The sequence below is a fragment of the Tamandua tetradactyla genome, chromosome 7 (genome assembly GCF_023851605.1).
Source record: "Tamandua tetradactyla isolate mTamTet1 chromosome 7, mTamTet1.pri, whole genome shotgun sequence".
Taxonomy (NCBI): Eukaryota; Metazoa; Chordata; class Mammalia; order Pilosa; family Myrmecophagidae; genus Tamandua; species Tamandua tetradactyla.
In genome coordinates, this window is record NC_135333.1 from 7,127,861 (window position 1) to 7,360,768 (window position 232,908).

A 232,908-nucleotide genomic window follows, 5' to 3' on the forward strand; every position below is an offset into this window, starting at 1 on the left:
AAGCAGGAGCGCTGTACCAGTGGCATTTCACTGTGAGGGGGAAGACTGTGCATGGTAATAGGTGACAGCAGATTAGGAAAGCAAAGAATGGCACAGCCTTTGGGGCTTTGAGGAAGTAAAAGGGGGTGCCCAGTGGACCCTGGTTTACCAGAGAGGTAAATCCCCAGAAGCATATCCATTAACACATTAATCTCTTATTTTCTGAGATTACTTTAACCAAGACTGCTTCATGACAGACTCCCCAGGTCAAAGGAATGGTTTGCTTTGATTGGAATTGTAACCGGTCCCCTGCTGGAAATGATGCCAATTGATTACCGATCCAGGTTCATTGGTCCCAAAAACTAAAAGAATTTAGAGATGAGAGAGCCAGTAGGAATAAGTAGTAAAGTTTATTAAAGAGAAGGAGAGAGAGAGTACACGTTAAAGAGGTTAATGCAGACATGCCCAAGGGAGGGACAAGCACTGAGTGGGTTGGGTTTAGCTAGTTTTATAGGAAGTCTTGTAGGTAGCGGATTTCCATAGTAACCTTTGAATACTAGGTGTCTTTTTTATGCAGTTTCCCCTGGTGGTCTTTGGGTGCCAGACAGGTATTTTCTTTGTTGTAGGAGGTTTTAGAAGGAGATAGCGAGTGGAGGAGATACATAGCTTGAGGTTTGCTGTCATAAACCTAAAATTTGTCTTTGGGCAAATGGTTAACAATCTTTATGAGCCTATGCTTCCCATAATTAACTAAGAGTTTGCTTTAGGCCCAGAATTCTACAAGTTTTTGTGGTTTGGGGACGTTTCAATGGTTTGGGGAGGTTTGGGGGCTTTAGAGAAATTTTTGTTCCAGGAAGTTTGTAGCTCTATATTAGTTCCTTTGGAGCTAGATAAGAAACAAGGGACTTGTAGTTGTCTGTTAACTCTTTCAGAGCTGAACAGAAGACCAGGGATCACAGCCTTGATGCCCTATTCTATCCTGACTCAGACTCACCCTTTCCCTGCAGCTAGTTCCCAGGATCTGAGCAGCTAGTTCCCCAGGACTTGCCCCAGCACCCTGCACTCCCACAATACTTAAAATACCCAGACCAGGAACAGCACAAAGGCCAGGCGTAATGGATATGTAGGGAAGAAGACATTTGGAGTGAAATGGAACTTTATTTCCTAAGCAAGTATGCACACTAGAGAGCAGAGAGGCCAGAGGTTCACACTGCTAAATCAAAGTGAGAAGCAGGCCTGTACCAGAAAAGAATCAAGATTTAAATTGGACAGATTTTCAGGCCAGGCACTGAACTTTCCTATGTTGAAATAAAGCATTACATTTCAAGGTTGGCAGAGAAGAATGAGGGTGGAAGTGGCACTTAGTGCTTTTAGGGGGTGCCATTGAGCCTTACAACCACAGTAGAGTGTAGGATGGAACCCTTTTGCTAGGCTTGCTTTATTTCTTGGCAGAGTGGCTCAGCTGGCAAACCCAAGAATTCTACACTAAACAGCCCAGAATGATTTTAAATATTTGGACATGCTAACTTTCCTAACCAGGTTGGCTACAGTATGGGATTGCTGTGATGGAGAAGTAAGTGAATATCTCCCAGACTGTAAAGACCTGTTTGCCATAGTGCCACATTTTAGGACTGGGTAGATAATTAGTTTACCAAGCATGCACATTCATTATGTAATCTTTTTTTTTTTGGCATTTTAAAACTTTTTTTATTGTATAGTATAACATATACACAAAGCAAAGAAATAAAAAAGCAATAGTTTTCAAAGCACTCTTCAAAAAGTGGTTACAGGATAGATCCCAGAGTTTGTCATGGGCTACCATGTGATCCTCTCATATTTTCCCTTCTAGCTGCTCCAGAATATAGGAGGCTAGAGGGATTAAATACTTTTTCATCATCATAATTGACTTTTTTTCCTTCTTTTTAGTGAACAATAACATATATACATAAAAGTTATACATTTCCAAGCACAGCATTGCAATTAGTTGCAGAACATATTTCAGACTTTGACATAGGTTACAATTTCACAATTTTAGGTTTTTACTTCTAGCTGCTCTAAAATACTGGACACTAAAAGAGATATTAATTTAATGAGTCAGCATTCACATTCATTTGTTAAGTCCTATCTTCTATGTATAATTCCATCATCACCTTTGATCTTTCCATACCTCTCATTGGGGTTGTTTGGGCTATGGCAACTCTAAATTTTTTATATTGGAAGGATCTGTCACTAATATGGGGTAGGGAGATGGAACTATCTGATGTTCTGGAGAGGCTGGGCTAGGTTTCAGGACTTATCTGGTCCAGGGACCCATCTGGAGGTTGTAGGTTTCTGGCAAGTTGCTCTAGTGCCTGGAACTTTTTGGAATCTTATAAATTGCCCTAGGTGTTCTTTAGGATTGGCTGAAATGGTCCTGGTTGGGGGTTGGGAGGTTATGATAGGTATCAATGTATAATCTTGCCAATGTGTGTAGATAGTCCAAAAAGAAGTCTTGATTATGTCAATATTTTGAACTCATACAGTAAGAGCTTTGGAACAGACTAGTTTATATTCAGAGGAAGAATTCCTTGACTGATTGTATGAGCTGTTTAATTTGGTATTCTAGCAGAGATGGCTATTGGGAATTTAAAAATTCCAAAATTATGCTCTTCACTTAAATACCTCCAAATACAAATCATTTCCCAAAATCATCTCAAACAAATGTGTCTTAACTTTACAGCTATGCATACTAACAGAAGTTGATTCAACACACAGATTTGAAGTATTACTCTGGTTTGATCTTCTATCTTATAAGGCAATATATTACTCCACTACAGGGTGCCTGAGAGGCAACCTAGAATGGAGAGCATGAGATCATAGGTGGAGAGGTGGTTGGGAAGACCTCCAGATTCTTTAAACCACTTTGGTACACAGAAGGTTAACCAATGAAAACTTCCAAACAGTTAAATCCAGTGCTTACTGTGCTAAAACAATACAAAAGGAATGTACTGTTGGCCCCAAGCCAAGAGAACTGTGTTAAATGTCTTCTGTAAATGCACCCGCTGGTTCCTTGGTGTGAACCATCTCTCAAATTCAACTTATCCCCTTGGTCCTCCTGTTGGCAGAAGTCAATTCTAACAAGCAGTCTGCTCAACTGTCAAGTGATTCCATGGTATAACCATTCTCTCTTTCCCTTATTTCTATAACATCATTGAGGGATGGTGGAAATTTACAGTAAGAAGGCATTTGGGATTGTTTTAGAATTTAAAGTTCTTTGCCTTCATCTCTTTCAAAACCTTTAGTTTTTCAATGAAACCAGCTTTAAATGCTGAACTAGTAGTCATGTACAGGAGCCTTGCTCAAATCTTTGGGGTTCCTCCTTGAAGAATTCTCAAGAGCAATTGGGTTGGCTTCCTTAATAGTTATATGTCGAGGATTAAGACAAGTAAGAGTAAATGTTCTGATTAAACTAATACACTAACTGCTGAGTGTTAAAGGTCAACTTACTTACAATCTCATACTGGATCCCACACGAACAGATGATTCTGTTCCCAGAAACAGCCCTGGTTCCTATTCACCTATGGCCAGGGCCCTTTCTCCCTGAAGGTCTTATGTTAGGGCCTAGAAGGGAATTTCTACCAGGAGATGCAGCTCTCTACAAAATCCATGGCAGATAGAAGTTTGACAATATTTACAAGGTGAATGACTCTAATTCTGGGTGGCGATTATATCTCTGAATACAATTCAGTCTCCAGTGCTTATAAAATAAGTGCTTTGATAAATATTTGTTGGATATTAAGTGATAGATAAGAAAGAATAGGAGAGAGGGAGAGTTGGTGGTCACAAATTCCAAGCCCCTGTGCTAAATTACCTGGGTAATATTTTTTAAGACTCATTTTCCTAAAGGGTCCCACAAAAATTTTCCCAACATCTGGTTCACAATTCAATCCTGGCCACCAACAGTTTTCCACAAATAAATAGGGTTTTTAAAAATAAATTTGTTCCATAGATTAAATGGTTGATGAAATGTGGATCACATGAGGGGCACAGGGTTCCTGGGTATATGTGGTTGTCAAACCAAGATGAATTTTTGCCTAATCATGTGGAAGTAAAAGATTCATTTCTGCTATCATGAAGCATTTGCTCATTCAGTAGTGTCCTTAGTAGATTTCTAATACCATGCTTATATACATTCTTCATGACCCATCAGAATAAAGCTCCAGTGAGATGGAAAATAAAGTGAAACTCTTATCTAGATTAGGAAAAAAACTAGACATCCATAGGGGAAAAAGATTGAAAAGAAAATAGATTGATCGTAAGAGAAACAAGCTTTTGATGAAGTAAAGGTTTCAACCAACTGAACATGTTTTTTCTGCCTTGTCTGCCGTTAGGTACATAATCATGAAAACAATGTTTGAATAAAAACATTGTTGGTGAAAATCTGATACTCTAGTAAAAAATGGGGCACTTTGGTATGGATAGACTCAGAATTTCAGAACTAGAAGAGATTCTAGATTTCATTAGCAGTCAGATTCTACAGATGCAGAAACTTGTAACACCTTTGGTTTCAATGCAATAAAATACACTAATTCAACAGAGTTGTAGTTATTTATGAGACTATTAACTCTCAAACACTTTTAATAAAGAATTTTTCCTTAGCTCTCTAATTTTTTCTCCTTCCTTTTGTAATATAATTACAAAATAATTATTATTACTTTATTGGGTTTCAGAGGGAAATAGTGTACCTTAGACCTAAGGAAACACTCGGCCTGAATTTTGGAGATGGCCCATGTAGTAACTAGGGCCCTCTAGGAAACAGAACCAACAGTGAGATATCTGTAAATAGTATGAGAATTTATAAAAGTGTCTTGTGCAATTGTGGGGATGCACAAGTCCAAACTCCACAGGGCAGGCTGTAAGCTGGCACTCTGATGAAGGTCTTTGATGAATTCTTCAGGAGAACCTGGGTGGCTGAAGAAGAGACCAAATGTTCTAGTTTGCTAGCTGCCAGAATGCGACATAACAGAAATGGATTGGCTTTTAATAAAAGGGGATTTATTTTGTTAGTTCTTCAGAGGAAAGGCAGCTAACTTCCCACTGAGGTTCTTTCTTACATGGGAAGGCACAGGATGGTCTCTGCTGGCCTTCTCTCCAGGCCCCTGGGTTCCAACAACTTTCCCTGGGGTGAAATTCTTTCTGCATCTCCAAAGACCTGGGCTGAGTTGCAAGTGCTGAGATGAGGAATGCCAAGCTGCTTAGGCAGGTAACAGGGCCTCAATTTGCTATGGATTCCTGTGTGACTATTTTATTTGTCTTGAGGGAAAGAGAGGTGATTGGTGAGGATTCATGCACCAAGCCCCTCCCTAATCCTTTGCCACAAATAATAGTAATAGCAACAACTTAGGTAGCACTTAAAATGCACCAGGCACCACTGTACTACCACTTTATATATTTTAGCTCATTCATTCTTCACCAAGCCCTGTGAAAGTTATAGATGAAGAAACCAATCATGGAAAGTTTAATGACATGGCAGTAAGTACGTAGCCAGGACTGCTGAGTCTACATTCTCAACCACTACACAATTGAGTGGGAGTTGATATACTTTAAGACCATTTTAAAATCCTTTTTAAGAGTTCTTATTTTATAGTTTCACATGTGGTTTGTTTCCAGGGTCATCTTAGTGTCATTCTTAGCTCTAGGAAGGTCAACTGCAGTTTGATGTGAGGAGTTTCCAAACAGGCTATTGAGGCACAGTCACATTTGGTTTACACATGTAGGACACTGTATTTTTAATAAACTTCAACTTAGTCATTATGGTATGGAATTCACAGATAATGGTTTCCCAAGATACAATAAACTAGCAAATATGCAATTTATAAAAGCAGAAATTTCCCTAAATGGTGACAAGTTGTGTAATGTTTATAGGAAGTTGGATTCTTTAGTAATGTATATTTAATCCTATGATAACAAACCCTGTGATATTCCCAGACAGAATCAGTTATTCATGGTCATATTTTGTTGTGAACTTGCAACAAATACTCCTTATCCCTTATCATTGATATGTTTACCACTGATCATAGCAGCAATAACAACAAATACCGATTCAGAAGGCAATAACCATTTAACTACCATGTGATTATGCATATCATAAAGTGTATAAGTACTTTAGACATCATGTTTAGTCCTCAGAACTCTGCAAGGTAAGTTTTATTACTCTCCATTTTGTAGATGAATACTCTAATATCACAGGAGCCAGTGGTCTTCATACTAGGGCATGTATATTCCCGTGGGTAGATGAAGACTTTGCATGAGGCCCATGGGCAGGGATCACCAGCCTCCATTTTGAACTCTGATCTGCCTAAGAAAGTGCCTGCAAATAGGGCATCAAGATGCTGGTTCTCTTTTCCCCACTTCCCATTTCACAATGTTCACTGTAACAAAACAAAACTTTCACCCATCCTGTATTTTAATATGTGCATTGCCCTGAAGTTTAAGAAAAATCCACTTTGCCAAATGATGGGGCAAGTTGAACTGATGTCTGCAAAGCCTCCTTCAACGAAATTTCCAATTACATTTTATATTTAACATTTATTTTTAAAATTATAAAGTTTAGCTGTAATTTTGATTGTGTACTGATAATTGTAACAATAAAAAGACCTGTAATTCAAGTCCTCATGGATCATTCTCAAGGATAGACCATATGCTGGGTCACAAAGTAAGCCTTCATAAATTAAAAAAGATTGAAATAATGCAAAACACTTTCTTGGATCATAATGGAATGAAGTTGGAAATCAATAACAGGCAGAAGGCCAGAAAATTCACAAATATATGGAGGCTAAACAACACACTCTTTAACAACCAGTGAGTCAAGGAAGAAATTACAAGAGAAATCAGTAAATATCTTGAGGTAAATGAAAATGAAAACACAACATATCAAAATTTATGAGATGAAGCAAAGGCAGTGCTGAGAAGGAAATTTATTGCCCTCGATGCTTATATTTTAAAAAAAGAAAAAGCAAAAATCAAGGAATTAACTGTTCATTTGGAAAACCTACAGAAAGAACAGCAAACTAACCCAAAGCAAAGAAAAGGAAAAGGAAAGAAATAACAAAGATTAGAGCAGAAATAAATTAAATTGAGAGCATGAAAACAATTGAGAAAATCAACAAAACCAGAAGTTGGTTCTTTGAGAAAATCAATAAAATCGATGGACCTTAGCTAGGTTGACAAAAAGAAAAAGACAGAGGATGCAAATAAATAAAATCAGAAATGGAAGAGGAGACATAACAATTGACCCTGCACAAATAAAGGAGGTAATGAGAGGATACTCTGAGCAACTATATGCTAATAAACCAGACAACATATATGAAATGGGCAACTTCTTAGAAAGGCATGATCAACCAACATTGACTCAAGAAGAAATAGACAACCTCAGCAAACCAATCACAAGTAAAGAGATTGAAACAGTCATCAAGAAGCTCCCAAAAAAGAAAAGTCCAGGAAGATGGCTTCACATGTAAATTCTACCAAGCGTTCAAGAAAGAATTAGTGGCGAGATGGTGGCCACTGAGGGGGTCCAGGAGGCTGTGCAGGGCAGCGAGCCTGGTCAGCTCAAGCAGCCACCACCCCAGCCGCACCCACCGCTGCCCCAGCAGCAGCAACTGGGAGAAGAGATGGAGGTTGAGGGCGGAGAAGTGGCAGCATCCCCTATAGAGGTTGGGTTTCTGAGCCTGGACTCGTCCACCTATGTCCTGTACAAGGACAGAGCAGAATGGGTTGATATAGATCCAGTACCACAAAACGATGGCCCCAATCCAGTGGTCCAAATCATTTATAGTGAAAAATTTAGAGATGTTTATGATTATTTCCGTGTTGTTCTGTAGTGTGATGAAAGAAGTGAATAAGCTTTTAAATTAACCCGAGATGCCACTGAGTTAAATGCAGTTAATTATACAGGGTGTCATTTTTTGGAGAGTTCTCTTAAAGTCCCTTCAAAAGGATCTACATGAGGAAATGATCTATATCACTGCAATAATTGAGGAACGGCCCAAAAAACTATCAAGTTTGGCATCATAGGTGAGTCTTAGTGGAATGGCTGGAAGATCTGTCTCAGGAGCTTGAGTTTATTGATGGTACTTTTAAACAGAATGCAAAGAATTACCATGCATGGCAGCATCAGCAATGGGTTATCCAGGAATTTAAACTTTGGGATAATGAGCTGCAATATGTAGACCAACTTCTCATAGAAGATGTGAGAAATAACTCTGTCTGGAACCAAAGATACTTTGTAATTTCTAACACCACCGGTTACAATAATTCTGCTGTATTGGAGAGAGAAGTCCAGTACACTCTGGAAATGATCAAACTAGTACCACATAATGAAAGTGTATGAAACTATTTGAAAGGCATTTTGCAGGATCGTGGCCTTTCCAAATACCCTAATCTGTTAAATCAATTACTTGATTTGCAAACAAGTCATAGTTCTCCCTACCTAATTGCCTTTCTTGTAGATATCTATGAAGACACTCTAGAAAACCAATGTGACAACCAGGAGGGCATTCTTAATAAAGCATTAGAGCTATGGGAAATCCTAGCAAAAAAAAAAAAGGGCACTATAAGAAATATTGGTTGATACATTGGAAGATCCCTTCAAAGCAAACACAGCACAGAAAGTGACCCACCAACAAATGCACAGCAATAACACCATCCAGAAAAACTTGATTGAATGCTTTTATTTTTTTAAGGGATTCTAATGTGGGAGTTTAAAATTAGAATGAGCACTCTCTTTGCTGTGCTGGCATTAAACACGCATTGCACAGGTACTGCTTTTTAACAAGAACTAAGTTCAGTGCTTATTGGGCTCTGCTGCTATTCAGATAAGCACTAAGGAATTTGATTCTTAAATGATCTACATTTTACTGTAAAGTAATTTTGTAGGGGGAAAGGAAAAGAAAATCTCATAATGGAAAATTTCTAATCTTTTGAACATTTAATCTAATCCATTAACATCAACTCCTCCATAATATGATATGAGTAAAGATTTGTGGCAGTAAAGATTGTAGGTAACTTGTACATAAGAAATATGAAGTAACAAATTTAGGTTCAGTAAGCAGGGAAAGCAGTTGTTACTTTAGAGCTTCTCTGCCACACTGACAGTATCTTGCTATCACTGTAACCAACTAATGCCAAAAGAATGGTTTTGTAATAAAATTGTAGTTGTATCTAAAAAAAGAAAGAAAGAAAGAATAAGTACCAATCTTGCACAAATTCTTTAAAAAAAAATTGAAGAGGATGGAAAGCAACCTAACTCATTCTATGAAGCCAACATCATCCTCATACCAAAGCCAGACAAAGACACTATGAGAAAAGAAAATTACAGACCAATCTCTCTAATGAACATAGGTGCAAAAATTCTCAGCAAAATACTTGCAAATCAAATCCAGCAGCCCATTAAAAGAATTATACACCATGACCAAGTGGGATTTATTCCAGGTATGCAAGGATGGTTTAACATAAGAAACCCAATTAATGTAATACACCATATCAACAAATCAAAGCAGAAAAACAACATGATCATCTTAATTGATGCAGAAAAGGCATTTGATAAAATTCAACATCCTTTCTTGATGAAAACACTTCAAACGATAGGAATAGAAGGGAACTTCTGCAACATGATGAAAACCCCACAGTTAATATCCTCCTCAATGGAGAAAGACTGAAAGATTTCCCCTTAAGATCAGAAACAAGACAAGGATGTCCACTGTCACCATTGTTATTCAGCATTGTGCTGGAAGTTCTAGCCAGAGAAATTAGACAATAAAAAGAAATAAAAGGCATCCAAATTGGAAAGGAAGAAGTAAAACTCCAATTGCTTGCAGATGATATGATACTACATGTCAACAATTCTGAAAAATCCACAGCAAAGCTACTAGAGTTAATAAATGAGTGCAGCAAAGTAGCAGAATACAAGATCAACACCCCAAAATCAGTAGTGTTTCTATACACTAGTAATGACCAAGTTGAGGAGGAAATCAAGAAAAAAATTCAATTAACAATAGCAACCAAAAGAATCAAATATTTAGGAATACATTTAACTAAGGATACAAAAGACCTATACAATGAAGACTATAAGAAATTGCTAAAAGAAATCATGGAAAACCTAAATAAATGGAAGGGTATACTACATTCATGGATTGGAAGACTAAATATAGTTAAGATGTAAATTCTACCCAAATTGATTTATAGATTCAATGCAATACCAATTAAAATCCCAACAACTCACTTTGCAGAAATAGAAAACCCAATAACCAAGTTTATTTGGAAGGGCAGGGTGCCCTGAATAGCTAAAAATATCTTGAGAAAGAAAAATGAAATTGGAAGTCTCACACTACCTGACTTTAAAGCATATTAAGAAGCTACAGGGGTCAAAACAGCATGGTACTGGCATAAAGATAGATATACTGACCAATGGAATTGAATAGAGTGTTCAGATATAGACCCTCTCATCAATGGACAATTGATCTTTGATAAGGTGGTCAATCCAACTCACCTGCTCCCAGCAGCCTCTTCAATAATGGTGCTTGGAGAACTAGATATCCATATGCAAAAGAATGAAAGTAGATCCATATCTCATGCCTTACACAAAAATTAACTCAAAATGGATCCAAGACCTAAACATAAGAGCTAAGACCATAAAACTTTTGGAAGAAAATGTAGGGAAATATAAGACTTGTAATAGGAGGTGGTTTCCTAGATCTTACACCCAAAGCATGAGCATTGAAGAAAGAAATAGATAAATGGGGACTCCTCAAATTAAACACTTTCGTGCATCAAAGAACTTTGTCAAGAAAGTAAAAAGGCAGCCTGTGCAATGAGAGACAATATTTGGAAACCACAAATCAGATAAGGGTTTAGCATCCGGAATATATAAAGAGATTCTTCAGCTCAACAACAAAAAGAAAAACAACCTAATTAAAAAATGCACAGAAGACATGGAACGGACACACTTTTCAGAAGAGGAAATACAAATGACTAAAAGGCATATGAAAATATGCTCAACTTTACTGGCTATTAATGAAATGCAAATCAAAACTACAATGAGATATAATCTGACACCCACTATAATGGCCATTATAAAAAAAAGAAGAAGAAAATGACAGAAATGACAGGAGCTGGAGAGCATGTGGAGAAAGAGGCACACTTAGCCACTGTTGGTGGGAATGTAAAGTGGTACAGCCACTCTGGAAGGCAGTTTGACAGTTTCTCAGGAAGCTAAGTATAGAGTTGCCATTTGATCTAGCAATACCATTGCTAGGTATCTAATCAGAAGACATAAGGGCAAGGCACAAACGGACATTTGCCTACCAAGATTTATAGCAGCATTATTTATAATTGCCAAGAGATGGAAAACAGCTCAAATGTCCTGAGTGGGTGAAAAGATGAATGGCTAAACAAGCTGCAGTATATACATACAATGGAATATTTATGCAGCTGTGAGACAGAATAAAGTCATAAAGCATGTAACAACATGGATGGACCTTGAAGACATTATGCTAAGTGAAATTAGCCAGAAACAAAAAGACAAATACTGTATAGTCTCACTTATATGAACTAACATTAATGAATGAACTTGGAGAATTTAAGTTAAGAACATTGGCTATCAGGAGATAGAAGCAGGATAGACACTGGGTAATTGGTGCTGAAGGAATACAGATTGTGCAACAGGACTGACTGCAAAAATTCAGAAATGGATAGCACAATACCAGCTGATTGTAGCACAATAATATAAGTACACTGAATGAAGCTGAATGTGAGCATGATAGAGGGAGAAGGGTTGGGGGCACATGTGAAACCAGAAGGAAAGATAGAGGATAAAGACTAACATGGTATAATTTAGGAATGCCTAGAGTGTACAGTGATGGTGATTAAATATACCAATTTAAAAATATTTTTGCATGAGGGAGAACAAATGAATGTCAGTATTGAAGGGTGTTGAAAATAGACAGTACATGGGAAAAAGTACAATCAATGTAAACTAGGTTCTATAGTGAACAGTAACATTGTAATTTTTTTCCACTGAATGTAACAGAGATATTATGCCAAAACTAAATGTCAGCAGGCAGGGGGATTGTGAAAGGAGTATGGATTCTGTGTGGAAGAAAAGGAAATGTCTTCAGATAGAGTATGGTGGCAAAGGCATAGCGATACAATTAGGCTGGATTGTACGATGTGTGGATAAAGCTGTTTAAAAATGAACAGAGAAAAACATGTGCTAGAGAATATGCAGAGAGAGAAATGTACCTATTCACTGTTGGTAGGGAAATGAGAGGTCTAGCCCCTTGGAGGACAGTGTGGTTTTTCCACAGGAGGCTAGGAGTGGGTTTGCCATATCATCCTGGAACTCCATTGCTCATTATATACCTGGAGATACTGAGTGTGGAGACATGAATGGACATTTGTACACTGGTGTTGCTGGCAGCAGTGTCCCTGATCCATAATGAATGGAAGTGCCCTAAGGGTACAATGACTGAGGAATGGAAAGGGGAACTATGGGGCATACATACAATGGACTACTGAATGGCCACAAGAAGGAATGAAATTGTGAAGCATGCAACTAGGTAAATGAACCTTAAGAGCTGTTTGTTGAATGAAATGTCAGGAGAAAAAAAGACAAATATCATGCTTCAGTCATATGGACTAACTATAATATAAAAATTAGGTGAACTAAAGCTGACAGCATGGGTTATTGGGTTGGGGCCTATTGTAAAGGGTCCTAGATTGTAAGCTCTTATAGCAGTCACATATATTCATGAAGTCTAACTGTTAATTTTAAATTCTCAGATACTAAGTTGTTTGTATATAACATGGTCTTTCCCAGAAACTTTGGGTATTTATGTGATACTTGAGACTCAGACTTAGAGCTCTGAAACTATGAAAGTGAGCAGTACCCTAGACAGGATCTGTTTAAAAAGTTGAAAAAGGGATCAGACTTCAACTAGAGATATGAGTGAAGCTGATATGGATAAGACTAAGGTATACCAGAAGACTGGGTAAAGGATGCTATCGTCCATACTTTAAAACCTCAATTTCTGTGTGAGACTAAAGGGTGATATGTTTATTTGTTGCAAAATTTATATTTCAGGTAGTGCATTTCCTAATTTAACTTTTATGGTCAGTTTAGTTGAATACCATAAGTACATGAAATCTTGAATAGGGAGTGAGATTTTGTTGGTTTGTCTAGGTTAGTGTGATGCCCCGATAAATTCCAGAGTAATTTGGGCAATGAATAAAGAAGTATTTGCAGGGTCCCCTTAGGGGAATGGGGAGAAGGGGGGAGGTGTTCAACTTTCCCATTAGGAGAATTTCTGATATTCTCGCAAGCAATGGGGACAACCAAATCAACATGCTGAGCCCTAGATCTTGGGGTTCGCCCCTACGAAACTTATTCCTGAGGAGGACAATTAAGCCTACTTAAAATTATGCCCAAGAGTCACCCCCAGAGACCCTCTTTTGTTGCTCAGAAGTGGCCTCTCTCCCTAAGCCAACTAAGCATGTGAACTCACTGCCTTTCCTCCTAAGTGGGACATGATTCCCAGGGGTGTAAATCTCCCTAGCAGTGTGGGAAAGACAGCCTGGGATAAGCCAGGACCTGGCATCAAGAGATTGAGAAAGGCTCTTGGCCAAAAGGGGGAAGAGAGAAATGAGAAAAAATAAAGTTTCAGTGGCTGAGAAATTTCAAACAGAGTCTAAAGGTTATCATGGAGGTTATTCTTATCCATTATATAGATATCCATTTTTAGTTTATGGTATATTGGAGTGGCTAGAGGGAAGTACCTGAAACTGTTGAGCTGTGTTCCAGTAGCCTAGATTCTTGAAGACGATTGTATAAAGATATAACATTTACAATGTGACTGTGTGATTGTGAGAACCTGTGTCTGATGCTCCTTTCATCCAGGGTATGGACAGATGAGTGAAAAATATGGATATAAATAAATAAATAAATAATAGGGGGAAAAGGGTAAGATAAATTAGGTAGATGAAAACACTAGTGGTCAGTGAGAGGGAGGGGTAAGATATATAGTATGTATGAGTTTTTTTCTTTTTTCTGTATATTTCTTTTTCTAGAGTGATGCATATATCTAAAAAATGATCATGGTGATGAATACACAACTATGTGATACTATTGTAAGCCACTGATTGTGCACCATGTAGAGAAAGTATGTGTGTGAAGATTTTTCTCAATAAAAAATGACCTGTAACAGCAACTAAATGTAAAAGAAAAATTTTATCATTTAGAGTCTATAACCTCTGAAATTTAAGAAATATTAATTTATTTAAATTTGTGTTGTTGCAGAGACATACAAGGACAATAAAAGGATTTCAAGCATTAAAAATATATTATACAGACAGAAAAACCTTTCAACCGGCCGGGTCCCACACCCAGGGAAATCTGATCAAATGCCCAGACACCAGCAGAAAATAATGGATGACGCTCGGAAAATTGAAGATATGGCCCAGTCAAAGGAACAAACCAATAGTTCAAATGAGATACAGGAGCTGAGACAACTAATGCTGAATATACAAACAGAAATGGAAAACCTCTTCAAAAACCAAATCAATAAATTGAGGGAGGACATGAAGAAGACATGGGCTGAACAAAAAGAAGAAAGAGAAAATCTGAAAAAACAAATCACAGAACTTATGGGAGTGAAGGACAAAGTAGAAAAGATGGAAAAAACAATGGATACCTACAATGGTAGATTTAAAGAGACAGAAGCTACAATTAGTGAACTGGAGGATGGAACATCTGAATCCCAAAAAGAAACAGAAACTATAGGGAAAAGAATGGAAAAACTTGAGTAGGGGATCAGGGAACTGAATGACAATATGAAGCGCACAAATATACGTGTTGTGGGTGTCCCAGAAGGAGAAGAGAAGGGAAAAGGAGGAGAAAAACTAATGGAAGAAATTATCACTGAAAATTTCCCAACTCTTATGAAAGACCTAAAATTACAGATCCAAGAAGTACAGCGCACCCCAAAGAGAATAGACCCAAATAGGCGTTCTCCAAGACACTTACTAGTTAGAATGTCAGAGGTCAAAGAGAAAGAGAGGATCTTGAAAGCAGCAAGAGAAAAACAATCTGTCACATACAAGGGAAACCCAATAAGACTATGTGTAGATTTCTCAGCAGAAACCATGGAAGCTAGAAGACAGTGGGATGATATATTTAAATTACTAAAAGAGAAAAACTGCCAACCAAGACTCCTATATCCAGCAAAATTGTCCTTCAAAAATGAAGGAGAAATTAAAACATTTATAGACAAAAAGTCACTGAGAGAATCTGTGACCAAAAGACCAGCTCTGCAAGAAATACTAAAGGGAGCACTAGAGTCAGATACGAAAAGACAGAAGAGAGAGGTATGGAGTAAAGTGTAGAAAGAAGGAAAATCAGACATGATATATATAATACAAAAGCCAAAATGGTAGAGGAAAATATTATCCAAACAGTAATAACACTAAATGTTAATGGACTGAATTCCCCAATCAAAAGACATAGACTGGCAGAATGGATTACGACCCAGCAATACCACTGCTAGTTATCTACTCAAAGGGCTTAAGGGCAAAGACACAGACGGACATTTGCACACCAGTGTTTATAGCAGCATTGTTTACAGTTGCAAAGAGATGGAGACGGCCAAAGTGTCCGTCGATGGACGAGTGGCTAAGCGAACTGTGGTGTGTACCTACGATGGAATATTATGCAGCTTTAAGACAGACTAAACTTATGAAGCATGTAATAACATGGATGGACCTAGAGAAGATTATGCTGAGTGAGTCTAGCCAAAAACTAAAGGACAAATACTGTATGGTCCCACTGATGTGAACCAACATTCGAGAATCAACTTGGAATATATCATTGGTAACAGAGACCAGCAGGAGTTAGAAACAGGGTAAGATAATGGGTAATTGAAACTGAAGGGATACAGACTGTGCAACAGGACTAGATACAAAAACTCAAAAATGGACAGCACAATAATACCTAATTGTAATGTAACTAGGTTAGAACACTGAATGAAGCTGCACCTGAAATATGGCTTTTTGTTTGTTTGTTTGTGTGTTTGTATCTTTTGTTTTTGTTTTTTCTTTTTTTATATATATATATTTTTATTATTATTATTATTTTAATTTTCTTCTTTATATTGACATTCTATATCTTTTTCTGCTGTTTTGCTAGTTCTTTTCCTAAATTGATGCAAATGTACTAGGAAATGATGATCATGCATCTATGTGATGCTACTAAGAACTACTGAGTGCATATGTAGAACGGAATGATTTCTAAAAAAAAAAAGAATGTATGTGCTTGCATGCTGTTTTATCAATAAAAATTTTTTTAGAATCCAAAAAAAAAAAAAATATATATATATATATATACACACCAGTAGAAGAGAGCTCCATTGGCAAATTTCCTAGATGTACAACTGTTGATTTCATGATGTATCATTCAATAAGGTGACTTTAAGACAAACCAAACATAATTTGGTTTCATTTTGTCATTAAATATTATATCGAGTATTTTTTTTGGAAGAAAACAGTTATTTTGCAAATCTGTATGCATTTAAAAGTATTTTATTGTAACTTTAATAAATAGATGCATTTTGTGTTTAAAAATATATATATATATTATACAGGGTACGCCACAGTGGCTCAGCAGGCTGAGTTCGTGCCTGCCATGCTGGAGACCTGGGTTTGATTCACAGTGCCTGCCCATGCAAAAAAAAAAAAAAAAAAAAAAAAATGCTAGATGACCTTTCATAGGGGAAATAATTTCAAGACAGAAAGGAATGGTGTAAAAAACTGACAAAGAAAAACACGTATTTTTTAATTGGATGATGGTGGATATCAAATTACTTTGGTATTTATATTCCATTTAATACTTTTAAAAGAGCAATAATGTATTGATTTTATTTATAATGCCAATATTTGCAATATGCTAGAAATCACATCCTTTTCAACTAATTTGGCCTAAACGTTCATTTAAGAAGTGTGAAATGTCACAGTTTTTCAAAATTCTACTAGTAGTTATTTGAGCAAAAATGTTCAAAGTCCCCTTAAATTTAATTTAATTTTTAAATTAAAAGGAAATTTAATATTAATCTTACTAATGTCTTAATGTAATAATGATATTATGGATATGTTATTTTTTAAGTCCTTAGTTTTAGTTTTTTAAAGATATGCATTGAAGTTTTTACAGATTAAATGACATCTGAGACTTGCTTCCAAATGAGTCAGTGGTGGGGAGGGAGTAGGTGAGGTATAGATGAAACAAGATTGGTCATGTTGATAACTGTTGGAGTTGGACAATGAGTACTTGGGAATTCATCATACTATCTGCACCAGTTTGAAAGTATTACGTACCCCAGAAAAGCCATGTTTTAATCCTGATCCAATCCTGCAGGACCACACCTATTGTTCAGTGAGGAAATTCTTTTGATTAGATTATCTCCATGGAGATGTGGTGTGCCCACTTGTGGGTGTAGCCTTTTGATTAGATGGAGATGTGACTACATCCAATCAAGGGGAGCTTTGATTAATTTACTAGAGCCCTTTAAAAGGGGAAACATTTTGGAAAACCTCAGATACCTGGAGAACAACTGCTTTAGAGCTGACAAAGACATGGATGTTTGGAGATGTCTGGAATGCAGACAAAGACAGCAGAAGACTAGACATGGGCAGAGCTCAGCAGACATTGCCGTGTGCCTTCTTACGAGATGCTAAGCAAGCCAGAATCCAGATTTGTGTCCCAAAGGAGCTAAGTGAAGGCCCACAGGTGCTTAGAGAGGAAACCACTATCAGAAGCTGGAAGCAATGGAACCAGGAACAAGCACCAGCAGACACAGCCATGTGCCTTCCCATGTTACAAACATCAGCCTTTCTTTGAAGTTATCTTTCTCTGGATGCCTTAGTTTGGACATTTCTATGGCCTCAGAACTGTAAATTTGCAACTTAATAAATTCCCTTTATAAAAGCCATTCCATTTTAGTTACATTGCATTCTGGCAGCTTTAGCAAATCAAAACACCATCTCTCTACTTCTGGATATATTTCAAAATTTATAAAATAAAAAATCTTTTTTAAGTACTTGAACTCAATAACAGTTTTCTATTTGAAAACAGATGGATTTCTTGTTTGCTCCAAACTATCACAGAAATTCTTTCCTTCAGTTTCACTTGTCATTTAATTTTCTGATGCGCTGTATAAACACAAGCTGGAAGGCTTGACTAAATAAGGAGACTACGCCACTGAGGGAAGCAATATTATGAATCTCAGCACAATATTATGAATCTCAGCAACTTTGCAGGAACAAAAATCACAACAAACAGTAACAATAACATCATTCTTTTGCACTGTTAAGTTCGTATGTGTTAACTACTTAATGGCTAACTCACGCCAGATTTTGTGCTCCATGACAACTTTTTACCCACAGGATCTTAGTGCCTAACATATTACCTAGTATATGGTATGCTTATGGAGGTATCCAAAGATAATTTCTCAGTTGAATTAGCATACACATATACATAAATATATGCATGCATATAAATATACTGGCAACATGGTTACCATAAATATGGCTTTTTTAGTATTCTACCTTGTCTTTTTAACACATGACACAAGATTTATGTAATTTCAAGTAACATATAGTATTCTTTAGTACTAATACACCATTCTCTGCTAAACCATTCAAGAAAATTATTTAAAGATCAGAGAGCATCTTGTGCTGGTTTTAAACTGTTATGTACCTAGAAAAGGCTATGTGTTTTTTTTCTTAACATGTACAGGCACCAGGAATCGAACACGGCATGGCAGGCAAGAACTCTGCCTGCTGAGCCACCATGAAGGCCATGTTCTTTTAATCTATTCTTGTGCGTGAAGACCTGTTGTGAGTAGGACCTTTTAATTAGGTTGTTTCAATTGAGATGTGACCCCTCCAATTCAAGGTGGATCTTAATCCTTTACTGGAGTCCTTTATGAGAGAGCTCAGAGATAGAAACACTGAGAGAGAGAGCTTAGAGAGAAATGCCCTGTAGATGCTAAAACAGGAACCACAGAAGCTCACAGAGGAGGCCACTGGAACAAATGCTGAAGGCAGTGAAACTGGGGAGCCCAGCAGCTGCTGGCCGTGTGTCTTCCTATGTGACAGAGGTGTCCCAGATACCAGCAGCCTTTCTTTGGAGTCCAGTTATCATCCGGTTGGTGCCTTAATTTGGATATTTTTCTTATGGTCTAAGAACTGTATAAGTTATAAATCTCCATTATAAAAGTCAACCTATTTCATGTATATTGCATTCTGGCACCTTTAGCAAACCAAAACACATCACATTCTTTGAGCCATTGTGATGAATTAATTCAATTCAGATTCCTCTGAAGATCTCTCCTACCCCCAAGATTCTTTTATTTTATGACAAAATCATAATCTAGAAGCTTGCTTCTCACACCTGAGAAGACTATTTTGGACATGACCCTGTAAAACACAAGAGGTAAGCCTGATGAATTTGAACACAAGGGGTCTAGAGAACGAAGAGATTGAGTGCTCTTGGGTGATGCTAGTACTATTGGAAGATTAGTTTAAAGCAAAATGATTCAAGAGGAAATGAATCCATTTAGAGTGGGGAGAATGATGAGAAAAGGTAGATGGTACCTACCATGAAGCTTCTTTGGGAAGTAGACATGTATATAAAAAAATGAGAGTTGTGGTTTTGTCAAGAACACATTCCTGAAGACCTTGCAAAACTTAAAAACTGCATAATCCAAACCTCCATAATCTCATGGAAATAAATGAAAAACAAGAGTGAGTATTTTCAGAGCTCATAAATCTATAACTATTGTGACAAGATATTGCTTTAATATTACTTCTTATTTATCATTATTATCACCAAAGTTTTCAGAGTTCTGGATCTAATCTCAGAGCATGATACATCAAGGGAGTTGTTTAAAGTACTTCATGGTATTTTATTGTGTCTAACTCATGTTCCAAAGTTATTGTTTTGCAGGTGTATTTTCCCAGCAGTGGCAGCACCATTTAATGAGTGCTTGTATGCAATTGTTCCATGGTAAAAAAAAAAAAAAAAAGATTTAAAAATTATAACAAAAGCAAAACATAGCACAGTTACACAATAAACAAAATCACTAGCAGAACTTCCTGTCAACATAGTTCACAGGATTAATAAAAGATGGCAGATTTTTTAAAAACAGTTAATGCTGCCAAGTTAAAAGAGTATATACAGTTTATAATTCATAAGTGTAAAACCATGTTTTTTTACTAGAGATTCTTTAATTTGGCCAACTTATACTATTTCACATTTTGCTTATAAGACCTCATATTTTATGTCACACTATTCCTAAGTTTGCAGCTACACTGAAGCCATATAAATGTGGCTTCATGGGTAAGGAAAGAGGAAGACAAAGATAAATGAAAGACAAATGGATTAATCCAGAAGTGATCCTTCCACTCTTAGAACTCTATGAGTTCTTTGCAAATAATTTGCAACATCTATACCATTGTTTTGAACTGATTTTCACAGCTATCCATATGTTTTTTGGGGGGAAGTGATCTCAAGCACATTGCCATAATCATCCCTTCTCTCCTGCATCATCTGTTTCTCCTGCTCTACTGGATCATTCTTGTAAGTAGTCAATAGCCTGGTTATAAATGTTCAACATTAGGCTCTACAGTGGGAAAAAAAGCCCTACATTGTAGCAGTCACCTATTTCCATGGTGTAAATACACTCTTCCGGCCAACTGCAAGATACCAACAGGACACCACCAAACAAAGAGTTTGGAAGAGTTGTGCACAACTGGCACTTGCAGAGGGGGATTGAGCCAGCTCCAGTATACCCACGAAAGTGCTTTTTATTCAGGTCACAACCCATTAGTGGGTCTTGTAAACAATTAAGTGGATTATGAGCAGCATTTCTTTTTTTTTTTTTTTTTTTTTTTCAGATCTTCTTCCCAACTGCAGCTGGGAAGGGAGGGCTTTTTTTTTTTTTTTTTTTTTTAATTTTTATTTTTATTTTTTTTATTAACGGAAAGAAAAAAAAAAGAAATTAACACAACATTTAGAAATCATACCATTCTACATATGCACTCAGTAATTCTTAACATCATCACATAGATGCATGATCATTGTTTCTTAGTACATTTGCATCGGTTTAGAGGAACTAGCAACACAACAGAAAAAGATATAAAATGTTAATATAAAGAAAAGAAATAAAAGTAGTAGTAATAGTAAAAAACAACAACAAACAAACCAACAAGCAAACAAAAACAAAAAAAACCCTATAGCTAAGATGCAGCTTCATTCAGTATTTTAACATGATTACTTTACAATTAGGTATTATTGTGCTGTCCATTTTTGAGTTTTTGTATCTAGTCCTGTTGCACAGTCTGTATCCCTTCAGCTTCAATTACCCATTGTCTTACCCTGTTTCTAACTCCTGCTGAACTCTGTTACCAATGACATATTTCAAGTTTATTCTCGAATGTCCGTTCACATCAGTGGGACCATACAGTATTTGTCCTTTAGTTTTTGGCTGGATTCACTCAGCATAATATTCTCTAGGTCCATCCATGTTATTACATGGTTCATAAGTTTATCTTGTCTTAAAGCTGCATAATATTCCATCGTATGTATATACCACAGTTTGTTTAGCCACTCTTCTGTTGATGGAGATTTTGGCTGTTTCCATCTCTTTGCAATTGTAAATAACGCTGCTATAAACATTGGTGTGCAAATGTCCGTTTGTGTCTTTGCCCTTAAGTCCTTTGAGTAGATACCTAGCAATGGTATTGCTGGGTCGTATGGCAATTCTATATTCAGCTTTTTGAGGAACCGCCAAACTGCCTTCCACAGTGGTTGCACCCTTTGACATTCCCACCAACAGTGGATAAGTGTGCCTCTTTCTCCGCATCCTCTCCAGCACTTGTCATTTTCTGTTTTGTTGATAATGGCCATTCTGGTGGGTGTGAGATGATATCTCATTGTGGTTTTGATTTGCATTTCTCTAATGGCCAGGGACATTGAGCATCTCTTCATGTGCCTCTTGGCCATCCGTATTTCTTCTTCTGGTAGGTGTCTGTTTAAGTCTTTTTCCCATTTTGTAATTGGGTTGGCTGTCTTTTTGTTGTTGAGTTGAATAATCTCTTTATAAATTCTGGATACTAGACCTTTATCTGATATGTCGTTTCCAAATATTGTCTCCCATTGTGTACGCTGTCTTTCTACTTTCTTGATGAAGTTCTCTGATGCACAAAAGTGTTTAATTTTGAGGAGCTCCCATTTATTTATTTCCTTCTTCAGTGTTCTTGCTTTAGGTTTAAGGTCCATAAAACCACCTCCAGTTGTAAGATCCATAAGATATCTCCCAACATTTTCCTCTATCTGTTTTATGGTCTTAGACCTAATGTTTAGATCTTTGATCCATTTTGAGTTAACTTTTGTATAGGGTGTGAGAGATGGGTCTTTTTTCATTCTTTTGCATATGGATATCCAGTTCTCTAGGCACCATTTATTGAAGAGACTGCTCTGTCCCAGGTGAGTTGGCTTGACTGCCTTATCAAAGATCAAATGTCCATAGATGAGAGGGTCTATATCTGAGCACTCTATTAGATTCCATTGGTCGATATATCTATCTTTATGCCAATACCATGCTGTTTTGACCACTGTGGCTTCATAATATGCCTTAAAGTCAGGCAGCGCGAGACCTCCAGCTTCGTTTTTTTTCCTCAAGATGTTTTTAGCAATTCGGGGCACCCTGCCCTTCCAGATAAATTTGCTTATTGGTTTTTCTATTTCTGAAAAATAAGTTGTTGGGATTTTGATTGGTATTGCATTGAATCTGTAAATCAATTTAGGTAGGATTGACATCTTAACTATATTTAGTCTTCCAATCCATGAACACGGTATGCCCTTCCATCTATTTAGGTCTTCTGTGATTTCTTTTAACAGTTTTTTGTAGTTTTCTTTATATAGGTTTTTTGTCTCTTTGGTTAAATTTATTCCTAGGTATTTTATTCTTTTAGTTGCAATTGTAAATGGGATTCGTTTCTTGATTTCCGCCTCAGCTTGTTCATTACTAGTGTATAGAAAAGCTACAGATTTTTGAATGTTGATCTTGTAGCCTGCTACTTTGCTGTACTCATTTATTAGCTCTAGTAATTTTGTTGTGGATTTTTCTGGGTTTTCTACATATAGTATCATATCGTCTGCAAACAGTGATAGTTTTACTTCTTCCTTTCCAATTTTGATGCCTTGTATTTCTTTTTCTTGCCTAATTGCTCTGGCTAGAACTTCCAACACAATGTTGAATAATAGTGGTGATAGTGGACATCCTTGTCTTGTTCCTGATCTTAGGGGGAAAGTTTTCAATTTTTCCCCATTGAGGATGATATTAGCTGTGGGTTTTTCATATATTCCCTCTACCATTTTAAGGAAGTTCCCTTGTATTCCTATCTTTTGAAGTGTTTTCAACAGGAAAGGATGTTGAATCTTGTCAAATGCCTTCTCTGCATCAATTGAGATGATCATGTGATTTTTCTGCTTTGATTTGTTGATATGGTGTATTACATTAATTGATTTTCTTATGTTGAACCATCCTTGCATACCTGGGATGAATCCTACTTGGTCATGATGTATAATTCTTTTAATGTGTTGTTGGATACGATTTGCTAGAATTTTATTGAGGATTTTTGCATCTGTATTCATTAGAGAGATTGGTCTGTAGTTTTCTTTTTTTGTAATATCTTTGCCTGGTTTTGGTATGAGGGTGATGTTGGCTTCATAGAATGAATTAGGTAGTTTTCCCTCCACTTCGATTATGTTGAAGAGTTTGAGGAGAGTAGGTACTAATTCTTTCTGGAATGTTTGATAGAATTCACATGTGAAGCCGTCTGGTCCTGGACTTTTCTTTTTAGGGAGCTTTTGAATAACTAATTCAATCTCTTTACTTGTGATTGGTTTGTTGAGGTCGTCTATTTCTTCTTGAGTCAAAGTTGGTTGTTCATGTCTTTCCAGGAACCTGTCCATTTCTTCTAAATTGTTGTATTTATTAGCGTAAAGTTGTTCATAGTATCCTGTTATTACCTCCTTTATTTCTGTGAGGTCAGTAGTTATGTCTCCTCTTTCATTTCTAATCTTATTTATTTGCATCCTCTCTCTTCTTCTTTTTGTCAATCTTGCTAAGGGCCCATCAATCTTGTTGATTTTCTCATAGAACCAACTTCTGGTCTTATTGATTTTCTCTATTGTTTTCATGTTTTCAATTTCATTTATTTCTGCTCTAATCTTTGTTATTTCTTTCCTTTTGCTTGCTTTGGGATTAGTTTGCTGTTCTTTCTCCAGTTCTTCCAAGTGGACAGTTAATTCCTGCATTTTTGCCTTTTCTTCTTTTCTGATAAAGGCATTTAGGGCAATAAATTTCCCTCTTAGCACTGCCTTTGCTGCGTCCCATAAGTTTTGATATGTTGTGTCTTCATTTTCATTTGCCTCTAGGTATTTACTAATTTCTCTTGCAATTTCTTCTTTGACCCACTTGTTGTTTAAGAGTGTGTTGTTGAGCCTCCATGTATTTATGAATTTTCTGGCCCTCCGCCTATTATTGATTTCCAACTTCATTCCTTTATGATCCGAGAAAGTGTTGTGTATGATTTCAATATTTTTAAATTTGTTAAGACTTGCTTTGTGACCCAGCATATGGTCTATCTTTGAGAATGATCCATGAGCACTTGAGAATAAGGTGTATCCTGCTGTTGTGGGATGTAATGTCCTATAAATGTCTGTTAAGTCAAGTTCATTTATAGTAATATTCAGGTTCTCAATTTCTTTATTGATCCTCTGTGTAGATGTTCTGTCCATTGATGAGAGTGGTGAATTGAAGTCTCCAACTATTATGGTATATGTGTCTATTTCCCTCTTCAGTGTTTGCAGTGTATTCCTCACGTATTTTGGGGCATTCTGGTTCGGTGCATAAATATTTATGATTGTTATGTCTTCTTGCTTAATTGTTCCTTTTAATAGTATATAGTGTCCTTCTTTGTCTCTTTTAACTGTTTTACATTTGAAGTCTAATTTGTTGGATATTAGTATAGCCACTCCTGCTCTTTTCTGGTTGTTGTTTGCATGAAATATCTTTTCCCAACCTTTTACTTTCAACCTATATTTATCTTTGGATCTAAGATGTGTTTCCTGTAGACAGCATATAGAAGGATCCTGTTTTTTAATCCATTCTGCCAGTCTATGTCTTTTAATTGGGGAATTCAGTCCATTGACATTTAGAGTTATTACTGTTTGGATAATATTTTCCTCTACCATTTTGCCTTTTGTATTATATATATCATATCTGACTTTCCTTCTTTCTACACTTTTCTCCATGTCTCTCTCTTCTGTCTTTTTGTATCTGACTCTAGTGCTTCCTTTAGTATTTCTTGCAGAGCTGGTCTCTTGGTCACAAATTCTCTTAGTGACTTTTTGTCTGAGAATGTTTTAATTTCTCCCTCATTTTTGAAGGACAATTTTGCTGGATATAGGAGTCTTGGCTGGCAGTTTTTCTCTTTTAGTAACTTAAATATATCATCCCACTGTCTTCTAGCTTCCATGGTTTCTGCTGAGAAATCTACACATAGTCTTATTGGGTTTCCCTTGTATGTGACGGATTGTTTTTCTCTCGCTGCCTTCAAGATCCTCTCTTTCTCTTTGACCTCTGACATTCTAACTAGTAAGTGTCTTGGGGAACGCCTATTTGTGTCTAATCTCTTTGGGGTGCGCTGCACTTCTTGGATCTGTAATTTTAGGTCTTTCATAAGAGTTGGGAAATTTTCAGTGATAATTTCTTCCATTAGTTTTTCTCCTCCTCTTCCCTTCTCTTCTCCTTCTGGGATACCCACTACACGTGTATTTGTACGGTTCACATTGTCCTTGAGTTCCCTGATACCTTGTTCAAATTTTTCCATTCTTTTCCGGATAGTTTCTGTTTCTTTTTGGAATTCAGATGTTTCATCCTCCAAATCACTAATTCTATCTTCTGTTTCTTTAAATCTGTCATTGTAGGTATCCATTGTTTTTTCCATCTTTTCTACTTTATCTTTCACTTCCATAAGTTCTGTGATTTGTTTTTTCAGTTTTTCTATTTCTTCTTTATGTTCAGCCCATGTCTTCTTCATGTCCTCCCTCAATTTATCGATTTCGTTTTTGAAGAGGTTTTCCATTTCTGTTCGTATATTCAGCATTAGTTGTTTCAGCTCCTGTATCTCATTTGAACTATTGGTTTCTTCGTTTGACTGGGCCATATGTTCAATTTTCTGAGCGTGATCTGTTATCTTCTGCTGGCGTCTGGGCATTTAGTCAGATTTCCCCGGTGTTCGACCCCACAGCTTGAAAGATTTTTCTGCGCAATCTCTGGGTTCTGTTCTTCCTATCCTGCCCAGTAGGTGGCGCTCGTGGCACACGCCTGTCTGTGGGTTCCACCAGCGAAAGTTGCTGTGGGTCCCTCAACTCTGGAAAACTCTCGCCGTAGGGGAGGTTCGGCAACCGAAGCGTCTTGGAAGAATGCCAGCCGGCCCGGGGTTCCAAACGCGGGGAGGGTCGCCGGCCGTCGCAGCACAGGAGAGCGTCCGGCCAAATTAGCCAGTCGGCCCGGGGCACCAAGCGTGGCGGGAGGGCGCCAGCTGTCGCAGCCCGGGAGAGTACACTGTTCCCAGCCGACGGGGGAGTCACGTGTTTGGAAAGGATCCCCCGGTCACTGTTCTCCGCAGTCTGGGGATTTCCGACCCAACTATCTCAGTTGTTCCGGGGGGCCTCGTGTGGTGGGGGCACCAGCCGCCACGGCCAAAGGGGACTGCCTGTCCAATTCTACCAGCTGGCCCAGGAAGGTGGAAGGGAGGGACTCCGGTCGCTTGCCATCCCACCCAGGAAAGCCCGTGCCCCTTGGTGATCTCACCGGAGCTGGTTCTCCCAGATAGTCAGCCGTTCCAGGATGGGGTACGCTGTCCCTTTGATCTCCCTCGTGGTTCCGGGAGCTGCTCTGTATTATCTCCACTCCCCCAGTAGCTGTTCTGGAGGAGGAAAGTTGAGGGCGGCAAGGCTGTCGAGGCTGGTGGCGGAGGAGCACGGTGAAGGCGGGGGAAGAGGGCACCGTGGTGGTTGGAGAGCAGCCGGAGCAGGAGGGGGAGGAGAGGGGAGAGGGAGGGCGGGCGGCTTGGCTGCTGCGGGGCGTGGGCGCCGCGCGGCGGGCCGGCGGAGAAAGAGAGGGGAGAGGGAGGGCGGGCGGCTCGGCTGCTGCGGGGCGTGGGCGCCGCGCGGCGGGCCGGCGGAGAAAGAGGAGCAGCATTTCTTAAAATGAAAAAGTAGAGTGTTTCAGATATAATAATGGTATTGTTTTGCAAAATTTTGTTTCAATAATTTTCAGTATGCATGTGACAAGTCACATTGAAAATATTCATATTGTAGGCTACTTGAAAAAAAGGACGAAGGCCACTGCTGAATTATTTCATTTCCTTTTTACAAACAAGGACCCTCCCCCCCCAAAAAAAAGAAACCCTAAATCTTCCTTTATCCCCATTGTCACTTCAGTTCCGAAGCTTTTGCTGTTCTTGTTCACAGATGAACTTCTGGAAAGAACTATAATCACTATCTTCATCACTTCACCTCACCTTCCTCGACTCACTTCAGAGTCAGTGCCACCAATGACCTCCATGTTGCTAAATTCACTGGTCAATTCTATATTCCTTGACCTCTCAGCAGCATTTGACACAATTGTTGCTTTCCGCCTTTTAAAACCCTGTCTTTGGGGGTGCACGGGTGGTTCAGTGGTAGAATGTTTACCTTCCATGTGGGAGATCCAGGTTTGATTTCTGGACCATGCACCTAAAAACAAAAAACCCCTGTCTTTGGCTTCTGTGACACCACTCTGAGGAAGTTTTCCTTCTGTCTCCATGGTTACCCCCTCTCACTCTCTTTCACTGCCTCCCCTCCTCAGCTTATCCCCCCAGGGCTAGGTTATCTTCTCCATCTAACTACTTTCCTAGGTGATCCCATTAAATTTCATGACATTATATCATATAATTTCTTCTCACCCATTAGGCTTCAGCTATGCTGGTGACCTCTCTATTTTCTGAACACACTAAATGCATTCTATAAAGCCTTAGTGACTTTGTATTAGTTGTTCCCTCAGCCTGGAATGCTCTTTCCCAAGACTGCCAAATGGCTCCCTCTCTTTCATTAACCAGCAGCTTAAAGTTCACTTCCTCAGAGAGGCAGTCCATAGCACCCAATTAAAGCAGCCACTAGACACTATTATATCATCCATTAAAAAAATAAAAAAAACTTTCTGTTTTGAAATATTTTCAAACTTTCAGGATAGTTACAAAAATAATACAAACCCCACACAGAGAACTTCAACTTTCCCATCCCCCCAAATGGAAGCTCTATACTCATTATGCATTAACTCCCTAGTCCCCTGCTCCTGTTCAGGCAACCTAAACTTTAAGTTTTGTCTCTATGAGCGTGCATATTCTCCAATATTTTCTTTGTGGTTACCACGGGGCTTACATTTATAACAACCCTGTTTGTTTAGATACCAACTTAATTTCAAATTATGTTCCTATAACCCTCCATCCCCCCAAATTTATGTAGCTCTTGTCACAAATTACGAGTTTATACATTGGGTCCAAAATCACTGATTTCTCATTACATTTTATACATTTGGCTTTTTGATCCTGTAGGGAGTAAAAGGTGGAGTTACAAACCAAAAATACAATAGCATGGGCATTTCTATTTACTCATGTCATCACCTCTACTGGAGGAGCTCTACTTCTTCATGTGGTTTGATTCTGTTATCTATGGTCCTTTCCTTTCAACCTACAAAACTTTCTTTAGCTTTCCTTGTAAGACTGGTCTAGGGGTGACAAGCTCCCTCAGCTTTTGTTTATCTGGGATGTCTTAATTTCTCCCTCATTTCTGAAAGACATTTTGCTGTATATAGAATTCTTGTTTGGCAATTTTTTGCTTTCAGCACTTTAAATATGTCAATTCATTGCTTTCATGTCTCTGTAGTTTCCAGTGGGAAATTGGCACTTAATGTTATTGAGGCTCCCTTGTATTTGACACATTGCTTTTCTCTTGCAACTTTCAGAATTCTTGTTATCTCAAGCATTGAAAAGTTTGATTATGATATGCTGCAAAGAGGGCCTATTTGTATTTATCCTGTTTTTTCAGTTGAACATCTTGGATCTGTATATTCATGTTTTGGGAAGTTTTCAAACATGATTACTTTGAATAGTCCCTGCCCCTTTCTCTCTTTTCTTTCTCGGATTCTGATGATGGGTATATTGGTGTGCTTGATAGCGACCCATGGGTTACTCAGGCTGTGTTCACTTTTCTTACATTTTTTTCCTTTCTTCTCCTGAGACTGGATGTTTTCAGTTGTCTTATCTTCAAGTGCTTCTATCTTCTGCCAGCTCCAAGCTGCCACTGAATCCCTCTACAGAATTTTTAATTTCTGTTACTGTGATCTTCAGGTGTGTTTTGTTCTTTTCACAATTTTTATCTCTCTATTGATATTCTCTTTTTGTTCACCTATCATTTCCCTGATTTCCTTTAGTTCTCTGTCATGTTTTTCTTTAGCTCTTTGAGCAGATTTAGGACCATTTTAAAAAAGTGTTTGTCTGGGGTACCAGGTCTGGATTTCTTCATTCATGATTTCTAACGCTTTAATCTTCTCCTTTGCAAGGACCATCAATTGTTGTTTCTTTGAATGTTTTGTAACCTTTTGCTGAAATCTGACATTTTGATATTTGCATGTATTGTATTGTCACTGGAATTAAACTCTGAGGCTTGTATCCATCTAGTGTTATAACAGAGCTTTCCTCGAATGCCAGGCGCAGACCAAAAAAAAAAAAAAAGGAAAGAGGAAGCACCTTTCCCAGTCTTTGCAGATTAATTTATGTGAGTCCTCTCCTTCAGGCTTATTCATACAATGATCTTAGAGGACAGCTTCCAGGCCAAAGTGTAGGGGGCCTCCCTGATCCTTTCTATGCTCCCCTCTGTTCTGGGTATGTGTGGGGGTCCCTAGGTCAGTAAGAAGTCCCTTTCTTACTGGTTATACCCCTCTTCCCTAAACAACAGTTTCCTTGTGGTCACAGGCACTGCACTGTATGTCCTACAGTGAGCAATCCCTTGAGTTACCCAAGACAGCATGACTTGACTTGTATGTCCTACAGTCAGCAATCCCTTGGGTTACTCAAGAGAGTATGACTTGACTGTTTTATGTATTATATAGGAGAACATGATGAGCTATCTTCACATGAGGACAAGTTCTTGACGGCAAGTCCCTCAAGCCACCACCAGATAGACTGGGCCAGGCATACATTCTCCCAGTATTCACATGAGGGCTATGCTGTTCTCTCCAGAGTGGGGACCAGAGAGCTGCACAGGGAATGTGGGCTGGCTCCACACTGAGCTAGGATGGGATGAAAGAGGGGCCAGCCAGGAATGCCACAAGAACCTCCCACTTTTTAAGTGGCTTTAAAAAAAATTTTTTTTTGGCACTTGCCCTGTTACTGCAGTCCTTTAACTATTTTTTGAAGCTCTGAGAAGGATATTTTTGCCAGTTCTTGCTGATTGTTCAAAGCTCCTGTGGGAGGACAGAGAGCCCTGAAGCATCTCACTCTGTCATCTTGATTGGGGTGGGGCACATCATACTATTTTTATCTCTAAAATGTTGTGGGGTGCACCAAAAGAGAGACCACACAAGTCAAAGCAATTTGCAAGCCAATTAGGAGTCTTTATTAGCGACTGCCTCAGAAACTCAAGAAGGAGGAATCAGAGAGCAGCCCCGAGAAGTTCTCAAGGGGGGCTTATAAAGGTAAAAACCACAAGCATACCCACAGAAGCAGGAAAAAGGACATTATCTTTTTGAGCCACATCTTGGTTTGCAGCTGTAAGCAAGCAATCTTATCTACAGAACCAGAGCAATGCCATTTGCTCTTGCACAATACATCCCATTCTTTTTGTTTCTTAACAATGATTATTGTTCAATTTTTAACTCTTGGGAACTTCCTGCCCTGGATCTTGGGACTCCGGATACCTTCTTCTTGCTAGGGCCTGATTTATTGCTCCTGACCCCCCACATAAAATACACCACTATCTAATTTGTGTTGTTTGCAATTTTAAATTCTGTGGTCTTAAGGGTCTCACTGAGAATTAGCATTTGAGTAAACACTAGAAGGAGGAAAAGGTAACTGCTGCAAAGATTCTGAGTGGGAGTGTAAGTCATTTTGAAACAATGGCAAGGCCAGTGTGACTGAAGAACAACTGAGGAGGAAAATAGGAAATGCAATCAAAGTGTGTAGAATGGGGGGTGGGAGGGCACCATGATGTGCTCTTGCAAGGACTTGGATCTTTACTCCAAGGATGATCACAAAAATAGATTGTAGGGTGGGCCACAGTGGTTCAGCAGGCAGAGTTCTTGTTTGCCATGCCAGAGACCTGGGTTTGATTCCCAGTGCCTGCCCATGCAAAAATAAAAATAAAAAAAGATTGTAGAGGGGCAAGAGCAAAAGCAGGGAGACAAATTAGAAGGATATTGCAATAACTTAAGTAAGAAATGTGGGATGCATTTTTTATGTCTCTTTATCTAGAAGACCCTGTTCTAGTTTCCTAGCTGTTGGAATGCAGTATACCAGAAACCGAATGGCTTTTGAAAAGGGGAATTTAATAAGTTACTAGTTTACAGTTCTAAGGCCAAGAAAATGTCCCAATTAAAACAAGTCTATAGATATGTCCAATCTAAGGCACCCAGGAAAAGATACCTTGGTTCAAGGCCAATGAAGTTCAGGGTTTCTCTCTCAGGTGGAAGGGCACGTGGTGAACACAGTCAGAATTTCTCATCTGGAAAGGCACATGGTGAACACGGTCAGGGTTCTTCTCTCATCTGGAAGGGCACATGGCAAACACGGAATCATCTGCTAGCTTCTTCTCCTGGCTTCCTGTTTCTTGAAGCTCCCCAGGAGGCATTTTCCTTCTTTGTCTCCAAAGTTTGGTGGCTGTCGGACTCTGCTTCTCGTGGCTATCTGGTTCTGCTCTGCTCTCTCTGAAATCTCCTATTCTCCAAAATGTTTCCTCTTTTATAGGACTCCAATAAACCAATCAAGACCCATCCAAATGGGTGGAGACACGTCATCACCTAATCCAGTTTAACAACCACTCTTGACTAAGTCACATCATCCAAGGAGATGATTTGATTACAGTTTCAAACATACAGTATTGAATAGGGATTATTCTACCTTTATGAAATGGAATTTTGATTAAAACATGGCTTTTCTAGGGGGCATACATCCTTTTAAACGAGCACAGACCCTTTGGGCAAGTACTATAACTGTTTGCATACTTGTATTCCTTACCACTGTGTCTTATTAGGCAGGTATTTGGCACCTATTTGTTGATTTTAAATGATATAAAAAACACATTGGGGGTGGGCAATGGTGGCTCACTGGCAGAATTCTCGCCTGCCATGCCGAAGACCTGGGTTAGGATTCCAGGAGCCTGCCCACAAAAAACAAACAAACAAAACACACATTGGGCTCACTGAAAACAGTGACCATTGAGGGGATATTTCTAGAAACAAGTTCTTGGGGCTTATGGAAATTTTAACTCAGAATTGTTTTGCTTAACACAGGATTTCCGGTCCTTTTACTCAATCCCATTTGTACCTAAATGCCACTTATCAAAGAAACAGAATGTTAATAGGTATTATTTGAATTTATTCACACTTTGTAAAGGAGATGGGCAAGACCCAGGCAAAATTATGATGATTGCTGTTCACTTAACGAACAAATATTCAGTTAAATCATATGAACTTACAATTTTTGAAGACCACAAGGATTGAACACCAGCAATTTTATATGTTCAACCTAATATTTACAGTGTCAACTTCAGTTATCTAGTTTTACTCTAAACATTGGACAATGCATAAAATTTCTTTTTCTCAATTTATCGTTGAATCAGATAAATAAAACGTGTGCAGAACGATAACTACAAATCCAAGGCAGTGTATGTCAAGGGTTAAAAGACACTACTTAAGTTGGATCTTTCTAAGTGGAATCATAAAAAGTGAATCAAATTTTGAAAATGAACAGGAAGAGAAAATGAGTGTGGGACTTGTGGTAAATTCCTAAATTTAAATAAAAATTAAAACAAAATCCTGGGGAGAAGAAAGGCGATAGCAGGGTCATCAAAACATGTCTTTCAAAACAATAATAGATAAAAGTCAAACAGGGACAAGTAAGAGAACTTTGTGATTCCTAACAGCAAACAGAAAGCAGCCAGCCCACTCTCTGAAATATAAAGTCTTTCAAGGTAGCCTACTTAACTATTTTATTTCTCTGATGTTTTTACAGCCAGTAAATCTAACAATCCGTCATATGGGCCCTTGACTGAGAAAAAAAATAGCAACTAATAGATGTTCGGATCTGTGCTTGAAGAAAACAATACGCACTATAACTGGCGAATAACCCAGGGCGGCTACAAGTCCAAAGATTAACTAGGGAGGAGGTGGGGACGGTTTGGGATGGGCATAGTCCAGCTGTACCATACCCCATATCTCTATCATTTTATCGACATACAAGGCAGAAGAGGGCACCTGCACGAATCCTTTATGGCAGTGACGTTGATCTAATACAGAAAGGGGGCAGACGCTGACGCATCTACCTCGGCAGAGGCCAAGGACGGCGCTTCCGGCTACGTGGGGCCCTCGTTGCTGGGTCAAGGCCAGACCCGCGTGGTGTCTTCAACCCAGGCCTGGAGGGATCCTCAGCTCTAAGCGCCCACCCTCCTAGACCTAGAGCCCGAGAACAGCTGGGTGGGCAGAAACACGCTTGCTGGGGGGTGCAAAAGGCTGCCGTCTTCTCTCCGTTTCATTCTCCTCCCTTCCCCAATCAGACGACAGGGAAAAGGCACAAGAATTTTTTTTTAACACATTCTTTGTCCTCATCCTCTCTTTGTTGGTCCCCCAGCAAGTGACTCACAGTCTAATTCCCCAGAGGCTGTGCAGGCGGGGGTGCTGCGATACTGTCAGCAACAGGGCCGAGCCAGAAGCCCAGGGCCGAGCCAGAAGCCCAGAGCCGAGCAGCGTAGTCCGCCCAGAACGCAGAGGCGGAGTCACAGCGGCTTCCCCGGGGCGCGCGAACCGCGGAATGGAAGCGAACTGACTCCTTTCGCTTCCCGTAGCCGCCCACAAACACCCTGTTTCAGAACCCGGAGGATTTCCTGTGGCCACGGCAACGACCTTCTGCTTGGAGCGCCTGGAACTCCAGTCCCGGGGTAAGTCTGGAGAGCGCTCGCCTGTCGGTTGGCAGCAATCTCTAGAGGTGGCTTTGGCTGGCACTCCAGCTGAGGGGGGCTTCGGAAGTCACTCTCCCTAATACCGAGTTTGATGCGTGGGACAGTTTCTGTTCTGCCCGCCCCGCCAATGTTCACCTGGGCAGAATCGGGAATGGATGGTGGGGAAGCCGCCTCAGCGGGCGCAGCGCTTCTGGGAAAGAGGGATTATGGAGAGTCGGGTTCCTGGCAGCAGGCTGTTTGCACTGGTGTGGCGCCTCCCTGCAAACCCACTCCCACCCGTGCTTCCTTCTCACATCCTCCCCAGTTGGAATGCCGAGCGCCATCTCTACTTGGAGGAATCTGGGAAAGTTTCGTTCCCGATATTTTAATGACTTCCTCAGATAGCTTAATGAGACCTCCACTTTGCTCCCTGACGTTAAAGATGCTGAGTCATTTTACTACCGAATTAAACATTAGAAAACCCAAGTCATCTGGATTTCTTTGATCGTCTGTAAAACATAACTGATGGTTTCATTATGAAGCGAACGGAATGGTTGGTTTAATGCAACGCTTTGGCTTAAATTGAATATGGCTTTGGCAAGTCTATCCATTCTTTTTTCCTCTTAATGTTTTTGGAATTTTGCAGAGCAAAATAAAGGGTTTGGAGGTTTTGACTAACATGTGTAAATTAGTGGCAGATTGGGGTTGCATTTAGATGGTAAACCAATAGGGGCGCAGGATTTTTTTGCTTTTCCTAGTGGAAACAAGGTAACAACAGATCTGTCAGTTCATACTGCTGTACAGTTTAATGGCAGCATAGCGGAAGAAGAATGTAGAAAGCTTTCTTTCGTTTCTGTTTTAGTTCCGGTTAGTCATCAGGTTTTTCCTGGAGCTGTTAAATGTAGTACTGATAGGTACTTTTTTTTAATTTAATAATTTTATTTAGAAATCTCACACACATACATTCCATACATGGTGTACTATCAACGGCTCAACATATCATGACATAATTTTGTATACATCACCATGATCATTTTTAGAACATTTACAGCACTCTGGAGAAGAAGGAAAAAGAAAAACCTCATACATCCTATACCTCTTACCTCTCCCTCATTGACCAGTAGTATTTCAGCCTACCCAATTTTTTACCCTTTATCCCCCTCCTGTTATTTTTTTATCCTTATTTTTTACTTATCTGTCCATACCCTGGATATATGGAGCATCAGACACAAGGTTCTCACAATCACATAGTTACATTGTAAAAGCTGTATTTTTTATACGGTTGTCTTCAAGAATCAAAGCTACTGGAACACAGCTCAACAATTTCAGGTGCTTCCCACCAGACACTCCAATACACCATAAATTAAAAAGGAATATCTATATAATGCATAAGAATAACCTCCAGGATAAACTCTCGACTCTGCTTGAAATCTCTCAGCCACTGAAACTTTATTTTGTCTCATTTCTTTCTTGCCCCTTTTTCGTCAAAAAGGCTTCTCAATCCCATGATGCCAGGTCTCAACTCATTCCAGGAGTCCTGTCTCACGTTGACAGGGAGATTAACACCCCTGGGAGTCATGTCCCACATGTGGGGGGCGGGGGGGGGGGAGACAGTGAGTTCACTTGCCGAGTCAGCTTAGAGAGAGAGAGAGGCCACATCTAAGCAACAAAGGAGGTTCTCTAGGGGTGACTATCTTAGGCATAACTATAAGTAGACTTAGCCTATCCTTTGCAGGAATAATTTTCATAGGGTCAAACCCCAAGATTGAGGGCTCAACCTGTTGATTTGGTTGTCCCCACTGCTTTCGAGAATCCTTTCTCTTCTGTCCCCCAAGGGAACTTTGCAAATACTTTTTTATTCTCTTCCCAAATTACTCTGGGATATATTGGGGCATCACACTAACATATACAAACCAACCGGATCTCACACCCTATTCAAGATTCCATGTACTGATGGTGTTCAACTAAACTGACCGTACAAGTTAATTTAGGTAATGCATTACCCAAAATATAAATTTTGCTTCAAGCATCTCTCCCTTTGGTCTCACACAGAACTTGAAGATTTAAAATATGGACTATATTATCCTTTACCCTATGTTCTGATCTACCCCAGTCCTATCCAGATCAGCTTCGTACATATCTGTAGTTGAAGTCTGATCCCCTTTTCAACTTTTAAAACAGTTTATGTATGGGGTACTGCTGACTTTTATAGCTTCAGAGCTCTAACTCTGAGTCTCAGATTTCACATAAATACCCAAAGTTTCTGGAATGACCAGAGTATATACAAACAGCTCAGTATTTCAGAATTTAGAAATGACATTTACAACTCCTGACTATATGTGACTGCTATAAGATCTTACAATCTAGGAAGCTTTACAGTAAACCCCGACCTCATAATCCATTCTCTCACCTTCAATTCTCCAAGTTTGTACATTATAGTTAGTCTATATGAGTAAGGCATGATAATATTTGTCTTTTTGTTTCTGCCATTTCATTCAGTATACAGTCCTGAAGGTTCATTCACCTATTTGCATGCTTCACAACTTCATTTCTTCTTGTGGCTGCTCAGTAATTTGTTGTATGTATGTATCATAGTTCCCTCTTCCTTACCCCAGTCTTTGTACCCTTAGGCCACTGATGGGTACTTTTGTCTTTAACAACAGAGAAAACTATCTTATTAGAATTCAAAGGTTTGGAATTTTTTCATCTTGACTTTGGTTTGAAGGAGGAAGAGCAATCATTTCTATTAACAATAATGGCTAAACAGTATATAGCACCTACTATTCCATTATTTTATTAGCTCATTTAATTTTAGGAACAAACCTACAGTGGAAATACTATTATTACTCCCATTTTACAGATGAGAAAAGAGAACTTAAATGAATACCACTGATAATTGTGCATGGCTGTTTGGTTAGTATTTGCTATGATTGTATTTTAATATTTTAAATAATAAATCCCAGGTTAGAAATCTTACACTGATATATTTTCAAGTCAGTATTTCCTACTCTCCTAATCTAGATGTAAGCACACCAGGTAGGAATTGGTGTCAAGTATTTGATTTTACTAGCATCCTGTTATTTGGTAATGATTAGCAAAATAATTTATAATTTAAATTATAATAAGAAAAATGATGCATGACTATTTTACTCTCTCTCTGTTTTGATAATACACAGGGCAAGCACCTCCATTTTAGTCTGGGAAGCCTTTAAATGAAATTTATATAACGTCATACCTCATACAGGGAAGAGAGACTCCAGTCAACAATAAGGTGGAAAAGAATGATGTTGTCTTTAAACAATCTACAAAATGTCATCTATAACCCGGTAACTGACTCCCATAAAATCACTTTTGACTTATGGCAGTATTGAGAGTAAATCTAACTGAATTGTAATCATCCACGGTTTGGGGGAAGTGGCAAGAAAAACAGTTCAATAAGCATGTATAAAGTGCCTACTGTGTGCTAAGGGCTATTGAGGGTGCTGATTAAAAAGTAGATTTGGCCCTTGTCCTCCAAGATCCCCGTCTAGTGGAGAAAAAGGGCATAGTTAATGTGAAAGGTGATTAGAACTATGTTATAAACAGAGTACATCAGAGTATGAATGAGGGAATGCCAATTTTGATGAGGTGGCTGGGGAGAGAGGATGGGGAGGAGCAGAAAGAGGAGGCTCATATTATCATAATGATAATCATAAAACAAATTTCAAAGCAAATGGATTTCTTGCTCTGTAAATTCTATAAATTTTTCTTTTTCGTTTTGAATTAGAACTGTTTATATGGTAATGTCTCAGTTTTTGCTTTCACCTTTGGTACCTGAGCAGGGAAAATGTCAAAAGCTAGTGGGTAGGATAGAGGATGAGAAGAACTAAGTGTCTTGTCCAGGCTTCAGACTGGCCCAAGAATCCCTGAATAACTAATTCCTAGAAATATGAATATATGCTTTTTGGGCAATAAAGAAATTGTTTTAGTTTTATGTGAATCTTTAGAAGTGTCCAGTTTCCACTTACTGAATAATAAATTTAAATCTCAGATTATGTCAGCTATTTAATTTGTAATCCCCCCATAGAGGCTCTTGGCCAGTAGGAAGTGTGAGAGTTTTTGAAACAAGTTCCTAAACCAGTCTCGTTTGTGTGGGTAGGTTCATTTTTCTATTGTTGTTATTTACTTTGTAGCTGTAATCCTTCCCCCCCCCCCCCCCAAGTTTTAATGTCTTTATGCAAGGTTGAGATACATTTAACATATTCAAGCCAAATCAGTTCTGGAAGAAATATCCTTCAATGGTAGTGGGTTAAAAAATGGAAGAGTTACTGACTTTGAAATCATCGAGACACTTAAAATGTATTTTTTGCATCCTAGAGTTAAAAACATGTAAAAATTATAGAGTAGTGTTCTGAAAATATTTAAAAAAAAAAAGACTACTTGCCCAGAGTGACTGACATATAACCATGGCTCAAGCCTGGAGGATGGAATAGATGGTCAAGTTATACTGTTCAGTTCTGCCCTGTGTATACAAAGATGCCATATTTGAATGTTATTTAGAAAATAATTTGATAGATTAAAATCCCTCTGCAACTTGATAATATACTAATGATTTTTGTGGTTGACAACCTCTCCACTTCCCATCCCCACCTCCTGTAGAGTGTAAAAAAAAAATATGCATTCATTTCCTGATAAAGGGAATCAGGGTAAGTAGTGCTGCTTTAGAGCAGTAAACATGTTTAGGGCTCTGAAATGGACACACTGCTGTTCTGAGGGTAGTTCGTTATAATATGTTTCCAAAATTAATATTTTTGGCAAATAGCTTTTTTTTTTTTAAGTTTCTCTGTTTTATAGTTACTTCTCACAAGCAGAATAGAGGTAGAAAGACTGAGGTGAATGGCAAAAGTAACATTTTGATCTGGTTTTAACTTTTATTTACTGTTAAATATTTATACATTGAGTACCCATATTGCACTGAAGTTTTTTCAGTTCTCCCATTTGTGTAGCTGGTTGCCCTTCCAGGAGTCAAAAGACAAAAATGAGGTTACAAATCAGTTAGATATCTTAAATTAATCAATTAGGGCATTTTACAATTAGACTTGGAGAAACTGTTCTTTTGCATCCAGGTTATTTTCTTAGTGAATAATTCACACAATAAGGAAGTGTTTATTGGGTTTCTACTATATTCCTTAATTAACATGATGAAAATGCAGAACCTTTTAATTTTTGTTTCATTTTGGCCTGTGTTTGTGTTAGACAGACTCTGTCCATAATAACTTATCTTGGAAAGGATGAATAGTGTGACTATTCGGAGTATTTTTAGTATATTTCTAAATATACTAGTTCAATTAATAGAATTCTAAGCCATAGAAAAGAAAGAAAAAGAAATCCTCTCTTTCCATTCTAATTCAGTGAATAATTTGGAAGGCAGTGTCTTAACTTCATACCAGAAATGTCATCAGTGAAATCTATTTTCTGGCAGCTCAGTATTTTCCCATATATTTTGTTATTATTGCTGTCTATAGAATTCTTAAGATGTGATTAAGTGCTGACTAGTTAATAAGTTATTTAGAAATTAAACAGGGGACTTCTGTGAGGATGGTGTAGCTGTAAGGAGAGGCTGAGTTCACCTTGGCTCCATGCAACAGTGAGGGACAGTATAGGAGAAAATGACCGAGACAGTGATTCCAGGGTGTGAGTGACCATAGAGGATCTTCTACCCTGTTTAGAAAGGTTCTGAATGAAAAGGCAGAGAAATTGGGATTGAGAGAATGGGGTGAGTGTGCTTGGTCATGATTCCAGCCTATCCCTGCAGGTGGCTTGGGAGATCTTCCCTTGTAGCTCTGCAGCTGGGAGTTCTCTATTGCCTATTTGCCTAGCTTTCAATAAAGCCTCAAGTAGAATTGCAATCCCTCCATGAGATCTGGGGCTTGGTTCAGCAGGGAAGAATCCACAAACCCAAAGCTAAAGGAGGACTTTCAGTGCAAACCCAAGTAGATACAAAGCCTTAGACGAGTGAAGGAAATCAACTTACAAAATAACCTTATCAAGCAATCATATGTCCCATTTATAACAGAAGATCACAAAGGATGTGAATGTTCAGGCAGATATGGCCAAGCCAGATGATCAAATTAAATCACTGGAGGGGACGCAGAATTGAAACAATGAATCAAGGATGCTCATGATGATATAAAGAATATAAGAAAGACACTAGAAAAGCATAAAGAAGACTTTGAAAGAATAAATAGAAAAACAGCTATTTATTTTAGCTGATCTCATGGAGATGAAAGATATTGTAGACCAAATTAAAAGTTCAGGATGAGACAGAAGAATGAATACGTGAATTAGAAGATAGGACATTTGAACTCAAATGCAGAAAAGAACAAATGGCAAGAAAGATGGAGAAAAATGAAACTAGAACTCAGGGAAATGATAGATAGCATGAGACACACAAATATAAGAATTATCAGTATCCCAGAAGAGAAGAGAAGAGTAAAGGGATAGGAAAGCTAATTGAAGAGACTATTGGGGAAAACTTCTAACCACTTATAAAAGATATAAATATGCAAACCAGACAAGCCCAGTGAGTTCCAAATAGAATAAATCCAAATAGGCTTACCCCAAGACATGTACTAATCAGAATGTCAGATCCTGAAGAGAAACAAAAAGGCGTGAAAGCAGCAAGGGAAACTACATAAGACTGAGTTCAAACTACTCAGCAGGCATCATGGAGGCAAGAAGACAGTGGTATAATATATTTAAGATTCTGAATGAGAATGACTTCCAGCCAAGAATTCTTTTTCCTGCTAAATTGAAGGAGAGATTAAAATCTTCACAGATTAAAAAAAAAAAAAAGGCTGACAGAATTTAACAATAAGAGACCTGCCCTACAAAAAATACTGAAGGGAGTTCTGTCAGCTGAAAAAAAAAGATAGAGAAAGATATAGAATTGAAGAGTATCAATAAGGATAATTTAAAGGATAAAAAGAGGAAGAGGGGAAAGAAAATATAGATCTGACAAACAAAAACCAAAGGATAAGATGGTAAATTCAAAAAATTACTCTTACAGTAATAACTCTGAATGTTAATGGACTAACCTCAAGAATCAAAGGACACAGATTGGCAGAATAGATTTAAAAAGATGGTCCATATGTATGCTGTTTACAAGAAATTCATCTTAGACCCAAGGATACAGATAGATTGAGAGTGAATGGATAGAAAAAGATGTTCTATGCAAGTTGTAATCAAAAGGAAGCAGGAATAGCCATACTAATATCAGATAAAATAGACTTTAAATGTAAAGATGTCATAAGAGAGAAGGAAAGCACTAGATATTAATAAAAGGGACAATTCATCAAGAAGAAATAACATTCAAAAGTGTTTATGCGCTCTATCAAGGAGCTCCAAAGTACATGAGGCAAACATTGGCAAAACTGAAGGGAACAATAGATGTTTCAATAATAATAGTGGGAGACTTTAATACACCATTCTGCTCTATGGATAGAGCAACTAGACGAGTATCAGTAAGGATCTAGAGAATTTAAGTAATGCAGTATGCCAATTAGAACTAACTGATTAATATATATATATTAATATTATATATTTAAGATATATATTAATTTTTTCCTCCCCCAAAATTGAGGAAATAGGAACACTACCTAATTCATTTTATGAAGCTAATGTCACTCTGTTTTAATTTGTAAAAGCTGCCAGAATGCAATATAGGTGTGGAATGGCTTTTAAAAAGGGGACTTTATTACGTTGCAAGTTTACAGTTCTAAGATCATAAAAATGTCCATACTAAAGCATCTAAGGAAAGATAGCTTGATTCAAGAAAGTCCAGTTAATGTAGAACATCTCTGTCAGCGGGAAAGGCACATGGCAATGTCTGCTAGCTTTCTCTTCTCATTTCATAAGGCTTCCCCAGGGGTCTCCAAAAGTCTCTGGCTGTGTGGGCTCTGTTAGTACTGAACTTTTTCCAAAATGGTTCGCTCTAAAAGGCTCCAGTAAGCAACCCCACCATGAATGGATGGAGACACATCTCTGTGGAAAACACCTAATCAAAAGTACCACCCACAATTGCGTGGGTCATCTCTCCATGCAAAAAATAAAAAAGATCCCACCCAGCAATATTGAATGAGAATTAAAGAACATGGCTTTTTTGGGGTGCAGAACAGATTCGAACTGGCTAGCTCTAATACCAAAATAGGATAAAGACGCTACAAGAGAGGAAAATTACAAAGCAATCTCCCTAATGAACATAGATGGAAAAATTCTCAACAAATTTTTAGCAAATCAAATTCAGCGATATATTAAAAGAATTATACATCAGGACCAAGTGGGATTTATACCAGGAATGCAAGGTGGTTCAACCTAAGAAAATCAATCAGTGTTTAACAAATCAGAAGGGAAAAATCACATGAACATATCTACTGATACTGAAAAAGCATTTGATAAAATTCGTTATCCTTTTCTGATAAAAACACTTCAAGGGCAGTGTGGTGGTGGCTCAGTGGCAGAATTCTCACCTGCCATGCCAGAGACCTGGGTTCGATTCCTGGTGCCTGCCTATGAGGGGAAAAAAAACCCAAAACTTCAAAAAGTAGGAGTCACAGGAAACTTCCTCAATATCATAAAGGTCATATGTGGAAACCCACAGCCAGCATCATTCTCAATGGTGAGAGATTCAAAACATTCCCCATAAGATGTGAAAGGAGACAAGGATGCCTGTTGTCACCACTATTCAACATTGTACTAAAAGTTCTAGCTTCATTGATAAGGTAGGAGAAAGGAATAAAATGCATTGAAATAGGAAAGAAAGAAGTAAAACTTTCATGATTTGTAGATACCATGATCCTATACTTGAAAAAGCCTGAGAAATGCATAACAAAGCTCCTTGAGCTAATAAACCAATTCAGCAAAGTGGTGGGATACAAGATCAATGTACAAAAATCAGTAATGTTTCTATATACAAGTAATGACTTCACTAAGGAGTCAGTTAAGGAAAAAATTCCATTCAAAATAGCTTCTAAAAGAATCAACTATTTGAGAATAAATTTAATCAGATATGATGGTTTGAAATTATTATGTACCCCAGAAAAGCCACGTTTTCATCCTGATCCAATCTTGTGGGGCCTAATCTATTGTTTTGGGTGGGAACCTTTGATTGGATTGCTTCTGTGGTGATTGACCCACTCAATTGTGGGTGTGGACTTTTGATTAGATTACTTCCAGGAGATGTGACACAGCGAATTGTGGGTGTGACCTTTTGATTAGATGGAGATGAGACTCTTCCCATTCTAGGTGGATCTTGACTCATTTACTGGAACCCTTTAAAAGGGGGAACATTTTGGAGAAAGCTTAGGTGCAGATGCTTGGAGAACAGCTGCATCAGAGCTGACAGAAACTCAGATGTTTGGAGCGCCAACAGAGAGCAGATGCCTAGACACAGGCAAAGCCCAGCAGACGTTGCCGTGTGCCTTCCCATGAGATGATAAGCAAGCCAGAAACTGGAGAGAGCCAAGGGAAGCCACAGATGAAATCCAGCCCTGGAGAAGCCAAGTAAGGAACCCCCGCAGGGAACAGAGAGTGAAAGCCACATAGCCCAGGAACAAGGGATCAGTAGATGCCAATTACATATCTTCCCAGCTGACAGGTGTTTCCAGATGGCATCAGCCTTTCTTGAGTGAAGGTAACCTCTTGTTGGTATTTTAATTTGGATATTTTAATGGCCTTAGAAATGTAAATGTAATAAAATCCCTTTATAAGAGCCATTGCAGTTGTGGCATATTGTTTTCCAGGAAAGTTAACAAGCTAATATACCTGGGATGCAAAGGACCTGTACACAGAAAACAACAACACTGCTAAAAGAAATCAAAGAAGATTTTAATAGATAGAAGGGTATTCCATGCTCATTGAATGGAAGGTTGAATGTAAGGTGTCAGTTCTACCTAAATTAACTGTAGAATTAATGCAACACCAATTCAAATTCTAGCAACCTATTTTGAAGACTTGGGAAAGCTAGTTATTAAATTTATTTGGAAGAGAAAAAAACTTGAATTACTAAAGATATACTAAAAAGGAAGAGTGAAATGGGAGGACTAACACTTCCTGACCTTAAAGCTTACTATAAAGCCACAGTGGTCAAAACAACATGGTACTAGGACAAAGAAGTATTGACCAATGGAATTGAATTGAGAGCATGGAAATTGGCCATCAAATCTATGATCAGTTAATCTTTGACAAGGCCCCCAGGCCCACTGAATTGAAGCAGAATAGTCTTTTCTATAAATGGGCTTAGGAAAACTGGGTATCAATAGCCAAAAGAATGAAAGAGGACCCCTATCTTACATCCAATACAAAAATTAACTCAGGATGGATCAAAAACCTAAAGACCCAGTACCATACAACTTTTAGAAGGAAATATAGGGAAATATCTTCAAGACCTAGTGGTTGGAGGTAGCTTCTTGAACTTTACACCCAAAGCACAAGCAACAAATGAAAAGTTAGATAAATGGGAACTCCTCCGAATCAAAAACTTCTGTTCTGTAAAGGAATTTGTCAAAAAGGTGAAGAGGCAATCAACTCAATGGGAAAAAATCTTTGGTAATCATGTATCAGATAAAGGTTTGATATCCTGTGTATATAAAGAAATTATACAATATAACAACAAAGGAACAAACAACTCAATTATAAAATGGGCAAAAGAGACGAATAGACAGTTTTCTGAAGAGCGGATACAAATGGCTAAAAAGCACATGAAGAGATGCTCATCTTTATTAGCTATAAGGGGAATGTATATCAAAACTACAATGAGATAGCATCTCACATCTATAAGAATAGCTGCTATTAAACAAACAGTAAACTACAAATGTGGAAGAGGATATAGAGAAACTGGTGCACGTGTTCACTGTTGGGAATGTATAATGGTACAGCCACTGTGGAACACAGTTTGGCAGTTCCTTAGAAAACTAAATATCAAGTTGCTGTATGACCTAGAAATACTAATACTAGGTATATACCAAGAAGAGTTGAAAGCAGTGACATGAACAGACATTTGCACACCAATGTTCATAATGACACTTTTCATAACTGCCAAAAATGGTAACATTTCAAGTGGTCATCAACAGATAAGTGGATAAACAATATGTGGTATATACACACGATGGGATATTATGCAACAATAAAATGAAATGAGGTCCTGAAGCATATGATAACATGGATTAACCTAGCTCCTCCAGGACACAACTGTGGGTTCTGACTTGCCTAGGATCTCATGAGAAGGCACAGGGAGAGTCTGCTGGGCTCCAAATATCCCTGTCTAGGCATCTGCTCTCTCTGTCGGTACTGCAAGCATCTCTCTCAGCTGTGAAGCACCTGTTCTCCAAATGTCTCTGTCAGCTCTGAACTTTCTGCAAAATGTTCTCCCTTTTAAAGGACTCCAGTAAACTAATCAGGCCCCACCTTGAATGGGCAAAGTCACATCTCCATCTAATCAAAAGGCCACACCCATAATTGAATGTGTCACATCTCCATGGAAACAACCCCATCAAAGTTTCCCACCTTAAACAGAAAGTCTGGTCCCACCACATTGAATCAGGGTTATAGAATATGGCTTTTCTTGGGGTAATCAACAGTTTCAAACTGGCACAGCCATTCATAGTAAAGATTCTGTAAAAGAAAAAATAAATAGCATAACCATTCTTAATAAAATTCTGTAAAAGAGAACTAAATAGATAGATTGATTAGACTGATTGATGTGGAAGTTCATAACTAGTTGAAGTCACTCCAATTTTAGTGAATTTCAACTGTATAAAAAAAAAAGGAAAGAAATTGAACAGATTGACAGGCTTTGACTCTTAGATTATAAACAAATTAACATTAATTCCACCTGGTACTAAAAATCTTACCATTCCACTTTTTCCTTAGGAACGTTGCTTCCACCTTTACCCCTTTCTCCTTAGCATTCCAACTACCTCCCTTTCTTCCTGAGAATTTAATCTTAAAACACAAAATGAGAAAACCTTTCTTTGTTAACTTCTGTGGTCCCTACCAACTTTTGTTCCATTGTTCTTCTTTTGCTGACCACTTCCTTAAATGAGAGTTTATTTCTTCTGCCTTAATTTCCTCAATAAAAGCCTTCTGATTTTTACTCACCCGACTTCTTAGGTTTTTTTTTTTTTTTTTTTGCATGGGCAGACACCAGAAAACTAACCCAGGTCTCCAGCATGGCAGGCAAGAACTCTGCCTGCTGAGCCACCGTGGCCCACCCCCGACTTCTTAATTTTAATTTCTCCCTTTTTATCTCTCATTTCATTACTAATAGACCTTTGACTTTTGAAAATGTATGCAGTTTCTGGCCTTTCACCTAATATGAATCTTCAAATCTCGTAGATGTCTTGTCAACCCTTCAAGACTGTAAGTTCAAAGTTAACCTTACTATCTTTGGTCCCAAACCACCTTCCCTTTTGCAGTTTTCTCATTTCTGTCACTGTCCTGCAGTTTGAGTTCTGCCTCTGCCCATGCTGCCTAGCCCCCAACAGTGTGAAGACACTCTGTCTTCAAAGTCTGAAGCAACATTATGTCAAATTCAGTGGCTTTTTCTTTTATTATAATTAAAAAATTTTAAAGAGTATGTATAAATCATTAAAAAAATTTAAAACAGTATATTTAAGGGTTTCAGTGAAATAAAAATTTCCTTCTATCCAGTGGAAAAGTTCCCCTCCCCAAAAGCAATCACTTTTACTATTTTGGTTTTGTTTGTATATCCTTCTTGAAGTATGTTGTGAATACTCAAGAGAGTGTGTGTTGTGTCACCTTTCATATACCCTGCTTCTTGACGAGCATATCATGCTGTTTTAGTTTATTAAAGTTGTCGGAAAGCAATATACCAGAAATGGAACACCTTTTAAAAAGGGAATAATTTACAAGTTTATCGTTCCAATGCTATGAAATACTGTCCAAACTAAGGCATCAGGGAAAGATAGCTTGATTCAAGAAAAGCCTGGGTCTGGAACACGTGTGTCAGCTGGGAAAACACTTGGCTGGCATCTGCTGGGGTCATTGGCTGACACGTCTCTCAGCTGGGAAGGCACATGGTGATATCTGCTAGCTTTCTCTCCACATTCCATAAGGCTTCCCCAGAGGCATTTTCCTTCTGTGATTCCAAAGATCAGTGGCTGTGTGGGCTTCTGTGGGCACTAAGGCATTTTCCAAAATCGTTTCCTCTTGAACCGCTCCAGTAAGCTACCCAACCTTGACTGGATGGAGACACATCTCCATGGAAACCATCTAATCAAAAGTTACCACTAACAGTTGGGTGGGTCACATCTCCATGGAAACAACCAAAAAAGATCCCATCCAGCAGTATTAAAGGAAGATTAAAGAGCATGACTTTTCTGGAGTACAAAACAGTTTCAAACCAGCACACATAATTTATAAACTGTTATGTACCTTGTTTTTTCCACTTAATGCATTTTGGAGAAATCCATACAATTTAAATTTTCCCCACTTATTTTAATGACTGTGTGATTAATCCATTGTAAGGATGTACTATATTTTATTTAACCAGTCCTCCATTACTGACCTCCAGTGTATTTTACTTCCACTGAGCTATTGTTCCTAAACACTACTTTCATTATGTCCTTCCAAATTTTCTCCCTGGCCCTTTCTTTACTTCCTTATTACTTGCCCCTCTCAGTTATGTCCCCCCCCCCATTATAATTGTATCCAGTGCTATGATGTCCATCCTATGCATATGCTAGTCCTTCTGTAGGATAATCTGTTAAAGTGGCTATCAAAAAGTATGATGTTCATTTTATTATCTATATTTTCTCTGGTCTTCCTTAGGTTTTTCTATGTGAAAGATATTGGTGGTCCTTCCCTTATTGAAATTTACACATCTTTTGACTTCCTTGATAGTCTGTAAATTGCTTCTGGTCCTACTTCCCTGTTCTGACTGATGTTTTGCTCTTCTATCTCTTTTCTGTCTTTGTGTCAGGTATCCCCAAGACCACTCCAGGTTCAGTGATTTGCTAGGCATATGATTGACTCAGCATATAATTGAATTCATGGCAAAGATTTATTAACAGTGAGGATACAGAGCAAAACCATCAAGGGAACTAGGTGCATGGACAATGTCTGGGGAAAACTAGGTGCAAGCTTTCAAGGGTCCTCTCTGAGTGGAGTCACACAGGATACACTTAATTTCCCCAACAATTAGTTGTGACAAAATGTGTGAAATGTTGTCTATCAGAGAAGCTTATTAGAAACTCTGAGCCCAGTGTTTTGTTTTTCGGGGGGAATGGGGAGGTGAGGTAAGGCTGGGGACTGAACACGTAGGTCCCTTCTGCCTGGTACATACTAAAATTCTAGACTCCCAGAGGGAAAGCCCGTATTTAGCATAAACTATATTGTAAAGCTCTTTACAACTCTAAACTTTACATATATATTGTTACTATATAGTAAACAGTATTTTATTTGTTTACCAGTTTGGTGGTGGGTGTCTTCCTCAAATCCAAGTTTCCAGATGCCAACCAAGGGCTAACCTTGTAAGCAGGCCTTTCTGAGGATAGAAGTCAGGCCTGCTTTGTAAATTCTCTTTGCATACCCCTGAATTTCAGAAACCCTTGAATTTTATCCCCTAAATTTTGCTTTTTCTCAATTTCCTTATCTACTTTGATATCTTTATTAATCAATTCTGCTCTGACTTTTAAATATGATTTCTAGCCATTCACTTAATAGTTGGTCCTGAATTTCTTCCTTCTTTCAGTATATTTGCTTTTAGATATCCTTCAGATTAGAAGTGTTGAAAATTAAACTCATCTTCTTTTGGAAACCTAGTTTCCTTCCCAGTTTTACCTTTGTAGCTGGTGACCCTATGTAGACAATTTTCCTTGGAAATATTTCTTTGTCTCTCCCTTTGTCTCTCCACCAATCTGGATCATATCCTTATCACCTCACGCCAGGCTTACTGGAAGTGTATTTAAACTCCACTGAGCGATGGTTCCTTAATACTGCTTTCATTATGTCATTCCAAATTTTGACCCTGGCCCTTTCTTTACTTCTTTATTACTTACATCTCCCAGATATGTTTTCTCCCCTGCTTCACTGCCCTTGTAAACTGAATGTTTCTACCTGAAATGGCTTCCTCCCCTTCTTTGCCTAACTATATTTTACCCGACTCAAATCATACCTCTTTATAAACTTTCTTTCCCTGCCTCAAAATTCTTTATCACATTTCCCAGAAGCATTTATTTCACATTTATTTAGTGCTCCATTTTCACATATTAAATTAGTCAAGGATCTTAGTTTCAAGCAACAGAAACCAACTCTCTCTATTTAACAGGAAAGGAATTTTATTAAATACTAGTGTAGTTCTCAGTATCTCTAGGAGAACTGAAGAACCAGGCTTGGGGACTCCAATGCCACAGACAGCACCCAAAATCGTGCAATGGGACTATTCCCAAGAAGAAGCATCTATCTGTCTCCACTGCTGAACACAGGTAATACTTTTTCCGTTGCTAGTACCACTAATGCCACCACTGCCTCTGGGTCTAGATGTAGCTGCTATTTCCTTGCCAGAGTGAATACTGCAGCCTGCTGGCTTCTTGTCATGAGTTCTGATTTAAAGTCTGAGATGGGTTCTGATTGACAGTTCTATGCCCTTCCTTGTCCTTGCTGCAATTTAGATGAGGTCTGATCTTCATAAAGTAGGTGATTTTCCAAATCTGGGAGGGGATTTAGATTTTGGACTATCAACAGGACATCATATTTCCACTCCGGTTATCTTTTCATAGTATCTGACTTCTCCCCAATATTAGTATAAGCTCCTCAGGGACAGAAGTCTCATACTTCCAATTCTAGCTTTAGTCTGTCTAATACAGGGCTGTGTATACAATAGGTGTTTAATAAGTGATCATGAAATAGGAAAAGTGTTACGCATCAGCTGAGATGTTTTGCCAGCAGGTAACATCAGTTCTAACTAGAGTTCAAACGTATGGTATTGACTTCAATGGTATCGTATCTGTATTTCAAGTTTTTTTATAAATTAATAATCATCTATGAAGCATCAAAGAATCTAGCTTGGTGTTGCCTAGGAAGCAAGCAAAACCATTTGCTCCTGTATTTGCTTTTTTTTTTGTATGCTATATGGAGGGGGTCACATTTCATTCTTTTTCCATGTGACTGTCCTGTTATTGCAGCAGCACCATTTGTTGATTTTTTGGGGGTGGTGGGTGGGGGAAGTGCATGGGCCAGGGATCAAACCTGGGTCTCCTGCATGTTAGGCAAGAATTCTACCACTGAACCACCGTTGCACTCCCCTGTATTTGCTTTCATAGGAGCAAATAGTTGTAAGTTAAATGAGTGGGCTGCAGGGCATTTTGTTTCGTTAACATGGTCCGATAAAAGTTTGGTATTCCTGATGTAATTTAGGGTGTTTTCCTAAGTAGAAAGAACTGATCCAGACAGCTAAATCTGCAGATGGCCAAAATTCAAGGAGGGTTATTTTTCAGACTAGAACAACTTATTAGCAGTTGTAAACAACTACTGGCAGTGATGGAATACATCAAAAAGTGCTTTACAACTCTAAAATTAAATCTATAATTTAAAAATGTTTGTGATGATAAATATGTGTTTATTACAGAAATATGGAAAATGTAAAAATATATAGGAAGACAGTTAAAATCCTATCCCCCAAGAAAATTATAGTAATAGTTTATTTTTTTACAGTTTCTTCTTAATGTTTATATTTATTATAAACTCAGTTGAAATCATACAGTATATAGTTTTATGGTTACTTTTTCACTGATATTTACATCACTAACATTTTTATGTTGTTATGCATTCTGTATAAATATAATTTTAATATATATAAGTTTTGAAATTATGAAAACTATTTTTACTTTATGTAAGATGCCACTATATATTTCTTGGAATTAGATGTGGGCCAAAAAACCACATTCCCCATGTGTCGCTCTTTCCACTTTCCCCATGCACAGACACCAACAACTGTATAGCTGTAGACACAGTATATAAAGTCAGTTATGTTTTTTGTTTTCTAGTCTAGTGCTGCCCTGTTCATCCCTACCCTACCACACACTGCTTTCAGCAATTGCCATGACATCAGATGGATAATGGATTTCTATAACTTCTCCTCTTATCGCTTAAGGCAATAGCAAGCTTGTTGCCTCAGCTTTCTGACAGCAGCTCCTTAATTGCTTCTCCTCTTTAGGTTTAGAGCTGGTGAGAGTTCATTCCTTCATCATGGGTTTATTGATCTTCTATTGGCTCTTTCCTGGGAGTGTGAAGATGATGACCCAGTTCTGCCCCACATAGCTCATAGTTCTAAGTAGAGATGTATACGAACGAGCAACAGTTACCATGGGTCCTCAGGGAGGGGCTCATTCAGTCTGCCCAGGGAGTTTGAAAAAGCCCCACAGAGGAGACTGTGATCAAGCTAAGATTTTTCAGCTTATGAGTCACCAGCCTACAGCTCCTTTTTTATGGGTTCTCTTGTTTTATTTCTTCTTAACAATCAGAGCTCCCTTGGACACACACACACACACAAGTTGGGTGAGCATAGCATGAGGTGTAATGATGCCCGGCCTGCATGGGTTGGTCAGGAGTTCCAGAGTGGAGGAGGGTGAGGGTTGTGATGTGAAAAATGCAGCCACGTAGCACAGGTCCCTAGCCAGTGGACAGAGAAATGGTGGAGTCATCTCTCTGAAGGCTTTGTGTATGAAAGTGACAAGAGCTGACAGTGTATTGGGTTCCAGAAGAACTGTTTTCTGGGTTATGAGGGGACAGGTTGAGATTTGAGTCCTGGGTGGGGCAGTTTATCAGAGCCCCAGCCTGCAAAATGAACCAGCCCAGGGCAGGTGGAGCCTGTATCTCAGGAGAGCCACAGGCACCCAGGGCTCATGTTTAAGATCATGCAGTTCTCTGATGAGTAATAATGCAGTTCATTTGCAGTGTTGGAACTCAGCAGATAAGATTAGGCCTCTTAATCCCAGGTATGGGAGTGTGGCTTAATTTGGAGCCTCCTCAGAGGCAGCGAATATGTAGTTATCTCTGTCAGCATTAGCTAGGGACTAGGGAGCCCTAGAATCTGGTCTTGAGGATCATAGATGGAATAGGAGTAAAAAGGGATGGTAGGTGTGGTGTTGCAAAAAGTTTTTTTCTATTATCAGAATTATCAGTTAACTGCAAGCTTTGTTTCATAAAACTCTCAGCCAAATAAAAATTATAGTAAATAGGTATTAATCTCAGGTCTTTTTCCAAAGAACTTAGAGTGGTTTATAGATATGCAAATATCCTGGCCATGTTGTTCTCTTGTAGCTGTTTGAATCATGAGGACTACTTAGAAAATGCTAGTCATAAAAGGTTTACATGTAGCCCTTAAAAATTTATTCCTTATTGATTACTAAGTTTTGGTTATAATTACTTAGTGAGTAATTTTGTTTATGTAAACATGCATTTGTTAATTTTTTTTTCCCTAGGTAATCCCCTATGTTGGCACCATTCCTGAGCAGTTGGAACCTGGGACTTTGATTGTAATACGTGGGCATGTTCCTAGTGATGCAGACAGGTAATATCATTGTGAAAAAAGAACTAAATTGTCTTTTTGTGACCATTTTGTTACTTAAAACCTGATTTTGCTTACCATACCAGCCCTGGCCAAGATGCTGAGGAGATTGAAATAAAGGTTACTGGAACTTTTTAATTTTAATGCTATAAGTATGGTTTCAATTTAAAGAATATTATATAAATTAAAAGAACTGTGGTCAGAGGACAGGGACAAGTATAGCTTTGTCTAATGGTTCCGTAACATCTCTTAAGATCTAGTTTGGATATTTTCATTGAATATTTGTTTTGGGTGCAAACTCTGGACTAGGTTATAGCAATTATCAATTAGGGTTTGTTTCAGCTATCACTGACACCCAAATAACAGTGGTTTAAATAAGACAGACATATTTTTCTTTGGTGAAAACTAAGTCTAAACTAGCCCAGACTTTTAAGGCAACTCCGTGAAGTCATTAGAGAAGTTGGCCTCTTCCAGCTCACCCTTCTACCATCCCTAGGATGAAGTCCTTTTTTTTCATGATCTACACATTTTGGGTGGCTGGATAAGTATGGAAAGAAGGCATGGGAGGGGTCATGAGGGTGGGCAAAAGGCAGATGCCAGTTGACTCTTAAGGTGGTTTCCAGGAGTTTTCCCTGAAAATGTCCACTTACATCTCATTGGTAGAGCTTTAACCACATGATCATGCCTAGCTGCAAGGAATGCTGGAAAATATAGTATCTTATTCTGGGCCGATATGGTTTTGGTTAAAACTTGAGTTCTATTACTAAGGAAGAAGGAAAGGAAGATTAGGCAACTAGCTATATAGGCTACACAGGTGAATGAACAAGTGATCAGTCCATATGCCACTCAGCCTAGTTTTTTTTTTAATTTGTATGAGTTCATTTTTAGTTGCACAAGTCATATATACCTTAACTCATTGATTCTCGTGGTATAAAATTCTAATCATACAATTAAATACAGGTCCCTTTGTCTCATCCACTACCACCCGGTTTTTACTTTTATAAAAAATAATACGGTAAATCCTACTTGCTTCCTGTGTATGGATGTGAATCTTTTTCAGAATATGTCTAGAAGTCAGTTTGTTTATTTGTTTTCTTTTTTATCTTTATATTCTCAGGCTGTAGTTCTTGGAAACATAGGTGCTACCCTAGGAAATGGTTCCTTTCACTCCCAGCCCCCTCCCACAACTTGTCCAGGAAAGGACACAGTTATTCCTTCATGGTCTAGCAAGCAAGGAAGAGGTAATAAAACCCAGGCTGTGGATGGGACTTCAGACAGAGTTTTAAAAATGGGGAACCTATGATATTGGTTGCCTCTCACTTTGGTAGCCACAGAAGTTATATGACATCAAGGGCACTAAAGAAGTAGGTTCACCAACCAATTACTGGTTCCCTATTGGATGGATTCATCAAAGAAATTCATTTGGCAAAGGGTAATGTCTAAAGTTATATTCATAAGGGGTTTGGTGGAATCTAGAAATATGGAAGTTCTTGCTCTTTATGTTTGAAAATGGCTTCCTGACTCTCCACAGATATTCTGTTCCAAGCCTGAGGGTGGAAATAACAAGTGTTGTTCTGCCCAAATCAGGGGGATTTGGATTGCCAAGCCATCCACTGGGTTTTTTTTTTTTTTTTTTTCATGGACAAGCACCGGGAAACGAACCTGGGTCTCTGGCATGGCAGGTGAGAAGTCCACCTGCTGAGCCACCGTGGCCCGCCAACCCACTGGGCTTTATGCCCAGGTTTCTTAAACTCAGTGAGGCTCGGAGACACAGAGGCTCAGGGGCTAATGTGGTCTTCTAGCTCAGCCATCTGGGCAGGCTTGCACTTACTTTGAATACCCCAGTCAGCCTAGCTTTTAATGTTTTTGAGTCCATTACTGCAGGAGTTCCTCTAGTTACTTTCATTGATCCCTAATTGGTGGAAATCTAACAGGTGCTCTAGAAGTCTTCATCAGAAAGTACCCAGTTACCATTTTGTGACTTTTGGGAAACCCCAGTCCTTAATTTTCAATTTGGAAGGAAAAGACCTGGGATTTAGTACTCATTGAAGGATCTCTCTGGTTGGTGTAGTGAGCTCAGGAAGACAAAGAGAGGACTTTATAGGGAAGTAGGAGAGCCTAAAAGCTAACTTCTTTTGCATATCACTTTTGTCCCAGATTAACCTTGCTGATTGACAGCCATGGCCACACACCCCTTGGTTATCTTGTGATGCCCCTTGACATACACACAGTATGCATACCAGCTGACCTGTGATTCATGCTGAATATTTTAGAAGCAAGGAAGTCATTTTCAACTGGATTTGGAAATTATTTTTTCATTTGCTTTTTTGCTTCTTAGGTCAGTTTTAGCAGGTACAGAAAATTCCATTACTCATAGAAAGGCCACGAATAAGTACAAAATGCTCATTAAATGAGAGGTCACTTAGAATGGCAAGAATATGGCCCAACCGTATTCCTCCTTCTAAGCAGTATTCTGTTTATTCTCCACCATTATAAATGTAACGGGACTTGAAAAAGACCTGCAGGTGGCAACTCAGTAGTACTTGACACAACATGTTTTATTGGCTTATATAAGATTATTAGCTAAGTGTTTTCTGTTCAAGATGGATGCTGAGGAGGGCAGGTTGTTGTGTGCAGACTCTCACCTAGGTCCTTCTACCTCACAAGTGCACACAATAGGCTGAAAGAGATAAGCGCAGGTGGACCAGTACAAATACCCTCCCACACCCAGAGAGGCGAGAGAAGACACTTACCCTGTTGATGATGTTGCAGGCTACAAAAGAAAGCTTTGCAAGAGGCATTTAGCAGGGTATCTGAAGTTCCATGAGAGCCAAGATTTGCCTTGCTTACCAGGGTGACCCTTGTGTGTGGCCTAGAACTAGGCATATGTCAAGAGTTCACTTAAATCTCCTAATAGTCACTTGAGATTATTTATGTGGGAAAAGATCTAACACAAGATTTTAAATGACCAGTGTTTCCGTTCTGCATACTCATGTAACCCATATTTCCTTCCTCATACAGATTCCAGGTAGACTTTCAGTGTGGCAGCAGTGTGAAACCTCGAGCTGATGTCGCCTTTCATTTCAACCCACGTTTCAAAAGGTCCAACTGCATTGTTTGCAATACATTGCAAAATGAAAAATGGGGATGGGAAGAGATCACCTATGACATGCCTTTCAAAAAAGAAAAATCTTTTGAAATAGTGACTATGGTGCTAAAGGACAAATTCCAGGTTAGTTTTGGACACTGTCCAGTTTGGTCCTCCTTAATGAGAAGTCACATGACAACAGAGGGCAAGCTTTTCACGTTAGTGAACTCGCCCTTACCTTTATTAAATCCAGAGAAACAGTGCAGTTTTGTACTTTTTCTCTAAAGTAGGGGCTAAGCAGATACCTAAATTTGTGAAGGGGCACAGCTATTCTCTCCCACAAGTCGTTGCCATGGGTGAATATATATACAGTGTGGCCTGGTCTGTTTGTTAGATCATATTTCTTTTGGCAGGGCTGAGTTTAGTTCTGAAATGGCACCACATTATATTTATTATGTGATAGTAAATCATAATCATCACTACCCAAGTTGTTGTGTGTGGGGAATCTGGAACTAACAAGCGGATGGGGAATCTTGGTGTAGAAGCCAGAAGGGGCTTGGAAAGCTAAGTCCTGCCACAAGATAATTCTTTAGAATCTAGAGGTTTTAGGCTTGGCAGGGATCTTGGAAAACTTTTGTATGGCAAATTTCAAATGAACCACTGGCTTCATTGAACATTTCATTCCTAAAATGTATGTGTAGGGTAGAAGTTGTCCTAGAGGCTCTTATAATTGTTGACCCTGAAGCTTGTAGAACTTTCCCAGAATTATAGAATTGTACTGAGTGAAAACTCTCCCATTTATGGGTACAGCTCCTTTCTGTTCTTAAGGATACAGCTCCCCTCATAATATCTCTCCTAAATCCCCTAACCTCCATTGACTTCTCCCTCCTCAGGCTTTTTGAACACTTATATGTTTTTGTACCACTGGTATTATACTTTGATTTCTTTCCTGGGTTAATTTTATCTTCCCAGTGAATTTTAAGTTCCTTGAGGCCTTATTGTACGTTGCTTCTGTATTCCTCACATTACCTAACGTGTGCCTGGCATTTTGGAGGAAGGGAAAAGGAATCACATGCTTTGGATAGCTATTCTGTTAGGCACTGCACTAAGGCACTCATGTAAGTTATTTATTGTCTGCTTACAATAATAGCCCTTAGAGTGAGAGATTTTTTTCTAATTACAAATAAGAAAATGGAGTATCAGATGAGTGGGTAACTTGCCCACATTCATCCACTCAGCAAACTAAAAAAAAAAAGATATTTATTGAGCGCCTTCCATGTGCTAGATGCTCTCTCTTTTAATTGCTTAGGGTGTGATCCTCAAGGACAGTGTGGTGGCCGGTTTGCAGGGCCTGTCTTTAACCTGGATTCATAGGCCTTAGCACATCTGTGCAGGGATTTCAGGGGGACCTTTGAACTGTGGGATGTCCCAGATACATGCATTTGAACATACATGCATACTTGCATATATATTCATGAGAGCATGTGATTGTCTGGAAAGGGAATTCATGGTGTTTAATCAGATTAGGAACTAAAAAAAAACACAAAATGTTGAGACACTGCTAGTGTTGTGGTTACTTTCAGTCACATTTTTATGAGATATATAATGTGGAGATATTGTGGGGAAAAGGTATAAAAGTAAACCCAAGGAAACATTTAAATTTGGGTAAGTTAATTTATTAACAGGTTTTTTTGTTTTTTGTTTTTTGTTTTCTGTGGGGGATTATTTTCTGTGTCTGTCTAGGTGGCGGTAAATGGAAAACATATACTGCTGTATTCCCACAAGATTAGCCCAGAGAAAATAGACACACTGGGTATTTATGGCAAAGTGAGCATTCACTCGGTCGGTTTTAGCTTCAGCTCGGTGAGTCTTTTCTACTGCTAGCGGTCTTTGATGATGTTTACTGACCAAATGTGTAGAAAACATCTCTGTCATTTTCCATTGAGATAAAAGTAATGTCAATCTCCTTATTAAAGTATTAATCTTTTGGGGGGCAAATCTTATGGATTTGTATGCTGTCATTTATCAGCCAGAGTTTTATTTTATGTAGGAATTCAAATCTAGCATGGGTCTAGCCAAAAAAACAAAAAACAAACCAAAAAAAATAAACTTGTTAGCTAGAAAGGGAATATTGACTTTACATAGGAGTACAATGGAGTATTTCTCTAAGATAGTTTCCTATAAGTAGAATATCTGAGTCAAAGGGTACTTGTATTATTTACATTTTAGGTTTTGATAGATATTGCTAACTTGTCCTGCCAAAAGAGTAAAACAATTTGCACTCTCAGCGACTGTTCCATTTAATTGTGTCCATTTAATTGACATTTTAATTGTCATCAGATTTTCTTCTTAATATTTGCCAGTTTGATGGGGGAAAGGACCCAATTGTTAAGTGCATTTTGGGGTCATATTTTTAAGCTGATTTTTATGTTTAGTACCATTTATAATTCTTTTTGTTTTGTCAAGTAGATTACATTTAGGAAAAATGTCCTGGTAAATGTTAAAAATCAGTCTTTATTATCTTTTTCTTCAGGATTTACAAGGAACCCAAGGATCTTCTCTGGAACTGACAGCGATACATAAAGAAAATGTAAATATTAAATATTTTCATGAACCACCAATTAAAAATGTTCTTTTGGTTGTCATGTAAGTCAGGTGGTAGACTGAAGTTTTGATCTGAGTCTAGGTTGGACATCATCATTAAAAAATTGAGGTATTTACTTCTATGGTGATAGAGACCAAGTTTATTTATTTATTTATTAAAAAAATTTAACAAATGAACTAAAACAATATGTGATTATTCCATTTTACATATATAATCAGTACTTCACAATATCATCACTTAGTTGCATATTCATCATTTCTTAGAACATTTGCATCAATTCAGAAAAAGAAATAAAAAGACAACAGAAAAAGAAATAAAACGAAAACAGAAAAAAGAAAAGATGATACATACCGTCCCCTTACCCCTCGCCCTCATTGATCACTAGCATTTCAAACTAAATTTACTTTAACATTTGTTCCCCCCATTATTTATTTTTATTCCATATGTTCTACTTGTCTGTTGACAAGGTAGATAAAAGGAGCATCAGACACAAGGTTTTCACAATCACACAGTCACATTGTGAAAGCTATATCATTATTCAGTCATCATCAAGAAACATGGCTACTGGAACACAGCTCTACATTTTCAGGCAATTCCCTGCAGCCTCTCCATTACATCTTGATAACAAGGTGACATCTACTCATTGCATAAGAATAACCTCCAGGATAACCTCTTGACTCTGTTTGGAATCTCTCAGCCATTGACACTTTGAGAGACCAAGTTTTTGCTGATATTTTAACTGTCCAGTTTATGTAACCACTATCTATCATTTGTATGTTAAAAGGACTATTGCTCTTAACTGTAGAATAGCACTGTCATGAGGTATTTTATAAATACTGAATACTAATCAATACATTGGCAAATGAGCTTTCATTTGTGGTAACAACTACAATTTAAAAGTTGAATCTACTGTTTTTAATGGAGAGAGTAAGAACATATTGATCTCAGCATATTCATACCTCATAGAAAACATATAATCTCAGCATTTTGGGGGGTACCCTGAAAAGGATAAGTAAGACATTTTTAAAGCTCACATATAGTACTGTGAGAACTTAATTTAGGATGAGGACAAAGGATTTAGACTAAAGGATTAGTAGATTATATTCTTCATTCAGACTAAAGGATTAGTAGATTATATTCCTAATCTGAATACCATCCCATTGTATGTTTATGCCCAAGTCAGGGCAGGCATTGTCCTTAGTTCAGGACAACCAACAAGATTAACCAGCTCATACTATAAAATGTAATTCTTCCTTTTTAAAATGATCTCATTTTTTTCTTTTTCTTCTAATAGGTGCAAAAGTCTGGCACCTCACAGTCTGTAAGTATTTTTTTATTAATTGTAACATGTGAAACATTTTATAAAATTGCCAAGGAAATGAAGTTTAAACCTTGGAAACAGGTTCATTCATTCATTCCTTACCTTATTGTAGAAATGTTTCCCCACAGCCTAGTAATAGAGAAGGAGACATTTCTAAAATCGTACCCAGAACTGTCTACACCAAGAACAAAGATTCGACTGTCAATCACACTTTGACTTGCGCCAAAATACTACCTACCAACTGTTTTTCAAAGGTTTGAAGAATGAAAAATTTTCTTAACTCTGCATAACAAATTAGTGGTTATTTGTAACCTCTGTCCCCAGTAGACGCCCACTGCAGCCATTTCGCACTTATATGTTGTCCCTAAATAGATATCATAGTCAACCAGGCATATCCTTTCTAAGCCATTAGTGTGATTTTCTTAAATTCTCCCAGCGTGGCTGCTTCCAATTTGGGTAGAATACAGAACGCTGCTTTCAGACCCTAAGGATAGATGGCTTTCTTAGAGTGAGTTTCATTCAGACAAAGTATGTCAGGTCCCACTCCATATCCATTCATTACATCGTCTAAAACATGTTTATTGAGTGTTTGCTATGCACCAGACACAGTGCTGGCTGCTGGGGATACATCTGGGATAAAGACAGACTGAGTCTGTTCCCTCATAAAACGTGCAATATAATGACGCTGAAACATTCCCCAGTGTCCTTGGGCAGTTTTCCCGTAAGGCCCATTCCTGCAGGCTTCCTAGTCCTGAATGTCGTTTCTTTTCAGACTCTACCATTTACTGCAAGGCTGAACTCCTCAATGGGTCCTGGGCGAACTGTTGTCATTAAAGGAGAAGTGAATACAAATGCCAAAGGGTTGGTATGATTAAATTATCAATAATAGCACTAATAGTTTCCGTGTGTGTGTTCAACCCCCTGTAATAGTCTTGTGCGATATAAGCAGGGCTAGAGGTGTTATTTTCATTTGAAAGGTGAGGATATTAAAGCAAAAGATTAGACTGCTAACAACTTATTGTTGGCAGAGCCAGGACTAAATTCCAGAGCTCTGACCTAGACCTTTGCTGGCTAGACAAGGGAGCGTAATTTTTAAGTCTCTTTTGCTGCTAATATCCTTCCAGTTCCTTCCCCAGAGCCATCCCTTACCTAGGGTTGAACTCCAGGGCAGCCCCATAAAATCAGGTGTCTGTTGTTAGAGCCTCTGTTATCATGTGACTTACAAAATTTCCCAGAGATGTCTACCTTCTAAAGGCTTGAAATTAGAGTATTTTCTTTTAAGGTTAGTAGCACACTTTCAAGGAGAAAAGAACACATATAAATGATTAAAAGAATACCTGATTGAAAGGATCCCAGATCTGCAGTCTGAATTATTCTGGCTCTAAGCCTCTCTTTCTTGCCAACAAGTTCTCTGACCTCAACACTGGTTAAAAAAAAAAAATTAACATATATTTTTATTTTGCAGACTTTATAGATTTATAAATGTAATGCTAACTCAAATGTTAAAAGTTTCATCTCCCTCTGTGTCCCTGTATCCAGGGGCCTACATGTTGTATGTGGTTATAGTCATGCTTCAGTTATGATTTAGAAAATTGAAGAAACTGCCATTTCCCTCTCCTACTTGGTTAATTAAGGTCTTTTTCCTTTATTCTCTCAAAAGATTTCATGTCGATCTAGTAGCAGGAAAATCCAAGGATATTGCTCTGCACTTGAACCCACGCCTGAATGTTAAAGCGTTTGTAAGAAATTCTTTTCTTCAGGATTCCTGGGGAGAAGAAGAGAAAAATATTACCTGTTTCCCATTTAGTCCTGGGATGTACTTTGAGGTGAGATTTTGTTTTGGGACAGGAAAAACAATCCTGGGTGCAGGGTGTAAGCTAAATCAAATTTCAACTTACTTGAATATGTGGTAATTGTGTGTGGATTTGTGTTGGTTTGTGTGTTTGAGTATCACATTATTTACATTAGAATTATTTGACATTTGTTGTCTTATTGAAAATTACCGCATAGTCCCATATTGATTAATAGGAATTTTTAGAGATACCTTGTCTCAGTGCTGTAGTAGCATGTTTTATTCATAAGCAGTCATGAAAACACAGAAACAATAAAACTACCTGCACTATCCATTATCTACCATCTTGGTTACACACAGTTTTTCTCTCTAAGAGTTAGTCCTGTTTTTATAATTCAAGAAAAATACATTTAGACCCTTGGAACTGAAAGTCCTATATAGTCTGAAGTCCCCAAGTGTGTGACTACATGATAATGCATACATTTCTCAAAATATGTTTCTGGAATACTGAGCAAAGAATCACATTTCCTTAAGATGTGGATGCTGGGTGGTTAGCTAGGTTCGCTCACTAGCTTAGGTGACCCACTGCCTCATGGTCATTCAAGGTCACTGATTTAAGTCATTAAGCTAACATATACTCTGGACCATTTGAGTTCTAGAGGACTGTTCAAACTAGTTGTTAGATGCATGAATATCAAGACTAAAGAGACGATATTGAGATATAGTTTGGCCTTTTTGCTGATTTGACACTAATATTTATTTAAAAATTCCAGACCAGTGACAAATCTAGTGCCCTGGTATGTGAGGTAGACAGATGTGGCCTTTGGAAGGCCATGTGACACCATGGAAGGTGTCCTGGAAGTTATGGATTTTGATTTGGAAATCGGAAGGCTGGGGAGAATGTGCAAGGTTGCAGAAAATAAAGTTGAATTTTCCAGATTTAGGGGATGATCTGAACAAATCCTTGGAGTTGGGAAGGCCATCACAAGGGTTTGTTGATTTGGCAGGAGTTGGGATGTCAAGGGGTGACTTGGGTTCCATGAAGGGAGACAGAGGCAAATGCTCCAGAATGAAGTTTTTATCTTTCTGGTTGATGAAGAAACCAATGATGGGGTGGTACAACAGTGGCTCAGTGGTAGAATTCTTGCCTGCCATGTTGGAGACCTGGGTTTGATTCCTGGAACCTGCCCATGCAAAACAAAACAAAACAGAAAACCAATGATGTAACTTATTTTTTGACCTATCTGAGCTTCAAATTTGGATCTCCTATAATAAAAACAGAGGACAATAATTATAATTCATACTCCTAACACTGAGAATTAACCACTATTAATATCTTAACATATTTCTTCCATTATTTTTCTCAAGTCTTTTTGTTTTAGAAAAAAAAGTCCTCATTTTAAAAATTTAAATAATGAAGAAGAGTATCAAGATGGAAAACATTAAAATTTATCATTAATCTCTTAATTCAGATAATACCATTACGTTTAGGTGAACCACATTCCAGAAATCTTTATGTGGATATATATTTAGCTAAAAGGCTGACTAACCAGTACATGGACAGACATATCTTATATATCTATAAATATATCTATTCCTTTCATTAGTTTTTGACTTCAGGAACAGTAATTATCTTCACATTGGACCATTGTTGTCAATTTTCCATAGTAATAATTTCTTTCCAATTGCTTCAAACTTCTTTTTTTTTCTTTAAACTTTAATTTGAAATAATTTCAAACTTGCAGAACAGTTGCAAAAATACAAACCCCATGCAGGGACCTCCAGTATAGACACCTGTTCTAGTTTGCTAGCTGCCAGAATGCAATATTCCAGAAAAAGAGCGGCTTTTAAGAAGGGGAACTTTTAAGGTGCAAGTTTATAATTCTAGGCTGTGCAAATGTCCAAATTAAAGCAAGTCTATAGAAATGTCCAATCTAAGGCACCAACAAGAGGTTACCTTCACTTAGGAAAGGCTGGTGACATTTAGGGTTTCTCTCTCAACTGGAAAGGCACATAGCGAACATGGCAACTTCTGCTAGCTTTCTGTCCCAGTTTCTTGTTTCATGAAGCTTCCCCGGAGGAATTTTTCTTCTTCATCTCCAAAGGTCTCTGGCTGTGTGGACTCTTGTGGTTCTCATGGCTCTTCTGCTCTTTCCAAATGTTGTCTCTTTTAAAGAATTCCAGAAAACTAATCAACAACCACCTGGAATGGGTGGAGTTGTATCTTCCTCTAATCAAAGGTTAATACCCACAATTGGGGGAGTAGCATCTCAGTGGAGATAATCTAATCAAATTTCCAATCTACAGAGCTGAATAGGGATTAAAGAAATAGCTGCCTCTACATGATGGATCAGGATTAAAACATGGGCTTTTCTAGGGCACATAATCCTTGCAAACCAGTACAACTGAAATTCCCCATCCCCAAGATCCACCTATTTTAATATTTTTCCAACTTGCCATATCATTCTATCTATTATTAATCCATCTCTATCTTTTTCTCTCCGTCAATCTATAATCTATCATCCATCTGTTTTCTGAACATTTCAGAGTAAATTGTATACAGCATGCTTCTTGAATTCTTGCACACTTCCTAAGAACAAGGATATTCACTTCTGTAACCGTCTTAGATGCAGTTATCAAATTCAAGAAATTTAATATTGATATAAAGCTTACAATCTATATACCTATTTTTTCATATGACCCAATATTATGCTTTTGAGCCTTTTCTCTTCCATTATTACATCCTGTCCAGGATCATGCATTGCATTTAATTGTCATTGTCACTTTAGTTGTGCTTTTTTAAAAAATTGTGGAAATATGTACACAACATGTACTTTCTCATCTCAGCTACTCCCAGTCACACCACAGTGGGATTCATCACATTTACAATGTTGTGGTATTTTCACTACCATCCATTACTAGAACTTTCCCATCACCCCAAACAGAAATCTTATACCGATTATGCATTTAACTTCTGTTTCCTTTCCCTCCACCTTTCTTCTTGGCTAGCTGAATTCTACTTTCTGTCCTTATGAGTTTGCACATTCTCCAATATTTTCTATGTGGTATCTGTGGGACTTAGATTTAATGTCCTTGATCTGTAATGATCTCATTTGCTTTAATATCAGCTTAACTTCAGTAGTATACACAAACTATGTGTCTGTACCCGTCTGGCCCCCACTTTTATGTAGTTCTTTTCGTATGAAAAGCCCATGTTTTAATCCTGATCCATCATGTAGAGGCAGCTATTTCTTTAATCCCTATTCAGCTCTGTAGATTGGAAATTTGATTAGATTATCTCTACTGAGATGCTACTCCCCCAATTGTGGGTATTAACCTTTGATTAGAGGAAGATACGACTCCACCCATTCCAGGTGGTTGTTTTTATGTATTATGAGTCCCAAACCAGTGATTTCTCTTTCAAGTTTTACGCATTTGCTTTCTGAATCCTGTAGGAAGTGAAAAGCGAAGTTATAAACAAAAGTATAATAGTACTGGCATTTATATTTACTGAAGTCATTACCTTTACCAGAGATCTTCATTTCTTCATTCTGTTATCTAGTGTCCTTTCCTTTCAACCTGAAGAACTTCCTTGTAGGGCTGATCTAGCTGTGACACATTCCCTCAGCTTTTGTTTGTATGGCTCCATCTTGATCTCGCCCTCGTTTTTTTTTTTTAAACTTTTTGAAATGGAAATTTAATAAGTTGCTAGTTTACAGTTCTAAGGCCGTGGAAATGTACAGATTAAAGTAAGTCTATAGAAATGTCTGGTCTAAGCCATCCAGGGAAAGAAGGCTGATGAGGTTCAAGGCTTCTCTCAACTGGAAAGAAATGTGGCAAACATGCTTATGTCTGCTAGCTGTCTCTCCAGGCTTCTTGTTTCATGAAGCTCTCCTGGGGGTGTTGTTCTCCGTCTTCATCTCCAAAGCTCACTGACTGGTGGGCTCTGTAGTTCTCCTGTCTCTGCTGCTCTCAGCATTCTCAAGCTTTCTCCAAAATGCTTCCTCTTTTTTTTTTTTTTAACTTTTTTTATTGGATAGTATAACATATATACAAAGCAAAGGAATAAAGAAGCAATAGTTTTCAGGGCACTCTTCAACAAGTGGTTATAGGACAGATCCTATTTTTCCTTCAGGCTGCTCTGGAGTATAGGAGTCTAGAGGGCCTAAATATTTTTTTATCATCACAATTGACTTTTTTTCCTCCTTTTTTTTGGTGAAAAATAGCATATATAAAAAAAGCTTTTTAAAAAATTTTTATTAATAAAATCAATCAACATGTATGAACATTCTTAATGTATGAACATTACATACTTGGTATGCAATCAGTGGCTCACAGTATCATCACATAGTTGTATATTCATCACCATGATCATTTGTCAGAACATTTACATCACTCCAGAAAAAGAAATAAAAAGAAAAAAGAAAAAAACTCATACATACCATACCCTTTACCCCTCCCTCTCATTGATTACTAGTATTTCCCTCTACCCTATTTATTTTAACATTTATTCCCCCTATTGTTTATTTATTTTTAATCCATATTTTTTACTCATCTGTCCATATCATAGATAAAAGGAGCATCAGAACAAGGTTTTCACAATCACACAGTCACTTGCAAAAGCTATGTCATTATATAATCATCTTAAAGAAACATGGCTACTGGAACACTGCTCTACGGTTTCAGATACTTCCCTCTAGCCAAAGGGGTTATCTATATAATGCATAGAAATAACCTCCAGGATAACCTCTTGACTCTATTTGAAACTCTCAGCCACTGACACTTTATTTTGTCTCATTCTTCTTTTCCCCCTTTCAGTCAAGAAGGTTTTCTCAATCCCTTGGTGCTGAGTCCCAGCTTGTTCTAGGATTTCTATCCCATGCTCCTAGGGAAGTTTACACCCGTTCCACATAGAGAGGGGGAGGGCAGTGAGTCTGTTTGCTGTGTTGGCTGAGAGATAGGCCACATCTGAGCAACAAAAGAGGTTCTCTGGGCCTAATTTCAAGTAGGCTTAGCCTGTCCTTTGCGGAGTATGTTTCATATGAACAAACCCCAAGACTGAAGGTTCGGCCTATTGATTTTGTTGTCCTCATTGCTTGCGAGAATATCAGGCCTTCTGCATATGGGGAAGTTGAATTTTCCCTCTTTCTTACCATTCCCCCAAAGGAACTTTTCAAATGCTTTTTTTTTTTGTTTCATTTTTTGGTCTTTTTTATTTTTTTTACATGGGCAGTCACTGGGAAATTAACCCCAGACTCCAGCATGGCAGGCGAGAACTCTGCCTGCTGAGCCACCACGGCCTGTCCTGCAAATACTTTTTTATTCACCGTTCAAATCACTCTAGGATTTATCAGTGCATCACTCTGGACAAACCTATAAAACCTCATGCCCTCCTCAAGGTTCCATGTAGTTATGGTGTTCAATTAAACTGTTCATATAAGTTATATTAGGAGATACACTATTCAAAATATAAATTTTGTACCAAATAAACATTTTTTCTTTCATCTCACGCGTAAGTTAAAGTTTAAAAATATGAATTACCATCTATTTTTAATACCCTGCAATATTGACATTCCTTTGTTCTTCCTCATACAAAAACATTTTTTAATTTGTACATTTAGTCTCTATCCTTGTACACTGTAGGCATTCCTAGTTTATACTGTCTTAGTCTTTATTGTCTAGCTTTCCTTCTGATTTCATTTGTGCCCCCAGCCCTTCTCCCTCTATCATTGTCACATTCAGCTTCATTCAGTGTACTAGCATTATTGTATTACGGTTAGATAGTATTGTGCTATCCATTTCTAAATTTTTACAATCAGTCCTGCTACACAATTTGTATCCCTTCAGCTCCAGTTACCCAAAATCTACCCTATTTCTATCTCCTGCTGGTCTCTGTTCTTAACTGAAATTCTCCAAGTTCATTCATTATTATTAGTTCATATTAGTGAGACCACATAATATTTGTCCTTTTGGTTCTGCCTAATCTGACTGTCCTCAAGGTCCATCCATGTTGTTACATACTTCATCATTTTATTCTGTCTTACAGCTGCATGATATTCCATCGTATGTATATACCACAGCTTGTTTAGCCACTTGTCTGTTCATGGACATTTGGGCTGTTTCCATCTCTTGGCAATTGTAAATAATGCTGGTATAAACATTGGTATAAAAATGTCCATTTGTGTGCTTGCCCTCAAGTCCCCTGAATAGATAACCTAGCAATGTATTGCGGGGTCATATGACAGTTCTATACTTAGTTTCCTAAGGAACCGCCAAACTTCCTTCTACAGCGGTTGTACCATTTTACATATAACATATGTACAAAAATAACATATATACAAAACATATATAAAATAACATATATACAAAAAAGCTATACATTTCAAACCACAGCAGCACAATTAGTTGTAGAACATATTTCAGACTTTGACATGGTTTACAATTTCACAATTTTAGGTTTTTACTTCTAGCTGCTCTAAAATACTGTAGACTAAAAGAGATATCAATTTAATGATTCAGCATTCCTATTCAAGTCATATTCATATGACAACATAGAATATAATTGTATGTTATAATTATATGTTCTATAATATAATCACCTTTGATCTTTCCATACCTCTCTTTAGGGGTGTTTGGGCTATGGCCATTCTAGATTTTTGATATTGGAAGGGTCTGTCACTAATACGGGGTGGGAAGATGGAACTATCTGATGTTCTGGAGAGGCTGGGCTAGGTTTCAGGATTTATCTGGACTAGGGACCCATCTGGAGGTTGTAGGCTTCTGGAAAGTTACTCTAGTGCCTGGAACCCTTGTGGAATCTTACATATTACCCTAGGTGTTCTTTAGAATTGGCGGAAATGGTCCTGGTTGGGGGCAGGCAGGTTATGATAGGTAGCAAGGTCTACCTGAAGCTTATGTAAAAGCCACCTCCAGAGTAGCCTCTCAACTCTATTTGAACTCTCTCTGCCAGTGATATTTTATTAATTACACTTCTTTTCCCTGGATGCTTCCAGGTCTGGATTCATCCCTGGGAATCCTCTCCCACATTGCCAGGGAGACTTTCACCCCTGGATGCCATGTCCCACGTAGGGGGGAGGACAATGATTTCACTTGCAGAGTTGGGTTTAGAGAGACTGAGGCCACATCTGAGCAACAAAATATGTCCTCCAGAAGTAATTCTTTAGGTATGCCTGTAGATAGTCTAAGCTTCTCCGCTACCTACATAAGCTTCACAGGGTAAGCCTCATGATCAAGGGCATGGCCTACTAATTTGGATATCCTTAAAGTTTGACACAATATTCAGGGGATTCCCTGATGGTAAGATTGAATAGTTCCATATTCTTTCTCCCCTCCCTCAGGGGACTTTGCCAATACTTTTTGATTATCTGCTTAATACACTCTAGGATGTTTCCAGGCATTACAATAATCTATACAAGATTAAAGGACCTCTTTCCTGTTCTGTGCTTTCTGTGTTTCAATTGTTCAAATGAGCTATACAGATAGACTGAATTAGCTTATGCACTATAGAAAATTTCAGTTCCAGATCAAATAAACCTTTTGGTCTCAAAGAGTATGTGTGGTTCTAAAATATAAACACTGTCTTCCTTATCCCTATGTTCTGAATTAATTTAACCCCAAACTGTTTGGGTTTGTTCTTATCTCTAAATATCAGGTTACATATCTAAAACAGCCTCTCAAAATCCAGAAATAATAATCACCACTCCTGATTTAATATGTCTGTTCTAAAAGTTTACAATCTAGGCCCCTGTTTTCTTATAAGCATTTTCTAAAGGTGACCTTACCATTGTTTTTTTGTTTCTGGCTAATGTTGTCTCACCAAATGTTCCCCATGTTCATTCACATCGTTGCATGCTTCACGGCATTGTTCCTTTTTGCAGCAGCACAACTTTCGTTTTTAAGTATACCCTAACCTACTTCTCTATCAGGGCATCCTTCAGCCACCTGTATTCATTGGTATCATGTAGAAGGTCCAAAATCCACAGTCCATCAACATTCTCAATTTTAGATAATTTCACTGTTCCCAAGAGACAGAAAAGCAATAAACACACCCTAGATAAGTTCATTTCTAAGTATTTGATTCTTTTAGTTGCTATTTTGAATGGAATTTTTTCTTTAGCTGACCCCTCAGCTAGGTCATTGCTTGTATATAGAAATGTTACTGATTTTTGCACATTAATTTTATATCTGCTACCTTCTTGAATTTGTTTATTAGCTCAGGTAACTTTGCTGTAGGTTTCTCAGGATCTTCCAAGTATGGTATCATGTCATCTGCAAATAATGAGAGTTTTACTTCTTCCTTTCAAATTTGGATGCCATTTATTTCTTTCTCCTGCCTGATTGCTCTAGCTAGAACTTCTGGCACACTGTAGAGTAACAGTGGTGACAGTGGACATCCTTTTCTTTTACCTGATCTTAGGGGGAAGGCTTTCATTCTCTCTCCGTTGAGTATGATACTGGCTATCGGTTTTACATATATTCCCTTTATCGGATTGAGGTAACTTAACTTTGATTCCTATGTTTTGGAGTGTCTTTATTAGAAAAGGATGCTGATTTTGTTGAATGCTTTTTCAGCATCTATCAAAATGATCATGTGATTTTTCCCTTTTGATTTGTTAATGTGTTGTATTACATTAATTGATTTCTTGTGTTGAACCATCCTTGCATTCCAGGTATAAACCCAATTGGTCATTGTGTATAATTCTTTTAATGTGCTGTTGGATTCAATTTGCTAATATTTTACTGAGAATTTTTGCATCGGTGTTCATTAGGGAGATTGGCCTGTAGTTTTCCTTTCTTATAGCATCTTTACCAAGTTTTGGTATTAAAATATTAGCTTCATAAAATGAGTTAGGTAGAGTTCCTCTTTCCTCAATTTTTAGGAAACGTTTGAGCAAGATTGGTGTTAGTCCTTTCTAGAATGTTTGATAAAATTCCCCTGTGAAGTCATCTGGCCCTGGGCTTTTCTTTGTAGGAAGATTTTTGATAACTGATTGAATCTCTTTATTTGTAATTGATTTGTTGAGATCTTCTGTTTCTTCCTGAGTCATTGTAGCTTGTTTGTGTGTCTCCAGGAATTTGTTGATTTCATCTACATTGTCTAGTTTGTTGGTGCATAGTTGTTAATAGTATCTTATGATTTCTTTTATTTCTTCAGGCTCTGTGGTAATGCACCCCTCCTTATTTCTGATTTTGTTTATTTGCATCCTCTCTCTTTTTCTCTGTTAGTCTTTGCTAGTGGCCCATCAATTTTATTGATTTTCTCCAAGAACTAACTTTTGGTTTTATTGATTCTTTCTATTGTTCTTTTGTTCTCCCATTCATTTATCTCTGCTTTAATCTTTGTTATTTCTCTTCTTCTATTTGCTTTGGGTTAGTTTGCTGTTCTTTCTCAAGTTCCTCTAGGTTTGCTGTTAAGTCCTTGATTTTTGCTCTTTCTTGTTTTTTAATATAGGCATTTAGGGCAATAAATTTCCCTCTCTGCACAGCCTTTGCCGCAACCCATAAATTCTGACAAGTTATATTCTCATTTTCCTTCATCTCCAGATAGCTACTGATTTCTCTAGCAGTTTCTTCTTTGGCCCACTAGTTGTTTAAGAGTGTGTTATTTAATCTCCATATATTTGTGAATGTTCTTGTTCTTCGGTGGTTATTGAGATCCAGCTTCATCCTGTTGTGATAAAACAAAGTGCTTTGAATAATTTCAGTATTTTTAAATTCATGAAGACCTGTTTTGTGCTCCAGTGTATGATCTCTCCTGAAGAATGTTTCATGAGCACTAGAGAAGGATGTATAACCTTGTGCTTTGGGGTGCAATGACCTATATGTATGTTAGGTCTAATTCAATTAAGTTAATTAACTACTCTGTTTCCTTGTTGATCTTCTGTCTTATTGTTTTATTTATAGAGGAGAGTGGTGTATTGAAGTCTGTTACTATTATTGTTGAAACATCTATCACTCGCTTCAGTTTTGCCAATGTCCGTTTCATGTACTTTGGAGCTCCTTGATTGGGAGCATAAACATTTATGATTGTTATATCTTCTTGGTGAATTGACCCTTTAATTAGCATATAGTGTCCTTCTTTGTCTCTTATGATGTTTTTACATTTAAAGTCTATTTTGTCCAATATTAATATAGCTACTCCTGCTTTCTTTTGCTTACAACTTGCGTGGAAAATCTTTTTCCATCCTTTCACTTTGAATCTATTTATATCCTGTGTCTCTTGTAAGCAGCAAATAGCTGGGTTATGTTTCTCAATTCATTCTGCCAATCTGTATCTTTTAAATGGTAAGTTTAGTCCGTTAACATTCAAAGTTATTACTGAAAAGGTGTTTCTTGATTCAATCATCTTATCTTTTTAATTTAATTTGTCAGATCTGTATATTCTTTTCTCTCTTTCTCTTTTTATAATTTAAGTTACCCTTAGTGGTCCTCTTCAGTTCTGTGCCTTCCTCCAGACCTCCATCTCCTGTCTTTATTTTCAGCCGGCAGAACTCCTTTTAGTATTTCTTGTAGGGCTGGTCTCTTGTTGACAAACTCTTTCAGGACTTTTTTTTCTGTAAAAACTTTAATCTCTCCCTCAGTTTTGAAGGACAGTTTGGTTGGGTACAGAATTCTTGGCTGGAAGTCTTTCTCGTTCTGGATCTTGAATTTATCATACCACTGCCTTCTCGCCTCCAGGGTTCTAGTTGAGTAGTCTGAACTGTCTTATTTGGTTTCCCTTATGTAGTAGATTGTTTTTCTCTTGCCACTTCCAGGATTTTCTGCTTCTCTTCAACATTTGACAGACTGATTAGTATGTGCCTTGGGGAAGTCCTATTTGGATTTATTCTGTTTGGAGTTCTTTGGGTTTCTTTGACTTGTATATTTATGTCCTTTATGAGGGTTGGGAAGTTTTCCCCCATTATATCCTCAACTATTCTTCCTAGCTCTTTACTCCTCTCTTCTCCTCCTGGAACACCAATGATTCTTATATTTGTATGCTTTGTTTTGTCTATCATTTCCCTAAGTTCCCACTGAATTTTTTCCATCTTTTTTGCCCTCTGCTGTTTTGAGTCCTTAAAGTCAATTATCTTGTCCTCTATATCACTTATACTTTCTTCTGTCTCTTCAAATCTGGTGTTGTATGCCTCTGGTATGTTTTTATTTGGTCAACAGAGTGATCTCTGATTTCTGCTATTTTTCTGTTTATTCTTTCAAATTCCTCTTTGTACTCCTCTACTGTTGTCTTGATCTCCTTTATGTCATTTGCTATCCCACTTATTTTATTAAGTAGAGTTTTATGAACATCTTTGATTAGTTGTTCCAACATCTGTGTTTCCTCTGGTGTTTTAATTTAGTCATTAGGCAGGGCTGTATCTGTCTGCATTGTAATATGCTTAGTGATCTACTTTCTTTGTGGAAGGTAAATATCTTGATAGATTTACTTTGGGAGTTGATTTCTTTCAGTAGTCTAAGGTCTTGTGTTTCCAGGATGGTTGTACAGCAGGGAGCAGGGCAGGTATGGGTGCAGGTTGAGGATGTTATGCTGATGCTTGTGAATGTGGGCACCCAGTGGCTAGTGAGGATGTAGCTGTGCAGGTACACTGGTCTGGGCGGGGCATAACCCTGGTTTGCACTGGTCTAAGGCATGGGAGTGTGCATGCGTGGAGCTTTGGCTGCAGATCAGTGTTATGCCTTTGTGGATTAGCGGCAGCTGTTATCTGTCTGTGCAGGTCAGCACTTTCTCAGAGCTGGGAAGTGAGGTAAGGGCTGTGTGCATGCATGGTTCTAGGACTGCTGTAAAGTGTGGTTCCCAAAGCTGAAGGACATGATTGGGTGACCATGTGCATGTGTGGGCCTGGGAGTTCCATAATCATGTGCTGAGCTGAGGGAGGGCAGGGTGAGGCTGTGTGACACTATGGGCATGGGGGATGGGCAGGGCTAGCTTAGGTATGGAGGTTAGTGCACACAACCTTTACACTGGCAGTAGCCTGTAGGGAACAGGGAGGGGGAGGCAGTGCTTGGGAGGAGTATAGGAGAAGTGGGTTGGGCTGCACTTGGGGTATGGGTGTGGGGCAGGTATGTGCACTGGGGGCTGGTGGGGTAGGGGTGACTGGAGCACGGGGAATGGGAGTGGGTGATGTGGGTCAGGTGTATGGGATGTGGGGTGAGTTGCCAGTCATGGGGCTGCTCCCAGGGAACGCGGCCTGGCTTACTTCCTAGTCCCGCGTTCCCATCTGTGCACTTCTGTGGACTCTGCGACTCTACTTCTTGATGCCAGGCTCCAGCTTTCTGCCTCTCAGTTCCTCGGCCTCTGCAACCAGGACTGCCACATGTGGTGCAGAAGGCTCTCCCAGGTCAGCTGGACTCCCAAATTGCTACCTCAGTTGCCCTCCTGTTCCTTCTCTAACTTTTCCATGGAGCAGGGCTAATCTCGGGCTACTCTAGTTGGCCATCTTCCCAGAAGTCTCCCTCTTTTTTTTTTTTTATGTGGAAATATATTATATATTCACATACTTTGTAATCATCCAAAGTCTAGAATCAGTGGTTCAGAAAATCATCATATAGCTGTGCACTTAGTATCACAATTGACTTTTTTTCCCATTTTTTTTGTGAAAACACATACATATACAAAAAACTATACGAAAAAGTAATAAATTTCAATGCACATTACAACAATTAGTTGTAGAATAGATTTCAGAGTTTGGTATGTGGGTTACAATTCCACCATTTTAGGCTTTTACTTCTAGCTGCTCTAAGATACTAGAAACTAAAAGAAATATCAATATAATGACTCAGCAGTTATACTCATTTGTTAAACCCTGCCTTCTCTGTATAACTCCACTGTCACCTTTGATCTTTCTCCCACTCGTGAGGGGTATTTGGGCTATGCCCATTCTAACTTTTTTGTGTTAGAAGGGGCTGTTGATAGTATGGGCTAGGGGAATGGAACTAGTTGATATTCTGGAAAGGCTGGCCCCTCTGCATTTCAGGATTATCTGGTCCAGGGACACATCTGGAGTTGTAGGTTTCTAGACAGTTACCCTAGTGCATAGAACCTTTGTAGAATCTTCTATAATGCCCTAGGTGTTCTTTAGAATTGGCAGGAATGATTTTGGTTGGAGTTTGGCAAGCTATGATATGTCTAACTGAAGCTTGCATAAGAGTGACCACCAGAGTAGCCTCTTGACTCTATTTGAACACTCAGCCACTGATACCTTATTTGTTACACTTTTTTCCCACCTTTTGGTCAGGATGGAATTGTTGATCACACAGTGCCAGGGCCAGACTCATCCCTGGGAGTCGTCTCCCACACCACCAGGGAGACTTTCACCCCTTTGTGTCATGTCACAATATGGGGGAGAGCATTGATTTCACTTGCAGAATTGGGCTTAGAGAGAGTGAGGCCACATCTAAGCAACAAAAGAGGTCCTCCAGAAGGAACTCTTAGGCATACGTATTGGTAGGCTAAACTTCTCTGCTACATACATGAGCTTCACAAGAGTGAGCCTTAAGATTGATGGCTTGGTCTGTTGATTTAGTTGTCCCTAAATCACCTGCTTAATATACTCTTAATATATTCTGGGATGTATCCAGGCGTTACATTAAGCTATACCGGATTAAAGGCATTCATTCTTATTCTAGGCTCCCTGTGTTTGGATTGTTTATATCAGTCTAGACAGGTTGAGTTAGATTATGTGCTATGGGACATTTAGGTTCTGTACAAAATAAACCTTTCTTCCTTTGGTCTCAAACAGTAGATGAGGTTCTCAAATACAGACAGTGTCTTCCTTACCCCTGTGTTTTTTTTTTTTTTGAAATACAGCCTCTCAGTTTATTAACAAAGTTAAGAATTCAAAAAAACATAAACCCAGCAATTCGCTACTAGGAATTTGCCTTACAGAAATTAAAGATTACATTCACACAAAAACATGCACACAAATGCTTACAGCAACCATGTTCATCATTACCCAAACTGGAAATACCACAAATGCCATTCAACTGTCGAATGGATAAAGAAAATGTGATACATCCATATAATGGAAGGAATAAATTACGGAAAAAGGTAACAGCAGGAATGAATCTCACATGCATTATGCTAGGTGAAAAAGCCAATCTTGAAGCTTCACTGTGGTTAGTTCTATATGGTATTCTGGAAAAGGCAAAATAGATAATTGGTTTCCAAGGGCTGGAGTTGTGGAAAGGGGTTGATTACAAAGTGGCATGAGGGATTTTTTTTTTTCCTGATAATGAAAACATCCTATATCTTGATTTTAGTTGTGGTTTCATGAATCTATACATTGCTCAAAACTCATAGAACTTCACATACAGAAGGACAAAGTTTCCTTCTACCTTAATATTCTAGCTCAAAAGGTAGGCACAATTAGATCTTTGCAAGAGTAAATGAGAGAAAATAGTTCAGGAATGTCCTGTTAATATTAACGAAAATGTAATTATAAAATATGATAAATTCCATAGTAATGGAACTTTAATTTTAACAAGTTAGAATCAAGATTACAGAAGCAATTCTAAAGTTAAAAAGGAATTGTTTTAGTGTCTTGTAGAAGTATACAGATCTCAAGCTTGTAGATTGCAGGTGATAACAATATAAAGAGATGTGCTTAAGAGAAATGAGACATTTGTACACCTTTATTATCCAATGAAAGAAAAGATGTGTGGAAATTCTTTCATAATAAACGCTAGCAATTATTCTTTGAAGAAAATGATACTGACCATCTAAAGGATAAACACAGTTTTATGTCATACCTCGTTCACTCTGATTTAAGACCCTACAATATAGATCACATCTTAACCAATGATTAAGGACTACACTCAGTTTGGAGGTTCCTTTCTGCATAGGGCTACCTTACTGGTTTTTTACAAATTTTTTGTTAAATTAATGTTAGTCTCACAGTTATAGTTAGTCTAATGATATGTTAAGTGTAATTGCAGAAATGTTAGTAAATTTACCTAAATCAAATATCTTACATGAGCCACTCATTTGTTATTTTCATTCAACTAATGAATTTCTTTTTTTTAACTTTTTTTATTAATTAAAAAAAATTAACAAACAAAACATTAAGATATCATTCCATTGTACATATAAATCAGTAAGTCTTAATATCATCACATAGTTGCATATTCATCATTTCTTAGAACATTTGCATTGATTTAGAAAAATAAATAAAAAGAACAGAAAAAGAAATAAAACAATAATAGAGAAAAAAAGATTATACATACCATACCCCTTACCCCTCACTTTCATTTACCACTAGCATTTCAAACTAAGTTTATTTTAACATTTGTTCCCCCCATTATTTATTTTTATTCCATATGTTCTACTCTTCTGTTGATATAGTAGCTAAAAGGAGCATCAGACACAAGGTTTTCACATTCACAGAGTCTCATTGTGAAAGCTATATCATTGTTCAATCATCAAGAAACATGGCTACTGGACACAACTCTATATTTTCAGGCAGTTCCCTCCACCTCTCCACTACATCTTGAACAACAGGGAGATATCTACTTAATGCATAAGAATAACCTCCAGGATAACCTCTTTTGTGTGTGTGTGTGTGTGTGTGTATTTTTATTAATTAAATAAAAGAAAAGAAATTAACACAACATTTAGAAATCATTCCATTCTACATATGCACTCAGTAATTCTTAGTATCATCACATAGATGCATGATCATCATTTCCTAGTACATTTGCATTGATTTAGGAAAAGAACTAGCAAAACAGCAGAAAAAGATATAGAATGTCAATATAGAGAAGAAAATTAAAATAATAATAATAAAAATATATATATATTAAAAAAGAAAAAGAAAAAAAACAAAAACAAAAGATACAAACAAACAAACAAACAAAAAACTATAGTTCAGGTGCAGCTTCATTCAGTGTTTTAACATAGTTACATTTCAATTAGGTATTATTGTGCTGTCCATTTTTGAGTTTTTGTATCTAGTCCTGTTGCACAGTCTGTATCCCTTCAGCTTCAATTACCCATTATCTTACCCTGTTTCTAAGTCCTGCTGGTCTCTGTTACCAATGACATATTCCAAGTTTATTCTCGAATGTCGGTTCACATCAGTGGGACCATACAGTATTTGTCCTTTAGTTTTTGGCTAGACTCACTCAGCATAATGTTCTCTAGGTCCATCCATGTTATTACATGCTTCATAAGTTTAGTCTGTCTTAAAGCTGCATAATATTCCATCGTAGGTACACACCACAGTTCGCTTAGCCACTCGTCCGTCGACGGACACTTTGGCCGTCTCCATCTCTTTGCAACTGTAAACAATGCTGCTATAAACACTGGTGTGCAAATGTCCGTCTGTGTCTTTGCCCTTAAGCCCTTTGAGTAGATACCTAGCAGTGGTATTGCTGGGTCGTAATCCATTCTGCCAGTCTATGTCTTTTGATTGGGGAATTCAGTCCATTAACATTTAGTGTTATTACTGTTTGGATAATATTTTCCTCTACCATTTTGGCTTTTGTATTATATATATCATATCTGATTTTCCTTCTTTTTACACTTTACTCCATACCTCTCTCTTCTGTCTTTTCGTATCTGACTCTAGTGCTCCCTTTAGTATTTCTTGCAGAGCTGGTCTCTTGGTCACAAATTCTCTCAGTGACTTTTTGTCTATAAATGTTTTAATTTCTCCTTCATTTTTGAAGGACAATTTTGCTGGATATAGGAGTCTTGGTTGGCAGTTTTTCTCTTTTAGTATTTTAAATATATCATCCCACTGTCTTCTAGCTTCCATGGTTTCTGCTGAGAAATCTACACATAGTCTTATTGGGTTTCCCTTGTATGTGACAGATTGTTTTTCTCTTGCTGCTTTCAAGATCCTCTCTTTCTCTTTGACCTCTGACATTCTAACTAGTAAGTGTCTTGGAGAACGCCTATTTGGGTCTATTCTCTTTGGGGTGCGCTGCACTTCTTGGATCTGTAATTTTAGGTCTTTCATAAGAGTTGGGAAATTTTCAGTGATAATTTCTTCCATTAGTTTTTCTCCTCCTTTTCCCTTCTCTTCTCCTTCTGGGACACCCACAACACGTATATTTGTGCGCTTCATGTTGTCATTCAGTTCCCTGATTGCCTGCTCAAGTTTTTCCATTCTTTTCCCTATAGTTTCTGTTTCTTTTTGGGATTCAGATGTTCCATCCTCCAGTTCACTAATTGTAGCTTCTGTCTCTTTAAATCTACCATTGTAGGTATCCATTGTTTTTTCCATTTTTTCTACTTTGTCATTCACTCCCATAAGTTCTGTGATTTGTTTTTTCAGATTTTCTCTTTCTTCTTTTTGTTCAGCCCATGTCTTCTTCATGTCCTCCCTCAATTTATTGATTTGGTTTTTGAAGAGGTTTTCCATTTCTGTTCGTATATTCAGCATTAGTTGTCTCAGCTCCTGTATCTCATTTGAACTATTGGTTTGTTCCTTTGACTGGGCCATATCTTCAATTTTCCGAGCGTGATCCATTATTTTCTGCTGGTGTCTGGGCATTTGATCAGATTTCCCTGGGTGTGGGACCCAGCTGGTTGAAAGGTTTTTCTGTGAAATCTCTGGGCTCTGTTTTTCTTTTCCTGCCCAGTAGGTGGCGCTCGTGGCACTCGTCTGTCTGCGGGTCCCACCAGTAAAAGATGCTGTGGGTCCTTTAACTTGCCAATCCGAATCTCGCAGTCGGCCAGGGAAACCGCGCGTGGATGGGGGGTCGCCCGCCACCGCAGCTTGGGGGAGTACCGGTCCAATTTGCCCAGCTGGCCCGAGACGCCAAGCGTGGCGGGCGGGCCCCGCTATCCAACGTTCCCAGTCGGACCGGGAAGCCACGTGTGTGGAAGGGACCCCGGTCGCCAGCCGCCCTGGCCCGGGAAAACATGCGCCCCTCAGGTATCTCACCGCAGCGGATTTTCCCTGCCCGTTCAACTGTTCCAGAATGGGGTACGCTGTCTTTTTGGTCTCTGTCGTGGCTCCGGGAGCTGTTTCGTATTGTTTCTGTTTCTTTAGTTGCTGTTCTGGAGGAGGAACTAAGACCTGCGCGTCTTACTAAGCTGCCATCTTCTCCGGAAGTCCCTACCCCTGTGTTCTTAAATACCTTAATCTTGGCCTGATTGGTTTCATTTTTATCTCTAAATACCAGGTTATACATATATAAAACAGCCTATCAAAATCTGGAAATAGCGATTACCTATCTAGACTAAATGTGACAGCTTTAAGAGTTTACAGTCTAGGTCCCTGTTTTCTTATAAGTATTTTCTAAATGAGTCCAAACAATATTTGCTCTTTTGTTTCTGGTTTATTTTGCCTCACCAAATGTCCCACAGGTTCATTCACAATATTGCATGCCTTACAATTTCTTTCCTTTTTGTAGCAGCACAATATTCAATGATATGTATTCACCGTTGTTCACCAACCTACTTCTCAGTCTTGCATCCTTCAGCCACCTCCATTCATTGGGCAGCATGTATTATGTGCAAAGACAGTAGTCCATCAACACTCTCAACTTTAGATAATTTTATCATTCCCAAGAGAAAGATAACCAATAAGAACACCATCATCAAATAGAAAATCCAAACCTCCCCTTAGCTCTTGTCCCTCCCCCATTATTTACCCCTGGTGTTGCTGTGGTACTGTTATTTTCCTGTTAAATATAGTCCATAGCATACAATAGCAATTTCCCCTCTATATGCTGAACTTATACTCTTTGTACAAGAATCATCCCTTTGCTGTAGTTCATTCAAGAATTTATTTGTAGTGTTAATCATTTGGACACACGAGTCTATAAATCCCTTTCAATCATATTCACCTTCAATATGGTAATATTATAGACCCACTAGTGAACTGCCTTCACTTCCGTCTATGCCCTTACATTTAAGTTCAACCTCATTAGCTAACCATCCACCCATCTCTAGCTTCCATATATCTCTAGGTCCCCTATACTCTGTATCGCCCTCATTTTTGAAAGACAGTTTTACTGGGTGTAGAATTCTTGGTTGGTGTTTTTTTTTTCCTTTTAGTACCTTAAAAATGCTGTTCCATTGCCTTCTTGCCTTCATGGTTTCCTGTAAGAAATTGTACTTAATCTTATTGAGGCTCCCTTGTATATACACATTGCTTCTCTCTTGCAGCTGTCAGAATTCTCTTTAGCATTATTAGCATTTGATAATTTGATTATAATATGTTGTGGTGTGGATCTATTTGGGTGTATCCTATTTGGTGTTCATTGAGCATCTTAGATGTGCATATTCATATCTTTTGTTAAATTTGGGATGTTGTCAGTTATTATCTCTTTGACTATTCTCTCTGCCCCCTTCTTTCTTCCCGGACTCCCACACATTGGTATGTTCAATGTGTTCCATGGTTTCCTCAGACTCTGTTCACTTTTCTTGACTATTCTTTCTGTTTCTCAGACTAAGTGATTTCAGTTGTCTTTAGTTCATTAATTCTTTTGTCTGCTAACTCCAATCTGCTGTTGAACCCTGTTCTAGTTTGCTAGCTGCTGGAATGCAGCACACCAGAGACGGATTGGCTTTTAATAAAAGGGGATTTATTTTGTTGGTTCTTCAGAGGAAAGGCAGCTAACTTTCCACTGAGGCTCTTTCTTACGTGGAAGGTACAGGATGGTCTCTGCTGGTCTTCTCTCCAGGCCCCTGGGTTCCAACAACTTTCCCCAGGGTGACTTCTTTCTACATCTCCAAAGGCCTGGGCTGAGCTGCGAGTGCTGAGATGAGGAATGCCGAGCTGCTAGCTTGTACTACATTGTGTTCTCTCATTTAAGCACCAGCCAATTAAGTCAAACGTCACTCATTGCAGCAGACACGCCTCCTAGCCAACTGCAGATGTAATTAGCAACAGATGAGGTTCACGTACCATTGGCTTGTGTCCGCAGCAACAGAACTAGGTATGCTCACCTGGCCAAGTTGACAACTGAATCTAACTAACACAAACCCCTTTAGGGAACTTTTAATTTCCCTTACTATAGGCTTCAGCTCTGTTTGGTTCCTTTTCATAATTTCTCTGTATTTATATTCTCTGTGTTCATCTATCATTTTCCTAAAGTCCTTTAGTTTTTTGTCCATGTTTCCCTTTAGCTGTTTGACTGTATTTAGGACCATTTTTTAAAGTCTTTGTCTGGTATGCCCCATATCTTTAAATCTCTCTTTAAAGATTTTTTAAATCTCTTCTTTGCCTGGTCCTCTTTAAATCTCTTCTTTGCCTGGTCCATGGATCCATGTTTCTTTGTATATTTTATAATCTTTTGTTGAAACCTGGACATTCTGATGTTTCAGTATATTACCACTGGAATTTATCCTGAGGTGTCTGTTCCTTAAACTTGTTTCCAGTTTATCACAGCTTTCCTTGAATACCAGGAGCTAACACAAATTTTAAAGAGATAATGGAAAAAAGGAAATACCTTTCTTAGTTTTTGAAGATTGGCCTCAGCAAGTGCTCCCCTTCAGAGTTTAGCCATACAGTAAGTTTAGAGATGCAAAAGGGTAGGATCCTCCCCAGTCCTTTCTACATGTGACTTGTGGATATGTGCATGTGGCCCTAAGAATTCTCATTTACATGGATCCAAATGTCCTGTTTCTTAGGAAACGATGTTTACTCACAGTCCGGGGCAGCTCAGAATATGTCCTACAGTCAGCAAATTACTGCCCCAGGCAGCTGTGATTTTTTTTCTGTAGGTGAGCTCTATGAGCTGTCTCTACATACAGGTCAAGTTCTGGGATGGTGAACCTGCAACTAGTGTCTTGGTTCAGTCCCTCAGGTAGGCTGGGACAGGCATATATGCTCCCATTGTGTGCTGAGGGTTACTCGGCTTGCTCCAGAACGAGTACCAGGGACCCACACTGAGAACATGGGGATGGAGGAGGACAGCCAGGGCGCTGTAAGATCCTACCAGTTTAAAATTGTCTTTTTCTTGATTTGCTGCTACCTTGTTACTATAGTCTTTTCACTGTTTTTTAGAGCTTTGAAAAAGATGTTTCTGGTAGTTCTTGCTGGTTGTTCAAAGCTTTTGTGGAGAAATGGATCCCTGGAGTGTATCACTACACCTTAAGAGGATGGTCTCTTGCCTTTTAAATGTGCTTTCATGATGATTATCTTCCATCATGCTATTGTTCTGATAGACTATAGATAACGGATTCTTTTCCCATTGTATCCAAATGATGCCAGTATGTGTTGCCTTCTGAGTTATAGTGAAGCTGAGCAGTGTGTTCTCTTGAGATTTTGTTTAATGTAGATTACTTAAGGTTCTTTCCATCTGGTTGAAACTGGGATTCCCATCATTGTTGTGGGGCTGTATCTCAGGTTATGGGATATTCTTCCCAATTCTGTTTAGTTCTAGAGCTTTCACTTCTGTCAGTTAGCTCTTATTATTCACAGAATCCCCCCTCTTCCTAATTTCCAAGAGCCATTTGCACTACTCCCATCAAAAAAATAAAGGTAGTCAATTTACTTCTTTCAGATTCAGATTTCATACCTCAGTATTGCCTCTAGGTATGGGGTTAGGTTAGCAGCTAGACTGTGCCACCCCTCTCTGCTCTGTAAGTCTCAGTAGTGGCAAGAAGCGTAGGATAGAACACAGTATAGATTCACCAGACTGGTTTTTTTTCCGTTCCAGAAACATTTGCAGAATCAGTGGTTAGGTTGTGGCATTGGGAGTGTGGAATCAGAAGTATGAAGTTCAGGTATACAAGTGACTTAAAAGGATAGTTTTTGTCACTTTTTTTCAGACAAATCTGAACTCAATTACTACACAGACTCCTAGCATACAGAATTTTGAAGAGCTTTTGAGAGAAAGACTGGGGCCAAGATATGCTGTGCTGGGATATAATGAGGATCACCAAGTAGCTGTCCAATCCTTAGCAAGTGCCATCAACTGAGATTTCATATCAGTTGTATGACTTGGGAAAGATCCTAAAGTTTGAGGAAGACAAAAGCTGGATCCAACTCCCTTGCTTCCTTATCTTTTAGTTGGAATAAGATCCTTGGTAAATGAGGATCAAGATACCAGCAATTTCTGGAGTTCTGAAACACTTGGTGAGGAGTAATTTTTCCCTTCCCAAGGAGCAAGGGGCACGATAGGGCTGTTGTGGGGAGGGGGTGTGGGAAGGCCAACAAGGCCCTAGGGATGGTATACATAAATAGAGACTAACTTCCCTGAGCAGGACAAGGAAGGAGGTGCCACTAGGTATGTTAGATTAGGGTCTTAGAAATCACGGAGGGTAGTCAGCAGCAGCAAGCTGGAGAACTTTTTGTAGACCTTTTTGTAAAGCAAACCAAATGGTTTTATTTCTTGACACTCTATTAGTGGGCAACAGACAAAAATTCTTAAACCAAGGGAAACCACTGATGACGTGTTTACTTTCCTTTCAGATGATAATTTATTGTGATGTTAAAGAATTCAAGGTTGCAGTGAATGGGGTACACAGCCTGGAGTACAAACACAGATTTAAATGGCTTAGCCATATCGACACACTGGAAATTGATGGAGATATCAACTTACTGGAAGTGAGGAGCTGGTAGTTGACATGACTGTTAGAAAAACAAATACAAAACAGCTTATGTAATATTGGCCTTGTTAAAATTCATCTCACTGTCATTATATTGTTTATATCTTTAAAGTGAACTTGCATGGTTTTAAGTCCTGTTGTGTGTTCTCAGTCTTTGCCATGCAGTATGACTGTCTTGCAAAGAATGAGAACATCTGAGGCCAAAGCAACTTTAAGTTAAAAGGCCATTAAGGCCACTCTGTTCTTGCCCACCTTGGCCTCCTTTTTTTAAACCTCCACTTCACATTCAAGTATTTATTAAGTGCCTACTATAATACAGGAGCTAACATGCATTGATCACTTATTGTCTGTCAGCATTGTGCTAGAAGCTGGGGATTTACCTACATACAATAATGGAGACAAGTATGTTCATTGTTTCCTTGAGCTTAGAATCTTCTGTGAGCTATCAATGTGCAACTTTTTTTTTTTTTTTTTGCCTACAGGAGTTGCTTAAATTCATCAGGAGTTTTTAAGAGATAAAACATAGTTACTAAGCTATTAAATAACCTAGATGCTAATTTATAGAAGACACTGTACCTTCCCTTTGGAGCACTTTCATCATTTATAATCGAAAGGGTTGATGTTGACTTCAATCTGGCATTTACTTTTCTTTAGCATAATAAAAATTTCAGCCTTCCTGGTCATGAACTTTACCAAATAGTTAACATAATGAAATCTGAGCACAGCAGTTTGAGGCAAAACAAAGCAAAAAATAAGTGATTTTGAAATTACACTGATGTGTTAAGCTCAAAGAGCTGATTTCTGTACCAGTAAATTCTTATTTCAGAAGATTTGAACACACTCAGAAAGTTTAAGGTAGAGGTCATATGAATTTGGACTTTAAAATGTTTGTGGGTAACAAAAAAGCAATGTCAAGATTAGACTTAATGAGTGTTTATAAAATAGGCACTATCAGAAAGTAGGATATTGGTTTCTCAAACCAATGAAGAAGGTGGAGAAAGGTAACGTAGAAGTGTATTGCCTGTTCGCACGCAAACCAACATTTGCCTGTTTGCTCTTCTAAAGATCAGGCCACCTATCATCTTTAGCAATTCAGACCAAAACAGTTTTCCACTCTAAATGATTAAAAAGCAACCTGTGGGCGGGCAGTGGTGGCACAGTGGCAGAGTTCTTGCTTGCCATGCCAGAGACTGGGGTTGGATTCTCGGTGCCTACCCATGTGGAAAAAAATAAAAATACAACCTGTATCAGCAAGTTAAATTATGTATCAGCAAGTTAAATTATGTTTCTGCAATTTTTTCTATTTTTTGAAGTGAATTAGCAGAAATTCAACATAGAATCCTTACAGGTCAGATATTGTTACAGGAAATTTCAAAGGTTTGGGTGGGAGTGGAGCGCAAAAAGAAGCTATATCAGTCATATCGTTTCAACATTAAATTGCTGAGCTGAATTCTGCCAGGATCTAGGAATGTTTTATTTATTTGCATCCACATATTTGAAAGAAACCTTTAACCTACTTATTTTTTTTTTTTTTTTTTTTTTTTTTCGAGGGAGGAAGGAAAGACAGAGAAGGAAGGAAGGATGGAAGGAAGGAAGGGAGGAAGAAAGGGAAACATTTTTAAACATTTTCTTGTTTTATTATATTTTGTTTGTTTGTTTGTTTTTTACATGGGCTGGGGCCGGGAATCGAACCGAGGTCCTCCGGCACGGCAGGCAAGCACTCTTGCCCGCTGAGCCACCGCGGCCCGCCCTCTTTAACCTACTTATTTTTTAAAACACTCAGAGTAGAAATTCCTAGCCCTCAATTATTTCCCCCCTCATGTTAAATTTATTATCATATAGTCTCGCCAAGTTCAAAAAGACGTTTAGGGTGGTGCAGGGAAAGCTGTAGAAGGCAATAAGCCTTTAGAATCCACCTGGGTTAAAAGTCTAACATTTTTCTTATAAGTTTTAAACATAGTTCATTTTAATTTTTCTTTTACACTGAAGTATTACTTTGTGTTTCTTTGATAGATTAAACACAAAACACAAACTTTTAAGATTTTTTTTGTAAGGAAGCTATTTGTATTTATTAATGAGTTTTATTGAGACATCTCTTAAAGTGAAATATGCATTCCTAGCAAGCTCCATCTCTAAATTACAAGTCAGCCTTTTGCTTTTTGTCACAATTCAATATTAAATTAGATTAAAGGCTTTCAAACTCAATGGGGAAAAAAGAAAAGAAAACTCAATGGGAACATTCTATGGAATAGTTTTTAGACTCCTTAAAAAATAAAGGCAGATTTAATTTTATTTGAGTCCTTACCTTTCAGTGTCTTATAAGACTTCAAAGCATTAGAAAAAAGGTCTCTTGAAATTTAATTATTTTCTTTCTCATAAAAATAATTCTTGGTTAACCACCTATGGAAATAGAATTTGTAATCCTGGAGAGGCTTCTCCATCCCACATAGTATTTCTGGGCTCTTTCTACTTATGTGATCAGCCAAGTGTGGGTTGTTTATAAGCATTATATTGCCCCCATTCACCCCTGAAAAGACTGAAGGGTATAGGATGTAATCGTACTCTGAGTGAAAAATGAATTCCAGAACTACTTCCCTCTATGGGGAACACACACAAAAATTAAGGCTTAAGTGCCATCTACCCAAAATGAAATGTAAAAACCCTAATGGCTTTAAAAATAGAAAGTATTTCTATTGTGTGTTTGAATAACTTGAACATTTTTTGAAGTAGAGAATTAATTTGAGTGAAACCTAACATGGATACCATGTACATAATATATTACTTTACAGAGTTAATAAAGCTTTACAGTCTAAATGAGGTGCCATTAGCTTTGGGTGCTAAATTTAAATGTCATATTAATAATTTCAATGAGAAAAGACTATAATAAATGTTTAAACAAACACAGCAAGCTGTATAGAACACCATGTATCATTTACTCTTTTGGCAAAACTATACAACTGGCAGGAGAGCCTTATATGGTAGCACAACTTGGGTAGAAATTTTGTAAAGAAGTGATTAAATATTTATAAGAAGTCCACATAGGTGTTAAGTCACCAACAGTAATATGGTACCAAGCACCCAAATATAAAAACGTAAAAAATAATTATGAACTCTGAAAAGAGAATGAAACACCAAAAAAAAACAAAAATTCAGAAGTAGTCCTGGAGTGGCTCTCCCAAGATAACTTCCAATTGCTGAATAGTCTTTTGACATTGATGTTCTACTTCTTCACATTCATCTGAAGAAAAAAAAAATCAAAATTAAAATCTGTCATTCTTTTTGCCTCAATTATCATTAATCTGACTTAATGCCTTACTTTCTTGCTTTCTCTGGCATTTATTCAGACAGAATGAAATGAAGCAATTAATGAATCATTAAGTATCATGGAATACATCTTCACACTCCTCCACTCTGACTACATTCTATGCTTAGACATAAGGTCTACTTGGAAACTAAGAACCCTGAAAATAGCTGTACACCAATCAAAATTCAAAATCTGTAGCAATGCCACTCCTTTAGTAGCTCACAAAGCCCCACTCCAGGACATAAGAAACAAAGGAAAATGAAATTCTTTTTTTAGATAAACAGTGACGCAATAAAAGATATTTATGCCATCCCTACTTAATAATATTTCCTATTTCTTGGGCTGTGTAGTAAGTAGTATATAGTGCTTAAGAGCATATGTTCTAGAATTGTGCAAATATGGGTTTCAACCCCAGCTCTACCATCACATTCAGCAGCTTTGTTACATTATCAAGGTATTTAATCTTTTTGAGCACCTAGTTTCTAACTCTAAGACAGGGATAATGGTATATTCCTCACTGTGAGGATTAAATGATAATCTATGTAAAGCACCTAATAGAACATCAAATAAATATTGATCATTATTATAGGTGGATGCCCCACTGCTTCATGGCACTAGACATTTTGATTAAATAACCCTAGAACTAGGGACCACAATATTCAAATATATAAATTTATGGCATTAATGAAAAAAACAATACTATAGTCTGTTTGAGTACCATCACAAAGGAGTGAAACTTACACTGTGAGCAAAGTCCCAAATAATGAGAAGCCCATCACCTCCTACTAGCGCCTCCTTCACCCCACTCCAAGTATGGACCTGAGTCTATCATATTTAAGACTGGCAACAAAGAGGTGGGCTGGGCCAGTTGCCAATCATGTTACATCCAAATCTGCATGGTAACTGGGCACAGTTCCACAGAATTTTACATAATTATTTCTTAACAATTTGGGGATTACCTTCCATCAGTTCTGCTAAGAAAGGAATGGATTCTGGGAGCAAGACAATATAATTCTCTCTTAGTTTCTCTGCCAATGCTAACACAGTAATCAAAGCAGCAAATCGGACCTGAAAAGGAGAAAAGGGTAAAAGCATGACTTAAAAAAAACAAACCAAAAAACCCAGTACAGCAATATTTATCTTATAATCTGGACTGACTTGAGATAAACTCTTAACTTTTTAAACTAAATGTTATTTCACAGGAATTTATTTCAATTATGTCCACTCAACTTTCATCTTAGAATGCCAGTTTATTTAACATTTGGGATCTGTTTGTAATATAGGCAATCTCATAAACAGTGGTTTCAAATTGTATTCCAGTATTGTAGATGTTTAATATGATTGTCTTTTATATTTTCCCTTAAAAAAAAAATGCTACAAGCAAACTCAAAGTATGTCATCAAACTTAACTTCAGCGGAGCTCACTAGCTTACAGATGAACCCAGCTGACCGAGCTGAGGCTGGCTCTTGCCGTCTCCGGGCAGGCGTCCCGCGTGTTGGTCCCCACTTGCAGCCCCCACTACAGTGGTGATGCTCCATAGCACCCACTCACATCATGCTCTCATCTCAACACTGAATAAAAAACATTTACTATGTCATAAGATCCTCACTGAGATAGTTTTGGAACTTAAAAAAAAGTTTTAGATATTTCTCATGTGACATGTTGATGACAAGGAATTAAAGTTTTTTGGTACTGTTTAGAATTCACTTGGAAAGTCTTTCAAGTTCTGGTATAATAAAGAATATTTGGACACTGCAAGGTGAGTTGTTTAAAAACCATTTGTTATTACCTATGTTCAGTCATGATTTTCTTGATACTGTGCAAACAAAATACTAAAATCAGTTGATGCTACAATTTGTGTAAGAATCTATGCTTTAAAATTTGAGGATTCATCAAACAACCTCATTGTTCTCATTATTTCATAATAAATAAATGATATAAAATTGAACTTATAAATCCTATTAATAAAATTCTGCTTTAGTCTGTTTTGTCCTCTGGGATTCTGATATGATAATTAGTTTGAAAACTCTGCCAGTCAGGTGAAGAATTTCAACTTTCACTCTGTCTACCCATGACAGTGTATTTCTACCACCACCACCTATGTTAATAAAATTGTAAGCCTACATACAATGAAGATTAAAACATTGTTCTAACTCAAAGGATTGTTCTGTGGATACCAAAAGCATCTCTTTGGTAGCACACTGAAATCTGAACTGCATTTACAAAATAGAAGGAATTATACTTTAAGTATCTGTTATTCAAGACAAAGTATTTTAACACTTCTAAGAGTATAACACACTATAGGGGTAAGGGGATTGCTACTTATAAATACCCTGTAGGTAAAAACTAAAAAGTTACCAGGCTCAAACTTCTGCCTAATACAGCTAAACCTCTAGAACTAGATAAGTAGCAATATTTTCTCCTGCTAGTTTACCAGGGTTCTATGTCCATGACCATGTTAAGTTTATGCAATACAGTGAAATACCCAGCATCTATGGTGGTCAACAGTTCCTAACCTTGGGTGAGGAATCTCTTGTCTTTAGCAAAATCTGGTAGTTCAGGGGTTTCCAAAGAGAATCATCTGCCATGGCCACGGAAAACTGTGCAATACATGGTACCAGGTGCGTCACCACTCTTTCCTGGAACTTCTCATCTCCTCCAAGCCTGTTTTCAAGCTGTTAAGAATGAGACAAGGATTTTGAACGATAATGTTTTTTTTTCTCTGCCTGAAAAATTACTCAATGTATAAATAATGTTTTATTGGCCTTTATGAATTAGCAGTATCAAAAAACAAGTACTATTCTAATACTCTCTCTCTAGAGCAAAGCTCCCACTTCCTGGAACTTCCATGAGTTTGAAATCTATGGGGAATTCAAATGGAATCTCAGAATTTAGCATCATCCCTTTCCCTCTAGCAGAGCATCCTGGATGAGTTCTTTCAGAGGGAAGACAAACCCTGAAACATTCTCAGTTTTTGAAATATAATTTAACCATGAGACCTTCTATGTCTATCTTTTGAAAAATTCAAAATAAAACATTTATGATGAAAATGAGTACATTCATGAAACATGAGATGTCAAATTTGAAATACAAATTTCATTAATACTTAAAAATGCACAATGCCTAGTAAGCCATCATTTTAGTATCAGCAAAGTTTTAACAGTGATGATTCTCTCAGTAACAAGATGATTCTTGGTTACCTGATCCACCAGTGGCATCATCAAAGCTTCTGCTCTCTCTTTACTTACAAAATGCTGGGTATCAAAAAGGAAGATTTTATATAAACAGTTCAAAATAAACTGCAACAGCAAGCAGCACTTTTCAGGGTCATTTTCAGAGTTAAAAAATGCTTCATCTGCAGATACGGAGGGAAAAATGCAACAAAACAAAACCTTTAAGGTTTTACAATTTAAAACTCCAAGGTTTAAATTAAGTTTGAATCACTATTAAAGAAACTACAATCAGAAGAATATTTGTAAAATGATTCTGAAATCGTAACTATCAAAGCAAGGGTAGGATGCAAATAAAATTGACGGTCTCTAAGATATGTGATTCCTTTTTTTAGAACTGTTAAAATTCTAATGCCTGGTCTGGTAAATTAAATTTCCTGAATTGTTAAGTAGGCTACTTCTTAGCATTAGAGAATAAACCAATCTAATGTTTTAAAATTACTTCCAATGACTTCCATTATTAATGCTTGTTTAACTTCTCCCAAATGACTCAGTATTAAAAATGTGTTCATTATGCTTAAACAAATGCTCCAAATGGCTGACAAATGACAAAGTAAAAATTCATACTTCTTAACCTGAGAATTCAAGATATTTCTAAAACCTAGTCTCTGAGCATTAGATCATGTCTTACACTTACTATACACCTTGTGTAAGGTATGCAGAACAAGGTGTGTAAACCAAGTTGAAAGGGAGCTACCAACCTGTTTTGGAGATGTTAACCTGGTTCAAGGTGTCAGCAAAAGGCTTCACTAAATGGCCAGCAAACAGAGTAAAGAGCCCTTTCAGTTTTTCAGCAATACAATCTGCTAAGTTGTAAAATGTCAGCAACCTGTCCTTTGGGGCATCTTCTGATTTAGCCCAATCAAACAGCTAAAGAGATAAATAATGTTAGTTTCCTCTATATACCTTGTAACTCATATAGTAGAAAAGAAATATGGGAAGAAATACTCGCCTTAAAGAACAGAGGCCTGAATGTGACTTCAGAAAGTTTTACAACCATTGCTACTAAACAGTCAATGATAAAATTCTCAATTTTTCCAATTTCCTCCAGATCATTCTGAAAACACAGAAATAGATTTATTAAAAACTGAGATCTAACTCTAAATTATTTTGGCAAGTACAGCAGTTACACAGCTGGATTTTTTTCTGGCTTTTAAATAGGTAAATAACAGCTTTAGAATTTGGGAGTGGAAATAAGCTCACCTCAGAGTGCTGTGCTCTGAAATCCAGGGCCTCCAGGAAGAACGTGGTGAGCTGAGACTGATGTGAAGTGAGCTCTTCCTTCCTCATCATCCCAATATGCTCTTGCAGGATGCTCATATATGGACCCATTTGATTCTACCAGTAACACAGTAAAGAGTACAGAAATGTGTCATTTCTTATTTTTCTTAGAGTCTAGAATACATGTATACAGAAATTTACCATATTTTTCAAGTGAAAACTTAAAAATTCAAGTACCACCTCTCCTCCAAAGTCTAATGATACCCAATACTGATCTTACCTTCCACTTCTTCTCAACTTGCTTGTAAGTTTTGCTGATGGCTGGCAGTAGGACCCGGGGTGAAAGTGTGGTAGCCAGTGTCTTTTTAAGAGATGTGAGGCGGACATTAGCCTGTGAGGCAGGACCCATTTCACTGGTGATTTTCTCCAAATGAATCACCTGTAGGAATATAAAAACAATTATAATAAGGTCATGGTGGTACTCACTGAGAATCTCCAAACACACAAAAACTTTGTGAAGATGCAAGAAATCAGTTCAAATGCTTGTGCTTGCAAATAGCTCAGTGGGCTTTTTACCTATATAAAGAATTCCTTTTGAAGCCAAAACTTGAACCTCTAGATAAAAATGGGCACATGACTCTTTCCCAAATGAAGTCAGAGGTATAGGTAAATGTTGTAAAGCAGGAGTAAAATAGCCACAGATCACGGAGCACTCAGACTGCTGATATTCTTACAGGACAGGAATCCAGGGACAATGGATTGGAAAATGAACAATACAATGAAAGAGGAACAACCAGAGGAGGGGTGTCAACATTCTTGGGCACTTCCATTAGAATTGCCACTTAACTTGTCAGTTCACAGGCAACCTCTATTCCACAATATAGTAATCTGCTTTGAAAGACATTTTAGGATTAAGAAACCCTTTGCATTAGAAAAACAGGGCACATCAGTTTTCACAAAAAGAAATAAAAGGCAGTTCTACCAGATTAATTTCCAAGATTTGTCAAGAAAAAGAAACAATAAAATACATTCTTCAAAATAAAAGAAGATTAAGACCTTCAGTATAAAGTGGTCCCTCACAATTAAGCCGTAGGCACAATGGAAGAGAAAGCGAGGCACATATTTAATAAAAACAAACATATCTTCTCAGAAATAAGAATATATTTCCTGTCAAACAGAATATAAAAACTGAAAGAACATAACATTAAATCTGTAGTTTTTCCCTTTCCTATTCCACCCCAAATAGCCTGTCATGGTCGCCATGACCCACCTGTGACAGAACACCTTCCAGGTAAGGGCTGATGAAGTGTGGGAGTGTCTCAACAACTTTCTGCAAGGCTGCCAGGGCACTGAGCAAATAGACCTCACTAGAGACCAGCTCACTGGCGTTTTTCATTGTTGTTAACAATGATGGCATCAGGCTGAAAATAAAGAACAAGAGCATTAGAGTAAATACTGTATGGCTTATGGCCTACAAAACATTGTCTACAATAAACACATTTTCTGTCCCTAAGAGCAAGAACTCTCCCAGGGCCAAAATAAGGATACCACAGCAATTTTTTTAAAATAACAATCTTTAGTTATTGAACACCTGTTACATGCCAGGCATTGTGCTAAAAGACTTACATGCACTGCCCCCAAAAATCTAACAAAGTAGGTACTTTCTCCAATTTACAGATGGTAAAGTTTTAATCCATTAAGTAAACTGCACAGCTAGTACCTGTCAGAGCCAAAGACAGACCAGGACCACCCAATCTTCAGATGGGGGCAAGAAAAGGCAACTTCTGCCTTGCTTAACTGGATGGGCTACTCAATCAACAACTTTCACGTACTGCTTCTTAATTAGAGGGGAGGAAAAATGGGGGGGAGGGGTGAGTTGGGCAATAATATCATAAAAGAGAGTTTCTGAAGATAAATGGCAATGTTCTATTTTTCAGTTTGAAGAAAAGATCAACTCTAACAAACCTAGTACCATGTAACTTCTTTCAGAAGTTTAAAAAAACAAAAATTGTTTCTGTTCCAAATCTCAAGAATACCTGGGAAGCTGAGGTATGGCCAGTGCTTCCACAGTGGAGGTTACTTCTGCTATGCACAGCAGTGCGCTTCCCAGTACATTCCTTTCTTCCTTTGTTTCTGGAGCAATCAGTTTCACTGCAGTGGTCAGCACAGGGACAAAAGTGTTTGGATTTTCTGCACCAAAATTCTTGCATAAAAGCTTCAGAGTATATAGCGCTGTCTGTCTGTTTATTGCTTGCTCTTCTTCCACCTCTTTTTTATTACGCTGCACAAGGACCAAAAGGACTGGAACTAGCTTTAGGAAATGGTGAACCTGAAGAGAACAGCCAAAATTCCCAAATAATTACACCTGAACAAAAATGCTAGTCCATTTCCCAATTTTTTACTGCTTAAGATTGTCTAAATGGAAATGAGGCTGATGAGTCCTTAAACCACATGACATACAGGACAAACAATGCAAAACTACAAACTACTAAAAACTACAAAACAATGTTGAAAGAAATGAAAGACCTAATCAATGGCAAGACTAACCATCTTCATGGATTAGAAGAGTTAACATGCCAGTGTTATCGAAATCAACATACAAATTTAATGTGATCCCTATTAAAATTCCAGCAACCTTTTTTGCAGAAATGGAAAAACTGATTCTAAAGTTTATATGCAAGGGACCCCCAATAACCAAGAAACTATTGAAAAAGAAAAATGGGGTTAGAGGACTCACATGTTCCAATTTCAAATTATATTACAAAGTGGCAGTAATCAATAGTGCAATACTGGCACAAAGATAGACAAACAGATCCGTGAAACAGAAATTAAAGTCCAGAAATAGACCCCCTCATCTTTAGCCAGCGTGGAAAGAATAGTCTCTTTGAAAAATGATGTTGGGAACACTGGATAAGCACTTGCAGAAGAATGTATTTTAGATCACTATTTCACACCATACACAAAAATCAAAATAGCTCAAGGAACTAAAAATAAGAGACAACACGGGGACAAATCTTCATGACCTGGGATTTGGCAATGGATTATCAGATATGACACCAAAGGCACAAGCAACTAAAGAAACAAAAGATAAATTTTATTTCATTGAGATTAAAAACTTGTGTATACTGAAGCAAATTAAAAAATAAAGATATAAAGTAATTCAGAACACAGGGGTAAGTAAGACAATGTCTGTATTTTAGAACCACACATACTCTGAGACCAAAGGAAGAAAGGTTTATTTGGTCTGGAACTGAAATCTTCTGTAGCACATAATCTAACTCAACCTATTTGTGCAGCTCAGTTGAACAAATGAAACACAGGGAGCCCAGAATAAGAAAGAGGTCCTTTAATCCTGTATAGTTTAAGGTAATGCCTGGATACATCCTGGAGTACATTAAGCAGATAATCAAAAAGTATTAGCAAAGTCCCTTGAGGGATGGGAGAAAGAATGCAGAACTATTTAACTTTACCATCAGGAAATCCCCTGATACTGTGTCAAACTATAGGGGCCAAATCAATAGGCCAAACCCTTGATCTTCAGGCTTACTCTTGTGAAGCTTACATATGTAGCGGAGAAGCTTAACCTACCTATAGGTATGCCTAAGAGTTACTTCTGGAGGACCTGTTTTGTTGCTCAGATGTGGCCTCACTCTCTCTAAGCTCAACTCTGCAAGTGAAACCAATGCCCTCCCCCACTACATGGGGACATGACATCCAGGGGTGAAAGACTCCTTGGTGACATGGGAGATGACTCCCAGGGATGAATCCAGCCCTGGCACCATGGGATCAACAATTCCATCCTGAACAAAATGGGGGGAAGAAGTGGAACTAATAAAGTATAAGTGGCAGAGAGAGTTCAAATAGAGTCAAGAGGCTACTCTGGAGGCTGCTCTTATGCAAGCTTCAGTTAGACAATGCAACATACCATAACCTGCCAACCCCCAACCAGGACCTTTCCAGCCAATCCTAAAGAATATCTAGGGCAATATATAAGATTCCACAAGGGTTTTATGCACTAGTATAACTTTCCTGAAACCTACAATCTCCAGATGGGCCCCCGGACCAGAAAAGTCCTAAGGCCAACCTCTCCAGAACATCAGGTAGTTTCATCTCCCTACCCCATATTATTGACAGACCCTTCCATGAAGAAGTTAGAATGGCTATAGCCCAAACACCCCTAAAGAGTGGGACAGAAAGATCAAAGGTGATGGTGGAGTTACACAGAGAAGATAGGATTTAACAAATGAATATGACTGCTGAATCATTAAGCTGATATCTTTTAGTCTCCAGTATTTTAGAGCAGCTAGAATAAAAACCTAAACTGTAGAATTGTAATCTATGTCAAACTCTGAAATATGTTCTACAACTAATTGTGATGCTATGCTTTGAAATTTATTGCTTTTTTGTATATATGTTATCGTCGCAAAAAAAGAAAGAAAAAAAGTCAATCGTGGTGATAACAAAATATTTAAGCCTTCTAGCCTCCTATATTCTGGAGCAGCTAGAAGGAAAAATCTGAGAGGAGCATATGGTAGTCCATGACAAACTCTGGGATCCATCGTGTAAACTACCTGTTGAAAAGTGCTTTGAAAACTGGTGCTTTTTCATTTCTTTGCTTTATATATATATGTGTTACAATATATAATTAAAAAAAGATAACCTTCAGAATGGGAGGAATTAGTTGCGAATTAAACATCAAAGTTTACATATCCAGAATATATAACAAACTCCTAAAATGGTGCAGGGCAGTGCCATGGTGGCTCAGTGGACACTGCAATGGTGGCTTGGTGGCAGAACTTTTGCCTGCCATGCCAGAGACCAGGGTTCGATTCCCGGTGCCTGCCCATGGGAAAAAAAAAAAAAATGGTGCAGCCATTATGGAAAGCAATATGGCAGTTCTCAAAATGGCTAAATTGAGAATTACCATTTGACCTAGCAATTCCATTTCTCGGAAAATACCCAAAGAAAATGAAAACAGGGTTGCAAACAGATACTTGTATACCGATGTTGACAGTAGCATTACTCACAGCAGCCAAAAAATGGAAACAACCCAAGTGTCCAATAACAAATGAATAAAAAAAACATGGGACACATATACACAATGGAATATTACTTGGCCATGGGAAGTAAATGAAGCTATGACATATGTTGCAATGTGGAAGAAACTTTAAATCATTTTGTGCCACAAAACAGCAAGATACATAAGGACAAAAACTACATATCACTTCTAAGGGATAACTAGAAATAGTAAATTTGCAGAGATAGAAAGGAGATTAGAAGCTACTGGGTGAGTGGAGATAAATAAAAGGGGCATGTTCAAAAATTTTTTTTTAAACTAGGCTAAAGTTAAGGCAGCATTAAGTAATTATAATATAAGAATTCTATTAAGCTATAATTCCAGTCTAAGGACTCACACAAACACACACACACCCATACACACACATAAACTCTCATTAGAATGAATATCACATTTTAAAAAATACACACATCACAGCATTATATTGAGATAATATACTTCAATTTTAATTTGTACTACTGGAGAAATTTAAAAGTGTTAAATGCAGTTCTTTGATCAAGCAAAGAACAGTAAATAAGTCTTCACTTACTATTTTCTTCTTCTGGGAAATATTCTGCTGTAGCTTGTTATTCAAAAGATCCAACGCTTTACGGCGAACTGATGGCAGTGGGTTATCAATCAGCCCTCTAATCACAGGAATGAATGTCTCCGTAGGCAACAAGGCGTTGACCTATAGGGCAGTGTTCATTAAAAACAAGGAAGAAATTCAACTCTGCCTAAGACAGACTTCTATTTATTGCAAGTCTAGGTGCCTGGCATCTCTATACATTTTCTTATTTCATTCTTACAACAACCTTTCAGGGAGGTATTATTAACGATTGAAAAAGAAAAGAAAGAAAATTGATGTTAATAAGTGAACTGCTCAAGACATGAAGCTAAATAATTTAGCTAACAGCTATCTTAATTTCAAGACCAGTGACATTTCTAATATATCACATAATCTAAAAAATATTTTTACTTTATTCCACTTGAATAAAGTAGAACACTATCTAGAATTAGGTAATAATATTTAAAACATCATGCTTTTTGAGGCATATTTTCTTGTAATTGCTAGGGAAACAATTTTTTAAAGCAGTTTAATTGTAGTCATCAAGAGGTAAATTTTTCCCAGAAAAATCTAAGCTTCATTATATCAAGAGAAGCGATTGCTAAGTTTTTTTTTTTTGCATGGGACTGAACCCAGGTCTCTGGCATGGCAGGCAAAAACTCTGCCTGCTGAGCCACCATGGCCCGCCCAAACTAGCTTTTTTTTTCTTTTAGGTACATGGTCCAGGAAATATTGCTAAATTTTTAAAATAAAACTTCTCCATTAAAAATTTCACAATGACAAAAAAGGAAAAAAAAAACAACACACAACAGTAAATATGTACAGAAACAAAGCCTACCTTATCTAACATGTCATAAGCCTTACTAAGGAGTGCTCGCCAAAACTTCACAGTTTGTTTGTCTACATTTTTCTCCACGGACTGTGCTACAGCATTAATATAGCCAAGAACTGTTTCTAGTAATCTAAAACAAAGGAAATTCATTCAGCAAACAGTAGTTATAGGCATTTAAGAAGTTCACTTATCCCTATCTCATGCAGAATGTTTCAAATAGAAAAAGCAATTAAATAATTTCATATCATATTATTTCAAAACAATGTGTAAAGAAAGAAGAGATTATTATCACAGAAAGATGTCCATTAAAAGTAAACGACGAGAACTGTTGACTCTCAGGCTCTGTGAGTCACTACATCAGCAACAAGGGAGCTTGATTGTGCTGCCCAAGTTTGGGTGCTCTGGGAGTTACAGCTCTAGGTTAATGGCAGCTATCTGAACTGATACCTCATATACATACACACACGTCCATATCCCATACGCTGTTCGGGTTAAAACCGAATGCAAATAAATACATATAACCCATACCTTTGGCATTACTAGGGTTAAAAGAAGACTAATAATTAGAAAAGTATACACCAAACTCCAACACATCCACGACTGGACCTCCCACCACTGCCAGCCTGCAAGCACACAATGTTGTCTGTGTTGAGGGGCCGGTGAGGGGGGGTGAGGGGGGAATGATGAGGAGGAAAGAAGAGAGAGAATTTGATATTGTACAGAAAAGGGGAGTGAAGGACACAAACAAAATCACCCCCAGAAACAGAATGTCCTACAGTAAGTGCTAAAATCCTGAACACAGGACTGGGACTTGATAGTTAACAATACTGGCTGTTGGGCAGGCACACTGATGTATACAGGACCTGATGGAGTCTTGGGAACACAATGTGTCTGGGGAAGAGGTATACAGAAAGGTCAGGAGGAACTCTTTGAGGAAGTGATAGTGAATTAAGAATCTCTGCATCAAAATACACAGTGACAGCCTATGGATTATAGTCCACTGAAAGAAATAGGAATTCAAAAGTCCACAGAGAATTGTTCAAATTAAAACATAGTAATGAGATATAATTAAATGAAATATAATACATTCCCTGGAGAGGGCTCTGATTCAAAAAACAAAAATAAACGTGGTATAAAGGACATTGCTGGGATAATATAGATTAGGTTAACAGTATCAATGTTAAACTTTCTAAGTTTAATAAATTTACTGTGGTTTTATAAGAAAACAGTCTTATTCTTAGAAACTATACACTAAAATATTTAGGAGTGAAGGATCATAATGTATGCAATTTACTTTCAAATGACTTGGGGAAAAATATATGTAGAGAGAATGATAAAGCAAATATGGCACCAAATGATAAGAATGGGTGAACCAGTTTCGTGTACTGCTCTTTTAGCTTTTCTGTAAGTCTGAAATTATTTTCAAATAAAAAATTTAAAAAGAGTAAACATACCTCTGTTCAAGGCCTTTTAAAACCTGAGGGCCACCACTTTCAACTACCTAATTTTTAAAAGAAAGTGTCATTAGAACCGCACAGAAGTTGATAACAAATAGGCATTTCAAGTAGGTTCATGAAACTAAGACTTCATTCAAATTTCCCACAATAACTGTTTTCTGACATTACCTATTTAATAGTTCAGATCATCCTCACTTTACTTTAATACACTATTTCTCTTAATTTATTTTAATTACATTCTGTTTTAAATAAATAAAAATACAACAAAGATTCTGAAAAACACAGAAAACAATTCATTTACCCACTACCTAATTTTATGAAATGCTAATCTTCTGTCAGCTCATGTATAACTTTGTTCATAATTTAAACATTATAAACATGACTATAGTTCCCTATGTATCACTCCTGATTCCATTCTCCCACTACTTCAGTGCCACAAAGACAACCACCATCCCCAATCTGCTGTCTAATGTCACTAAAGAGTACATATCATTCAGCAACGTGCTTTTTCTGGTAATATTAGGTTTTTGAGATCTATCCATAGCAACTCACATTGCTCTAGTTCATTCATTTAAAATTCATATAGTATTCCTCTGCACATACCACAACTTATTTGTCCATTCACTTCCTGCTAGACATTTAGCATATGCCCATTTTAGGAAATTTTTTGTCAAGTATATACTTAAGAAAGGAAATCGCTGAATTACAGGATATGAGTACTTCCAATTTGACAAGATACCACCAAGTGCTTTCTGAAGTGGCTGTACCAATTTATACTACCCATAATTGTGTAAAACAAAAAACTGAATATACACATCCTAGTACTAACTGTTAAATTCTTGACAATTTGATGGGCATCATAATGACATCTCTTTTAATTTGCATTGTCCTGCTTACTAGGGAGGCCCAAATTTTTCATACATTAATTGGCCATTTGTGGAGCTTCTTGAGTGAACGCATATTCTTTGCCAGCTGTTCCACTGGAAAAGATACTTTTTGATTATGTGCACAGCAAATCTCAGTCTGTGGCTTTCCATTTGATTATGGTGTTTTTTGTTGTTGTTACTGAATCAAAGTTTTCAAGAAATTGTCTTTTATCCTCTGGTTACCTCCTTGATTTCTTCTAAAAATTCTAAGTGCTACTTTTCCAATTGAAGTTTCTAATCTATCTAAAAAAATTTTTCTTAATATGGCATGAAATCAGTCTTTTTTTTTTTTTTTAATCCAAGTAGAAAACAAATTGTTCCAGCTCTAGTACTTCTTTTTCTCTAGCACTTTGTACTACCACTTGTGTAGGTGTTTTAACATGTGCATAAGTGTGTTTCTGGGCTTACTCTTCAGTAATATTGACCTATCTGGATACTCTTGTATCCATGAACACAGTCCATTTCTTCATTTCTATTTCTTCAAGTCTTCTTTTGGGTCCTTTAATATCTTGGAAATTCCTCCATAATAGTCTTACATATGATTTTGTTGGGCATATTCCTTGTACTTTATATGCTTCCATTTTTATTGTATATGACATCTTTTTTCTATTTTCTAATTGGTTATTCATTGCATATAAGATGCAATGTACCATTACACAATAGTGTGCAAGGCCAGTGAGCTCAGCAGTTACTCGGTAAAGATCTGTGTCTATACTGATCTGTAGACAGTACCTGTGCTGACCTGTATCAAAGCAAGCTTGCTAACTAATGATTAGTTCTAAGATTTTGTTGATTCTCTTTTTGGATTCTTAAATTTCATTTCTTTTCCTAAATAGAAACGATGACCGACGGCATCCCTGTTCCTGACTTTTACAGGCACATCAATGTTTCTTCACATGATATAAACTGTAAGTTTCTGATACACACCTTTAAACAGACCAAGGAAGTTCTCATCTACTCCAGACTAAGAGGATTTCTTTTTCTTAAATCATGAATGAGTATTGAATTTTACTGATTTTTCTCTGTAAATATTGTGATGCTATATAGTTTCCCCTCTTCAACTGTTTAAATATTAGAGTATTTTAATAGATATTCTAATGTTAAATAATTCTTGCTTACTATTTCTTTCTTCCTTCTTTCTCCAATTGCTTAAACTGAAGTATAATGTGTACCAACATTCACAGCAGCGTTAATTGCAGTAGTCAGAGTGTAGATGTAAACCAAGTGTCCATTAATGGATGAATGGATAAACAAAATGTGGCATATACATATGATATTAATCAGCTATAAAAAAGGAAATTCTGATACATGTGATAACATGTATGATCCTTGAAGACATGCTGAGTGAATAAGTCAAACACTTACATTGCGTGATTTCACTTATTAAAAAAAACTAGTATATGCAATTTCATAGACAGAAAGTAGAGTACAATTACCAGGGGCAGAGGGAGGGCAAATGGGGAGTTAATGCATAATGGGGGCAGGATTTTTGTTTGGGGTGATAGAAAAGTCTTTGTACTAGATGGTGGAGATGGTAGCACAACATTGTGAATGGAATTAATGTCACTGAATTGTATGCTTCGGAGTGGTTGAGAAGGGAAATTTTGTACTGTTTATATGTTTCCACAATTAAAAGAGAGAGAGAGACTGAAGAGACAATGACAATTAAACAAAATACATGATGATGTTGGGCTAGATCTAATAATGGAGGGGAAAATACCCAAAAGGACATTATTGGGACAACTGGGCAAGAAAAGGAATATAAAATCTACGCTTTATATCACTGCCAAACTTTTTGAACTTGTTAATTATATTTAATGAGATTCATAAGTGAATATCCTTGTTCTTAGGAAATACACACAGAAGTGTAAGTGTTCAAGGAGCATGATGTATCCAAACTACTCTCAAATGTTTAGTGAACAGATGAAAGAAAGAATGTAGCAAATAATGTAGCAAAATGTTAAAAGTTGGTAAATCTGGAAATGTGGGTAAGGAGTATGTTGGAGTTCTCCACATTATTTTTGCAACTTTGCTTTAAGTATGAAATTATTTAAAAATAAAAAGTTAAAAAAAAGTTTATCACACAAACAGAAAAGTGCACAAATCATATATGTAGAGCTCACTAATTTTCACAAAGTGGTACAGCCATTATCCAGAAAAAGACACAGAATATTATTAGCACTTGTGCTTTGCTTTAAGTATGAAATTATCTAAAAATAAAAAGTTAAAAAAAAAGTTTATCACACAAGCAGAAAAGTGTGCAAATCATATATGTAGAGCTCACTAATTTTCACAAAGTGGTACAGCCATTATCCAGAAACAGACACAGAATATTATTAGCACCTGGAAGCCCTCCCACCTCCACCTCATCACTACCTTTTCCCTTTTCCCCAAAGATAAACACTAAACTGACTTCTAAAACCTTAGGTCTGTTTTGATGGCATCTGACTTTATGTAACTGGAATCCTGCTACACATTCTTGTGTACCTAGCTTCTTTATTTCAATATTATGTTTGTGAGATTCATTAGCTTGTTGTGTCAGTGAGGTTCATACACTCTATTGCTGACGGGCACTTTGGTTATTGCTAGTTTGGGGCTACTATAAATAATGCTTTTACAAACGTTTTTGTAGATGTTTTTAAGGACTTAAATTCACGCATTTCTGATGTGTATATCCCACTTGAGAATGGAATTACTGAATCTTAGGGTTCATATATGTTCAACTTTAGTTGATTATTCCTAATGATTTTGTTCTATTATTTTTCAAGGCATGTCTTAGTTAAACATTTTCATGAGACATCTGCCAAGCTCTTTTCACTAGTTTAACACAGTTCCTTTAGAAATCACAAAATCACCCTTTTTGGTAGTCTCTATTTTTTAATGCAATTTTACTGAAATATATTCACATACCATATAATCATCCAAAGTGTACAATCACTGTATCATCATATATTTATGCATTCATCACCACAATAAAAAAAAAACATATAAATATATTTAAGTAAACACATCACCTTTCTGATAAAATTATTGGAAGCCAGGAGCTGAGACATGAAAGACACTGACAAATATTTAAAATGCCGCAGTTGCTTGCTAGAATGAGTGTCTACATTAAATATCTGTAGCGTTTCTTCTAGTGACTCATTCTTATTAGATAACGCTTTGGGAACGGTTTCTGAAAAACAGCAACAAAACAAGTGAACTCACTCACTTTCACTTTTTTTTTTTCATGGGCAGGCACCGGGAATCAAACCCAGGTCTCCGGCATGGCAGTCGAGAACTCTAACTGCTGAGCCACCGTGGCCTACCCTCACTCATTTTCAACCTGACTGAATCCTTAATACAGAAATAAATAATGAGTTTTAAATGAGTAAGGCAATGGGATAAAACTTTCCGAGAGAAATGTTTATATATATGATTATAGCTATAGTTTTCCTCCTCTAAATCAGTGGAAAAAATATTGTTTTGGTGCATTTGTCAAGAAAGTATCGAACAGTCTTGAGAAGAAGTGTGTAAAACAAAACAAAATGAAAAAAATTAAAAAACAGGGCAACTTAGAGAAGCAAAGAGAAAGCAAAGATACTTACAGAAGAATCTATTAAATACTGGCTCCTTAAATAAATTCTGAAACCTCAAAGGCATTTACTTGGGAGCTACAATAGACTGAAGGAGGGTCATTTATTTGCTAGCCTTCAAGGCTCACTTCCAGAAGTTTTAAGATAACGTGTCCTAGAATTTCAAACTTTAAGATGCAGAATCTCTTACATGAATGTTTCTATATAAAAGGTATTTTGGAGTCCAGTGGTTGGAAACCTGTTGTCAGCCACTTAAAAACCAGTGTCTTAACGACAATGACTTGATATGAAGACTTCTTTCTTAAACGTGTGACCATGTGCAGCTTTTTAGGCACTTTCCTGGGTCTGTCCCTGATAAACTATTACCCGAGCAGACTAAAGGATGAGAAAAGTTACTGCCTGGCTAAGAAGGGATGACAGGACATTGGCCACAAGCGGAAAACAGCTCCTGTGAAGTCCAGCCAGCTACCTTCTTTCTAATGCACTTTACTGATTCAAAGGGTAGAAAACGGACTAAAGACTGTTCAACACAGCAACCCTTTCTTAATCCATTTCATTGGTGCTGCAATTAATGGTCCAGCATTTAGTTACCACTGCTATGCGCATTTTTTTTCCTTTTCATATTATAAAGTCTTCAAAGGTATTTTAATGGGAAACTGAAAGACAATAAGCTTCTGCTAAATTACCACCATTTAACAATTCATCCTGGATACTTCTAACACTCCACAGCAAGACATCATCACAAATGTGTGAGGAATGGCAAGAAGAAATCCAACTTATTATTTTCCATAGGGATTTGAGAAGGTACATTGATCATATGCTCAAATTAAAAATTAATTTAGAAAATATCCAGCTAACCATGTACTAAGGGTTTTGCCTTGCATTGCTTCACCTGAGCTTTCATGTTAAATGATAAATAAAGCCCGATTTCTGTTTACCTTCTTTTTCTTCTGGCAGCTTTGTTAAGTACTGGAGAATATTCATCAAGCTTTGAATTTGATGTTGAATACTAAATTCACAACAGACTGAAATCCAAAATTCAGTGTCTGACTCTAAAATAGCATCCTATATGGGAAGAAGAAAAAAAGTAATAAAGTATATCTACCAAATTCATATTAACTAATGAGTACAAATCAGGGAAAATATTTTTTAAAAAGCCTTTGCCTGAAAAGTCACTGCACATTATTCCTTGTGATAAGTGTCACTAGCTGAATAACAGTTCATAAGCTGCTTACATAAAAAAGGCAATTAATGAGAATTGTGAAGGCTTCATTCAGTATAATTTGTGTTATAATTTCTGGGAGAATCGAATATACTACTTTACTTCAAATAGATCTAGATAGATCTACTATCAGATCCGAGGTCTAAAGAGTAATTTTAAAAGTTCTTAGTCTATAATATACCCAAATAAGGCTCTTCAAAATAATCACCTTGTGTCTTACTGATTTCAAGGATGCCAAAAACGTTGAAAACATATTTACACCTCCTTCCTTTTTCTTCAAAGTGTCTTCAAAACCACTTCCAAGGGAAACAGCTTAACTACTTTACTATTTCCTATGGGCTTCAAAATAGAATCACCCAACACGGCACCAGATCTGTTTCTTAGAAAAATTAAATTACCTTCAGAAGATATTTAGCTGCTATCAAAGCTATTCAATGAGTGCCAGATACTCTTGAAAGAAGTTTTAAAGAATGCAAAAAAACATAGATTAAGAAGTTCTAAGCAAAGAATGCTAAATAATATACATTTGGCATATAATCTGCTTCACACTTAAACTGGAAAATATCATAAAACTTGCATGAAAACACCATTTTCCGTTTTATCCACCCTAGCTTTATACTGACCTTTTCTCCAAAGGCAGCCATCAGCACTGTTTTAGTGACATATTGTTCAAAAAGCAGCATGAGGAGAATCCAGAGGAATTTTTCTGCACCTAGCGTTTCAATAAGTTGAACAAGTATAGGCAGGCGCCTGTGTTCTGGAACATGTGGGAGTGCATCCACAAATACATTAATGATTTTTACCACAATTTCTTCAATGTTTCTTGTCACTTCTGCAGAGTTTCCACCATCTGACTGCAAAAGAGCAAGCAGGGACAATGAATAACCTCCATAAAAGAAGATTTAAGCAGATAAGAAAAGGCCAAAAAAGTTATCACAAGAATTTTAATAATCAAAGACTTATCAATAAATACTCAATGAGTACCTATTATGAGCAGGCACTGTATGGCCCTGAAGGGAATATGAAGTAGAAGATGTGAGCCCTGCCCACATGGGATTTATAGCCTGTCGAAAATAAAACATATATGTGGAAAGATAACAACAGGAGACAGTAAATGGCAGATACCAAATGCGTGGCACTGACAGAAATTCTGCTCTTAGGCAGTGTGGAAGCTACAAAAATCAAGCAGGACTTAGGTTGTGCAATGAAAAGAAAGGGTTTAATCTTAATATACAAAGAACAGAAAAGGTCAATAACTCCATGTTCTTAGAGATTAAGTAGACATCACTTTACTCTGGTATTGGTGCTCTAAATACAATGCTGAATAAAATTACCAATGAATGAATACCCTCTACTCTTCCCTCTGCTCTCAATCCACATTACATTCTTCACAGGAACTACACATCATCTGCAAACATAAAAAGTGTTACTTCTTCCTTTTCAATTTGGATATTATGCTGGTTTGAAATATTTACAGCAGAAAAGACATGTTTCAAGCCTAATACAATCTTGTGGGGGCAGTCATTTCTTTTAATCCTGATTCAACACTGTAGCATGGAAACCTTTTGATTAGATTATATCCAAGGAGGTGTGGCATGGCTAATCTGGGTGTGACCTTTTGATTAGGTAGAGGCGTGACCCCACCCATTCCAGGTGGGTCTTGAGTAGTTTACTGGAGTCCTTTAAAAGAGAAAACATTTTGGAGGGTCAGAAATGACAGAGCCAACAGAAACTTCAGAACAGAGTTGACACAGATACCAACATTTGGAGAACAGCAACATAGAAGTTTGGAGATGCTTGGAGACTAAGGAGATGTCACCATGAGATGTTAAGCAAGCCAGAACCTGGAGAGAACCAAGGGAAGCCAAAAGACGAAAGCCAGACCTGGAAAAGCAAAGTGAGGAGCCCCCATAGGAAGAGAAGGTAAAAGCAACAGAGCCCAGGAGCAAGGAACCAGCAGATGCTAGCCACGTGACATTCCAGCTGACACAGGTGTTTCAGACCCATTGGCATTCCTTGAATTAAGGTATCTTTCCCTGGATGCCTGAAGGTTTGGACATTTTTATAGGCTTGGACAGTAAACTCACAACTTTTAAATTCCTTTTAAAAAGCTGTTCCATTTCTGGTATATAGCATTCTGGCAGCTTAATTATAGAGACCTTCTCTGTACCTCGTAACAGTTTTTTACTTAAAGTATATTTTATATAATATTAGTAAAGCTACTCTCATTTCTCTTTTGGTTACTAATTACATGGTACTTCCCCCCACCTTTTACTTCTGACCTATTTGTGTCTTTGAATTCATGGTGAGTCTCTTGTAAGCAGAAAACAGTTGGGTCACATATTTGAACCCATTCAGCCAGTCTCCATCTTTTGACTGGAGAGTTTAATCCATTTATGTTAAAGGATACAAAATTCTTGGATGGCAACTGTTTCCTTTTCAGCACTTTAAATATTTTGTCCAAATGTCTTCTTGTCTCTGATTTCTGATGAAAAATCGGCACTTAATCTTACAGTTCGCTTGTACATAACATGTTGCTTTTCTCCTCCAGTTTTCAGAATTCTCTTCTTGTCCTTGGCGTTCAACAGTGTGACTAATTTGTGTCTCAACATGGTTTGCTTCCATGGTTCTTTATCCATTTGGGGCTTCTCGAAAAGCATACTCATGTCTTTATATTTAAATAAATTCTCAAATTGAATTGAGAAGTTTTCTGCTATTATTTCTTTGAATATATCTTCTGCCTCTTCCTCTTTCTATTCCTCCTGGGACTCCCAAAATGCATATGTTGATGTGCCTGATGGTGCCCAACAGGTAGGTCTCTTAGACTTTGTTCACTTCATTCTTTTTTCTTTCTGCTCCTTGGCCTTAATCATTTCAATTGGCTTCTCTTAGGGCTCACTGACTCCTCTGCCAGCTCCAATATTCTGTTTAAACAGTCTTCAAGTATTTCTTTTTGGTATCTTTTTAAAAATCTCAGTCTCTTTCTGGAGATCCTCATATCGACCAGTCATTGTTTTCCTGACATCCTTTCCTGATAGTTCCTGCTCTGTTTTCTTTAATCTCTCTATATACTGAGGCTCATTTTTTTAAAGTCATCATCTGGTATGTCCGAATTTGGTCTTCATTGATGATTTCTGTTTTTTATATGGTTCCTTTGGATGGACCATTATTTCTTGTTTCTTTGCCTTGTAATTTTTTGCTGCACACTGTATATTTTATTATTTAAAAATGACAGCTCAGTATTTAGGCCCTGACCTGACTATCCTTTAAGTTGGTATCCAGCTGGTGATATAACAAGAGATTTCCTTGGGCATCAGGAACTAACAAAAACAAACAGATCAAGAAAGCATCTTTCTTAGTCTTTGCAAATTGGCTGTGTTGGCTGGCGCTGTCCTTCAGACCTTAGCTCACCTATCAATACAAGCCTGAGGCAAATAAGAAATTGTAGGGTTCTCTCTGTCTTTTCTGAGCGCGTGTCATGTTCTGGACTTGTGCTTGTTTGTGGCCTTAAGAACTCCCCCATTATATGAATGCCTTCTTTACTACCCATGAAATAAACTTTCTTTCTTTCCTGAGGGTTCTACTGCATAACTTAAAATGATTACTCTTTTGTCCTAGACTACTTTTACTCAATTTTTTTTTTCTCACTGTTTTAGCTGAGTTAGCGAGCTGCTTCTGCCTACAGGGCAAGTTCTAGGCAAACAAACCAGAGACAAGTTTCCTGGTTCAGTCCTTGAGGCAGCCTGCCAATTGTTTGGCATTAACATTTAGGCACACTAGTCTGTGCATGGCGGTTACTCTGCTCCTGCCAGAAACAGGGTCAGTGGCCCACAATGGGAGTACAGGCTGGCTTCACACCTCATTAGGGAGGCATAGGGAAAGCACTGCAAGGGTGCCGTGAGCTTCTCCTACTGTTTTTTAAATCTGCATTTTCTTGATTTAGCCCTTGCCCAGTTAATACAACTCTATTATTTTCTGGGGTTCTGACAAAGATGGCTTTGCCAGTTTTTACTAATCGTTCAAAGAGTCTGGTGGGTAACAGTACCCTGGATCATCTTATGCCACCATCTTGCCACCATCTCGACCAGATGCTTCCCTATCCTTCTTTCATGCCAGTTCAAATTCTATTCCTTATGAAACTTTCTATAAATCCTGGCTGATACGGATTTTCCCCTATTCTTAACTCTTCAGCATTTCTTTATGCCTTTTGCACATATAAATGGATAGTTATTTTTCCCTTTATGCATATGTCCTGAACTTGCCAAGTTGTTAGACACAGAGAATTCTACCAGCAACATTAAAAGGAAAAGGTGCTCAATTATTTACTTGCTGAATATGGTCATGCCAAGAGGAAAGATTTTAACTACACAAGTGGATGTAAGCATAAACTCATATTGACAACCAAAGACCTTTCACTATGGAGGTTAGTTTTTAATTTCTTATTAATTATTTCTTACTAGCTGAGATTACACCTCACTTATGTATTAGAATACTTAGTTCTTACAGAATGCTTGTTAAATGTCTGTTGAACTGCTTGTTAACAAATATGCCATTTCAGCTCTGAAAATTTCTATTAACACTGGTTTATAAAAGGATATTAGTACCAAAATGATGTAATTTTCTAAAAGACATAGCTCATGTAAATACACTTTGTCAGACCATAAAGAGACTTTTATATTCCTCGCTTTCCAGGACAGCAGAACCAGCTATATATTTTTATTTACATCCTTAGAAAAGACATTATTTCTAAAATTGTATGAAGATAGCTTACCTGAATAAGTGCTGGAATAACCATTTTCACGGTCTTGTTAATCACTTGAAAACTGTAAGCATCATCTAGGCGCATAACGTTGGCTCCCATAAATGTAAAAATAGACATGATATTGTGTAAAACTTTATCCTGAAATAAAAAGCATCAACATTTTCTATTTTAAATACTTCAAATATTGATGATTCATTACACTTCAACAAAAAAGCCAAAAAAGCCAAATTAAAAATTGGTAAAGGATTTGAAAAGATTTTTCCCTAAAGGTATACAAATAGATAATAAGCACATAAAAAGATGTTCATATCATTAGTCACTAAGGAAATGCAAATCAAAGTCATAGGATGTCAATTCACACTCATTAGAATGGACAATAACAAGTATTGGGCAAGGTATGGAGAAACTAGTACTCTTATACAGTGTTACTGGGAAATTTAAATGGTACAGTCACTTTGGTAAATAGTTTGGCAGTTCCTCAAAAGAGTAAACATACAGTTACTATATGACCCAGCAATATATCCTAGTGATATATCCAAAAGAATGGAAAACATGTCCACACAAAAACCTGTATATGGACAAACAAAACATGGTATAATATGGTAAACAACCATACAATGGAATATTATTCAGTACTGGTGAAGTACTGATAAATGATTCAACATAGACAAACATAATGCATACAAAAGATGCCATCACAAAGGACCACATATTGTATGATTTCATTTATTTGAAGCATCCATGACAGGCAAATCCTGAGAAGGATAGTCAAGTGGTTAATGCCTACGGCACTGTTGAAAAATGGGTAGTGATTGCTAATGGGTGTCAGGTAGCTTCTGCAGGGGCTGAAAATATACCAAAATTAGTGGACAAAAAAAAAAAAAAAAATGAGATGGTGATGGTTCCACAACTTTGTGAATATACTAAAACCGGTCAATTGTACACTTTAAAAGGGTGAATTTTATGGTATGTGAGTTATATTTCAATTTTACAAAAAAAAATAGCATATCCATGATTTTGAATTAACTTTGAAAGATCAACTCCTTTGAAAGCTATGAACTCTCTTCTAGGAAAAAAACTCCCATCACATAAATCTTACAAATAATTTCAGCAGATTAAAAGACTCCTAAAATACTATGAACTACTGTATGCCAATAAATTAGATAATTTAGATGAAATGGGAAAATTCTTAGAATCACACAAACTACCTTCACTGACTCTAGAAGAAACAGAAGATCTCAACAAACCAATTACTCTTAAAGAGATTGATTCATTCATTATAAACCTCCCAAGAAAGACAAGCCCAGGACCAGATGGCTTCACTGGTGAATGCTATCAAACATTCTAAGAAGACTTAACTCCAATTCTGCACAAATTTCCAAAAAAACCAAAGAGGAAGGAACACTCCCTAACCCATTCTACAAGGCCAACATCAACCTCATACCTTTATACAGGAAAACTATAGATCAATAGCTCTCATGAATAAATACACAAAAATCTTCAATAAAATACTTACAAATCTACTCCAACAACACACTAAAAGAATAATATGCCATGATCAAATGGGTTTTATCCAGTCATGCAAGGGTAGATCAACACAAGAAAATCAATGAATGTAATACACCACATTAACAAAATGAAGGGAAAAAAATGCATGATTATCTTAATTGGTGCAGAAAAAGGCATCTGACAAAATCTAGCATCCTTCCTTGATAAAAACACTTCTAAAGACAGGAATAGAGGAAAACTTTCTCAACCTGATAAAATGAAAAACCCACAACTAACATCATACTAAATGGAAGAAGACGGACAACTCTCTCTCTATGATCTGGAATAAGACAAGGACGCCTGCCGTACCTACATTATTTAACACTGTGCGAGAAGTTCAAACAAGAACAGTTAGGCAAGAGAAAGAAATAAAAGGTATCCAACTCAGAAAGGAATAAGTAAATCTCCACTATTTATAGACAGTACGATCCTACACACAGAAAGTCCTAAAATATATACAATTAAGCTACTAGAGCTAATAAATGAGTTCAGCAAAGAGACAGGATACAAGACCAACATGCAAAAATCAACATACATGAGTAATGAGCAATCTGAGGAGGAAATCATGAAAAATTTCCACTTACCATAGCAACTTTTAAAAGGATCAAATATCTAGGAATAAATTTAACCAAGAATGTAACGGACCTGTACACAGAAAACTATAAAACAATGCTTAAAGAAATCAAAGAATACCTAAATTAATAGAAGAATATTCCATGTGCATGGACTGGAAGACTAAATATCATTAAGATGTCAATTCTGATTTGAACAATTAGATAATACAAACTCATAAAGTCAGAATCTAGAATATGGGTTACCAGGGGAGGAGCTGGGGATAGGGGATGAGAAGTTAAGGCTTAAAATACACAGGGTTCCTATTTGGAATGATGGAAATATTTTGATAGTGGATGTGGTGAAGGAAGCACATGTGGATGTAATAAAAAGCATTCAAATTTATATTTGAATATGATTAAAAGAGGACATGTTAGAGCGTATATATGGGAACAGAATTTTAAAAAATCCACAAAACTACACTACACAGTGAACCCTAAGTTAAACCATGGACTTTAATTAATAGTACAAGTAAAAACTGGGCTATCATCAATTGTAACAAATGTTCCACATCAGTGCGAAATGTTGGCGGTGGGGTGGTGAATAGGAATCCTGTATTTTATGCATGACTGTTTCATAAGCTTACAGTTATCTTTAATGAAGAAAAAAAATAAATTAAAAATTAAATTAAAAAAACAAACAAACCTTAAAGCTCATGGAGAACCCCAGGTTAAGAACCTCTAATCTAAATCCCTGATATGAACATAGTTTAACTCTTGTCAAAAATCTTTAAATGATCCATTTTACAGAAGTACATAATATCTTTGAGTTCATTTATAACCAAATTAATTTTCTAAAGTCACGTTTGAAAGTGGTTTAGAATGATCAGCTACCTAAAACAACCTATGGTCTGTCTGATATTTTTATCCGAGTAATAAGGGGACATTAATTTTTAACAAATACCACATACTAGTACTAACATCTATCAGATAGTTACAGCATGCCAGGCATGTGCCAAGCCAGGTATTAAATTATCTATTCTCTAACTGAATCCCCACAATAACCCTATGAAGAAGGTTATAATTATTCCCACTTTACAAAAAGGGGAACTGCAGCTTAGCAAGAACAACCTGCTTGCATGATTCTAGCTATAAAGAGGCAGGACTGAGGACTCAATGATTCCAAACCACGATGAATTAAAACCAGTAAGTTTAAATTTACTGGTTTAGACACTGAAAGAGGAGGGGCCAAGATGGTGGCTTAGCAATGTGTGCGTTTTAGTTCGTCCTCCAGAACAACTACTAAATAACCAGAAACGGGACAGAACAGCTCCTGGAGCCATGTCAGTGACCAGACACACAGAGTACCTCAGTCTGGACCAGCTGGACTGGCTCCAAGCCTCCCCAAAACTGTGAGTTCCCCAAGCCACGACAGCCGGCACCCAGCACCTCTGCCCCACAGGCGGCCTCCCAGAGGGAAAGGAAAGAGACTCCAAACCTGGCCAAGGCAGAGGTCGCTCATTGGGCTCACGGAAAAAGAGGAAAGGGGAGGAAACAGAGGTTTTAGTGGCTGTGTTTCTACGAAGACTTGGCAGCCTCTGGATTCAGCGGCGGGACTTCCGGGGCTGCAACTGCCCAAGGCATAGGCAGAAACGGACTGCTTTCAGGGCTGTCTCCCGCCTGTGCCTTCCCCAGGGGAGGGGTGAAGCCACTCTGGTGGAATCCCTCCCTCAAGGAATTCAGACTGCAGGGCATGGCAATTTGAAGCCATTAAAACCAGTCTACAACCTCTCCTCCATCTCCACCACGCCCCTTAGGAGAGTCTTCAAAAGTTAAAAGTGCCGCAACATCTTTTGCTGGTGCGACCCGCAGGCAGACTCGCCACATACTGGGCAGGATAAGAAAAACAGAGCCCAGACACTTCACAGGAAAGTCTTTTAACCTGCTGGGTCTCACCCTCAGGGAAAACTGATACAGGTGACTTCTTCCCCCTGAAAGGAGGCCAGTTTACTCTGGGAAAACCCGGCTGGAGTCTATAATACCTAAGTAGACCCTCCTAAGGGTGGGGAGGGAAAAGGCACCATACAAGCAGGGCAAGAAACAAGAAAACAAGAACTGAAAAATTATCCTCTGTTAAAACAAAACCTAAGCTAGAGGTCCAGAAAAAGCTGAACTGAAGGTCAAAGAACAGGTAGACAAAAATTTATCTAGCAAGAAAACCCTAGGTAAGAGAAGTGAAAGCAATCTCCAGAATAAACTAATTAAAGTAATTAAATGTCTAGATGCAAGCAAAAAATAACAAATCACACCAGGAAAACTGAAGATATGGCCCAGTCAAAGGAACAAACCAATAGTGCAAATGAGATACAAGAGCTGAAACAACTAATTCAGAATATACAAACAGACATGGAAAACCTCATCAAAAACCAAATCAATGAATTGAGGGAGGATATGAAGAAGGCAAAGAATAAACAAAAAGAAGAAATGGAAAGTCTGAAAAAACAAATCATGGAACTTATGGTACAGTAGAAGAGATGAAAAAACAATGGAAACCTACAATGGTAGATTTCAAGAGACAGAAGTTAGAATTAGTGAACTGGAGGACGGAACATCTGAAATCCGACAAGATACAGAAACTATAGGGAAAAAAATGTAAAAATATGAGCAGGGACTCAGGGAACTGAATGATAATATGAAGTGCACAAATATACGTGTTGTGGGTGTCCCAGAAGGAGAAGAGAAGGGAAAAGGAGGAGAAAAACTAATGGAAGAAATTATCACTGAAAATTTCTCAACTCTTATGAAAGACCTAAAATTACAGATCCAAGAAGTGAAGCGTACCCCAAAGAGAATAGATCCAAATAGACGTTCTCCAAGACATTTACTAGTCAGAATGTCAGAGGTCAAAGAGAAAGAGAGGATCTTGAAAGCAGCAAGAGAAAAGCAATCCATCACATACAAAGGAAACCCAATAAGACTACGTGTAGACTTCTCAGCAGAAACCATGGAGGCGAGAAGACAGTGGGATGATATATTTAAATTACTAAAAGAGAAAAACTGCCAACCAAGAATTCTATATCCAGCAAAATTGTCCTTCAAAAATGAGGGAGAAATTAAAACTTTTTCAGACAAAAAAATCACTGAGAGAAATTTGTGACCAAGAGACCAGCTCTGCAAGAAATACTAAAGGGAGCACTAGAGACAGATACGAAAAGACAGAAGAGAGAGGTGTGGAGAAGAGTGTAGAAAGAAGGAAAATTAGATATGACATATAAAATACAAAAGGCAAAATGGCAGAGGAAAGTACTACCCAAACAGTAATAACACTAAATGTTAATGGACTGAACTCCCCAATCAAAAGACACAGACTGGCAGAATGGGTTAAAAAACAGGATCCTTCTATATGCTGTCTACAGGAAACACATCTTAGACCCAAAGATAAACATAGGTTGAAAGTGAAAGGTTGGGAAAAGATATTTCATGCAAATAACAACCAGAAAAGAGCAGGAGTAGCTATACTAATATCCAAAAAATTACACTTCAAATGTAAAACAGTTAAAAGAGACAAAGAAGGATATTATCTACTAATAAAAGGAACAATTAAACAAGAAGACATAACAATCATAAATATTTATGTACCAAACCAGAATGCCCCAATATACATGAGGCAAACACTGCAAACACTGAAAAGGGAAATAGACACATCTACCATAATAGTTGGAGACTTCAATTCCCCACTCTCATCAATGGACAGAATATTTAGACAGAGGATCAATAAAGAAACAGAGAATTTGAATATTACGATAAATGAACTAGACTTAACAGACATTTATAGGACACTACACCCCACAACAGCAGGATACACCTTTTTCTCAAGTGCTCATGGATCATTCTCAAAGATAGACCATATGCTGGGTCACAAAGCAAGTCTCAACAAATTTTAAAAGATTGAAATCATACACAACACTTTCTCAGATCATAAAGGAATGAAGTTGGAAATGAATAATAGGCAAAGTGCCAGAAAATTCACAAATATGTGGAGGCTCAACAACACACTCTTAAACAACCAGTGGGTCAAGGAAGAAATTACAAGAGAAATCAGTAAATATCTCGAGGCAAATGAAAATGAAAACACAACATATCAAAACTTATGCGATGTAGCAAAGGCAGTGCTAAGAGGGAAATTTATTGCCCTAAATGCCTATATCACAAAAGAAGAGAGGGCAAAAATACAGGAATTAACTGTCCACTTGGAAGAACTGGAGAAAGAACAGCAAACTAACCCCAAAGCAAGCAAAAGGAAAGAAATAACAAAGAATAGAGGAGAAATAAATGAGATTTAAAACATGAAAACAATTGAGAAAATCAATAAAACCAGAAGTTGGTTCTATGAGAAAATCAATAAGATTGATGGGCCCTTAGCAAGATTGACAAAAAGAAGAGAGAGGATGCAAATAAATAAGATCAGAAATGGAAGAGGAGACATAACCACAGAAATAAAGGAGGTAATAACAGGATACTATGAACAACTTTATGTCAATAAATACAACAATGTAGATGAAATGGACAACTTCCTAGAAAGGCATGAACAACCAACTCTGACTCAAGATGAAACAGATAACCTCAACAAACCAATCACAAGTAAAGAAATTGAATCAGTCATTCAAAAGCTTCCCAAAAAGAAAAGTCCAGGACCAGATGGCTTCATATGTGAATTCTACCAAACATTCCAGAAAGAATTAGTACCAATCCTGCTTAAACTCTTCAAAAAAAATTGAAATGGAGGGAAAGCTACCTAATTCATTCTATGAAGCCAACATCACCCTCATACCAAAACCAGGCAAAGATATTACAAAAAAAGAAAACTACAGACCAATCTCTCTAATGAATATAGATGCAAAAATCCTCAACAAAATTCTAGCAAATAGAATCCAGCAACACATTAAAAGAATTATACATCATGACCAAGTAGGATTCATCCCAGGTATGCAAGGATGGTTCAACATAAGAAAATCAATTAATGTAATACATCATATCAACAAATCAAAGCAGAAAAATCACATGATCATCTCAATTGATGTAGAGAAGGCATATGACAAAATCCAACATCCTTTCCTGTTGAAAACACTTCAAAGGATAGGAATACAAGGGAACTTTCTTAAAATGATAAAGGGAATATATGAAAAACCCACAGCTAATGTCGTCCTCAATGGGGAGAAACTGAAAACTTTCCCCCTAAGATCAGGAACAAGACAAGGATGTCCACTATCACCATTGTTATTCAACATTGTGTTGGAGGTTCTAGCCAGAGCAATTAGACAAGAAAAAGAAATACAAGACATCAAAATTGGAAAGGAAGAAGTAAAACTATCACTGTTTGCAGATGATATGATACTATATGTCGAAAACCCTGAAAAATCCACAGCAAAACTACTAGAGCTAATAAACGAGTACAGCAAAGTGGCAGGTTACAAGATCAACATTCAAAAATCTGTAGTGTTTCTATACACTAGTAATGAATAATCTGAGGAGGAAATCAAGAAACAAATTCCATTTACAACTGCAACTAAAAGAATAAAATACTTAGGAATAAATTTAACTAAAGAGACAAAAGACCTATACAAAGAAAACTACAAAAAACTGTTATCAGAAATCACAGAAGACCTAAATAGATGGAAGGGCATACCGTGTTCATGGACTGGAAGACTAAACATAGTTAAGATGTCAATTCTACCTAAATTGATTTACAGATTCAACGCAATACTAATCAAAATCCCAACAACTTACTTTTCAGAAACAGAAAAACCAATAAGCAAATTTATCTGGAAGGGCAGGGTGCCCCAAATTGCTAAAAGTATCTTGAGGAAAAAAAACGAAGCTGGAGGTCTCACGCTGCCTGACTTTAAGGCATATTACGAAGCCACAATGGTCAAAACAGCATGGTACTGGCATAAAGATAGATATATTGACCAATGGAATCGAATAGTGTTCAGATATAGACCCTCTCATCTATGGACATTTGATCTTTGATAAGGCAGTCAAGCCAACTCACCTGGGACAGAACAGTCTCTTCAATAAATGGTGCCTAGAGAACTGGATATCCATATGCAAAAGAATGAAAGAGGACCCGTGTCTCACACCCTATACAAAAGTTAACTCAAAATGGATCAAAGATCTAAACATCAGGTCTAAGACCATATAACAGTCAGAGGAAAATGTAGGGAAATATCTTATAAATCTTATAATTGGAGGCGGTTTTATAGACCTTACACCTAAAGCAAGAACACTGAAGTAAGAAAGAAAGAAATGGGAACTCCTCAAAATTAAACACTTTTGTGCATCAAAGAACTTCATCAAGAAAGTAAAAAGACAGCCTATACAATGGGAGACAATACTTGGAAACAACATATCAGATAAAGGTCTAGTATTCAGAATTTATAAAGAGATTGTTCAACTCAACAACAAAAAGACAGCCAATCCAATTACAAAATGGGAAAAAGACTTGAACAGACACTTCTCAGAAGAGGAAATACAAATGGCCAAAAGGCACATGGAGAGACTCAACGTCCCTGGCCATTAGAGAAATGAAAATCAAAACCACAATGAGATATCATCTCACACCCACCAGAATGGCCATTATCAACAAAACAGAAAATGACAAGTGCTGGAGAGGATGTGGAGAAAGAGGCACACTTATTCACTGTTGGTGGGAATGTCAAATGGTGCAACCGCTGTGGAAGGCAGTTTGGAGGTTCCTCAAAAAGCTGAATATAGAATTGCCATATGACCTAGCAATACCATTGTTAGGTATCTACTCTGAGGACATAAGGGCAAATACACAAACAGACATTTGCACACCAATGTTTATAGCAGCATTATTTACAATTGCAAGGAGATGGAAACAGCCAAAATGTCCATCAACAGACAAGTGGCTAAACAAACTGTGGTATATACATACGATGGAATATTATGCAGCTTTAAGACAGAATAAACTTATGAAGTATGTAACAACATGGATGGACCTTGAGAACATTATGCTGAGTGAGACTAGCCAAAAACTAAAGGACAAATAGTATATGGCCTCATTGATATGAACTGACATTAGTGAATAAACTTGGAATATTTTGTTCTAACAGAGACCATCAGGAGATAGAAATAGGGTAAGATAGTGGGTAATTGGAGCTGAAGGGATACAGACTGTGCAACAGGACTGGATACAAAAACTCAGAAATCAACAGCACAATACTACCTAACTGTAATATAATTATGTTAAAACACTGAATGAAGCTGCATGTGAGAATGATAGAGGGAGGAGGGCTGGGGACATAAATGAAATCAGAAAGAAAGATAGGTGTTAAAGATTGAGATGGTATAATCTAGGAATGCCTAGAGTGTATAATAACAGTGAAATGTACAAGGTACAATTTTAAAAATGTTTTGCATGAGGAAGAACAAAGGAATGACATTATTGCAGGGTACTGAAAATAGATGGTAATTAAGATTTTAAAATGTTACCTTATGTGTGAGACTAAAGCAAAAAATGTTTGTTACAAAATTTACATTTTGATTAGTGCATTTCCTAATATAACTTATGTAGATACTTTGATTGAACACCGTAAGTACTTGGAATCTCAGGTAGGACATGAGATTTTGTTGGGTTGTCCAGAGTGATGCCCTGATGACTCCCAGAGTGATTCGATCAGGGAGTGGAAAAGTACTTGCAAAGCCCCCTTCGGGGAGTGGTGAGAACGGGGAGAAATTCAACTTCCCCAAGTTGAATTCTTCATATTCTCAGAAGCAGTGTGGACAACCAAAGCTATAGGCTGAGCCCTCAGTCTTGGGGTTTGTTCATATGAAACTTAACCACGCAAAGGATAGGTCAAGTCTACTTAAAATTTAGGCCTAAGAGTCACCTTCAAGAGAGACTCTTTTGTTGCTCAGATGTGGCCCCTCTCTCCAGCCAACACAACAAGCAATCTCACCACCCTACCCCTCTCTACGTGGGACATGACTCCCAGGGGTGTGGACCTTCCTGGCAATGTGGGACAGAGATCTTGGAATGAACGGAGACTCAGCATCAAGGGACTGGGAAAAACTCTAGAATGAGCTGAGACCCAGCATCAAGGGATTGAGAAAACCTTCTTTTTTTTTTTTTTAAAGGAAAGACAGAGAGAAGGAAGGAAGGATAGAAGGAAGGAAGGAAGGAAGAAAGGGAAACATCTTTTTAAACATTTTCTTGTTTTATTGTATTTTGTTTCTTTGTTTTGGTACATGGGCTGGGGCCGGGAATCGAACCGAGGTCCTCCGGCATAGCAGGCAAGCACTTTGCCCGCTGAGCCACCGCGGCCCGCCCCGAGAAAACCTTCTTGATCAAAAGGGGGAAGAGGGAAATGAGACAAAGTGTCAATGGCTGAGAGATTCCAAACAGAGTCGAGAGGTTATCCTGGAGGTTATTCTTGAGCATTAAGTAGATATCACCTTGTTATCCAAGATGTAATGGAGAGGCTGGAAGGAACTGCCTGAAAATGTAGAGCTGTGTTCCAGTAGCCATGTTTCTTGAGAATGATTGAATAATGATACAGCTGTCACAATGTGACTGTGTGACTGTGAAAACCTTGTGTCTGATGCTCCTTTTATCTACCTTGTCAACAAAGGAGTAGAACATATGGAATAAAAATAAATAATAGGGGGAACAAATGCCAAAATAAATTTAGTTTGAAATGCTAGTGATCAATGAAAGTGAGGGGTGGGGCCTATGGTAGGTATAATTTTTTTCCCTGTGTTCGTTTTATTTCTTATTCTATTGTCTTTTTATTTCCTTTTCTGAATTAATGCAAATGCTCTAAGAAATGATGAATATGCAACTAAGTGATATTGTGAATTACTGATTATGTATGTTGTTTTATTTTCTTTATTTTTTTAATTAATAAATAATTTTTAAAAATTTACTGGTTTAAATCTGTGCATTTCCATGGAAGAAAGAAAATATATATGAAATATCTGTTAAAGCCTTGAACTGCTAATACTTACAGGAAATATTCCAGCAGCTGTACCCAAAAGTAAAAGAGCATGGTGATGGGTTTGAGGTACCTCAGAAACACGGACACACTGAACTATCAATTCCACATTGAATTTTTCCTCATCTAGAACATCTACAGTGGTGAGAAAATAAGCAAACCTTATAAATGGCAGGTACATTTATATGCAAAGTAGATAAATTTCTACCCCTTCTTTCCAACAAAGCACATACCTTTTGGTATTTTACCTCCATCTGGAGAGAGCTTTTGGCAGATATTAAGCAGACAGCTCAGAATTAATTGCTTGGTGTATTCCATATTTCCTGATTCCAAAGATGATGGTTCCAAACTCCTTCAGGACCCCCGGAAAAGAGAGGATGGAAAATGAAAAAGTCGTACAATTTCAGTGTCACATGTAAAACCATTGCCCAAGGAGAAATTTTACGTTGCCTATATGTTACTAGAATAAAAATTAAAAGATAAAATATCAGGGAACCCGACTGTAAATGATGGACTATAGCTAGTAAAATTCTTTCATGAATTACAACAAATGACCCACACTGATGCAAGGTGTTAACAATAGATTGGTATATCGGAAAAAATACACCCTGATGTAAACTATGGACTATAGTTAATAATACAGTTTTAATGTTCTTTTATCAAATGTAACAAAGCTACCACACTAATGCAAAGTGTTAATAATAAGGGGAGCAGTATAAGGGAATGCTTATTGTCTACATGATTTTTCTGAAAATCTGTAACTTCCCTAATAAATAAAATTAAGGGAAATAAAGCTATTATTCAGAATTCACATCAAATAAGGAATCACTAAAATACTAACATTAAGCATTCTACAGAGTCTTTAAAAAAAGAGAAATATTTTCTCACATAGGCAGGTGCTTATGTTAAATTACCTCTCTATGGCACTTTCCATCAACCTCCATAGAATCTTAGAGGAAAACCTTGAGAACTGTTTTTCAGATAAAAGCACATATCCACAATTCAGTAGCATACTCTACAGATATCTAGTTAAGATTTTATACCTAAAAAATACAGCAGGTATCATTTTACATCTTTAAATATAAGTAATGAAGTCCCAAAAGTTTACACTATATTCTCAGGGACATTGCATTGAAATTTAAGAGGAAAGCAAGATGTAAGGTGAGTGGTCATTTACTACATAATACAAGAATGAAGGGCAGTTTGGGATATTGACAAAAGGTACCTAAAACCATTCTTTTAATCTTTCATCTATAGTACTTAACTTACTTTATTTTATAGATTAATAGTATGATAAAAGGAAATGTCTATGAAAATAAGATGGGCATGTTTAAGTATTTTCTGAAAGACGAAAGCCAAGTGTCATTACCTTGAGAGCAGGTTAAAAAGAGTTGGTATCAATATCTGAGGACTTTTCAGTTTCTTTTTGTGCTGCAATAATTCTAGGATAATGGTTACTCTTTGCCAGTAAGAACCTCCAACTTCCTGAACAACTTCTAGATCTTGTGATTTTCTGAGAAACAGGTAAGATGAAAATTCGGAAAAGCAAATATTTTTTCAATGCTAAGTAAAAATCACTGAACCCGATTAAGCTAAACTAATGGGTATAGAAAAATTACAAATAGTATTACAATATTCAAAGCCCCATGTCCTTACTACACTCATAGCACTTACTTCTGTTGCATTTTTTGTCTTCTTGTTTGCTGAATTGTGCCCAAGGATTTAGCTTTATCTGGTGGCTCTAGTTCTATTCTGATTTGTTCTGCATTAACAGAAATCTGAAATATTAAAGAATGGTTGATGGAATTCCATGGATAATGTTAGAGCAATAAATATTGATTAACAGATACAATGAAAACTTTTATGTCCACTTTTATGCCTCACTACTTCTTTAGCGTCCAATTCATTCCCCAAAGGCAAATCACCAATGCATTCTTTCTGAAAACTTTCCATAAACAAAAAGCCAAAGAGATATTTTTTTAAAACAGAGAGAAGCATATTATACACATTGTTCTGTACCTTAATTTGTTTCACCTACTGTATCCTGGGAATCTACTTACATTAGCACATACTTATTTCATGATATGGTATATATTTATGGTCAAAAAATAATTTCACATAGTAGAGTATTTTTTATAATGAATATAAATTTTAAAGTAAAATTACTACTAATTTATATTTAAGGTTAATCCTACCTTTGGGCTGATAAATAAATTCTAACAAATATCTCATATCCCCTCTAGTCTGCTATGTTATTTTGTGATTCTCTTTAATTTTTTTCACATTTCTTTAAAAATATGCAAATAAAATCACACATTATTCCATAATAACAGCTTACTCAATAAAAGGGGAAGAATGACTTCCTGGATGTGCAGCTCTATCATCTTCCACTATTTGATTCTACTGCCTAAGTCTCTTTAAAAATTAGAATGGGAAAAAAGAAAAGTGGGTAGGGGTATAAACAAGAAACCAATTACCCAGTATGTATTCAACTTTAAACTTTTGTTTTAACCAAGCTCTTTTACTACCATGCAATTGTATCTATGTGGTTTATCTTGATAAAGATAAACTGGTTTATCTTTAGTGCAAGAGTTATGGTCCTGCACTTGCACTGATTATCATACCTTCTCTAGTCCAGTCACTTAAATCCTTATTCATGTCTCAGAGTGGGAAAGCCAGTAACTCAATACAGAATTATCCACAACAAATCCACAAGTGCTAAAACAGACACATCCTAATCAAATGGGAAGGAATTTTAAAAAATAACAAATATTCATACCCCCAGAGTAGACATGGGGTGGAATGCAGATATCTCTTTCTTTAAAAAGGTTCTGACATCACAACTAAATGCTTGGATTATGATTCAAAGAAAACAATTGTAAAAAGATATTTTGGGGAAGAGCTAGGAAATATAGTATAGAATGGGTATTAGTGTCAATATTATTGTTAATCACTGTTAACGTTTTTTCAGGTTTGATAATGACATTGTAGTCATACAAGAAAATGTCCCCTTTTAAAAATAGGCATCCTGAAGTACAAAGGGATGAAAAGTACATGCTTTAAGATTTACCTTAAATTACTGTGGCAAAGAAAAAGGGAAAGATTAAGTAAATGTGTTAAACTTCTGAAAATAAACCTGGATAACTGGGTTTTACCATTCTATTCTGTTTTTGTGAATGTATTTTCCTAAAAAAAGAAAACACTTTCCAAGGTGTTTATTCTGATGTGCAGCTACGTTTCAATGGATTCTCAATTCCATCATCTCATTAAACAATCGTTTAAAAAAAGTAGAATAATCTGTTACTCGGTTAAACATCAAGCCACTCATTCCTAATCCTTGCATAAAACAGGTAGCTCCCACCTAATATGAGTAAGGTACAAATACAAACACATACACATGCTCTACTTGGTTAAAACTACAAATATTCCATACAAAAAAATAATGGTGAAGACTTCTATCTTGATTTTGTACTTCTCTATGACCTACTTTCCCATGATTCTTATTAATGGTAACGTGACTTTTTAAAAAGGTTTGTAAAATGGAGGATACTTAAACATGTGATGTTACTTGGAAGAGTCTAAACATCAATGAACAAATGACAGAAATCTTGCAACTTACGCCTTTAAAAACACAGCTAACAGTCTGAGCACACTGTGAATTTTTACAGTTCACCAACAAATCAAATAACATTCCCAAAAGCTTCTGCTGAACTTTTTCATCTGATACAGCTGCAAAAAATGGCTTCGTAATCTAGAAAAGGTAGGAAAAAAATGCAATCAATTTCAATTAACTTTGAACTCTAAAACTGATCTCTATAATGCACCCTGATCAAATTCTCTCAACATAAAATTGCTCCCCATTTTGTTAAAATCTAATTTTTTTTAGTGGCCTGTGTACAGCATTCACTTTTGCAAGATGAGTCAAATATATCATGTTCCTCTAAAACACATCCAGTCCACTAATAATTTTATCTTTGCCAAAGATAACATTAAAAACTTTAAAATGCTTTAGTTTCTGAAAGAAACTACTGACCTTTTCAAGGGCTGTGATCTGAATGGGTGGCATTCCTGTATAAATTTCCTTTGTTGTATGCACAGCTTTTATAAATATGTCTAGACTCTTTGGGTCCTTTTGTAAAAGGGAAACTGAATATTCATTATATTTTCCCAGAGCGAGGTGCAAACCAATGGCCTCATCTTTTAGGACAGCTGTAGGCTCCTTCTGGATCTTTTCTAGTAGTTGTTCAATAATAGGCAATAGTTGAGAAAGCACCATCTAAAGTTTGGAAAACTTATTAGTGAATACCTACCCTGATACATGCTTTTACTCACTTTAAAGACATCTAAAAATACACTGTTGGAAGAATGAGAGGTTAGCCTGGAGGAAAAAAAAGAACATTAATGATTACATCTTAGACATGGAGATGGCCATTAATCCGTACTAAGACGGATCATGTCTTCTCTGATAGTGCAGTCTGTAATATTCACAAGCTCTCAAGCCTTTAGAGATGAGCAGAAATAATCCCTTGAGTACACCTCAAGACTTTTTATGAATAGGAAATAGAAACTAAATTTTTAGAGTTTAAAAATAAATTTAGGATTCTCTAAAACACTGTGTGCTTCTTCAAATGTTGACATCTAGTAATATCAAATGAAATGTACAATTCACTTAAATTACACATACCTCACTGTTGACTTCCTGAAGTACTTTCATCAAATCTTTTGCAATATAAGATGGGCAACTATACACACAATTAAGTAGGTGTTTCAAGGTTTCAGTCAACTTCTGATGAGATTTCAGTTTCTTCTCTCTCTGTAGTTCTTCAAATAAAGTGGCCAAATCCTAGGATACAAAACAAACAAAACTGGATAAGAAACAGTTAAGGAATGGTTAACTAGTACTAATTATGGACGTTTTTCCCAAATGTTGTGATATTGCTTGCACTTTTTTATATATTTCCCTTAAAACCTTAATGAGAGTTCCGGGTCAAGATGGCGGCTTAACAACGTGAGTGTTATAGTTCGTCCTCCAGAACAACTACTAAATAACCAGAAACAGTACAGAACAGCTCCTGGGGCCACAACAGTGACCAGACACACAGCGTACCCCAGTCTGGACCAGCAGGACCGGCTGTGAGCACCCTCCAGAACCATGAGTTCCCAAAGCTGCGGTAGCCAGCGCCCCTCCCCCACAGGCTGCTTCCAAGAGGAGAAAGAAAAGGACTTTACCAGCAGCCGGGACTGGGCACAATCAAATGCCAATTGTGGAGCTAATTAACAAATTCGGACTACTAAAAATAGGCCCCCAGCGTAGGTGAACCTGATCAAAGCGGAGGTTGCTCATTTTTGCCCCGGTGCCAAGGGGGCAGGACTGACAGAAAAAGGGGGAAAAAAAAAAAAGAAGGAAACAGGTTTTTGTGGCTGTGTATCTACAAAGGCTTGACTGCCTCTGGATACAGCGGCAGGACTTTTCAGGCTGCAACTGCCACAGGCATAGGTAGAAGTGAGCTCTTTTGGGGGCTTATCTGGAGCTTGTGCCTTCCCCAGGGGAGGGGTGAAGCCCAACTCAGGTGGAATCCCTCCATCAAGGAATTCAAACCCCAGGGCTTGGTAATTTGAAGCCATTAAAACCAGCCTACAACCTCTCCCCTGTCTCCACCACGCCCCCAGCAGGGAGAGTCTGCCAAAGTTAAAGGCATCATCCTATGCTGGTGGGACCTGCAGTCTGACAAGCGCCACACACAGGTCAGGATAAGAAAAACAGAGTCCAGAGACTTCACAGGAAAGTCTTTCAACCTGCTGGGTCTCTCCCTCAGGGAAAACCGACACAGGTGACTCTTTCCTCTTGATAGGAGGCCAGTTTGGTCTGGGAAAATCTGGCTGGGGTATATAATATCTAAGTAGACCCTCCTAAGTGTGTGTGGGGGAAAGGCACCACACAAGCAGGGCAAGAAACAAGAACTGAAAAATTCTCCTCTGTTAAACAAAACTTAAGCTAAAGGTCCAGATAAGGCTGAACGGAATATCAAAGAACAGATAGACAACAAATTCATCCAGCAAGAAAACCCTAGATAAAAGAAGTGAAAGCAATCTCCAGAATAAACTAATTAAGGTAATTAAATTCCTAGACGCCAGCAAAAAATAACAAATCACACTAGGAAAACTGAAGATATGGCCCAGTCAAAGGAACAAACCAACAATTCAAATGACATACAGGAGCTGAAACAATTAATTCAGAATGTATGAACAGACATGGAAAACCTCATCAAAAACCAAATCAATGAATTAAGGGAGGATATAAAGAAGGCAAGGAAAGAACAAAAAGAAGAAACTGAAAGTCTGAAAAAACAAATCACAGAACTTATGGGAATGAAAGACACAGTAGAAGAGATGAAAAAAACAATGGAAACCTACAATGGTAGATTTCAAGAGATAGAACATAGGATTTCAAAACTGGAGGACAGAACATCTGAAATCCGACAAGAAACAGAAATATAGGGAAAAAAATGGAAAAATATGAGCAGGGACTCAGGGAATTGAAAGACAATATGAAGCACACGAATATACGTGTTGTGGCTGTCCCAGAAGGAGGAGAGAAGGGAAAAGGAGGAGAAAAACTAATGGAGGAAATTATCACTGAAAATTTCCCAACTCTTATGAAAGACTTAAAATTAGAGATCCAAGAAGTGCAGCGTACCCCAAAGAGAATAGATCCAAATAGACATACTCCAAGACATTTAATAATCAGAATGTCAGAGGTCAAAGAGAAAGAGAGGATCTTGAAAGCAGCAAGAGAAAAGCAATCCATCACATACAAGGGAAACCCAATAAGACTATGCGCAGATCTCTCAGCAGAAACCATGGAGGCAAGAAGACAATGGGATAATATATTTAAATTACTAAAAGAGAAAAACTGCCAACCAAGAATTCTATACACAGCAAAATTGCCCTTCAAAAATGAGGGAGAAATTAAAACATTTTCAGACAAAAAATCACTGAGAGAATTTGTGACCAAGAGACCAGCTCTGCAAGAAATACTAAAGGGAACACTAGAGACAGATACGAAGACAGAAGAGAGAGGTGTGGAGAAGAGTGTAGAAAGGAAGACTATGAGTAAAGGTAAAAAGAAGGAAAATTAGATATGACATATAAAATCCAGAAGGCAAAATAATAGAAGAAAGTACTACCCATGCAGTAATAACACTGAATGTTAATAGATTAAACTCTCTGATCAAAAGACATAGTCTGGCAGAATGGATTAAAAAACAGGACCCATCTATATGCTGTCTCTACTCAAAGGACACGAGGCCAAGGACACAAATGGACATTTACACACCAATGTTTATAGCAGCATTATTAACAATTACCAAGAGACTGAAACAGCCAAAATGTCCATCAACAGACAGTTGACTAAACAAACTGACATTTACATAAGATGGAATATTATGCAGCTGTAAGACAGAATAAAGTTATGAAGTATGTAACAACATGAATGGACCTTAAGGACATTATGCTGAGTGTGATTAGCCAGAAACAAAAGGACAAATACTGTACGGTCTCACTGATAATGAACTGACATTAGTGAATAAACTTGGAATATTTTGTTCTAACAGAGACCATCAGGAGATAGAAATAGGGTGAGATATTGGGTAATTGGAGCTGAAGGGATACAGATTGTACAACAGGACTGGATATAAAAACTCAGATATGGACAGCACAATACTACCTAACTGTAATGTAATTATGTTAAAACACTGAATGAAGCTGCATGTGAGAATGATAGAGGGAGGAGGGCTGGGGACATAAATGAAATCAGAAAGAAAGATAGATGGTAAAGATCGAGATGGTATAATCTAGGAATGCCTAGAGGGCATAATAATAGTGAAATGTACAATGTATAACTTTTTAAAATGTTTTTGCATGAGGAAGAACAAAGTAATGTCATTATTGCAGGGTACTGAAAACAGATGATAATTAATACTTCAAAATGTCACCTTATGTGTGAGACTAAAGCAAAAAATGTTTATTTGTTATAAAATTTATATTTTGACTAGAGCATTTCCTAATATAACTCATGTAGAGATTTTGATTGAATGTCATAAGTACTTGGAATCTCAGGTAGGACATGAGATTTTGTTGGTTTGTCCAGAGTGATGCCCCGATGAATCCCAGAGTGATTTGATCAGTGACTGGAAAAGTATTTGCAAGCCCCCTTCGGGGAATGGTGAGAGCTGGGAGAAATTCAACTTCCCCAAGTTGAATTCTTGATATTCTCACAAGCAGTGTGGACAACCAAAGCTATAGGCTGAGCCCTCAGTCTTGGGGTTTGTTCATATGAAACTTAACCCCACAAAGGATAGGTCAAGTCTACTTAAAATTTAGGCCTAAGAGTCACCTCCAAGAGAGCCTCTTTTGTTGCTCAGATGTGGCCTCTCTCCAGCCAACATGACGAGCAGTCTCACCACCCTCCCCCTCTCTGCGTGGGACATGACTCCCAGGATGTGGACCTTCCTGGCAACGTGGGACAGAGATCCTGGAATGAGCTGAGACTCAGCATCAAGGGACTGAGAAAAACCCTAGAATGAGCTGAGAATTAACATCAAGGGATTGAGAGAACCTTCTCGTCCAAAGGGGGAAGAGTGAAATGAGACTAAGTGTCAATGGCTGAGAGATTCCAAACAGAGTTGAGAGGTTATCCTGGAGGTTACTGTTATGCATTAAGTAGATATCACCTTGTTGTTCAAGATGTAGTGGAGAGGCTGGAGGGAACTGCCTGAAAATGCAGAGCTGTGTTCCAGTAGCCATGTTTCTTGATGATGATTGAACAATGATATAGCTTTCACAATGAGACTCTGTGAATGTGAAAACCTTGTGTCTGATGCTCCTTTTAGGTACTATATCAACAGAAGAGTAGAACATATGGAATAAAAATAAATAATAGGGGGAACAAATGTTAAAATAAATTTAGTTTGAAATGTTAGTGGTAAATGAAAGCGAGGGATAAGGGGTATGGTATGTATAATCTTTTTTTTTCTCTGTTATCATTTTATTTCTTTTTCTGTTGTCTTTTTATTTCTTTTTCTAAATCGATGCAAATGTTCTAAGAAATGATGAATATGCAACTATGTGATGATATTAAGAATTACTGGTTGTATATGTAGAATGGATTGATATCTTAATGTTTTCTTTGTTAATTTTTTTAATTAATAAAAAAAGTTAAAAAAAAAAAAACCTTAATGAGAAAGGGTACCAAAAGCTTACTACCAAGAAAAAAAAAATGCTTACTATCAAAAACCAAACACCATTATTTTCTTGAAAGTCATCTTTTAAGTTTGTCTTTTAAAATACATCATTGCTCCTTCTAAATTCAGTCCCAATGGTATTGCTGTCTTTTAAAAATGAGAGGAAAAAAGATGGGCAGATATTTTTACACATTGGTTTTAAAATCCAATGACTTAGTCAAAATCTCAACTTAATAAAATCAAAAAGGAGAAAACTGCTTATATGTATAACACAGGCACGCGCACACTCAATCTCCTTTGCTGATGAGGTTTACCTGAACAGCATAGGTGGCATCTGAGGTGATCTCCTCTGCTTTAGGAACCAAATGATCTATTACCAGATGAAACTGGGACTCCACTCTGCTGAGGGCCTGTAGACACTGAATGGCAGCCCTACGTACTTCTTTTATGGGGCTTCTCAGATTAACGAGTAGAGATATCACCACTAAAACCAAAGGGAAAAAATTTAACTAAAATTTAAAAAAATTTAAACAATACAAAATATAAATCATTCCAAACCAAATTCCCTCTTGAAGGGCATTTACTGTTTAAATATTTATTTCCTCAGAAAAATGTTAGGCATATGCTGGGTATATTCTTTGGGCAAAGGAAATAAGCCATTTATCTATCATGTTTTGCTGTATTTTTGCCTGACCTGACACTTGTTTTGGCTTTATTTTTTCACATAGAAATGTTATAGGCAAACTTTCCTACTGGTTTTTTAATTTGCTTAGGAAGGTGTTCCCAGATGAAGCACATTTAAAAAAACTCTCCCTCTGTAATTTGAGAGATTATATGTACTTGCATGTTTTCTTCTAATATTAAATATAAGTTTAAGTTAAATCTTTAGTTCAAATGGAATTTTTGTATGAGGAATGAGGTTGGGGCCAAATTTTTTAATGTTTCCAAATGGCTAACTAGATGTCCTAAATAAATAGTAATCCATGGAACACTCTCAATGATGTGGGATGTCAATTTTATCATATTCAAACATTCCATAGGTTTTTGAAATCTGTCCATTTCTACCAGCCAGTACTTCTAGAACCATATTCAATAATATTGAGGATAAAAATCATCTTGTTTCTGAATTTAATGAAAATGCATTTGTTTCCCCAATTATGCAGTAAAAATGCTCACTTTTGATTTGAGAACTATTTTTATCCTCCTAATTTGCTGTCATTTTAATTAATATTTTTATGTAATGCCTTTTGCAGATCTTTGGATACAATTATGCTGTATTTCTCCTTAAACATTCTGATAACTCCAATTATATTAAAAGAATTTCTAATATTGAACCAATTTTGCTTTCTTGGAATGAACTCTATCTGGGAAAATCTTGTTTTTGGTTATTTTTTAGTATGCTGCTAGATTGTATGTACACAATATTTTATATGGGATGGCCTATAATCTTGCTTATGTCTGTAGTGTTTGTCAATTTTGATGTCAACATTATGCTGGTTTTAGACAAAGAATCTCAAACCTTTCCCCCTCTCTCTATGTCTTGCCCAATTATAAACAGCACTAGAATAACTAACTTCAAAGATTGGTAGCATACATCTGTGAGATGAGGTAAATTGATTTGTTTTAAAGAGATATCTCTGGGACACAGATATACCTAAATTCTTTTCATGATAATTAGTTATTTAGGTTTTATTTCACCCAGTCTACTGGGGAAAATTTGGTAATTTATATTTTGCTCAAAATGATCCATTCCACATAACTTAGCCTGAGTATTCAGGAAGTAAACCACTTCTTGGGTTCTAAGAACTCTATAAGCTTTCAAACCAGCCTGAGAAATTCACTTCAATCTATAAAATCTGGAAATCCTTTCTGGTTTTCTCTATAAGGTGAATTTATACAACAAGTAAAAAATGAATAGCTAAGAAAGCTGAATTCATACAGGGGGCAGCTTCAGGCCCAGATATCTATCTACTAACATTCTCTGTACAGTAGAACAGAGCTTCCAGACAAATTCAAAGACAAATGCAAAGTACTACCTAGTATGAGTATCATGTTCAAGTAAGGTAGTGGAACCCAATATAAGTGAGTTACATTACTTAAACTATCAGCTTTTAGAAATTTTCTTCCATTTAAAAATCAATGTGAGAAAAGATGTGCTATATGCAAGACTGAGCTAGAATATTCATCTGCATAGATTTAGTAAATGGTGGTTACGTTTCTGAGCCACTGACAAAAACTTGATCCATATAATACCATTTTCTGACATTAACTGAAAAGAAAAAGTGTCAGTATGTTCTCTTTTGGGCGTCATAACATTGTTGTAAATTTTTCAAAACCAATACCTCGTTATAATCCTCACAAACAAGGTGTGGTTAGAAGCTCACTACGAATTTAAATGTAGAGAGTGACAAAGGCAGGGGGAAAGATAAGTGGCCTTTTGCTTGCGGCTAGCTACAACTCATGTCTTGTAGCTTCCAAGTAGAACAAGGCGCAGCTCTTCTATTTTCAATCAAGTATCATAACATGTCTACACTGCATAAATGTGAAATTACTTTAGGAAGAAATGGAGAGACAAATGACAAGGTGGCAAGGATAGGTAAGGAATCTCTCTTGCAGCAGTATCAGTGGAAAAGTCCTTTGGTCCTGCTATTAAGTCCTTTGGTCCTGCTATTAACAGGCAAAGACATGTATTTTAGGAGCCACTGCCTTTTATGTCAAACCACTGTGGATAATTCATATCTAATTAGAAAATTGGTACAGTTACGATTTCTAAATAATAAATACATACTTTTTTGAAAACCCACAAGTTTAACAGTAGATAACTTAAAAAAACTATTATAATTGATGAAAACCTGCAATTACCATTTAAAACTTTAAAGTAACCAGAAAAAATTTGAAATGAGCTATTTTAAAGAAAGAAATTATGATTCTCCAAACTATAAACTACATAGAGAAAGTATTAACAGTTAGTCACAACAGACCATAACAAATGCAACTTTTAATACCTGGAGAAGATATAGATGCCAGTAGGTTTTTATTTTGTGCTTTCTGAGAAGACAGCATTGAAGAACCAATATAAAGAGCTTGAGTCTGAAGCACTGTTTTCACACTGCAGCTGAGTGGATTTGAAAGGCTAGAACCATAGGTCCATAAAACAGAAAAGAACTTGAATAACTGAGAAACATCTTCTAGGTGTACCTAATTAAGGAAAAAGAAAAGATGACAGTAAAGTTTAGTTCTTATTCAATTTTTAAAAGTTTGTTTCAAATCCTCTCTTCACTACTGTACAGTTATAGAAAATAACTTACTGCAAAGTTTTGCTTCATCTAATCAGAACTTAAAATCATTCTATATTTGTTATTTTTAACCAATCAAGAAGGATGTAAATAACCATAAGTGATACTAGGAGGCTGCACTGAAATTTTGCACTTGAACACACTTAACAAAAAAGATGAGGACACTAAGAAGAAAACCAAGGCAAGGGTACTATCTGGGTGCCTCATTAAAAACATCCTTCAAAGATGGAGTGATCAACTTCAAATGCACCAAATGCTGCTGACAAACCATTTGAAGATCTGGCAACATGAAGCCCACCAGTGCCTGTGACAAAACTTCTGTGATTCTGCGTATAGCTATATCTCTGAACATCAGTTCTCTCCTTTGCAAAATAGCATTGAATCAATCAATTTGTCTGGACTGTTACAATAATTAAATAAAAGAATGGATCTAAGACATTAGTAGGCATGCAGCAATGTTAAGTCTCTCCAAACTACTGATTGGTATCATCATTACAGTACTACTTTATAGGGTCTATCTGTTATCAGATACTTTTCACTGCTGGAAAGTTTACTTTCATTTTCCCAAGGATAAACTGTCATATCTAAAATAATCTACAATATCTTAAAATATCTGGCTGCCTAAAAGGGATATGCCTAGTACCTTTATGAAAAGTTTCATCAGAATTTGGAAATGAATGTCATCAGCACCTCTGAGTATAATCTCAAAGAGCCCAATGAGTAAGCACAGATAGTCTCTGCTATCTTCTTTCAATTGTTCAGGATTCCACCATATATCATCTACATGGACATGAAGAGAAAGAAAGATAAACACTACATAAACCTACTTGAACACGCTGCTGGCAACTTTTCATACAAGACAAAGAATAGTTACGGAGTCAACATATTTAATTATCTAGAGTATTATATCCAAAAGATTAACCACTGTGTCTTACCCTTAGGAAAAGATTTAGGAGCCTTCAATGCATGAATAAATTTTTTCAATGAAAATATGAGTAAAACTGAGTCCTCCACAGCAATCATCTGGGCAGTGTTAAGCTGGTTTATGTAATGTTCCCATAACTCCACTGGTATCTCTCTGTCTAACATCAGTTCAAAATGCCATTCTGCAGGGATTTCCTGAAATATTGAAAGAAACAAAAACCACTATAAACTTAAAGGGGTTCTCAACATGGGTTATATGAGTGGACTGCAAGGGATGTATGAGTCCCCCTTTAGATAAAGTGTAAAATTTTGTCTATATATGCATGTTGGTGGCAAGAGTATTAATAAGCATTTTGGTGGCAAGAGTATTAATAACAGATTTTGTTTTTTTCGGATCTTTGAGGTGTTTATTTTTTCCCCTTCTGAAATTCCAAGGCAAAGTAATAGAGAAGGTAGATATTAAGGGGGAAAGGAGGGTGTTTCTGAATGTGTACACGTGTGTTTAGTTTGGGAGGCAGTTTTGGATTGAGATTTGTTATTGACCTTGAATACAGGAATGAAAATGCTAAGTAAGTAGTCTCTACCAGAACAGGTGGGACTACTGTGAATTATACAAACAGACCTTAGAGCTTTCTGGCCATAATACTGAGACAGTATTGCAAAATCAATAATATAGCTGGGTTTAAAAATCATAAGCTACCTGATTACAATTCTGCCAGGCATAGTAGTTAGAGATGCAACAATTACATGTTTGAGTCTGTGTTATATGGAAAATCTGTACTCACCTTTTGAAGACGTATTATCGCTTAGGCAAATATTGGTAATACAAAACATTTATTTTAATCTGAGAGCATCAGTTTAAGTTTATGCAAAGTTGAACTGTCAGAGATGGTTTCTTTTTTCTTTTTTTTAATTTAAATTAATTTTTAATTTTTAAAAAAATGTGACAACAAAGAAACACGAACATTTTTAACATGATCATCCTGTTCTACATATATAATCAGTTAATTCACAGTATCAGCACAGAGTTGCATATTCATCATCATGATCATTTCTTAGAACATTTCCATCAATTCAGAAAAAGAAGTAAAAAGGCAACAGAAAAAAATTCATACATACCATAACCTTACCTCTCCCTTTCTTTTTTTAAAATTTATTTAATAACAGATTTTTAAAGAAGTCTAATCAACATGATGTACAAGAAAAAAAAAAAAGATAAATTAGCCATTGCTTCATCTTGCCCATTTTGTCTTAAAACACCATACCCACAAATAAAGTTTATTAATAAAATTTTTATTTATCAAATAAAGTACAGGAATAAATACGTATTTTTCTGAACAGATAGCTAAGAAGGTAGGTTTCCAAGAACTCTGTAAACGGATTACACTTCTTTTACATCTGTACTGCTATTCTGAGTCAGGTACAGGGTAAAATCTCCAAACTTGATGATTCTAAATAAGTGCCAAAATATTAAGGTGTTTGGAGATTATACTGCAACTGCCAAAAGGAAAAACAAGAAAAAATGCAGGATATTAAGAAAAGATACAGGAAAGGGACAAACGAGATTTTATATATGCAACTGCAGAGTAGTAAACTGGAAGGAAAACGATCCAAAACCAGACTTATAATGTCTTAAATGAGGGATGTGACTGGTTTGATTTGTTGCTATCACCAAAAAGATGCTTTCAGAAAAGATATTTAAAAACGAAAAAAAAAAATGCTCTAGGAAAAGGGATTTAAAAAGGAAACATCTCATTATCTATTTATATATGCAACATATATATAAAACATTCATACTGTCCACACTTTAAACACTAGGAAGAAGTGCAGTATAAGTTTATTACACATCACAAAAGATATGTAAAGAAGTTAGAGGTTAAGAAAACTACATCTAGACTACTTTTATAATATGATTCACTGTTTTAAAGCTTACATAGTTTCAGCTAAAAAGAGCTATAACCATACCTGAGAGTATATGTAATTGTGAATCTATTATTCATTTAGCAAATCCTAGAATGAGAGAGCCTCCTGAAGTTTGGAGGACAAATAAAAACACATTTTAATTATATATGGTAGGTATTAAAAATAACAATCATGTTACCTCAAGAGGGGATAGTAGATAAAAATATAAACAGCTAAGGTACATTCCTCGGTAATACTATCAAAGGAAATAGATAGCAGGTAGGGAGATTCAAGTCTAATACAGTATTAAAATAAAAATATTTTATCAATACCAACTAATGTGTAACATTAATACTTAATGATTAAAGTATTTCTGATAGACAATACCAATAGTAATATCTGTTCAAGCACTAATATATGAAGTAAATTCTTCATCACCAGAAGTATTTAAGTGCCACCCAGAAAAAAAAAAAAAGGGTGATTCAAGCATCAGATATAAAATTTCCAACTTTAAATGAATATAATTAAAATAAATTTCTGCAAAATCAAGATAGTTACTCAGCCCCCAGTTTTCATGGGTTTAACAGGTCAGTGTCACTGTAGTCAACACTCAACTTTCAAGAGACTTTATAGTCCTTACCACTGTAGTAATGACACTTTCAAGCTTCTGAATTTTATTCTGCAACAAACTGAAGACTCTCATTGCAAATGGAAAGTGCGTTTCTTTTAAAGATGAACAGCATGAGACAAGCACAGACAAAATCACATGAAAAGTAACTTTCTGCTTCAGGGTAAGGGACTCTTTTTCGCCAACATTTATTAAATCTTCCACCTAAAAAAAAACCAAACATACTCCATTACTGCCAGCTCTTGGTTTTCTTAAAACAATTTTTCCTATAGCAGGCCTAAACAAGTATTATGTGTTTTAAGTTTAAAATAAGTGTGATAAACATAAAACCTTTAAAAAGTACCAAGTACTGATTTCCAAATAATTATACAAATAAATAATTTCAGAAATTGTAATAAACATAACTGGACTTACCAACTAGATAAATGTTTTTAAGTTACACATCTATGTAATACCTTAACAAAGGTTTATTTGTCATTAAGGCAAAAGTAACTTTCTCCCTCTTTAGACTGTACTCACTATTTTAACTATATAATTAGAAGGAGAGAAAAAAGGCGAAAAGTATGTATTCTTTTTACTGGTCTAAAAACAGAATCAAATTGAAAAAAACGATTTGAAATGTTACAGAGTCCAAGCATTTCACACAGTACAGTGAACAGTACTGTACATGTTTAAAGTAAAATAATCAAAGCATTCAAAAATTAAAAAAATAAAAAGAAGATTTTAGTAAAACAAAAAAGCTGAGAATCTAATAAAGCTATATAAAGGAAATCTTGAGGGTAGACTTTGGAAGCATACCTACCATTTTTAACATTGAAGAAGGATCCCCCGAGTTTATATTGTCAGCCAATAACTGAATCATCTTCTGGTTTGCTATACCAATTACTTTTCCTGACCTTGTGCTTTTAATCACATTTGCAAGAGCTGTTAAAGAAAAAAAAATTCTATACAGAAAGCTCTCATTACCAATCAGTACTACCTAAAGTATATTTTAAAGTAAGGAACTCAGGCAAAAATGTTACTATTTTCCTATAAAGCTTTGCTTTTAATTTTTCCTTTTATCCAATTTGGAAATCGTCTGTCTGTATGTCTATTACTTTTACATTGCATATTTTTTATCTTAGTAAAAATGTTTAAAAATCCTGCCATGGTATAATATAAATGTGACTTCAAAATAACAATTATGGCCGATTTTAAATAGTACTTATCTTCTTTTAAAGTGTATTTGCTAACTTTTTCTAAAAAATAATTGAATTTCTTACCTTCTTTCCAGCCTCTTAACAGAGGATGCAGAGAGCAAATTCCTGATTTTGATAAATATTCAGCAATTTTCATCTCAGCTGATTCCCTATCATCACTGCTAATGACCATAAATGGGAGCAAGTGTACCACCACCTGATTTGACAATTGATCATTTTCATTCATTATTTCTTCTTTAATTAATAAGTCTGTTGCTATCTCAAGCACCTTGTACCTAAAAGATATATATATATATATATATATATGCATGTTTGAGAAGCACATTAAAGACGTTTATTCAGTAAAAATTCAACATATTTTTCCTGCTCAGCAAACAATATCCTAAGCTACTTATCAAAAATATTCAGATCAGCAGTGGCACGCCATTCAGGATGGCAGAGTGAGATGTTATAGGGCTCCACCTTACCATAAAAGCTTTGAACAACTAGCAAGAACTGGCAGAAACATTTTTGTCAAAGCTCTAGAAAGGATGTCTCTGCTATAACAGAGTAAGTGCTAAATCAAGAAAAAGCTACAAAAATGTGGCAGGATCTTATGTGCCTGGCTGGGATGGAGCCCACCCTTGCTCCCAGTGCCAATCCCTGGTCCTGGTTCCAGAGGGAACAGAATAATCCCCAGGCACATAATGGGAGCTTGCACGTCTGTCCCAAAATCTGTCTGGTGGTGGCATGAGGGACCTGCTGTCCCAGAACTTGCCTTGTATGTAGAAGGTGGCTCCCAGAGCTCTACTAAAAAGGAAAGCAGTGAAGTGGCTGATTGGGGCAAGGAATTACTAGCTGTAGGATGTAAATGCAATACCTGAACCATGAAGAAACTATTTCCTAGGGAAGGTGTGACATTCAGTAAACAGGGACATTCCTAGGGGCACTTACACATGCTTAAGACAAGAGTATACACAGAAAGGATGAGCAAGGACTCTGCACATCAGCCTGGAGCTATTCTTTAAATTCATTGTATGTATGGATAAGCACTGAAGGAGAACATTTGTACAAGTAAATATGTTAAGATCCTAAGAGGTGTTTTCTTTTTGTCCTTCTAATTTTTTTTTTGGTGTTAGCTCCTGGCATTCAGGGGAAGCTGCGACATAACACAAGCTGGATAAAAGTTTAAGGATCAGATGCCTCAGAGTCTAAGTTCCAGTTATAACAAGTTAAAATATCAAAGTGTCCAGGTTTCAAAAAAGAAAGATAACAAAACAAATGAAGAGAAAGTGATGGGTCCTGGAAAAGGAGAAAATTAAAGCATGAGAAACCATCAATGAGGAGGACCAGATCTGGAACAACCAAAGACTTTAAAAGTTGTCCTAATTATGCTCAAAGAGTTAAAGGAAAACATGAACAAAGAATGAAAGGAAATCAGGAAAACAACACATGGGCACAAAAAATAATATCAAAAGAGATATAGAAATTACGAAAAGGAACCAAACAAAGCTGAAGACCATAGTAACAGAAATTTAAAATTCCCTAGTTGGGTTCAACAGCAGACTGGAGCTGGTAGAAGAAAGAATCAGTGAACTCGAAGATAAGACAATTGAAATCATCCATTTTGAGAAGGATGAAAGAATAAAGAAAAGTGAACAAAGCTTGAGGAACCTGTGGAACAGCATCAAGCATACCAATCATGCATTTTGGGAGGCTCAGAAGTAAAAAAAGAGAGAAAGGGGCAGAAAGAACATTCAAAGAAATAATAGCTGACAACTTTCCAAACTAAATAAAAGATGTGAATATACACATCCAAGAAACTCAACAAACTCCAAACAGGATAAATCCAAATAGATCCAACACTGTAGCATAATATTATCCAACTTTTGAATGCCAAAGATGATAGAATTCTGAAAGATGCAGGAAAGAAGCAATGTTTCAAGTAACAAGAAGCCTCAGTAAGATAAAGTCCTGATTTCTCACTGGAAACAATGGAGGCAAGAAGGCAAAGGGATGACATATTTAAAGTGATGAAAGCAAAAAACCGCCAACCAAGAATTCTATATCTGGCAAAACTGTCTTTCAAAAATGAAGAAGGGCCATGTTCTGGAGCAGCTTGAAGGAAAAATCTGAGATGAAGGTATGGTAGCCCATGACAAACCCTGGGTTCTGTCCTGTAATTACTTGCAAAGAGTGTTTTGAAAACTAGCTTTTTTTCTTTCTTTGCTTTGTATATATGTCATATTATCAATGAAAAAAGTTAAAAAAAAAAAGGAGGGGAAAAAATCAAACAAATAAATAAATGAATAAAAGAGGGAGAGATTAAGACATTCCCAGATAAATGAGTTCATCCCATCTAGACCAGCCCTAGAGGAAATGCTAAAGAGAGTTCAGCAGGTTGAAAGGAAAGGACACTAAACAAAGTTGCATGAAGATATAAATATCTCTGGTAAGAGTAACAACACAGATGAATATAAATGCCAATAATATTACATTTTTGGCTTGTAACTCCACTTTTTACTTCCTAAATATAATGAAAAATCAGTGGTTTTGGACTCATAATGTATAAACACATAATTTGTGACAAGAACAACATAAAGGTGGGGGACGAAAGGATATAGGTACATATTGACGTTAAGCTAGTATCAAAGTGAACAAGTTGTTAGAGATTTAGGATGTTAAATTTAAGCACTATGGTAACCACACAAAAAAATATTGGAGAATATGCAAGTTCACAGAGACAGAAATTAATAGTATATGTTGCCAGGGTTGGTGGCAGGGAGAATGGGGAGTTAATGTACAATGGGTGCAGAGTTTCTGTAAGGGAATAAGTGGAAGGTTTAGTAATGGAAGGTGGTAAGTGTACCTCAACATGTGATTAAATCCACTGAAAGGTATGTGAGTGGTTGAGATTAGAAAGTACATATTGTATATAGGATGTCACAGTTAAAAGAAAAAAAAAAGAATGAGCAACCAATGAAGCAACGATAATGAACGGAAATAGAGGATCCTGGATGGGATGTAACAGGACATTATCAGGATGCATGAAAAAATTGGAATATAGGCTATACGTTTTATATTCACGCCAAAATTTCCTGAACTTGGTTAAGTGCACTCAAGGGACTACATAAGAAATATCCTGTTCTTAAGAAATGCACAAAGTAGTATAAGGATTCAAGGGGCACGATCTATATATCATGTATACATATTTGTTCAGAAAATGGACTGATAAATAGACAGACCAGTGGATGGATACGCACACAGACAGATGGACAGATACCCAGAGGTAGCAGTCTCTCCAAGAACATCAACCAGTTGTATCCCCTACCCTGCAATATCAACACCCCTTTCAATATGAAGTTAGAATGTCATTGCCCAAATATCCCTGAAGATTGGGGAAGGAACAAATGAGAGGGAGGAGTTCTAACAGAGAAAATAGGATTTAAGAAATGAGAATGACCACTAAATCATTACACTGATTTCTTTTTAGTTTGCAGTATATTAGAACAGCTAGAAGGAAATATCTGAAATTGTGGAACTCTAACTGATATCACACTTCGAAAGTTGCTCTATAATTACTTGTTAAACTGTACTTTAGAACTTACAACTTTCCTGCATATATATTTCACAATAAAAAAATGTCTGTGCTGGTTTGAAGCTACTATGGATCACAGAAAAGCCCTGTTCTTTCAATCCAATCTTGTGGGTACAAACTTACTGTGGGTGGGACCTTTTGATTAGGTTGTTTCCATTGGTCATTCCATTGAATGACCCGCCCATTCAAGGTGGATCTTAATCCTTCCCTGCAGCCCTTTACGAGAGAACTCAGAGCTGACACAGAGCAGAGATGAAACCAAGACACAGACGTCTAGAGATGCACAAGGAGCTGAGAGCCATCTGAACGAAGAAGCTGAAAGAGGACAGCAGATGTTGCCATGTGCCTTCCCATGTGATAGGGAAACTTTGGATGTGATCAGCCTTTTTTGAGAGAAGGCTTATTACATGCTGCCAGTTTTAGCAAACAAAAATATTCAAAAAAACCAAAATAAATTAAAAAGTTGAGGTGCCAAAAATGAAATAACCAGAGCTTATCAAATATGTACTACAGAAGATATGAGTGCCTCTGAAATGATTCTGTGAAAAATATGCTTTTAATTACAAAGTAAAAAAGTATCCTTGTCAAAAATTAAATATGTAGAACAAGATTAAGTAGAAACTAATCTCGCTTCTCAAAGCACAATACGTATATTGTGCATCACATACTTTTTTGCATTTTACTATGAAAAATTTCAGTATAAAAAATAGTATAATGAGCCTCTACCAAATTAATTCTTTTTATAATTTAAGAAGCATTACCATCCCCTATCCTTGCAAAGTTCTGCTCTTCGAAAGAGTTTGAGGAGATATGAAACAGTAACTTCTGAACTAAACTGTTGTTTGAAAATCTAGAGGGGGAAGAAAAAAAAAATCAATGAATAAATTTGCATGTGCATCAAATACACGTATGTGCTTTGCAAATGAACTTTATCTCCGAAGAATCCTAGGGAACAAAGTTTTATGAAAACAATTTCTCAAAAGTGGTATTCATTAACCAATTTTCCATGGTTCCAAGGCATATATTATTGATAAAATATACTAAAAGCAATACAAAAATTTACAAAGCAGTATTCCTTTCTGAACAACTTTCATATACATCAACTTGTATAATCTAATTATTCTTATGAGCTTCCCTTAGCCAGCCTTCGCTTGTGCTCCAAAGAGAACAAATTTCCAATGCAAGAATAATTTCTAAATAAATTCCTGCCTAGAGCAGAATCATCTGAGTAGGGCAAGAAAATGGTCACAGAAACAAAAATTACATTTCAACAAATAATTAACTCATTCACCTCAAAAGCACTTATAGCTGACAGAACAACATCTATATTATCATCTCCTAGTCGGGCTAAAACAGCTTCTTTTATGAAAGACTCATCAATATTCTCCTGAAAAACAGAAAAAAATACATTAATTTTCCTTTGATAAAACTTAATAAGATGTTCTATTACAAAGGAAGGATGGTTTCATGAAAAGCACTCCAAAACATAATCAAAGGACGTGGGCACTGTCCTGGATGATTCTAAACACATTTGCATTGAACTAGATCATCTTTAAAGATGCTTTGTGGATTAATAATTATTTACTACAAACATTTTCTAGTTTCCATTAAAAATATAATATATATAAAGAAAAATAATTTTTGCTTTAAGGAGTTCATTTGGTTAAAATATAGAGTCCAGATTTTGAGACTATATAGATTAAGGAATCAAAATGCCTAGATTTAAATCTCAGCTCTGCCACTTATTAGCTATGGGTTACTTTGAGCAAGTTATTTAACATTTCTGAGCCTCACTATTTTTATCTATGTAACAGGGCTAATAATACCTCCCTCAAAGGATTGTAAGAGGTTAAATAAAACACGTCAGTGCTTAGAACAGTGTGTGTCTTACACACAGTTGTACTGTTATTTTAGCTATTATTATTATTACCTAGTATTTTACAATGACATGGCAAAGCTGGTCTCCTAAAAATAAGGACCCTATTTTTTAAAGTAACAAAAGAAAATTAAACATACACTCATTCACAGTAACAGAAAATAAGACTGAATACCTGTAGGTGGTAGTGATAAAAATAAAAAACAACTAAATCATTCTATGAAAAATATAAACTACTCCGTTTAAATATAAACTAAAATCTTTGGAATTCAAAAAACTTAGGTCATAGTCTGAAGTGTCAAACTTCACCTGTTAACTGAAGAACTAACAAGAAGCCAACTACCCCAATCTGGAATTCTAGATTCTGTGTCCTGTCACTGATGGAGAAGGGAAAATAAAATATGGCTGCAAAGAATTAACTGCAATTATAATATTCAAGCCTATAATGTGAAAGTATTAAGTGCTCGTTATTCACAAACTAACCAAATTCAGAGGAGAACAGGGGAGAAAGGGATTAAAATAAGAAGGATGAGAACAGCGTCAGGAACATCAAAAGATTTCAGAAATCCCTACATCTATTATACAACAAAGATCAGTATTCACTGAGTTCAATTATTCAACAAGTCAATAACAAAAAATTATCAGCAAAATTTGTGAAATTAACACAATTCGTGCCAGACCAGGAATTTTCCAAACTTGACTGTATTATCCCCTTTAAAAGAAACAGGGTCACAGATCCTTATTTTGCTTTATTTTATTTCAGTGTTAAAGCCCCTTTTAAAAAAAAGCTACATGTCAACTACTAAAAAATTAAAGAAAAAAAAAACCCCAGCAAAGTTCAAGACTATTTGAGTGTGCAGGAATTATGTTTAGCTGAAAATAAATCTTACTTCTGATATATACCTGGTTCTAACTGCTATGCCACAAGTTCTCAACCTCAGTATGTAAGCTAGTATGGCAAAAATTGTGAAGGTACTGCCTGAATGCCTAAGTTTGAGAAATACTAAGCTATCTGAATCAATGCAAAGTCCTTGTGAAATACCACCTTGGTGATAATTTGTGAAATTTCACTTATTCAAAAATTAAGTCTGCCTTTGCACTTATTATTTATTTGGAACCACCATAATTTTAGACACAAATGCAACTGCAGGCACTGAAACCATGGAACAGTGTTCAATTATAGCTATCATTCAGATGACCCAAAATATGCTTACGTTAAATTTAAGATTTGGAAAAGCAAATTTCAAAATAAAAAGATTTTCAGAGAATTTGTGAACCTCTGTGAAATGGTATATAAATTTCAGTTTGAAGAGCACTTGAACTAAAGCTAAACTAATAATATACAACACAGAAACACAGGAAAATGATTGTTATTACTACATGTAAAATAGTGGCTACTGACACATACAGTCCTAAATCTTGGTTCAAAATATGCACTTCTGTTTTATTCAGTTCATCTGAATGTCAGCTACACAATATCAATTATACAACATAACAATTACATATTATCAATTATAGGTGGCAGCTTCAATTTCTTACTCTAGAATTACACTGTTTATCTCAAGGCAGGGAGAAAGCACAAATGAATGTTATTTTGCACAAACCTTTGATGTTTTCATGATATTTTTCAGATGATTAACAGCCAGAAGTCTCACAGGAGCAAGTGGATGATTCAGACTGAGCATCAAGGAGGTATCAGAATCAGCTAAAAACTACAGGATTCATGACAATCACCAAATGATTTCACAGTAAAATCGGAGCACAATAATAAAAAACAGAGAAAAGCCACCCCAAACTGTTCAGCATATTCTAAACCAACCATCTAACTTCAAAGCCAACAAGTATAGCAAAATCTTTGTGTCTAGAAAATGAAGTTACAACAAATCTAAAATTAACATTAAGAGTATGATTTTGCATATACTTTTGTCTATATGTAGATTTAATTTAGTGAAATAATCCTACAAAATAATTATATATTCTTTATGTATATCTGATTCCAAAGCAAAGAGCTCCCCAAATAAACATCACTGAGCACCTAAATAGAAATATAATTTATAAAGCAGATCACTGAAGACAGAATGAACTCATCTAAATATACAACAGTGATAAATTAATGACTATAGTTCATTTATATATTTAGTCTGAAAAGGGAAATCTATCAATCTAGGGTTTGGAAATAAAACATCACTAAAGAGCAAAGTCTAATTATGGAAGAGGAAAGTAACGAATACATATTTTCCTTCATTAGCATCTGTTTTCAAGGCTAATTAAAAGAACTTTCCCTAAAAGATTTATGATTGAACCAGCAGAAAATTCCTGAAATTCTAACAAGGTTATGAAAGAAAAATAATTTAAAGAGTTATCTGTAGCAGTGAACACCATATTGGACAGTCCATACCTAGAAAAAACAGATAAGGAACACTAGAAACTTTTATGAGGTCACTTTCAGTGACAGCTAATGAACATCATATTTAAGATTCCCATATAATATTCTTTCGGAAATAAGTATCATGTTCACAGTTACTTAAAAATAATTTATACCTTTCTCCAATTATTCAATTCCTGCCTTATAGCCTTATTTCAGGTAAGTAGGCAAAATGTATAAAATCTTTATTTCTCCATGAAACTTTCCCAAGTATAGAGGAAAGTCACAAAATTCCTTTTCAGCTTTCTAGTCAATCACACAAATAGACTCCTGTCATAATTCCTCTGAAGAAAAGCTTACCTGATATTTTCCTGCACTTGTAGAAAGAGAAATAAACTGATGAAAAAGTTCTTGTTTTTTCAGATCTGTAATTTCTTTTAGGCGTTCCTCTAATACAACATCTAATGTTCTGGGGTATCTGCAAAAAAATTAAAGAATTAATTTAGTAATCACATACATCATGTATAAAGGGAGGACATAAAATCAAATTTCGAAAAAGTTACTGACATTGAGACTTATTTATACTCTGCAAATGTTAACGAAATCTATAAGTAAAACTAAACAATGATCAAGTTTCTTTCTGTGACTATTCTGATGACAAAAATATTCTATCCAAAAAATTATTTTCTCCACAGTCCATCCCTAGGCCCTATTTCCTTTTTTTGTATGCTGTATGGCAGGATCACATTTCATTATTTTTCCATGTGAGTTTCCCATTATTGCAAAACCACTTATTGCATTTTTCTTTGCTTGTTTGTTTGGTTTTTTTGCTCGTTTGATTTTTGTGGAAGTGCATAGACCAGGAATTGAACCTGAGTCTCCTACATGGCAAGTGAGAATTCTACCACTGAACTACTCTGGCAACCCCCCTATTTTCTCTTATATTTCAAAAATATTTAATTCCTTACTCATTCCTTTCTGAAGACTTAAAAAAAAAAAAAAAGGACAGTGTCATATAATACACTATAGTTAGATACAATTTGTAAATCTTATCTATATATCATAGAAGGTACAAATAAAAGGGAAATACACACACAACTTACTTGCTTTCTAAAAGCCTGATAAGTGGAAGAAACTGTTCATTAAGCAAAGATACTTTATTGGGATCAGTTTCTTCCTGTGCGCTGTATGAAATATATTCTTCAAAAAGAATGCTGCAGAACAAAATGAAAATATTAGCAGACAAATTAAGTTACTATTTACTAAAGTACCTACTAGGCTTTAGGTGCTTTAAAAATATCATCTCGAATTGTCATACATCTACAAGGCAGAAAGTATGACAGTTACTTTATAGAAAGGGCACTACAGCTAAGAAGACACTGAATTTGCTTGAGATCAAATGGTAACAGCAACAATAGTCAACAATCACTGAGTCTTACATGACATACAAAATAGAGCAGGGATTTAAACCATAGTCTGATTCCAAAACCCAGTTCTCAACAATACTTCACCTATATATTCTCATTTAATTCACAAATTAACTCTCTGACCAAGGGGCACAAATGACACAAACTGGAGTTAGGTACCTGCCCAATGACACACAACAGCAGAATCAAATCTAGGCAGTCCTGCTCCAGAACTTAACTATCTGCAGTTAAGTTCTACTCTACTATACTGGAAGTGGCAGAGGCAGTATGCAAAAGTCTGATTCTTTTCACTGTACCGAGTTGTCCCTTCATTAAGAAAATAAAAAAGGGAGGTCAAACCATCTTTACAGAAGAGAAATTATCTTTACACAGTATGTACCCATAATACTAAGTTTCTAATTGCTATTTACTGAATATCAACAATGCTTAAGGTTTCTATTCAATGCTATAAGTGTTAGGCATTTTGTTCCACTTATTAATAGAAACCTTTAAAAAGTCACAAACTTACATTTAGATATAACCTAAATTTAGTTTTAACTTTCTCCTATCATATATAATCACTACAATCAAGCAAGAAAAATTATTTTACTTTTATTGCCTCCACAACTACAAGATAAAGTAACTATAATGAATGAAACGATCTGGACAAAGCAAGAAATGCATAAAAAAGTGATACTGGAAAAATGCTAACTATTCCTGAAAAGAGTATACTTAGTTACAGTCTAAACAAAAACATAAAAGCACGTCAAAAAAATTATAGCTTACCTAGCCAACAAATGGTCTAAATTGTCCTTCAGTGATATATTTGTAATTATAGCTTCTAAGTGTCTCCTGTAGATTTCACCATCCATCCCTTCAGTTTCTTCTCCTTAGTATAAACAATTTAGAACTGAGTTGGAGGGGATTTTTTTGCATGCTTCGAGTATTACATTTATTTACAGATAAAATCTTTCCAAACGAATAATTCTAAAACATGTAAAATGATATCGAGCTATTTAAATATATTCAAAAGTGTATTCCAGGTGTAACAAGATAGTAGTTTTAAGATGCTCCAAGGTACTGTTCCTCATAGAATCCTTACTAGCAAAACTGGGAGAGACCTCTTGCCTAAAATTCCAGAAAAGAATTAAGGTTTACAGCAGGTGAGCAAGGGCTGAATCAAGAAAGCACAGCTTAAAAACAGTGGGAGATGCTCATAATGTCCTTCCTGGTGTGTCCTACTACACACCCTTCTCAGCATGGTGTGGAGCCAGCCTATGTTCCCATTTGGGTCCCTGGCCCTGTTCCAGAGGGAGCAGAGTAACTACCATACATACACTGGGGCGCCTATATATCAGTGCCAATCTATCATGAGGTAGCCTGAAAAACTGACCTAAGGTCTTGGGCTCACCCTCCAAAAACGAGAAGCAGTTTACTGACTGAGCTAAGGCAGTATAAGAAACGACTATGTTAAAGCCGCTGACGCAAAGAATTACCTGCTTTAAGTCATACAACAGAGTACCCGTGAGGAGAACAAAGTCTAAGGAATAAAGGGGACACTCAAATTCCTGTAACAGGCATTCCTAAGGTCACAAGCAGACACAAGCCAGGACAAGATGTAGTAACTGTTACTTCTAAATTGAGATACTGAGCTATTTGTGTATAACCTGGCTGTTCCCTGAACCTTCCGGTATTTAAGTGACACCTGAGACTCAGAGTTAGAGCTCCGAAGCTATGAAAGTCAGCATTACCCCGTATAGCAACTGTTAAAGGTTGAAAAAGTGAGCAGATTTCAACTACAGGTATGAATAAAGCTGATCTGGACAGGCCTAAAGTAAATCAGAACAGAGGGTAAAGGATGATATGGGATATGGTCTATATTTCAAAATTTCAACTTCTGTGTAAGACCAAAGTAAGACCAAAGAAGGAAATGTTTATTTGGTGCAAAATTTATATTTCTGGTAGCACATTATCTAATTTAACGTATATGGTCAGTTTATTCGAACTCCATAATCACATGGAATCTTGAATATGGAGTGAGATCTTCTTGGTTTATATTGGTAAATGTGATGCCCAGATACATCTAAGAGTAATAGGGCAGAGAATAAAAAAGTATTTCCATATTCTCCTTGGAGAACTGGGGAGAAAGGAGGAAATATTAAACTTCCCCACCTGGGAAATTCCTGATTTTCATACAAGCAGTGGGGACAACCAATTCAATAGGCTGAGCCCTCAATCTTTGGGCTTGCCCATGAAATTTATTCCTGCAAAGGAGAAGCTAAGACTACTTACAATTATGCCTAAGTCACCCCAAAGAACCTCTTTTGTTGCTCAGATGTGGTCTCTCTAAGCCAACACATCAGGTCAACTCACTGCCTTTCCCACTAGGTGGACGTGGATCCGGGGGGTGTAACTCTCCTAGCAACACGGGACATGACTCCTGGGGATGTGCCAGGACCAGGCATCATGGGACCGAGAAAGCCTTCTTGACCAAAATGGGGAAGAGAGAAAAGACACAAAATAAAGTTTCAGTGGCTGAGAGACCTCAAACACAGTTGAGAGGTTGTCCTGGAGGTTTTTCTTACACATTATACAGATATCCATTTTTAGCTTACGGCGTATTGGAGTGGCTTGATGGAAGTACCTGAAACTGTTGAATTGTACTCCAGTAGTCTTGATTCTTGAAGACAGCTATATAACCATATAGCTTTTACAATGTGATCATATGATTATGAAAACTTTGTGTCTGATGCTCCCTTTATGCAGGGAATGGACGGATGAGTAAAAAAATAAGGACAAAAGAAAAAATAAATAATAGGGGGGAATAAGTGGTAAAAAAAATTGGGTAGATTGAAATACTAGTGGTCAATGAGAGGGAGGGGTTAGGGGTATGGGATTATGAGTTTCTTTTTATTTCTTTTTCGGGAGTGATGCAAATGTTCTAAAAATGATCATGGTGATAAATACCCAACTATGTGATTGAGTCACTGAATGTATACTTTAGGTGAACTGTATATATGTTTAAAGATATATATTAAAATAGAGGCATTAGGGAGAGATTACAAAGAGATAGAAGAAAACCTTTGAGGGTGGATATGTTTATCTTATAGAAAGTAGTGATAGTTTCACAGGAGTTACACATATCAGCATTTTCCAAATTTGCATGTTTTAAAAATATATATAGTTTATTGTATCAATTACTCTTCAATAAAGCTGTAAAAAAAGAATAAGGTAAAGTTTGAAAACAAAAAAAAGAGTCCTTCAGAGAAAAAAGAAAGGAAACAACACAGTATTCAAAACCACATAAAGAAATAAAGCCCCCTGTAAAGGTAACCATAAGGGTAATTATAAATGCCAATAATAATGAATTGTATTATTTTGCTATGTAACTCCACTTTTTACTTCTTACAGGTTCTAAAATGCAAATGTATAAAAAGTAATGATAGGGTACACGGGTAGTTTACCCGTGCCTTTCATGTTAGAATGCCTGCCTTTCATGTGGGAGACCTGGGATCGATTCCCAGACCACGCAACCCGCCCCCCCAAAAAAAAGTAATGATAAAAGCAAAAAAAAAGTAATCATAAATGTATGATTTTGGACAAACAATGTATAAAGATACAATTCGAAACCAATACCAAAAAAAAAAAGTGGTGGGGGAAGTGGAATGGTATTGGAAGAGTATAAGTGCATGCTACTGAAATTAAGTTGGTATCAAAGCAAACATGATTGTTACAGATTTAAGATATTAAGTTTAGCCCCACAGTAACCAAAAAGAAAATATATGAAAAACATAAAGAGGAAGAAATGAGAACTCTCAAAACGACACAATACAAAAAACAAGCAAATGAACAAAAAGAAAACAAATATGAAAGTAGATATTAACAGAACTGAGGAACAAAAAAACACATAATGCTTACAAAGAGCAAATAGAAAAACAGGAAGTACTGCATTACCAGTAGTTACTTTAAATGTAAATGGATTAAACTCTCTAGTCAAAAGGCAGAGATTGGCAGAATGGATAACAAGCAAGAATCATTATATGCTATTTACAAAAGTCTCACCTTAGATTCAAAGACACAAGTAGGTAAAAAGTGAAAGGATGGGAAAAACAATAAGGTATCAGTGGCTGAAAGAGTTCAAATAGAGTCAAGAAGCTACTTTGGGGGCTATTCTTATACAAGCTTCAGCTAAACATTGCTACTACTCAGGGTTTGCCAAATCAAAACCAAAACCATTCCTGCCAACCTTAAAGAACAACTAGGGCTTTATCTGAGATTCTACAAAGGCTCCATGCACTATGATTACTTTCCAGAAACCTACAACCTCCAGTTGGGTTCCTAGGCCAGATAAGTCCTGAAACCCAGAAGGGCCAGATTCTCTAGAACATCAACTAATTCCATCCCATTATCCCTTATTATCAACGGTCCTTTCCAACATGAGAAAGTCTGAATAGGCAAAGCCCAAATAACTGTAAAGTTTGGGAGAAAGATCAAAAGAGAAGGTGGAGTTATAACAGAGAAGATAGGATCTAACAAATGAGTATGATTGCTGAATCATTACACTGATACTTCTTTTAGTCTTCAGTATCTAGAAGTAAAAACCTAAAATTGTGGAATTGTAACCCATACCAAACTCCAAAATCTGTTGTACAACCAATCATTGTGGTGCGCTTTGAAAGTTACTGCTTTTTTGTATATATGCTATTTTTCACAATTAAAAAACAAAAACATTTTGACATCAAAGGCTTTCATCATGGAAGTAAAAACCTAAATGGGAGAAAATATTTGGAAACCACATCTGTGATAAGAATTTAATATCCAGAAATCCTACAACATAAGAGCAAAAATAAAAACCCAATTAAAAAATGGGCAAAATACAGGAACAAACATTTTTCTAAAGACAGTATACAAATGGCCAAAAATCACATGAAAAGATGTGCATCATTAGCCACTAGGGAGTTAAAATGAAAATCACAATGAGATACCATTTCACAGCCACTAGAATGCTACTTTTAAGAAAAAAAAATTCAAAAATAAGTGTTGGAGATGTGGAGAAATAGGTATACTTGTTCATTGTTGGAGGAAATGTAAAACAGTGCAGTCACTGTGGAAAACAGTTTTGTGGATCCTTAGAACATTAATAGAGAACTACCATAAGACCTGTCTACCCCAATTCCAGGTATATACTCAAAATAATTGAAATCAGGGTCTTGAACAGGTATTTTCACACCAATCTTCCTGTCAGCATTGTTCACAACTGCCAAAAGATGGAAGTAACCCCGTGTCCATTAACAGACGAATAGATAAACTAAATGTGGTATATACGTATAATGTCATTCAGCCATGAAAAGGACTGAAGTTCTGATACATGTGACAATATGGATGAAACCTGAAAACAACATGTTAAAAGGTAGACACAAATGCACTAATACTGCATGGCTTCACTGATATGAAATAATTAGAACAAGCAAATTCACAGCCAGAAACTAGAGTGAGTACAGGTTACCAAGGACTGGGGTAGGCAAAGGGAATGGGGAGTTAATGCTTAATTAGTACAAAATTTCTGTCTGAAGTGAGGGAAAAGTTTTGGTAATAGATAGCGATGATGGAAACATAACATTGTGAATGTAATTAATACTGAACTATATATTTGCATCTATATTAATGGGGAAACTTTAGGTTGTTTATACGTTAATAGAATAAAAATTAAAAAAACAAAAACAAAAACCATCAGACTATACAACACAGTGAACCCTACTGTAAATGATGAACTATAATTACACAGTTCAATTATAATAGTATTCTTTTTTCATTTATAAAAAAGGTACTACACTAACGCAAAGTGTTAATAATGGGGGAGTATGTAATGGGAATACTATTTTCTGCATGATTTTTCTGTAAACCTACAACTTTTCTAATTAAAAAAAGTATAATCCACCTTTTTAATGGTTTATATTTTAAAGCATTTTTGTATACAATACCCTCATTTCTTCTTTCTCTGAAACTTTCCAGATTTGTAAGACCAAGTATTACCATGCCTATTTTGCCAATAAAACAGAAATCCAGAGAATATCCAGATTTCCCCAGATTTTATCACAAGCTAATGGTCAAGTTAGAATATAAACCTAGATCTCAATAAAGCTTCTTTGAAAGCTTCCACGCTAACGTATGGATGTGAAGTTAGCCCCTGCCTTACTCATCACCATCAGAAGAGGAATACTCTTTTATTTATGCAGGTCATGTTTCTGAAACCAATAAACCAAGACTTGGTCAAGCAAATCTATTTCCCAACAGATATACACAATTTTAGAGATGGCTTTCTTATGTTTTCCATGTAGCTACAAGACCAGTTACTTCTTCTTTAATCTTTCTGTACTTATTAAATGTAAAATAAATATATTTCCTAATTAATTTTTTCTTTTAATTTGGATTTTTTTTTCATGAAATATTCTTGGTCTTATATTTTTAATGGTTCTAGAGAGAAAAACAGTTTTTTGACAATTGGATAAAATATTTATTGTAAATGAACCACTTAAAGCTCATTAAATGCCTAAATGGGAAGAAAAGTTTTACTCAGTAATATATTTTAATCTTTTAAGGTTAATTCTCTAATTTTTTTTATGTAGAAACTGTTTAAAAACAGATTTTTAAAGAATTGTGGGTATATCACTCAATTAACAAGAATACTCCTTCAATCAACATGCTACCAGCCCAAATTTTCCCACTTAAGAAAAATGGACAAGTTTTATGAAAATAATTGCATAGCATAAATTTCAACTATCCTTAAGATATTGTAAAAGGTGTGGTTCCTATGTTAAAGAATCATATCACAGAAAGCAAGTTTCTAGACATAAAATGTAAAATCACATACCTGTGACATGATTAATGATGGAGACAACCAGATGGGGAAGCATGTAACGCAGGAGAGGACTTATGTCATATATTTCAGAAATTCCACGAAGTATCATAATAAGATCAGGAACATTACATAAGTGAGGAAATGGCCTTTAAAGAAGCAAATGCACATATAATGTTGACTTTACAAGTCAGATAATGCATGGCAATTTTAAAAAATAGCTTATCCCATTTGACAAGAAAATTATTCAAAATAATTTCTCCTCTAATTATCATTATTCATTCCTCAATTCAGTTATACTTGCTTTTTCCCAAGGCTCTCTGGCTTCTGTCTCTGCAGGAGCACTATCAGGCAGCCTAATCCATCCTTGATCAAAGAGGGAATTTTGGTCAATGTTTTGATAATCTGTGATGCCAATGAATTAACAACTGTATCTTCCATGGTCACTTTCACAGAAATCTGACATATAATCATGTATGTTGCAGCTCTGTAATCTGGTAAAGATGATTTCAATCCCTAAATATTTTGTAAAACATAAGGAAAAATGATAAAACATTTTCTTTTATCCTATTTAAAGCTGTTAACTTTATCCTGACAAATTAATGTCATAAATTACAGGTTAATACAATATAATACACACTGACAGTCAATCACTCTCCAGAAATGAAATATCAAGATGTTGACTCATATTCCTTAATGCACAAGGAGAGGCAACAAATCTTCTCGATTAGATGATCTTAGAAGATCTCCGAACTCAAAACATCTCCCCTACCTATCTTAACAGGAGTCAGCAAACTCTTCTTTTATATGCAAATCCCTCCCCTTGTAAGTAATGATTTAGTCAGATGACTCACAGATGTAAAAAAGTGATTAAGGAAGACAATGATTTTAGGACACTGGTGGGAAGCAAAAAGCAGTACCTCAATGGGAACATTGGGAAGGGAACAGACAACAAGGCACTTGGAAAGAAATATTAAACAGAAACTGTCCTGGTTTGAAATGATGTATGTACCCTTGAAAAGCCATGTTTTAATAAAAATTCCAACTCGTAAAGGCAGAATAATCCCTATTCAATATGGCATGTAACTAGATCATATTCCTGGAGATGTAACCAAATCAAGAGTGGTTGTTAAACCGGATTAGGGGAGATGTGTCTCCACCCATTTGGGTGTGTCTTGATTGGTTTACTGGAGTCCTTTAAAAGAGGAAACATTTTGGAGAATGGGAGATTCAGAGAGAACAGAGAATGACATGGCCACAAGAAGCAAAGTCCACCAGCCAGTAACCTTTGGAGATGAAGAAGGAAAATGTCTCCTGGGGAGCTTCACGAAACAGGAAGCCAGGAGAAGAAGGTAGCAGATGATGCTGTGTCCGCCATGTGCTCTTCCAGATGGGAGGAACCCTGACCATGTTTACCATGAGCCTTCTCACTTGAGAGAGAAACCTTGAACTTCATCGGCCTTCTTTTTATTTATCTATTTATTTTATTTATTTATTTTCATTGGCCTCTTGAACCAAGGTATCTTTCCCTGGATGCCTTTGATTGGACATTTCTATAGACTTGTAACTGGGACATTTTCTTGGCCTTAGAACTGTAAACTAGCAACTTATTAAATTCCCCTTTTTAAAAGCCATTCCATTTCTGGTATGTTTCTTTCTGGCAGCTAGTAAACTAGAAGAGAAGACAATGCAAAAATAATGATAAACTGCCAATACCTTCAATGTATTTTCCAATCCTTTCTCTTTCCAGCAGGTAAGACAACTGTTAAAATAGAGCTGGGAAGATTCTGGCATGAACATAGCCAATATTTATTCTTGAGCAGTTCTAATTAAGGTTCTACTTTTTTTTTTTAATTAGAGCAGTTGTAGATTTATAGAATAGTCATGCATAAAATACAGGCTTCTATACACCACCACCATCTTGCACTGGTGTGGAATATTTGTTACAATCGATACTAGCACATCCTTATACTATTAAGTAAAGTCCATGGTTTAATTAAGTGTTCAATGTTTGTGCAGTGTAGTTCCATGGATTCTTTTTTTTAAATTTTTATTGTGTTACCACATATACAATCTAACAGTTTCCCCTAACTGCATTCAGATACGTGTTTCAGCGCTGTTAGCCGCATTCACAATGTTGTGCTACCATCACCACCACCTATTATATGGAGACTGTTTTAAGACAAAAGGAGGAATATTTTTTACCTAAAAATTAAATCTCAGCAACCACTTGAAATAAACTGTTCAATTTTAGAACATCTGTGTCTAACTGAAAATTTAAAAAGCAAAGTATTTCCTTTAAATACAAAATAAAATACTTTATAGACTAGCAGGACATACCTTTTGGATATATGGGAATAGCTTGGCAACTACATTGTCTGATATATCCTCAGCAGCAACTAGAGCAGAGACGATGGTAGAAGCATAAAACGTCAATAGCACTCTCAATTGAGCTGAGCTCCCAGAATACTCAGCAAACACCTGGAACAAGAAACACAAACAAAAGACATTTAAGAGTGAAAGACCAACTGAATAAAATTACAAAAGCATTTACAGCTCTCCTGAACTACTTCAGGCTTTGACATTTAATTTTACCATATGCAGCACCAAATACATATAACAATTCAATGGTTCAGTAAAATATAACAAGGATGAACTACCTAAGAATCTTCCTGGCATTTTTAAGACTATCCCTTAATTTGAGGAGTTACTGTTCACAGAACTCAACAAAGCATAGAATAATTTATTTTTGTAGAAAACCACTTTTTGAAAATGAGACTGAATCTTAAATAGCTCACTCTTTAAAACCCCAGATCATTTTTAAAAAGGTACTTCTTCAAAGTACCACTCTTATTAGCTAAGGCCTTAATATATTTTCTTCATTCACAACAAGGAATCTTTTAAAAGAACTAAGTATCTATGAAACAATACAATATATTAATCACCTTCACAGACTTTGTCACCAGACTACAAATGAAATCCATGAATCCAAGATCTTTATAGCAGTGGGTAATCAAAGTTCCTTTAGCTAATGGCACTCCAGATTTCTGTTATTGACAGAAAGAATAAACTATTAGGGATATTCATCAATTGATCATTATTTTAAAAATATCTACCTTAGTAACAGCTTCACAGTTGCATTCATTAAGAAATACAAAATATAATCTTTTTGTATAGTTGCTGGTGATGAGATTATCACATAAAGCTGCAGACTTTAAAAATTCAAAAGAAGGTCAGCAATTAGGGTAGAGGTATGCAGTGGAAAATACCTGATTATTTGTGATACATTCTGAATTATATTTATATAAATCTGGATTCTCTAGGCCTTAGCAATTCTCCTAGTTTGATTTGGATTTTGAGTCAGTGTAATAAGCTTTTGTTAGTGCTTTAAAATAATGCTACTACCAACAGAATTAGATTAGGAATTCTGCCAATTTATACTTCTATTCCCACCACCTAGTAAGTGGTATGTATTAGGTGCTCAATAAATATGGAATAAATGAAAAGAGAAGGTGAGTTAACTTTAAAATGTGAGTGGAGCTTGCTGCCTGGAAAAAGAGTATCCAATTAACCACAAAGTCTGTATGTAGACTAGGGAAGAAAATAATCTTAACACTATCAATAGAGTCACAGCTCTTAAAAGTGTTTTATATCCAAAATTTTAAATTCTAAAGCTCTCCTAGTTAAAATTTTCCCATTCCTTCACGGACCAGGAAGATTATCTCTTTCCATAGTCTCACGGTCTATCAGCCTACTACCGTTCCTATTTGCCCTATCTAACCTGATCATCATGCTCAACATTCACTCAAGTTCCTGCTAACAATGTACATCTATTTCTTCTACTACATGTTGCAGAACAAAGTGATAATAGCAATTCAGCTGGTTTTACTATAAAATCATGCTATCTGATCTTACCCAGACCCTTGCTACTATGCAGCCATCCTTTTATTCATCTGTGAATTACTTCACAGCATCTTCTTCAATTTCCTCAACTTATCCTTATCCTTTTACTTTTTGTAGGTATTTTCTGCTCCTTTTACCTCCAGTTTTCTAAGCTCTTCAGTTCCAAAATTCTAAACATGGTGTAGTATGGAGAAGGGGCTTTCAAATCAGAGCTGGATTCAAATCCCAACTCTGTCACTTTATAGTTATATGGACTTTGGCAAGTAACTTAATTTTCTGACCCTGTTCTCATCTGTAAAAATGGAGGAATTTTGTGAGAATACAAGAAAATATAATCTTAATTGCCTAGCATGATGTCAGGTACTAAATATAGTTTCAAATGGAAGTTAAGAAACCAAAGTGATGGAAGGAAATCCCCAGCTGTACTAGCAACTTTATTTTCTCCAAATTTTTCATATTCCATAATAAAAATTTGTAAACATGACAGATAAGTCTCATTCAGCCATCATACCTTAACTGGCAACAACCAGAACCATTTGTGCTTTGGATTATTAATTTTTAGAAGCTGTATAACCCGCACAAATATCCTTGTCTCATGGTATGGCAGAACACAAGCAATGAGGCTATCTTGATTATAAAGATGTATATGGAACCTAGGAAAAAAGCAAACAATTCAAATTAACACAAAACTTACAAGCATTCATTTCTTTACAAGTCTAAATCTTATGTCAATCGCCTATAACAACTTAGACATAAAAACAACTACCACATAACATTAGGCAAGATAAGTCTTCTATTTTACATGAGAGTGAATTTCAACATGGTTCTACCAATTTTCATGCAGTAGTATTTTTCAATATTTAATGCCAAAATTTACAACTCATTTACCTTCTCTCAACTTTTCTCACCTACTATCATAATAACATGGGATCACACTGCAGTCAAATCAACAGAAAAGCAACTGCTCAAATAGCAGCAACACCCAGCTCCTCTCCATGCTCTGAAAATTGAGGTTCCTCAGCTTCCCTAACTATCGTACTTCTGAAATCAAAATATTAAAAAAAAAACACACAAATTTTTTAGATGAAAAATATTTATCTAATTATTACCATAATTTGTTCATGAACTTCACAAAACTTTCTATCAGTGCCTCTACTCTATTAATATAAGACAGGACTTACTAATTCTATCATATATGTTAAATTATTTCCAGTCTTCAACCTAGCTCAAATGTCTTCTTTTTCAAGATGCTTTTCCCGATTTTCCCAGACAAGTAATCACTCTTATATCTGTCTGAACTCTCCTATCCTTTACTGTACCTTCTTTGTAATACACCATTTTGCCTTTCATTAGTTTTATATATGGCCTCTCTCCCCTAGTTGTAATCCTATGTCCCACTCCCACAGCACCTCAGAACAAATGTAACTCATCAATACACTGAGTGAATGAATGCCAAAGAATATATGTAAAGCTAAATGTAAATACCACATTAGTGGAGACCTTATATTAGTTGCCCTTTTTTGTTTCTATGCCTAGCCTCCTTATCTGTAGTTAGTAAGCAACTTAAGGGATGATGCTATGTGCTGCCTTATATCCTTCACAAATGTTTAGCACAGGGCATTACAAAGTTTGTGCTTATTTGATAATAGTAGATAAATATTTAATAAATTGAGTCAGATGCTGAGACTACAATGGAAATACTGAATCTATATACATGGCATCCATCAAACTAATATCTTCCATTTGAATATGATCATTTTCTTATACTGTCACCAAGTACACGCAACTTCTTGCTACTTCCCAATTCATCATCTTTCATACTACAATGCCATTATACATGCTAATTCTGCATCTAAAATGACTTTTATTAGCAATCCTTTAATTTTTTAGCCTAAATGTTATTTTCTCCACAAACCTGTCCTTAACTACTTCAGAGCTGCATTCCCAAAATTTCACATAAACCTTTATCATGGCATTTATTTCAAAAGCAGCTTACTCATTCTTAACTTCTCAGTGCCTAATGTAAAATAAGTTACATGAATAAATAAATGAAAAATCAAATGTAAAATGTACTCCTCACATTAATAATGTACTTGGGAGAAATTAAATGCTAGAAGACTTTTTTTTTTTACATGGGCAGGCACCAGGAATTGAACCCGGGTCCTCTGGCATGGCAGGTGAGCATTCTTGCCTGCTGAGCCACCGTGGCCCTGCTAGAAGACTTTTGAATATTCTTTTTTGTCTGCTGAGTCCAGTGTTCTGATAATTAGAAGACACTATATAAAACTGTTTTCTCAATGACTCACTTGCTTTTTTAAGGAAAATCACTTTATTCCCATGTCTCCAATTAACGAAACAGAAATTATGCTACTTTTAAAATGCATATATTGGGGAAATAAATAAAAACGTGTATGTTAGATGCCAGTAAGTGATAACATAAACTGAATAAACTTACTAAAACAATTGTCAAAGTGGATGAAAAATCAGACCTCAGAAACAAACTTTAGTTGTATCTCAGCTCTAAGACCAGTTGTGCGACTTAAGCAAAATGGAGATAATACAAGTATTTCCCTATAGGAATTTTGGGAGATTTGATGAGATAATGTATATAAAGTGCTTGCCACAGGGTTTGGTATATAAATGCTCAACACATATTAGCTATAATATTTTTCTTAAGTTACGGTTTTTTAGAAGCTACTGTTACCCTTTTCCCAAACTACTGGCATTACTTGGGGGGAAAAGAAACTTAATTTGCTACGCCTCAAGCATGCAGGAACAGGCCATAATGACAAAGTGACATGAAAGTCTTAGAACTAATGAGCTTAGACCACTTACTCAAGCTCTTCAGTAATTCAAGATCTTCGGTAATTCCAATTTCCACTATCAACAAAAATGAGTTTTAACAGTAGAAAAGCATGCTTATCTCACCCATTAGGCATTGTATTTGTTGCTTCATATATATAATTTTTCAGCTCTGAATTGATGTGTTCTTAAATATTTTAAAAAATAAAGAGTCCACAATTACTTCAGTAATTCCATTAGATACCTGTGTATCAACCATTCCAGACACTTCTGTGCTGGCTTAAGCAGGAAGTAAGGTGATAAGTGAATAAGGAATAATGAAATGTTTTCATCCAGCTGTTTGTTCACGGCTTTGGTTTGAACGCTGCGTTCCAAAGTTTTCGCTAGCTGGCTAAACAATAGTGCTTCAAACTGTTCAAAGGAAGGATCAATTCCAAGCAGTTCTTCTAGGCCAGTGCATCCTAGGAAAAGGCTTGTTTATTTAATAATTCTTTGCAAGAAAATTTATCCCAACCCTCTTAATAGTTTTACCTACCCTAAAAGTCTCTAAATATTTTTCTCATATATAATCTGCAATAGAGTTCTTACCTAACATTGACTTCAACTTTTAGAACATGTCTTATCTCACCAACTACAAGAATAGAAAGTACTTCATGGCAGGGAGGTTCCTTTTTTAAAAAAAACTTATATTCCCTATAAAAACAAGATCAGTCCTTTAGGGAGACTCCTCCTCCACTCCAGCCCCTGCCTCCTGCCTCCCACTGTACAAACTCTCTACAAATTAGGTGACCTCCCACCCCTCAGCCTTAAATCCTCACCTGTGAAACTCAGATACCCATACGCATTTCAAGGAATTAACACGGGGCTATTTGCTCAGTTAACATTAATTTTCTTAACATTAACCACATGTCAACAAGTTATAAAAGAGGGTGGGACAGAAGAGAAAAAATACAGCAACTTCCAGAAAGCAAACGCTTAAAAGAGCTTTTCTAAGTTAAACGGTAGCTCACCAATGGCAAAGGCGGTGTCCCTGTCGATGGTGGCCGCTTCCTTGGGGTCAAACAACAGAGAGGCAACTTCATCTCTAGATAAGAGACTAGGGTCACTTTGAGGGAGGGCGAGACGTTGGAGCTGCTGGGCTAAGGACGTCATCTTTCACGCCAGCGGAAGAAGCGGATTTCTAAACACAGTCTAAAAAACATAACCACTATGAGAAATCTCCATGAACCCATAAGGTGGCTTAAATGGAAGTAGCGAATGCCTCGAGTATGAACCAGTTGTCCCAGAACTCGCAAAAACTGCTGAGATACAAACAAGACTGCCACCTGCACTAATGACTATCTACAGCCTCTGGGGGCTACGCCGAGGCTTTCTTCAGCCGGAACACCGTACATACCCAGAAAACGCAGGAACACTTCAATCTTCATCTGTATGCCACCCCCATCCACGGCCTCACCAAACAACTCTGCGCTTCCCGTCTCCCAAAACTCGATTTTTTCAGCGGGATCTCGGAAGCCAACAACTCTTCACAGCAGCTCCCACATGGCACCAAGCACTCCCTTTCTCGCCCGGAAATCTAAAGCACGCTTTAGAGAAACTTCCGGTTTCAGTCACTACGGCAAGAGCAGAGGTACAAATTTGGTGGGAACCGCGACTCCGCCTCTTTGAGAAGCTTGGTCCCTTTACCCTGCGCTGGAGATCAGCGTTCCCTTCTCCGCTCGTGTCCAGCTGTCTGCGCCTGGTCTTGTGGTTTTCTAGGTGGGTCTTTGTGAATTTTGAGGTTCTGTAGTCGGAATCATGCGTTCAACAGGTGGTCACCTTGTACTGTGTATCCTAGTGCTTAAAAATATGGGCTGTGAAGTCTCGTTTAACTGGGCTTAAATTCCAATGCTTGCCTCGGGTTGTGATCTCCCCCGACTTTTTTAGTCTCTCTGAGGTTGTTACCTTTTCTAAAGTGGAAATAGGCCGAGGATTTAATGAGATGATCTGCTCATCCCCAGCGCGTGACGAACCGCTCGGTAAATTATTGGACACCGCCACCCTGGTGCTTGGGGCTCTCTCGTCTCTGCTTTGTTTGCACTCTTGGAGGGCGTTTTTTCCCCTTTTAAACTAATTTGTTGGGATATACTTTAAAAACAATAAATTCACCCATTTGAGTTGAACATGTGGGAGAATACTGATAAATGAATATATAGATGAGATGTAACTATCCCCCATCCCCCCATAAAGTTCCTTCAAGAGCCCCTTTGCGGTGAATACCCAACCCTGACTCCTGGCCCAGTCAACCACTGTCTTTCTTGGCATCACTATAGATTCATGTTGCTGAATAGTATTCCAATGTGTGGATATACTACAATCTGTTTCCAAAGCAGTGTTGCAACAGGAATAAACTGGCCCCTCAGAAAATCTGCCCTGGGAAGAAGCAATGAGATTGGATGTTGTGCCGGATTGACAGGATTTATGTACCCTAGAAAAGCCATGTTTTAATTCTAATCAAGCTTGTGGGAACAATGGTTTCTTCTAATCCTTATTCAGTCCTATAGGCTGGAAACTTGATTAGGTTATCTCCTCCGAGATGTGACTCAATCAGTTGTGGATATTAAACTTGATTAGATGGAGGTGTGCCCCCACCCATTCTATGTGAGTCTTGATTAGTTTACTGGAATCCTGTAAAAGAGGAGATATTTTGGACACAGGCCTTTTGAGCCACAGAGACACAACAGAAGGACAGAAAACCAGAGAGTCTACCAGCCAGTGACCTTCGGAGATAAAGAAGTCGTGAAGCAAGAGGTCTGGAGAGTAAGCTAGCAGACACCCCATGTTTGCCACATGCCCTCCCAGCTGAGCGAGAAACCCTGAACTTCATCAGCCTTTCTTGAGTGATGGTAACCTCTTATTGGTGCCTTAATTTGGACAATTTTTAGACTTACTTTAATTGGGACATTTTCTTGGCCTTAGAACTATAAACTTGCAACTTATTAAATTCCCCTTTTTAAAAGCTGTTCCGTTCCTGGTATATTGCATTCTAGTAGCTAGCAAACTAGAACAGATGTCCTTCCTACCCTTTCTGTATACATTCATTTCTCTCAAGAGATACAGCTCTCCAGTGCCAGAGTGTCAGTCTTTCTGTAACCCTCTTCCCTCCAGAGTGTTGGAAATGAGGTTACAAATTTAGGGGCTCCTTTTTTCTATACTCCATGTAGATTCTCTCTTATTTTTTTTATTAAACAGTTTTTGTTGTTATTTTGTTTTAACAACATTTAAAACAACCGGAAATCTCTAGTTCCTATACAGAGTTATTTATTTTCATTTTCATGTAGTATTGATGGCTTTGCAGAGAATAACATGATTTTTCAGTTATGATTTGACTATTTCATCCTTAAATTCAACTCTCACAAAGGAATTTCTTGTCCTTCTGAAGCATCACAGGAATTTACCTTTACTAAAGTAATCCTTGTTACATGTTTAGTAAACAATGAAAACCAGGCCTGTTTTAGCCTCAAGAATTATATGCTCCTTTGCTTTAATAAAAATCCCCAATATATATTTTTAAAAGTGTAACCAAAGTGAAACTAAAAAGAGTTACAAGGGCTTAAACATCCCTAATTAAAAGGAGAAGATTGACAGATGGACAAAAAAACAATACCCAATTATATGCTGCCTATAAGAACTTTAAATATAAAGGCACACAGAATGTATATATTTAGAAGACACTTTCAGATTATGTCCTTTGTTAATATGTGTATAGTTTTTTCAATGTTATTGTGTGTATCGTGGACAAATTTGAGTCCTTACTTGAAAGATGGGTGCTTAAATGTATACAACATATGTTAAAAGTAAAGGGTGTAAAATAATACTTCAAATATTTTTTCTGTTAATACATGGGAATGACATCATTAAACTAGACATCTTGGAGCAATATGCTGAGGGGGTGAGGGTGGGGGTCACATTTCATTCTCTTTCCATGTGAATATCCGGTTATCACAGCATCATTTATTGATTTTTGGGGGGGAGGGGGGTGTTCTAGTTTGCTAGCTGCCAGAATACAATATACCAGAAATGTAATGGCGTTTAAAAAGGGGAATTTACTAAATTGCTTGTTTACAGTTCTAAGGCCAAGAAAATGTCCAATCAAAGGCATCCAGGGGACAGATACCTTGGTTCAAAAAGGCAATGAAGTTCTGGGTTTCTCTCTCAAGTGAGAAGGCACATGGTGAACACACTCAAGGTTTCTGTCATCTGGAAGGGCACATGGCAAACATGGTGTCACCTGCTAGCTTTCTCTCCTGGCTTCCTGTTTCATGAAGCTCCATGGGAGGCGTTTTCCTTCTTCATTTCCAAAGGTCACTGGCTGATGGGCTCTCTGCTTCTCATCGTTCTGCTCTCTCAGAATCTCTCCTGGCTTTCTCTCATATTGTCCTCTTTTATAGGATTCCAGTAAGCTAATCAAGACCACCCAAATGGGTGGAGACACGCCTCCACCTAAACCAGCTCAACAGCCACTCTTGATTAAATCACATCTCAGGGGAGATGATCTAATTACAGTTTCAAACAAACCGAATAGGGATTAAAAGAAACGGCTGCCTTTACAAAATGGGATTAAGATTAAAACATGGCTTTTCTAGGGTACAGACATCTTTTCAAACCAGTGGAGGAAGTTAGTGCATGGGTCTCCCACATGGCACGCAAAAATTCTACCACTGAACTACCCATGCACGCCTCATGTTTCCATTTTGCTGTGACCATTGTGTGTACACATCTCTTGGATGTACCATAGGAAAATGTGGTTAAATCACTCAATGAAAACATACCTTGCTATTAGTTTGTTGTAGATCTGACAATGAAATCTCTAAGATGCATTATACTTTTTGTATTATTGCTTTATGTCTAATTTTAAAGTGAGCATTAAGGGAATACAATATTTGCAACTCTGCCAATATGTAAAAAAAAAAAAAAATGAGTTACAGTTATTTAGCTCAACCCTTTCTCTGTCAGCTCTAATGTTACATAGTGCCATGTCAAATTTTACTTTGGAGAGAGGCTAGGAGAGTGTATTGGTCAGGGTTCTCTTGAGAAACAGAACCAACAGGTAAATAATATGAGATTTGTTATACAAATTGGCTCACCCATTTGGAAAGCAAGTCCAAGTTCCATAGGACAGACTGCAAGTTGGGAACTCGATGGTGATGGTGAATTCTCCAGGAGAAGTAGCAAGTTGGGAACTCTGGCTCAGGTAACAATGAATTCCCCAGGAGAAGCTGGCTGGCTTAAGTAGAGATAGAGATGTTTTTGTATTAGAAAGTGGGGTACTGCAATTACAGTAATCTAGAAATGCAGAAATGACTTTGAAATTGAGTAATGGATAGACCCTGGAAGAATTGTGAGGCTCTGAATAGAAGAAACCTGAATTGCTTGGACGAGACTGTGTAGAAATATGGACATTCAAGGTATCTCTGATAAGACCTTAGAAGGAAATGATGAATGTGTTTTTGGAAACTGAAGGAAAGGTGATTATTATTGTAAGTGGCAGAGACTTGGTAAAATTGTGTTCTGATGTCAGATGGAAGGCAGAACTTGAAAGCAGTGAACTTGGATCTTTAGCTGAAGAGATTTCCAAACTAAGTATAGGACATACAGTCTGGGTTCTCCTTGCAGCTTATAGTAAAATGCAAGAGGAAAGGGATAACTCTTAAGCACAGAGGAACCAGAAAATGATGCTTTTGAAAATTATTACCCTTTACTGATAGTATGCTCTGGGCCAGACGTGGCTCTGCCAGGGACCTCCGTAAGTTTTTGAGAAGTGAGGCCCCAGAGATCAGGGCTCCAAGTGAGGTTTTAACTGAACAACCCTTTGCTAAACAGTGTGTGGCTGAACATAGATCCAGTCAACTATTTCAGCAGAAGTCAGGATTGGCAATGCAGTTATCCAGAAAGAATATGTGGAAAGTCCTTTTGTCTAATGGTTTGGACCCCCTTGAACCGCGTACAGAGCTGGCATGGTTTTTGTGAAGTTTGTATGAACAGAACCAATATCATCTTAGACTGAAAGGGACATGAGAAGTGATGAAGGAAGAATGTCTTCAAGGGCACAACCATAGAATCAGAAGTCTGGCGGAAAAGATGTCCTTGGGTCGAGAAAGTGGGCCTACCTATGTAACTGGAAAGAGTAGGTCTGCCCTTGCACTTAGAAGGGACAGGCCTTGTGTCCCAGTGTTCAGGGAAAGTGCTGCTACCCCAATACTTGGAGATGGTGGGGCTTGTGCCCCAGCATTCTTGCTCATCCAAGCAAGAGCTTGGAAAAGGTGAGGCTGCACTCCAACAGGCCCAGAGGACAAAACATCAATCCCCATATGATTTTCAGACCTTGAGATATAATGGACTTTGCCTTGTTGGGTTTTTGATTTGCTTGGGAACCATGGCTCTGTTTTCCTTCCTATTTCTCCCTTCTAGAATGGAAATATTTATCCTATGCCTATCCCGCCATTGTATCCTGTAGTCTGATAATTTGTATTCTCAGTTTCATAGGTCCATTGATTGAGGGGAATTTACTCCAAGATGAACCACACTCATAATTGGTTTAGATGAGACTTCATGCTTAGCATTGTTTCTGAAATGAGTTAAGGTTTTTGAGATTTTGTGATGGAATGCATGTATTTTGTATGGGAAGAACATGTCTTTCTGGGGTCTAGAGGGCAGACTATGATAGGTTGAATTATATACCCAAGGGAAAAAGTATATGCCTTAATCCATTCCTGGGGATTAATGTGAACCCACTATAAATAGTGTTATTTTTTGAAGGTGTTATTTTGGTTAATGTATGGCCAATTGAATGAAGTTGGCCCTTAATCCTGTTACTAGAGGTTTTCTGAAGAGAAAGCCACATAGAAGAAAAGCTTGTTGGAAGTCAGTGGAACCCAGAAGAGGAAGCAGAAGATGTTGCTACGTGCATTGACATGCAATAGAAAAGCCAAGGATCCAAGGGTCACTGACAGCCAGCCCCAGAATGCCAGTCTTTAGAGAGAAAGTATAGCCTTGGTGACTCCTTAATTTTGGACTTCTCCTAGCCTCAAAACCAGGAGCCAATAAATTTCCATTGTTTAAGCTAATCCATTGTGCGGTATTTGTCTTAGCAGCTGTAAATAATAAAACAGGTCAGAGGTTTTCGAATGTAATTTTTAAAAAGCTTTGGTTTTAAAAAATATGTGATCTCTAGATACATATTTGTCTCAGGCTTAAAAGATTTCTTTGAATTTATTCCTTATTATTTTCAGATTATTGCCTTATCAGTTTTTGTGATTGCATGCTTGTCTTACAATTTGATTATGCAATTTAAAACCAGAGCAAACTTACCTTTTCAGTTGTTATTTTAATATAAACTACCAGTTATAGATCATATGCTGCCCTACTGTTAATCCTCCTATCTAGTAATCCTTTTCATGCTATTTTACATTCATTAAATCCATAATTGTAGCTATAACTGATGCATATTTGTTTATGCAAGTATAAACATTGTTTTCAGAGAAGATATCTTAACCATACATTCATTCTGATGGGAGGTGGAAAATTGTTCATGTTTCAGTCACATTTATGGCCAGAGCCCTAATCCTTTCCCCACCAAAAAAAAAAAAAAAAAAAACCCACAAAATTTTAAGAGAGATTTGAATGAATGTGATTTTTTTTAAAGGATATTTTACCTCCCCCATCCCTCCCCATTTAATCCAGAGTTCAGACACTTTGATTCATTACATGTGTACTTGATGCCAGATTGAGGATACGGTGGTGAACGTGAGAAATAAGATTTCTAGTCTTGTGGCACTTACATTCTACCTGTAAGAAATAGACATTATGCAAATAAATAAACCAGTAAACCATCAGGTGGTGTGATAAGTGCTCCAATGGCAATAATTTGAAGCCATATTATAGGGATGATTGGAGGGCTTCATCAGTTTGAGTGCTTAAAGGTTCTCCGAAGAAGGGATATTTAAGCTGAGATCTGAATAACAAGAAATTGTGAAAAAAAAACAGAGGGAAGATTATCCCAGGCAGAACCAATTTGGGCGTTTACCATACTTCAGTCACTACAGGGATCCATTCTGTCTGGCAACTGTACCAAGCTTAACTTGTCTTTTTAGCACTTATTTATATAATCTGATTTATTGGTTAACCTATTTGTTTCTTATATCCTCTCATTGGAAAGTCAGCAAAATGTAAAAGATGACTGCATTTAATGATTGTACCTGTCTGAATGTTCTGTTGATTTGTGATTTTGGATAAGTGATAAAGACAAAGATAGTTAATATATTTCCTATATGTCTAGTACATAAAACTTTGCCTTTATTTCAGCAAAGTCACCAATTATGCTGTTAATCAGTATTTTCACATAATTTTGTTTTATTGACAGTAGTGATAAAAAAGATTAAAAATAAAAATGATACTCAAAGTATATAAAATTTGAATATATTTTTATAAAATATAAGTAAAAAATCAATACATTAAATATGTTTTTCATTTGTTTTCAATGTTTCCAAAAAAGTTATCTTTCTTCTAAGAAGGCAAAATGCAAATGACGATAAATTTCACATAAAATTATTTATATAACGCCAAAGTTTTATTTTTTAGTAAATATCATTACGTTCTTAGTTATTTTTATAAAAAATAGATTATGGGGCGGGCCGCGGTGGCTCAGCGGGCAAAGTGCTTGCCTGCTATGCCGGAGGACCTCGGTTCGATTCCCGGCCCCAGCCCATGTAACAAAAACAAAAAAACAAAATACAATAAAACAAGAAAATGTTTAAAGATGTTTCCCTTTCTTCCTTCCTTCCTTCCTTCTCTCTGTCTTTCCTTTAAAAAAAAAAAAAAAAAATAGATTATGCCTAATTTTAGCATTCAATGTCCATCTCATTGCCAGTGTAAATAATTGATATCACCCTTCATTGACGTTACGTCTGTATCAACATATTTCAAATTTGAGAGTAATATTAATTTTTGTTTATATTGTTTAATGTTCCTCAGCTGCCACATCCAGTTGTTAAGAATACTATACTAATTCAGTAATTCTTCCAGAACCACAAATTGGAAAACCAAAGAAAGAAGATAATTGGTTCTACCTGGAAATACAATTCCATTATGCAAAAATCCGTTATGTTCATCCTGTTTTAGAGGAAGGGTTTGACAAATTAATTTTTCTTTTCTCTATGTAAACATTCTGCATTCAAATCCTCCCTACCCTCTGAAACAGTCTCCAGAAACAGTAAAATCCACAAACCTTCAGAGTATTCGGACATGGTTGTGTTTTATTTGGGGAACACAGGGCAAGAGATGTGTTTCCCTGAATTCTAAACAGCATACATCATGAGACCAGATGTATAGGTTTACTGGGTTATGCTATGTCTGAACTAAATAGCAGATTTTAAGACACAGAGTTTCCCACATTTTTTAACAAATTTATTTTTTGTTTTTCATATGCAAGATGTGGGGTCTTAGCAACAGCAAGCATTGAAGACAAGAACTTTCTCATGATTATACACCATTGAATCCCTGCTGCCAAGTAAAGTAACCTTATACATGGTTGACATTATTATGAATTTGAACATGTGGTCTTATAAAAAATGGCAATTATTTTTCTTATTATTTTGGGAAAAAAAGAAAGATTTGGAAAGCAACCGAACAAGTGTATATCTCAGGGAACCACCAGATGGCAGCAAAGCGTTTTCTTTAGCATGCATTCGCAAAGTTTCTGTTTGTAGCAGTCGTTTTCAAACTTTTTAAAGACAATCTGTTTAAACTAAAATTGAAAAGTATATACAGTTATCCAAAGATTGTTTCATTAAAGCTTCAATGTGTAAAATGAAAAAAAAAATGCTCTTTAGCTCTTTATGCAGAACTACAGGACTTTAAAACTTTTAGATTTTCTTAGCTGACGGGAATCATTCAGAGTCATCTGTTTAATAAAAATGTATAACTGTAGGTGTGTAGCCTAATTCCTTTCTTCCCCACAACTCATTCTAAGTTAGTTTCAACTGCATATTTGCCACTGGAGATATTGTTGTACTGATTAGGTAAGGAGTGGAGTAGACAACTGGGAAAACCAGCAAGGTGATATTAATATACATGTAATGGCAAAGAATTATCAGAAGGTTCAGGAAGGTGGAGTGGCAGGAAAAGTGAAAAGGACTTGGCTCCATGTGAGCATATTTGAAGGAGAATTTGGGCTAGAGAGAGGATTTCAGGGGAGAAATTAAGAGAAAAGGATAGCTTTCTATGTGAGATATTAAGTAGATTTGAGAGGGGAAATTAGGTTTTTTTTTCTTTGTGCTAGGTTTTGATTCTCTATTTAGTATTCTTATATCAGTTAGTTAAATATTGCAAAGAAAAATATAGAATTATGTTTATTTCCTATGGACATGATGATATACCCAGAAAAGTCAAAGACTCCATTCTAAAAACAGCTGGATATAGTATGAAATATAAGAAACTAGGCAGGTACAAATATATACATGTACATGTGATGTCAACAACATTTTATCTGTAACTGTAGAAAATAAACTGAAAAAATAATCTGATTACCAGAAGCAAAAACCACACAAAAAAGCCTCCCAAAATACTTGGGAGAAAACTAGAACTTAAACTCCTAAGAAGAACTTTATGAAGAAAACTATGAAACCTTATGGGAAACTCAAACAAAATATTTGAATGAATAGAGAAGATAGCTAGCTATATTATGTTTCTAAATAGAAAGACAAATATTACATAAATAGTCTATTCATCATTACTCAATTTAATTTACATATTTAATTCAGTCTTAAGAAAAGTCCCAGAATGATTTTTTTTAATTTGACAAAATGATTCCAACGTTTATGTAAAAGAGTAAGCACATTAAAATGTACTTGTATAAATCTCAGAGGGACATTTAATCTTTTTAAAAAAATTATTGTAACATATACAATATGAAATCTCCCACCTCAGTCACTCCAAGCGTATAATTCAGTAGCATTAATCATATTCAGTGTTGTGCTACCATCACCACCACTCGATACCAAAACTTTTCCATCACTCAAACAGAACCTCTATACCCATTAAACATTAACTTCCCATTCTCCTTCCTCCTTGCTTCTGATTACCTGTACTTTACTTTCTTCTCTATGAATTTGCATATTCTAGATATTGCATATAAGTGAGATCGTTCCATATGTGTCCTTTCATACCTGGCTTATTTCATTCAGCATAATGTCTTCAAGGTTCATCCACGTCCTCAAATGTATCAGAACTTCATTCCTTCTTACATCTGAATAATATTCATTGCATGAATATACCACATTTTGTTTATGCATTCATGGACACTTGGGACGTTTCCATCTTTTGGCAACTGTGAATAATATTGCAGCTGTGGCCATTGGTGTACAAAAATCTGTTCAAGTCCCTGATCGCAATTATTTTGGCTATATATCAGGTCGTGTGGTAATTCTATATTTAACTTTTTGAGAAACTGCCAAACTGTTTTCCACAGTGGCCGTACCATTTTACATTCCCATCACCAGCATACCGGTTTTCCTATTTCTCCACATCCTTACCAACACTTGTTATTTTCTGGATTTTTGTTATTGTTGTTGTTTTTAATAACGGCCATTCTAGTGGGTATGAAATGGTGTCTCATTGTGGTTTTGATTTACATTTTCCTAATGGTCAATTATATTGAGCGTCTTTTCATGTGCGTTTTGGTCATTTGTGTGTCTTTTCTTTTTTATTTTATTTTTACTAGAATTGGCCCTAGAGACTTTAAAAATTATTATTTTTTAATTAGAGAAGTGGTAGGTTTATATAAACATGTAAAAAATACAACTTTCCCATATACTCCCCTATTGTTGACACTTGCATTAGTGTGGTACATTTGTTACGTTTGATGAAAGCATATTAAAATAACACTGTTAACTGTGGCCTATAGTTTACATTAGGTGTCTTTCCTCATATACAACCCATGATTAACATCTTGTATTAGTGTCATTCATTTGTTGTAATTCATGAAAGAACATTCTTACGCTTGTCCTATTAACCTCAGTATATCGTTCTCATCATGGTTCACTCTAGTCCTGTCTTTTCTACCTTTCATTCTGGTAACATAAACAACCTCAGCGTCCCCGTTTCAACCACATTCACATACTTAATTCAGTGCTATTAATTACACTCACAATAATCTGCTACCATCATCACCATCCATTTCCAAACCTTTACAATCAACCTCAGTAGCATCCACTCCCCTTTCCCGACCGTCAATCTATCCCTTCCTAACCTATATTCTAGATTCTAACTCTGTGAGTTTGCTTATTATAGTAGCTCATATCAGTGAGATCATACAGTATTTGTCCTTTTGTGTCTGGCTTATTTCGCTCAGCATAATATCCTCAGGGTTCATCCAAATTGTTGCATGCTTCAGGACTTCATTCCTTTTTACAGCTGAATAATATCCCATGGTGTGTACATACCACAGTTTGTTTATCCATTCCTCAGCTTATGGACATTTGGGTTGCATCTATCTTTCGGCAATTGTGAGTAGTGCTGCTGTGAACAGCAGTGTGCAAATATCTGTTTTGTCCCTGCTTTCAGTTTTTTTGGGGAAATATTTAGTAGTGGGAATACTGAGTCATATGGTACTTCTGTATTTAGCTTCCTGAGGAGCTGCCAAGCTGTCTTACACAGTGGATCACCATTTTGTAATCCCACCAGCAATGAATGAAAGTTCCTATTTCTCCACATGCTCTCCATCACTTGTAGTTTTCTTAATAATAGCCATTCTAGTGGGTGTGAAATGATATCTCATTGTGGTTTTGATTTGCATTTCCCTAATAATTACTGAGGTTGAGCATCTTTAAATTTGATTTTTAGCCATTTGTACATGCTCTTTGGAGAAATGTTTATTCAACTCTTTTCCCCATTTTTAATTGGTTTGTTTGTCTTTTTATTGTTGAGTTGTAGGATTCCATTCTGTATTCTAGATTTTAAACCCTTATCAGATATATAGTTTCCAAATGTTTTTTCCCATTGAATAAGTTGTTTGTTCACTTTCGTGACAAAGTCTTTTGAAGAGCAAAAGTTTTTAATTTTGAGGCGGTCCCATTTATCTATTTTTTTTGTTGCTGTTGTTGCTTGTGCTTTGGGTGTACAGTTTAAGAAACCACTCCTAACATAAGGTCCTGAAAATGTTTCCTTGTATTTTTCTCTAGGAATTTTATAGTCCTGGTGCTTATGTATAAGTCTATGGTCCATTTTGAGTTCATTTTTGTATATGGTGTGAAATGGGGATCCCCCTTCATTCTTTTGCATTGAAATAACCAGTTCTCCTAGCACCATTTGTTGAAGAGACTATTCGTTCCCTGTTGAGTGGACTTGGAAGTCTTGTCAAAAATCAATTGACCATGGGCAGTGCGATGGTGGCTCAGTGGCAGAATTCTTGCCCATGATGCTGGAGACCTGGGTTCGATTCCCGGTGCCTGCCCATGCAAAAAATTAAATTAAAAAAATCAATTGACTGTAGGTATGAGGGTCTATTTCTGAACTTTCAGTTCTGTTCCATTGGTCAGTATTCTATGTTTGTGCCAATACTCTGCTGTTTTGACTCACTGTAGCTTTGTAAATATTCTTTAAAGTCAGAAAGTGTGAGTCCTTCAACTTCGTTCTTTTTCAAGATGTTTTTGGCTATTTGGGGCCCCTTACCCTTCCAAATAAATTTGATAATTGGCTTTTCCATTTCTGCCAAGTAGGCTGTTGGAATTTAGATTGGAATTGTGTTGAATCCGTAATTCAATTCATTATAAAACCTACATTTATAACCTATTAATTTGAAAAGATACTGACTTGACTTCAATAGCACACATGTTCTCACCCTGTTTCCCCTCTTTATGTTGTTTTTGTCCCACTTTACCACTTTGTATTTTGCACATCCATTATCAGGAAATACGCTTATTTCTTGTTCACTTGTATCTTGGTCTAACTTTTCAGATTTTCCCAGCTGTTCTTCATCTGATTCTTTCCCTGGGTATGTAGTACAATTTTTAAGATTGCACTTTTTGTGCAATTGTTTCACCTCAAGAATAGAGTTTTCCTTTCCTCTGTTCCTTCTTGGGAATCTTGATCTGTTCTGTTTTTGTGCAGACTTTTCTCCCCACTTTTATGATTTGTTTAAATTCTCTTCCTCATTCTGTGCCCTATTTTCCTTACACTTTTTGGTTTTGACCTATCTTGTGGCAGTTCAATTTTAACCCCCACCCATATGGTACTTCTGTATTTTTTTCTGTGCGGTTTTTCTACCTCCAGTTTCTTCTCCATTAGGGTCAATCCAGAAAGGTGGGTCACTCCAGAAAAGTATGTTTTGCCTTTAGGTGGTCCAGCCAAATGAAACTGGAGCCAGCACTTCTACCTAGATCTCTTTTTCTCCCCCTACCCCCCAGGCCCTTTTGTATACAGCACTCCTCAGTGGTGTTTATTCTGCTCTGGGTCTCTGTGGACCTAGGTGCCTTGGTCTCTGTGGACCTGGATATATGTGGAATTCTAACTCACTGCTTGAGTCGCTCTAAGCTCTCTGTTTATGATGGGAGGGGCCCGGGCCGTTTTGCCTGTGTGGGACTCCCAAGCTGCACAGGACTGAGTGAGGGGGAGGTGAATGGGAACTGACCAGTGCTCCAGGATGAAATTTTCCTACCTGATATTTTCCTGTTTCTTTCCTACCTGATATTTTCCTACAAATTCAGCATTTGTAGATTGTTTCTCCAGTCTCTACCATCCTCAAGAGTTCTAAGCAGGTGGGATATAGCCTTTTATTCGCTAAGTCCCTAAAGAGGCTTTTTCAGGGAATGCCTTACATTGCCATGTTGATGATATCAGCCCTTGTATGTATTCTTTGGAGAAATGTCTATTTAGGTCCTTTACCCAATTTTTTTTTTTTTTTTTTTTTTTTAGGAATAAGTAGTAAAGTTTATTAAAATGAGAAGTTTATTAAAAAGAGAGAGTAAATGTTAGAGAGGGTAATGCAGGCGTGCCCAAGGGAGGGACATGCCCTTTGCCCACTTTTAAATTGGGTTGTTTGTCTTTTTGTGGTTGAGTTGTAGGCCTTCTTTATATATCCGGATATTAAACTCTTACCCTCAGAGGAACATTTAATGGGAAATTACAATAGGTTAGATTGGCATTGTCAAATATTAAAAATATACCACAAAGGAATACAGTTGTAGTTTTGGGGCAAAAACAGACAAATAGATCCTTTGGTACCAATTTAGCTAATCTAGAAATATATCTTAATATATGTAAATATTTAATGAACTACAAGGAAACTATCAAAAGCAATCAGGAGGGGTACAAGTTAGTTCAGTGGTAGAATTCTCACTTGTCGTGCGGGAGACCTAGGTGTGATTCCCAGCCCATGCACTTCCCAAAAAACAAACAAGCAAAGAAAGAAAGAAAAAAACAGACAAAAATTCAACGAGTGGTGCTGCAATAACAGGATACTCACATGGAGAAAGAATGAAATGTGATCCCTGCCATACAGCATACAAAAAAAAAAAATCAGGAAAGATTTTCTGTCTCTGAGTTGGCATATTCTCTAATATTTTCTTTATGGTTACCATAAAGCTTGAATTTAACATCCTAAATGTATAACAATCATTTTCTTTGATTCCAACTTAACTTCAATAGTATACACAAACTTTATTCCTGTACTCTTCCCCATCTTTATGTAGTTCTTGTCACAAATTACAGTGAGTCCAAAACCACTGATTTATCGTTACATTTTGTGCATTTGCCTTTTAGATCCCATTGGAAATAAAATGATACAAACCAAACCAACCAACAAACAAACCAAGCTATTTCTAAGTAACTGCATTCCAGAAAAAAGCTTAAGAATATTTGTAGAAATATAGAAATATCCAGTACCCAACAAGGTAATCCTGGCATCTGATAAAAAAATTATGAGACATGCAAAGAAGAAAAAAAAATACAACTCATATTGGGGGAAAAACATCATTGAAACTGACCCAGAACTGACCCAAATGTTAGAATTATCAGATAAGGACATGAAACAATTTTTATAAATGTTTTTTCCATATTTTCAGAATATTAGAGACATAGAAGATAGTTGTTTTTTTTTTAGGCCCAAATTGAGCTACTAAAGAGGAAAACTGCAGTATAAGAGATGAAAAATATATCAGATGGTATTAATGACTAAGCTAATATTGCCCAAGAAAAGATTAATGAACTTGAAGGCACAGTAATAGAAATAGCATTTTTAAGAAATGAGCAGAGCATCAGCATCCTATGGGACAACTTCAGGGAAGCTGTTATATGTGTAACTAGACTCCCCAAAGCAGATATTTGAAGAAATAATGACTGAACATTTTCCAAATTTAATGAAAATCATGAATCCATAGATGTAAGACGTTCAGTGAGCACTCACACAGAAAACATGGAGGAAATTACACCAAGGAATATTATAATAAAAATTCTAAAGAAATTGTATAAAAAGTTAAATAGTAGAAAAATCAGAAGTTAATAGAATTGCATACTGATCAATTTTGGGGGTGATATGAGAGAGGACTTTCTAGAAGTTTCAGAAAAAAACATTGAGGGAAAGATCGGCAGATTTAACTACATATAACTACAAATTTAAGTATATTATGCTTTTAAAAATAATGGATAAACAAATTTAAAAGACAAGCAACAGAATGAAAAAACAGCAGATATATACCATAAAAGGATATATATGTGCATGTATGTTCTATACTAGTCATAAGGGAAACACTAAAATTTCAATAGGTCAATAGCCAAACAGCCAAATAAGTCACAGAAAAGAAATCCAAATATTAAATTTAAGGGAAAATGTTCAACTCTATTAGTAAGCAAATGTAGGTTAGAATAATGCATTTTTTTTTTTTTGGAGGAGGAGGGGGTGCATGGTCTGAGAATCAAACCTACATCTCTCATGTGGAAGGTGAGCATTCTACCACTGAACCACCTGTGCACCCTCAAATAATGCATCTTTACCTACTAAATTAGCAAGTGTTTTAAAAATAGAATTGTTTATTCCTGGCAAAGGCATATTTTAATTCATATTCTCATGAATTACAATGTTACGATAAAGTGGTATCACCCTTTTGGAAAGCAATTTGGAAATATGCATCAGGAACTCAAAGTATGTTCATACTCATTAACTTACTAATCCCATTTCTGGAAGTCTATTATAACTCAACATTCCACAGCCATTAACAGACTATTATCACGTTGGTGTGTAGGAGGGTAGATTTCTTAAGATATCAAGTATAGTTAATGTAACTACATATAAACATAAACCATTTTTAAAGCTATAGTTTGATAGTTTTAAGCAAAGTAATCATGGGTCTTTTTTCTAACTTATCAATGCATTCCAACAGTTTTTACATGATGTCATTTTGCGTTTTAAATCAGCCTCTAATATTTAAGCCTTTGTAAATATAGATGTTCTAGTTTGCTAGCTGCCAGAATGCAGCACACCAGAGACGATTGGCTTTTAATAAAAGGGGATTTATTTAGTTAATGTATAGTTCTTCAGAGGAAAGACAGCTAACTTTCAAGTGAGATTCTTTCTTATGTGGGAAGGCACAGGATGGTCTCTGCTGGCCTTCTCTCCAGGCCTCTGGGTTCCAACAACTTTCCCCGGGTGATTTCTTTCTGCAACTCCGAAGGCCTGGGCTGAGCTGCGAGTGCTGAGATGAGGTATGCTGAGCTGCTTGGGCTGCGCTGTGTTGAGCTCTCTCATTTAAGCACCAGTCAATTAAATCAAACATCATTCATTGCAGCAGGTATGCCTCCTAGCCGACTGCAGATGTAATCAGCAACAGATGAGGTTCACGTATCATTGGCTCATGTCCACAGCAACAGAACTAGGCACCCTCACCTGGCCATGTTGACACCTGAACCTAACTACCACAATAGTTTACATTTCTTCCCATAAAAACTCAGTGTAAGTTACCAGTGTTACCATTGTAACTTATATATTAACAACTGTTTAAATAGCTTTGTACATTTTGGATTATGCTCTCTTAAAGACTTTTTTTAGACTGAGAACAAAGAACATACTTTGAGGAAGATGTTCAATTCTGGGAAGCAGTTTTCTATAACAGAAGGAATAATAGAGTGATTTATTCTATTTAATATACTTATAAGACATTGGGAAATTTTCCATTATGTATTGCAGAGTTCCTTTCTGTAAAAGTCATTTTACTTACAAAAATTTTTAGCTACACTTGTGTAATTGAAGACACCGAAGAAAATATTCAGGCCTTAGAATAAAGGGTGATATATTTATATCTAAGGCAGTTATTATTTTGGACTGTCAGGTAAAAGGGGGAATTCATCACATTAAAACCTCCAAAATTGGACTAGTCAAACTTGTTTGAACATTTTGAAGATTAGAAAGAAAATGTTATGTCTTTAAAAATGACTTTTTGAGGGGATGCAAGGGTAGTTCAATGGTAGAGTTCTTGGCTGCCATGCAGAAGACCCGGGTTCAATTCCAGGCCCATGCACTTCCCAAAACAAAACAAGCAAACAAACAAACAGAAAAGCAAACAGAAAAATTCAACAAGTGGTGCGGCAATAAGTGGATACTCACATGAAAGAACAATGAAATGTGACCCTGCCATACAGCATACGAAAAAAAAAAGACAGCACTAGCAATCTAAGTCCTGTTAAACTTCACACACATTGTTAATCTTGTGTTTTAATTGAATGTGCTTTCAAACAACATTTCAGAATTTCTCATAATCTCAGGAAGCCATGGCTATTGTACAAGAAGCATACCTAGGAGACTATAAAAATGATAGGATGAAATCCTTCTCATGCCTCTTTTGCCAGTAGTAAGGAATTTGGGATCACTGGGCTGAATGACATTTTTTGAGGAGTGATTTCTTTGATTGTAGTGTAATTTGTAAATGTAACTTATTTGACAAAACAATACTTTGGTGGAACTAAAACTCACCAATAAAATGAGTTTTTAAGTACCATCAGATTGACCACCATGTTTTCCAACTCAAGTCAATTCAGTTAACATTTACTGTACGGTATGCTTGGCACTTTAATAAATGATGGAAAGATTACTAAGGCACTGGGCCTGCGTGCCTCTCTCTCTCTCTCTCTCACTCAAAGTAAGAAAAAAAAAAAAGCACGCATGTTTAGAATTAGCCAGCTGAACTCAGTTTAGATGATACCAATTTGGCAACATCCAAAGCACCATAGCCAGGAGCCAGTTGTATATATGCCTCCTTCTCTCCATCAGGCCTGATGACGGTGTTGACCTTGGCCACCTCAATGTCAGCCTGTTTGATCTCAGTACTTGTTGGCCTTGACATACACAGGTGTGAACACAAGTGTGTTATTGTCTTCATTCTTCTTAATGGCTCACTCGGTGGTCAGGGGGAACTTGATGGTGGCAAAGTGGTCAAATTTGTTTCTCCTGGAGGCTTTCTTGCCAGGCTATTTGGGCGGTCTTCTCAGACCTAACACCTTGGGCCGCCAGAAGATGGGTGTATTGCAGATCTTTGTTTGTGTCACTGTGGATGTCTTTCAGTACTGCTTTTTTTTTGGCTTTCAAAACCTTGCTTTGGCTTTGGTTTTGGGATGGGCAGGAGCCTCCTTTGCTTTCAACAAAAGTGAAGAAAAGGATAAGCCTTCTTTTTAGCTTGAAACGAGCATTGGCAGAGTCTAGTACAGAAAGCAGACCTTTAAAATAATCCATGCCATTCAGTTTAATGGACACAATAATAGCCATGGAAGGCACAGAAGAGCCAACTTCTCCTGGAGAGTTCTTTCCACAGAAGGTCACACATCTGAGCTATGTTTTAAAAGTTTAAATAGAAACAAACAAGGGGTTGAAATGCTGGGGGACAAATCATTCCAGGCAATAGGTGAGGAGGTAAAAAAGCACAGAAATAGGCAGAGTGTTTGAGTAATTAACAGTTTGATATGACTGGAATGTGGAGGTGTTCTAGAAAGAACAAGATGAGGAAGGTTGGAGGGGGGGATTGAGGGCAGATTATAGATGTTCTAAGCCATATCTTCTGTAGGCAGGGAACTGTCATGAAAGGATTTTCTTTGTAGATGATTGACTCTGGCAGTGGGGTTGAAGTTGGTCAGAGGGGTTAGGTTGGTGGCAAAGAGTTCAGTACTGGGGTTACACTAGCATTGTATTAAATTTCTGTATAAATGCGATTTATAACTATTTATTCTATTCTTATAATTTATTGAGAATTTAAAAGTTAAAATTTTTAATGCTACAAAAGAGTTCTGTGAAATAAAAAGAGCTATCAGAAAGGTAAGCACTAAACAAAAACTAATGGTAACTAAGAAGTTAGCCTTTCCAAGCTTGTGGGGACCTCACCACTACCTGAAATCTCGGAGACTGCCTCCAAACTGCTACTGAAAAGAAACTGTACCCTTTAATGGAAGAACTGAGTGCTGCAGCCAGAAGGACACATCAATCAAATAAACCTTCCCCTGGTAGATTTTCCATTACTCTGTCATAATCATTGTATTCCCCCCCACCCCCCGTCCCCCAGGGCTAACTGAAAGTTTTATCAACATTAGCATAATATCAGGAAAATTTAGCCAGAAAGAAGACATTAGCTGAGATAGTTTCATAAGTGCAATTATCATCATTAGCTACTGAGTCACTGTTAAATGCTAGATCTTGCAAAGCCAGATCTTTTTGATGGAACATTGAACTTTTGTCCTTGCTTTATAACATTTAGTATTGGAGGAAAGATGAAATCTTTTGAAACCTTTGCCCCTTTTGGGGCACTTTATTTTCTCCCTTTTAGTTAAAATTGCTGAAAATGGCAACATTCGTCTTCCTTCACTTCAGATGAAATTGCTGGATATTCCTCTAACTGGATGTCCTGTCTCCTCTAAAGCTCACAGAAGAAACAATGTTGTGTCTGTACATTATAGTTTTTCAGGCAATTGGGAAGGACTCAGAAGAATACACTATGATGCCAGACATTTTTTTAGGTAAAGCAATTACGTTTTCCATAAATCTGCAGCGTTGCGTAATTGTAGAATCTAAAATGTCCTTAGAGCTCATGCAACACAACCTCCACATTTTATAGATTAAGAAAGTTGAAATAAGAGACCATTTTTCACTGATCAGTTTGGCAGAATATAAAAAGATTTATGATATTCAGTGTAGAGAAGGGGCACTATTGAACGCTGTTGGAGTAATATCAAATGATACGTTTGATACTACCTATAGAAATTTAAAATATATATACCCTTTCACTCAGCAGCTCAATTTTTAGAATCCTATTTTAAAGAAATCTAATACATATGCGTTGAGGGTGTATGTACACATGTGCTTGTTGCAGGAATTTTAGATATGGAAAAATTGGTGTCAGTCTAAATGTCCATCAGTAATGGGAACTGTTAAAATAAATTAGGGTATTTCTGTACCATGAAATATTAAAGTCTGCAGGAGGAAAGAATGACCATGATATACTGGTAAGTTAAAAAAGCAAGTTATAGGAAAATTGTATGTAGAGTTTGATCCCATTTTTATGAAATATATCTTTACATGCTTATAGAGTATAGAGTGTTACACACAAATTTTTAAGAGTAGTTACATTATGGGAATAGAATCAGAGACTAAGGCAAAGTACCTTTTCATTTTTACTCTGTACACTTAGACTTTGCTTAAATTGTTTACAGTGAACATGTACTAATTTCATCTCTTTTTGTAAAGAATAAAAATATGAGCCTCAGATATGTAAAGTAACTTGTTCAAATCATTGAAATAGTTAGTGAAAACATAAAACTAGGATCTGGATCATCTGATCACACTCCAGTGCTTTTCCTACTAAAGCAAGGCCTTGAGAAACCTTTACATGAACTTCTGACTCTGCAGATCTAGTCATTTCTCTTCTGTTTCTTAAGGAAGTAAATTAAAGTAATGATTTCCTAACTTTATTAAGGCAAATAAATTTCTGACCCTCTTGATCAACAATATATGCTTCTCAATTTTTTTTGCTTATATATACTATTGTAATCAGCAAAGAAACATTCATTTATAGTTATTATATTTTACTTATATGACCAATTCTGACTTCTGCCCTAGCCACTCACTAATCCACAAAGAAAGGATTGAAACTAAGCCTTGGATATTATTTCATAGCTGAACAGAAGATCCAGACTTTTCCAATAGAGCATAGAAGTGTATTCGCAAATGACAGAGGAATTTGCTATCATGTTTCCTCATCTGTTCTTATAATATCTTCTGCAGTCTTATTCAACTATAGTTGTTATTTTTAGCTGCATTTTGGTATTCATGATGAATAATATTATTGCTCTCCATTAAGTAAAATAAAGTAAATGAGTGGTTGATTTACCTTAAAATCTGCAGCAATATTAGCTTTCCCATATATTTATTTTTAAGTCTAATTTTAGTGATCCCAAAAGTCAAAGTGTAGAGTTGTAATTTTCAATCCTTAGGTATAGCCATAAGTTACCAGAATGATTTTTTTCCAAGTAATAAATGAGGGGAAAGATCTAGAAGCAATTAAAGGGTGGATTAAAAATAATATGGCTAAAAGAATATTTAATTAGGTTGGAAACTGTCTCAACACCATGCTAAATAAAAAGAGATACAAAAAATATGTATCCCAAATTATCCTTATCCAATAAACACATATACTTTATATATAATCGTATGTACATAAAATATGATCTTAAAAGAAATGTCTGCAAATATGAACAAAAACTTTGTATGGTAGAACTCAGGTTGATTTGCTTTCTTCTCTGTATTTCTCATATATTTCTCAATACTTACTCATTTTTGTCAAAAGAATGTTTAGTTTAGACATTAGAAAAAATGTTTTAAAAAAAGATCTGAAAGCAAATGGGGAACTATATAATCTGAGGCAATACTTCTTAGCTATGTTGTTTGGAGAGTAATAATCAGTTTGACACACTACTAGAAGAGAGTGGCATAACCTCATATCAATTTGTATGTACACATGCTAGTAAGGAAGGTGTCATGTGTCAACTTGGCCAAATGGTGGTACCTGTTTGTCTGATTGGGAAAGTGCTGGCCTGTCTGTTGTGATGAGGACATATCATAGAATTAAATCGTGATCATGTCAGCTGCATCCACAGCTGATTCCATTTGTAATCAGCCAAGGGGAGTGTCTTCTGCAATGAACGATGCTTAATCTAATCACTGGAAGCCTTTTAAGGAGGATTCAGAAGAGACATGTTCTATTCCTGCTTCGGCTGGTGAGCCTCTCCTGTGGAGTTCGTCCAGACCCACCATCGGTATCGTCGGCTTCACAGCCTGCCCTGTGGATTTTGAGCTCTGCGTTCCCACGGTCATGTGATACACTTTCACAAATTTTATATTTGCAAGTGTTTCCTGTTGATTCTGTTTCTCTAGAGAACCCTAACTAATATAGAAGGAAAACTATACCTTTTTAAAGAAAATTTAAAGTTTAACCTTTTTAAAGAAAATTTTAACTTCAGTAATAAAGAGAAAAGGAGAACAATGGGCAAGAAACAAGAAATAGGTTATTTGCCTGAGTGGAGCTCAGATTACAGATGCAGATTATACAAAACCAGACCAATTTCCAAGCAGGGATTTGATGGAAGAAGGTAGAGAAAGGCATGTATGTTATAGAATGAAAGGGAAATTTAAAAATATAGAGTGACAGGGAAATTAAAAAATATTCTGAGTACAAAGAAGGAGCAGCAGTTACTGGGCTATTTCTACTAGTTTTTGCCTTCCTCATCCCCATCCTTCAGCCAGGATTTAGCACAGTGTCCAGCACATGGCAGGTTCTCAATTTGTTTAGCATAATAAATGGATGAAAATGTGACAGCTGTTTGAACCTAGAATGGATTGAGGTTGAAGCCACAATTATAGGGAAAACCTAACAAGATTAAATACACCAATGATGTCTTGCTAGTGTCACATTAGTGAATGGCTTTGTTACTCAGCCGTGCTTGGATGAGTCTGTAATTTAAAGCACTCTCATGGATCCTGATATACTTGTTGAGTAAAAAGGAACATTAAAAGGGGAAATGAAACTCACCATCATAAAATATTAGAACCACAGAAGAAAAAGGAAAAGACCAATTCTCTACCCTTTTGTTTGTTACTTTTATTTCTTAGAGCTCAAGAAACTGGTGAGTAGGAGGTAAAGAGATCTTGGCCAAACTTACACATGTAGATTGATCAAAAACATTGATGTCTATTACTTGATGGGCCACTGATTATCCAAATAATATTGTAAAATCACTTTAGCCTCTTTCTGTGCTTCAATGTTCACCTCTGTAAAATAGGATTCAAATTATATTTGCCCCACCATGGTTAAAAATGTGAATGTTAAAGTGTGAGGCTGAAATAATAATTTATAAACAGTATTGTGATATGTTACTGTTCAGTATTCATGGGGTAAAATCTCTTACCTACTCGCTGCTGGTGAGTAACAGTTGATTTGGGGTGAAGTAAAAAAATAGCAAGGACTTATTTATAGTAATTTCCCAGTTATACAAATTTGGCCATTTATTTTTCCCCCTCCACCATCCTAAAGGTCAAAATCAGTTGAATGCTCATTAGGAGCTCCTGTAGTGGTGGACCAAACCAGAAAGTATAAAAGCAATCCCATCATTTTTTCTACTCATTAGCACTGTGTCAAAAAATCATGTTGGGGAAGACAGTTAAAGCTATGCATTAAAACAAGAAATATTAGATCAACCATGAATTTTACTTGTCCAGACCATCCCTAACTGCCTTCCATGCCATCTGCTCCTCTTACCGCCTGGATTTCTCATATGATAGTTGATCCCATTTTTGTTTGTTGGGTTCCTTAGACAAACTAAAGTCTAGGTTTCGAGGGATTTTGTTGTTGTTTTGTTTTTAATAAGGCAAATAAATTAGTAGTTTTTGTGTATTTTCACAGAATATGTTGCATTCTTCTGGAATTCCTGTGTTTGATCAAAGACATTTAAGAACCTAATATGTCCAAGGGAGCTTTGACAGAGACTAGGGATACAGCCGTAAAGAACACACAGACCCAAACCTCAAATAGTTCACATTCAAAATAAAAATAAAGACCAAACTTTTAAAGATTTTTCCTTTAATGTACAAGTGATACGTTTTATTATATTTCTTACAGCTAAAGCAAAGGAAGAAATATAAAATAATGCATTATCCTGGCCACTCACAGACAACCACTTCTAACATTAATGTACACTTATACATGCATGTTTAAAATGAACTCCTATTTGAAATATCTACTGTTTTGTAAATGCTTTTTTCCCCAAGAAACATTTCTCCACGCCAAAATCTGTGTTACTATCTAAATAATTTGATGTTATCATAATTTATTTAAATTATTTCTGAACATTTAAGGTTCTGGTCAATGTTCAATGTGTTGAAAAATAAATACAGAGGTTCCTCTGGGAATGTGGCACCTGAGTGAGGCTCACTGAACCAAGTAGCTGCAGCAGCAGCTAGGGAGAAGTAGAGCCTTTACTCTGTGTGAGTCTGGCTTTCTCTGTGAGCCAGGGAAGAATATGGAGGTTAACTTTAGGGAACTTTTGTGTGACGACCATAAAGCAGAAGATCCTTGGTAGAACATGCACTGCCAAGATCTATAAATCCTTCTGTGGAAAGGTTTATTTTGAATGCATGATTGTCCCATCTCCCAGGCCCCAAGAAGACAAAAAGAAACTTACGGCAGGCAGACTCTGGTGGCCCACACGATCTTTGCCTGGATTCACTCCTTTGTCTATTCCTCTCCCCCTGGGTGTGGGAGGGACCTATGATTTGCTTCTAACTGATAGAATATGGCAAAGTTAACAGGATGTATGTGATTATGTGTCCACGATTATGTTACCAAAGAATGTAATGCCCACTCTTGTAAGGAGGCTCTTTTACTGGCTTTGAGGAAGCAGGAGGTCATGTTGGGAAGACCCACGTGTAAAGAAACTGCGGGCAGCTTCCAGCCAACAGGAAACTAAACCCTCAGTCTGGCAGCCCGTAAAGAACTGAATTCTGACAGCAAACACATGAACTTGGAAGTAGATCTTTCCCCAGCTGAGCCTTTCCTAAGCTCACAGCCTCAGTTCCCATCTTGATTGCAGCATTGTGAGACCCTGAAGTTGACCCCAGTTAAGCTCTACCTGAATTCCTGACCCACAGAAACTATGAGATAATAAGATTGTTTGTTGTGTGTTTTTTAACTTTTGTTTATAGTAGAATATAACATATATAAAAAAATGTTTTTTTATTGTAGAACATAACATATATACAAATATGAGGCTTTCTCCCTCAACTCCAGCCAAACTTGTTCCTTTACCGTGCACTGGTTTTTCAAACACACTCAGCATACTTCAATCTCAGCACCTTTGCACTTTCTGTTCTCTCTGCTTTAAATGCCTTTCCTCCAGCTATCTCAATGGCCATCTCCCGGTTTCAGATCTTTGGTCAAAAAGTTTCCTTTTGGTGAGCCCTCACTTGGAAATCCTATGTACAACTGCAAACAGCCCACTACCACCATTATGACATTCCTTGTCTCCCTTCCCCTTAGCACTTATTATTTAATATAATATATGTTTTATGTATTTTGCTTGCTTACTATCTGTCTCCTATCTAAAATATAAGTACTATGTGTACATGGCTTGGTGTCTGTTTATTTTTAAATTTTTACTTCTCTGGTGTTTGGAACAGTGACATATATTAGGCACTCAGTAATTATTGGTTGAATTTATTAAGCCTTTCTCAATTTGGCATAATAGTTTTGTTTTCCCGTAGCCTCAATTCTTCCATGGATTGGTGGGCTGGTACCACATTGCAGAGGTGTGTTGGTGATTAAAGTTCATGGTTTTAATGTCCTAATTTACTTTGGCTAATAGGAGCTAGAAGAGGTCCTTGAGCTGGGGGACTGAGACGGAAGGAAATACAACATATAGGACTCCCCAATGTATAAATCAATGGATTCTGAAAGTTCATTTATAAGTCACTTTTCTGGACATCCTGATCTTATTTTAAGAACACAATTGGGCACAACTAGTCATCTGCAGGGAGCCTTAGCAAATGAGAAGGTGCCAGAACCTGGAAGGACAGGAACAGGTGTCCTGGACTCAGAGGGAGTTCATTGTGACTGGCAGAAGACACTATCCTGAGGGCAGGGACAAGGACAGCAATCAACATTAGAGAGGAACCAGAGGAAATGAAATGTCCCCATTGAGAGGTAGAGTTTAGCAACTCACAATCAAGGAGTAGTGAGCCCTAGAAAACAGATTTATCAAATACACTGTTTAGACAGTACAAAGGTAAGCCACAGAGTAGAAAAGATATTTGTAATAATTATATCTGATAAAAGACTCATATTCAGAATATATAAGGAGCTCCTTCAAAAAACACAGAAAAATCAATAGAAAAAGAAAACTAATTTCAAAAAAGATAATATCTGAAAGTCTCATAATTATCACTTGTGTATGTTCTCAGCATTATTTGGAATCAATAAAAGTAAAGCTACAATGAGATTTCACACACACCCACCAGAATGGCTAACACCAAAAAGACAATACCACATGTTGGTAAGGATGTGGAGCAATTAAAATTCTCATACATTGCTGGTGGAAGTAAAAATTGATCAAAAATACTTTGTAAAACTCCCACTCAACAGAAATGTGTGCATCAAAAAGCATGTCCAAGAATGTTCATAGCAACTTTATTTAATAACCTAACCTGGAAACAATGTAGATGTTTATCAACAGAAGAATGCAATCAGGAACTGTGGAGTAGCCATACAATGGAATACTACATGGCAATGAGAATGAAACTATTGCTGTACACAATAATATGACTGGATCTGAGGCTTTATAAAAGTTTCGTGCTCTAAGTTTACTTTCTTTCAACTTATAACCTCCAGATGGTTCCTAGGCCACATAAATCCTGAAACCCAGAGGGGCCAGGTTCTCCAAGTTTATCAACTAATTACATCCCCCATCCTTTATTGTCAACACCTCCTCTCAAAACGAAAAAGTTAGAATGGGCATTCCCCAAATATCCCTATAGATTAGGAGAAGAATCAGAGAAGGTGGAAGATTTATAACAGATAAAACAGAATTTAGCAAATGAGTATGACTGCTGAATCGCTATATTGATATTTCTTTTAGCCCCCAGTGTTTTGGAGCAGCTAGAAAGAAAAATCTGAAATAGTATAATAAGAACTCATAACAAATTCTGAAATATGTTCTGTAACTACTTGTTAAAATGTACTTTGGAGATTATTGCTTTTTCTTTTTTCTGTATATATTTTACAATATAAAAAAATTAAAAAATTAACCTGTAATAATGGAAGAATGGTAGTAATTACCTTTATGGAGCAGGGATATGCTGTAGTCACTAGAAAGGGACATGAATATTTCTGGGGTGATGATAACATTCTATTTCTTGATCTCTATGGTAAGTACACAAGTGTGTAAATCAAGTTATACACTATAGTTTTCTGTATATGTCGTATATTTCAGTATAATGCTTATCTAAAATTTAAAGTAAAAAGAAAGAAAGAAAGTGGTCAGTATCAAGGAAGCGTATCATCATGTAGCAGGGCTCAAAATTTCAGGCAAGGGGTCAGGAATTAGAACCTAATTCAGGTAAGGGGAGCTGACAAGAATTATGCAATATCACAACCAATGAAGAGGGAAGTAGAACTTGGGAGCTAGACAGACAGCTTTTAACCCAGACAACCTGCTATTTACTACCTTGAGCCACTGAACTAACCTCTCTGGGTCTGTGTTTCCTCATTTGAAAAACAGAGATAATACAAAACTCTCAATGTTTGCTTAGTAGAGAGAATGGGCTTAATAAATATTAGTTATTATTATTATTAATAATAGTCATTTTACCTCAACGGCAATGAGAAAGTGATTAAAATTACCAGACTATAGATATTGTTCAAACTTCTGTCTCTTAGGAACACTGTAGAAACCCACTAATGAGAACCAAGGCTCAAAGTCAGAGGTGAACAAGCGCCGAGTGGGACTCAAGTGTGTTCCTGAGTCCTGTAGCCTGAGTCTGCAAGGCCCCAGGTAAGGAGAGAAGAGGTATGCAGAGGGTGAGCTAGGCCTGCTGTGTACCTTTGTCTATAAATATGGCTACAGACAATTTCTACCGTCTTCATATATCAGGAAGTGGAGTCTCCTGCTCTCCTTAAATCAGTGTTGGCCCTGACTTGCTTTAACCGAGAGAGTCAAAATAGCTGTGTTGCTGGGCCAGTTCTAGGCCTAGTCCTTAAAAGATCTGACAGTTTCACTTTGCTTTCTTAGAACCTGGCGACCACACTGTAAGAAAGCCCAGGCTATCCTGGTAGAGAGAACACATGGAGAGGCTCTGGAGGATGAACTGCCACATTAGAGAGACCATTGTGAAGGAGAACAAGAGTGCTCCAGCTGACGGCACCAAGGACCAAGGCATTTGAAGCCTTCTTACAACCCAACCCAGCTACTGGTTGGATGCAGCCACGACTACCCCTTAGTCAACCTTGTAGAGCCGAAGAATTGTCAAGTGGACCCATAGAATTGGGAGAAATAATAAACAATTGATTAAGCCATTAGGTTTTGGACTGGTTTGGGTTGCAACAGAAGATAACAGAAGGTACTATACAGAAATAGTACCTGCAAGTGGGGTGCTGCTGTAACAAAAACCCAAAACATTTGCATTGACTATGATGTCAGGTAGGTGGAGACCAGAAAGGTGGTCAGAAGAACGTAATTGAAGCAATGAGGAAACTGCTTTTGAAAGTCCAAAGGATGATCTGTGCTATGGAGTGGCAGAATTTTGGCAACACTGTTGCCTGTGATAACAAGGAAACTAAACAATGTACTTAATGTACTTGTAGATCTGGCCAAGGAGATTTTTCAAAAAGAATGTTGTAAGTGCCAACAGGCTTATTTTAACTGCCTGTGATAAATTAAGAGAAGAGAGAGAGAAATTTTAAAGCAAATGTTAGAGGGTATATGTCCAACCCATTTCTTTTTCTCAGCACTTCTCATGGAAAAAAGAAAAAAAAATTCTGAGAGTAAGAAGTGGTCTCAGGGAAAAGAGAAAATTCTGGGTTCTGCTATTAAAACATGGTCAGGATCAAAACAAGAGTGGCTATAATAACCTGTGTTAAGATCTCATAAAGACTTAAGGTGGTAACTCATAAATCCTTTCTTCTAGACAGATGAGCTTCAAAGAACCTTAAGAATGTTGTTCCACACATCGTGACTTGCATCCTAATACAGAAAGGGGCTTGTCTTGAAAAAGATTTGATAAAGAGAAATCCCACAAAGATTTTGAAGGAGTTGCACCACCTTGAACTGAAAGGGACAGAGACAGTTCAAAATGAAAAGAGACTCTGGCCCACAACTTTCTTTGAACAAAAAAGAAGGCTGAGAAAGCAGAACCAGCTGTAAGCATTGTTCAATTACTGTGGAAATGGGAACATGACTCAGAGGACAAAGTCAAGAGCTCAGGGGATGGAATTATGTGTAATGGCAATAATGGATTAGGAAAACATACCCAGAGAGCAAAACTGGGCCCTAATCGAGGAACATTCTGTGTCCTCCACCAGAATCAATGACATGTGCTTAGCTGGATTTCAGACTGTCTATGAACCAATGACTGCTAAGGGCCAGAGATGGCAGCTATCCCTATTTCACCACTGGATATTGGGTATATGTAATGCAGATAACATATAATTCACAGGAACCAGAGCAAAAGAAGTCACACCTGAAGAGCTTTTTCTACATACTGACCTTGATGAAGATCACAAGATACTGGACTTTAAGCTTTGTTCTGTAATTAGGGGGTATGGAGAGGCTAGTTAACTCTTGTGGCCAAAGGATGAACTGTAGATGATTTCTAAAGATGGCCACCAACAATTTCCCCCATCCCTTTATGCTGCTCCTTCCACAAAGAAGTAGAATTTATTTCCCCTCCATTTGAGTATAGGCAGGCTTTTTTTACTTGCTTTGATAAAACATGTGACAGGAGTACCATTCTTGGTCTTCCAGTCCCAGGACTTAAAAGGCATTATAGCTTTTGCTTTTGCCCTCTTGGGATCCAGCTGCCATGAAAAGGAGTTCAAGATAGACTACTAAATCATGCACTACTAGAAAGTAGAAAGCAAAAGGTCCAGCCAGTCCCCAGTCGTTCCAGCTAGGTGCCAGGCATGTTAGACAAGCCATCTTGGTTGTTCCAGCACCAGCTGAGCTCCCAGCTGAATGCAGCTGCACATGTGACCTCACCACATGGAGGAGAGTTGAGTTGTCTCCACCAAGCCCTGCCAAAATTGCAAAATCAATACAAATAAATGGAGGTTTTTGTCTTAAAAGTCACTTAATTTTATAGCACAAGATAACTGAAATACCTGATATAGCCAACACAGAAAAGGTGTGGAAGTTTTCATAATCCTTACCACAATCTACAAGGCCCTAAGACAGCTGTTCCCATGCCTACTATTCTTATCTCACCTAATATTCTCTTTCACTTTGCTCCAGCAAAGCTTACTTTTTTGTTTCTTAAACATAACCTCATTCATCGTTGTTCCCTTCTTAGCGTACTGTGCCTCCCATATCTTCACCAGCTCCTTCCTATTATTCAATCTTAGAGCAAATGCTATCTCAGAATGGCCTCCTCTGATCGCTCAAAGTAAAGTGTGCCACCTGGCCACTCTATAATTTCACACTGCTTTATTTTAGTCACAGAATTTAAAACTCTTTGAAATTAACTAATTCTTTTATTTTTTTACTTGCTTCTTTGTCCATTTTACTCCTCCTCTCCATTAGTGTGATTTCCATGACTGTAGGTACCCAACTTTCACTGTTATGGCTGTATTTCTGGTGTCTAGAGTAGTTCCCAACATGTGGTAGTAGAATTTTTTTAGTGAACAATCAATAACAGACCTAAATTGCAGAAATAATAAACTCAATATCATATGTTTGATTCAGTTAGTCAGAAACTTAATTTTACCATTCTCTATTTCTTTGGGAGTTAAAAAATGGATTGGACATGTTTTTGATTCTACAGAAACTCTCTCTGTATGTGTATTGTGCATGGGATAGGGAAAAAAATTTAAAAATCTTTAATACAATGTTATAAATGCCTGTAAGTAGTATGTGCAAGAAGTAGTACAGAATTTCAGGTGAGGAGCGGTGACTTCTGCCTGGAGTAAGTGGTAGTAGCATGTCATTGAGAGTTACAGAGAGTAGGTAACATTTTAGTTGCTATTTGAATAATGACAAGTAAATGAATAAAGAGGGCAAGAATTGCACACAAAAGAAATACCATGAACAAAAATATAAGTGGTTGTGGGGCAGGAAGGAGGGACCGCAATGGGTAAGTCTGGACGGAAGGATGGGAACACGTTATAAAGGGCCTTGTGGGTCATGACATAATTTATACTTTATCCTACAGGCATTGTGGAAATGAAAGCATAACCCACTTTGACCCACTTTGGCAGTCCAAACTCTGAATGTCAAGAACTAATGTATCCCTCGCTGCAGTCTTAGACCCAGGAGTAAGAATCCCCTAGTTCTAAACCACTGGTGATGCTTCTGTGGCCTGGGGAAGAAATCATTGAGCCTTGGAAGCTAGGAAAAGGAGGGGAACAAGAGCAGTGATCCTAAAGAGGAAAGAACTATGTGAGGTGATCTTGGGATTGTAGACAGGATGGGGAGCAGATGGGGCAAGGGACCAGTTGGAGGCCTCTTTGAAAGGTGATGGAAACAGTGTGGTCCAGGAGGTCGTGAGCAATGAGGAATAACACTGGTCTCAATCCTTTTTGGTTCAGTCTTTTCCCCGTCCTCCTCCTACTTTTCTCACCATGGACACGAAGGGGAAGTGCCATGGGTGGGGTAGAAAGGGAGGTGCAGTGCAGGGACATTAGTGCCAAGATTAGGGGCTCCTTATCCTTCTTCTCTCCCCACACAGTCAATACCATGGACTGTTGTTAAGGTGTGAGAAATGGGGTGGGGTGGAGGAGGAGAGGGAAAGTCTCTGATTTCTCTCCTCAACACCCCTCTCTTTTGCGCCTTCCTCCACTGATGGTCCTATTTCCAAAGGAGATTCATACTAGAACCAGGGAAGGGTGGAGATCTTTTAGGGCTGAGGCGAGCAGGTCATGGGACAGAGAGGAGTGATGGACTCAAATGTGGTGTTATGCAGCAATTGTTCTGCAATGGTAAGGGAAAAGGGGATGAAGAAGCAAAGCATGGATGGGTGGGTGTGTAAACATCTCCGGTGTTTCTGAAGAGAGGAAAAGGAATCTTTGGAATCACCCAGTTGGGGACATATGCAAGTGGCAAGTATAAGTAAAAGTAACATAGATACTGGTGGAATATAATAGGAATATCATAAAATACTGAGGTACAGCGGTCACTGTGTGCTGAGGATGGCAGAAAAGAAGGAAGGCAGGTGGCCCCACATGGTCACTTAGGCAATCAGTGCTAAGTGCTAAAGGACTCCCATAGGAGAGTCGTTGGCATTTCATTAAAAAAAAATGGCTCCCACAGGGCAGGACCAAGAGGGTGTAAATTGGATAAAAGCATGCTAGTCATTTGCTAGTAAGCTTGCCTTTTTTTTTTTTTTTTTTTCCATCAGGAAGCTTAGAGGACACATTTCAAATCTGCTTTTAAACTTTTGGCCACACTTCTAGAAAAGTTTCCTTTCTGGAAGTGCACCGCTTTTCTAAAACAAAACAGAAATGTTAGATTGCTCCCTCTCCTTCTCCACCAATATCTCATTACATGATTATTAGAAGTAATTGTTTAAATTTAATCTTTAATGGAGTCAGTTTAATTACTAAAATCTTATAAATGATCAACAAGTTAAAAAGAACATTTGTACGTGTTAACAAGGTTTCAAAATATTTAAACTAATTATTTGGTTATATAAACAACAATTATTTTTCACGGAATTGAAACATTAATGTATTGCCTTCAAGAAACTGTGTACTCAAACATGTTATTGTCAGACTGAACAGCAAAGTAAATCCCTCACTGTATCTCCCTCACTGTCTCCTTGACTCTAGTATTTTGTGTTTTTATCTTCCCTCTTCAGACTTTGGAGGAGTTGAAGGTATGGTATGGAAGAAAAACATTTAGCTACAGAGAGTCACAAATGACTAAACAGTAGACTGCAGCTTCATCCTCTCTGACTGCATTCTTGGTGTAAATTCCCTGTGGAATTTACTGTGAAATAAGAGGGAATGTATACCTACCTGAAAAAAAGCATCTGATGAACAATATCATTCTTTCATATATAAGGAGCTCTAAACAAGCTTATAAATAGAGTTTATTACTTTAGGAGGCTTTATAGTTCACTGGTCATTGTTATACCAGTAACTAATTTCTTTTTAAAGGAAGCTTCTGGAATCCTGCTTTCACTTCCAGAATTCTGGTGGAGAAAAAATTCTAGAAGGGGTTTCTATGCATCCTCCATAAAAATAGCCCTGCTCACATGTGTATATTACATTCATCCTTGTATCGTATGGACGATACAATGGTCATTACTCTGATGCATTCAGATGTATTAATATACATTTATAGTTGTACATGTAGAATAACTATATAAATATTATTTTCTATATAAATGTTATTAAAATAAGTTGTAATCTTCTTTAGGACAGGGTCCAATCTGTTTTATTTTGTGTCTTTGTATATTTGTCTGGTTTTAGCACAGTGCCTTGCTGCTAGTAAGTACTAAATATTTGTTGGATGGTCTATGGTCCACTGCACATAAATGTTAAGGATAACCACAGAAAAAATAGATTTGGACAAGTTTTGCTAAAATATATTAATCCCTTAAAAGTATAAGCTCTATCTCTTCCATAATATATTTCCAACACCAAACATTAATTAAATCTATAAGATTTATTTTATTTTTTCCATAACAGGTAGACAAGCTTGACAGGATACTTCAGGGAGAGAATAACATATGACTTCATAACACTCTCTTTCCTTATTGTCATCATAAGCACTTAATCCCTGTCCATTCAGCTTATATAGTCCTGGCTGTGAATATCATCTGAAATTATGATATCCTTCAGGCTTCTCGCGTCATCACTTTCCATTCCCTCCAGCTTGTGGAGTCTCATTTTAGCCGTGGGTATCACGCGACATGGCATGTCTATCATGTCACTTATAGAGATACCATTGCTATTTTACCTTTACTATCCAATGATCCCACTCCAACACCAAGTATCTGTATTGTGCTGTGCTTGTCTGAGCACATGCACAGCGTGTCTGAGAGAAGGGCTTTGCTTGCAGCAAACGTTTCAAAAAGAAAATGTGAACAAGGCTGTTTCTTGGTGTTTAGTGATAAATTTGTTCATAATATTCATATAACTATAGCCCACATCACATTTTTCCAAGAGTAAATGATCACAGGAAAAGAGTATTTTCCTCTAAGAATATCAAGAGTTTCAATTATACTGCAAATCCTCGGGCAATTTCTCTAGATTGCTGTCCAATCAGTGAAGGTAGGGATTTTGGTAACCTGTTTTTCTACCCAGGAATATCTCTTTAGAACTCTTATTTTCATTTTATTGCTATTTAGTTTCAGACCTATAAACTTAAAAAGGAAATACAGAAATGTAATAAGGGGGACAAATAAAGAAGTCAGTGGAACAAAATACTTTTTAAAAATGACATGGACCCTGTGGGATTTCCTTCCTAATAATCCCCAGGATCATCAAAAATAGTTCCTTATGCCTCTTTTGGACCTACGAAGTTCTAAATCTTGACCCCCTTCTAGCTTGAGCACCAAGATGGGAGGGTAGGAGAGCTCAGAGCAGGGGTGCCTTGAAGAGCAGCTGCCACTTGGTTTGTGAGCTTACATTTGCCAGTTCTTCCTTTAGTCAGTTGCCAGGTTTCTAGAGTGTTAGAATAGTAAACAGTTGTTTCTCAGAAACAGAGATGGGGTTATTCACAACTCCACATGCTAAATTTAAATTTAATAAAGCTCTTTCCTAACAACCTAGGTCAGTGATTTTCAACCGGATGGGGTGAGGAGAGCTTAGTCTCCAGCGGGTAGGATTATAGTTTTAAAAAGCTCCCCAGGTGATTCTGTATCTCACCTCCCAATTCCAGTGTCTCATCAGAAAACCACTGGCATTAGATCTTTGATAACTTTTGGTGGGCTTCTCTTGTTCTTTCCTCAGTTTGCCTACAATGCCCCTGACATTTTGAAAAGGAACCCATGATGCATTTAAGGAAGATCACATAGGGAGATGTCATATGTCCTTGCCCATTACCCCCAGTGTTGCCTTGGGACCTTTCTCACAGTTAGAAGGGAGTAGTAGCTCAAGGAAGTGAATAGTATAATGAGAATGAGGTGGGTATAATTAAATGTTGACAACAGTTGACTGAGAGTCTTAGATTTGATCCTTGGAGCTGCCAGAGAGTTAGAGTGTGAATTTGAATGTCATCAACTATGCCTTCTATAATCCCTGTATAACAGGGATGACTGCACAGACCAACGACACTGAAGCCTGGAGCAAAAGACTGAAGGGGGAATATATGTATCCTTCCATGCACTACCCTGTTCTTATACTACAAAATTGGGAAAGAAGTTTCCTTCTTGCAGAGTCTTCTGGAAGAGGAATAACACAAAATATCATTTGTTTGAGCTGTGACTGAAAAGACTTAATATCCTTTGAAATCTGAATATGTATAAAAGCACTCCAAACAAGTTTGTATTTTCAAAATTTCTGGTAGCTTTCTGTTTGGTAAGCCATGAAAAAATTGCACGTAATTGTGGAGAGCAGTGTTGTTTTTTTTTTTGTCCAGAGACTGACACTTGAATGGCTATTTAGTAAATGTAAATGAAAAGTGAAACCCAAGAATTGAAAATGGACACTATGGCAGACACTCCTGGATGGCTATCCCAGGGCTTCCCAAGAAATGGTAATACCTATACTACAGCAGTTCTCAGAATGGTCCTGGAACCTCTGGAGGGTATCTGAGACTTGTCAGTGGGCGTGCAAAGTGGGAACTATTTTCATAATAGCATTAAGAAATTGTTTTCCTTTTCCACTCTCATCCACTCATGATCTTACAGTTAAGTTTTCCAGACACTACTTGATCTGTGAGAGTGCAATACAATGCAGAAGCAGACAGAAGAATCCAACTGTCATCTATTAAGACAGATAATAAAGATAGTTGCAAAAATATAAAATAATATCACTCTTCTAACTATTTTTTTGAAAATAGAAATATATTTCATAAAAAATACACCATTTATGTTAAATTTGTGTTTGCATATAATGGGTGTATTATTATTTTTAATAAATTGATAAATACTTTCTAAATTTCTCAGCTTTAATTTCTAATAGGATAAATATTGATAGCTAGAATCTGCATAAACAAAAGCTCTTTGGGGTTCCTTATTTATTTATTTATTTTTGCATGGGCAGGCACTGGGAATTGAACCCCGGTCTCCAGCATGACAGGTGAGGGTTCCTTAATCTTTAAGAGTGTCTTAAGACCAAACTTTGTTTGAAAACTGCTACTATTCTGGGCGGGCCGCGGTGGCTCAGCGGGCAAAGTGCTTGCCTGCCATGCGGGAGGACCTCGGTTCGATTCCCGGCCCCAGCCCATGTAAAAAACAAACAAGCAAACAAAATACAATAAAAACAAGAAAATGTTTAAAGATGTTTCCCTTTCTTCCTTCCTTCCTTCCTTCTCTCTGTCTTTCCTTCCCTTCCTCCCTCTCTCTTTAAAAAAAAAAACTAAAAAAAAAAAAAAAAAAAAAAAAACTGCTACTATTCCACCTGTGAGACACATTGAGGTAAACAGAGGATGGGTTAGAGACACCACCCAGCAGCCCTCAGGGATCACTTTTCTGCACAGTGTACACACCTGTAGAGAAGCTCTGGAGCCCAGTAGCCATCCCCAATCTCCTTTCCGCCCCCTATCATAGAAGCTGGGGAAACACACAAACAATTGAACAGATATTTGCAGCTAGAAGTGGCCATGTGTCTCAGTTATCACCAATGAGATATAAGTGGAAATGGGGTGGTGGTTTTTTTGAGAAAGCTTTTGATTCCTTACAAAAAGTACAGATGGAAATAAAAGACCATACTGGTGGGCGGTGAGATGTGGCTCAGTGGTAGAACTCTCGCCTGCCATGCTAAAGACCGGATTCAATTCCCAATGCCTGCCCATGCAAAAAAAAAAAAAAAAAAGACCACACTGGCACTACTACTTTCTTTTCTTCTTGCCTTGAGTTTTTGTAGCCGAGGCAGCCCTATGGCAGCCATGAGGGGCGAAGAATATGGCTTTTTGTATGGTAGAATGTAGACTATCTTAGCATTGTTACAAGCCTCCAAATATTTTTGTCACGTCAGAAAAATAAATCCTCTTTGTTTAAGCTACTGCTAGTGTCACTTTCTGTACTTAGTATCCAAAAGCATTCCCAATGGATACAGTTACTTAAAAAGTTAAGGCTCCTATATGAGCAAATTAGGCACGGAAGGAGAAGACACAGGGAACAGCCAGAAGCTTGAAGTCAACAGAACCTGAAAGAGAAGGGAGAAGAAGCTGCCACATGCATTGCCAAGTGAAGAAAAAGCCAAGGAAACCCAAAGTTTGCCAGCCAACCAGAAGAATTGACCCCAGGAGGAAGCAGGCCTTCTAGCTTCTGATACCATGAGCCAATAAATTCCTGTTGGTTTGAAAATCACTGGTTTACACCATTGATTTGCCTACACAGGAAGAGAGATGCCACATAAAAGCCCAGGAGTTTACATTCTACTCATCTGTTCTCCTTCAGGACTGATTCTATCCATTCATCAAACAAGAACCCTCACAAATACACACTCCAGACCTGCTGACTCACAATCGAGATTAACAAGATACCAGTGATTCAGATCTACATTAATGCTTAAGACAATTGGTTTAATTGATGTCCCTTAAGAAGCATCCAGAAAGTCTGCAAACCAAAAACAAAAAATTCTACCTCATCAAGTTATTGATCCACTTATGAGCTAAATTTGTTTATGGTATGAGGATTGTTTTTCGCTATTTGTACAAACAAGTCAGCTGGGATTCTTTTGGATTGCATCTAGAGATTGCATTGGATCTGTAGGTCAGTTTGGGGAGTATTACCAAATAACAAGTGCATTCACAGACCATTGCCCTCCTGCTGATGCGGGACATGACATCTAGGAGTGAAAGTCTCCCTGGCGATGTGGGAGATGACTCCCAGGGATGAATATGGCCCTGGCACTGTGGGATCAACAAAACTATCCTGACCAAAAGGGAAAAAGAAGTATAACAAGGTATCAGTGGCTGAGAGAATTCAAACAGAATTGAGAGGCTACTCTGCAGGCTGCTCTTATGCAAATTTTTGTTAGGCATAGCTACCTATCATAATTTGCCAAACCCCAACCAAAACCATTCCAGCCAATCCTAAAGAACACCTAGGGCAATATATAAGGTTCTATAAAGGTTCCATGCATTAGGATAACTTTCCGGAAACCTACAATATCCAGATGGGTCTCGACCAGATAAGTCCTGAAATCCAGAGGGGCCAGCCTTTCCAGAATATCAGCTAGTTCCATCTCCCGACCCCTTATTATTGAAAGCCCTTCCGATATGGAAAAGTTAGAATGGGCATAGCCCAAATACCCTGAAAGATTGGGAGAAAGATCAAAGGTGATGGTGGAGTTATACAGAAAAGGTAGAGTTTAACAAACGAGTACGATTGCTGAATGATTATATTGATATTTCTTTTAGTTTAGAGCAGCTTGAAGTAAAAACCCAAAATTGTGAAATTGTGACCCATCTAAACTCTGAAACCTGTTCTACAGCTAATTGTTGTGCTATGCATTGAAATTTATTGCTTTTTTGTATATATGTTATTTTTCGCAAAAAAGGAAAAAGCAATGATAAATAAATACTCCTACAGCACAGATGTAACACTTGCTGTATAAATGAATGGAAATTCTCATACACAACAGTACATGCAATAGTAACAGGCAATACAAATAGTCACAGTGACTGCATAACAAAAAATGCAAATATTTTTGACATTACATCTGTGCTGTTTGAAAGAATTATGCATCCTAGCAAAACCATGTTTTAATCCTGATCCATTTTGTGGAGGCAGCTTTTTCTTTTAAACCCTATTTAGTGCTATAAGTTGGGAACTTGATTAGGTTATCTCCATGGAGCTATGACTTTCCCAATTATGGGTATTAACATTTGATTAGAGGGAGATGTGACTCACCCATTCCAGGTGGGTCTTGATTAGTTTACTGGAATCATTTGAAAGAGGGAACATTTTTAGGAAATTAACTTCAGAGTCCTGAGAGCCACAATAACCATGAGAGCCCACGCAAACAGAGACCTTTGGAGAAGAAGGAAAATGCCTCTGGGGAACTTAATGAAACAAGAAGTCTGGAGAGAAAGCTAGTAGGCACCACCATGTTTGCCATGTGCCTTTCCAGTTGAGAGACAAACCCTGAATGCCATCAGTCTTCTTGAACCCAAGTATCTTTCCCTAGGTCCCTTAATTTGTACATTTCCATGTCCTTATAACTGTAAACTTGCAACTTATTAAATTCCTGTCTTTAAAAGTAAAAAAATAAATAAATAAATAGTTATGGCTGCAATATGCTAACCTGATCTGTGCAACAGAGTAAAGAGTTATCTATGTGGCAGGTGGAATTGCAGTGCTACAGGTTTGGTTGCCTTGAGAAAAATGTTTTATTATCCATTTTTTTCTTAAGCATACTTGAGATGCTCTGTGCCTGCAAAAAATAGAAAATGAATACTTATGGAGTATGTCTGTGTGTGTCTGTGGGTGGGGTGTGTGTTTTGTTTGAAAGTTACTGACATCTGCTGGGCCAGAAGCAGAAGAAGCTATCCTGAGGCCCTAGTAAGAGCTGCAGTGTTTGGGCATTAGAGACAGACTGTGGGACAGAGCAAGAAAAAAGGGCCAGAGAGCCATTCTTCCCTTCCGCTCAGACCCAGCCCACTGTAGTGCTCTGGAAATGGAGGTGGTGATCTTCCCATCCAGGGCTAACTATGTAGCCAAACCTCTAAGACCTGGAAGTAGTCACTCAAACCAGCCTTTCCTCTGTTTAAGCCTCAGCAGCTTTGCTTAACGTCACCACTTGGTTCCAACATCTCAGCTTTCTGCATCTGATTCTGACTTCCTTAGGTATTCATCTCAGCTCTCGTTCAGCGTATAGAATTGGGAGTTCTTCTACATTTTTCCTCTCCTCAATTCCTGTGTCTCTCGTGGTAAACCTCTTACTCTTACTGCTGGCCCTGGGAACCTCACAACTGCCACATGATCATCCCCTTGGCTGTTGTCTGGCCAAACCAGCCTGTCCTCTCTGTGAAGGGGGAAGAAGGAAACTTGGTCACCTTCTGTTGAACAGAGACAGTCATTGGGAAGAATGGTCTGTTTGAAAATAATATCTGACAACAGAGGCATCTAATTATTAATTATTATTACTGTTGTCTCAAGTTCTGATCTTTTCTGGGTATCTTAAGGCAGAAACTGGATGGCTAGTGAACCAGCACAACTGGATGGCTTCATATTCCAGCCACATTCCTCAGACAGCAGATTTTGTGTCTTAGTTTTTCCTTAAGATTGCCTAAATGTTTGCTTTTATTTGATTTCACTAGAATAAAATGTGTGTGGTTGTGAAGAAGATGGTGGGCATATGTGTAGGTTGGAGTGGGAGGTGGTGATGCATAATATGATTTTCCTTAGACCTGTTCTTCATGTGTGAAGATGCTCTTGTTGTCAGAGACCACCGTTAAGATCAGGGACAGGAATACTGCATAGGAAGTGATAAGGGCTAGAAGACAGGAAGCAATTCCTTCTTGGTTGATTGAATTCCTGGGGATTCACATTTGCCCTCTATTTCCTCTTTCACCTGTTCTCTCTCTCTCTCTCTCTCTCTCTCTCTCTCTCTCTCTCTCTCTCTCTCTCTCCCACACACACACTCTGTCTCTCTCTCCCTCCCTCTTTCTCCCTCTCTCCCTCCCTCTTTCTCCCTCCCTCTCTCTCTCTTTCTCACTTTGTCTCTCATTGTTTTTCAAGAAGGATGAATCAGTTTGGGCTGCAGGGGCATAACCAAGGAGGGGCGAAGGTGTACACATGGTCTGTCTATGCAGACTGTCTCAGGTACCTGACCTTTGCAAATTCCAGTGAGTCATCTGAAAGAAGTGTGCTGCCCTGGTTACTTTTATCCTCCCTCTCCCAAGTTGGCTGATCTGTTCAGCTTTCACTCTTGGTCTCTTTTCCCTCTATGTGTACTGGGGAGAAAGTGGGTCAGGATTAAGGAATGGAAGTTAGTAAAGCCTGCTGGCTCACATGTGAATCTAATACAGGACACTGCCTTATTAACCACCATAGTGCAAGCACATAAAGAAATTGGTAATAAGGAAGGGATTGCAGGGATCTACGGAATTTTAGACCACTTAGGTACTAGCTAGTACCTTTTAGTCCTTTCCACAAATTCAAACCTGACATTTATCTGCCACAGAGCTGCCTTTTATGTGGATTTGGTATTGGTGAAAGAAATGTTACAGAAAAAGAAAAATCACAGGGTAAAGAAAGATTAAACGGTTTCTTTTAGGTTAACATAAAAGAGACAGATAAAAGTTCTCAGATTTAAGGGAATATCTTTTATCTCCACAGATTACCATAGTAATAGGAGTCATGGAATTTGAATACTTATTTCATTGTGGTTAAAGAAACCATTGATGAAAAAGAAAGAGAAGAAGAGAAAGTAGAAGGGGGAGGAAGTACAAGGGGAAGGAGGAGAAGGAGGAAGTGGAAGAGGAGGAGAAAAGGGATAAGAAGAGGAGAAGGAAGAGAAATAACAACAAGCAGTAGAATCAATATAATGTGTAATGATGTATCCAATGTTTATTAAAATATTTTTAATGTAATTAGTATTATATGGTCTTATGCTATAAATATACATTCTCAATTAGCATGTAATTATAAAAGTAATTTACTAAATCATTTAGTATCTATATTTAATTAGAAAATATTTAATTATCAAGTAGATATAATTACATGTATATAAAACTAATTATGGCTTTCCTGTATTTATGTAACTAGTAAAAGTATAATTATAAAGCAATATCTTTTAGTTTACTTTTGAATATCTAAGGATGTGTAGTAAGGAAGCAAACTGAATATTTTCTCTTTTCAATGTACTTTCCATTTGATTAAATGAAAAAAGCACTTTGCACTGCTTAGCACATAGAACATGGTTCTTAAACATTAGATATTATTCCTAGACTTAACCAATCAATATGTATTTCCTGTATTACTCAGCTACTACATATAGCATTCCGATCTGTAGGACAGATCAATTCTCAATACACAAGAGATTTATTTTCTATCATCTGCATTTAGAATTGATCCCTCCATCCTAAGTGCTCTCCCAGTATTTTGCTCATACCTCTCGTGTAATTTTCCTTCTTCTTTGTGTTATAGTTTGTTGCATGTTTACTTTCTCTACTTGACTCTAAATTCCTTAGGATCAAGCATATAACACCAATAATAACTGATTTTCACATAGAAATTACTCAATTAATGTTATTTGAATGGAAAATTTTAATTGGTGTAGTTAAACCTTGCAGATATCTTTGGATATCTACCTGTTGATACCCTATTTTTATGCCAAAATATAATATCCTACATAATATTTTCCTCTGATATTTATTTATAAAGAAAGGCTGCATAAGTACAAGATTTTCATTTATAGTTAAAAATGTAAAGATTGACAAAAAGATGAGAAGAAGATTGAACTAAGTTAGATAAATTTTGGTACTCCTAGATTGTGGAATAATATGCAGCAATTATATCTACATTTTCTGGCATAGAAAGACCTCTAAAACATACTGTTAAGCAACACTCTTAAGGTTCACTATTTTTATTAACAGTGTTCCACTTTTCTAGGAACCCAGGCTCAAAATCTTCCTTCATCCCACTCCCTTCTCACATTCAGTCCGTGCCACAGTCCATTCTATTTCAAGATCTGTCATGTTTTTTCGCATGGGCAGACACCAGGAATCAAACCCGGGTCTCCAGCATAGCAGGCAAGAACTCTGCCTGCTGAGCCACCATGGCCCGCCCAAAATCTGTCATCTTAATTCCAACCTAAAGCCTGCCATGTTGAAGGGCTACAGTCTGCTTCTAGTTTCTTTCTTCTGTACAACGGCCTTGGTGAGTCTGCATAAGATGGAACTTTGTACACATTATGCTCTAGGCCAACATATTTCAGGGGCTTGCATTTAATAGTTTAACCTAGCAGTGAAGACTTCATAATTCTGCCCCTACTTACCCTGGGGTTTTGATATTATTTCCCATTATTTACGTGAGTTGTGTTCCAGCCAAATTCAAGTAAGGATTATTCCCAACACTCCAATCTAAGTATTGAACTCCTGGGATCGCCTTGCTCTCCTCCGTGTTGAGTACTGTAATAGAGGGCCCTAAATCTTAAGTCAGAGGACCTGGGTTTTGTTCTCCATTCCACTGTTCATTAGCAGTTATGTTGGCAAGTGAATCCATCTCCCTGGACTCTGCTGCTTCATCTGTGAAGTGGCGATAGCTAAATCTGCCTTACCAAGTTCTCTGGGTTGCCATGAGGAACAAACAAGCTGTCTGAAGATATATAGAGGAATGTAAATAACAATATAATTGTAAGATTTAATGACTAATAAAAATACAGACCAGATGTATCTCCGTAAGTAAACCTTTCTCGGCTTTAATAATTACTTCTTAACTGTCAGTGCATCTCATTTAGCATGTTACCTCATGGTATGTGATAGGTTTGGCAACCAGGAAAGAGGAGAGGAGACCAAAACTTAATTAAAGGGGCTTTATTGTGAGGCTGGCTTAAGATGGTGACAGCCCTGAGCAGGAGAAGAGGTACAGCTTATATAGGATGGTTAGCGAAGTTAGGGTAAGGGAGGTGGATTTTCATTGTCTAGCTTGGGAGTGAAAAATTGGCAGATCGAAGCAGGGATTTATGGCAAGCTTGTAGCTGCTGGGGCTGTAACTACCAGAGCGTGGAGGTTGAATAAGGGAAGCTATTGGCAAGATTGAAGCTGCCTGAGAGCAAGATGCAAGGACAGTCATGGAACTGCTGTGTGAGCTGGGGCAGGTTTGGTTTTGCAAGGAGCCTCCTGGAAGTTATTATGGGTTGGGGTGTGTGGCCTAATAGAATCTTTCTTTTTTGTAAATATATTCTCTCCCCAGCTAAATTTTAGCATCGTATGTGAGAAACCACATTTTTGGCCTCTATGCATCCCCCAAATGTTACGCAGTCCCCTATATGTAAGGAGGCTCAGTCGATAGGATGGTTGTGACCAACGTAACTATTAATAGCTCTACCCTTCCATTTTTACATGTATCCCAGTTTGGACAATAAATGATCTAGTCATCCTATTGAGCATTTGCTGTGGATGATAATGATGGTAAAGAAGCTTCCTTCATGCTGCATTTATCTAGCCTCTTTTTTCACTCTTCCTTTCTCAATTTTACAGCCAGGTTTTTGATGTTTTTTTCTGAAAGCAAAGCAAAACCATTTGTTAGCCATGTTTCACATGGAAATATAGAATTGTAATTTTCATTTCAAGCCCAGCAGTGTAATACGGATGAGATAATCATCTCCTGAAAAGCTGTGTGCAAAATATTGCTCTTCTCCTTTTGACTTAGCTAGTAGAGTCAGGGGCAGAAACTGTTGGCACGGTGATGGTACTGAACAGACTAGATATTCTTCAAGTAGCCTGAGGTAACCCTTTGGATCTGAATGTAAGAGCAGTATAAAATCAGCTGGTGACACAATGAGACAGCAATTTTGTCTCCTGATATTTTAAAACATCAGTATATATTGCATAAGGAAGATATGTTTGTTTTCAGATATCAGTTATCATTGACATTAGAGACTAAATTTTTATTTGGCCCCCAAGTAGTCAATTAATTTGTGACCCATCAAAGCAATGTGGTTTTACAATCTAGATTTTTATTTCAGTTCTTTTGAAAATAGTAGATATTACTTTAATCTGAATTTAACAGGGCCATTTTGACAACAGGCAGAATTTGTGAGAATTCTCCCTTTTGAAGTGCCATAGGCCATGTTATCCTCTGTAGCAGATGACTCTCTTTGAGTGAAAAATGCAGAAAGTGCTAGGTTGGGGGAGACAAACTGGTATAGGACAAGAGTATTCAAAACTGACACTTGTGACCAGATTTCCCCTCCTAGAATAAACATAACTTTGGTACAAGTGGGATGTTATGTTAACTATTCATGTGCTTAGACACCTTTTTGGGAAGCAAAATATTTCAGAGGCAAGTGATGTGTTAGATTATCCCTGTGTGTAGAATAAATGCCAATACTTTGGTAGAGCCTAAATAATATCTTGTTGGTTTGGATGATAAATCTTACCCCAGATACAAGTATACTGATACATATTTTAATCCTCTTAAGATTTGGTTGGATTGAATTTTGACTTTATTTTCTATTTTCAGTCACCTTCTTCTGGAAGGTGTCTTATATTCCATGCCAATATCACATAGGCTTACCTTCTGAAGTGATTGTCAGTTTATGATCTTGCCAATTCTCTCTTACTCCACAAGCTGAACTTAGGCATTCAGTTGGTAAATTCAAAGAATAGTTACTATTTCTTAATTTTCAGAAAATGATAATTTAATGGGTAGGATTTTCTCAACTTTAAAATATTCTGTAATTTTATGTTAAACTTTTGGATTTAGTACTTGGGTTGACCAAAGACAAAATGAATAAAAATCCACCAAATAAAAACAAGAATCCCATGCTTGGATAGTTTTTTGTTTGCCTTTTTTGGTGTTATGTTTATGGTTGTGATTTCATAGTTAATAGATTTAGCAAAACTTGCCTTTGTTTTCATGATGGAATTGAATATGTCTGTTGGGTAGCTGATGGCTGGTTAGCTGATGGCTGGGGGTAAGTGGCCGTACTGAGTCAGTCACACAGACACAGAGCACACAGCACACGACTCAGCAGACAACCCTCAGAGGTGAGTGGAAGGCGTCCGCTTTATTGAGGAAGTGCACAGGCTTATATAGGCTGGGAGTATGCAGGGACACGTGTCGGGCTGGGATTGATCACTGTTGTTGCTAGGGTGGAGGGAAGATTTACATGTCTGACTGGGATTGGTCACTGTTGTTGCTAGGGTGGAGGGTAGATTTACATGTCGGGCTGGGATTGGTCACCATTGTTGCTAGGGCGAGGGCAGATTTAAGGTTAGCGCTTTTGGCGCCAACCACTGCCAGTTCCGGGAAGAAAGCCGGTCGCGGGTTAGGCCATTTTGTGTTGCCTTGCATCAGCCATGGCAGCTATGTTGGCAATATTTTATGATTTCTCCATCATATGTCAGTAGATATCGGCATCAGTCTGCATGGTGCAGACACTCAATAAATGTATGCTGAATATCTGGAGGACATGATCTTCCCAGAGAGGACAGCCTTCTACAGAAAGGTGTCCCACCCCCTGAAGAAGTTGGCAAATCACTGACCATCAAAGGCAAAGCCTTGTTTCAGGCCCTCCAGGAGATACAATGAAGAGCAGATGGTTTCCACCATTCAAGAAATTGATATTTAGCAAACTATTATTGGTCAAATATGACAAGAACACAGATTTTTGTACTGCCATATTGGAATAAATGTCATAGGAGAAATATTTATCAATGACAGGATGAAAAACTATATCTGATTAGAAGTCACCAGGGTAGACTTTATGGTGGTGCTAGTATGTAATCTGTGCCCTGAAGGACAAATGTAATGTTGATGAGTGTAACCAAGATGCGTGGGGCAAATGCAAAATGTGGGAAAGCCTCAAAGCAGATCCAGCAAACCTCAAATTTTGTTTGTCTGGTATATGTGAGTAAAAGGGAATTGGGATTTTATGTGGAAAGTCCTACAGGCCAGGTTAAAGGGTTTATGGTTAAATAGGTAAGCAATGGGAAATCACAGAAATATTTTAAAAGGGAAGTGATGTAGTCTTTGGGAAAGTCAATTGCTATGGGATGGAGTAGATCCCCACAAGAAGGAGTAGGATCCTGCAATCATCCAGGGAAGACGAAGTGATTAATAGCTTTCCTATGCTCTTTTGATTCTTTATTCCACAGCCATACCAAGATGAATATGTAATAAATATTATTACTTAACAGTGATCTGTAGCCACTGCTCCCAAGATCTGTCAAAAAAATCCCTGCAGCTATGGGTCTTTAGGCGCAAATCCAAGGGGCACCATTCCCTTCAGAATTTTCACAGATTTATATGATTACAAAGACATTGTCTAGTTTATGGCTGCAAAGTGTCATGAGGAGGAGAATCCCTTTTGTAATTTGCACAGAGTATCCCTGTGTGCAAACAATGGGCTGTGGGGACATATTACCTTAGAGGAAAAGAGGTTTAAATTTCTTGGTGTTTTGGGTTTGGTTTCTCCATGTTAGATGAAAGGCAGTTGATTCTTTCCGTCTCCAGACTGCTAATATCTCTTCAATCCAGACAGTCTTTAAACAGACATCTCAGACACTTGCCAAATCACCTCTTTTAGTGAGCTTGTCCTCATGTCCCCCTTGTTGCCACTCTGAGTCCAAGAATCTTTCCCAGTCAGTATGAGAAAATCTTAATTTAGGCAATGGCTCTTTCAATCTCCGTTCCTTATGTCCTATTGGCAAAACTTGTCTGGATCATCTGTTTCTATAAATTACAAACCAGTTACTCTAAAGAAACAAAATAAGTGGATTTGGGCTTTGTACTTTCCTACATTGTTGACGCTCTCTACAGTACTACATAAAACCCAAGTGCTATTATCAGCTCTGACGACTAGGGAAATAAGTTAATAGGTATGCCAGTGTGGGAAATCCCATCCTAAAAAAAGATGTAGATGTCTTCATTTTGTTAGAGAGAATCCCTAGCCTTAACTCTGCTCAGTCTGCTTGGCCATGTAGGTGGAGTTCCACTTGGGTGTGCTTCCAGTTAAGGCACCTAAAGGAGCTCTCATGTGGCAGCCCTGTCTGAGAGATAGGCTGGGTAGATGGCTATCTGCATGCATTCAAAGGGTGGAGGCTTCTACCCTCAAAAAAAGTAAATTTGTATAACAATATCGCTTTCTCCCTGGAAATATTCTTTTAAAATGCAGACATTTCCTGAAAATATGGGGAAAAGCCCATTCAGGCATTTCTGCCCAGAGCAGTGAGGCTAGCCCAGCCCACTTGGCGTGTAAAAGACAGGTAAGGGCAAAAGAAAGGAGAGATTCTAAAAGAGGAAAGATGAAAATGGACCTACAGTACTCTGTTTTGGCCTGGGGCTTGCCTGCTTATGCACACTTGCCTTGGCTGGGTGGGTTAGCAGACTGGCAAAATGCCTGTAACTGAAAGAACAATTTCTCAGTAAGCCTCTTGCTTTGGATACGGAATTAGCTTGAAGATTTTTAGTAAGATTTAAGATGTCTTTCCAAAATGACATTTACTCATCACTTCAAGTTTATTTGTAAAACCAAAACTATAAACAGGGCTGGCTACATAATTTATGGGACCCAGTGCAAAATGAAAGTGCAGGGATCTTTCTTCAAAAATTACTAACAATTTCAGGTGATCAGCAACAGCACAACATTAAACTAAGCAGAGGAACCTTCCAAGCATGGAACCATGTGAAACGGCACAGGTCACATGCCCATGAAGCAGCCCAGATTACTTATCGGCTTTATTCGCCATCTTTCCTTTGTCCAGAGTATGGTCCCCAGGCAGCAGCATCAGCAACATCTGGAAACTTGTTGGAAGTGTACATTCTTGGGCCCCACTCAATGTTTTAACAAACCTTCCAGGTGATTCTGTTTCATGTCCAAGTTTGAAAACTATTGCCATAGGCAACGGCTAAAATGATGGGTTTCAGGAACAGCAACAATCTGAGGGATGGTTTGGCCTAACTGCCAATTTGATGAGGAAATTAAGGGCAGAGTGAGGCAGACAGTGGACAAGAGTTCATGTTCTACTCTACTACTACATCATTTATATGACACCAAATAATTATTCATAGTTACCTTACCAGTAAAGGTGACTCATATCCCAAGTTTAAAGATGAGGAAATAAAAATGCCTTAAGTATTCAGTGAGTCGACAAGTGGAGCTGGGATTAAAACCCAAATCTCCTAAATCCCCTACCTTACGGCTCTACTCAGCCTTCAGTTAATATGATACAACTGACAGGTGGGCTGAGCTGCTGTCCACTCTTCAATAGCCTCAAAACACAATACTAACGACACAGCTTGAGCGTTCCAGGAAATGTGCAATTTAGATTAGCTCAGTTTAATGTAATGACAAGGCCTTATTGAGCATTCTGTTATTTGTAAGAAGTTGATATTTATGAGCACCACCACAGAACTAACATCTTTTAGTTTACTTTCTGAGCCTAGGCCTGGCCCAGTATGAGAGTGGAGCACAGCACCAATCTTCTGTACTCACAGTGGTTCTTTGGGAGGCCTGTAATACACTGTTCTGTATACTCAGGTTTGTCCCTTGCATTCCTTGTCATTAAGTCACTTTGAAAGCCTTGGCCCTGGCTTATCATTTTTTCCATTCTTAGCCCAAGGCTATTTGTAGTTTCTCCACCTGTCATCATATGTGTTAGGGTGCAAAGGCTGAGTGTAGCTTCGTTAATAGCATAATACCAGCTCAAGCTCATTTAGAATACCTTTTTTTTTAACTTGTTTTTCTTTTTTTATGAAAAATAACATTTATACAAAAGAGCAATAAATTTCAAAGCACATTGCAACAATTAGTTGTAGAACAGATTTCAGAGTTTGCAATGGGTTACAATTTCACAATTTCAGGTTTTTCTTCTAGCTGTTCTAAGATACTGGGGGCGAAAAGAAATATCAATGTAATGATTCAGCAATCATACTCATTTGTCAAACCCTACCTTTTCTGTATAACTCCACCATCACCTTTGATCTTTCTCCCACTCTTTAGTGGTATTTGGGCTCTGCCCATTCTAACTTTTTCATGTTGAAAGGGACTGTCAGTAATATGGGTAAGGTCGTGCAATGGTGGCTCAGTGGCAAGAATTCTCGCCTGCTGAACTGGAGACCCAGGTTGGATTCCCGGAACCTGCCCATGCCAGAAAATAAAATAGTAATATGAGGTAGGGAGATGGAACTAGTGATGTTTTGGAGAGGCTGGCCCCTCTAGGTTTCAGGACTTATCTGGTCCAGGGACCCATCCGGAGGTTGTAGGTTTCAGGAAAATTACCCTAGTGCATGGAACCTTCATAGAATCTTATATTTTGCTCTAGATGTTTTTTGCAATTGGCTGGAGTGGTTTTGGTTGGGATTTGGCAAGTTATGGTAGGTAGCAATGTCTAACTGATGCTTGAATCTTAGATTGACCTCCAGAGTAGCCTCTTGACTCTATTTTAACTCTCACAGCCACTGATAACCTTATTTGTTCCACCTCTTTTCCCTCTTTTGGTCAGGATGGTATTGTTGATCCCATGGTGTCAGAGCCAGTCTTATCCCTGGGAGTCATTTCCTCACGCTGCCAGGGAGACTCTCACCCTTGGATGTCATGTCCCACGTGGAGGGGAGGGCACTGATTTCACTTGCAGAGTTGGGCTTAGAGAGAGTGAGGCCACATGTGAGCAACAGCAGAGATACTCCAGAAGTGACTCTTTGGCATGCCTATAGGTAGGGCTAAGCTTCTCCACTACATATATAAACTTCACAAGAGCAAGCCTCAAGATCAAAGGTTTGGCCTATTGATTTGGATGTCCCTAATGTTTGACACAGTATCAGAGTTTCCCTGGTGGTAAAGTTTAATAATTCCACATGTTTTCTCCCACACCACAAAGGACTTTAAATAGCTGTTTAATATACTCTGGGATGTATCCAGGCATTACATTAAGCTATACAGGATTAAAGGCCCTCATTCTTATTCTGGGCTTCCTGTGTTTCAATTGTTAAAATGAACTATTCAGACAGGTTGAGTTAGATTATGTGCCACAGAATATTTAGGTTCCGGACAAAATAAACCTTCCTTCTCTTGGTCTTAAAGAGTAAGTGAGGTTCTAAAATATAGACAATGTCTTCCTTACCCCTGTGTTCTGAATTACCTTGATCCTGACTTGATCGGCTTCATTCTCATCTCTATATACATGTATCACACAGCCTCTCAAAATCCAGAAATAATAATTACCACTCTGGACTAAATGTGACCGCTATAAGAGCTTATAATCTAGGCCCCTGTTTAGCATAATTTTTTGAATGTTCTGTTTTAAGGCCCTTTAAGAGTCTTAGAGGCTTTTCAGTTGGGCCAGGTAATACATACTGAGTTAAATATATATTGGTTTAGTGTTTTTCATTACATATGTTCCATTTGCAAACTAGGAGTCTTTGATAATTTACTAATTGCATAATAAGCTCACTAATAAAGAAGTTAATGTACCTGTTCAAGTAATATAGAAGTTATAAAAGAAATAGCTGTGAAATGAAAGAAGGAAAACATAGTGGGATAGAAAACTTATTTATAGTGCAAAATGGAAAACAGTCATGAATGCAATAAAGTAAGAAATTATAAAGAATATTAATAAAAAAGAAAATGTAATCTTCAAACGGGGCAAACACTGTTAATTGGCTATCTAAAGGCCATTACCCCTTCCACCTTTTTTTTTTTGCTTATTTTTTTGCTAAGAGAATCCTAATTTTAATCAGGAATAGGGCAGTTTAATGCTGGGAGTGAAGTGAAGGGGCTAGGCCCCTTGGTCCTTGCAGTGAATTTTAAATAATCTAAGCCAACTATGGTAATTTCATAAATTATTTGCAGCTCCTCCTCTCAAGAGGAGTTTACTTTCCCATCCCTTGAGCCTGGGCTAGCTTTGTGTCTTGCTTTGATTGGTGAAAGCCTCGATCTTTGGGACCACCATGCTTTGAAGAAGGCCAGGTTAGCCTCCTTGAAGCTCAGAGGACTCTGAAAGCAGGAAAGCGAGAGTGAGAGAGAGGCCACATGAAGAGTGAGGTCCAGCCGCCCTTCACATTTATGAGCGAGGCCATCTGGAATATGCCTGGCCTCCAGCAGCTGAATGACACTACAGGAGTGAACTCAAATAAAAGCAGCAGAACTACCCAACCAGTCCACAGAATTAAGAATGATAACAAACTGTGGTCAACACTAAATTTGGGGGTTGTTATGTAGTAATGCATAACCAATCCTCCTTCTGTCTGGCTGATGGTTGGTTGGGAATGACCCTGTATCGCAATTTTGACCAATTAGACAGGCTGCTGAAGCGCGTCTGTGAAAGGGCCTGTGGAAGAATTCCACCCAGTTCCTCACTTCTAGAATCTGGATATCGGTTGTGAGGATATAACTGAGCTGCTGCAGCTGTTTGTGGCATGAGAAGAGAAGCCTTGAGAATACAGAGGACAACTTGCTATGGGTAAGAGCGAAAGGATGAAAGAATCTGGGTCCTTAATGACATCACTGATTAACCATGCTGGAACTCCCGACCTCAGGATTTCTTCTTATGTAGAGCAATACATTTTACTTATTGTTTAAGCCATGTTTAATAGAATTCTCTGTCACTTGTAGCCAAAAGGATCTAATATAAAATAAATAAGGTTTTTGGTCTTTTTATTTTGTTTCTTAGAATTACTTATTTCATGCTGCTTTCACAATCTTACTCTTTTTATGTATAAAGCACAGATGATACATACAGTACACAAACAGATGTACAAATTATATATATATTTTTTTTATTAATTTTTTTTTTTAAATATCAATGAACACCAAACAGACACAAACATACTTAACTTTTGATCGTTCTGTTCTACATATATAATCGGTAATTCACAACACCATCACATAGTTGCATATTCATCATCATGATCATTTCTTGGAATATTTGCATCTATTCAGAAAAAGAAATAAAAAAACAGAAAAAAATTCATACATACCATACCCCTTACCCTTGCCCTTCATTGATCCCCACTAGCATTTCAATCTAAATTTATTTTAACATTTGTTCCCCCTGTTATTTATTTTTATTCCATATGTTTTACTCCTCCGTTGATAAGGTAGATAAAAGGAGTATCAGACACAAGGTTTTCACAATCACACAGTCACATTATGCAATCATCTTCAAGAAACATGGCTACTGGAACACAGCTTTACATTTTCAGGCAGTTCCCTCCCACCTCTCCATTCCAAATTATAATTTCAAGTTGGGGAGTGGAATTAGAAAAAAATGAAATAATGAGAAAAGGTTGAGAAGCACTGCTTTAATATAAAAAATCTGAAACTTAGATAAGCAGCATGATGTACCGAAAAGAACAGTAAATTTGATGTCAGAAGGCCAGTTATATAACTGGTAAAGTCACCTAAATGCTTTGGCTACATATTTTTGTCTATAAAATGCAAGGATTGCATTGCTGACCCCGAAGGTCTCTTCTGAGTCTAATAGTCCATAATTTTGTTTGTTTGTTTTAAACAAATGTGACATTTTATTCTACTACAATATATTATTATTCAAAGCAATCAGTGTCAACAACACTGTTTAACTTTATAGTGTAAGAAACAAGAGAAAAATAAAATAATGTTGCCGATGCTGGAAGTAATAAATTTTTGTCTTTAGCTTTCTGTTTATAGGGAGCTCTTCAAGACCGTTTATTAGAAAACTAAATTTTATTTATCCTCCTTATAAAGATAAAGTTATGAGATCCAAATGTGATTTGTCTCAAGTGATTAATGTGTGATTAAGCGATTAATGTGTGACTGGGCATTTTGGGTCGGTTGGTGCCAGGGTTTATGATAATTTGCCCCTCTCCCTGTCTCATCCTCCTCTACCCTGAAACACAAAGACCACTTTTGTCTGTCTCAGTCAATATGCAATTAGAGATTGTGTTTTGCAATGGTGGTGTAAAGAAGAAGTTATGGTTAGAGAGATAACATGAAGGGGAAAGAGGAAAAGAATGGACTGGCCTCTGTTTATACACCCAGGCATTTAAAGGGGCTTTGGGGGCACATGGGTTAGGAAATGAAGTTGACGGAACTGTTTGAGAAAAGTAACTCGGCTCAAGCAAAGCTATTTGGGATTCCAGATGTTAAAACGGGAAAGCAGGCTCATGTTCTGACCCCTTTATGGAATCTGACACTGCTCTGACATCCCAAGTCCTTTGTGGCTTGGAAACTGGTGCTCTACTGATGGACAACCACTGAAAGTGGTTTTGAGGGGAAATCCGTTGGACAAATGGCAGAGGAAGAGCATGCCAGGTACTGTAAGTGAATAAAACCAAAATATTACTATATGTGCACATGAGAGTTTCCCCTTTAAGTTCTCCAAAAATAACTGGATACTTTCAGGGAACCTGAGACTCTCTGGTTATGCACATGAGAACTGTTGAATCAGTAGATGTTTGGATTAAGCATGAAATCCTGTAGAAATGCTAACTTGCTCATCATCTAGTGTTACCATATCTTCTTTTCAAATAAAATCAGTAAAGCAGAGTTCTGGAGAAGAAAAATTGGATTCACATTTTTATTAATGTGTAAAAATTATCTCCAATTTCCTCCAAATTGAAAAATGCCATGCTTCCATAATTCTATGACTTGATTTGACCAAGATATTTGCAAACTAGCAAGGTTCAATGGCTAATGAAGCCAAAATGAAAAGGTTTCATGTTCTGTTATATCAGTTCAAGTCAGGCTCAGCTATAGTTCTAAATGTCTCTCTAATCCAGAAACAAACTTCTAGAAAACTAGGCACAATTTTGAAGGAATAAATTTGTCTCTCTTTCCATATGTGGTATTTTCTACCTTTCCTGGCCAAGTTTTCCCAACTCTCTTGTATCTCCTCTCTCATATCTCCCAATCTCCTTCATCTCTTATTCTCGTTACATGAGCTTGCCTCGTACACTTCATGGTGAATGTAAAAGTCATCAGACTGTGTGCCTCATCTACCTAAGACCAAGCCCACAAGCCTGCCTGCATCTGTACACATCTTCTCCAGCTGCCTTCTCCTTCAGTGGAGGACCTGTCCCTGCCACGCTTGCTCCTGATCCCATCCCCTTCTTCCTTTCACAGAGACCTTGTTCATATTTCCAGTTCCTTTCTCAAATCATCCCTTCCCCCCCCTCTGCTGGATTCTTGCCCTCGATATTTGAATATGCTTTAATATACCTCTTTTTTTCCCCTATGTTCTTTCCCTTCTTTCTTGCTCTTTTATGGATAAGTGACTATTTTTTCTCAGTCCAATTTTTTTCTCCTTTACTGCTTTGGAAATTATATGTTCTAATCGTATTCTTTTACTGGTTACATGGAAATCTCGATGTGATACATAGATTACCAGTTCTAAAGTTAGACAATATCTTTTTTCTCCTCCTGAACAGTAGAGGACTGCAGATAACTTTAGTGCTGAGCACCTGTAATTGACTTATATTCTATTGTTGTCACCTTGTTTTCTTTAAACCTCAAAAGCTATTATTTGGTTGCATATGATTGTGTTTAGATTAACTATGTATTTATTACTTTTTGTGCTTCCTTGCATCTCAGATATTCTAATGGAGTTCACTTGCCTTTGGTCTGAACTACAGTCTTTAGAATTTCCTTTTTAGAGGTTTTTCATAAATGCCCTATATCATGTTGAAAATTTTCTCTTCTACTCCCGATTTGCTGAATATTGGGTTTGTCAAATGACTTCTCTGCTTCAATTCAATTAATCATATTTTTTCTTCATTCTATTAATGTGGTGTATTCCATAGATTGACTTTATTTTGTTGAACCACCTTTGCATTCATGGGTCAAATCCCACTTGGTCATGGTGTCTAATCATTTTAATGTGCTATGGCATATAGTTTACTAGTATTTTGTTGAGGATTTTTCCATCAAAATTCATAAGGGATATTGGTCTATAATTTTCTTTTCCTGTGATTCTGTATCTGGCTTTAGTATCAGGATAATAATACTGGTCTCATAGAATGAATTAGGAATAAAACAGACAACTTCCTTACTTCCTTATGTGTTCTGTGATTTTTTTAACATGAGCTCATTCTTTTAAACTTGATTGATGGGAATTTTTCAGTACCAGTGTTTAAAAGTCCAAATCCCAGCAGGACCTCACTCCCTATGAGGACTGTAGGGGGAGAAGCCATTCTTTGCCTCTTGTAACTTCTGCCACCTCAGGATCTAATCATCCCCATTGTGGTTAAGGGTTCCATCTCAGTGACAGCAATTCCCACAGTAATATCTGACCTACAGAGAAGGGCAACTACAGAGCTCTTCAAGGGTGATGGAGCTAGTCTTACAAATTTATTTCTCAAAGTTCTGGTGGAAGATATGTCCTCTGGACATTCCTGGGTGTGTATGACCAAAACAAAGGCCCAATGCCTAGTTGACCTCTTTGTATTTTGAAGACAGCATATTCCTCATTTGGCTGTGCTACTCTGGCCCATTTGCCGAGTGACCAGAAGAGCTTCTAATTGGTCTACCAATAGGTTTTTCCCTAAGCATAGAAACTCTACATAAACATATTTGAGCAGCACGTTTTCACAGGGCAATCTCATCTACACAAGAGCTAATGCCTCCAGAATCTCTCGTAACAAGAGCTCCCTCCTATCTTCCAGATCCACGTTGGGTCTGACTACTAAACGTGCCCTTAAACTAAGTTTATCATCTTCTCTACCCCTTCTTCACATCCCTACCTCCAGTTCTTCTCCTTCCTCTCTGTTTATCTCAAGGAATATCACTCCATACACTACTCAAGTCAGGAATCTAGGAGGAAGCCTAGATTCCTTTCTCTATCTTCCCCAGACTCCATCCAATCAATTAATATATCCTCTTCTTCTACCTTCCAAATATCTCTTGTAGTGATTTCTTCCACTCTATCCCCATTAGTACTGTCCTAGCTCCCTTCTTATCCTTTGCCACTGGAACGATTTTTCTAATATAATTATCCAATCACGTGGCCCCAAGAAAATTCTTCAGTAGGTCCCTTTCACCTATAGGACAAAGTCTACACTCTCTAATGTGGTGTGTAAGACCCCTCCTCACAGTTGCAGCAGCCTGTGCCCTGTGTGTCCAGTCTTACTTCCTACCACTCCCTACCCTGTCACCTCCCGTTAGACTCTTTCATTCACAAAGCTCTATCGAGTCTCCATGCCTTTGCACGTGTGCCTTCTTTGTAAGCACCATACCAAACCTAACTACCTGAAAACTCCTAATCATTCTTCACGTCTCAATTCAAGTTCCACATCCTCCGTGATGCCTGTCTTTCCTCACCTAAACTGCACATGGGTCCTGTCCTCCTGTACTCCCACACATTTGTATATACTTCCAGTACAGCAAGTAAATTATTGTACTGTCATTCTTCTTTTCTGTGATTCTTTTCCCTTTATCCTATGGGCTACTTGAAGGTGAAAACACTTTACTTTCTTTCGTGTCACAAATACCTTCTATGGGACTTGATACTTAGAATATTTAATGACTAAAGAAGTGAATAAATAATATTGCTATGTATCACTCTGCCACCCCTTTTGGTTAAAACGTTTTTTCTCCCCCCACTGTGAAATATAACATACATGCAAAGAAAAGAAAGAAAAAGCAAAAATTTTGAAAGTACACTTCTGGAACAAGTATTACAGAACAGATTTCAGAGTTTGTTATGGGTTACCATTTCAAATTTTTCCTTCTAGCTGCTCCAAAACACTGGAGGCTAGAAGAAATATCAATATAGTGATTCAGCAGTCATACTCGTTTTTTAAATCCTATTTTCTCTAACTCTTCCTCCCCTTTGATCCTTCTCCCAATCTATAGGGATCTTTAGGCAATGCCAGTTCTGACTTTTTCATGTTGACACTAAAGGACAGGGAGATATAATTAGTTGGTAATCTTGGAGAGGCTGGTCCATCTGGGTTTCAGAATTTATGTGACTTAGGAACTCTCTGGAAATTATAGGTTTCAGGAAAGCAAATAGTGCATGAAATGATAGTCTCAGTTAGAGACCTAGGTGTTCTTAAGAGTTAACAGTAGTGATTTTGGCTGGGGGTTAGCAAACAAACCATGGCAATTAGCACCATCTAACTGAAGATTGCATAGCAGCAGCTTCCAGAATAGCCTCTTGACTCTATATGATCTTGCTTAGCCACTGATGCCTTACTTTATTACACTTCTTTCTCCCCTTTTGCTCAGGAAAGCATTGATCCCACCATCTACCACCCTTTTTTGACTAGGCTGCTCCAAGCTATTTGACAGGGCCAGAACTGGGATACAGACAAAGTTATAGAATATTCCCCTTCGTTATATGGTAGTATTCCTAAATTGAAGTGACTGAGGGAGGTAGATCACTGAAGAACAATAATTGAACCTACTTTCCCCCAAGTATATGAGTGGCAAGTTCCTTTGCTTTCAGTTTCTTATACTCTCTTAGGGAGAATCTTTAGAACACATTCAAAAATTGTATTGAGGGATATTTGACTAGCCTGGGTCAGAAACAACCAGCTAAAATGAGAAAGAATATTATTGCCTTTGAGAAGAACAGTATATCACAGTGGTTAAGAAGTTTGAAATAAAAAGATCTATGTTTGAGTCCTGACTACAGTGTTTACTAGATGTGGACTGATGAGGCACTATTTGACAATTATTTGTTAATGGCTACTGTGTGCCAGGCACTGTTCTATTTTCTGAGTATAATGAGATCTGATTAATAAAGCTTTCAGCACCTGCCTGACAAATGTCATGCCTTCAGCATATGGTATATATTAGTAATTCCATACTAACCCTAACAACCAAAATTCAGGCTTTGACACCCAAGGATTCATGCAAATGTCAGTGGAATTAACGGTGTTTTAAAGAATGATACCAGGCACTGACTGAGTTCCAGAGAAAATTACAAAGTATGCAAAAGTATTTACCCACTTCTCTCATGTCTTCCTCCTTTTCTAACACTGTATTCTTTATCTTCTAACTTCTGACATCCCACCTTCCAAAGCCTTTCCATTTTCTACAAGTCTGACTTAAATCTCACCACCTGCAATCCAAATTCAGATTCACCACTTCCATCTCAGACACTGGCTGCATAAAACAGTTGACATGAATAGCTATTTATGAATGGACAAGCTTAACTCTGTGGTATGTTGGCCAATCTCTCAACCCTGACAGGTAAGTGAGAGTGCTATCCTGGGGCTAAACTAGCCAGCATGGCTCTTGACGGGCAACATTGGCAAGGAAGGGTATCTCCTCTGGAGATTCAAGCTTGCTGAAATGGACAGTAGAGAAAATAGGTGGAAGGGAAGGTGTACAAAGAGATTGCCCAAACAAGAGAGAAGAACTGAGGCAGATACTAAGAGGTGGAGTTAAAAATCAGAGCATAGAAGAGCTAAAGATATGAGACTAGAATCTAGACTGGCTGAGCAAGAGGGAAGTGATCTCAAAAAATGCCTGAGACAGGTTCTGCCATGCATGTTCTCCCTGTGCTGGTATATGAAGGTTACCTGAAGAAACAACATACACATCCTAAATGAAGTTATCAACTGAAAGGCTCTCCAGAGAGTGGAATGTTTGAAACATAGTATTTGAGAAGATGGTCTTCTGATATTCCTAACTTTCCAAAATTCTGGGAGGTCACATACCTTTTACCTCTCTTCCCCTGCCTGGCATCCCACTCTGCAACCCCATCCTCACATAGGTTAATGGTTAAGAAATTAAATCAACATTATTGAGACAATGCTGTCTTTAGGAAGAATGCTCTGTATGCAATGATAAAGAAGGGTATCCAATATGCAGTGTTACATTAAAAAAAAAGCAAGTGGCACAAATAGTTCAAGCCAATGTTTAATCCCATTAAAAGTTTTTTTATAATAGTATTTATGTGTGAGTGAACATGTAGAGAAAAGTTCTGGAAAAATTCACAAGAGTCTGTTGGGCTGCCTTTAGAGTCAGGGAAAAACATTTTATTAATAATGTTGAAACAAACTAATTTCGATACACCCAAGCACTGTTGACATAGCTGCATCTGCATGCCACCCACCTGTCCTTTTTCATTTTTCAAGGGGCTCTGAATTTCATGGTAACTCAAGAAAACTGTAAACATCATCAATAGGAAAGAGAATATGGGGTGACAGATGAATGAGTGTTGAAAATGCCAAAGATTTCCTTTTGTTTAAGTCTGTCCTTTACAATAAGTAACAATAATTAGAATGAATTTTATCTTTCATTATTATGCCCACACCTCTTTCTGGTTCTGTTAAAAGTCCTAGGTGTTTTAACTGACTGCCAGCTCAGTAGAAGCCAAATGTAGGTGGACAAAAATAAAATGAAAACTTCAACTGGATTAATAGATTCAGTTCTTGATGATATGTTTTTCTCTAGGCTGAGAGATCACAGTTGGAATAATAAAGCCCAGCATTTATTAAAAATGTAACATGTACTCACTGTTAAAAAACATACAGTACAAAACCTTACGAAATAAATAGTGGAAGATCCCCCCTCTTTCCATCCCTTCACCATTCCCCATGGTTCACTGAAATTAACAAGTTGGAGGGGTTTCTTCCAAATACAAGCATTTTATAGACATATATAATTTTCTAACACCAAAGAAATCACTTCTACGACTAGTTTTTCATTTCTAAATCACAAACATCTAAATTTATAATGTTCTATGACTTCCATAATCAATTCCTTAAGATGTATCTTTCTCACTGAAAACAGTGCTGCAATAAACATGTTAGTAAATAAATCTTTAAGTAGTTGTGTGAGTGTATCTGTAGGGTAGATTCATAAAAGCAGAATGAATGTATTCTCTGGGTCAAAGAATACATTTGTTATTTTTAAGAGGTAGTTACAAATCTCTTCCAAAAAGGTTAAATGGAAATCACATTTTAAAAGCATCATATATATGTATGCATGCAGAAGGATGTCCAGGAAAAAAAAAGGTATATCATAGCTATTAAATGTATGGGCTTTCGATTAGGTCAGGATTAAGGTAATTCAGAATACAAGGGTAAGGAAGACATTGCTGGTATTTTGAACTTCACCTACTCTTTGAGACCAAAGAAAGAAGTTTTATTATGTCCAGATCCTAGGTTTTCTGTAGCACATAATCTAGCTCAACTTGTCTGGATAGATCATATACACAATACAAAAACAGGGAGCCCAGAATAAGAATGAGGGCCTTTAACCCTGTATAATTTAATGTAATGCCTAGATACATTAAGCAGCTATTCAAAAAGTATTGGCAGAGTCCCTTGAGAAAATTTATGGTGCTATTAAACCTTACCACTGGGGAAACCCCCGATAATGTGCCAGACATTAGGGACACCCAAATTAATAGGCCAAGCCCTTGATCCTGAGGCTTACTCTTGTGAAGCTTATGTAGGTACTAGAGAAGCTTAGCCTACCTATAGTTATATCTAAGAGTCAGCTCTGGAAGACCTCTTTTGTTGCTCAGATGTGGCCTTTCTCTCTCTCAGCCCAAATCTGCAAGTGAAATCATTGCCCTCCCTGCTACGTGGGACATGACATCCAGGGATGAAAGTCTCCCTAGCAGTGTGGGAGATGACCCCCAAGGATGAGCCTGGCCCTGGCACCATCGGATCAACAATGCCATCCTAACCAAAAGGGGGAAAAGAAGTATAACAAATAAGGTGTCAGTGGCTGAGAGAGTTCAAATAGAGTTGAGAGGCTACACTGGGGGTCACTCTTATGCATGCTTCAATTAGCCATTGCTACCTATAATAACTTGCCAAACCCCACCCAAAACCATTGCAGCCAATCCAAAAGAATACCTAGGACATTATATAAGATTCTGCAAAGTTTCCATGGACTAGGGTAACTTTTCAAAATCTACAACTTTCAGATCGGTCCCTGGACCACGTAAGTCTTGAAATGCAGAGGGACCAATCCTTCCAGAATATCAACTAGTTCTATTCCCCTGGCCCATATTATTGACAGCCCCTTCCAACATGAAAAATTTAGAATGGGAATAGCCCAAATACCCATAAAGAGTGGGAGAAAGGTCAAAGGTGATGGTAGAGCTATACAGAGAGAGTAAGGTTTAACAAATGAGTATGAGTGCTGAATCATTATACTGATTTTTCTTTTAGCCTCCAGTACCTTAGAGCAGCTAGAAATAAAAGTCTAAAATGGAATTTTAGGGAATTTATGGAATTATAACCCATACCAAACTCTGAAATCAGTTCTACAATTAATTGTTGCAATGTACTTTGAAATTTATTTTATGTATGTATGTTATTTAAAGAGAAGGAGGAGTATAACAGAGAAGATAGGATTTAACAAATGAATGTGACTGCTGAATCATTATATTGATATTTCTATTGGTCTCCAGTGTCTTGGAGCAGCTAGAAGAAAAAACAAAAAATCATGGAACCGTAACTGATACCACACTTTAAAGTCTGTTCTATAATTACTTGTTAAAATGTACTTGAAAATATATAGCTTTTATATATATATGTTATATTTCACAATAAAGAAATCAGAAAAAAAAACAACTATGGGCTTCGTAATAATCCACTTCTTACTTGAGCTGTGTGACCTTCGAGGTGTTATATAACGCCACCAAGTCTCAGTTTCTCATTTGTAAAATAGGAATCATACTTCCTCTCAGGTAGCTGTGAGAATTAAAATGTAATGTGCTTACCAGTATTTGTCACATAGAGGAGTATGTGACCAGTATTTGTCACATAGAGAGTGCTTTTAAAAAAATATTTTTATTGAGATATCTTCACACAAATACAATCAGTACAATCAAGCAATACAATCAATATATGATTTATAATCAGTGGCTCGCAGCATCATCATATAGCTGTGAATTCATCACCATGATCATTTTTAGAACATTTGTATCACTCCAGTAAATGAAATAAAAAGAAACAAGTAAAGTCTATATATTCCAGACCCCTTGCCCCTCTCTCACATTGACCACTAGTATTGCAATCTACCCTATTTTTTTTACCCCTTATCTTCCTTATTATTATTTTGTCCTTTTTTAACTATCTGTCCAAATGCTTCATAAAAAGAGGATCAAACACAATTTTCACAATCACATAGTCACATTGCAAATGCCATATAGTTATACAATTGTCTTCAAGAATCAAGGCTATTGGAATACAGATCAACACTTTCAGGTACTTGTATCTAGCCACTCCAATACACCATAAACTAAAAAGGGATATCTGTTTAATACATGAGAATAACCTCCAATGATAACCTCTCGACTCTATTTGAAATCTCTCAGCCACTGAAACTTCATTTTGTCTCATTCCTTTCTTCCCCCTTTGGTCAAGAAGGCTTTCTCAATTCCATGATGCTGGGTCCTGGCTCATCCCCAGGAGTCAGGTCCCATGTTGCCAGGGAGATTTACACCTCTGGGAGTCATATCCACCTAGTGGGGAGGACAGTGAGTTAACCTGCCAAGTTGGCTTAGAGAGACCACATCTGAGCAACAAAAGAGGTTCTCTGGGGGTGACTCAGGCATAACCATAAGTAGGATTACCTTCTGCTTTGCAGGAACAAATTTCATAGGGGTGAGAACCAAGATTGAGGGCTCAGCCTATTGAATTGGTTGTCCCCACTGCTTGCATGAATATTAGAAATACCTCAAATGGGGAAGTTTAATATTTCCTCCTTTCTTCCCAGTTCTCCAAGGGAACTTTACAAATACTTTTAAATATTCTCTATCCAAATTACTCTGGGATGTATCTGGGCATTACACTTATGTGTACAAACCAAAAAGATCTCACTCCATATTCAAGATTCCATGTAATTATGGTATTTGAATAAACTGACCTTTTACAAGTTAAATCAGATAGTGCACTACCAAAAATATAAATTTTGCACTAAATAAATTTCACTTCCTTTGGTCTCACACAGAAGTTGAAGCTTTCAAATAATTAGTCAATATTATCCTTTATCCTATATTGTGATTTACCTTAGTCCTATCCAGATCAGCTTCATTCATATCTCTAGTTGAAGTATGATCACTTCTTCAGCCTTTTTGACATTTGCTGTATAGGATAATGCTGACTTCCACAGCTTCAGGGCTCTAACTCTGAGTCTCAGGTGTCACGCAAATATCCAAAGTTTGAATGAATGATCAGGTAATACACGAATCGCTCAGCATCTCAGAATTTGGAAATAACAGTTACAACTCTAGAATAGATGTGACTGCTGTAAGAGTTTACAATCTAGGAACCTTTACAATAGTTCCCAATCTGATAACCTATGCCCTCAACTTCAATTCTCCGAGTTCGTATATTGTAGTTAGTCCATATGAGTGAGGCATGATAATATTTGTCTTTTTGTTTCTGACATTTCATTCAACCTACTATCCTCAAATTTCATTCACCTAGTTGGATGCCTCACAACTGTCATTCCTTCTTTCAGCCGCTCAGTAGTCTGTTGTATATATACACCACAGTTCCCCCTTCAGTTCCTCAGTCACTGTACCCTTAGGCCACCTTCATCCGTTGCATATTGGAAACACTGCCCCGTAAACACCAGTATGCAAATGTCCATTCATGTCTCCACTTTCAGTTCTTCCAGGTGTATATAAACAGGATCATATGGCAACCCCACCTCTAGCTTCCCTGTGGAACCACCACACTGCCCTCCAAAGGGGCTGCCCCACTCTGCTTCTCTACCAACAGTGAATAGGTACATCTCTTTCTCCACATTTTCTCCAGCACTTGTACCCCTCTGTTCATTTTGAAAGTTTTGTTCACACATCATACAATCCAACCTAAGTAAAAAAATCAATGGTTCCTGGTTGTGCTGGTTTGAAATGATGTATGTACCCTAGAAAAGCCACATTTTAATCCTAATCCCATTTTGTAAAGGCAGCCGTTTCTTTTAATCCCTATTTAGTATTGTATGTTTGAAACTGTAATTAGATCATCTCCCTGGAGATGTGATTATACAAGAGTGGTTTTTAAACTGGACTAGGTAGGGGCATGTCTCCACCCATTTGGGTGGGTCTTGATTAGTTTCTGAAGTCCTATAAAAGAGGAAACATTTTGGAGGATGAGATTCAGATAGAGCATAGCAAAATGACATAGCCACGAGAAGCAGAATCCACCAGCCAGCGACCCTTGGAGATGAAGAAGGAAAATGCCTCCTGGGGAGCTTAATGAAGCAGGAAGCCAGGAGAAGAAGCTAGCAGATGACCCCGAGTTTACCATGTGCCTTTCCAGATGAGAGAGAAAAACCCTGATTGTGTTCACCATGTGCCTTCTCACTTGAGAGAGACAGACCCTGAAATTCACTGACCTTCTTGAAACAAAGTACCTTTCCCTGGATGCCTTTGATGGGACATCTCTATAGACTTGCTTTAACTGGGACAGTTTCTCAGCCTTAGAACTGTAAACTAGCAATTTATTAAATTCCCCCCTTTTAAAAGCCATTCCATTTCTGGTATATTGCATTCCAGTGGCTAGCAAACTGAACACTGGTATAATCACATAGCCATGATTTTGCCACCACAATCCATATGAGGACATTCTTATTCTTCTGCAAAGTATATCCCCTGATTTTTGGATATTTAGTGTTGGCATAATAACTTTGTTACCTTCAGTGGGAGCATATTACAGTGTTACTGTTGACCATAGACCCTAGCTTGCATCGGTTGTATTTTTTTCCTGTATACCATCCCATTTTCAACACCTTGCAATGTTGACATTCACTTTTTCTCCCTCATGCAAAAACATTCTTATATTTGTACACTTAATCACCATTATAGTCCACTTTAGGTATTCCTAAATTATACTGCATCAGTCTTTATCCTCTATCTTCTGGTGTCATATGTGCCCCCAGCTCTTTTCCCTCAAGCATACTCACATTCAGCTTCATTCAGTGTGCTTATATTATTGTGCTACCATTAGGTACTATTGTGCTATACATTTGTGAATGTTTAGAATCAGTCCTGTTGCACATTCTGTATTCCTTCAGCAGTAAATGCTCAGTCTCTATCTTCTTTCTAGCTCCTGCTAACCTGTGTTCTTAACTTTAACTCTCAAAGATAACTCATTAATGTTAGTTCATATTAGTGAGACCATACACTATGAGACCATAACAGAAAAACGTTATGACAAATATATATATGACAAATATATATATATTCCATCATAAATATGTACCACAGCTTGTTTAGCCACTCACTCATTGATGGACATTTGGGCTGTTTCCATCTCATGGCAATCATAAATAATGCTGCTATAAAGATTGGTGTGCCAATGTCCATTTGTGTTCTTGCCTTCAGTTCCTCTGAATATATACCTAGTAATGGGATTGCTGGATCATATGGCAACTCTATACTTACCTACCTGAAGAACTACCAAACTGCCTTCCATAGCAGTTGCTAGGCTTTACATTCCCAATAGAGGATAAGTGTGCCCCCTTTTCCACATCTTCTCCAGCACTTGATGCTTTCTGTTTTTTTGATAATGGCCACTTTAGTGGGTATGAGATGATATCTCATTATGGTTTTGATTTGTTTTTCCCTAATAGCTAGTGAAGTTGAGCATCTTTTTAATATATCTTTTAGCCATTGGTATTTCTTCTGAAAAATCTCTGTCCATGTCTTTTGCCCATTTTTAAAATTGTGGGTTGTTTACCTTTTTGTTGTTGAGTTGTAGGATCTCTTTATGTATTCTGGATATTAAACCCTTATCTGATATGTGGTTTCCAAATAGGAAACCCATTGCATAGGCTGCCTTTTTACTTTCCTGACAAATTTTTTTGATGCACAAAATTGTTTAATTTTGAGGAGATCCCATTCATCAATTTCTTTTTTTGATCCTCACATTTTGGGTGGTATAAGGAAAACCAGCTCCTGTCACAAGATTTATAAGATATTTCCCCGTATTTTCTTCTAAAAATGATATGATCTTGGCTCTAATGTTTAGTTCTTTGACGCATTTTGATTTGATTTTTGTATAGGTATGAGAAATGAGTCCTGTTTCATTCTTTTGCATATGGATATTCAGTTTTCCAAACACCATTTATAGAAGAAGCTGCTCTGTCCAAGTTGGTTTAGCTGGACCACCTTATCAAAGATCAATTTTCTATACTGATAGGATCTATTTCTGAACATTCAATTTGATTCCTATGGTCAGTATATCTATCATTATGCCATTACCATGCTGTTCTGCCCACTGTATCTTTATAATATGCTTTAAAGTCAGGTTTCATGAGACCTCCCACTTCATTTTTCTTTCTCAAGATATTATTAGTTATATTTGGGGCACCCTGCCCTTTCAAATAACTTTGGCTATTGCTTTTTCTATTTCTGCAAAGTTAAGTTGTTGTGATTTTAATTGGTATTGCATTGAGTCTATAAATCAATTTGGGTAGAATTGACTCTTAACTGTATTTAGTTTTTCAAACCATGAACATGGTATGCCCTTACATTTATTTAATCTTCTCTGATATCTTTTAGCAGATCTTTTAGTCTTCTTGTAGTTGTCTGTGTATAAGTCTTTTGTGTCTTTAGTGAACTTTATTCCTAAATATTTGATTCTTTTGGTTGCTATAGTAAATGGAATTTTTTTTTCTTGATTTCCTTCTCAGATTGCTCATTACTAGTGTATAGAAACACTACTAACTTCTCTTTTGGGGGGAGCTTCTTGATGACCGATTCAATCTCTTTACTTGTGATTGGTTTGTTGACGTCATCTAATTCTTCTCGAGTCAATGTTGTTCATGTGTTTCTAGGAAGTTGTTCATTTCATCTATGTTGTCTAGTGCACTAGCATATAGTTGCTCATAGTATCCTCTCATTACCTCCTTTATTTCTGTGGGGTCAATGGTAATGTCTCCTCTCACATTTCTGATTTTATTTATTTGTATTCTCTCTCTCTCTCTTTTTTTGGTCAGCCTAGTTAAGGGTCCATTGATTTTATTGAATCTCTCAAAGAACCAATTTCTGTTTTGTTGATTTTCTCTATTTTTTTCATATTCTTAATTTCATTTTTTTTCTTCTCTAATCCTTGTTGTTTCTTTCCTTCTGTTTGCTTTGGGTTTAGTTTGCTGTTCTCTTTCTAATTTTTCCAGATGAACAGTTAATGCCTCGGTTTTTGCTCTTTCTTCTTTTTTAATATAAGCGTTTAGGACAATAAATTTCCCTCTCAGCATTGCCTTTGCTGCATCTTGTAAGTTTTGATATGTTGTGTTTTCATTTCCATTTTCCTCAAGATATCTACTGATTTCTCTCATGTCTTCCTTGATCCACTGATTTAAGAGTGTGTTGTTTAGCCTCCATAATTTGTGAGTTCTCTGGCCCTCCGCCTGTTATTGATTTACAATTTCATTACATTATGATCTGAGAAAGTGTTTTGTATAATTTCGATCTTTTTAAATTTATTGAGCCTTGCTTTGTGATCCAGCATATGCTTTATTCTTGAGAATGACCCATGAGCACTTGAGAAAAATGTGTATCCTGCTATAAGGGGTGTAATGTTCTGTAAATGTCTGTTAAGTCTAGTTCATTTATTGTATTATTCAAAATTTCTTTTTCCTTATTGATCTGTCTAGATGTTCTATCCATTGATGAGCGTGGTTAATTGAAATCACCAACTATTATTTGTAGAGGTTTCTATTTCTCTCTTCAGTGTTGTCAGTGTTTTCTTTATGTATTTTGGGGCAATCTGGCTCAGTGCATAAATACTTGTTATTGTTATGTCTTCTTGATGAATTGTTCCTTTTATTAATACATAGTGTCCATCTTTGACTTTTTAAATTGTTTTATATTTGAAGTCTAATTTGTTGAATAACTACTCCTGCTCTTTTATGGTTGTTATTTACATGAAATGTCTTTTTCCAATCTTCCCCTTTGTTTTTATCGTTGGGTCTAAAGTGAGTTTCCTGTAGACAGCATATAGATGGGTCCTGTTTTTGAGTCCATTCTGCCAGTCTATGTCATTTTATTGGGGAGTTTAATTCATTGACATTTGATGTTATTACTGTAAGGGCAGTGCTTTCGTCTACCATTTTTTTCATTTGGATTTTATATATCATATGAATATTTTTTCTTTTTCTACCTTTACTGATAGTCTTTATTTCTACACTGTTCTTCAGATCTCTCTCTCCTGTCTTTTCCTGCCTGTCTGTAGTGTGCCCTTTAGTATTTCTAAAGTCACAAATTCTCTCAGCGACTGTCTGGAAATATTTTAAACTCCTCCTCATTTTTTTTCTTTCTTTTTTTCATGGGTAGGCATCTGGAATCAAACCCAGGTCTCTGGCATGGCAGGCAAGAACTCCGCCTGCTGAGCCAATGTGGCCCACCCTTTTTTTTTCTTTTTATTTCCCCCCTCATTTTTGAAGGACAGTTTTGCTACATACAGAATTCTTGGGTGGTAGTTTTTCTCTTTCAGAATCTAATATCATACCACAACCTTTTTGACTCCAGATTTCTGCTGAGAAATCCACATATAGTCTTATCAAGCTTCCCTTATATGTGGTGGATTGCTTTTCTCTTGCTGCTTTCAAAATTCTCTCTTTGGCTTTGACATTTGACAATCTGATTAGCACGTGTCTTGGAGTAGGTCTATTTGGATATATGCTGTTTAGGGTACGCTGCACTTCTTGGATCTGTGATTTTATGACTTTCATAACAGATGGGAAATTTTCAGTGAATATTTCTTCCAGTAGTCTTTCTGCCACTTTGCCTTTCTCTTCTCCTTCTGGGATACCTTTAACATGTATATTTGCATGCTTCATGTTGTCATTTAATTCTCTGGGACTCTACTCATTTCCCCCCCCCCATCTGTTCTTTTGTGCTTAGGATTTCAGATGTACCATGCTCTAGTTCACTAATCCTTCCTTCAGCCTCTGCAAATCTGTTGTTGTAGGTCTCCATTTTTTTTTCATCTCTTCTATTGTACATTCATTCCCCTAAGTTCTACGATTTGTTTTTTCAAACTTTTGAGTTCTTTATGTTCACCCAATGTCTTCTTTATATCCTTCATCTCTTTTGCCATATCGTCTCTCAACTCACTGAATTGATTTTTGATGTGATTTTACATATCTGTTTGGACATCCTGAGTTAGTTTCAACTACTGTACCTCATTTGAAATGTTGGTTTGTTCCTTTGACTGGGCCATATCTTCAATTTTCTTAGTATGATTTGTTATTTTTTTCTGGCATCTAGGCAATTGATTTCCCTAATTTGTTTGTTCTGGAGGTCGTTTTCACTCTTACCTAGGGTTTTCTTGTTTGTTGTCTCTATTTTCTATCTGTTCTTTGGCATTCAGTTCAGCTTATTCTATCCCTTTGGCATAGTTTGTTTATATTTAACTGGTCAGAATTTTTCAGCTCTTTTTTTCTGGTTCTTGCCCTCCCTATATGGAACCTTTTTTCTCAGGAGGGT

At 37.1% G+C, this 232,908-nt stretch overlaps 2 protein-coding genes, 1 long non-coding RNA gene and 1 pseudogene across 8 annotated transcripts; 3 read left to right on the forward strand and 1 right to left on the reverse strand.

Annotated features, from left to right (window-relative positions):
- The first annotated feature begins 7,514 nt into the window (after window positions 1-7,514).
- Window positions 7,515-8,659, forward strand: LOC143689470 (protein farnesyltransferase/geranylgeranyltransferase type-1 subunit alpha pseudogene; annotated as a pseudogene).
- Window positions 8,660-19,417: 10,758 nt separating this feature from the next.
- On the forward strand, window positions 19,418-104,184 carry LGALS8 (galectin 8). Of its 6 annotated transcripts, none has more exons than XR_013179183.1 (13): window positions 19,418-19,495; window positions 34,021-34,327; window positions 37,504-37,653; window positions 52,807-52,895; window positions 55,914-56,124; window positions 57,724-57,843; window positions 58,514-58,570; window positions 59,880-59,906; window positions 60,035-60,160; window positions 60,679-60,767; window positions 61,567-61,732; window positions 101,655-101,726; window positions 104,056-104,184. XR_013179183.1 is itself a non-coding variant. In XM_077168425.1 (13 exons), the coding sequence occupies exons 4-13, from the start codon at window positions 37,609-37,611 to the stop codon at window positions 84,234-84,236; spliced, it is 1,080 nt and encodes a 359-aa protein (XP_077024540.1). In that variant the 5' UTR covers window positions 19,449-19,495; window positions 20,540-20,641; window positions 34,021-34,327; window positions 37,504-37,608; the 3' UTR covers window positions 84,237-84,280. The 6 variants fall into 6 exon arrangements, 5 of the variants coding, with proteins under 5 accessions (XP_077024543.1, XP_077024539.1, XP_077024542.1 ...); XM_077168425.1 differs by lacking the exons at window positions 101,655-101,726; window positions 104,056-104,184 and adding exons at window positions 20,540-20,641; window positions 84,087-84,280 and having other exon boundaries at window positions 19,449-19,495; XM_077168428.1 differs by lacking the exon at window positions 104,056-104,184 and having other exon boundaries at window positions 101,655-101,771.
- Window positions 86,257-163,064, reverse strand: HEATR1 (HEAT repeat containing 1). Its single transcript, XM_077168423.1, has 45 exons — window positions 162,866-163,064; window positions 162,480-162,660; window positions 161,714-161,930; window positions 159,179-159,320; window positions 157,710-157,811; window positions 157,105-157,245; window positions 155,069-155,280; window positions 154,780-154,913; window positions 148,695-148,797; window positions 147,606-147,716; window positions 146,863-146,980; window positions 145,742-145,849; window positions 143,553-143,648; window positions 143,023-143,111; window positions 138,748-138,959; window positions 138,288-138,409; window positions 137,498-137,689; window positions 134,967-135,150; window positions 134,675-134,811; window positions 133,741-133,933; window positions 131,050-131,219; window positions 126,178-126,336; window positions 125,527-125,769; window positions 125,113-125,244; window positions 123,168-123,271; window positions 122,863-123,006; window positions 121,727-121,845; window positions 121,507-121,628; window positions 110,387-110,515; window positions 106,239-106,469; window positions 105,332-105,458; window positions 103,833-103,993; window positions 99,890-99,936; window positions 98,442-98,565; window positions 97,586-97,726; window positions 94,016-94,308; window positions 93,250-93,400; window positions 92,260-92,418; window positions 91,962-92,096; window positions 91,711-91,815; window positions 91,460-91,628; window positions 90,729-90,883; window positions 90,045-90,203; window positions 88,487-88,595; window positions 86,257-87,461 (listed from the first exon to the last, which is right to left on the reverse strand). The coding sequence occupies exons 2-45, from the start codon at window positions 162,619-162,621 to the stop codon at window positions 87,373-87,375; spliced, it is 6,432 nt and encodes a 2,143-aa protein (XP_077024538.1). The 5' UTR covers window positions 162,622-162,660; window positions 162,866-163,064; the 3' UTR covers window positions 86,257-87,372.
- A 7-nt stretch (window positions 163,065-163,071) lies between these two features.
- On the forward strand, window positions 163,072-195,535 carry LOC143690794 (uncharacterized). Its single transcript, XR_013179184.1, has 3 exons — window positions 163,072-163,227; window positions 190,458-190,572; window positions 190,810-195,535. It is a non-coding gene; the product is annotated as an uncharacterized LOC143690794 (long non-coding RNA).
- Window positions 195,536-232,908: the final 37,373 nt, after the last annotated feature.

Bases quoted from the DNA above. Each gene is read 5' to 3' on its own strand.
- LGALS8 (XM_077168424.1), top strand. From the start codon at position 37,609: ATGATGTTGTCTTTAAACAATCTACAAAATGTCATCTATAACCCG. The intron at 56,125-57,723 runs GTTAGTTTTGGA...GTGTCTGTCTAG, and splicing joins TGCTAAAGGACAAATTCCAG to GTGGCGGTAAATGGAAAACA. The intron at 60,768-61,566 runs GTTGGTATGATT...TTCTCTCAAAAG, and splicing joins GTGAATACAAATGCCAAAGG to ATTTCATGTCGATCTAGTAG.
- HEATR1 (XM_077168423.1), bottom strand. From the start codon at position 162,621: ATGACGTCCTTAGCCCAGCAGCTCCAACGTCTCGCCCTCCCTCAAAGT. The intron at 157,246-157,709 runs GTGATTAATATA...TTCTTGTTCCAG, and splicing joins TGGTGACAAAGTCTGTGAAG to GTGTTTGCTGAGTATTCTGG. The intron at 145,850-146,862 runs GTAAGCTTTTCT...TGAATCCTGTAG, and splicing joins CAAGTGCAGGAAAATATCAG to TTTTTAGCTGATTCTGATAC.